Here is a 282408-nt window from a genome sequence, read left to right on the forward strand (position 1 = left end):
TCTGCTTACTGTGCCATTACTGGTGCCACAGAGAAATTAATGCATTCTCAGACCGTATGTGAAGAGGGCTTTGGCACAGTAACTTAGATCAATGCCTTCATCTATCTGCCTGCCTGCAGGGATCTTCTACAGTACGCTCCTTCAACTAACTTTATAGCGCACCAGGGCTTCAGAATTACAGCTGCACTTTCCTTACAATATTGCGAGACAAGGAAGCTCATTCTAAAAAACTTTCAAGTGATCTCAATATTGCTCTCCAATAGAATTACTGTACTCTGGAGTGCACCTTGTAGGCTTCCTTTCGCCACAACACTTTGCAATTTATCTTCCAGGCAGATACCCCTCCCCTATTTCTCTGATATTTCCCCTGAGGGGTGAGAATATTGAATCAAGGATCTCATGCAACTGACCAGCCATCTGCCCTTATTGCCTCAGAATAGATCTACATTCAGACAACAACATAGATTATGGGTTCCTACCATAGACTGTATAAATAATCAACGTAGTCACCGTGACGTCACCCATTGGTTTGCAGGATTTGAGGCATCGAGTTCAGCGTTTCACTCCTCGCCATCTTGCGTCGCCATCTTGTTTCCGAAAACTGGGAGCAGACCATATTTGGACTGTGGAGGAGCGAGAGGGATCTGATCACTGACTACACGGCTCACTACACCTCAACCTGACTAAGAGAAGTCACTGCTAATTCAAGTTTACATTCACTGTAGCATTAACTGGGATGTTAGTTTTGGCTAGCAAAAAATATGAAGAAAATGTACGTTACTTACCTAAGAAAAATGAACAGCAACTCCTTGGAATGTCTGTTAGTCCAACCAAACGCTGAGCAAGACATTTTTAATGAACAAAATGTTCAAATAAACTTTCACTAAACGTGAAAATACAGTGAGAGGGTCAAAGTTATGAGACCCAACTGCTAAATGTAATTTTATATATATATATATATATATACATATATACATATATACATATACATATAACATTATTGACACGTTGCCGTGGATATGCATTGTTCTGCTTCTCTCCTAATGACAGCTTGTCTTGTTAGTGACCTGTCAATCAAAGGTAGCCACACCCCAAATCATAGTATTTTTTTATCTTCTATTTTCTTCTAAATGGGGCCATTATTGGAACTATTAACATTAAATGGTCTTGAAGAAGATTTTTTACTAGCGATTGAGACCATAGTCTCAAAATTCTCAAAATTAGTCTAAAATTCTGAGGTAATAAATCAAGTGCGAAGTTTTCTCATTTTGTATTGAAATGAATGGACCGAAATCCTTCTGCAACTTTCGTCAGCGCCCCCCATGTTGGAATTTTCGGTAGAACGCAGCTTAAAAGCACTTCCTGGTTTGCCTCACTGCTCAGACCTGGAGGTTGCCGCCTGCTTCCTACCCTCATTTTTCGGGAGGACAGTCTCAAAAGTCAACGCATTCTCATCTCAACTCATCTGGTGTACGGACACTTTATCATGCCCCTCTCTGTGTGATACCGGCACACAAGACACCCTTTGCATCAGTTTTAGAAGTGTTAGGTACATTGTGTCACTTTCCGCTAGTTAAATGCATAGTGGCTTTTCAAAATAAAATTCTGTGTTTGCAGGAGAAGGTTAACTTTGAGCAATAAAACCACTTGACAGAGGTTAAGGTAAAACAACATGGTTGGGTTTCAAAACAACTACTTCCACATTTTACTACCAGACTGTGCACTGGTGGACCCCAAGACATGAACACTCCAGGTTCAAAGTCCAGGCTTTGTTTGACCCATTCACCAGCCTTCCCACCCACACTAAACTGACTTTTGCACTCTTTATATTATGTCCAATACTCCAATATTGCAGCATTTGGGTTTACATTAGAGTGAATGGAAGGTCCAGTGCATGTCATGCAGATACTAAAGAGTGCTTGTGTGACAGTATCAGTCACCAAGGGCTGTGAAAATGTGTTGATATCTGTCGAGAGCTGTGAGTGAGACCGGGCTGGAATAGTACATAAAATAAACATGACCAGCAATATCATAACGATAGTGCTGTTTGATCTGGCCCTCGAAAGCCGGGAAGCTTCCAACTCTTTTGACCCAGCATTGCTCAGTGAGATCGGTATGTATTCTTACATAACAGAGCAGCAAATGACCACAATTAAAGAACATCTGCTGCGCTTTGACTGAATGCACGGCTTCTTAGATTTCATGTCCAAGCTCCAAGGAGTTTCAGAAAACAAACGCTTGTTGTCAGATTTAAACTGCAGCAATTTACAAGCATTCTTTTGAAGGCAAAGAGAAAAATAATTAAATAAAACAACCATCAAGTTCAACTATGCATAATTGTTTAGTGTGCAGACAAAGTGAAGTTCCCAGTAAGTCTGAGGAATGCATTACTTCCAACTACACCTTCCAAATGCAATAACTGTGACCACACTGCAGTTAAGTTCGGATAAATAAAAAGATAAAGACAGAATAAAGGTTGCAACGACCTCACTCCTGCAGCTGAATGAGAGAAAATCCCTTCAGGCAGGTTCCAAACTCTTGTAAAACCTGAAACCAGAAGATTGAAAGTTGTTATAGCCTTTGGTTTTGCAATGAAATGTTGGAAACATGGGTGTAATGTTGGGTGTTTACATACTTTAGCAATATAGTTTCAGTTTTATTCACCTGGACCAGATTCGATAAGGTAAACTTGTTCATGGAATTTTTTCAATCGGGTTGTTACAGATTTTATGGTTTACCCACTTCTGTGTTGTATCATTCAGTGTTACAGTGCAGCAGAACAGAAAAAGGTTGTGTTTTTACATTGCTTCGGGGGGTTGGAGTGGCTGCATGTGTCACATTAGGCTGAGGGAATGGCTGACGGCAAGGACTCTCCATGATGACTGAAGTCTGGTGAAGGGAGGGGGGTGCCACTCATCTTCCCCTGGGGAGACAGAAACACAGAGGGAGTTATTTCAATTAGTCAGATGCTGCCACAACCAAAAGCCCAACCTGCTCCCCGCTGCACCTCCACCACCGGGCCAGAGCCAGCTAATCAAATCAAGACAAGGGTGATGCAGACAAAGACTGGAAGCACTCTGCCGTTTGAGAGGGAGGAAGAGGGGCGATATAAGCCGAAGAACATGTAAGATGTGTCATGTTTGGAATGGCATTCGTTACAGTGGTTTTGGATTGTGTTTAGAAAAGGTTTTTTGTGTTTTAGAGGACAAAGAGTCTTTGTATGTATGAGCAGTCCATGAAAAACTGGCGTGCAGAGTGTGACAGTGCATAGAAAACTGCTCTGGTAACCAAATTTATGAATGAAACTGCTTTGAATATAACGGGTGCCACAAATTCCACACCCAATCCTCCACCAAATGACATTAAGATTAACATTTTGACTCTTCGCAGCTTCAGACGAGACAGTTACCTGATCAGTTGGTGTCTGGTCCAGGGATTGAGGATTTATGGTCTGCAGTTTTTGTTTTTGAAGATAGGCTAATGGTCTCTTGGTAGCTTTGTTGTTCACAGGTCCCTTTCTGATGTCACTTCAAAGCAGTGTGCAATCTGGGCCAGAGGGGGTTTAGCCTGGCTTGACCAGGCACACTTCCGCGCCCCTTTTCATGTTTGCCACTCCATTTCTCTCTCTCTCTCTGTCTGACAAGCAGTTCTAAGCAGAGTCTGGGCCCCCGAGCACTAATTACAGGTCACCAAGTCAACTAAGAGGGGCGCTCCCCACTTTTAAACCAGTGGCTGACATCATGAAGTGGGAGGACAGGGCTTTAGGAGAAACATAAGGGTTCAGTATACAGGGAATGTATCGTAACAAACATGGAGATGAAGCATGTGTATGTTTATTTTCATGGCACAGCTTGAGGTACATTTCTCTTACTTATGTAAGGTTCTCTTGGCTTTCCGCATTCTCTGTAATTACTTGCTGGCTCAGGTTTTAATTAGAAGTTAGGACGCACAAAAATATGACAGTCTGCCAAATCGGTCTCTTTTATTGCTTGTTTATTCTAGGTCATCAGTGATTTAATGGCATTGATGTTGTAATGCCCTAAAAAACTTCTGCACATTCCTTGGTCAGTATTTTGCACATTTTTTGTTTCAAATACTGTGAGGCCTGTCTCATTAAAAACATTTAATCATCTATTTTATATAAGTGACTATTGATTTTTGTAGAACTTGCTTTTTTATTGTAAAATATTAATATGCTCCAGAATACCGAAGTGAATTCCTTGCATGCAAAAACCTACTTGGCAATAAACCTGATTCCAATGTCAAATCAATACTATTAAAGATGCGGTGCATATTAATTGATACATTTTCAGTCAGTTTGACACGACTGACTCTCTCAACAAAACTCACTTACTCACCCTGTTACAAATTATATATAGGCAGTTAAAATTGTACTTCTCATTAAGTTCAAAGTCATCTTATGGTAGGCTGCATTATGATAATTTTATGTCTTATGATATCATATACGGTAATTGGGTGTTTTATAATGGGTATCCTTCCTCTATCCTTGAGAAAACATTTATTATAGGGGTTACGACATTCTTCTTAATGGTCCTGGTCAGAAAGGGGCATATAAAAAGGAACCCAGCTGCAGAGTGTTGGTGATCCGGATGTAAAAATAAACTGCCCTACATCACAAAACTTTTTTTTCCTCCCGAGAAGGCTTTTAATACATACGGCATACAGGCGACGCCGTTACTATTTCTCCCTGCCGACTTCCAAAATTAATGCGGCAGAGTTCCAGTCCAGCACAGTCGGGAGGAATGGAATGAGAGGCAGCCGTGGGCGATACCAACTGTGGATTCCATTAGGGGGGGCTGCGAGGCAATTGTCATGATTCGAGGGCATAAAAACACACACTAATAACGTAAAGTATAACACTGAGTACACTATTTTCTAATTAAATAAATTATTACGCCTGTGTCAATTTTTGTGTTCGTTATTGAACCAGAATCTTCCATCTTTATCCCGGTTCCACCCTTTCCCGCTTCCACCCACCGCACATGTATTCCTATCTGCTTGTTACGGCTCCAGCGGGGACAGAATGTGGCTCCAGTCGAAGGCGGCAAGAACTACGACTCCTCTCCGAAACTTATTTAAGTCTTTCCAAACTGTGGATTTCTTTTCCTTCTGTTGTTTTGTGTGTGTAAGAACGCCAAATTAACCCGTTCGGATTAACTCTTTTTTAAAGGAATAACTCTTTTTGTCATTAAAAAGGTGAGTTTTGATGTACTGGCTGGATGCTTTTATCCCGTTTTTAAATCACACTGGGAATCTTAAAGGTATCTTGGCAGTTAACGTGACGTCATTTCAGCACTCGAATACATTTAAATGTTTAAATATGAACTCCCTTTTTGTAATGTAATCTCTATATCTGTTTATATGAGTATGTTTAATGTATTTAAAGCCATTACGAAGCAAAGTTGGGACGGCTAAGTTTGCTTCACCAACGGGGGATGCTGCCAGGTTATTTTACAGGGAATGTTGCCATGAAATATGAGTAACCAAGTCGATTTTTTTAGTTAGTAAAGACATTTTGGCTTTACTTGATATGACACAGACAAGTTAAATGGATGAATTAGTAAAGTTGATTAATGAGGATTGAACATTTTAGATGTTTGCTCACTTTTTTTTTAATCGTGTGCTAACATCATGTACTCTTCTCGGACCAACTTAGCCTGAAAACCAAGCTGATGCCCTCATGAAAAAGCAAATATATAATGTAAAGTTCGTGCCTTTATCCATCGTATGGTGACATTAAAGCCTTTTTATTATTTAAAACATAGCCAACATTCATTGTTATTGCTGTGTAAGTACCATGCCAGCAATGCCCCATACCTTCAACAATATACTGTGTGGATGTCTTAAATGGCCCAAAATGATGCGTAACCCATGCTAATCAATCCTGTTTAGAGCTGCCAAATCCCTCCTTTTCTTTTCATCTGAACAAACTGCAAGTTGTTTTCTTAGCACTCAGGAATGTCAACAATTTCCACTCTGTTTAATATTAGACCAGAGAGCAATCAGGAAAAAAGAGGGGAATGAGAATCCTCACGTTTTCTTACAAAGTTTTAACTTATTGTTCAGGTTGTTGGCATACATTGGGTCCACCACTTTTCTATAGATTGGATGAATAATTTTACTTTCAAGGCAAATTACTTTCCATAGATGTCAGGGGTCAGATGTTGAGCATTTCCAGGAGCTGTTGGGGACTAAATGTCTTGCTCAGGGGCACTTAAGCAGAGATGATGCCTTGACATCTTAAGTTTTGTCCCTTGGTTGCTTGTTTTAACCACATTATAATTTATAAATCCTTTGCCAAGTCATAAAGAGGTTGTTAATGTAATATAATCAAAATTGCACAATGCATATATGATGCACAATGAGGTATGTTGCAATTTTCAAATGAAATCAAGAGTGTTTGCAAGCACAGTCAGCAGTCAGTTAGTGAGGGGATCCCCTCTTAAGGATTGCTTGCACTTGAATCTCATCCAGTACACATGGTAGGCTAATCAGCTACCTTGTGTGGCCCATTCCCCTGCATGCAGTGTGTGACATGTCAGCTAGGTCTATGCTCCAGCTGTTGGGGAAAACGGAAGAAAAACAAGTCATGTTTTAGTGATTGCGATGCTGCCTTGGCTCGGTGTTGAAACAAAGTGAATGGGAGAGAGATGGTGCAGGTGTTGTCTGGACAGGAAGAGCGCTGCTTGAGTAGGAAACAAAAAGGAAACGTGTGAACAAAGATGGTTGGTGTGTGTGTCGGTGACTCATTCAGAAGAATCTTTGCTGGAATGTGTGATGGGATGGGATAGCCCATAATTGCACAAGGCAATCCCCTCTCTCACTTGTATATGAGTTACTGCTATGTTTTGCAATCTTGTTTGGGTGCTTTTCAGTTTCATTTATTGTACTTAAACTCAGAATGCCTTACCTACCATACCTGTTACATGCACGCTTCAGTGAGTGTTGGATCTGTTGTTTTTCTAAATTTATCTCTGATTTCCCCCAGTATTAAACTTAACATCAAAAGCTCAGCTGAATTCGTAGCCCCGGGGCTGGCTTTCTCTGATGCTAAAACTACTCTGAATACAAAAACTCTGAGACACAGTACCTGAGCGGAGGAAGAAAGCATCTGCGCTGCTATACATAGGTAACTTGAGATAACCTGTTGTATGCTTTTTACATAATCGTCTCCTCGCTATGCAAATTCTCCGAGAAAAGCTTGATGCACGCTCGGAGGGGTTTTTCATACCGGAATCAGAAGCTGGTTTATAAAATGCTCTCTCCTGAATTTACCGTTCAGTCCGCCTTCGGCGTTGTTGCTAGAAGATAAGGTGTAAGAGGAATCATATTTTGAGTTTTGGGCTAATGTAACCGAGGAATGGGGGTGGATAAGATTACTGTTATTGCCATAAAGAAGGAGAAACTCTATCTCCTACCGTGAGATTGCATGTGTTATCTTAACTGCGTCTACTGTATATGGGTGTGTGTACGCAGTCAAATGTCCTTGTTGGTGTAAGTTATACAGATGCCTTGGGCTCTCTGCTTATATCACTCCACATTATCTGGTCCATGCAGCTGCTTTTGGATGCAAAGCCTGTATCTCAGGAAAGTCCACTTTTAAGGAGTTGTGAAAAACGGGCAGATTTCCAAAAAGGTAGCCATGTGTTTTTAAAGATAGAGATAAATCTCAGTGTTCTGCACAAAACCACCAACATCTGCAACTGCAAGGATGTTGCATGACTTCTCACATCCATGTGTCAAGTCCACCATAGGGGACATAAGAAAGAAAATGGGTCAGTTCTTCCTGCATTTGTCTCAGTTACTCCCCCTTTCCTTGGATTGTGTTTTTTTTCCTCTGCTTACTTGGCCTTCTTAGTGAAGCTTGAGTCCTTTCAAGGAAGTGGACCAGAGAGATTTAACCTGCCAGCATCCCCCTTAGGATATTATCAGCTTATCTCACACGTTTTTTACTTCAGCTCTCAGTGCTTCCTGTAGGATATTTTGTTGATTTTGGAAGGATTGGTTGCAGGTATACGTGTTACTGAGACCAAGGTTCAGTCGTGGGTCACTAACACCAGATATCAGAGTTTAGAATTAGCTCCTCGCAGCGTATTTATACCTCACTATCAAAGTTGTAATTCCAGTTCTAAGTCTTGTTTGGGTTTTGGCATGGGGTGAACAATAGAGCCAAATTCTGGACTTATATTATCTTTACTTTGTGTTTTCATTGAGGTTATTTTAAAACAGTTCTTTTTACTATATTGTGAAATGCTCCAGTTAACTTTCTGCACGGTTAAAACGTGTTTCCTGAGACAAAAAAGGCATACCACGTTTCCTCAGGTGTGACAGTGTAAACAGACGATCCTGTTACAAAAGCTGCACACAGGAAACAGATCAGATCACCTGCAACGGCCCTTTTCATTCTGTCATAACGGAAGAAACAAAACAACAGGGTTTGGCTGGGGTTTGCTGTAATTGCAGCTCATTGTTTAACCCTCTTCTTTAAGGCTGCTCGCGCTATTTCGAGCATACATAATGGTCGGGTTGACGTCTCCGCGGTGTGTTGCACTGCGATTGCTAGTTTTGTGGGGTTACTCATGCTCTGTCCAAGCCTGAATGCTGGGCGGGGAGGGAAGGGAAGGGAGCGACTGCTGACTCTGTTCTAACTTGTCTGGCAGTGCCGGCAGTTTGAGGTGTGTGTGTGCATGTGCGCGCACTCACTCCACATGGAAGCCAGATGTTATGAATGTTGAAATACTTTTTCCATAAAGGTAACTGAGCTTAAGTTGTTCTTCACTGAGTTCATTGAGTTTTGAACTTTGCTGCTTGAGTTACTCTTTGTTAGCATATTTCACCGGATCATTCCTTACATATTAAAATGTCTGATGATTTGAAAGAAAGGGGGGAGGAAAAAGTTATGGAATACAGAAAATCTGCATGCCAATTTTCTGTATGAAAACTATGCACAACGGGTCAGGTATGGTGTGAATTATCCACGTTGGCATGTCCATTTACTGCTCCACACAACACACAACGCTCCAGACAGAGGAGCTACAGTATAGTAGTCGTGTTGTACGATATTGGTTGTTGAGAAACCAAATTGATGACGTTCCCCCATTATGGCAGCAAGCTAGCTATGACCTCAGTAGGAAGACATACTTCCACTGAAATCGACGTCCATCTGAATAATTTTTCTGCGGCACAAATGTTCCACAGCATTGTGCAAGCTTTCATAAGAACCCACAACATCAGTTTTCATTCATTTAGGTGCACATTTTTAGGACAAAAAAAATCTGTGCTTGGTGCCTTTTTTCTACAGTTCTTTTATTGAATCATATATTTTAAAGAACGATTTTGATAACAATATGTTGACAGAGTAAAAAAAGCAGAACTGGAGACAATAAGAAGTATTTGATACTTGGTATGCCATGGTATTATAACTTCAGCTAAAGCAAATGTCACCACTTCACAAAACTTTCCTCCAGCTGACTGGACATGGAAAATAAATAACTTGGTCCAAACTCATTCCAGAAGACCCACAGCTGAACAGTGTTGTGGCTGACATTAAGACAGTAGTGGTCATAGTGTTGCCATACACAATGGAGATTGTCTTCCAAGTTGTTGCAGCTAACTTTTTTTCGTAAAAAAAAAAACTGTGTAGTCCTGCTTGTGTTCTACATTCAACATTCCCAAAGAGTCCCACACCTAATTTAAACTTTTATTAGGCCATAAAGCGTTTGCTAAGAATGAACAGTGATATGTATTTCCACATCACTCCTCTTTGTGCTGATAGCTGGTGCCACAAGTCTTAAACAAACGCCTCAACTAGGACAGTTGGCCAAGAAGCTGGCGTGTTGGCATTTCAATTGTTGTTACTCAATGCAGCCATTCAGTAAGACTCTGGCTGTCACTTTCATAATTATATCTCCATCAAGCAGGAGAATGATTCATCAAACAGGAAGGCGCTCCAGCTTCTTAATCCGGAGTAATTCCTGGACAAAAGGAAGATTGAAAGTCGAAAGCTAAATGATGTGAAAAGTCTTCAAAATTCCTCTCCAGTGACATAACCTCTCCACTGAATTCAGATAATGTATGGTAAATATTGCAGCCACATTTACTGTGTGAGTTGTGGTTTACCCCACGGCCACCCACCATCCAATTCTTTGGCTTTTCTTTGTGAATTATATAACAGCATTACAGTGCCATGCTGTGTACAGGCTTGACCTTCAGAGGCTAATGAGCGTGACATTTGATAAAGGAGGACGTGCAGGCATTTACTGTTTAGATGTTGGACTTAAGTGAGCAAACATATAGATTATACTTAGCGTGAAAGAATATTATATATATATATATATATATACAGGGTGTGTTGTGGATAATTACCGTAATTCAGATCCTACATTTCATCAACTTGAGATAAGTCGTTAAAATCTGCTTTAGGTTCTCAGACTTTTCATTTGACTCTGAGCCAGAAACTGTTTGTTTATCCTCCCCGGTAGCTCAGTGGAAATAGACAAATATCTGTTAGATGATCTTATGGGCAAGGGATCAGGGGAATGGGGGTCTTAAATGGTGTGTTTTCCCTCTGCCTCTCAGATTAGGCTTAAAGGCTAAAAACACACACAGAGAGCATCCAGGTATTTATGGGGGAGCTGCTAAACATGCCTGCTGACTCTATTAATATCAGCAAGTGGCACCATTATTTGTTTACACCGTCTGTAGTCTGTTGACAGCAGAGAAAGTCAAATACAAGACAGCATTATTAGAGTCAGAACAGCTTTATTTGCCAAGTATAACATCAGATACGAGCGTGTTTCCGGTACATGACGACAGCCACTTCCCGACATCATGACAAAGCCAGCCAGAATCCAAAATAGATGTTTAGACGATCCCGAATTGTGGTTTGGGTGGTCGAGCATGCAGCCCCACGAGCATGCTTTTTCCTGTTTATTTTGTAGCACACAGCTCCTCCTTTTAGTGTATCAGTAGGTTAAGCAGTGAAGGGAAGTCTCACTGTGAATGCCATCTTGTGACTGATGTGATTTAGAGCCACTCGTCAGCTCAGCAACATTTCTCATCAGCTGAATAAACAGATCTCTTGGCAGCGAACTGAGGGGCGGAAAAAAAATGTCCCATTCGAATCCAGTCGCTGGCACTATTTATAAAAGTCGTGCCCTTTGAATGGCAGTCCTTTAAATATTTCACCAGGGCAGTTTGTGTCAGCATCTGCAGCTCATGAAACAGGCTTCCTCCCATATGATTGGGTGCATAAAATTAGGATAAGCTTGTTTCTGCATACACCCAGCCTGTTGTAAAGTCTTTATTTAGCTCCTCCACAAGTTCAATTCATTCAGTGTTGATGTAATACCATGATTTGTTAGATTTTGTGGCATTTTCTGAGTTTTTAATTCTGTCTGGTGTTATTTTCGTTGCTATAATGCTGCATTAAATATCCCAGCTGAGCCAAACTCTATCTAGATATCAATATAGTTTTTAATTCAGCTCTTGTATCTTAACTTGTATTGTCGATCTCAACTATTATTTTCATCATTCATCTGCTGTGCTAATTAATTAGTTGACTAATCAATTACCCTCTTAAATGCTAGATAAGAGTAGAAAATGACCATCACAGACAACAAAAAGCAGCAAATCATTGCGAGCGAATGTCTGGCATGTATACTTCAAAATTGACTCAAAAGACTATTCTGTTAATAAATCAACTTATTGTGTCAGTTAAAAACACAGCACAGGTGATCCAGAGTGCTTCAAAGTGCAGAGAAAAACAGAACATAGGAAAGGAGAGGACAAATAAATATAGTTTATGATGCTCATGACAATAAACACAAAGACAATAAACTCTAGCAGAGAGATTATAGCACATCTTCAGAAGAAGCATAAGAGAAGGTCAAAGGAAGTAAAGAAACATGTAAAAATATATATTTGTATTTAGACTTTGCAACTATTAATTCCTTTATCACTTAATCTGCTCAATATTTTGTCAATTGGTCATTTTGTTGGTAAGATGTGATGGTGAAAAAACACTGGACATTATACTTGAGACACAAATTGCCTCTTGCATCTTTGTAGCATTATAAAATGCAGAATTATTCTGCACAGCAGCTGCTAGCATAGAAGACAAGGTCAGAAACGCTGTCATTTATTATCTGTTAGATAAAACACTCAAGGTTGATGTCGTTTGTTTCCTTCTGGAAAAGGGTCCTGTCATAGATGCATGATGTATTGTGGTGACTGACCCAAGGAAATAAACATGAATGCCTGTTTCATAATTTCCAACGGTCTCCATTTCTGCCTGTCCAGACTACAATGCAACAAGTTTTTATACTGATATCGGGTTGGCTGAGTTTTCAAACGTCTTCGTTTTAGGATGGATGCCAGGCGTAAAAGTAGCAAAAGTTATGCACTTTGGATGTAGCCAGAAGAACCAGACATTTTTTCTTGAAAAATGTAATCTATTATCAAACTTGTTTGCAGATTATTCTAATGTTATTCTTCTGACTGGGCGATGTAGGTGAAGTTAACTTGTTGAAGACATGTACAGACGCTGTTGAGCTCCAGCTCAGGGATTAGGGCACATGTGTGCTGTTCCCGGTGTCAGGATGCTGTCAGAGGATGCAGTTTGTGTGCACCACATGGAGACGGTGGCGGGGCAGCTCGTTGTGTGCATCAGGAATCAAAGGCCGCCATTGTTGGAATGAGAAGCAGATGTTAGTGAGGAATTCTCCTGACTGCAGCAGTTTTTTCTTTTTTCATGCCTAAGCTTCGAGCGCTGCCTCTCTCCATCTCCCTCCTCCTCTCTCTTTCTCTCTCTCTCCCTCTCTCTCTCTTTGCTGTGCATATATCCACCCTGTACTTTTTCTCTCTTAGCTTTGACACATGCTCTACCTGAAGCTATTCTTAAATCAGCGTGGTGACAGCCTCCTTCAGTTCCTTCGTCTCCAAGCAGAGAAAGTTTTTCTTTGACTGCACCATCCAACAGTTGGACACAGAGACTCTCCGCCCCTGTGATGTCAATGCTGGAGGGAGAGAACGAGAAAGAGAGAGGTGCAGTTGTGACAGAGGCCCTTTCTCTGTATCCCAGTGTGGGATTTGGTCACTCTGAGGTTTGCCACGTTGACAGAATCCCTGTTTGAAAGGCAGAGGAAGCTCAGTTGGCTGCTCTTTGTGCGTGTGCTGCTTTAGATGGACTTTAGTGTTGCATCACACTTTGCACGGCAGTGAAATGGGGGGATGGAAAGCAGTAATTTCATTATCCAGCACTCTCTTTCCCTCACACAGCGTGTAAGCGAATCCACCCTTTAATTTCACAGTGGACATTCCCTCTGTGGTGATGTCTCATGTTTAGACCAGACGTGACACAATAGACATTTAAACCCATCAATAATGACTGTACTCAGTTCTGTCTGAGTAACCCCGGTCTCTACAAGACACCAATCCGCTTTCACCGTGAGCGTTCAGCAATGTAATAAACGAAACGTAAGTAGGATGTGTCTGTGGAAGTCAGGAATCATATTTCTGGTTAAAAATGCAATGTGATATGACTTCAACAGAGCCTACTTCAAGGACCTTTAACTTTTCTGCAGGGAGATTAAACCGGATGTGTGAATGTTTCCACCTTGTACACAGATTTTTCAAACTCTGGCAAAAAAGAAAACCACAGGGCAAATTCTCAAAATGCTCCTTTAAGCTTTGTGAAACCATTCGTAGTTGAGTTGCAGATACAGAAGCATCAGCAAAGTTGAAGTCTGAACAGACATGGATGTAAACTGCATCTCCACTGGTTTGTGGATACAAACTGTGAGGCGGTAAAAATTGGAAGAATGGCTCGCGTATCATCAGTGATGATTCACTTTGACCAGTCATTAGCCTCCAATATTTTGACTTCACTTCATGTATTAGCTTAACTTGCTTGTGGTTGGTGGTGGTTTAAAAGGTAAAGGGTCCCAGGTACTATCCACAACTTCTGCCAATGTAAAAGCAAAACTGAACAAGTAAAGTTGAGTAGAGCAATGCCGTACCATGCACTGGAAAAACAGCATTATGAAAAGGTCGATTATGAAATAAGATAAGACTTTATTTATCCTGCAGTGGGGAATTCCGTAATATGTTAGTTCCCATACCGGGAGTCGAACCCGGGCCGCCTGGGTGAAAACCAGGAATCCTAACCGCTAGACCATATGGGAAGGCCATTGACATCACATGCAATTTTCAATCTGAACGGGTCGATTCAGTGTGAATATTAACTATTCAAATACATTTCAAATAAAAGTGACAGCCCAAGCCTCATGTCTGTATGGGAAACATAAATCAAAAACCAACATCTGCTTAGCTTACCTTAGCTTAGCTTACCTTACCTTAGCTTAGCTTAGCTTAGCACGGTCACTGTAAACACAGGGAAACATCTGGTTAAAGGTAGCAAAAGTCACTCACTTAATTACTTGTTATATCTCGCTTGTTCAATCTGTACCCAAAAAATGTACGAGACTATTTTTAGTAGAAAAAGTACACCTACAGTATCTATGGTGGGACTGCTGTTCATGCCATGTATCAAGTGTAAATCCATTTTAAGTTGGACATGGTATAAGTATTCTGGTACTCTACTGTTTTCCTGTCTCACCAGCTTGGCAAATGAAATAATTCAAAAGCTTTTTTCTGCAAAAATATTATATCTGACCTGCCTTACTGACATCACTCTGGATCTCTGGAGGGGAAGCGAGTGATTGAGAGAAGTAATCCAATTAGGTGGATCTCATTCTAATTAACCCCGCTGCCATCACACAGCTGTTCTGTAGTAGTACCTGACATATGGTCATGGCAAGAGATCAGGAACATACCCATTGTGCATCTGATGTACATGTGTCTCTAATTTTATCTGCATATGTGTGCATATTTGCATGTGTGTGTGTGTGTGTGTGTGTGCAGTGCAGCAGTGTTGTGTTTAGTCAAGGTCAGCAGCAGCGCAGGCAGCCGTCCCAGTCATGGCTCATCAGCAGACTTTGCTGAGTAGCTGGTTGCCCGCCACACTGCACATCCAATGACCAGCGTTAATGAGAACTGATGCTGTATGTCAACAGTATGTGTATTTATGGCTGCCTTGGCCACAATGCTCCCTGTCTCTGCTGCAACAAAGCAGTGTTATATGTCGACAGCAGGCGTATTGAATGGGTACTTAGTCCGAAAAGCATTTTCTGACTTTGCTGCAGAGGTCCAAGCCTACAGTTAAAGCTGTTGTTTATTGGTATCACTCCGGCCAGTAATTTCGGTGTTGTTTCCACTGCTGCTTGCTTTGTTAGAGTAGCAATTTACTGATTTCAAGACAGGTTTTTCACTTTTATATTTACTGTCCCGGCTTACAAAGGCGCTTTGAGTAGCTGGAGGAGCCTGCAGTGAAACCTTTTGTGTGGTTTGCATAAACTGACTTGACGAGTCAGATTTCCTTTGCTGTCGATACGCCTTTAAAACTCTGATAGCATCTTTTTAAATGCTAATTGCTTTCCCCCCTGTAATGGTATCCCTCCTATCTGTTTTTAATGACAACATGGCTTCAAGGTGAGTGACTTCTCAACAGGAAGAAGTGATAATCTGGATTGATTGTTCTTTTACATTCTTTTGTCTGGTCCGAGACTTTTCACACTCCCTGAAGGCCTCACACGTCCTCAGGCACAGGTCATACTGTGAGCTACTTGCTGGTCACGGGACAACTGCTAATGTTGGAGGTGTGTGTGTGTACCCTTCCTTTACCATGTGTGTGTGAGATATGTATACAGTTGGCAGAGAACAAGGGAACACATGGCTGTCATAAAATGGAAGCAGAAGTGCAGGAATATCCCTGAAGTCATTATACTGCAACTTTAAGTTCAGTGTGCAGATATTCTTTCAGGTTCCTGCAACACTTTGCTGTTTCACTTTCATAATAAGAGCATTTCCCTAAAATACCATTACAAAACAGAGAAAATATACTTGCATTTACTAAACGCAAAGCTACAGTCAGACACTCGCCAGCAGGCAGTGAAAAGTTCAAGTCAAACAGCCGAGAGTCAGCCGAACTGAATGAGATGACAAAACCGATGCCAGGAGGAAAATGTGAAGCTGTGTGGCTTACAGAGCCAACAAAGTCACACCCAGTCTAAACCCCTCTGCACAAGTTTCTTAACAGCTGCTAAAGTCAAGCACGGTAATGCATTGCTTTCTGGCAGCAGTGTTGTATTTCTGGTTTATTAAAATGCCCTAAAGTTAATGTTCAGAACTGGTTTTGTTGTGTTTTAAGTGAAAAAGTGATAGAAATCTGTCGGTTTTTCCGCAGCGGGCCACTTAGCGTGTTTCTCTCGTGGCATCATTACATTTCTTCGGTTCCTGTCCAGACAGATGTTCACATGTTCCTCCGGAGTCACTGACATTCCCCTGAAATGATGTCACACAATCAGGGACACAAACATAGAGCTGGCCTCCTTTTTTGTCTGTCTGTCTTTTATTTCTCCTATCCTGTCAGACTCTGTTAGTAGGAACATATTTTTCTGCACATCGGCTATTTTTAAATGTGTATTTGGATCTTCAATTGAATTTACAGATCCTTTATCTTCTCTGTTGTGTCTCCACAGTGGCTGTCTGCAGCTCGGGTCCCCATGCTCTGCCCTGTGAGTGCTGCTTGGCCTGCTGAGCCCGTAGGTGCTGGTGAGTCTGTACTGGGCTGCAGCTGAAGCAGGGATACAGGGACCAGTGGTGGAGGCGGGTCGTCAGAGGGCCCGGAGCCCCGGTAGCAGGCGGTGGGGCCTGTCCTGTCTGAGCCACGCCGAAGATGAACAAACTGAACTTTCACAACAACAAAGCCATGCAGGACCGCCGCTGTGTCTGTGTCTTTTTGCCCAATGATGACACACTTAATGTCATAGTCAATGTGAGTATAATAATAAACATTACCCTTAAATACTGCTCTAAACCTATTCATCAGTGTGCATCCACTGACATGGCTTTTTTGGCCACTGACAGGCTGACATCATAATGGAAAGGACCTTACAGAGAGAAAATAAGTTTTTCTTTCCCTATTGCTTGATACGCTTTTTTTTTTAAATTTTCAACAAAATATTCTCTAAGTCATCTTTTCCCAGCGCTTGTCTCTTCACCTCTCACTCATTTTTCTATTGTCGAGAGATTTCAGAACAACACTTTTTCTTGAACGAGACTTGGATAAGACACAATAATAAACAAACCAAATTAAGCAAAAGTTTAAAAAAAAGTTATTTTTCTGAAGGGTCCTATTTATAATGTTGTCAGCCACTTATAATAACAATTTGAGCCTGTCGGTGGCAAAAACAAGCACTTTTAGTGGCCATATTTTATGGTGCACAATCGCCCAGAATAATTAAATTGCAGTCTCCTTAGTAGCTGTCGGCTACAGCTCTCTTGCTCAAATTAAAAAAAAAATGTTGTCCTTATTAGTCACCGAGACACAAAAACATGGCAAAATTGGGTCCAGTGTGAAAAATACAGAATTTTTTCATTAAAACCATGATTTGCATTTTTTTGTTTTTTTGTACTGATTAAATAAAAAAGATATAATATGTTAATTGGTGAACTTTGGATTTGCTGTTAGGCAGATTTTGTTACATTTAGTCATGCTCTGTATTCTTTGTTTTCCAGGCTTTTTGCTAAGCTAAACTACTAACTGGCTGCTAGCTGTAGCTTCATATTTATCACATAGTCATGGTATCGATCTCCTCTTCTAACTCTGGGCAAGAAAGTGAAAAATCTTGTCCTTTTCCTTTAAGAGCATACACTGAGATGTTTTTAATTTCATAACAAGATGTGGTCAGTATTTCTTGGCAGCTGTCAGCTGTTACTTACGAAACTGTTTTTGTGGTGAAGTGACCTCAGGAATGTATTTAATCTCTGTATATGAACAGCTGTTGATTCATTTTCATTCTATAACAACTGTTCATATACAAACTTTCATGTTTCATGGTGGCCAAAAACAAGGTTCCTTCTTCAATTGAAATACTTTTGAGAGATACTTACCAAACATTAGCAGTTGTGTTTGTATTTATGTTTATGTTATTTTGATTAATGGCTAACAGGTGATCTTACCCTCCTCCTCTTCTTCTCTCCTCCTCAGGTGAAGACTTTGTGCCAGGAACTGTTGGTCCAGGTGTGTGACCTCCTGAGGCTGAAGGATTGTCACCTGTTTGGACTCAGCGTTATTCAGAGTAAGACTTCTCATTTCAGGGAAACAAACAAATTCCTCCTGGGTTTTGTTTGTGCAGTTCAGTTTGTTGTTTTGTGCTGTTCTGCACACAGTTTATCCATTAAAAAAAAGCTTGTTTACACATCAGCTGAACACACCACTCTTTGTTTTCTGCCTCTTCACGTCTCCATTTCTCAATCAGAGCTCTTTTCAGTTGTGTGGGCAAAGCTTGTTTATGTTTTAAAATATTTAAATTGCATAGTTACGTCATGCAAACCATGCAGTGAATGCAGTCATAAACAAGCCTCATAAAAACAGTGAAAAAGCCAGTTGCTTTCCTCAGACCAATAACTTTGCTGAGAAACCGGAATGTACCCTGAACGTAGCATCTCTCACCTACATGTCATGGCGGTCTCCCAGGAACCAGGGCCTCCTCGTCCTGACTGGCTCCCATTGTGCAGCGAGGTTAAAGTTGTTTTTACGGTGACGGCGCGGTGAGGGTCGTACCTATAGAATGAGTCACTACGTCTGCTCTGTGGCGAGGCGGACAGCGGGTGACAGTTGTAGGCAACTGTGGAGAGAGAGTAAATTGCAAAGGCAGTGTTTTCAGACAGCTGGCCTCCAGATGAGCCAATGACGGCCCAGCAGGTCAGTTGAGCAGGAGCCAAAGGGTCTGATTGTGGGACATTCCTGAAGTGCTTGTATGAACAGCGTGAAATCCCCAAGGCAAACAGAGGCCACCCACTCCCTGTGTGTCACCCACTGTCCCCCCGACCACAGCGTCCACAGCCGGGCTGCCACAACACACACCGCTTCAAATACGTCTTTGTTTGCGTGCTGTTTGGAGGATTAACCTCACACGAAAAACAATATATCCAGAATTCATGATTGCAAGAATGAACTGTCAAAGTCTACTTTGTACGAATGTTTAAGAGCTGCTGAGGCCCACCCTGGTTTAAATAGTGGAAGCAGTGTGAAGAGGAAAAGAAGATGATTCAACAGAAAATAAATGCAACTTATAAAAGCAATTTATCGTTAAGGCAATTTTAAATCAAAATTGGCAGCATTTCAGTGGTTCCTGCCTCTCCAATGTGAATATTCAGCCAATTTTTATATTCATTTCAATACTTTTAAAATTAAAACATGCAGGTCCGTGTTTGGTGGAAGTCGGGGTGGATTAATGAGTCAAACAAACAGGGTTTAAGGAGAAAGAGTTGGAATATTTGCAGTATTTTTATGCTCTCTGTGGTAACAAACTGAATATATTTGGGTTCTGTTGATCAGACAAAACAAGCATTTTGAAGACTTTATCTTCCCTTTTGGGGACTTGTGTTACACTGTTTTTGACATCTATTGACCAAACGATTCATTGATTAGCTGTTTATGTTTATGTCACTGTTTATAAAAATTGACAGAAGGGCTTCAACTAATGATTATTTTTTTATTATCAATTCATCTTAAGATTCAAATGTCTTGTTTTTGTCAGTCCAAAATCCAAACACATTCACTTTAATATGAAATAAAACTGAAACTACATTTTTTAAGTTTTGTTTAGCTCTTTTGCTTTCACTTTGGCCACAGTTCACAAAGACAAAGAGGTTTTGAGAAAGGGGGAAATCTACAACACACAATTTACTGTCATTTTTGCATGAAATTTTGAATTTATAAAATGTTTAAATTAATAAAATATTCTAATTAATAACTTAAATGATTAATTGATTATCAAAATGCTTGGCAATCAACTATTTTTCTGTTGATTGACTGATTAATTAGTATTCTGTAATATTCTGTTAACAGCTTGAATCTTAAAAAGCTCATATCTGGCCTCTGGTCTACTTCCTTTCCTGCTTCAACCACAAATAGTTCTCAGTGAAACCTTTCCCCAGTAAAGTCTGTGAATCAGCCTGAGCAGGGATATTGTTTCTGGAAACAGATATTGCTGTTGGGTTTTTAAAATGTAATATGTGGACTCTTTGAACACCACAAATCAAATGCCATTGACCTCTATTGTATCGTGATGGCGGCAGAAGTCTTGGCGGTGGAGATCTCAAATTTTTCCCAAATTCAACCAAAACTATCTTCATGGGAATAAATTAACACGTCAGAAACAAGGAGATAACATGGATCATAAATTCAGCACATTGATGCGTTACCAGCTTGAGTCATAATTCTCATGATGTAGTCTTTAATACAGTTTACGCATGTGATTATTAAAATATGCATTGATGTTCTGCCAGAGAGCCTCAGCGTCTGCTCTTCATTTCTCTCTTGCTTTTCGACGGGTTGTCATTGCATAGAAACTCAGAGTTGTCACATCAGCGCGCCTGCAGCTCATGAAAGCCGTCAGATTAATGCATGACAGAGTGAGGTGGAGAAATGAGAAGGAACACCAGAGGCTCCGAGGACAAAGGGAAGTGCAGAGTCTGTGTGATGTGATGCCTCCGAGGCCCGAGTCTTTGAACACGGTGCATTCAAGGAGGGATTTCTCTGTGCACCAAGGCCCCTATACATCCACATCTACATGCAAACAGTTGACACAGAGTTCGAGTTTCAGTGCTTAACTTGTGCCTCTCCTCCTCCGACAGATAATGAACACATCTATATGGAGCTGGATCAGAAGCTTTCCAAATACTGCCCCAAAGAATGGAAGAGAGAAGCCAGCAAGGTGAGAAATGATGCGCTGGATTATTTACTTTCAGTCAAAAGTTTAACAGTGAGCCGAGGAACGTTAAGTCTTATACATTTTCAAGCTGCACTAGGCAAAAATGTTTTTAAAAAATCACACAACTTACCAGCCTGAGTCAGAAAACTGGATTTAATAGATCCTCTACCTGGGAGACCAAGATTTATCCAAATAAAATTCAAGTGTCAGGTAGAGCTGCTTTTCTGCCGAGTAAAATATAAAAAGCCCCCTTAAAGGCCTATTTTTTTATTTTTACCATAAAGATTGAAGGAGCATTGCATAAGTAACTGCAGAATATTACTTTTTTAAACCACATTTTTGGAAACTAATGTTCTCACAAGGGATGCAACAGGTGTATAACCATTTAAAGATCCGTCCAGTGACTCTGTGCAGGCTCTCTGGCTACAGCACAGGCTTGAGTCTCTGTACAGACATAATATAACCACATCTGGAAACCTCACTGAAATAAAAATGCTCCAGGAAATCACTGCCACCGGAAATAACTAGTTACAGTCTGGAATCTCCCCCTAAAACCACAAATCCTTGTTTGTCCTTTTTTTGTTTGTGTATGGCTTAGACAAATATGTTAAGTCTGCTTTAAAAGTGCTGAAAGATGTTTTTCTGAACTACACTTGCAAAATTCATTTTTAACAAGAACAGATTTCAATTACAACGATTATTCTTAGCATCCCATTTTTCTGGGTGCATCAGGACGCATAAGAGCCCACACTACAAAAGATATGTGGTCAAATGCCTCCTAGACAGGTGGTTCGAATGATCGGATCACAATGCATCTTGGTGGTCATTTACACATGTTTAGCTGTCCATTTGCTACCTGATCACCTGAGATGTAATCAGGAACAGATTTAACAGTCTTTTATGCTAAGCTAGGCTAATTGCCTCATTGCTCCAGCTCCAGACTGAACGCATAGACATGGTGATCTTCTCATCCAACTCAAGTTTTTAATGTTTTACAGTTTTTTAAAGTCTCATATTTAAGATTATTTGCCTGTTGCATTGTTTTTCTATAAACATTACAGATTTAAACAAACCTTGAACAGCATCAGAAAGCACAGATAACTTAATATAGTTGTTATTTATTTAGCTGTGTATTATTCTGTCATTTGTATATATGCTGATAGTACCCTTTTTTTCTTCTTTGCATTTTCTTTCGAAAATCCTGCACACTTTGATATTCTTCGATATAAACCGATGCCTTAGCTGATAGTGCTACATAACAAAATTAACAAAAGTGGAATGTTTTTCACCATTTAATCTTTCCAGCTTGTTACACACTCATTGCTCATGTTAAATCCTGCCTGTTTTAGAAAATAAACAAAGATTTCCACTTGTTTCTCTTGCAGGGCATCGACCAGTTCGGCCCTCCGATGATCATCCACTTCAGAGCTCAGTATTACGTTGAGAACGGGAGATTGATCAGGCAAGTGAAGCTCCTCAACTTACAGTTAAAAGTGTCATTAAATGAATAAACAACCTGCTCATACATCACTCAGTTTAACACCAGTTAACCTGTAATATCCTCCCTGCAGTGACCGGGCAGCCAGGTACTACTACTACTGGCACTTGAGGAAACAGGTGCTGCTCTCCCAGTGTATCCAAAGGGAGGAGGCTTACTTCCTCCTGGCAGCCTTCGCCCTGCAGGCTGACCTCGGCAACTTCAAACGCAACAAGCACTTTGGGAAGTACTTTGAACCTGAAGCCTACTTCCCTCCGTGGGTGAGTATGTCCAACATATACCGTATGTGGGTGAACCCTCGCATGTTGAACTAATCAGAGAAGAAGAGATAATTTATGATGACTGAACATCATCCCTTCTCTTCAGTTTCACACTAAACTAAATCTGACTCTGACATCTTGTGTTAATATCACAAACAAAACTGCATATTTATTTAAATACCTGCTGCTTGTTTATTATACCATCACTAAAGAGACACTTTCATATGTTTTGGCTTTTGTTTGGGTGCTGAGGCTAATATATACCTCGCTTTGGTTAATATTTTAATCTTTTTTCATGCTTTAAGATAAGATATGACTTTATTTATCCCGCAGAGGGAAATTTAGTCGTCACAGCAGCTCAAGATACAGACACATACTGTAGCTATGGAAAACAGAATAAAGAATATAAACAATAAGACATATACATACATTCTATACATGTTATATACATACATTTCTGCTATTTGGCATTTATTATTTATATGTTATTTTTTGTGTTTGTTTGTTTTCCTGAAAGTACTTTGCATTTTACAGATATTGCACAATGGAGAAAATATAATTTAGCATGTTAAATAGGCTGTTGCATGTAATGGTATGAACATCAATGAATAAATATATTTACGCATGTATGTATGTATATGTATACAGAGATATAAACAGTATAGTATATATAACATATATATAATAATATAGAAAAAATACAGAAGGCCTAATATAGGCCTAATGAGGTCGTATGTAAACAGATGTAACCATAAAATGACCTGGTGGAACAAACAGTGCATGCTTTGGCATTCACTGATATGTTTGAGATTAGGGCTGCGACCAACAATTATTTTTCACTTAATCTGCCGATTATCAGTGTTGCTTATGCATGTTTATCGAACATACTCAGATCCATTTGCAAATAATGGACATGAAACTGAGCGTTCATGCTCTGATTTTCGGTACCCAGTATGTTTTGTCTGTCAGATAATAAGGAAAAAGGCACATCGTAGGTTCCCCAGAGAACAGTCAAACGCTCAAAGATAATCAATTTATAACGATGTATAACAGAAACACAGCAAATCCTCACTCCAGAGAAGCTGCAACAAGCTCACTTCTGACAGGAAACGTGAGGATACAGAGAGTCGTCTGTCTGGGTTATGTGTGTGGCTACTTTAATTACTTTCTGGTGCAAGGCTGCAGCATACACAAGTAGCTCAAACGTTAAAGAGTGAGTAATAAAGTAAACACATCACTATATTAGACTGGTAAGTCCTTCTGTGGTAAGCCTGTCTGATATTCCAGTGAGTCACAGTGAATGTCCTTGTAAAACATCAGTGACTTAAATAGGTCTCAGCTGAAAAAAGACCAAAAATAAACTGCTGTATCACAGACGTAGAGGCTGAAATATATATATACAGTAAAGGTGTGTTTCGGGGCTCGGTGTCCTGGCCTGCAGTGTGTCGGTCTGCAGCCACCTTCCATTAATCACGCTGACCAAACACTTAGCGACAGCTCCACATCTGAGCATGTGGGATAATGAGAACTGGGACACTACGTTTATTTTTGTCCCTGGAAGTGGCACACACACACCATTGTTTTGTTTTTTTTTATCTTGAAAAATGCTTTGGCTGAGATGGCTATTCTGGCCGGACTGGCACCATCCCACCTCCACCACCACCACCATCCTCCACGTCTCTGGCTGCGACTGCCACACCCGTCTGATTACCCTTCACTTCCTGTAATTAGCCTCCTGCCTCCTTATCGCTACTAGAAGCCAGCAGTGACAGGAAATTGTTTGATGATGAGCGCTACCCTACAGTAAATCTCCCACAGATTTAGGTGCTTAGAAAGCTTTCGAACGAAATCTTCAAAAGCCACACGCAAAGCTTAGTGAGTGGGTTTCCGGTCGGTGCCTCTGGCTCTCGTTCAGTCTCTCCAGGTCGACATCTGTTTGCCCTGCGGCAGGAAGCTTCATTTCCCTCATTGGCAACCTGTGCTGCCAATCTGCTGTAATGAGTCTGTGCGACTTCAGGGCAGCCGAGCCTGACGCTTCCCTCTCTCTCTCTCTCTCTCTCTCTCTTTCCCTGCTCAGGTGATAGCCAAGCGTGGCCGTGAGTACATCCTGAGGCATATCCCGAACATGCACAAAGACCAGTTTGCTCTCACAGCTTCAGAGGCCCACCTCAAATACATTAAGGAGTGTGCCCAGCTCGATGACGTCACTGTCCACTACTACAGACTGTACAAGGTGAGAGAAGTGGAGAGAAAAGAGAACTATTGCCACAACACATGATCAGATGCACAGTAGCTATCTCTCGTTCTGTCTTTTCCAACATTATTTTTCTATCCAATAAAATTAATTTTATGTACATACAGGTCTGGAATAAATTAAGAGACCATTGCAGAATGATCAGTTTAGCTGGTTTTACTATTTATAGGTATGTGTTTGAGTAACATTTTTGTTTCGTTCTATTTTGTTTCTGTTTATAAAGTGCTGACCACATTTCTCTTAAATTTGAAATGAAAATATTGCTATTTAGAGCATTTATTGGCAGAAAATGACAACTGGTCAAAATAACAAATAAAGATGCAGTGTTTTCAGACCTCGAATCATGCAAAGAAAACATTTTCATATTCATTTTTAAACAACACAACACAGAAATAATTATTGGTGGGATAATCTCAATCTTTAATCACAGCAGTGGTTTTTATAATCTTCCTCATAAAATAAGATTTGGTTCAGTTGATCACCTGATCAATGCCTCATTAAGTAGAATGAGGAGTGTTGGGACTGGCTGCCATAGACGTAGACAGGTTGATTTAAGAAACATTTGTAAGATTGGTCTCTTAATTTTTTCCAGAGCTGTATATCAATACTGGCTTACAAATTGTGTTTATTTGCTAGTTTTTTAATGTAATTAGGAAAGTATTTAATGCATTTGCAACTCATTAGCTTGTAGGTTATTCTACTGTATCAGATTTGACTTAATATTTGCCTGATATATATATATATATATATAAATGTGTATTTGATCTGATCTCTTTCAACAGGACAAGAAGGAGGTAGAGGCATCTCTTACACTGGGACTGACTTTACGTGGTATCCAAATATTTCAGGTATTTCATGTTTCTAACTTAATAAATGTGGTTTTAAAGAAGTTCCTTTTTTATTTTAAGACTAGATACTGATTAGACTTTACTTCTGTTTGTTTCCTGCTTAATGTATTCCTTAATTCAGAAAATAAGAACTCTGCAAACTAGGGCTGCACGACATGAGCGACATATAGAATAACATTGTTATTGAATATCAAGAAAACAATATTGCTGGTGATAAATTAAAGTTGATTAAGTTCTGCCTTTTGTGCTGCTGTATTCTGAGAAAATATGAGAAATTCAACATTAATTTGTACCCATACGGCACAAAGAAAAGGAATGGTAGGAACATTTTCAAGTGCAGTTTTCCATTTATCTTCTAAACAAACCAAAAAAATAACCAAGTGCAATATCTGTATTTCATGATGTATCATGCAAGTTGACATTGCAATGATGATTTATTTTTAAAACTATATATTGTGGGGCCCTCCTGCATACATCTGCTATCTTATCAAGTATTTTTTTGTCCATGCTTATGAGTCCTTAAAGTTTTATTTTCCTAAAATCTGTATGGTCAGATCGACATCTTTTAAGAATTCTGTAGAAGTAAGCCTCTGTTTTTGTCTGTTTTATATTGTAAACATTACATTTTATGATGCATATTTTACACTTTGCAATACTCTATTATCTTATTACATATTAAAGCCTAAACAATGAATCTATTACGCTAAAACAATTATTGACAGATTAATCAATAGTGAAAATAATCCAAGAGAGAATAAGCAAGTATAAAAAATATTGACAGATTTCTTACTTGTTTTAAGCAACAAAAGATAAGCTGAATAAAAGACAAAAAATACTTCTAAAGAGTTGTTTTTTTTGCAGTGTGGTGCAGCAGCTTTATGTCTTTGTTAAATTTTTAATCAGCTGTAAAGTATCGCTGTAATTAATCACTCCGTGCGCTTGTTGTGTTGCAGAACGTCGGCTCTGTGCGGCAGCTGCTGTATGACTTCCCCTGGACCAACGTGGGAAAACTGGTATTCGTGGTGAGTCACATGCACCATCACAACTTTTCTCAACACATTTTTCTTACAAGGTACAGTTTGTTTTCATTACTCATTCCAGCGATGATGAAACCCAAAGCATCCCCCTGGCTTACGGCGATGTTTTTGAAAGCCCGTCTCTTACTCAGGGTCGTGGAAATTTTTACGCAAGGCTTCTTTTCTCCACACTGCTGTTTTATCTTAGCCCTGCAAGTCCTCTGGAACTAATCAGGGATTTAGGAAGACTTTCCTAGCATGCACACACACACACACACACTCAGACACTGTATACTGTATATATATTTTCATGCAATCAGCAGCAGTATTTTCTCTCATATGATATACGTGCCTCTTCATTTATTCATTTTATCAATTATCATGGGTGTTCCTCTACCCTTTAAAGGAAAATCCTGTTAAATCTCCTCATCTGTGCTCTGAGTCAGCCTGTCGTTAAGCTGAGCGCAGCAGTCGGTTAATTTGCTTCCATAGGGTTTCTGTTATCGCAGAATGGCAGAGAAGCTTACTATATATCTGTTTCACTCTGACGGCTTCACGTTCACTGCCAGTCGTCTATTAATCACAATCCAGAGAGGTCATTATTGCTTATCACTGCACAAAAACAAGCCGTGTGGCTCTAATTATGGCTACTTCTTTATTTTTATACTATTGAAGGGACTTTATAAGCAGGTTTCATGATTTAGAAATTTGCTTTTTGGCCCCTGGAAGGTTTTTGTGGCAAGCTTTGCTTCGGACCTAATTTTGGTGCAAACAACCGTCGCATCTGCCACGCAGTTCACGGTAAAGACATCCTGTTTTCCCCATTCTTGTTTTTTCGGTGGTTTCCTCGCGTCGGCCGTCTGCAGCGTCGTGAGAGTGAACCGCCGCTGTGGTTTCTCTGTGGACGTGAAGGGCCTCTCGTGGCGCTGTCCCACCCTTCTCCTGAATAACAGGCTTTCTCCTCCACCCCACCCACGAGTCACGTCATCCAACACCGCTGCCACCACGGCTGCAGCTACGGGCCGAGCGAGCCAGAGCGCGGAGCAGGGCGGAGGGACGTGTGGGTCAATAAACACCAGATGTTGCGATGGTTTCAGGGGGATTTTCTATTCATGATATTTGGCCGGGATGACTTCAGCTCGTTTTTTTGTATCAAGGTTTAAAGGAAGGAGATGCAGGTTTTCTGTCCGGTGCTGGAAAAGGTGTGTCTCAGTGTTTCTGATGCAATAAGACAAAACAAAGCTGCATATGCTTCTCTCCAGTATGTTAGGGTTTCAGTTAACTCCCCACTGAAATCTGAAAATGAAGTAATCACCCTGGTGTCTCGTGGTGTTGGATCTAAAAGCTCTCCGATGGCCTCGCTGGCTGATACTCGTCTTGTTGAGGGATTGTTGGCTAAAAACGTCCCTGTGGGTGATGCGGGGAGTTCGATGTGTGTGGCCTGTTAGGGAGGTCTTGTTGGAAGGAAGAGAAAGTTGTCCAGCTGTCCTGAGCAGAGAGTTTAGATGGACTGACCATGTGTACTGCATGAAACAAGAAACTTTTCTAAGTGGCGTCTGAACACCCTTTAATAAACTGCCACTTGACACCAGTCTGTTGCTGAGGGTATTTGGTCTGGAAGAGAGTTACCACCAGCAGGGAAGCTATTCATTGGATATGTGTGGATTTTTGATTACCTTTGACAAGTTTGAGAAATGTAGTTTGCAGCAAATAATCCATCTGTTCCCAGATTCAGTGCAAACAGGGACTTCTAGTAGTGCATGTCATGACTTTCCATGGTGTCAAAGAAAAACAAAGATGGGAAAGATTCCTGTGTCTACGACCTGCAGGATATCAGAGGCTCCCAGCCTGCTCTTCAGCAGCAGTTTAGGCTTCAGTGTCTTGCTCAGCAGCACTCTCTGCAGGAGCCAGACATCGAACATGAAACTGAACAGGTTCCGCCTTGCGAGCCACCACAACTTCAGTTTGTGTGACTGCAGCACTACATGCATGAAGTTACCTTTAATGATGGAATTTGTCTGATCATCCTGGAGGCATCCATATACACAGTATGTTTGGTCCGTATCGTTAGACAACTAAGAGCTTTCAGTTTCCTTGTGACAGTTATGACTTGGATGTCTTTATTTATCAGACAGAAACTAACTATTACAGTGATGCAACATGACATGACTGTAGAAATGAAGACAGCAACTCACTCGCTCATTCAAAGCCGCACTTTAGCAGTAAATCTAATTATTCTGTTGCCTTAAAAAGAAAACTGTTAACTCCTGGTTACACAATGTATTTGGCATTCAAGTAGTGACAATTTAGCATGAAGCCAGAAAAGCAAAGTGATGATGACAGATGAGGCTGTTTGAAATATCAACATTTTCCTCAGAAATATAATAGAATTACAAAAAACCCCTCTTTTTTTAACTTAACATCCAATAAAAAAAATCAGCTTCCATCTCCTCTCCAATTTCTGAAAATGTCAACAAACATCACACAACTCAAGAATTAAGTGCTTTCAGAGAGTTGACACTCATATGGTGGAGTAGTAGCACAAGAGGGGGGCTTTTATATAGACTCTTCTCATGAACACAGTTAATACATTTGAGGGCAGCAACTGATCCCATACAGAAATAAAAAAAGCAATAGGTCTGGTGAAATCCATGAAAATATCCTCCTTTTTTCAACAGTGATACTTCTTTATTCTTTATATATAGATGTTTAAACTAGTTTAAAGTGCATGAAACTTGCATTACTAATGTCCTAAAACATGGTTGGTACCACTCAAAAGGCTGGTTGTGGCATTTCTTAGTTGTGTAAATTTACAGCATTCCTGGCTAAGACATGGTAAATAAAACGAGTGAAAGCCAAGTAAAACCAGCCACAAGTAGAAAAAGTTAAGAGAGATTTTATGCAGCAGTCACTCAGTTTGCATCATTCACACCAAATCCCCGGCCAGGATGATTCAGTGTGGTACTGGTGACCACTTGGAGCTGCAGAGGGCCAGTTTGAGGTTCAAGACAAATACTCTGCTTCATTTTCCCACCCAGAGTTTTCCTGCAGGTTTAGGGATTTGAACAGGAAGTCTTCCAGCCTTTAGGGAAACCTTTGCCCAGAGAAAATTATCTTTTACAGGAAAGCCGCTGTCGATGAGCAAATGTCAGTTGGTTTTTATAAACCCATTTCCCGGTAGTACAAAGCTGAATACCGATAATGTGCTTCCCCACCTATGCACAAGCTTTAAACATGCTCTGATTAAGCTGTTTTCTTTAAAAAAATGTCTGGTTAAATAAAGTTTAAGCTCAGTCTTGTGGTCAGAAATGTGCTGCTCTTTGCATTTTCCAGGGCTTTAAACCCACCCGTCGCCTTTGAAAGCCCAAACTTGCAGAAATGTTTATAGGTCTGTATTGAAAACAACCCCGCTGACACTAAAGACAGCTGTTATTGGGCCGAGCCTTTGCCAAAAAGCGCGGGAGAAAAGCACAAAACCACCATTTTAGTTTTTCCGTGCATTCAGCCAACATGTCCTCTCCCTGGAAAATCACCAAAACTGCTCAAAAATGCTCAGTTTCAGTGTCTGTAGGAAGAAATGAAGAACAGACACTCGGGCTGATTGTTGCATTGTGTTTGGCTGCAGAATAGTTTTCAAGAACAGGCTTCGCTCCTCTGAGATCTGCCTTCGGGCCTTTCTGACACTCAATCATAATCCGAAATCCACATTCCTATTTCATAATCTTATATTATTAACTGCTGTAAATCACAGCGTCCTATAATCAACGCTTATGTCCTCCTCTCGCTCTCTCAGGGGAAGAAGTTTGAAATCCTTCCTGACGGGCTGCCCTCGGCTCGTAAACTCATCTACTACACAGGTTGTCCCCTTCGCTCTCGCCACCTCCTGCAGCTGCTCAGCAACAGCCACCGGCTCTACATGAACCTGCAGCCGGTTCTCAAACAGGTCCGCCGCTTGGAGGAAAACGAAGGTATTAATCTCACATTTCTTATCTTGTCTTACATTGTGTGATAAAACATTTTTACATAAAAGCTGTAAACCTTAAGATTTCACTGTAATACAACAACAAAATCTTCCTTAAGCTGCCACTTTGTGAAAAACACACAGAAAAAAAAACGTCTTCGAGTCTCTGTTGGTGGCCCAGTTGTTCAGAATTGAACTTGAATCAGAATGATCTGAATTCGGAAATCCTAGTTTTTATTTGAAGAGGCAGAAAACAGCATAAGGGTGCAACTGTTGGTTTTTTACTTACTACATCATGATAATTATACTGTTGCTCATAGAATTGGAATAAAATATTTTTAAACCTCTTTCCATGAAATGATTGTGACAATGTGATTTGTTCTTGACAGATAAATGTATATCCTCTCAAAACTGTATCAATCAATCTCTTCCAAAGTGATTACTGATGCATTTAAATAGGAATAAACAGAGGATTGTGTCTGAAAACAAAATTATTCCAGCTTTATGTGCAACAGTGTAATGTAAAGATGAAAGTTAAAATAAATATTTTTTGTTTGATATTGACAGCAGCTTTACTACTTACAGGTAGCCTACTGTCTACTTTATCTACCTTATTACTGTAACAGTGAAACAAATCAAATGCAAAATATATATAAATGCATATACTTATGACCAATTTCAAATTCGTATTGAATTTTGTTCCTCAAATCCTGAGTCCCCCCCTCCGCTGGGATCTGGATAATCCTGATTATTTTTTTTTTGCATCAAAGTTATCTCAATCCTCCTAAAAAGTTTAAAACAACACATACTGAAGGTTTGATCCAGATCAAAACCAAAGTTTTTTCAATTTAATCTGATTAAATCGATTTAATCAAATCTGATGGCCAAAATCCAATCAGATTACTTCTGTACAACTGGGCCAGCAGCAGCTCAGAGCCAAGAAATAGTCCGCCACATAACCCCCACAAAATGTCTAAATGTAGTTTTTACGCTGATTTGTGTACAAATTAAACAAAGGAGACATAAAATGTTAATTAGTGAGTTTAAGAGGTGCTGGTGGGCAGATTTTGTAACATTTTGTAGCTATATTTCAGCTTAATTTCATCTTTTCATCTAACTGACCTGCAGAAAGAAACAGATGCACATGGAAGCAACATTTAAACTACATCCAGTCCGTTATAAATACTAAAATGTGTCTTTGTCATCGCTGATTTCAGAGAAGAAGCAGTACAGGGAGTCGTACATCAGCGATGCTCTGGAACTGGACATGGATCACCTGGACAAACGCTCCCGGGCCAGCGGCAGCAGCGCAGGAAGCATGTCTCATCACAAACGCCTGTCTCGCCACTCCACGACCAGCCATGGCAGCTCGCACACCTCGGGCATCGAGACGGACAGCTTCAGGGCCCCGGGCCAGGCCCCGCACAGGCCGCTACGGACCTGCAGCTCGTCCACAACCAGCCATGGGAGCTCACACACCTCCGGCATCGAGAGCAGCGGCAAGGAGCGCATACTAGATGATGACGGTAAGAGTGGAGGGATGACGTGGAGTTGATGGCATATCAAAAATGACGCACAGTGAGGAAAAAAGTAGGACAAGAACTATACAGCATCAGGGCGATTCAACTAAACATAGAGAAAACCCACAGTTCTTATGAATTAGAGCGAGATATGGTAGTAATATATTATTTTTTTGATAGTTGTTTTTAGCATTATTTAGATTTCTGAAGAAAAATCTCCTGTCAGAGATATGGTTGACATTTGTGTCAGCAGCTTTAACAATTTGTTCGAAATAAACACAATAACAACTGGCATCTTTAACATAAATCATAACAGCAAATCAAAGGAAGCTATAGAAACGTAAACATCAGCTGTTTATATTATTACAATTCATATATTTTATTTTTATTTCATTTTTTATAGGTGTGTTTTCTTATGCATGTTGGTGCCATTTTTTCTTATCTTTAAAAATGATTCTTCACAATTAAAAAACATTTGAAACTGATTTGTAAAAATGCAAAAATGTTGACAAGACACACAAAACGATCAGTGGACAGTTACAGTCATTGTCGTGATTTTGTTGTAAGTTGTTAACTTGTGTTCCTCCAGAGATTGAGATGCTGGTGGACGACCCCAAAGACTACGAGGAGCTCCATGAGATGGCTCTGGACCAGGAGCTGTGTATCCACATCACTGAGGACATGTTGACCATGTCGCCTGATCAGACCAACGGATACTCAGGTACACACGCTGTCTCACACTGTTTATGCTCTACTTTAAATCATTTCCATTTTAAACCTTTAGTTAAGATTCTTCCAGGGTGAACTGTAACTGCAAATGTGTTTTATTCTGCTGCTTTACTACTTACAGGTAGCCTACTGTCTACTTTATCTACCTTATTACTGTAACAGTGAAACAAATCAAATGCAAAATATGTATAAATGCATATACTTTTGACCAATTTCAAATTTGTATTGAATTTTGTTCCTCAAATCCTGAGTCCCTCTGCTGGGATCTGGATAATACTGATTTTTTTTTGCATCAAAGTTATCCCAATCCTACTAAAAAGTTTGAAACAACACATACTGAAGGTTTGATCCGGATCAAAACCAAAGTTATTTCAATTTAATCTGATTAAATTGATTTAATCAAATCACACTGTTTCTGCTCGACTTTAAATTATTTCCATTTTTAACCTTTAGTTAAGATTCTTCCAGGGTGAACTGTAACTGCAAATGTGTTTTATTCTTAGTTTTCCAACATTATGAGCGAAAAATATGCTGTGAACATTATGGATTGAATAAACCCAGTCTGAATTATTTTATCTTTTTTTAATGGTAACCACCAGTCAGGGCCACACTGAACCGAGTAAGGCTGATAAAGAGTTGTTTAATTCTGTAGATGAATGTTCTCCTCTGTTCTCCACAGGACTGATAGTAAAAGACGTCAGCTCCTCCACTTCCAGCTCCTCTGAGACCGTGGTGAAGATGAGAGGACAGAGCATCGAGTCTCTGCCACAGGTAACTCACATTTAAATTCCCTCTACTGCTAGCGATGAGTGTGCCGTTTCCACATTGGAGCAGGACTTATATTATTGTATAGTAAATAAACTATAGAGTAAAATTCCCTGAAAGTGCTTGGAGTTGAGAAGGTTGGGATGGGAATGAGAATTTAGTTGATCACTTGGGATTTTTCTAATCGATCTGTGTATTTTTTAACTTAATCTCTGACTGCGTATCAGTACTCACTGAATTGAAACACAGCTGAGCGTTCAGTTCAGCTGAGAACGGCCGTACGTGAATAAGCCAATGAGCTGAGAATTAAGTTGGATCAAGATACAGTTTGCTAACTGAAATTTGCAATAACAATTTTAAAACACAGTTAAATACAAGAGTATTAATTTGAGCAAAAGTAGCTTACTGTATCAAACCTTGCTAGCATGAGTTTAATTTTACACTTAAATATGCAAGATTATTGTGAATACTAACCTCATGCCTCTTTGGGGGCTAAAATATAAAACATTGAACTCCTTCACGTTATCTTTACAGTTTAATCTCACTTGAGTTAGTTTTACGATCGACAGGATCAAGTTTCTTTTCGTACTTTCAAAATAAAAGCGTCCGTTATCAAAACAGGCTTTTGCACAGTACTCTATATATATCTTTTATTTTGTGCAGTGATTAATTGATCGTTAACGTTGGCATAATAATTGAGTTGGCAGGTTTCTTACAAACGCCAATCCACAGAAATTAGTCGTGTTTCCATCAACTAATTTATTGTCATTCACATGAGAAAAGCTTGATGGAGACACCTGAATGTGAGACTATTTTGTTCAGTCACAGTATTACATTGTAGCTGCTGTAGTCACAACGTGTTGTTACATTTTTGAGGAGACACACGACCGCTAACTTGGCAACACTGTAACACCTTAATGCAGAGTGATAAATCAAGCTTAAAGCAGAAAAGGGAAAGTTAATTACTACAAAGTGAAGAGTTATCTTTTGACTTTTAACTGATTCACATTTTTGCTTGCCTGCAGCTTTTTTTCATAATATTCAAATTCTTGTTTTCCCTCCGCAGACATCTGCATGCAGGAAGCCTCAGTCCTCGACCGACCGACACAGCCAGTCTCTAGACGACATCCGGCTCTACCAGAAGGACTGCCTGCAGTGGGCCGAGCTCTGCCAGGACACCGCACACAGCTACACGTTCGGCTGCGCCCAGGAGCTGAGCGACGGCGGCGGAAGCAGCTACCAGGGCCTCGCCGAGCAGCGTGGCGGCATGCTGGCCGAGCAGCACCCGTTCCCCATCAAGAGAACCAACAAGTACTTCTCTCTGGATCTGACCAGCGACGAGGTCCCCGAGTTCGTGGTGTGAAACAAAGGCGGCCTCGGGGCGAGCTTTTTCGCTCCGGTGTGGAGATGTTTCAGCCCTCAGGGAACGAGATGAGAGAGGAGTGTGGGAGAGGTGTCCCTTCACTTACCACTTCAGACGAATAACAAAAATAAACAAACAAACATGGAGGCTGAAAAGGGAACTTAAAGAACAGACATTTGGTTCAAGAGAAACCTGCGTCTTTAACCTGAGCTGCTCCCCCCGTGTGAAAGGAAACAAAAGGGATCGTGTCATATTCTTTAAAAAAAACAACATTTTTATTCAAATATGTCTCCTCCAAACTGGTTTCAAGAACCACACGTGGTGTTTGCCTGCTTTATAAAGTCCTAAACAGACTGTGTGTGCATGCACGTAGACAGAGACTCATGCACCGACATGAAGAGCATATCAAAGATTTCCCACGGAGGACGCAAAAGGACAAAATCACTCTGAGCTACGAACCAAAGACAAAAAATAAAGTAACTTTTTCTCAGTGTGCAGCCATGATAAAAACATTTCAAAGTCATGGTGGGAGGGAAGATGAACCTATAATCCTTTGAGAGGACGCAGCCTTGGTTCTTTCTTCTACGCCACTTCATTTGGCCAAAGCAGCAAGTGCAGTGTGCCGACCCCTCCCCCCTCTCTCAGACTGGACTCTAAATCATGTGAACACACACCCGACGTGCCTTCATCACGCTATGCAGATGTCAAACCCTCGCCTTGACAATCACACACCTTTTTCAAAGATCCAAGCCATCAGAATTCAAAGCTTTTTAAACGTTGTAAACACACTTCAAGCCAGTTCTGCAGCATCTTAAATGTCAGAAAAGGCCTCGATTTCAAACTGTTTCACGTCCCGTGAACTCCGGCTGAGTTTCCCGGGAGGAATGAGGTCGAGTAAGTTCCTACATGTCCTGACTTGCGTCGAGTTTGCGGCCACAAAAGCTTCCCTGTAAGCCAGACTCAAAATGGAGCCTGGTTGGCTGTCGGCCAAAACAAACCGTACATTTTGATGCAAATATGTACGTCTTCCTTTCTGCTCAGTTGTCTCTCACTCTCATTTACGTCCGTTTTGTTTCATCCATCATTTTAAACTGGAAATTTGTTACATTTTTTTTTATTCCTCATCCTCTCATTTTACCTGAAATCTCTTTACATGTTGTGTTTTTGTATGATCTGTCCAGACTCGTGTGTATGTCGAACAATTAATCTGCGTGCGGTTGATGTCATTCAGTATTACAAGCAAATGTATGTGACAGTATTAAGGACGTGTGATGTTAGAACAAGACGGACTGGTTTTTATCATTTTTAATCTCGCAGTAACGTTCAAGAGAGCTGAAACCTGAGAAGCTTTTACAAGCTTATATTTGTCATTAGTCACACCACAACTGGTGTGAATGGAGGGCAGGAAGTTAAAACAACAAACTTTACTCATAAATCGCATCTCAAATTCAAAGTGCCACAGTTACAGCTATGTCTGATTTATATCATTAATGTCATGCTTTATTTTTTTTTAAATCATACATAATGTTTTTAGCTTCTCTGTGGTGATAACACCACTCCTCTACACTTGTTTGGATTGGGAGGAACAACAATTACCGTTTGAGATTATAGATTAACTTTAAATTATTAAATTTAACATAAAACTTTCCATTTTCCGTTTAGTCAGTGGTTCCCAACCTTTTTCTCTCATATTCCCAGAAAATAGAGCTATGCCATAATACAACTCCTCATTTTATATTGTAAAATTACCCATTAACTCATTAATAAAATCACTGATTAGAAAAAAAATCCCAAACCTGTTTTATCTTGGGGCCCGAACCACATACCAAGCCAAACTCCTTTGCGTTTCTATTTTTATACTTTTTAGTCAGGTACAATATTCCGATAATTCCAACAGAATTAACTGATTAATTCACTTAAAAAACACTAACTGTAAGACTGGATTCTGCTGATGTTAAAGGGATACTCGATCATTTTTGTAAACATATTTATCGCTCCTTCTTGCCAAGAGTTTGATCAGAAAGCTCAGTACCGTTCTCATGTCAGTACAATAAACATGAAGCTACAGCCCAAATCCTGTTAGCTTAGCTTAGCATAAAGACTTGAAACAGCTTTATCCAAAGGTGACAAAATCTGGTTTGGTTTTGATATCGATCAAACTATAGCTGCTACTTTTTGAAAAAAACGTAATCACAATATTTTGGTCAGTATTGAGGTGATGATTATTTAACATGATCACTCATCAACTTTGGAAACATTGGTTTGATTTGATTTTCTCAAGCTCTAAAGATAATTTACCTGAAAAACTACATTTAAAAAATGTAAAAAAAAATAAAAATAAAAGAAAGTTTAAAAAAAGATTGAATAAAAATGATACAATGTATGAAATATATATACATTTAATTAAATATTTTTTTTAAATTAAATAAAAAGCAACAAGATCAACTATGTTATTAAATGCACTTTCACAACTTACTAAATTGACTAAACATAAATTGAATAAATATAAATAAATTAGATTTGTTGTAGTACACTGCAACAGCCTACTGAAAACAACTAAACACGTATGGATTTTGTGACCTTTGGACAGACCAGCGGTTCCCCTGTTCCCAGTCTTTATGCTAAACTAAGCTAACCAGCTGCTGTGGTAGCTTCTCGTATACCATCAATCTTCCCATTTAACTCTTTGCAAAACAGTGAATTACGCCCGAAATGCCATTAAAAAAATGTTCCCTCTGTTTCATGTCCTCTGCAAATAAGACATAATCATTTAAAAATGTTAAAATGATTTTGGTTTGTTGAAATGTTGAGGCTCACTGAGATGTTTTCCAAGATCTCTGTCAAAAAAACAAAAACAAAACATGACATAACTAAATGTACTCCAGCTACTTTTATTTACTTATCAACTTTGCTAAGCCGAGCCGTATGATGTGAAACTCAATCAAGACTTATTTACAGTAATTTAAGATCACCGTTGTTGTTTTTTCTGAGTCGTCCCGTGTGTGCTTTAATTAACTCTGTGATTATTCAAACCCACAGTTTCTACAAACTGGCAATACAGCATCTGAACAATGTTTAAAAAAAACACATTTATGTAACATGAAAAAAACATGAATTTGATACTGCTATGTAATTAAAAACGACTTCTATATTTCTTACAGTTTTTCTTTCACTGTTTTGAACTTATAATTATTTCTACTCATTAATGGAAAATGTCTAAAGTCATATTTTGATGGACAATGATGTTTCTTATATTAAAACAGTATGTGTTAAGGTACATAGCCATACAGTCATAACCCATGTCCTTAAAAGTCTTTATAATTTGTTCTAACTTCCTTTTCTGACTTCAATATATGGTCATACTTACACTAAGTAAGAGTATGTATGTCTGTGTCCATAATCCTTTCTGTGAAAGGATGTCCCTTCAGGAAAAAATGAAAGTTTTTTTTTTTTTTGTCATCCCTGTAGTTTAAAAAAAAGATTTGTTATTATGAAGTCTGGTCCGTGCCTTCTTGGTACTAATGCCCTCAATATCCAATAAAAAGGTACATTTATTTGCCAAAGTTCTGCTGTTTTGTGGTGATTTCAAAGTGGTGGTTTATTTGTTGTTTGGCATTTTAATAAATTCATTTTCCATTTATTTGAGGCCTTTAATCTACCCAGGAAACAGTTTTCTTCCAATAACAAACATAAAAGTCATATTCTGTATCTCAAATAGAAAAACTACCATAAAAACATCATAAATGTGGTTATGGGATAATAATACTTCTGTGTTGGTGCTAGAGGAAGTCCTGAATCACATCCCTGTAACATTTTATTGGTTTGTGTTGCCCTCTGCTGTTAACACGCGTTCATGTAATTATCGGTTTGGCCTGAAGGTGGCGGTGTTGTCTGACACATGAGACACCAACAGGTTTATGATTGTCCTCTGGTCACCCAGGCTGTGTGCCATCTGTCTGTTTTAAATTTAATTTGATGTTTGAGCTCAAACACACAAATAAAATGTGTCACATAAATAAATAAAAAAATGAGTTTGATCCTCTGCAAATGTGGTTTAAAAAAAGCTAAAGCACATATTTTCAATGTGGTAGCTTTTATTTAACCCTTTTGCCTCTTTAGGCCATTCTGGCCATTTTGTCATGTTTGGCCTTATGTTGCAAATACACATATTCCTGGTTTCCACAGTTTTTGCTGCTGAATTATGGATAATCGCAGTGTTTTATGCATTGCAAAATGAATGTTGTTCATCATGATTGACATGTTTTTTTTCCTCATAGAAAACAACAGTGTAAATATGTAGACAAACTGACATTTAAAGGGTTAAAACCAAAAATTAAATATATATAAATTAACATTTGTTATTTGAGAAAAGGGCTGAAGTTAGTTAAAAGATTTAACTTAGTGAAAGTGGGATATAATATTATTTTTTAAATAAAATACCTTCATTAACAGCAGATAATTTGACTTGTCAAGTAGGAAAAGCCCAGGTGTATTTAATAACATTAACATTAACTGCATTCTACTTAGGGGAGGTTCTGGGTTTGTGCATGCTGGCTCGTTAAAATAGCTTACTGGAAAACGTCTTGGAACGGAGCCATCATTAATGTTATCATTTCCACCTGTGCTTTTCCTGCCATGACATGTCAAAATGTCTGCAGTAAAAATGCTTTGTGAGTGATCACAACACTGGATGGTTACATTGCAGATACTTTTTCTGCAACTTAATGCTGATTAAACAGAAGTTGTCTGTTTCCTGGGTGGCCTCGTCTCTTAGGTGAAGTAAAGCCTTGGTTCCTCCTCCTCATCCGGTAAATGTACCTCGTAAATCTAGGTGACACTATTGACCTGGCATTGACTCCTGAACAGATTGTGAAGCATTGGATTTGTTCCTGTTAGCTCCTCTAGCAGAGTGATCGTCTCACACTGAGATGATTAATTGTGCCTTTTATTTCATCCAGTCCAACTATTGCTTTCCTTATTTAATAAAGAACATAATAGTGTTCAGTATTCAAACAGACCAATAATAAATGTACAAAATACTGAAAACATACAATTACTAAGTGTGTCCATAGCCTTTTTTTAGTTGAATTAGATATTATATAGTGTTTGTGGGTAAAGAAAATGGCACACCTTGTTATAAAAAACGTTGAATTTACATATACAGTCATGGAAAAAATTATTAGACCACCCTTGTTTTCTTCCATTTTCTTGTTCATTTTATGCCTGGTACAACTAAAGGTGCATTTGTTTGGACAAATATAATGATAACAACAAAAATAGCTCTTAAGGGTTTAATTTAAGAGCTGGTATCTAGCCATTTTCCATGGTTTTCTTGATAATGATTTTGGTTATTATCTCTTATGAGCTATTTTTGTTGTTGTCATTACATTTTTCCAAACAAATGTACCTTTAGTTGTACAACGCATTAAAATGAACAAGAAATTGAAGAAATCAATGGTCTAATGTTTTTTTTTCCCCATGACTGTATATATAAACAATACAATGTCAAGAAAAATATAAAATAAAACCTGTTTCTGCTAAGGGGTTGGAATAATTTGAAAGGTCTCAGTAATCTTTTTTTTCATTTTACAATTATTGAGTTGTAGGTTTTGTGATATTTAAATACATTTTTAAATCAGTATCCTTAAACATTTTAAAGGAGGAGGTGGCACTAGGTGGCAGTGTTACCTCTATTGAGAAATACACAATAGGAAACCTTTAAAATTAAATTATCTGACTCCAACACAAAATCCTCACCTATTTCTCTGTGCAGATGTCAAGAAATGTGTAGTTTACAGAGACTCTGGGTTCAAACTACACATACAGTCTATGGTCAGATCATGAAGGCTGAACGCAGTCTAATTTCCCTTAACCCAGTTTTATAGCCTAACAGAGGTTTAATGAAAAAATGTAGGTTGAACTCTCCAGAAGTCACCTCCTTTCAATCCGTTGATTTGTCAGTTTATTGTATACATGGACACGTCATGTCACCAAGCAGAGAAGACAGACAGTTATCTTTCTGTTCAGCACACCATGTCCTTGACCTGACCTGTAACAAAACTTTCAAAACACAAACTCCTGCCTTGATATGACTTGCAGAGATATTATTGTAGACACACAATAAAACATAAAATATATCTTTTGTGATTATAGAATCTTACTCTAGATTAGGGCAGAGGAAGTTTAAGCAGATGGAGTAAATGCATACGTCAACAGAGACAGACAACAGAGACAGAATAACAGATTATTTCTAACACCTGTGATAGCTAAAAAAAAAAAAAAAAACTAAAATAAAAAAAATAAATGAAAAAAATAAAATGAATAAATTATTATTATTATTATTATTAATAATAATAATAATAATAATAATAATAATAAAAACCTGCATACTGAGGGTACCTGAGTCAAAATAAATTTCTGTGATTTGACACCAGGTTTGAATAGTAAAGTTGAAAAATGTATATCCATCAATGCCACCAGTGTTGGTAGGAGCGTTTATTTTTAGACAACGTCTCTTTAACAAAAAACAACAACATGGACATTTAGTACAGTTTATAAGTGGAAATTGCGCAATGACTAGAAAAAACGGAGATAAAAGCAAATGTGATAGCTTTCCCAACGTACAAGCTAACGTTAGCTGATGAGATAAAAACGGCTAACCAGAGTTAAAACTAAAACAAAATGTAGCTATTGTTTTCCTCCTTGTTATTATCAGTCATTCAACCATATATCTGTTTGACTCCCTGAGATATCAGCTTGTTAGTTAACATAACTAAACGAGGTTGTATCAAAGTACAATTAGGCAATTACGGAAAAACAGCTAGCTAAAGCTAACTAGCTTAACGTTAGCAGAGTAGCACTAACTGCCATTTTCAGCTTTTGACTCAAGTGGAATTCATATGATTTGTGGTCAAGATATCTTTTAAGTTAAATCAATAATAAATTAATCTATAATTGAATACATTTATTCTAGAATAATTTCACTATAAACAATAACAGTAGGGGCTTTACAGTAGTGGGGCGGATTAGCTCAATATTTTACAACAATCGTTCACTTTGTGATAAAAGCATGAAATTTGGTAGATGTGTTGGTGAATATGTTTCAAACAAATCTGGATATTGGGCCACCTCAAAAGCGCCCCCTAGTGGCCGTGGCAGGCATTTGTTATAAAAAATAAATCAATGATGAATAAAAACTGCCCTTTTAATAATACCAACTGGTGATGAATTGTATATTGTTGGAAAGCCTGATTAGTCACCTTTACAACGAGGTACAGCTTGTAAGGATCGTGCATTCATGGAATGAGCAACGGGGCTAAACGTGTGGGTAGCACCCCCCAAAAATGTGCATCCCCTGTGTAGTGGGGCGGATTAGCTGAACAATCGTTCATTTTGTGATAAAAGCATCAAATTTGGTACACTCATTGCTGAATACATGTTTAATGAATCTGGATATTGGGCCATTGCAAAAAAAATTCTGATGGCTGTGGCGGCCATTTTAAAAAATGGCCATTTAAAAGCGGCCATTTTTAAAAATGGCCGCCGGTGGTTACTGGCGAGGAATGCTTTGCCTACCCTACAGCTGCTGTTTCATGTTTTCAGCACCACAAATATAATTTAGAGACATGTTAAAGTGACAAAAGCTTTATTACAGTCTCATAGAAAAGAACATTAACTTTGTATAACATTTTATTAGGTCTTGATATTCCCATTCACAGGCTACGGCCTCCTCTTTGGCTTGTATTCTTCTGTTGCTCCTTAAAAAGAAAAAATAATTTTCAATATTGTATGACCTGCAACAATAAAAACAAAACACATTTAGACAGAGAAAAAAATCATACATTTTAAAAATTCTACTAGGGTTACTTGTAGCAGGTTACTCTTTCTGGCAAAATCCTTGTACTGAGGTGTGTGACTTAGTCAGGCGGCTTAGCCAAATAAAGGGGACACGCCGGACAAGAGCACCACATTTTTTCCACATACTCTCTATCATTATAGGTTTAAATTTTAAGTAGGAGCCACTTCATCAAGATTGCGGTGATGGCAGCCATATAAAGTCTATGAGAAATGCTATATCTTCCAATCCACTTAGAAGGTCAATCTTGGTGTCAAAATATACATTTTCTGGGTCAAAGAATCATTTAAAGCTATTGAGAATATCACTAGATGATTATTTGATCAAATAGATATGTTCATTTTCACTCAGACTGGGCAACTCGCTTCAAGTGCTGCAGCAGGGAATCCTGAGTTGAAAATGTTTGGAATCAATGTTCATGGGAGAGTACGGATTAGCTGCCATGTACACTGCTCAAAAAAATCAAGGGTATGCTTTCATCTCATGTCAGATCTTGATCAACAAATTATTTACAGTGAGTCATCCAGTGATATTCTCAATAGCTTTAAATGATTCTTTGACCCAGAAAATGTAGATTTTGACACCAAGATTGACCTTCTAAGTGGCTTGGAAGATATATTGGTTCTCATAGACTTTATATGGCTGCCATCTCCGATCAGCAATCTTGATGAAGTGGCTCCTACCAAAAGTTGAAACCTTTGGTGATAGAGAGCATGTGGAAACATTTTGGTGCTTTTGTCCGGCGTGTCCCCTTTCTTCTCAAATCTGGTCCTAAGCCGCCTGACTAACTGTGATGGAGTTATAAAATATATTTAAAAAAAGAAAAAAAGAACCACATGGGCAAAGGAGACATATGACATATAGTGTGTGTGTGCCTGTGTGTGTGTGTGTGTGTGCAGAGAGGGATGTCCACATTCCACAGGACATAATTTAACAGTGTCTTATTAAGCTTTCACACCCAACAGCCACTGATACATGTTCCAAGCTAACTAGCTAGCTTAAGTACCTATTTTTGCTATCTTGCTAGTTTACTTTTCCGCCAAGGCCCATGATGATTGTTTTTCTCTTTAGCCTTTATGATGTTCATAGCATATTTTATTCATAATTATAACAGGTGAAATAAAATATTTAGACATACCTTGATGGACAGTCCACTGCACTGCTTGTCCCAGGAAGCAAATGCTAGCTAGCTCATTTGCTAGCTAGCTCGATGGCTAGCCCGATTGTGGTGGGGCAGGAAAAATAACTGAAAGAGTGTCTAACTGGATTTTTGTTAATTTAATATGTGTATTTACATTTTTTAATTTACGTTTGTATATTTAGTTTAAATTTTTTAAATATTTTAAGAAATAATTTAAATATTTTTAGTAATTTTAAAGATAATTTTTTTGGCATTTTACATGCTTTATTGAAAGAGAGAGACAGATAGAAAGGGGGTGACAGAGGGGAGGACATGCGGTAAAGGGAGCTCAGGCCGGATTCGAACCCGGCTCCACCGCAGCGAGGACTGTAGCCTCTATACATGGGGCGCCCGTGTAACCCACTACGCTACGGACCGCCAATATTTTTAGTAATTTTAACGAAGAAAATGACTGCTATGGCCACTAGGGGGCGAATTTGCGATGGCCTAATATACAGATTTGTTTGAAACATATCCACCAACACATCCACCAAATTGTGTGCTTCTATCACAAAATAAACAATTCTTGTGATTTATTAAGCTAATCCGCCCCACAGGGGATGCACATTTTTGGGGGGTGCTACCCACACGTTTAGCCCCGTTGCTCATTCCATGAATGCACGATCCTTACAAGCTGTACCTCGTTGTAAAGGTGACTAATCAGGCTTTCCAACAATATACAATTCATCACCAGTTGGTATTATTAAAAGGGCAGTTTTTATTCATCATTGATTTATTTGTATAACAAATGCCTGCCACGGCCACTAGGGGGCGCTTTTGAGGTGGCCCAATATCCAGATTTGTTTGAAACATATTCACCAACACATCTACCAAATTTCATGCTTTTATCACAAAGTGAACGATTGTTCAGCTAATCCGCCCCACTACAGAAAGAAACAGCAGTGTATAAATATTAGGATAAGTAACACAAGTAAACATGTATTCATTTACCAACTATTATTTGTAGAGGCTATATTTCCTCACATATTCTGTGAAATATATCAAAAGGCAGAGGTTCTGCAGTTTTAGCTGTTACGTTTGGTCTACCTGTCTGAAATAAGTTTATTAAAACCTTTGCATCTGCTACATAGTTTGATGTCCAGCCTGAATACTGTAACTTCTTTGTTTATGTAGGTCCCCCCCTGTGTCTTTAAACTGCCCCCTACATTACTGAGAAATTTCATTTTCATAGATTTTTCAGTGGTTGAAAGCTTCCCAAAAACCAAGTAAGTAAATATTTAGCTCAGTTTTTTTTTTTACTGTACTTTACACACCACACACTAACTTCTGGCTTGCTGTCGAAGAAGTATTATATCGGATTATTTGTCCGTGTATAGCAAATTTGATGTACTTTATAAACCAAAGGTTTGTTTATTAGTAAAATACTGCATCATATATTATTATGGTTTTTTTTTACAAATCTTAATCTGAAAAGTAATTATGGTATGGTAATTATAAATGTCGTTGAGAAAAAAGGACAGTATTTGTCTTTGAATGTAGTGAAGTGGAAACATAAAGTAGCATAAACTCAAAATTGCACTTAGAACAGTTTGAGTAAATGTACTGAGCTACTCTGCACCACTGCTTCTGCCTGCATAATGTTTGGGCTCTTGACCTTTTACTGTTTCAAAGAAAATCCTAAAGCAAATAAACAAAGAGTCAATATTATAAAAAAGAAAAGACAAAACACAATCCAGGCAGAAAACATGAATCAACAGGGAGAGAGAGAGAGAGAGAGAGAGAGAGAGACTGATGTACAGTTTAAGAGAAAACATGGATGCTTTCCTCAGCGAGCTCCACCTCCTTCCTCCAACACAGATAACGTCTCTCTCTCTCTCTCTCTCTCTCTCTCTCTCTCTCTCTCTCTCTCCCCTCCGAGCTCCACAGCTGTACAGGAAATCAGTCATCCACCATCCACTGCTGTCGCCATGGCAACACAGAGGGGGGAAATCCATTCTCTTTCTCCGTCACCTCCCCCTTTTCTCCCCTCTCCTCTCCTTTCTTTTGTCTTGTTGAATTATGTGCTCAGACCATGCTCATGCACTGTTGTTTTTAAATTGAAAACAAGTATTAGTGCTTTTATTCTGACACTCTTCATCCTCCCGTCTTCTTTTCTGGAGCTTTCTCTCATTTGAATCCTTCCTGATGCCTTCATACATCTTATCTCCTCATCTATGAGCGTGTGTGTGTGTGTGTGTGGGCGATCATTTGAGCCGATTGTTTGAGAGTATTAGGTGACACTGTGTCTCCAGCAGCAATGGTGACCTCTCCGTAAATCCCATGGGGCATTGGGGCGGCTCTGCTCGGCTCGGGCCGGCAGCTGCCTGGAGGAGCCAGATGGTCGCAAATCAGAAATGAAATCCAGGCCCCTCCCCCCCTCCCCTCGCAAGTCGTGATAACCCCACCCCTCGTGCACGCACATACACACTCATACAAACACTGCTCATACAGGATGATTTCATCCTCCTCTTCCTCACCCAAAATCACCTTCGTTGAATAAAAACCATGTTAAACATGCTCATATTGTAACCCAAACTGAAGAGTTACACTTTGTTTTTAGGTTTAAATTTTACACCACATTCGGCTCAGAAAACCCCTCAAATTGTGGTTATTCTGAATGAAAAGCAGCTTCCCATAGTTCCTGAAAAGCTGACATACATTTCAGCTCCTTATATACAAAACTGCACAATTTATTAGTGGAAAAATAGGAAGTTTTAGCGATATCAAGTCTGCAAGTCACCACATCTGCCTGTATCCTCTTAGAGGTGGATTAACAGCACTTAATAAACCAGCCTATTAACCAAAACAGCTGCACTGACACCACAAGGTTCAGAGATGATCCCCAGAGCCGATAATAAAACATAGTAATCAGATTACAAATAAGCAAATCTCTGGATTTATCTCTTCTCCAGTGATGGAGGGAGGCAGGGAGGGGTCTCAGTGAGGACACAACATACTGTAGCTGCCAACCAGGGGCATCTTTACCGCCGGGGGCATTACTGTAGCTGCCAGGTGATACGTGAAGGTGAGGTGTGTGGTAGCAGGTGAGTCAAGACCAGGGCCGGCTCTAGCCCATTTGGTGTCCTAGGCGAGATCCTTTCATGTTGAACAGCTCTGCTTGCTGTTTCACGGAGGGGGGAACTCACGTTTCTGTTTGCCAGTGGTGCCAACCAGGCTATATTATACAACTGTCTGTCTATATAATTATTAACTTACAAGTAAATTCGCAATGAAGCACAGACCGCTAACAAATTTAGAGACAAGAGAGACAATGAAAGTACAAATGTGCTTAACTGTGTTAAGCTAGCGTTGCTTTATTTCAACTTAGCTAGCAAGCTAATACAAATGAAACATCTTCACACAAAAAGGTATTTAAAAAAAGATTGGGACTTCTTCTCCTCCTCCTCTTTTCTTCTCTTTTGATACTGTGCACCAGAGAGCTTTGACGGCCGTTTCATCCTGCAAGATTAATCAAAACATAACCTGTCTGTCACTTGACGTGACCTGACCTCTGTGAACTGATCTGACCGTCTAAAGGGGGGGCAGGCAATGACCACACATCACGTGACTCAGCACCACAGGCCGGCCCTGGTCAAGACATTGAAATGGCTAAATTACAGATGAACAGTTGTTATAATTAGCTGTTAACTACACTGATAACTTTGGAATAAAATTGGATTAATATAAATGTCACTTTTTCAAGTGCCCACTTTTGTTACCTGTGATCCATTCGCAGACTGTCATAGAGTTCAAATTCCGATGATAATGCCTGTTTTCATAGTTTCTTCCTACAATAAACTGGGTATTTTTGTATTTTGTATATTGACGAATTTTAAAGACAACATACTTTTCATACTTTCTTTTGGTGGAGTTCTAGAGGGTTAAAGGAATGGATCAGAACAGGAACAGGTGAAACAGCTAAAAACTGGCTAATGTATAATATTCAAAACAGTTAGCTTCATGTAGGCTAATGAATAAATGGTTGAATTGTTAGCTAAGTGGATAAGTGGTAAATATATTGAAACGTTCAGTTTCTCCCACTAAGAATTCCAAAAGACTTGTGATGCTTTGTGAAACATGATAATTTAATAATTTGCACATCCTTTGCAATTTAAGAATAGTACAAAGACAAACATTCTAAATCTGATGCATTCTGTTTTTATTTACTTTTTGATAGCTGTAAATAACATTTGGTTTATGATCCATTTCTACGAACATTTTTGGAACATGACAGATGGTGTACTTGAGCTCATCTGCTGGGCCAATGGGGGGGTTGTCCGGTTCAAAAAGGTTGGAAACCCCTGGCTCAGGGGACCCAGGAAGGGCTATCACAGATCACTGTGGGATCCTGGTGACTGAGGCTTCCTGTGTTCGCCTCCACAGGAACCATGACTCACTAATTCTCCATCTTCCTCCTCCTCCTACTCTCTCCGTCTCTCCTTGGATGTGTGTACTGTTACTGTAAGTTTCACGGAGAATAACATCTGCATGAATGAAGCCGAGGAAAATGTGATTCATTGAAAACGTGATGTTCAGTTCAGACAGCAGGGCGAAGATGAGTAACAGTAGCTGAGTTTACCTTCAGGCAGAGCACGCACATGCATGGAAGCAGATGTACAGTGTGCTCTTACAAACACAAATATGTGCCTTCTTTTAAACACATGCATACTGCCACAAATATACAAGAAAACCTAGAGAGTACAATCCTAATCATTTATTTACAATCTAACTGACTGGCTGACATATTTTGGAGAATTTCCTTATCTTGTCCAGTGACTTTTGCAGGATTTCTTGGTGTAGATGTCTGAATCCAACATTTGGTTGCAATTGCACATTGTGTTTATCAACCATAGGCATTAGGAAATACCATCGTATGTATGTATATATATATATATATATATATATATATATCAGAATCAATTGGAAATATTAAATGTATCAAATTTGGTAGATATTGGAGGACCTTTGGAAGATTAAACTGTACTAGTTAGAGCTAATATGCTTTAAAATGCTAACATAGTCATGATAAAACCAGTCATAGATTTTGCAGATATCTCATATTAACCAAACTATTGCTTTGGACAAATTAAATTTTTTGACCTGATGATGCCACTAAATGAAAAGTCAGAGTTGGTTCAATTCATCCAGAGGAAAACATCAACGTCTGTAGCACATTTCTTTAAATTGCATCCAGTAGTTTTTGAGACGTCTCACAAACAAACAAATTGAAGTAAGAACATAACCTGCTCAGTTGAGGTAATAACGCCCCTTCTCATATAAACACCAGCTGCATGTATACACTCACACACTTGACCCTGCTGATCTCGCCTTAATTGAGTGTGTCCTGTACATGCAGAAAATCCAGAACTTAAACACTCCGACCTGAAACAGCAACGCTGTTGTTTATGTGTGTTGGTGCATAGTTGCTTGAGCCGTCTGTCTTCTTCCTCTTTTTTTTCTTTTTTAATCTTTGATGGTTTCACTGTAATGAACAAGTGGTTAAAAGATTAAAAGCCTCAACTCTGGCAGGGCACATGTCGTGTGTGTGCAATGCACGATGTTGTTGTTGTTGTTGTTGAGAGTTGAATGATGTTTTTTCTCATGCAATGCCTGGAAACTAACACAGAAGCCTTCATTTAAATGTGAGTTAAGAGGAGGGAAAATGAGCGGCTGAAACTCATGCAGGGCCCCGCATGAATATTTATCAAGGCAGAAATCCAGCTAGGCCAGACTGTCAGCTTTCCTGGTATTCATTTGTTTACTGTAGGTGTTTAGAGAGACAGTCAAGACTTTTCCTGTGGACCTTTGGGAGACGAGGGACTGTGTCCTGATAGCAGAAAAGACAAGGAGAGAGAAAGAGGAGGAGGGTAGTTTCTTGCAGCCTGAGCATTTGGCTGAAGGGTGGAGACTCAGAGCAGCAGTGAGGAGGGAGGCAGGGAGGATCTCAGCTGGAGCAGAGAGAGAGAGGGAGAGGCATACAGAGAGGAGTGTGTGTGGATGAACTCGCCTGCCTCGCTGACTGACTGACTGTGTGTGTTTGTGTGTGACAGAAAGAGAGAAGGACGCGTGGATACTACTCCACAGGACTGGATGTGTTTGGCGTCACGGAAAGAGACCACACATACAACCAAAAAAAAGGTAGGATTTTTTAAACATTTATTTCAGTGAGGGGGGGTGTTATTTATTTTTCCTGTTTTGGTGGCATCTGGGTTAATCGCATCCAAAACAGGGTGTGTTCCAGAGGAGGAGGGGGGTTTTCATATCCACGCTGTCGTTTGTCAGCGCTCGAGGGGCGAGATTGATGCCTCTGGCTGGTTTACATCATGGAATCCCCTCCTCCCTCTAAAATCTCTAAAAAACCTCCTTGCTGTCAGGTAAGCTGCTGCTTCTGTTTCCCCCCATCTTGCACCTCCTATTTTACATGTGTATACAGTATGTGAGGGGAATAAGAGAATGGACTCCCTTCTCTTCTTCTTCCTCCCTCCTTCTCCTTCCCTCAGGATTGGGCAGATCTTATAATGTGGAGCCAGAGGAATTAAGGGCATCTGTTTCAGGGGCATATTATTGCACGAGCAGAGCAGATGAAATAGAGACAGAAAGGGAGAAAAGGGGAGATGTGGAAAAAGGGGGGATGCAAAAGACAGAGGCGGCACTAAACGAGAGGAATCCCACAAGCCTCCTTTGAGGTTTTCTGTCCATTCTCAACTCTCGCCCTCCGTACCGTGAGGAGAAAGCAGTCGACCACACACAAGCTCTATGTAGTGGTTGTATGAGGCAGATGGCCGGGAGAGGAGGAGGTGGAGGAGGAGGAGGAGGAGGATGGGGAGGGGGGTGGTTTGGTGTTTTTATGTTGCTCATAGACAGATACAGTCGCTGACAGCAGCATGCATTCACAAGGAAAACCGAGAAATCGAACATGGGCATGCTGTTTTTCTTACCTCGTCACACAAAGACGTCGTCATGTACAACTCACATTAAACCATCCAATCATGTGTGTTACATATCCGGGCCCGTTACAAACGCACACAGCGAGTCAGAATTACGCAAGAGCTCTCCGTACTGTATCTCGAGGGCAGGCAGCTCCAAGGCCACAGATTGTTTCACACACGTCGATGTTGAGACTAGAAGATCAGCTTGCAAAGCCTCCAACGATAAACAAGAAACATCAAAAACCTTGAGAGTTTTCTGCAGCACAATAGAAAACATTGACTGTTAGAAAGCATAGAGGGAGTAAAGGAGGAATGATGGAAGAATGAGCAGACATCCACGCCTTAGTGACCACGTTGACCTCCCACTCCTTTCACTATATTCAACCAAAAGAAATCCACCCAACCCCGGGCTGAGCTTCGTAAAAGCATAATTCCTGCTGGAGTCATCTCTGTGTGAATCCGGCTTTTGTGCTTTAAAACAACTTGTTTCTTAGAGGTGTACACGGCTTCAGAGGGAAGGCAACACGAGGTAGGAAAGATGTTGTCGCACAGAACTCTTCGACCTTTGTACTCGCTGCACTTGTTTGCTTCTCACATTGTTGATTTTGGGTTTGAAGCTTATTCAACCGTGCTGTGCTCTGTCTCTATAGAAGCATCCTGAGCTTTAAAAAAATGTTGTTAAGTCTATTTTGGAAAAGCCCAAGTCAAGTTTTTAATCTTATCTAACCAAGTCCAGAAAGTGTCTCAGAAAAGTCCAAGTCAGTTCCCAAATTTTTAGTTTGCCAGGTAAAATCATGACTTGAATGGTTTGACTCTGATCTTTTTTCAAGTCTTTTGAGGCAAGAACAAGTCAACCCTTAAGTCCCTTTTCAACCAAGTCTCAACTTAAGTCTCGCTTGAAGGCAAAACATAAGGCCTTTAAAATCCCAAGACTTTAGGGAGTCAAGTCTTAAGTCATGTCCTAATTTTTTGCCGACTAAAGTCAAGTCACTAGAGCTGTTTTTAATTATTTTGAGGCAGGTCCATGTCAAGTCCCAAGTCTTGTCCAGGCAAGTTTTAGTCAGGTTTCAAGTCCCTGATGGTAAAACTTGAAATTTTAACAATTTTGTTTTCAGGTAAAATCTTTATAGTCAAGACTCAAGTGAGATAAATATTACAGCAGTCAAGTCCAAGTCGCCTTAAGTCTTAATTTTTGGATGAGGTTTAGATTTTATGTTGAACTCAAAATTCAAGTCTACTGCAGCTCTTTTAGGGCAAGTGCAAGTCAACCCTCAAGTCTTGTTCAACCAAGTCTTAACTAACGTCTTAAGTCCTTGAAAGGCGAAAGACATCTCAAATTCAGGTCCCTCAACTGTGAAGCTCCAAGTCAAGCTCTTTCCAATTCTGTTGAGGTAGGTCCAAACCAAGTCATAAGTCAGGTGGGGCGGACTCCAAGTGGACTCTATTAAGTCCCAGTTCTTGTGACCTGAGTCAATTTCTCTTTCCTAGAGCTTTTGTCACGAGTAAAGCATGAAACTTGTTTGCTGTTTGTGTTTAAAGCTCAAGTCAAGCCTTGGGGAAATCTTGCCGCAACTAAGACAAGTCTCCGAGCACTCAAGTCCAAGTGAAGTTCGCAGTCCCCATTTTTTGTTTGTTGTCTTTAGTCCAATCTCCTTGAGGGCAAAACATGACATTTAAATGTTTTTGCTTAAGGCAAGTCTTTAGAAGTCAAGTCTCATGTCAAGTTTCAAGTTCTCATCTTTGTGACTTGAATCTGACTGTAATCTCAAGACTACCAGAGCTGATTTTATTTTTGCAGGACATTTGAGTCAAGTCGCAAGTCTTTTCCAACCAAGATCCAGCTTCAAGGCCTTGAGGGCAAAACGTGAGACTTAAATGTTTTTGCTGTCAAGTCTGTAGCTCTCACAGCACTCAGGTCCGAGCCTCAAGTCCTCTTTTTTTGAGGACCTCTATAACTCAAGTGCAACTCTCACTTCTCAAGTGTCTGAAATCTTTAGGCAGTAAACTTTTCTAGCACTCAAGTTCAAGTCACCTCTCAAGTCAAACTTATTTCTGACTCAAGTCCAACTCTCAAGTCATGAGCTACAGTTGGAGGTTCCTGACAGCTTGGATAAAATCACTTTCATTACTTTTAAGTCAAGCGTACAGTTGGAGAAACAGTCCGGGCAGCACACTCAAACTCTCAGCAGAATCTAAACAAGCCCGGATGTTTGTAATATTGTTAACAGCCTAGGAGTCTGGCCGTGTTATTCTTGGCATGCTGATTGATTCCAGAGGAAAAGTATGTTTATGCCTCCTCACTCAAGGCAAATGCAAAAATCCTGCTGATTCCTCACAGTTGAAGCACGGAGAAGAGAGCTTTCATGTACACAACCGATTGGTAAAACTATCATTTGTGACACACGGTGCAGGAAGTTAACCTTTTAAATTTGGCGACCACACCTGCTGCTTCCAAATGTGATTTCCAGAGTGGAAAAGAAGCTCCACATGATGGCCGGCTTCCTGCCGAAGCGGCCAGGGGAATTTAAAACAGCCTTCTCACTCACAGCCAAAATTCACCAGCATTATTTGGCAGGTGACTGGTGTTAATTTTCCACCCTGGTCAAATAAAAACATATGTTTCTTCTTCTTCCTTTTCTTAAGTCAGTAGCTGTCCCTGTGACACAGGCATTGTTTCTACCCCACTAACCACACTGCTGTTACATAACACGCATATCAAAGGTTTTAAATGCGAGTCTTTAAATGTTTCAGGGAAAGAAAACCACTTGGTCACTGCTTTAATCTTACAAAGAAGAAACATGCCGGGCCTTGATCGTTTGATTTAATAAACATAATAGACCACATTTGTGCTCCCTGGAGCAATAAGCCTCCTCCCTGCTGCCTCCTTGATTCCCAGGGGATGCATCATTTCCTGGGCCACTGCTTCCCCCCTCCCCCCTTCTGGGACCTAGATTAACCCCAACACACACACACACACACACACACACACACACACACACATATATGCACACACACCACAATGTCTAAGATGGCAGGATGGGCAGGGCATGCTGGGGGTGGCACAGATGTCCGGACTAATCGAATATTGGCGGGTGGTGGTGGTCTGACCGAGAGGCAGTGGCACGAGGAAGGAGAGTGAAAGACAGTTCGGGTTAATATCCACTTTAATAAAGACTAATACATTGAAAATTGTCCAAAACAAACCAACTATTTTATGCCAAAATTAGATACGGACTATTCCACAAGAGACATTTCTATATTTGTGTTTTTTTTCTAACTGGTTTGAAGTGGGCGGGCACTGTTGGAAAAATCATCCGAATAGTATGAGCTGATTTTCCTTCACTTCATTTATTCAGTCGGACATCGTGTATACATGTCAGCCTATTTCCTGTTGGGTGACGGGGTTATTTGGGGTTTGTTATGTCCCCACCGGTCATCAGCGAGCGTCACATCTGTCCAGCTGAAGTCACATTCAATCAACACAGAAGCTGTAGCTTAGCTATTGCTAAAAGCAGTTAACATTATTCTGGAAAATCAAAGAAAATGCTGATTTAAAAGGTATTCTGTCAGCTGTCGTAAAACAACATGCACGCATGATACATTTCTGTTGCAATTCTTTTGTCACTTTTTAATTAGTGCTGCCAGGTAGCTGTTCAGGAAGATGTACCAAGTCCTGCAGTAACCGTTTACATTCAGTTGTCAGGAGAATTTTGAGACCACTTTTGAAAGGTAGCAACAAAGACTGCAGACAGAGCAGTTTGTGCTTGTTGAACAGGTGCATTGATGAAGCACTGGCCTTTTACTCATGAACTAACAAGCACAGTTATCATCAACTCCAGTAATCTCCTCCTGACCTGTCTCACTTCACCTGTCTGTCTGTCTGCACTGCACACACAGCAGCCTCTCTGCTTTGATGTTGGCTGACTTGGCTGCAGCTCTGACACAGAACAGGACACGCTGCAGTGTGATAAGAAATAACACCAAAATGTTAAATTTACTGATAAAAGAACCCGCTTTTATGTCTGAGCTTATCAATACTCCAGTCCTTAATAATTATTTGTAAAAAGAAATGATCAGCAGGCCAGTCTGACTTGGCCACCAGGTGAAAAGGTCTGTTGCAGGATATTTATACAAACAAAATGTTAATTGGTTAGTTTCACCACACAGCATGAATTAAAAACATAAATTCTTAAACTCAACTTATTTGGACAGACTTCAAGAACAGAACAGAACAATAAAAAAAACATTTAAATAGACATTTAATGAAGCATAAGGCATGCTGTTTTAACATTTGATAGCTATAATGGATATGTATTGCAGATATCTGTAATTCTTCCTAGACAAAAAAATAATTTCAGATATCCACAGCGTAATTCGACGATGTTGTATATAATGACGTAATTTTTGCCATTTATATCAATTGGCCTTTCAATTTCAGATATCCATAATTGCCTTTTTGATATCCAGAATGAACATTTGAATTTCTGCAAAGTCTGAATTCATAGTAGGAAAAACAAGTTCAGATATCTATAATCCAATTCTGGTCATGATTAATTTTTTTTATTGACGTAAAGATATCATAAATATAGTTTTTACTCCTACAATCACAGTTGTAGATCACTTGAAATACGATTACCACTAGTAAGAATATTATAATTGTGGATATATTTTTATTACCCTTCTGACCAGTAAGATATCATTCTGACTAGGATAGATATTTTTTTTGATATCTAAAATTTACATACAGTGTATTAAAATATACGTAATTTGTCACTTTACAATATATTGTCCAGCAAAAAACAAAGTCTGTGTTGCACAGATATCAGCTCTAAGAACAGCTGTCATAGAAGTAGCATTATTATTATTAGTAACTGCAGTGAAAATTATACTAACAGTATGCACAGGGGGGTTGTTTAATATTTATTTTACTTGGTATCTAGTCTTTTATTGTGTTTAGTGTTCTAAATCATATTTAATTATAGAGTAAGCCTCATGTACATACTATTTTGGGAGTAAACCATTCGATATCCCTGTGTGCTGGCTGTTAGAGGCTGTTGTGATGTGAGCCTGGAGGTCGGCTCCAGGTCTCAAACAGAAATAGTGACGGAGAAGGACGCTCAGCTGTCACACTCAGCGTCATCTCCCCAGACAATCATAGCCTGACAGCTCTGTTCTCTGTGTCCCATCTCTTTATCTTTGTGTGCAGAGGGAGGGGCGTCCTTTCTCCTATTCAAGGGCAGGGATCCGTGCTATATTACATTCAATAGTCAATATCCCTCTCGATCGTGTTCATTAATAACTCCGGAGGTCAGTTTTATGTTACTCCGCCTTTGCTGCGGTCGCTGTAAAAGCTCCAGAAGAAGATATTACATCTCGGCCTCCCTTATCTTCCTGATAAACTTTATTCCTCTTTATTTATACTCGCTCAGTGCAACCTTTCCTATCCATTCTCTGCTCAGTTTGTTTAGCTGAATGTGCCCTTCACTGCGTCTGGATTCAGGGTGACATCACAGCCTGCACCTCATTGTCCTATGACACACTGAGGATGGTACAGTCACTCAGTCACACTGTGATGACTGAACTTGCATGTGTGTGAGTGCTTTTGCACACTCATGCACCACTACTCTCTTGCCTTTTAAGAAATAATAACACAAAAAAACAGGCTTTGCATTTTTGAAAATCTGCAGTGGGGCTTTGGTTTTGTAGTAAAACACACACAGAACAGAAATGACTCAGTCAGCACTGAAATGTATCGTGTCAGCTTTTACAGTAACAAAACTGGAGTCAGGAGGTTTTTTTTTTCTGTGATAAACAAAGTAGCATCCCAGTTTTTTTCCCTTAAGCAGGAAATACAGCAGCAATATTTAAAGGGCTAGTTCACCCAAATAACAAGAAAACATCTTTTTTTCTTGTTAATGGTATCTAGCCATGCACTTTATTAGAAGAACTGAGACAAAGAGCTGGCTCGCAGTTCAATCCTTCAAATAACTGATTGTCCAAACATAATTCATTTTCTGCTAACCCCTCCCCCGAACAGTCGTGTCCAATCATAACCTTGCAACCGCATCGAGTCATAGCAGGTCTGTCAATCATTGGCGTTCTCCACATGCTGAAGGGCTGTAGTGAGAGTGATACTCTCTGCAATTGTAATCAATATAAACAGTGTGTTTATCTGTATTATTAACGGTAGGTACAGTTAGCTTGTATGGCTAACTAGCTTGCTACCTATAAAAATCTCAGAATGTGACTTCTAAGGCAGATGAGCATGTTATTAACTACATTTGTTCATGGAATTTTCCAAGCATAGCTATACACTGACCACGCAAGGAAGATATGTCATATACATAACTTAAAATCAAAATGTTGACTCTTTTTTTGCCATTTTCATTTTGTATTTTAGGCAGGCACATTCCTGAAGTCCTGTGTTTGTTTGACCCATGTCCACCTCTCCGACCCTCCTTAAGTGGACCTTGTTGTTCTTTATACTCTGTATCCTCACTTCCCTGTTCCTCTACCGTTAGAGGGCGCCACCTAACAGTAAACTTAAATATGGAGCTGTCGTACAAGCGACACATGGGTCATTTTTTGAGAGACGACAGTCTATTATCATGAATCTTTTAGCACAATATCATCATTTGTGATATAAAAAAAACTTACCAAATTGTTTTTTTTAACTTAGTCAGCTGGAAACATTAAAATGTCAACCAGAGACGGCGTTTGCAACCAACTTGTGGAGCTTACATTAGCTGATAAAATCTTCTTGTAACTTTCGTGATTTTAGTTGATAAATGGTACATTTTGCCACCATTGCCATTGCCAACTTGGCATGCATATCAACAGTAAGTGCGAAGGGTGGAGCTTAGCTGCCCTCAAAACTTAGCCTCTGTTATCTCTGAGCAGGGGTGCCATCCTGCCCCCCCGTGTCCCGTCAGACCCTCGCAGGTTAATCACTGGCTCTCCAGGGTCCAGATGGCTGAGCTGGGGACAGATTTTTAATTACCACGCTCTGATTTCACACCCTGGGCGTCACAGAGGACAGAACACTCCCTGCCTAGTCGCCTTAATTTATCTCTTTGGATGGTGTAAAAAAAAAAGATGAGGTGTGCACTACAGAAAGAGAAAGTGGGAGGGAGAACCGAGCTGAGCGTCAGCGCGTGTGGGAGTGCGTTAGAGATCATCACTCTCGACAGGCCAGGAATTATATTTTCCTCACCAGGATGTTTCCTGCGGCGCTTAATCACCCTTTAAGTCAGCGACACCCGGAGTCGAGCATCAGCTATAATCACATCTGTGGAGGGCCTCGTCACGAACACAGACCCCCCGAAAACCCAGAGGAAGGGGTTCAAAATGGCTCCAAATGGCAGGGGAAGGATGGCGGAGGGGGTCAGATTGATCCGGTGGTGTTAGCAGCAGGACGGAGCGTGCTGAGGCTGTTTCAGTCCCATCACTGAACACCTGTCTGCCACAGAGGGAGGGACGGGAAGCAGAAGGCTGGAACACAGGAGAGAAATGGATCACCAGTCACGTCCCATAATGCACCTTTCTGTCTTTTTCACCTACAGTGCAGTTCAGTTCAAGATGCTTTACTGGCATAAAAGTAGCGAAGAATATTGCCAAAGCATTAAGATAAGTTTTAACAGTCTCTGCAACATAAATGTGATGACACAAACAGTTCACAGGGAAATCAAATTCAGCAATGTGTTTTTAAAGAACAGTCAACCTTCTTGCCTTTTTTGCAGTGTACAGTAAACTAATCTAAGAGTGGAGAAGAAAAATAGACAGTGAAAGACATAAGAGTGAAGTCAGGACTTCAGATTTTACACTTCGACACTTTGGTGCTGCTTTAGTACACAACTTTCGTTTGACTGCAATAGTCAATAAAGTCTAAGTCGTTAACCTACAAATAATGCTTTATTGATTAAATTAAAGAATCTTTTTAATTGTTTTTGCAGGATTTGCTGCATTAACTGTTTTTTGCCCAACTGACGGCAACATAACAAGTTCTTTAAAACAACACTGCTGGCATATTATAGCTTTTTAAGTTGATATGGTGAACTTGTTTGCAAACAGTTGCTTTTTTAGTAGTTACATAGCAACATTTTTATTCAACTACCAATACCAGTAACCTCATAGTTGCATTAAATCGAAGAATGTTTTTGGTGATTGGTTTCGAGCAAAACCATACAAAGTTATTGGATACACAAAGGATCAAAATGCAGATATCATTTGACTCGAGAAGTTTTAATATTACTTGGTACCAAGTTATTTTCGTTGATTCCTTAGATGTATCAAGGACGGATGTTCAGCCCGACAAGCTAGGCTCTAAATAAATAGTGGGCTTTAAGAGTTTTAACTTTTAAAGTTTTAGGTTTTGAAACCAAAACAATGAGCTAAAAGATGCTAAAATATCCTGTAGAGTTGCAGGAACTGCACTCACAGACATTGACTACAGCGTGGGGGCCTGTGAGTGACATCTTTCACATACATGTAGTCATTTGATGCGTTTATGTTTTTTCGGTTTGCAGTATTTGATTTCCAGTGTACAGGCAGCCAACATTTTTTATCACTTTTTCTCAAAACTTGAGTTCTGTAATCCATCACAGTGGTTGTGTGGTGATGCAGTGACACACAAAAGTCTGCAGTTATTGTAACTTTGACCAAATTGAATGCAGACTTGGCATCCAAAGTGATGGATAACACAACACAAGTATGTTTCAGGAGTGTGCCAAAATAATTTTTATGTTCTTTGGAAATGATGAGAACAAATCCTGCAGTGTGGTTTGTAATATTTTTCATCCTAATACAAAGTGATTTATAGTAAATACCTAAAACATACAAACTACTGGTACAGTTGCACACTATGTGGAAACACACATTTTTAACCTTTACTTTGACAACCAGCAGCAAACATCAGCAGAGGATTGTTTAGTTTTCCTGGGAACTTGCAGATGTGACGAGCCGGATGCACTTATCAAACAAAACTCCTCATCTCGGTCACAAGTTACAGGTCATGTGACTCTGACTGTTTGTCATCTTTCAGCAGGAAAGGTAATGTCAATAATGGTAATTGGTTGTTTACACTGTATCGTACATGTTAAAACATCTATAAGACTCCTGAAACACCTCCAGTGTCTTTCTCTTAATACTTTAAGGAAGCGTGTGAGCAGATTCTGCAATTTCTTTTCCATTTGGGACATGAAACATGTTATATACTCACTACATGATTGATGAAGGAATTCTTCTCTAGTTACTTTGGCAAAAGTCAACTTTTTCCAGCGTAAGACTGAATGCTTTGTAGGAGTTTCAACACACTTTTAGTACTGACCGAAATGTGTCCTACTTTAAGCACCAGTTATACTGAAAAATGTCAGGTATTAAATGCAAACAAACGTGGTCTAATTTACTTTTCTTTTCTCTTTTTTTTTATAATTTTAATCAAAAATTCCAATAAAAATTAAAAAAATTTTCTTCGCATTTAATATAATTTTCCAGTATTTTATGCAGGCAAATTATTGCATGGTTGTATGTTTTCTGACATTTAATGTTTGAAAATGTTTGCATCTTTTGTAAAATAAATAAAAATAAGAAACTTTTTTAATTTCTAAAAATATATGCTTTTGTCTTGCAAAGCTTACCAGCTAAGAGTTAAATAATGAATCCTGATAAAAATGATTATACAGCCTACAGATTAGACTTATGGCTCCAGTGAATCAGGAGCGGTGACAGTAAAGTCCAGAAGATCTTCTGCTCTTCTTTGGTTCAGTTTTTTAATCTCTAAGCAGTTTGCTAAAATACTCTGGCTCAGGGGTTTTCGGCCGCTGTTGGCGAGGAATTTGTTAATGGATGCTTTACTGTAACGTTGCTCTAACGTTGCATGCTGCCATGATTTACGATGGGTGGAATTCCCTTCCTCTGCAGATCTGCTCATGCAGTGTAATTGGCCCATTTGTCAGAAGCGGCAGCATAAAACCGAGCTGCGGACTCGCAGATGCATTAAGAATGGATCTGTTGGATCAGAGAAAGAGAGACAGAAAGGGAAGATAGTGAGGAAGAGGAGGAGGAGAGGTGAATGGGTCAGTCAACAGAAGCTAAACTTAAAGGAATAGTTTGACATTTACACTAATTTGCTCGAGAGTTAGTTGAGAATATTGACACAAGTCTTTATCCCTTTAAGCATATCGATCTTCTCATTTTACTCTTGGCAAAAAAAGACAAATTTGTCTCCTCGGTTATGTTTCTCTTGCATCTCCCTCTGTAGTTTGTTGTGGTGTTTCTCCTCAGAGGAGTTTGTAGGAGCGAGCTGTGACATTCTGACACACAGTGATCAGAGGACACAAGACTCTGCGTCATGACTTCATCAGGATTGGAGGAATGGAAACGTGCAGCGCTTCAGCCTCTGATTCTCACCTCTCTTGATTCAGTCTCTCTTTATCTCTCTTTCTTTCTTTTTTTGTCTATTTACAGAGAGTTGGGCGGACACAAAGTGCTGACTGAACTGCAGGCAGACACCAGGGCAGAGTGTGGAGGAGTAAGCAGACAAGGTAAGTCAAGACAAGAGGTGGAGGAGGAGGAGGAGGAGGCGCTGGAGCATGATCACATCAGCCAGTTTTTATAATATTACAGCATAAGTGGTGTTGCAGCTTCCTACAAAGTTGTCGACAGCTGACAAAGTTCAGGCCTGAGTCCATCTGAATGTATTATTTATCAGCGCCTGCAGGGAGATGTCACCGTTATCAGCATGTGAACACCATGTGCAACATCTCAGGATGGTATTTTGGGCATAGACAGATAGGAAGGAAGGAAGCACAAGAGGTGTCATTAAAGACGCATATGAAGAGGTAAGATTATGTAATTAAAGGGTCAATGACGTGATCTAACTAACCCAGCGTCGGTTGTTTTTTTCCCATAAAAATCTGATTATATACAGGAAAATAATTGTGAACTAAAATAAGAAAAAAATACAATCCACGTTTACATTGCAACACTATGGTAAATAACAAATTTTTAGCATTTGTCAAAACTTTAGAAAAAAAATGGTTGTATTTAGAAAATGTTCTGCTCAATATTGACGAAATGTGTACATGTAGAAATACTAAAAAAAATAATAATAATTTGATGTTTTTTAAAATGAAGTAATTATATGTATAAGTCCACTTAAATACAATGTAGGTGGATTAAGTATTTAATATTTATCATTTTTTTGTGGTTACACCATTTGACATCTTGCCAACCTTTATTTGTCACTGACCCTAAACAGAAAAACAATGCAGGAAACATCTACTATTATTATTATTCACTAAACCCTTTTCGTTGCCTTTAAGGTAGCTTCTTTTGCTCCTGTAGTCCAGACATGCACAGACATCTTCAGCACCCCACCCCTCCCTCTCTGGATATGAAAATGTCAGGGTGGCATTTTCGCTCGCTCCACCGACAATAAGCAGGAAAATGACTTTGTGGACACAGAAATGGGGCTGCTAAATAACTTATAACATCTTTTGTGTTCTGCTTTTTATTACAAAATTCACACAAGCAAGTGAAAGTATAAATAAACCAAGGTGTATTTTAAATGCAACACATTTATATTTTTAAGGTTACCATTATTATCTATGCTAGCATGGTAGTAGCTGACCTTTCAAGCCTTATTAGGACATTATTAGTATGACAGTAAAAATGTATATTTAATATAATATATTTATATATGTGTGTACTGTAACAATGACCAAAAATTAATAAAATATATTTTTTAAAATGTCAAAAAATACAAGTAAAATGTCCCAGAAAATTTGAAAAGTATTCGTAGGATGTCCAAAAGAAGAAGTAGTTAAGAATTGACAAAATTATTAACATTAATGAAATGTAAAAAAATGTTTAAATTTTTTTTTTTAAAAGATGTAAAAATTTTTCTTTGGTTAAATATTTTAAACATTTTAATATAATATCTGAAAAAATCTTTTAAAAAATTGCCAAATGTCCAAAATAATAATAAAAAAATGTTTTGTAAGCTTTCCAAAAAAATTAATAAATAAATTATTTCACAAAATGTAAATTAAATGTCTGAAGTAGTAACAAATTGAAAAAAATCTTTCAAAAATCTTAATCAAATGTAAGAAATCAAATATTATTATTATTAAAATGTTCAAAGTATTTTACAAATATTACTAAGATGTGAAAATCAATACAAATCTTTAAAAAATATATATTTTTAAAAACAATGCATATATCAGTTGGGTTTTTTTTATGGGCCTGTCCGTTAGCATGCTTACATGGTAAACATTATAAATGGTAAAAGCTTGTCACCATCATCATTTGTGATCATTTTAGCATGTTGACGTTAGCACGTTAGACGTTAACTCAATGTAACACTGTGCCAAAGTAGAACCTCACAGAGCTGCTGGTGTGGCTTTGACTTTAAGCGATGTATTAAAATTAGGTCTCTCTAAACAACAAGCCCTTAATTTCCAGGAGGTTTAGCTGGTTCTGCAAATGGTTTTATGTTCCCAAGTACTGTGCCAACTCTCCAAAGTCATCAGAGCTAACTCAATAAAAAACTGGGCGTTTCTTTCCGTTGTCTTCCAGACCCTGGAGACAAATTTGCTTTTATGATATTTATTTAGAACATCATCTCTCCCTGTCAATTCGACTCAAACTAGGCTTTTGTGTCACAGTGTCTGATTATTTTGTGTAAAAAACAGAGCCCTACTTTCACTTAGACATCCCAGAAACCTTAAAGGGCGACACCGCTCCCTATCAATAGTCTGGCGATAAACGCTGGCCTGTTTTGACGTCTCCCCTGAGTGTTGAAGCTTTATTATGGCCTTGATAAGAAAGACGCCAAAGACTAATTTCTACTTGTCAATCACAGCTTTGCAGTAAGTCTCTGGCCTATTTTTATTTTGGCGAGGATAATTGTCACTTAAAGCCTCTTAAAGGTTTACATTTCATTATTTACCTTGCATATAATATGATATATTCTGGACTACAGGAAAATGGACACATGGCTTCCACTGAGGGACACCAGGTTTCTAAATATGCTAATATATAAATATATAAACTCTTTAGTACTTTTTTTCTACATCTCATATGTCTTAAAATGTGAATTAAATGGCCAACAAAAAATTTGTTTAAAAAATGACCTGAATTTAGAAAAAAAATAGTATAATGCCTACAAATTAAAAAATATATATATTTATAAAATGTCCAAAAATCACAATTGACCAAAAAATGAGTTAAATGTCTAAAAACATTCCCAAAAAATATTAAAAGCATATCGGGAAAAAAAAAGAAAATATTAGTAAAATACACAAATTAAAACAAATATTGCAAAAAATAAAATAAAATAAAAAAATGTCCCAAAAAAAAGTTAGAAACTTAAAAGAAAAAGTACATAATAATTATTTTCTATAGGCTTGTCAACAACTTCTTTTTGTCAAATTGCAATAATCTCTGTAATTGGTAAAAAAAAAAATACATAAACTATAATAATAATATAATAAAAAAGCATTTATATATATATAAGCTTTTTATTATCAGCACCAATAACAACATAGTAGGTTTTGACTCCAAATTGAGTTTAAATTAAAACACTACAACCCTAAAAGGTGAATCGCTCCTCAGAGTGAGAACATCCAGGATCCCTCAGCTGCAGTGACTATAAAACATAATGTTTATGTTACGCTGTTAATACTGTGCGGTCTGGTGCAGGTTGTGCTCATAAATCCTCCTCAGATTGTCGTTTGGTTCACACTGACACTGGTTGGGATTTTCCAGCCCGGTTCGAAAGGAAATGTCACAGTCCTTACAACGTGTGAATTGCGTAAATACCGTAGACTTTCTCCTAAACTTTGTATTTTGAAAGTATTTGACCTCAGGCTGCTATTCTGATTGGGTACGTCACTACATCTGGAAAGTTAAGACACAAGGAAGAAAACTGAAGGGAAAAAGATGATTTATAAACCGGATATATTATCGGATTATGCTGTTACATTTGTTTCCAGACACTCTGGCGAGCGGTCAAACCCTAATAAATCTAATTACCATGTGAAACAACTGTAACCAGCAACCCTGTGCACGTTTTAATTGATGATCAGGTCATGGCGGCTCAGGTCGGTGTGACAGCAGCAGTTCACCGGCCTGATGAGCAGGTCTGCCACCGTGGACCATCAATATTCATGCTGAGCTGCAGCACCTCGCTGAGATCAGTCTTAACCCCACACTGGGTCCGACCACAGTGCTACAGACGGATGACGGAGGGGGAGATTGATCACACACCTAGGAGGACGCTGTTTTAGAGCGCCCACAGCTTGATCCATTTAATCAAAGAGGTTATAAAAGACACAGGAGCATCCGAGGACACAGAACTGAAACTGTGTGCCAATTTAAAGAAAAAAACCTGAATACAGCGGTTGAAAAAACTCAAAAACTATTAAATGTTTCCATTCACGTCATGAAGAACTACTGAACAGAACAGTTGTGATGAGAATGAAACTATTTTTAAATGTATGTATTTTTTAATGTAAATGGTATATTATTGGATTATAATTCACTTTAATATTCAACCTGTTCTTACTCTCAACTTGTCAACTTATGGTCATGATCCCTCTGCGTCACTTTTTAATGTACAGATTGCCCCTTTTACATCATTGTTGGATGTGCAGGGCTGCCTGAGTAATTAAGGTGACACATTAAAAAGAGTATAGAGTCCGCAGATGGAGACGGTCAGGTGGATGAATAACCATTCAACACGAGAATGTCATCATGAAAAACGCTTCATGACTTTTACCCAGGTGTTTGCTGCTATGAGGGTTTTTTTTTTTAAGTCAAAATAAGTCAAAAGTCAATCTTTCTAACCTTGACCAAGGACCAGGTCACCCTAGATCTGCAAACTCGCTGCCTGATGACCTTTCCTAAAGAGGTCTCTTGATGGTTTCACAAATCTAGTGTTACCTTCTAGACACGACCCTTTACCAAGTAGTTTCATTGACTAAACAAGTAGTTGTAATTAATAATAATTAATTGTTTAAAGCCCTATCGGACAACCCTGCACGTCCAAAATAGAAGCCAATGAGGTGTCCTGTGTGATAAAAAATTATGCCAGTACATTATATACTGGGTAGGGTGGACTAATTTATACTATGATAATATGTCATAATATGTAGTTGATTATAATTTAAATCTGCCAAGTAACTAAAGCCTTACAAAATCAATATAGTGGAGTAAAAACTACAATATTTCCCTCTGAAATATAGTGGTGGTAGTATAAAGTACCAGAAATGGGATTCACTCAAGTAAAGTACAAGTACCCACATGTAGCACTTAAGTACAGTACTTGTAAGTAAATGTACTTAACTTTACACCGTAAAACTGTTTGTTTTACTGTGACACAAATGCAAATGAATTATTTGCTGAGCCTTGTAACACCTGCTGGCTGTGAGATGACCTGTCTGTCCTCGGATCAAAGACAAACTACATGATTTATTGATTTATTGTCCTTCACATGATGCCGAGGGAGGACACTGTGTCGCTGTGTCATGCTGACTAAGACGTGTTGAACAGTATGAGTAGACCTTTTTTTTTTTTTTCAAACACCACTACCAGCGCAAAATTAGAGTTTGCTTCTACTTCTGTAACCATTAATGTTAGTAATCTGTTTATCTATTTTAAATATGGTGCTGGACAAAGCACTGCCCCCTCACTCTCCTCCCACCTCCCCCTCCTCCCCCTCACTGTCATGGGCTGCCTAGCAACTGACACCATAAATAATATGCCTGTGTGTGTGTGTGTGTGTGTGTGTCTGTGTGTGTGTGTGTGTGTTCGCAGGCATGTGATAATCAACAGGGTATCTGTTACGAGCCCTCCTCTTTGCATGCCTGCTACAGTGAAACGCTGGTCTTCATCAGCAGCACACTGCGGGTGAACCACAATGTTCAGGATGTTTGAATCTCTTTCTGGTCTTCGCAGGCAGAGCACACGAGACCTGACAGACAGCGCCCATGGCGAGCAATAACACGGCCAGCATCGCACAAGCCAGGAAGCTGGTGGAGCAGCTGAAGATGGAGGCCAACATCGACAGGATAAAGGTGAGCGGACGCACGTCATAACGTTTATCAGTTTACTGTCACACTTAAAACTGCATAGCTAATCAATAACAGCGAACATTAACTTGTATTTATTTACCTTGTCAAATGTAGATTATAATGACATAATGCAGGAGGGAGCAACTCATAACATTACATTTATGTGTGTCCATTATCAGGAACATTAATACCACTCTCATGTTTGTGTGATGAGTATTAAACAAGAGTTACAAGGCGATTAGCTTAGAATAAAAACAGCTGGCTCCAATCAGAGGCTTTAAAACTACACCTGCTAATAAATCATGTTGGGTTTTTTTTAGTATGTAAACAAAAGCCACAGTGTGGTTTTATGCTGCAAACACACAGTTAGTTTTTTTAAAAACCGGTTTCCACCTCTTTCACTCCACACCTCTCACATGATTATCTGGAAGCTATTCAAAAAATATTCAAAAGACACAAGACATTGAAAGCCTCCTATTTTTTGTTTCAAGCTGGGAACCAACTTTTTCGGGTTCAAAACCAATGTAGTTCTGGTGGAACAGTTCAAAATCAGCTGTTGACCTGGTTCCATGTTTGTGGAAAAGGTGTAACACTGTGCAAGGTACCACCAATAAACACTCACAAACATTTAGGGTTCAGTATGTTTTGTTTTTTGTCAAAGAACACTTACATGTAGACTGCGAGGGCCAGGGATCGAACCTCTGACCTTCTGATAAGAGGATGGCAGCTCTACCTGAGCCACCCAATCCTCGGAAAAGTCTGGAACCTCCCAGTAAATTCCCACAACCAATCAGAGCAACGAAGCATGTGACATAGCGCTGAGTGACACATGCAAGTTGGAGCGGTGCTTGTTTTGTTTTGAAGCAGGACAAACATGGCCTCTGGGTCAAAAACTTTCTCAAATACAGCTAACCGGGTGAGAAATAGGCAACAAAATAACAGGATCTTGATTAATTTTTGATTTGTGACGGCTTGTTTGATAGTTTGATGTCAGATAGATAGATAGATAGATGGATAGATGGATAGATGGATAGATAGATTGATAGATTGATAGATAGATCGATAGATCGATAGATAGACTACAGTATTACACTGGCTTCAAAACAGACAGTGCAAAAGTTATTTTTGTGCATTATAAAACCTCTGATTTATTCATTGGTGCAATTTGAGCCAGCCTTCCTGATCAGACCAGAATCATCCGCCAGAATGAAACTCCTCCTGAAGGCATTTGCTCCCATCACAGATACTGTGGACACTAGAGGGCGCCACATAACAACAAACGAATATGTGTCGTAAAAAGTTGTGTGCAAAGACAGCCTATACCGCCATTTATTGGGTTAGGATGTTCTGCAATAATTGTTAAACCTCAACTTTAACTTTATCTCAGCGTATACTGACATTATACGTGTATATGTGTGTGTGTGTCTGTTTAATTCCAGGTGTCAAAAGCAGCGGCAGACTTAATGTCATACTGCGAAGCCCACGCCAAAGAGGACCCTCTGTTATCGCCAGTGCCAGCATCAGAGAACCCGTTCAGGGAGAAGAAGTTCTTCTGTGCCATCCTGTAAACTCGGCATGGCCCCTCAGCCGTCCGCTCAGAGTGGGACTTTGAACGTGGACGTTCAAAATAAGTAGAAATCTTCTAGTAGGAGGGCGCTGCAATTTATTGCCCCTCTTGTTCTCGAACGGCACCTAAAGCGTGCACAAATTAAAACCCACAGAGTTTACATGTAACCATTAAAGGGGGTTGTGATTGTGATTTTTTGAGGGGTGTTGCAGCATGTTGAAGGGGTCTGTGCTTTTAGATGACACGAAACGGATGATGATGAGTGTGATGATGAGACGTGACGGACAACCAGTCAACCTTCCGAGTCTTCAGGTTGTGATGTGTACAAAACAAAAAAAATAGATAAAATGAGAATAAAAATATTTTGTGGTTCTTTTTGGGACTTCCTGTTAAATGGTTTGTTGGTGGGTCGAGCGCCGTAGGACAGCAAATTAAAAAATACGCCTACCACTAGACGCCACCTGATTATTGGAATGTTTTTTTAAGTTGTTTTATGTTTATTTCAACTTTACCTATCACCTAGATATCTTTCTATATCTGTACGTGAAACAGCTCTTTTTTGTTTTTACACCAACAGGTTAGTGAAAGCTTTTTTAACAGGATGTTTGAAACATTCGACTCTTCTGTGATTCTTCTTCACAAAATACCTGTCTGAAAATCAGTCTCTGTGTATCGACATCTATCTGGCAAATGTGATGCAGTTTGTCTCCTTCAGATACAAAACCCTCTTTCTACTGTTTGTATAAAATGACTAGCAAGTAAACTGTGCTGTGCTGTGAGTTCTGAATGTTTGTGTTTGTATCATTAACTATTGCATGAAACGGACTTCTCTATTTCTTTTCTTGTGGAGATTGTATGAAACGGGGCGGCCTCCATCTGGAAGTGCCAAAACATATTAAAAAGAAGAATGATTCAATACGGACTCAACAAGGACATCTCTCACATAAATAATACTGGTGATAAGTTTAAGCTGCAGATGTTTCAACTAAATTGATGAAGACTGGTTTGAAATTTCAGACATGCAAATTTGAAAAAAACATTTTAACCTCAAAATCTTTAAATATTTATTTATGTTTCTTGACATCATAAATATGCTGTATTCCATGTTCCAATTCTTAATTAAAACTGTATTGTACTTGCACTAAGAGTAATATTTAAGCCTAAAACCCAAATGAAATTATAATTTAATTAATCTTTACTTGTTATTCACCCTGACATGCACAAAATGTAGCATACTTTAAAACTTTGCACTCTTCTTAGAACTGAAATAACATAATCTGGATTTGATTAGTGCTTGGTGGCACAATACAACCAAAAAATGGTTAATTGAGTTGAGTTTAACCTTTAACCTTTACAAGCGCCGTTTCACGTTTTTTTGAATGAGATATTTTTTTTTGCAGGAGATAATATGCCCTCTACAGGTATGTTGGTAAAACTGCATGGGTGATATAAATATATATACATTTTATTTTTTATTTGATATGCACAATACAACAAGGACCAGGAACACAACAGAAAAAATAAGCAAGTTGTGCAAGTGAGATAAAAATAAAAATAAATAAAAGCTTGCAGAAACAATCTCACCTCAAGAAGAAATAAATACAACGAATACAGAAAATGCCAATAAAAAAGTAATGTATTCACAAAAGTAAATAAACAAATAATCAAAAAACAATCACAAGGTAATTTACATTCATTAAGCAAATGTATCACAAATAATAATATATATTTATACTATATTATTTATTTTATTTGACAAAACTGGTCATTTTAAGTGCAAGATTTTAAAAAGTAAATTTTAAATACACCGTTGCAATCTTGCAAAGTAAGAGCCTTTTTTATGAAGAATGAAAGCAAAATTTGGGCATTTTTGGACATTTATCATTTATTTTCAGCACACCATACACACAATTGCATCATAGAAACAATCATAAGCACATAATATAATAGGATTAATGAGATTACAACAGTGGCGGCTCGCCTATAGAGGGCGCTGGGGCGCCGCCCTCCCGCCGACCTGCCTCCCTGTTTTTTTTTTTATTTAAAAAAAAAAAGAATAATCTTTCCCATTTTGAGAAATAATCTATGTTGATTACATTCTAATAATGTATTTACTTTAGAATATCTTTAAAATCCTCCAGAATTATTTTTCATTCACTTTCATGGTCAATGTTTATCATTTTGGTGAAGTACCTATCTTCCTGGGGCGCTCGTTCGCTCAGCACAACAAGCGTGAATTTTAAGCCAATGGTTCCACGGTTGCTATGCAGAAAAGTACATATTTTGCCAATCAGCGTCGTCGATTTTGTTTAGGGCGCTGAAAATATCGCCCCAAGTTGCGCGCTAACGTGCAGTGGTGCGCGCATTTGCCGTTCACCTCAGAGAGGAGCAGAATGGCGACTTCGAGGACAATCGACGTTTTTGCTTATGTATCCCTTCGAAAGAAGAACATGAGCAGAAAAGCTTCAAGTAAAAGAACTCGGACCAGACAAGCCAGAAGTGAATATAACCCAACAAGCAAGAGAAAAGGAGAAAACCTACAAGAGATGTTTTTCCAAAGGTTGGTTCAATCGAAAGGCTTGGCTAGCTAGCTAGCTAGCTAGCTAGGAAAGCAAAAAAATTGCATTGGCATACCCGCGAATGCAATTTTTTGCTTTCGTTGTTTACTTTTTAAAACAAGTGCTTGTGATAGTTTATGGACAAAGACAGGGGTGACAGACTTGAAACATGTCAGAACGGATCGACGGACACGAGCGAGCAAGAGTGCATATGGACAAGTGTGTGAAGCTAGCCATGCTAGGCCGAATTAGCATAGCAACGCAACTAGTTGAGGGACAACCACCTCTGCAAACCTATGGTGGCATCATTCCTTCAGTGTATATATTGTATATAATCCTCTGCAAACCTATGGTGGCACCATGCCTTAAGTGTACACAATTGTATATAGTCCTCTGCAAACCTATGGCTTGGTACTTAAAAGTTAGTTTCCCGGCCCCATTTGTCTTTGTAAGTAAATGTTCTATTTTGCCTTTATTGTTTTGTCAGGATGATTCGTTTGTATGTGAAAATCACAAACATTTCTTCTGGGGGAGGATGCCCCCAGACCCCCCTAAAAGGGTTTGGATTACAATCGTTCAGCCCCACCTAAAATAAATTCCACCAACCGCCACTGGATTACAACATACAATACAATCATTGATGTACTGTACTGCCCTACAAAGCCTAATTGCAGTAACTACATTGGGGGCGAAATTGAGTTATAAACAAAAATGAAGGAGTTGATGTCTGTTTTATCTTGTGACAAAGTTTTAGATTTCAATTATGCTTTATTTTAGAGAAAGAATCATATAAAAATGAAGTAACTACAAAATCCAACTCAAAACCAAAGCAGACTGCAGTAAGTTCACTTACCATGGGCTGATTTGACTTTGATACAGTGTAGCCTTGTATTCTTCATTGTGTTGAATAGTGAAGATAAGCTTAATAGAAATTATAAGTTTGTTTTATCGGGACATTATTATCTACATAGTGATGAAGTAAAAAAGTGAAAAAATATATTAAAACTAAAATACACCAATACTTTATAATATTAAGTATAAAATACACAAATCTTTGAAAAGAGTTGTTAAACACTTTTAAATAAAGGTATAACAAAATCAATTTGAAAATGTTTCTTCACTGAAAACAAAATATAAAATCTGAAAGAAGAAGACAACATTGCTGTTACTGCACTCTGTTTCTGCATTACTATTAGAACATTTTACAGCAATGCAAAACCAGAGTGCAGTAACTACATATTTGGGGTCAAAGGTCAAATAAATCATCATGATTTTTGAGCATAAAAATTACATCGACAATTTATATAGAAATAAGATCCATATCACTTACCTATCTATAACACATTTGGCAGGCCAAGTAAACATCTTTAAAAAAAAAAACTTTATAGCAGATTTTCTCAGTTTTACCTTTTTGTGTAGTTACTGCAGGCTTTGTAGGACAGTATAGGGCAGTGGTTCTCAACCAGGTTTTTTTTAGGGAGATTCAGGGGGTCGGCGGAAAAATGAGCAGTACTTTATTCTCACTATTAAGTTCACTTTAGAAGTGAGCCTAATGTGAGTAAGAGTCATAAGAGTGATTTTTTTAACGTTAGACGACTGATGAATATAGTGTACTCCAGATTCTGACATCTCCATCCTTAGTATATAACTGTGATATTACACCAGATCCTTGCACTGCCATTTTAGGCATCATTTGACTAACATCTATTAGCTTTACCCCACTTACAACGAAAGACATTACAATATAGCATGGTTTTTGCAAAAAGGAATATTTTACCCTTTGGAAAAATGAAGATGTGCCTTCTTTCAAAACCTGGCTAGCAGAAATAACTAACTTATTACATATGGAAAGGGTTCAATATAATGTTTCTCTCAGCCCGCAACCTTTGAAAAAAAATGTGGCAACCATTTCTGTCCTATCTATCCAGAATGGCCTAAAGTGCTAGTGTTTATGTATGTAAGTTTGTACATATAGATGTGTATATAGGATGCCACATATGTGTACAGATTCCAATTATGTGGCTGGTGCCGATTGTGCAGTATTATTGCTTTGAATCCTATAAGAGTATGTTTTTCTTCTGTTCACTAGCCTCATTTTGTTTTTGTTTTATTTGTTTTTCCATTTCTTTATCCCAGAGGGTGGGGGCGGGTGGCTGGTGTTTACCCCTGTAGTTGTGATGTTTGTTTATAAAACTGAAAACTTACAAAAAAAATATGTGAAAGTGTCATAACTATATTTTGTGATTTTAGCAGTGTACAGTAAACCGATTGAAATATGAGAAAAGGTTATTGTCAGAAGTGGGATTCGAACCCACGCCTCCAGAGGAGACTGCGACCTGAACGCAGCGCCTTAGACCGCTCGGCCATCCTGACATATACATACATGCTCAACCGCTTGATTTTATAACCGTTATAACATATACAGTATAATTTGTAGTTTGATAAGAGTATATCATAAATGTCTGCTATCAGAATAGTTAGAGATTCGCTAAAACAACGACCGCATGTTACGCTGCCCCATCTCCCATTGCAGCAGCTACCATCGTTTATATAACCTATTTTTACTGTAACAAACAACTCAACCAACTCCGTCAGATGTGAACGTCTTACGTACTTACTACGTATTACGTACTTAGTACGTAAGCTAGTTTAGATAGCATCGGCTTGACAAGTAGCGGAACAATATTCCTCTCAAAGGCAAAGTGTAAGTAACTTTGTGGGTTTATGTCTTTGTGTAATAATAGACGGAAAATCACTTGAGCTAATCGCTAACGCTAGGTTAGCTCACATTCGTTAGCAAAGTTTAAAAAAGCTAGCAGCTATGAATGACAGCTTCTGTTAGTTAGCTTAGCATCTAAGTTTATTGATACATTAGCTAATTAGGAGCTTTTATCTTATTTTCTAATCGTTCTGTAAAACTAGGTGGAGTCTGATGAGGCCTACAGTGTATTTCCACATCAGGCCTGTGTCTCATTATGTTAAAATATGTACTGTTGGCAAACTAATCCCCCTGTCAGACACCGAACTGTCTTGTCTGTCCACCCTGCTATGTATATATATATATATATACATATATCTCACACACACACACACACACACACACACACACACACACACAGTACCCTGCAAAAGTCTAAGGCAGGTGTGAAATAATGGCTAGAAGAATTGATTCTGGTTTAAAGGCAAAGGGTGGTCACACCAAATATTGATTTGCTTTACATTTTTTTTCTGTTGTCAAACTAATACCTCCTACCTACCTCCTACCTACACTGAACTGTACTTTTCTGCACTTTCTCATGGTCTCCTAAACGTATTTGCCTCAATTATCCAACTTGCAATAATATTTAAAACAAATGTTACTCAAACTGTTGGGCAGATGTTTAGTATATATTATGCTATACTACGCTAAACTGTAGTGCACACACTGTGCAGCACTACTATATAAATGCACAGGATTAATTACTTCACTGTCACTTTGCCTTGGATTTTTGTACTTTAGGTGCTCATATATAGATTCTATTTTCTATTTTCAAAAATCTAATTCCCTCTCTGGGATTAATAAAGGCTTATTTTATCTTACAAAAAGCCAAAGTCTGGGTAAATTATTAGTAGCCTTGCCTGGCTACAGCTGTATTACCTTCATTGTGCTTCTTCTGATTCTTTGGGGGGTTTCTTAAGCCCTTAACCCTTATTTTTTATATCCATGTGTGTGTTTTAGCCAGAGAGGGAACACCCAAGTACAAATTTTCATGGAAGGGTGTCACTGTTTTCTAAAGTGTAAAGTATATCAACTAATAAAGTGCTTCATTAAATAATACAGCTTATTTTGACTTGTGTTTTGCTCTCCTCCCCTCAGTTTCACTAGCATGTCCTCCCTTGCTCCACATAATTTCTCCTGGGTCGAGCCGAACAAACTGGCTGGACTGGCGCTGCCCAGGATGACAGCTGAGTACCAGTACATGCTGGACAATGGTATCAAACACCTGGTTTGCCTGTGTGAGAGAAAGCCACCCAACCATGACACGTGCCCAGAGTTACAGCTGCACCACATCAAGATAACAGACTTTACTCCTCCTTCGCCGAGTCAGATTGATAAATTCCTCTCTATCGTTGAGGAGGCCAACTCCAAGGGGGAGGTAAGAGCTGAGATACTTGACCATATTGTAAGTCTTTGTTCAGGAACCTAGAACGACTAAAAGTATGTGCTTCTAATGGGGATCCTTAAATAAATAAACAAGAAAAAGAAAAGCAGCAAATCTTCACAATTGAAAAGCTGGACTTGTTGATAAACAGACCAACTGCATTGGCTCTATTTGCAAAAAAAAGAAGCAGATTCCTGTTTTATATGAATAACTAATGTGTGTTTGCAGTGTCACAGATGACTGAACAAAGTATTGTATTGTTCATCTTTAGGGTGTGGCAGTTCACTGCATGCATGGTCACGGAAGAACAGGGACCATGCTGGCCTGCTACCTGGTGAAGACCAGGAAGTTATCGGGGATCGACGCCATCAACGAGATCCGCAGGCTGCGAAGTGGTTCTATTGAAACTCACGAACAGGAGAAAGCTGTGGTGCAGTTTTATCAGCGGACAAAGTAGTTTGACAACAGTTAAGTAGCAACGGTTTTTACAGTTTATAAGCTGAAAATAATTGGGAGAAGTGCCTTGATTATATTGCTAAATTACTTTATTATATATGAATGCGAAAATACAAGAATTAATGTTTAATCTGGATAATTTAAAAGGCTGAATGTCCTGGGGAAAAATACAGGACATTACACTGTTTGCTCCTGGGACATTTATCTAAGACATACATTTCTACAGTAAATACATCTTGGCACTGTCTTTACATAGTACTGTATACTGTCATTTAGCTTAGCACATGATTACCTCCACCTATGAGGTTTCTGTTTATAAGGCTTTAACCTTCATTTATGCACTGGACTCCAGAGAAAAGAGACGCTGACGCTCTTTGAATGTGAGCTTTTCAGGAGCCGACTCCCTCCTGATTTTCTCCTCCTGGTTTCTGTGATTAAACATGATATTTGCAGAAATACTTGAACTGTATTAATGTGCTCATGGGGACACAAACGAAAGCTGGTTTCAAAATATGGCTTGTATTTTACTCAGGGATCTCTTTCAAACACTTAAATAACTCCATTGTTGTAATGTCTTACTCGTTTAAATGAAGAAGCTTGTTGTGAAAACACATGTAACAACTGTACATGATGATAATGTCATAAGGGGTAGACATTCTGCAATATAACTGCTTGTTAGAAATTATTGAATTTCAATGTTTTACAGCCAAATAGTTTAAATTCAATGTTTTGATGCCATGTTGTTAAAGTCTTGATTCAGTCCGCTCCATTTTTGATCTGCCAAAAACATGAAAGTGTTGCAATGTGCAATAAAATAAGATGTCTGATCCGCACAGACTCTTTAAAGTGAATGAAACTGACAAAAAATGATTACCTTTATTGACTATAATAGAGAAGAATTACCTGTCTTTGCCTTGTCCCCCTTCTGGGAGAGATGAGTTCCTGCAAGCTTTTATGAGCTTTTCTCTTTCTGTTCAGTGTTTCCAGCAGAACTCTTGTTATTAATACTAGTGCAGTGCCTGTAGGAAGTATGTATTTGTACATTACATGCCACACTACAACGTCTGCAACTCCATAAAACACTTACTTAAGGTAAGGTACATAAGGTACGCACACCATCCAGCACATACACATTGAACATTGATATTTGCTGGAAAATATTCGAATATTATTGGAAAATGTAACCTTAAAACTCTGAAAGATAGGTAGGCTAAATAGACTTACAGATGAGATGAATCAGGCGTGGAAATCCAGAGAGAATTGTGTTATTGACCAGGTGTAGGACTATCACACAATGGGGCGGAGCTCCCATAAAAGGCGTCCAATCAGAAACAGTGCAATGCTGCAACACGCCTTATGTAAAAAATGATATTTTGATAAATGAATTCAAAAATCTTCAAAATTGAGGATGCACACCTTCGTGCCATCCACAAGCCACATAGAAAATCTTAGGTCAGTCTAACGGTCATATATGTGTATATTATTGTGCCTTTCAAATGGTAGCTTTTTTTCCCCTCAAATTTCTCAATAGTTAACACAGGAGTATTCCATTGATGATAAAATTATTATTTTAATAATTTAACATCACATTTTTTATGCACTTATGTAGCATATTACATATTAAATATTGTCATGCAATGTAAAACTGGATTTATGTAATTCATATTTACTGATAAATTATTATAATATAGAATAGTTATTTAGGGCTGTAGTGGTAAAATAAAATTAAAAATCCAGGAGAGGAGAATAATATTCTGAGAAAAGATTAGAGGTGCATATTTAAGAGAAGATAAATAATACTATTAATAAGATAATTGAATATTTTAAATAAGTTAATAAAAAGATAAATAAAACATTTCAATAAAAGATAAGTAAGATTTTCCTCAGACATTAAAGTCACACATCTATGAAAATCTTGACCTTGGATTTGTTTTTGTTTTTTTGGCCAAGGATTTGAAGCTTTGCCTTAGTTTCCACAGTCCTCTGATTGAATCATTCCTTGTCAGCCACACAACAGTCACAGCCCATTCTCACAATAAGGCACTCCATTTAAATGGGATTTCCTGCTCACTGATCCCTGCTAAACCAACGCTGTTATGTTCACACCATTTGATAGTGCTGCTATTTGAAAATACTTGCCTCCACCAACCCAACCTCCCCCCAAAGTTTTTTTCTCTTAAATTTGTAACTTTAATCTCAGAAAAATTCACACTTTCCACAATTTTTGTTACCTTACTTAAGGAATAAAATATGTTTTGAGTTATTCCAATTATTTAAGTTACCATTATATACAATAATTATTTAATTAGTATTTATGGCACTTTCACTTTGGTTTATGTATTCATTTTTATGTGTTGATATTACTTGTCCCCTTGCCCAAAGCTAATTAGTTCCTACCTGCCCTTGTTTTGGGGGACAATTGTATGTGAGGGGTAGTCAAGTAGTCTTGGATTCTCTTGTGCTGAGACCTTATTTATATAAGTCTATGGCTGAGACCCGTTAAGTGGAATGTTGTATGCTGTCGTGCCGATGTTGGTTATTAAAGAAGATTAAGGGAATAAGTTCAGTTATCTTGTGACCCGCTCATTATCCATCAGCCCGAAAGACTGAAGAACGCTACCCCGACAAGAAATAAGGGTGACATTTTGATCATTTTAGTTAATTTCAACACAAACAATCTTTTTCGAAACATATTTATGATGACAGCTGGTTCTACCCAGATGAAAGGCTCCCTTAGGTTAATTAAGATTAACACCCTCCTATTGATTTTTACTGTTGCTTTGCAGTTATCCAGTTATAGTCAGATTAAGGCAATAATTCGCGTTTTTCAAGTGTCATGTAAACGTCCTGACTGTTTGTAATATGGTGTAGTATTTAGCACTGTTGCCTAGCAGCAGGGTCGCCGGTTCGACTCCAGCCTGCGGCCCTTCTGTGTGTAGTTTGCATGTTCTCCCCGTGTCGGCCTGGGTTCTCACCGGGTACTCCGGCTTCCTCCCACAGTCCAAAAACATGCACTTAAGGTTAATTGGTGACTCTAAATTGCCCGTAGGAGTGAATGAGAGCGTGCTTGTCTGTCTCTATATGTCAGCCCTGCGATAGCCTGGAGACCTGTCCAGGGTGGACCCGCCTCTCACCCAGTATCAGCTGGGACGGCTCCAGACCCCCGCGACCCGAGTGCGGATAAGCGATTAAGGATAAATTAATAAATTAATGAATGTTCGTAATATGGTGTAGTGCTTAGCACTCTTACCTCACAGCAGGGTCGCCGGTTCGACTCCAGCCTGCGGCCCTTCTGTGACCCTTCAGTTGCATGTTCTCCCCATGTCGGCCTGGGTTCTCCGGGTAATCCGGCTTCCTCCCACAGTCCAAAAACATAGTCCACGCTCTAAATTGCCTTTAGGAGAGAGTGCATGTGTCAACCCTGCGATAGTCTGGAGACCTGGCCAGGGTGTACTCCACCTCTCGCCCAATGTCAGCTGGGATCGGTTCGAGACCCCCGCGACCCGAGTGTGGATAGGCGGTTAAGGAGAATGAATGAGTGAATGAGTGAATGTTTGTAATATCCTGGGATTGCTAACATTACCGTAGAGCAGGGATGGGCAACTTAAATGCTGGAGGGGGCCACAATTTTTCATCGACACTACCACAGGGCCACATATAGGACAGGCTGACACATGCACGCTCTCATGAAGAGCATGGACTATGTTTTTGGACTGTGGGAGGAAGCCGGATTACCCGGAGAACCCAGGCCGACACGGGGAGAACATGGTTACAGAAGGGCCGCAGGCTGGAGTCGAACCGGCGACCCTGCTGTGAGGCAAGAGTGCTAACCACTACACCATATTACAAACATTCATTAAACTGCAATTTTAAATATGTTTACAGTGCAGCATCGTAACATATTTCATGCTCAAATGCATATAGTTGTACTGAGGGCCACTTCAAGTGAGCGTGTGGGCCGTATGCGGCCCTCGGGCCTCCAGTTGCCCATCCCTGCCCTAGAGAGAGCTCTTGGCAATCAAAGTGTGTGTTACCTGCCAGGACAGGTATATGTAGGTGCCCCCTGGTGGCATATTTTGTTATGTCTTTGCTGCCTTTAGTGTTTGACTAAAGCCACAAGATACTACTCTCGAAGACATGTGTCCTTTGACAAATGCTGATCCACAATGTTTTACTGTCGTTGATGAAGCTAACTGTTTGACTCAATCATCTCCGTTACTAAATAGCTTAACGGCAATATCCCTTTCAAAGGAAAACTGTAAGTAACTCTATAGGTTTATTTGTAAACCAGAAGGAGAGTGTATGTGTTTGTGTTTAATAATAGACGGAAATCACCTGAGCTCATCGCTAACGCTAGTAGCTCACATTCGTTAGCAACGTTTAAAAAGGCTGCTAGCTGCTATGAATGACAGCTTCTGCTAGTTAGCTTAGCATCTAAGTTTATTGATACATTAGCTAATTAGGAGCTTTTATCTTATTTTCTAATCGTTCTGTAAAACTAGGTGGAGTCTGGTGAGGCCTACAGTGTATTTCCACATCAGGCCTGTTTCTTATTATGTTAAAATATGTACTGTTGTCAAACTAATCCCTCTGCCAGACACTAAACTATTTTGTCTGTCCACCCTGCTGATGTTGGCTAGAGGCAAACAGCTTCACTGCTGTAGTCAGTGTTTACTTTTCTGCACTTTCTCACGGTCTCCTAAACTTATTGGAACAGTAATTTTTACAAAAAGTTCAGGACTGATTTATATGTATACTATATACTACTCTATGCACTATACACTTTTCTTAAGTCTACATATATTTAGTTATTTTCTAATACACACACACACACACACACACACACACACACACACACACACACACACAGAGTACCCTGCAAGTGTGAAATAATGGCTAGAAGAATTGATCCTGGGTGGTCACACCAAATATTGATTTGCTTTAGATTTTTCTTATGTTCACCCACTTTGCATTTTGTTTATTGATCAAATTAAACTATAAACATTTCTATTTTTGAAAGCACTCTTATTTTACAGCATTTTTTCACACCTGCCTAAAACTTTTGTACAGTAATGTATATATGAACGTTTTATTACAAATTTTAATCGGAGGTTTTCCCAGTTTTATAAAGTATATCAAGTTGTAAAGTGCTGTCTGTGAATAAACCGGCTTCATTTGACTTGTGTTTTCCTCTCCTCCTCTCAGTTTTTAGAGCATGGCCTCCACTGCTCCACGTAATTTCTCCTGGGTCGAGCCAAACAAACTGGCTGGACTGGGGCAACCCAGGATGACAGCTGAGTACCAGTACCTGCTGGACAATGGTATCAAACACCTGGTTTGCCTGTGTGAGAGAAAACCACCTTACCATGACTCGTGCCCAGAGTTACAGCTGCACCACATCAAGATAGAGGTCTACACGTCTCCTTCGCTGAGTCAAATTGATAGATTCCTCTCTATTGTTGAAGAGGCCAACTCCAAGGGGGAGGTAAGAGCTCAGAAACTTGACAGACTGTGCTTGATTGATTGTTTGCTTATGAAGGACTTTCAGGACTCTCCAGGGTTCAATCGAGTCTGGTACACAGACTCACAAGCCACACACACTGAAACCTAAAACATTTGGCATCAAGTGTACGTGACTTTGATGAAACTCCTGGAATAGTGGAAAGGAAAAACTTTCATAACCTTGCAGCTCCTTCATAGTGCATCAATCAAACAGCAAATGAGCCTTTGTCAGTGTATTGGATTGTATGCTATGCAGTCAGTTCCTTACAAAGATTATCAGCAGAGGCATCAGCACTGTTTACACAGAGAATTCAACTAATGATAATAACTGATGAAGACTTGTCGTAATTTCCAAAAATCTATGATGATCTCTTCAAATTGCTTGATTTTTCTGATTAAAGTTAATATTTTACGTTAAGTCTAATGTTTAGTTTAATGCTTTCAAATGGATTTATCTGTTTAGTCTTTAGATTGCTATCTCTGTTTTTGTTTACTTGTACTATAACCCCTAATTCTAGAAAAGTGTGATTATTTCCTCATCCTTTGTGACATATATTCAATTGAAAACGGTACAAAGACATATTTTTTGTTCAAACTTTCAAAACATTGTGGGTTTTTTTTGATGGGTTCAGTTTTTTATTTTTGATAGTGTCCCCACTTTTTTGGAGTCAGGGTTGTGATCACATCTTTGATGATGTATTTGATGACTTTCTCAGTTATTGTTATATCTTAAGCTGCCTGTCTGACCCCAGGAAAACTATTAGTCCTTAAAATAAACAATACTCAAGATAAAAAAGGCAGTAAATCTTCACAAATGAGAATATCGAAAAACTGAATGTATAGCATGGGCTCATTGATAAACAGGCCGACTGCATCAGCAAAATAAACCTAGTGTTGTTTCTCTCCAGGGTGTGGGAGTTCACTGCATGCTCGGTCAAAGCAGAACAGGGACCATACTGGCCTGCTACCTGGTGAAGACCAGGAAGTTATCAGCGATTGACGCCATCAACGAGATCCGCAGGCTGCGAAAAGGCTCGATCGAAACTGACGAACAGGAGAAAACTGTGGTGCAGTTTTATCAGCACAACAAAGTTTAATAACAGTTAAGTAGCAATGCTTCTTACAGTTTATAGGCAGAATATAAATGGAAAAAGTGCCTCGATTATATTTCTAAATGAACACTTTATTATCTATGAATGCAAAAATACAACAATTAATGTTTAAGCAGGATACATCAAAAAGCTGAATGTTCTGGGAAACAATACAAGACATTACACAGTTTGCTCCTGGGACATTTATCTAAGACATACACTTCTACAGTAAATACATCCTCACACTGTCTTTTTACATGGTACTGTATACTGTCATTTAGCTTGGTACATGATTACTTTTGTTTATATAGTCATGCTCCTCCTCTGAGGTTTCTGTTTACAAGGCTTTAACCTTCATTTATGCACTGGACGCCAGAGAAAAGAGACGCTGACGCTCTTTGAATGTGAGCTTTTCAGGAGCCGACGCCCTCCTGTTTTTCTCCTCCTGGTTTCTGCGATTAAACAATGATATTAGCAGAAACTGTATTAATGTGGAATCACTTATGGGGACACAAACATTAGCCTTTGCCAATGTCTCACTAGATTAAATTAAGAAAAAGTTTAAACTCACTGTTTTGATGCCACGTTCTTAAAGTCTTGATTCAGTCCGCTCCGTCTCTGATCTGACAAAAACATGGCAATGTTGCAATGTGAAATAAAATAAGATGTCAGATGAGGACACACATTTGAATAAATTGAACTGACTAAACTTTTTTTTACTGTATTAGAAAACAATTACCCGTCTTTGCCTTGTCCTCCTTCTGGGAGAAATGAGTTCCTGCCTGCTTTTCTGACTCTTTCAATTCATTGTTTCCAGCAGAACTCCTCTTGTTCTAAATATGGACAAAAAAATTAAGATTTATTCTATTAGTGCCATTGTGGGTAAAAGAAAATAATAAACATCCTGGAAAAAACTCAGACTCTCCAAGATTAAAGGTGTAAATTTAGTAGAAAGAAAAGATGGGCATAGAAATGGGCATACTTTCAGATTATAAAATCATAAATTTGCAAGGAGAAAAACAAGAAATTCTCAGAGAATGAAGTCTCAAATTATTTTTTTGGGTCAAGGAACCATATTACTTAAATCAAGTATGTCTTAATTGCTGACGAGGTTGAACTTTAAAAACATAACAAAACACATTTTCCAAGTTTTTTTAGTGTATATTTTGTGAATTTAATTTCAGGTAATTTCATTTTTTTCTCATCAATTTATGATTTTATAATCTCAGCGAATACAGTAAATATCCAGTATTTTTCACATATATTTATGACAATATTTTTTTTATTATCCCCCGACACCAGCTCCGTAATTAGTTCTTTGTTTGTGAACCATATCCAGTCCAAATACATAAACATGTTTAATTCTGTGCTGTAGGTGGTATCATATTGTCCCATAATCATATAATTAATCTAATAGAAAGTATAATAGTGGGCTTTTGTACTCACTTTCCTTCAGCCCACTTAATCTACTTTATATAGTGATTTCCTACATTTCCTAGAATGCCCTTTGGTAACATGAAAAGTTCTTTCGGTTCTTTTTTAGGGCAGATCTTCCCTTTAACTGACACTGTGTCTGGCTTCACCTGTGTTCTTTTCTCCAGCTGCTGTATGGTCACCATCATGTCCAGATCTTCGTCTTCCTCCTCCTCATCCTCTCCTCTCTGCTGAACCTCCTGCAGCCTCTTCTGAAACTGCCACTCCAGGCTGAGCCTTCGCAGCCGGTCGCTCTCCTCCGCCGTGTGCCTCGCTTTGCCCTGGAGCTCCTGCACCTCCTGCTCCAGGAGCTCCACCACATGGAGCCTCTGCTGCTTCTCCAGCTTCTCCTGCGCCTCCCTCCTCCACGGGTCAGACAGCTCCTGAGGGTCTTTCGGCTTTGGCAGACACGAGCTCTGCTTCTGCTGAGTGGGAGGTTCTTGGAAGGAGACGTGTTTTGTCGGAGGGATGCTTACTTGAGGTTTTGCAGCTTGATCCCTGTGTGTGGTGGATCTGTGCTGCACGGAGAGAAGTGAGGGCTGAGGTAGCTTCTTGGTTGCAGGAACGGGACATGCATAAATATGATCGGCTCTGTTTTTATCTCCATTTACTTTAAGAGTTTGGCTCATCCTCAACGCCAGCAAAGAGGAGCTCTGGAAGGTGGAGAGAGGAGGGTTTGTGTGTGCGTTCACTGCTCTGGTTACAGGGATGTCTATGCGTATGGGCTGGTTGGAAGGCGTCGGTGTTGGGTGTTGTGAGAAAGGAGTTCTCCAGACACCGGCGCCACTTGTGCGGTTGCCCTGCTGTTGCTTTGTAGGAGAACAGTTATCTGAGAGGATGTCATGAGTAGAAACACTTGAGCGAATGGGGAAAGATGAATAGTGGCTCATGGTTTGCTTTGCACGCTGCTCCTTCTGCTCCCACAAATTCTGCCTTTTGTCCAGCAGGGGGCCTCCATCGTCCACACACAGGTTCTCCTGTGACAGAGCCTGGCGCTAGAGGGAAGGATATAGAGAGCATTAACCTTCTTGTATTCATCATTTTATAAGCAATCAGTGGTGGAAGAAGTGTTATTACTTAGTCAGTGAAAACAACAAGACAAAAATGTCATTAAGACTTTCTTAAGAGATTAAGAAAGACCAGTGGTGGAATGTAACTTAATACATTTACTCAAGTACTGGACTCCTTTTACAGTCACGGAAAAAATTATTAGACCAGCCTTGTTTTCTTCAATTTATTGTTCTGGTACAACTAAAGTTACATTTGTTTGGACAAATATAATGATAGCTAGATTGCTTGACAATGATTTTGGTGATTATCAAGAAAACCATGGAAAATGGCTAAATATCGCCTCTTAAATTAACCAGGCATAAAAATGAACAAGAAATTGAAGAAAAAGGGTGGTCTAATCATTTTTTCCATGACTGTATGTCGCTTTTTACTTCTTCTTCTCCACTGCATTTTAGAGGCAAATATTGTACTTTTTACTCGACTACATTTAACTGCCAGCTTTAGTTACTAGTTACTTCTTGGGTCAAGATTCAACATGAAAATGTGATATATATATATATATATATATATATAAATTAAATCACATAACAGTATCTTAAGTAGTTAGAATTTACAAAAACAGTAAAATGCTGCTTACATAAATGCATGAAAAAATAACAATCCAAAAAGATATTTTGAATATATACAATCTGAGTGTGTCCATTCTGCATGACAACTATTTTCACTTTCGATACTTTACGTACATTTTAATGCTGATACTTTTGTACTTTCACCTAAGGAAGGTTGCAGGACTTTTACTTGTTGTGGAATAATTTCAGTGTAGTTTGTTATTTTACTCAAGTAAGGGAATTACCATGAAGGTCCTCTTACTGGAGCTCTGTCCATCTAAAGGCCTCCAAGATACTTTGAATGTTTGCTGCGGTCGACTGGCTTCGGATAAGTTCTTTTCCTGGGATTTAGGGGTCGGAAGTGTCAAGTATTCCCTGTGAAAAGTCTGAATACAAACAAAAACATTCAGTGAAAAACAATGCACTCTTGTTTGGGCATTAAGCTGACTCTGTTCTTTAGAGTGACTGAATGTAGTACACATTTTACAAGGAATTAAATGAAGAAATCTCACATCAGCACTAAGGTTGACACTGGAGACAGCAGCCATGTTGTTCCCTCTCACTGCAGGGGCAACAGGTTCATCTCCATCCTCAGGGAAGAAATCTGCTGAAATAAGAAGGAAATAAAAAGACTTGGTATTAACTGTATGAGCCCAGCAGTGATAGGTAATTAAAATTTAAGTGCACCCACTGGTCATGTTGGGGTTGGAGCGATAAAGTTGTCTGTTCCTCTGCATCATCTGCTCTTTCTTCCTCCTGCTGCCTCCGTGGATCGGCTCTGACGGACCAGGATCCACAACACTGTACAGCATGATCGATTCACCACCCGGCTTAGCATGGCTTTTATCGCCTTATGAAGCAAGAAAAGGTCGTTATTAAGTCACAGGGAGCAGAAAGACATAAATACCTGAACAAGGGGTTTATTGTGTGTTCACCTGTAGTCCTCTCTGGGGCCGGTTCACTCAGCAGAGCTCCCAGGCCGTGGTAGCTCGCTCCAAACTTTGCAGCCTGTAAGGTCACCACGGGGCCGGTTTGCATCATGATAGCTGCTGCCCTAAATCAATATGGGAGTTATATACATTATACACATCATTACATACATTATTTCAAACTGTACAGCCTTTGTTACATACTTTTTATAGACCTAACCTAAACCTGAGAGTAAAACACATAACTTTTCAATGTTGAGTGAGATTTTAAAAATAAAGATTACTCTATCTTTCTGGTAATTTTGTCTCTTTTGTAGTCATTTTGGTATGTCTGTAGTTGTTTTGTGTCTCTTTGTGGTCTGTTTGAGTCTCTTTGTAGTCAGTTTATGTGTCTTTCTGGTCAATTTATGTCTCTTGGTAGTGAGTTTGTGTCTCTGTGGTCATGTTTTGTCTTTTTGTTGTCATTGTGTGTATCTTTGTAGTCTTTGTGTCAATTTTGAGTCTCTTTATAGCTGTTTGGTGTGTATAGTTGTCTCTATTTGTAGTCATTTTGTGTCTCTTTGTGGTCAGTTTGCGTCTTTTTGTAGACTTTTTGTATGCCTATTTTTGTCACAGATTTTCATGGCAAACCTACACATAGTCATTAAGATATTTCAGTCTGGACCAAAGAGGTGCAACGACTAACCGACAGACCGACCATGTGATTGTCATGAAAGCACAGAAACTTTTTTCCAGAAAGTTGTATAACACATTGTTACGTCGCTACCTTTCTTGGCTGAGGCCGACCAGACTTTGACCATCAACACTCAGCAGCTGATCGCCAGCTGTTAACCTGCCGTTCTGCACAAAGTAGAGATGTTGTCTGTTAGTTCAGTCTGTCTTGTTTAATTTAACAAAATAGATTCTGTACATTGTGCATCTAAAATAACCTGAATCAAAGATGTGTTCCCTCACCATTTCAGCCGGTCCTCCCCGGACAATAGACTTGATATAAATCCCAAGGCTTTCTCGTCCTGCTCCCTGTGGCAAAACAAGAGGGAGGACACTTAGATATAAGCAGATAGTTTTGGTCTTTGAATAGTTCATTTTTTTGGCAGAATTGAGGCAGTTACCTTGGCAGCCACAATGCTGACCCCCATCCCACTGTTCAGAGGTTTGTTCAGTGTGATTGTCACAATCTCTGGCTCTCTGTGTGCTGCCTAGTTAAAATAAAAAATAATGACAATTATAATTATAACAACATGACTGCTGCCAAGCTTTATTTTTTTTTTTTTTTTTTACATATTTACTGCTTTTTAATAAATAAAAAAAAGTTAAATATAAAATAAAACAATGTATTATTAAAAAAATAAATAAGAGACAACTATTAATTTTATTTTATATTGAAACAAAATTATATTTCAACACATCAATTTGTGGGTTTTGCTTACCAAATGTGTGGTCTCTGCAGATGGAGATGGTTCACTGAAGTACACGGTCCAGTCACCTTTGGAGTTTGGCTGGGATGATAAAGAACAGAGACCTGGAAGAGAAAACCTATTTTAGGTTTGTTTATCTTAAATACAATACATTCCTGGTATTCTGCAGTACTTTCACATTTTTACAACTATGACAAACCTTTCCTGCAAATTGGCTCCAAAAATTCCCTGAACCCTGGAGGGATCCCTCTCACAGAGTCACAGGAGTATCCTCCCTCCGGCAGCAGGAAGGGCAGGTGGAGGTCGAGGCTCTCCTGCAGCTGGATGTCCCGTCCTTCGCTCCGAATCAGGTTATCTGCTGAAGCCTCAGCAGCCGTCACTACAGCATCGATCAAATCCTGCAGCGAGGATGACAAGTGGATCAGACAACGGAAATATTTCAGGAAAAGGTCATTCTGGTGTATAGATTGGCATTTGTCACTCTGTGACAAGGCTTCAGGGAGGAGACATCCAATCTGCCTGCTGTGACCTGAACAAAGTAGGCCCATTAAAGACCTTCCTGCAGGTGACCCTGACTGCTGACCTCCCTGGAGAGGTGGAAAAGTACAACTGTACAGTACAGCTGCAGTGGTAGTAGAAAACTGTTGTAACAGTCTCAAAGTCTTGTAATAAAAGTAAGCAAGGACTTATCCTCATGGAGTGTTCTACTACTTACTTTGGGGAACTTTTACAGACAGACAGACAGATAGATAGATAGATAGATAGATAGATAGATAGAAATTAGACATACACAAATAAATCCAAAGGAAACACAAATAAAATAAAATAAAATAAAGCTCTTTTTAAAACCAGATTTAACAGTAAAAGACAAAAATAAATATATAAATATTTAGGTTGACAATGCCCGCTACTCTTTTCGTTAGCCGTTGGTTAGCTAACGACGCCAAGTGCCGCTGTTACGGATTAACAAGTGACCGTGTTATCTGGTGACTTTGTTGCCATAGTGATGACAGCTGTTGGAAACAGCGTTTGCCCCTTTACGTTTGAAAGGCCTGAATAGAATAATACAATTAATAATAATAAAATTAAATGTTTTTTAGCTGCCCTCTTTGTTTGGTAGAGACAAAGAGGGCAGCTAAAAAACATTTTCCTGTTTTCAACAGTTGTTGTAACTACGACAACCACAGACGTATTCGGCTGAAAATCACAAATTAAACTGGGTCACTGTATAATCCATAACACCGCAAATGCTGTTACTTCAATGTAGCAGTCTGTAGTTTGTAGCCCTGATGTCGACAATCTGTGACCGCGGCTGTTGCTTCAGTAAGCTAAGTATGTGCAGCGAACATTTTTTTAATGTGTATTAATGTTTTTGGATATGTTCAGTTTGGTCATTTTTATGTATCCATGTTATTTACTTATCTATCTTTAACAAGAACTAGCTAATGTTAGCATTTAAGCAAGCCACACATTGTAGCTAGCATCCATGTGCAGTGTTACTTTAGATTAATTAGTAACGTATACAACTGTATTATACAGTACATAATTAATCTAAATCGAATTGGATTACTTCAAAATTAAACATAAAAATATTGCATATTATAGTTTAATACATTATAATGATATGATATATTATAGTACAAAATGGAGAGAGACAGGAAAAAATGAATTACACAAATATTCTTTTTCTAACGTTATTTAAGCATCTTAAAACACTTTCAATGTAAATAACAGTTATTTTGCATGTATGTTAAGCATTTACAGTGAAATCAAATTATTCTTACAAATACGGTAATGGCACAAATAACAGGTGTACTGTGTGTATCTTTTGTTGCTAACATGTACTAGTTTTTCTAATCTGATTCTGTAATCCCAATTAACATGTAAAATGTAATAAACCAAACCATTTCTGATTGTCTGAAAGTCTCACAGAAATTCTCATTACAAAAAAAGCTATTAGCCATATCCTCAGAGACTCTTTCAACAAGCTGTTAACTGCAAATAGTTTTCATTTTTGATTGCATTCATTATATTTTTTTCTTCTAATTGTACTGTACTGTTAGCACTGTATTTCATTACCCAACTAAAGATGGGAGTTGGAAATGAATTACCATTACCTATTTCCTTGCTTCTTTTGTATGACTCAAGAAAAATACAAATTCATGTGAATATAATAACAATAAATATAGGTAATATAAGAGACACTTATGTACATGAGAGGAACTATCTGTGGCTAATTTGGCATGTGCACAATGGTGCTTTCATGCTGTTGGTATTCAGTGGTGCAATATAATGTCTGAGTATGAATGTTATGAGCTTAATTGGATCTGTGGATAAAGTGTTTTGGGTATGCAGGCAATATTGCTTTCAATACAGCGTACCAATTTTTGCCTGAATTGGGTTTGTGGCATATTTCCTACTAGATTGTTGCAGTTATTTTGGATGATAAACTCAGGGCTCTACTAGAGGGCAGTATGAGACTGTTTTCTTGCCCACAGCCCATTCACAAAATGATTTCTCTGTAATATTGCATATTGAAACTCAACATGGCTTTTTTCACACGGAATAGAGAGTCACACACCTCATATTCAGCGAAGTATTAGAGAAATATTTCACTCAAAAGCAATGGGTGAATGTGACAACTCGCTTTACTATTCTTCATTTATTATTCATTATCATATTCATCATTGTTAATTATTCATATTATTAAATCTATACTGCTGAGCATCTCTTGTGTAGTTGAAGCTGCTGCTGCTGCTGTATTGAAAAGTAGCACTTTAAATTCGACAGGCTTTATCAGAAACCTCTTGCAAGGATTTGTCCCAAAAAGCAGCATCACAGTTGTAGTTTCAAACAGGGGAAACAGCAGAGACATGAGGGGAGTGGAAGAACAGAAGAGAAGTACTCACAGGGGGGATGTGAGGCTCATTGGTTGCATAGAGGTAGCCGGATAGCAACGTCTGCAGCTGCACTGAGTTCAATTTGAAACAGGTATTCTGGATGGCCTTCACGTCTTGCATTGAGTACTTGTTCATGGTCAGGAGCATGGTTGCCTAGAAACAGCCAGGCAATGCTATTTTAACAGCTTGTACCAACTGAAATATGTGCTCTGACACATAGATTACAGCTGAGATAAAATCTGCAAAGCATGAACAGAAATGTATTATCTTACAAAGAGACTGATTTGATTCAGTTGTTGATTTTATTGAAACTTCTAGCATATTGGTGGTAAAAGACATTGGTTCCATACAGTGGCAAGAAAGTATCGGAACCCTTTGAAATAATCTAGTTTTCTGCATTCGCTTGTCATAAAATGTTATCTGATCTGCACCTAAGTTCCAAGAACATACAAACACAATGTGCTTAACCTAATACCACACAAACAAATACAATATTTCATGTTTTTGCATGCATTTGCATGTTATTTTAAAGGGTTCAGTGGCTCTTGCCACTGTATTTCATAAAACCCCAGTCTTTGCTTTATTTATTTTTTTTACCAATAATTATTAGACATGTAGTGCAGGGAGGGGCCCACCTGGATGATGTGTCCGAGGTGGCAGTCAGCAGCCAGCTCCAGGCCCTGCCTCTCCGCCCAGCCTTCGATGGCCGTTAGCCGCTGGCGGAGAGCAGCCCCCCAGTAGTGCGAGCGCAGGCCTGGAGTGTTGGCCTCTGGGCTCATGAGCTGGTTGAAGAGCCAGGCGCTGATGAAATGGAAGAGCTGGGAGAAAAGCTGGATGGTGAGGGCAGGGTTGACCCGACAGCGGCGTAAAAGAGACATGGTGTTCATCATTGTGTTCAGCACCATCTCTGCAGAAGGCGAGACAAAAGTTTACAGTATTTGAACAAAGAGAACACATCACAGCTCTTCCAAGAGCTGCAAATTATGTGGTTCACTGAGTGAGATAATTATATATGTAGTATTTATGAATAAACACTTACCTATACCAGCTGGCAGTGCACCATGTTGCTCAGGATCAATCAAAAAAGTTGGCAAGTGCTTTCTTAACTCATTCTGTAGGCACTGTAGCAGGAAACTTAAGGGAATAAAACACACATCAAAGCAAAAATTTTACACTGTGCATTATGTTTAACATGCATCAGCACTAGTCTCTTCTAGCAGGATGCATTTAGCCAAGGATCCTTTTAAATATCTCTTTAAAATGTGATTTTTATACAGGAAGTTCTTTTTTTCTGTTGCATATCGTCCACTATGTTCACGACTACTAATGTATCTAAAATAAGTAAATTATCACCCAATTACATGAACATATTGGCTGATTATTCACTTATTGCTGATTTATCAGATTGGTGATTATTTTATTGTTTGTGGACCATGTGTACAGGCAAAGTTGGAAGAAAAGGTGCATGTTGAAGCAACAGTGCTGACTTCCTTGTGTGTCTTGGGTTGGGATTTGAGAGTTCAGAGTTGCTGTTTTTGCAGTGGGAGAAAACATATTTTTAAAGTGGTTTGTTTTGGTGACTGTAGACTCGTAGTGTCTCTAAGAGAGCAAAGGCTGGCAGGTAGATAGCTGGGTGAGCAGGGTCAAAGTGACTCAGTTTGGATTCAGAATCTCTGTATCTCTACGGTCACGTACTGCTGTCTGTACCTGTAAGCTTTGTGCACCAGGTGGGACAGATCCAGCTGACTTTGCCGTGTGAGCGGGCCGAGGTGTTTGTCATGCTTGAGGAAGTTCAGGAGCTCAGAGGAGTTGGCCATCCAGAAGGCGAGAGCGCCGGCGATGGCCTGCTGCCTCTGCAAGGCAAATATAGCAACATGTTAAACTCACAGAGCACCTGGTTGATGTGTAGCTGTTAGCAGCCTAGGGCTGGGCGATATATATCGATATAAAAGATATATCGATATATTTTTAAATGTGATATGGAAATATCGTGTATATAGATATAGTTCAAATTTTCTTTCTTTCTTTATATATAAATGCTTCCCTTACTAGGGTTTGTCATATTGAGTTCTTTTGTAATGTTCGTTATTCTTTTCTCATGTAAATATATTTATTTCGGAAAAAGATTGGCCTATTTTATTTCATAGGCTATTTTTATTAGATTATTTTGTTTTTATTTAAATGTGCACTTTATGGAGCTTTGATTTGAAAAAAAAAAGTATTCCTGTTATATAGTATTTATGTTCACTTAAATAAAAGGTTTCAATAAAACTACTTGTGACATGTTATATTTGGCTTTGACTTTGACTGAACATTTGCTCTCATTTTGCGATAAAAATATCAGGATATATATTGATATATATTTAGCCTAAATATATTGGGATATGACTTTTGGTCCATATCGCCCAGCCCTATAGCAGCCCATTCATGTCGGCATGATTTTTGCTTGTTAATTAAATCTTTAATTTGATATGTTGCAAGGAACAAAAGCAAGAGTTTTCATGCACTTGCCTGGATGACCTTCCCTGTAATGACCACCATATTGTTTGCCATGGCAGTTACACTTTGTGTCTTCCCTGTGGGTGCAGAGCCTCGTCTGTAATGGCGTTGCAGAGCAAAGCGTCCCGCAGCATAGAGAATGTACGCAGGTGAGAGCTTGAAATGAACTGTGGAGCTGTTGGTGTAATTTATGACTGCAGACAGGAAGGCTTCCTCAGCTGAAATGTAAAAGACACCAGCAGGGGGCAGGAGGACATTATGAGCTGTGAGCCTTCAACTGACAAATATCAAAATAACTGTGTGGAAGAAAACCTTTTTTGTTTCATACTTACAGTTATCGCAGAATTTAATTCCAATTGGTAATCCAGGGTTATCTACAAAGTCTGGATAAAGAATCTCTGTGTGTTTTCCTCCTGTATTTAAGTAAAAAGAAGTCATATTATATAGTCCTTATTGATTGGACCTAAAAAAAAAAATGCTTGTACTGAATGATGTAGAGGTCTTATTTCTACACTGTTGATTGTGGTTTCCATTTTTTTTCTACAATTTGCAGATTACTTACCCAGGGCAGCTTGTCTCTGCTGCTTCTTGTTTTCTGTGCAGCTCTTTTTTGTCTCATGGTCAGACACACAAATGCTGTTGTTGTTCAGTAGCTTTTCAGTTGACCTGGATATTTGTTTAAAAGGGTAGATGTTATTCTGTCTGTTAGGCAGGCCCAGAGCCAGCAGTCTGGAAAATATAAAAAAAACAGTGAAACATTTTACCCATTTTCATCCTCACAAGCCTTGTCAGTCGCTTTAGTCTTGTTCTTCTCTTTCTTCTTCTCTTTTCGTGACAGTGTCCTCTTGAAGCTTTGGATCACGCCTCCTTTTTCCTTCTCATGACAGTTTTCCTTTATTGTTCAACACACATAAAAAGGAACATAGATGTGAGATTACGTGAGGAGAGAGTGAAACCGCAGACTGAATTAATGGTTTGAGTGTTACCTTCAAACTCTCCTCGTCTTTCTTGAGCACAAAACGTCCTTCTCTGTTGTCCGTGTTCCAGTTTAATTGTACGACCAAAGGATGCTCTTCCAGATTCAGCTTACGTTCTTATTCCACATAATAAGCAGAAAAAATGGTCAGGGCATTAAATTCACTGAGCTATCACCACACAAAATTATATATATATATAAATAAAGATATAATATCTTCATATTTTAGAGGCTGAAACCAGCACAATTCTGGTTGAAAAAAAAAAGATTATCAAAATTGTTGCTGATTAATTTTCTGTTCTGTTAATAGATTATTGTTTTAGCTCAGAATTCAGAATACAAAAATGTAGAGCCTGACTGATACGGGATTTTTGAGACCGATGCAGATTTTACAGGTAAAAATATAACCGATTTGGATGATATAGTCAGTTTTTGAGCACTGTTATGACTTTGCACAGGTTTTCAAATGGCTTCTCTTCCAAATTAAAAAAATCCCAAATACTATTTAAAAATATTACACACTACACATATAACATTGTCAACCAATTTTAGAAATAAAAAAGCTGGATATCAGTGCTGTATGTTCAGTTTCAGTCAATTGCTGACCATTTAAATACATAAAAATAAAATAACACAATTTCTAAATCATCCCATGTATGATTTTCTGCATCATTTGTTCAAAGAAAAAAAGTTTTTTAATTGGTGCATGTCAGACATATATGATAGGGCAATGTTAGCCAGGCTCTACAATGTGTGTCCTTGTCAACAATATACAGTATGACTTAATTGATTACCTTTATTGGTGTGGATTTCATACAAGGAATAACTAGTGGTCAGCATTTTCATATCCGGCCTGAACTTCTCTGAAAGAGTTTCGATAACCTCACGAGTTGAAGAGTTGCTGCATACACGGAGGCACTTTGTGGCAACATTTCCTCCAACATGATCCTCAAAGTAGAAGCGCATCACACCATGAAACTCCAAGTTCTGCCACAAAACAGAATAGTTCATACATTTTAAATTGTGAGACCGGTGTTTTCTGTTTCTGTTACGGTTTTCTACCTATCATATACACTCACCGGCCACTTTGTTAGCTAGCAAGTTGTACCTTATAAAGTGGCGGTTTGAACATGTGCATTCAGAGATGGTCTTCTGCATAGCTTAGTTGTAAACGAGTGGTTATTTGAGTTACTGTTGCCCTTCTATCATCTCCAACCAGTCTGGTCATTCACCTCAGACCTCTATTTTCTCTTTTTCAGACCATTCTCTGTAAACCCTAGATATGGTTGCGTGTAAAATTCACAGTAGATTAGCAGTTTCTGAAATACTCCGACCGCCCCGTCTGACACCAACAACCGTGCCACGTTCAAAGTCACTGAAATCACCTTTCCTCCTCATTCTGATACTCTGTTTGAACATCAGCAGCTCGTCTACACCATGTCTACATGCCTGAACGCATTGAGTTGCTGCCATGTGATTGGCTGATTAGATATTTGCTTCTAGATATTATAGTCTTTGAGAATGTAAAAAAAAAAATCTTCCCTGAGGAATTTCCTAAAAGACCTTCCCACTGTGTGACAGACTCATAAATAATAGCAGCAAAAGTTTTTATAATCAGTTAAGCATTGCATTATTTTGCCCTCTCAGAATCCATTTCACCTTGTTGTAATAAACCAAACAATCAACCAATTATTGAGCTTTGAATCTGAACTTAAAAATAGGAATGCAGCCATGCATCTATAAGCCAATTTGTTGTTTCCTCTATCAAAGAGGTCATGTTTTCAGCTCGGTTTGTCTGTGAGCAGGATTGCAGAAAAATTACTGGCTCTGTTTTCATGAAACTTGGAGCAAAAGTGTAGCATGGGCCAAGAAAGAGCGGATCCTGATCACAGGCCGGATACAATTATTTTTCACCTTTGTTAACATTGACAGATAGGTAATTAGTGCTAAAATTCATGCAGTGTCTGAATAATTGGAAAAATTACATTTTGACTAGAAAAACTCACATGAACAAGGTCAGAATGTACCATTGTGAGATACTGCATGACTTGGCAGAGGCCTGCTTCTAGTTGAAATATAAAATATCGTCACACTGTTAAAGTCATTGTTTGTCAAAATTGTTTGTTTTTTTGCCTAAATCATCTCCTCATGACGCCGGCCACTTATGGTAAAATCGCCTACATCCTCAGTTGATCAGATCATGTGTTTAAGATAATGGCCTATGTCAAGTGTGTGACTTAAGCGGATTTATTATGCCTAAGTCAAAATAAAATGTGAATTAGGCAATTTTTTGAACATGCCTTTGTGACTTAAGCAAGATATGGTAACACTTTATTTTGAAGGTGTCTACATAAGAGTGACATAAGCATGTCATAAACATGACATGGGATGTGTCATGAACATTAATGACACTTTGAAGTAACATTAATGCTCATGATACTTGTCATGTCATGTTTCTGACAGGCTTGTGTGACTCTTATGTAGACACCGTCAAAATAAAGTGTTACCATATCTTGCTTAAGTCACAAATGTTCAAATGAATGGCATGTTCAAAAAATTGCCTAAGTCATTTATTTCTCTTAAGTTACATCATTTACACAACGTGTGATTACTATGCCAATAGCCATCCTTTGTTACATCCTTTTTGAGTGAAATTAACAATAAATATCATATGTTACTCTTTTGGTGAAGTTTTTTGTGTTTCTTGCAAAACTTGAAAAAATGAGTTAGGCGATTATTTTAACAGGGTGACGATGTACGATTTAAGATAAGAGGTAAACAAATAAACTCTACTAAAAGCAGCTTCTAATAACCTTAAAACTACTGCACACTAAAGTACAGTACATGAACACAGTAGTTTAATGCACTTGAATTAATGTATATGTTATAAATACAACCTTGATTCAATAGAAGTTGGGACAATGTTTAAAATATAAATAAAACCAAGTTAATCAACTTCACAATTAAATATATTTACAAAAAAAAGTTTATCAGTTTGAACACAAGGCACAAATTATCACATTCTGTTTTCTTACATTTTAGACAATGTTCCAACTAAATCTAAGAAACTGGCATTGACAGTTGTTCAGAGAATTAAAGATAAGAGAGAATTTTAATGGTGTTTGAACCCTGTCTGATGTCTGCAGGCGACTCACCTCATCAGGTTGACTTATTTCAAACAAGTCCAGTCTGTTGTTGTTCCACTGTCTGATGACTTTGGCTAATTTCTCTCGTTCTTCCTCCTCTGGCATTTTTCACCGATTAACCTCAAAGTTTCTATCTGACTGGTTGTTGTAGAGTTTCTCCAGGAAAAGACAGAGAGGAATATCCTGTGACAGTCAAGTGTTTATCTGTCCTGGGTATTGTATCTATTAGGACCCCACCCCTTTGTCAATCCATTAGTCATAAACTCATTGTACTGTGTGGTGAGTTCTTAAGCATAATTGCCTACTTCATTCCCACATCCACATCCCTTCTCCAAGCCCCTACACCCCTCTGCCCTCATTTAACGGGTCAGTGGATCTTCGTTATGTGAGGCAAACAGTTTCCTAACCATAATCCGTCACAAATGATTCCCATCTCTATAGTCCAAATTGAATCTGTCATTTTCTTTTTAATCGTCATCATATCACTTCCATGAGCAAACGTGCATATTTAGATTTCTCTTGAGGGTTTACTGCTGCAACTTTGTAAATGTAAGCCTATTTATAACTAGTATAGCATATTCCAACCATGCTGCAGAAGTCATCATGTGATGCTGACAGCATGAGAGATTTATATCCTCCTTTTCGCAGGATATTTACGCTTGAGGGAATCCCACTTCTCATGCATACCAGTGATTTTCAATGCAATCTGTGGTCATGTCTTCCCATTCAGTCAGCACCACGTATGTAGGGCAGCTTTTGTTGACTGCTCTGAAGCTTTCTGTGTAAACCTACAATGGAACAAAAGCCTTAACAAAACCAATCCTCAATTAGATATACAGTATGATATTTAAAAAAAATGAACAATCAAGGGCATTGTTGTCTGGATGTTGGAAAACGCAAAGAAGACACCTTTCAGGAGGAGAAACATAGTTTCTACTGTGAGACATTTGAGAAACATACAAAAAAACAGTAGTATCATTCTTTTTATTTGCATTTAAAAAGTAGAACTCAACGAGTGTATAACTTTGTCAAGGTAACATAATCATCCACATTTTTACAGAAGAAAAACTGTTGTGCTGTGGCCATGATTGTTGGAGGAATGATTCTCTCTGGGCCCACTGGCTTCAGGCCATTTAAATTCAGCATGTTTCTGTACTATAGAGATCACCTCTCTAAAGTTTGCATGGTTGCTCCGAGTTGATACGAGCATGTCATGTTAGTTTTGAAAACAACTGCATGGTGTGCTGTAGTAGCTGATGCCAAATAAGGCTCAACTACAAACACATTTCATGAAACTTTGGACTTTCTGCCGTGAAAGACAAATATTTTTTAAGTCTGTATAAAAATCAATTGTAGACCGGGACATTTCTGCAGCACCATATTACTCATTTCAGAATGGTATTTTGTCATATTTTGCCTTTCACAAATATCGTTCCTCTTGCGAGTGTAATATTACATTAGTCTGTGATGCAATTCTGATAAAATTCTGATCAATTGTTCAGCTCTTCTAGGGTTGGGCTAGTGTAAAAATGTTTAAACCACTTGTTATTCAGTGAACCACCGGAGTGGCGGTTGTTAATATACCTCGTTTTTACCGCAATGCCTGATTTGGTGTAAATATACAGTCATGGAAAAAAAATATTCGACCATCCTTGTTTTCTCCTTGCTTTCTTGTTCAAAATAACCAAAATCATTATCAAGGAAATGGAAAATGACTAGATATCAGCTCTTAAATTAAACTCTTATGAGCTATTATTGTTGTTATCGTTATATTTGTCCAAACAAATGTACATTTAGTTGTACCAGGCATTAAAATGAACAAGAAATTGAAGAAAACAATGGTCTAATCATTTTTTCTATGGCTCTGGAGATCTCCATTTGTTAGAAGTTTTGGTCATTTCATGGGATTTGTTGACCTATCAGACAAATAAAAATATACCAGACTTGTCATTTTTGTTTTAAATAGACCCATGGTGAAGAAGTTCCTCTTTGCAATTTGCTTTAAATCAGTGTTGTCAGTCAAGTTTTTGAGATGTCCTGCTAAGTAACAGACACATGTCATACACACAAAGAAAACGGACAAAAATCAACAATTCTACTGCTTTTGTGAAACATCTAAGCTCTGTTTTCATCTAAATATAAAAAAGTATAAAATCTAAAGAATAAAACTACAGAAGATTTGCATTGTTAGGTGCAAGGTTGCAAATATATAAGAATGATACTCCATTAGATTTCCTAGCAAGTATGTAGTTAACACCTTTAAGCCTCAGAATATCTAATGTAATGCAAGACTGCAATAACAGCCACTGTAGTACATTTCACAGTACTTTTCTCTGGCTGTGAATCTAATGAGCAGGCTACACCAGGGCATCATGTGCATTATAAACACAGCAAACATGTAGAAAAGAATCCAATAATGTTCCAGATCTTGGAGGCTTCAATCATAAAATAAAGCCCTCGGCATTCTTCGACTTGTCTTTGCCTCTGTGAGAAAACACAAATACACAAGAAAGACACAAATTACAAGCATGTTCTTGTCAGATTCACAGATTGTCACCTTTTCCCGCACCTTTCCTGCCATCTTTCCCCATTTTGACACCTTCTTCCTCTTGTGTCATAAACTATTTTATGCTTTATTTATTTACCTCCATCCTGTTTTATGAAAATGGGAAACAGGGAGTTGTATTGCTGGTCTTCTTGTCATTGTTTTGAAACTGCTTAGAATTGGTTCTTTGGTTTAATGGCGACCATTTCATTTTGGATAGTTGCTGTTGTTACATTTAATATTATCAGCTCTGGAAAAGAGTGTCTGCTAAGAGTGTTGGAATGAATGAATGGATCTCATTACGTCATTTTAATAAAATCCATTTACCCTTTTAGATTCTCCACATCCTCTATGGTCTCTGGCAGGGCGACTCCACTCATCTCAGGCAACCTTGTCACCAATCCACTGTACAGCACACACATCACACCTGAAACAAAGAGAAATAACTTTCTACTATGACAGAAAAAGATATCTGGTAAGTTTGATATTTGCCTATGTGTTGTTGAAGAGAACTAAGAGTATTTGAAAGACATGGTGGAATGTGAAGGAAAATTAAAATTCACCGTATAGAAGAAGAGGCATCTCCTGCCAGATACTGGCCAGTCTGTAGAGCAGGAATGGGGCCACAATTCCTCCGATGTCACTGGCTGACGAGCATACTGACACACCCAGATTTCTATGAGAAATTAAAAAAAACAAATCAAGCCACAATCAAGTGACACATTCAAATTTTCTATTCCTTTTATTTGGTTTTTAACCCTCTGGGGTCTATGATGGTGCCGTCCTGATCAGATCATGTGACGTTTAACAAAAAAACTAGGTCACATGGAACGCTGCTATCAACTTCACTCCAACATACAGACTTAAAACTTTCTCCCAATTTATGTTTGACATTCCTAGGTCGTGTAAAACCAAAGATATGATAGTTTTAATTTGATAGTACAGAAATATTTGAGCGTTGGTGTAGCTCTCTGTGTAATTTCGCACATAGTTTGTTTTGAAGAGTTGCAGCTAACAAGGGGGGAAAAAGCCTATAAATATACATGTTTTTATGGGATTTTTTGTATATAGTTTTATTATATTTACATTTTTACCTTTTTATGTTTGTATCCTATGTTTACATTTTCAAGTTCAAAAACAGTTGATTGAGCACATTTGTGGTTTTTATTGTAATTTTTCAATTCAATATGTTGATAAAGTAGGTTAAAGGTAAAATGGATACCAAATATGGGTATAGTAAACATTTTTGACATGAAGGGCAAAATCAAAAGTATTAAAAAACGGCCAAAATAGGCTCAGACCCCAGAGGGTTAACCGATAGCTATATCTGCAGCTTTCTGCAGACATCTGTGGCTCCATGTTTTTCTGTTCTTCTTGCTTTCCATTCATGGTATAATTGTGCAAAAATAATGCTGCCTCTTGTTGACATCGTTGAGGACGTGGCCAAATTTGATTCACCTTTATTAGAATTTGTCAATGGAAGTTAAAAGGGTGTCTGAGGTTACATTACCCTACATTATGATCCATTTCCATATTCAAGTTTTGTACATAGTAGTCTATAGTGCATGTTGTTATTCATTTTCCACAGCACATATAAAACAAATTAATATCACACCTGAGAGATGTTGGATACATCTCTGTGTTTGCAAAGCTCAAGGTCTCAAATCCAATCGCAACAGAAAGCCTCCCGATGATCGCTATCGACCTTTTCAAGGTGGCATAATCTGCAGGGGAAAACAAAAGACAAAAGGCAGGATGGAAAGGAGCTCCAAGTAGAAGCATCATCACTTTACAAACCAAACAAGAAATGTTTTTTATGATTGTTCTGAAATGATCACAACCCATTTAACATTTTTCACCTGATGCTACATGCACTGTTGGCTCTACCTACCTGTCGAGAGGAAGGGGATTATGAGGCAGGCAATGCCAGCGGTTAAGTTAGTGATGGCCATGAGGGTTCGTCGACCAATTCTGTCAACCAGCAGGTAGAAGATGAGGCCGGTTGGAAGCTCCACCACAGCGGAGATTAAGAAATCCAAGTAGAGGTCATTGCCTATGATCCCGAGCCGCAGGACCAGGCCTTGAAACACAACGGTACTCGTAAACCTGGATGAGAGGAATATTAAGAAACATTTAAATTTTAAAGTTGCGAGCACATCTCTCTTGGAACAATCAATATGATATTTTCTGGTATCATGTAGCAGGAAGTAACTTCAAACCGACTCACCAGGCATAAGTTAAAATGAGTGTGTTTTTTCTTATAGTTGGTGTCCTGAACAAATCCATTCCTGATACAGGATCCACTTCTTTCTTTTCCTCCAAAAGGATCATCTAAAAATATTGAAACAAACGGTTTAATCATATTTCCAGGTTTGCATTTGCATTGACAAATCACAGTTTGAAAGTTTATAACAGCAAAGGTGTAAGCAGGACACACAGCCTTTTGAAATGCTGTCATACCTCTGAAAGATTAGGTGGTAATGATTTCCCATTGCACTTTGCTATGTCCGCAACAACTTCCATGGCCTTTGTAGTTCTTTTTTGTGAGAACAGCCAACGTGGAGATTCAGGAACAATCCTTTAAAAAAAAAAAAAACAGTCATCTTTTGGGTTTCAATATCAAAATCAGAGCTACCTTCATAATATATATATATATATATATATATATATATATATATATATATATATATATATATATAATGTTTTATACCAGTGGTATAAGATGAACAGGATGCAGGGCAGACTCATGACCAGCTGCAGAGTCCTCCAGGATGGCAGGAAGTAAGCCAGACCGGGCAGGATGACCATGCCAATGGAGTAGAAAGTCCGACTCACCATGGACACAACTTTTCTGTTGTCTGATCCAAAAAACTCAATCACTGTAACCAAAAAAAGATGATATGATTTAACGGACGGACCAACATCTTACATATGTCCCCAGTTATTCTAAAACAGTCAAACAACTTTGATCTTGATTGAGTCAAGAGAGCAGTTCAATGAAGTGATGCATGTTGATGTTGAGTTATCTCAATTTGGGGTATTGAGGTTAGTTGTTAAATCTGAGACAGTTAAAAGAAGAAAGAAATCAGGACAGTTAAGAGACACTGAGGAAAAAAGTTAATTTGAGCCCATGCGCTCTGCAGCATGACGTCAATGAACTGTAGAAAGCATGTTTGTGTTTACTCATTAACCAGTGTGTGTTCGACTCCACCAATGGTGAGTCTGGCTATTTTAAGACAGAGAACGTTTTCACAAGGTCCAGTGTTTGAATATACCAAGTACATAGGTGGCTGTCCACGCTCCCTTTCCACAAAATCCTTGTAGAAATCGAAAAGCGAGCAGCAGCGGGTACCATGGTGACAGCATTACCCCGATGCCTGAGATACCAAGGCCAACCATCGATGCAATGAAACATGGCTTTCTGCCAAACCTGTGAAAAGTAGATGTAGTATTATTTAAGCAAAGTAAACATTTAAATACTGATGGAGACTGTGGGGTAACGAACAAACCTGTCAGCCAGATAGCCAGTGACAAAAGCTCCAACGAAAAATCCACATGCCAGTAAAACTTGATTCAGATCAGCTAGCCAGGATTTCTCACAGACCAATGAGAACTGAGAGGAAAAAATGTAAAGAGGAATTGAATCAAAAACATAGTATTTAATCTTAGATTATGCTCGATGATAGATTATAATGCCAATCTCTGTAGTGGAAATTTTCTCTGCTGCTGGTGAAGAATGAAATAGAGACTTCTGCCGGCCGACAAGGTTTATTTCTTTGCAAAGAAAGGTCATTCAACACATGAAGAAAATGAAGAAAAATGAAAATGAAAATGAAGAAAGACCCAGAATTGAAGAAGACTGCCCAATTCATGCCTGGAGAACACCCACTAGGGTGTGGGGCACACCTATATGCAAACCAGGGGTCTGGCGTCGACATCCTGCCCCCCCAGGGTGGCCTCCTGCAGTAATTACATTTAGTTCTGCACATCACAATTTAAAACATAAAGAGGACCTTTCTAGGTGTGAGAGGCTCGTCTGGACATCCCATTTGAAATACAAAGGGGACCTTTTTTAGGTGTAAAATGTCATCTGCCTATCACATTTGAGACACAAAGGGTAACTTAAAGTAGTGGCAGGAAAGGGGGTCCTGGCATCTCAAAGTGGCAGAGATGAAAATGACTCTAACATCGCAATAATAAAAACAATTATAGATCAGGAAATCCAGAAAAGAAAAGGAGTCCAAATTTAAAAGTTTAGATACAGAAAAACATTTCAAAGAACTTTTCTGATATAGGACATGCATTTGATGTCAAGGGAGGAATTCTCTCAAATGTCTTGTTCTGTAGCACAGTTTGTTGCACCAAACCACATAAAAACATTAATTTTTGTGGTGTATCTTCAGTAATCAGCTGCAGGATCAAAGATTTATAGATAAATTATCTGATGACATTGTGCGATGGAGGTGCAGCTTCATATTTTAGAACACTGTTTATGTTTGAAGGGAAAGGAAAATGTACCTACCTCAGAAACAATAGTGCTGTGGCTTTTATCAAACATCCAGCTGCCATCACAAGGCAGCAACTGGGTTTCATTAGGAGTCAGCAGCCAGTCAAACTCAGTGCATTTGTTGTGGCTTTTGTGCCAGTCCAGTGCAAATCTCGTACAGCGGCTGAAGGATCTTGACTGCTCAGATTGGGGAACAGTGGCCTCCCGCACCTCGACCTCTGTCCACCCACATTCCTGCTGGAGGAGCTCTGATACAGGACTCCAGCACCAGTGATCCGGAGTGTGCCCTAGGAAAACAACGCCGACAAGAACAAAAGAAAAAAATATCAACGGAAATAAACCGAGAGTAACGATCTTCTTCTGGAAAGGCCCAAAGCCTCCTATGTGCTCAATCAGTTGGTCTACATTTGCCATCTCTGCTGATTATCTAACGTCTGAAACAAGCTGCTGCGTGTTAAAGCAGCTCCACTCTGAGAATGTCTGAGACGACACGAGTCTTTAAAGAGATGAGTGGGGCCCTGGTCAAAGTCCTGTTTTCTTTCCTTGAGTTCACTCGTCATCTTTTCAAGAACTTAAATATGCTTACTATGCAAAGCTGTCAGTGTTGTGATTTATTACTTCCTGCAACAACTTATTTAACATGATAAAAATATATTTTCTCCGATGTGCAATATCTGTAAAATGCAAAGTACTTTCAGGAAAACAAACAAACGCAAATAATATTTATTAATGACAAATGCCAAATAGCAGAATTGTATGTATAGAATGTATGTTTATGTCTTATTTTTTATATTCTTTATTCTGTTTTCTTTATGTGTCTGTTTCTTGAGCTGTTGTAACAACTAAATGTCCCCACTGCGGGATGTATGAAGTCTTATCTGATCTTATCTTATCTTATTTATTGGCCCCCATATACATAACAGGTGTGAATGCGAATAGTCTCTTCCTCTTGGCCAATGTTTGGGAATGGCTCCAGCCCCCTTGTGACCCGAGTTCGGATAAATGGTTAATGATAATGAATGATGAATACATAAGTCACAAAGCGCATCATCTGCAGCATAACGTTTGTAAACCCAATGAACCTAGTACTCAAGTACTCAATTTGTCTTCTCTTTTCAAGCCATGATAGTAGCATTGCCTCAGAGTTGGTAATATTGGTTCAAACAGTCAGTCTGCCACTTTGGTTCAGTCAGGATGAAAAAGTTAATAACTATTTGATGGATTGTGACTAAATTTTGTAAAAACATTCATGGTCCCCAGAGAAGGTATCCTCTTGACTTAAGCTACGTTCATATTGCAGGCCATGATGCTCAATTTGGAATTTTTTGCTCAGATACAATTCATTTGTATCTGTATCTGAGTGTGGCCTATATCAACTTTCCCTTATAAGAATGGCGTGGCTCCTTTAAGGCAGGGCAAGTTATATGTGTAAGTGTCTGTGAAGTGAGTGGACGAGCGAGAGAGAGAGAGCGGGTGCTATGCAGCAGGAGACAAGCAAAGAAATGAGTAAAGAAGGTCACTTAGCAGTAAATGTGCAGTGCAAATCACAGTTATAAGGTAATAAAGTATGCAGCTTCTTAACACCAAGCTGATCTCAGGTGTAAGTGAAGGGGGTCAACCCTGGAGGAGAACACATCTCCCCCTGGGCTTTCTGACCGCAGTCAGATATGTATCCGATTTAGGACCAGATATGAAAGTGGCCTGGATCCGATTTGAAAAAATTTGGATTTGTGCTGTTCAGACTGTAAAAATCGGATCTGAGTCACACATGACCAAAAAATGTGGGTCACATTTTCCTGCAGTCTCAACGTAGCCTGAGTGGTTTTTTAGAGAAATATCTTGACAGCAGTTGGATGAATTGTCATGAAATTTGGTACAGATTTTAATGGCGGCCAGAAAATGAATCCCAATGACGTTGGTGATCCCCTGACGTAATCTGTTGTGCCACCATAGGGTTGAAATTCTTGGTTTTGAGTGAAACAATGTCAATGTCAACAACTACTGAATGGATCGCCTTGAAACCCAGTACAGATGTTTTCCCCAGGATAAATGGTTAGAGGTCAGAAATCTGTGTAGCAGGACAATATTTTAGTTTATATATATATACATACATAAACATATATTTGCTCTGCATGGTCAGCCTTATTAAATTAATTTAATAAATAATGTTTGCTGTTTCATAATTTTCACTGAACTCAGATGACTTTTACGCCTCGGGACTTCCAGTAGTCAGAATGCAGCTTAACGTGAACATTAACCAAAAAAAATGCAGCATTTCAGAGAAAGCAACATATATTTCCAGGTTCCAGGCTTCAGGTTACTGAGTTTTTTGGTTACCAAAGCTTTCTGTTAGAGTGACCTATATTTCACCGTGATATAACTGGTTTGGTAACATTTCTGTTATGTGGTTTTCTGAGGAATGTGGTTTTTGGTGGACTTCAGCTTTTGGTGGTTGCATATTTCATGTAAGTTACCGATCACATAGACCCATACAGAATATACTGTGTGTGTACATATATTTGATATATTTTGTGGTTTTCTTAGTGTTTTGTTAAATACAGTTGTGCAGTGAACGCCTTTTGGGTTTTAGTTTGTTGGTTGGACAAAACAATATTTAAAGACACCACCATGGATTCTTGGGAATGTTGATTTCATTTGATCAATAGAACAGACTCATACATTAATCAACCATTTTTTTTTTAAATCTATCTGAATTCGGTATGTAGTGTGAAAACCGTGTCTCAGGAACGCAGCAGCAGAATCCGTTCTTCGGGGAAAAACTACCTGGTGCTGTTTAAGCTTTGCTAGCTGTGGTGTAATGCTCCTTCTTCTCTTAGCTTGTATTGCAAACTGGATACATTTCCAACAGCAAACATTGCATCATTAAATATGAATGCATAGGATGGTGGACATTGATATTATAATATTGATTTTGTCACATTGATGTGTGCAGTTGGAATTAAATTTAAAAGGGCTTTACCAAATGATTTCACTCCATGCTCTGCAGACTTACAGCTTTATTGAAGAGATTTATTGTCTTTTTTTAGATTTTTAATACAAAATTAGTTGAACCAGTAGTTTTACAAAAGTAATACTCAATGTACAGTAAAATGTAATATTATATTTGTTATAGACAAGTCAAATCCTTTAAGTTTGTTGCTTAAAGCTTGTTGTCATAATATTTATAACTTTACAGCTTGGCCTAGCAATAAGTCATATTCCCAGCTGTTTATCAGCATCACTTGTTTCTTTTCCTTTTAATTAACCTGTGTGGTGCAGGAAGGAGATTCATCTTCACTGTGCAGATAAAATATCCTCCACTGAGGGTCTGTCTATGGGACTCTGGCAGCGGTGAGAGAACAGCACCCTCCCTTGTTCGTCCAAAACAAAGTCGCCTCCCAGCTGAATAATACAGACAAAACAAAAACAACAAAGAACAGATATGAACCTTATTAAACTTTCTTTGGAGTTGTAAACTAAATTAGTCATTGGTGGAAAAATGATAACATTTAACAAATAAAACCCAAATAGTAAAATTAAAGTCATGAATTATTTATTTTATTGTGAAAGGACATTTTATCAGGAAAATATATATTTATATCTGAGCTTGAAAGTTCTTTTTACTTTTGCATAGTTACACAAATGTAAACAAGCACTTCCCAATATTGTATTTTTGTTGGTTAAATGGGAATTTCCACTTGGGAATAGGAATACTTTATAATATATAATAATATATATTATATGTTTTATGATAATAAAAATCAACACTATATTTTACAATATTTAGTCAGTAGTTTAGATCCATAGTAGACAGACAACAATTTGTATTATGATGTTTGATATTTCTGACTGTGATTAATGCAAATGCAGATCTTACTGTTCTGATGCATTTAAAAAAAAACCCACTTTTGCCAGATTCTTGCCAATACACAACTTTAGTCTTGAAGCTGCAAACCTCATTTTACCTGAAACATGTCGTCTTGAATTAACGGAAGCCCTCTTGGAAACTCCATGTTGTCCACCACGTACTCTGCATAGTGCAGCATGTTGCTGAAGTTTAACACCTTCTTCAGATACGCTCCCAGGCCGAATGCAGCATATACCTGCAACGCCCCACAGAGTTAACTGCGAGCTTACTGTCAGGAAATGTATCCAGTGTGTATTCTTTTTTATTGTCTGACCTTCCGCTCAGGGTCCAGCAGCATGTCGTACTGACAGCCAGTCTCCTGCAGCCAGTGTGAAGCTCCCTCCTGGCAGCCGAATGAAACCACCACCACTTTAATGAAGTGTGCGTCCAAGGACCTCTAAAAAATAACATCATGTACAGACTCAAAGATGTAATAACCGACAGATTGTATTTAAAAGAACTGAGATAAGGAATAATAACAGATCCGATCCAAGTTCATAGAGACATATGGTCATTTTTTAGACTCATTAGGGTTTTTGGCGTTTCTACTAGAACATGTTTACATGCCTTAAATGTTAAAAAATAGGTTACTTTTCTCATACTGTCTGTCTGAAATAAGCTCCTGTCTCTTTCAGCCCGGTTTGTTTTTGGATTGATCAGCTGACACTCACTATATTAATGTTCTGACAGTTGTATATCCCACCTTTAACTTTTCAGTGTTTGGTGTTTACCTGATTCTTCTCCAGCTCTTTAAGGTGGAGACGGCAGAGTAGACAGGAGAACTGACGGATTAGCACCAGCAATGTCTTTCTGCCTTCTTCAAGATATTTATTTAATGTCACTGTTCTACAAAACACACAGAAACAAAATACTTTGGAAGCAAGTACTTTGGTGCAAAATAGATCAAACCAAATAACAGCATTTTTGACAAGCACAGTTCAGTTTCAGTGAAGCCAACTTACTCTCCTGTTCTGGCATCAGTGAGAGATGTATCTGGTGAAATATATTTTGACTGATGTTCTCTGTCCAGTATTTCAGCACTTAGTTGTAACTCATCATCCAAATGTTGCAGAAAGGCATCCCACTGCACCTGTGATACATCGGCCACAGTCAGTAAAACAAAACACCCTGTTAAGAATGTTTCAAAAAAGTATTTGTTATATCAGTAACTCACTTCTAGTTGCTGTAAGTCCTGCATGGCTTCCCGTAAAGCAGCACAGCTGCAGAGGTCACACAACAGTTTTTATTTTTGTTTCAGCTTATAGGGACTGTATTTTATGAATGAATGCACAGAAAGCTTCTCTAAGCAGATTTTCTGGTGGCCTCAGTGAGTCTAGATCCTCTCTGGTTATTGCCATTGTAATTCAGTGTAAATTATACCAAAATCTATTATTATATTGTAAAGACATAAAAAATTAAAGTTAAAGATGTGTATTTTTGATGACCAGGTCCCAATAACTGATCGCACATATCATTTCAACAGTCCTTTGTCATCATGGCTATTTTCATTATAGATTTATGTGCCCATTGTTTTTTGGTTTTTAATTAATTGATTAATCGTTTGGTCTGTGTAGAAAAACCAAATTATTGATTTATGATTATGTAAGACAAAGAAAAATAGCAAATTATCACAATTCAGAAGCTGGAACTAGGGAATGTTTTATATTTAGCTTAAAAAAACATTTGAAATACAATAAATTGAACATCAAAACAGTTGCAGAATACTTTCCCATTGATCAGCTAATCAATGAATTGTTAGTTCTAACTCTCACTTATTGTTTTTTCTCCAGAGGTCCTCTGCATCCTTTTTCCTCTTAACAGACAAACTGAAAAAAAATAGAAGTAAACAGATCATCTCTGCATGTCTTAGAATGCAAAACCCAATCTGTACTGCTATTAAGCTTTACTTTTTTATTTTAATAGAAATTGTATTTTGTAGACTGATCATATACTGTGTGAATGGCTCATAACCTTCTGTACATATCTGCAGCAGCTTCAATCAGACCCAGCAGAGACTGTTTCTGCTCTATGCGGATTTTCTGTCTGATATATTCCTGCAGAGTCCCTGTGTGAGACAAAGTGGATGAAGTTAATGTTTGTTTGAGGTCGTTTTTTACGTCTAATGATTGACATGCCTCCTGCTCACCCCCACTCATGATTCGACCATGAACCGCCTGCCAACTGCAGAACACGCTGTCTGCACGTCTATTTTAAGTGCACTTGTCCAGCCTCACAAAATGCTGCCTACCTTCCCCGCTCTCCTTCTTGGCGAGGTCCAGCAGAGCTTTTCCATTTTCAACAAGTGCTGTGAGAGCTTTCGCTCCAGTCGGGTCTGCTCCTTCAGCCATTTTCTGACTTTGTTTTGTAATAGCTTCTTATCAGTGAGATAGTGAGAGTGAGACAGTCTGCTTTCTTTCGAAGTCCACTCTGGGTAAATGGGTAAACAGAGCTCATTTTAAAGGGGCACTCCACTGATTTTACAGTTTAAATACTTGGAATACTTGGAGAATGGTTATACAATATCTTCTGTGGCTGTGGAAGGAGCTCTGCAACACATTTATTACAAACTGTTAAAAACCTGGGTTCGTCAAGTTTAAATATAACCAGCTCGCAAGGGTCTGACATAATTATGGCTATTACGGTAGTTGCTGCTTCAGTTTTGACTTTTCTCGTTACCTGTGAGTCCCCCAACTTTTTGGAAAAGCAATACTAAATTGCTAGAGGCCCCCTAAATGTCTTCTAGCTTGTTTTACCTTCACGAAAGGTAAATGTGGAGGTGTTTTCACTTATGTTGCTGGTAAAGTACAATTTAGGAGGTGGAGTAGCTGGATCTTTCCCCGTATTCTGTATTCTCATTTCAAATGTTCTTTAAACGATATTCTGAATGATGTTAAATCGAAAAACATGGGATTCTTAGGAAACATGTGTCGTCCATCAACTTGTCATGAGGGATACACACTATAATACCAGTAAGACTCAGCACTTGTTTATATAGAGATGAAGTCAGTCAGATGCACAAATTTCAAACTTCTTCGCCGTAGCAATTGTGTCCGATTCTAGTGTCTGAATTGTTACAAAACTGGACAGAATTGGAGGCTGAAATACACGTTGGGAGTTGAAGTTGGCAAAGGATTTGCAAATCATTGTATTATTCAACTTGTTTGGAGTCGGGTTGTATTTCATTGTGTTCATGTACACATTCTTGTACCTGTTTGACTATTTTCTAACACAGTTCTTCTGGTCAGTCAGGACAATCTAAACAGTAGAAGGGAGTTTGAAAAGGCATAAATCTGCTAAGTTGTAGTTGGCCTTTTAAAGCTACTTAAACAAACGTTCTAAATCTTGACGTATCAGGATCAGACACCGAACTCAAAGCCAGCATTTTTCTTTTTATTGCTAGAAATCTCACATGAGCCACACTTCTTTTTCACATTAGTTGTAGCATTAATCAACTGACTCCATTTCCAAATCTCTCTGTTTTTGGTTTGGGTCCTCCACGGTTTCCTGGGGGTTTTCGGCGTTGCTCTCCTCTGTTTGGCTCTCCTGTGGCTCCTCGCCCCCCTCAGAGAGTCCTTGTGATTGGCTATTGAGCGTGTCTGTGGGTGCAATGTGAGAGATTGTGAAAGAGCTGGCGATCTCCTTCAGACGGGCCTGCTCAGCTTTCAGGTTAGCCAGTTCCTTGGTCCGTGGAGTCTCAGATGTTGGTGTCACGGCGGGGGCGGCGGATACAGGAACTGGAGTATTCTGGACAGCCTCGTCGTCTTTAGGGACTTCAGCGGTCTCCAGCACCTCAGGGCCCTCCTTCTCTGTTGGCTCAGGAGCTTTGATATCTGCTTGACTTCCGGCTCCCTGCACCTTCTCGTAAAGACTCTTCCTCTCCTCTTGCAAAGCCCTGCACAGATTCTCAAGCTTCTGGTTCTTCATGTTGACGAGCTCAAACTCCTTCTCCTTTATTGTTTTCTGCAAAGGATTAAATGCATTAAAGTGGGGACATCTTTCTCGCTTTTAGTTGAAGCATACCAACAACCAAATCCTTGTATTGGGCAATAAATGTCTGAAGAAGAATGTTTCTTACATCTGCCACCATTTCAAGGAGACTCTTGTTGCAGCCATCAAAGCGAGACTTCCATGACTGGCACTCTTTATCCAGCTTTTTCATTCTCTTGGCCATCTACACCACAAAAACACCCACGTTACACAGTGCACAATCAAAGCCACTTCTAAAAATAGGGGCCACAACTGAGTGTAGGATAATACAGTTGTCAGATCTAGTATTGCGGTAAATCTCATGGGATTGTTTTCTCTTATTCTTGTTTTTTTTCCCAGATAAACTAAATAATATAACCAATATTATGAAGCTGACTTCAAATACTCTGTAAAACCGCTCTTACTTTGTCCATATCCTGTTTGAAGTCGCTGTAGACACTGTTACTCTTTGATACCGTGCCCTGGAATTCATCAAACTTCTTGGAGTACATATCGAGCTGAGGAGAAATGGTGAGAAAAATATTATACCGCTCCTCTAGAGAGGCAGCAAAACAAGTCAATTTTGCTCATGATGCCCTGTTACTGTACCTGGGTCTTCATATCGATTTCTTGCTCCTTCATGACCTTGACTTTGATTTTATACTCTGCCACTTGTTTTAGCAGCTGTGGAATATGAAAACGTTCCATGAAAATTAGCATTAGAATTGTAAATATGGCATTAAAAATGCTTAAAATCTGATACACAAAACTTACAAGCTCTTTTTCAAGCTTGTGCTTCTCCTCCACCTCCTTCAATATCATGTTGGCCTGCGTGAGTTTGGTGTCCAGCAGCTTTTCTTTCAGGTCTCTGTGCTTGAAGACCTTTTCCAGGTTCTAGAAGACAATCAGGTGGATTTATGAGACAAAGCTGTTTCTTTTTTTGCTCGGGGATTCTTTGGCTGCATAAAACTGCAACACTGTAACTAATAAATGTAAGACCTGGGTGAAATGTGCAAATAACTCGTGTGTTTGACAGAGGCCCAGATGTGTGAGGTTTTAGATAAAGCTGCTTTGAACCCATGTGTGCTCAGTATGTGGCAGGATCCATACCGCCTCTCGCTGGTCGTATTGTGTAATGAGCCCCTTGAGTTTCTCTGCCAGGCTGCTGTTCTCCTGGCACAGCTTGGTGTTGCGGCTGCTGTGTTCCTCGATTTGGGCCTGAATCTCACTCAGCGTCCCCTGGAAATGGGTGGTGATCTCTTTCCTCTTCAGGTCGTCCTCTCTGCACCTCTGCAGGGTCTCTTCCTGCATTACAGTTGATGGATGTTTAGGCTTAAAACTATCTTGTAGATGATACATTTGCAGTTAGCACAGTGACATCTTTAGCTTGTCCTCTGATTTTAAAAACATCCCAGAAGTCCATGCAGCAATGAAATCTGTAAAGTTCTTTCAACAAAAAAATGAAAGCTGTGGTTATACCCACTGTTCCTTTCAAATCAAAAGTCTAGAAACTATGCCGTACACACATGTACCCAATTGGAATAGCTGCTGTAAGTATGAAACTATATTTTTTTGTAATTTAATTGTTTGGTCAATAAAATGCCAGAAAATTGTGGCAAATGCCTTTCAAGATATCTAAAATAATTTCTTCAGGTTGCTTATTTTGTTTGACTTACAGCCCAAAACCAAAAGATATCCACTTTACTGTGATATTAGTCCAAGAAAAGCAGGAAATCATCACAGCTGAGAAGCTATAGAATGTTAACATTTGGCATTTTGCACCAGAAAATAATTGAAATGTTAATTGATAAGAAATAGTTGTTGTCGATTAACTAATTGTTTAATCAGCTGGGACCCTCTGTAAATCAGAGTGCAATGTATATTTATAATCATTTAAACATTTAACATAGTATTTTTACAGTTTTCAATTGAATGAAAACTATCATACTCCTGTTTTATTCATGTTTTTGACAGCGTCCCAACTTTTTGGTAATCTGATTTGTAATTACTTTAGAAGTCAGTCTAAAACACACTTAGACTGTCACTTGTTATATCTAATTATTACTTACACCCTGCCATGAAATTACTAAGCCATTTTCACCTTTACTTTCTCTTTATATTCCTTTAAATTGTTTTTATTTTCCCAGACTGCATGACATTGTTACATAGAGCTTAATTTTCAGTATTTTTGATGTAACATACATATAAGTTGCATCATGTCTACAGCATAGACTGAAATATCTGCTCTCTTACATGCAATGTAAATATACCGTAGCTTTCTTCCAATTATTTCATTTAAATCAGGCTGACGAGCTTTACTTAGTATCTTTGAAAAACTGTCAAATCTCCAATAGAATTAGAAGAGAAATTATGGCGTTGCGGTTTGAACAACACTTGGCTTTACAAAGTGAGTTGTTGCCGTTTAGGAGGTCAAATTCTGAGCTTTGACATAACAGCTGATGTTTGGTGCCAGCTGATGTCACCTCCTGTAGAGCACAGCATATGGTCACAGCACCTGGCAACAAAATTCAACTAACAAATGGCAGTGTCAGTAGCTCAGATTAGATCCAATGCTTGTAAGAGATTTGGTTTTGAATTATTCTCAAATAATACGTTCACTATACTGTTGTGCACGAGGAGCAGAAATGAAAGGGGCTGAAGAACCTTTAAGGTCTTGTTGTGTCTCTGCAGCTCTCGGCAAAGCCCCTCCAATTTACTGCGAGCCAGCACAGCCCGGCTGTGCTCGCTCTGCAGCTGGTCCTTCTCCTTCATCACTTGGAGCAACTTCTTCTGTAGAACCTTAAGCTGCTTCTGGTCGCTCCGATGCTCCTCCAACTTTAGAAACACACAGAAAAACCCACCACATGCCCCATAAGGATAAAGATACATACCATTTGAATATTTTCTCTTTCAAATGTTTAACAATTATCCACTCACCAGCTCAGCGTGCTTCTTGATGATGGCTTCCAGTTTCTGTTCTGGTGTGTTGAGTTTGTTCAAACTTTGCATCAGCAGCATGGCTTCCTTCCCTGAACAGCCACAGAGAATTTCACAGAAATTTAACATCGCACGTCAGTCACTTCAGTCAAGTTTGAGTTTAATTCGTTTTGATCACCCCAGAGCACGATATGAGTCAGATTTATCACACACTGATATGTAAGCTATCTGAAATGATTTTTGGAATAGGGATGGCAAGGAATCTATCGCCAACTATAAAAGGCATGTGGAAATACTATTTTACCTCGTCTGTTGCAGATGGATGCACTTACACGCATTTCAGCTCTACTTACACACCTATCAGTTTCAGTGCAACTTGGACTTTTGCTGACTGAGCAGAATGAAACCCACCTCAGCTAAAATCAATAAAACATTTTGAAAAAAAGAAAAACACCTAGGTTTTTGAGCATCTTCTTCTCCAGTTTCTGGTCCTTGCGGGTGTCCGCCTCTTTGACGACTGTGACCTCCTCTGTGTCCTCTGGCTCAGCGGGAATCTCGTCAGCCTGGTAGGTGCTAATGATGTCCTCTAGCTGCTGGGCCAGGTCCTCTGTCAGGTCAATTTGCCGACCCTCGGCTGGCGACGCCTCGGGACCCGTGGGTGCAGGACAAGCCTCCATTATTCTGAGCTGGTACTGAAAGGGAAACATTTGTTTTCTGAGATGAACCTGAGGAATAAAATTGATATTCATCTTTTCCTGGGATTGTTGTTGTTCTTTTTATTTACTGAGTATAGTAAGCATGCAGAGGAGGAAGACTGAAAACTTTTCTGAATAACATTCACTTAGCTCAACTGTGAATCATTCAGACTACTTGACTTTTACTTAATCTTTGCTTTTTGAATGCTAGTTTAGAATAATACTTTGGCAGCTCCATGTTCAAAGACTTCTTCGGCCCAGGGGCCTCCTAAAGCAGAAGACAGGTCAGCCTCCCCAGGGGTTTAGACTGGGATGCTGGAAAGGAGGCTTTGACCACAACAATCTGAATTTTATCCAGGCCATGGAGCAGCTCTTACCCTTGCAGGGCTGTTGTTGGGATCATGGAACTTTGCCCATCCTACATGGGTTTTGTAGACTTAGAGAAGGCTTACGACCGTGTTCCCCAGGGCATCCTGTGGGCAGCATTGCAGAAATATTGCTCACTGGAGCTGTTGCTACAAGCTATCTGGTCCTAAAGTGAGAGCTGTGTCTGTATACTCGCCATAAAGTCAAACACATTTCCAGTGGATGTTGGTCTCTGCCAGGGTTGCCCTTTTTCACTAGTTCTGTTTGTGACAGGATCTCAAGGCACCGGGAGGAGAATGTCCGGTTTGGGAACCTCAGAATTGCATCTCTTTGCAGAGAATCTGGTTCTGCTAGTTTTCTTAGACCATGTCCTCCAGTATGCACTGGGGTGGATTACAGCCAATGGAGAAGTGGTCCTGATGAACCGGCTTTCCCTTCTTTCTCTTCAGCTCACTCCAAGTTAGGGCTAGTGTTAAAGCTTTATCTTTCAACTCCTAGACATTGGGAGTGAGTTACTGCCACAAGCGAATGAGCTCAAGTATCTCGGGTACTGGAGTTGGAAGGCAAAGCTCTTGATTTACCAGTCTATCTCCTTTCCATCCCTCACCTATGGTCATGACGGTATTGACCCATGTAAAGCCATTTCTGCCAGTAAACATAGTTTGGGGATCTGATCAGGATTGCTCTTGGACGTCTCTTGTTAGAGGGTTTCTGGGCACGTCCAACTAGTAGGACACCCCGGGGTAGACCCAGAACACACTGAATGGATTATATATCCCATCTGGCCTGGGAACGCCTCAGGATCCCCCAGGAATAGCTGAAAATGATTGCTGGGGACAGGAACGTGTGGAATACCTTGCTTAACCTGCTGCCCCCGCGACCCGGCCCCGGATAAGCGGATGAAAATGCATTTTTCGAGCAGAAATGCAAAACATTTGCTTGTTCTAGCTTCTCAAATATGAGGATTTACTGTTTTTCATCATGTTGTTATGACAGTAAACTAAATATCTATGGGGTTTGGACTATTGGTCAGACGAAAGGCATTTGAAGACATAATGTTGGATATTAAGCATTTTCCCTTTTTTTTTAATAAACTGCATTTTTCTATAATTAAATCAATAATACAAAAAAATGTTTAATCACCACCTCCCTCAGTAGGTTCTACAATTGTGTCTTTTAGCAAGGCACATAAAAACAGCTGTATATTCTGTACCGAAGGAGCTCAGTGAGATACATTAGATGTTTTTTAAACAATTGAAGGTGCAACAGACATACAGGATGTTCTTGGTCTTGAGAGCATTTTTTGCTCTACTCTTAAAACAATATCATATAAGAAAATGTTTCCCTTTTCCCCTAAATAATTGAAGGGATTGCAGAGCTTATTATTGTGCCACAGTGATTGTGCCTGTCTTATGTTGTACAGGCTCACAGCCAGAGCCTGTTTACGTGCATAAAATTAGTGCAGCCTTCACACTGCTTTCACAAGCAGAGCACATGGCACCTGTTCCAGACCCCACAGGCTATTTTAGGAACTTCTTAATATGGGCAAGTTATTTATTTATTTCCAATCCACTCTTATTGATGTCAATGTCAGTGGTTGTGCGTACAAAAGCTGCATTTCCAACTAAGAGAAATATCGGCATTACATAAGTGACCTCATGTATATTCAATATTTTTAGAGGAGGCAGATATCCAAATGAAAATTCAACTTGATAAAAGACAAGTTATTATTGATTTCTTCACTGTCCAAAGAACTAAAAACAGTACTGCATAATGTGAGAATTTAAACAAATATTGAGTTAAAAAAATGATTTTTTTCTTCAACAAAATGAGCCTCTTTCTATTCAGTTAACAAATCACAGGCATGGCTCAGCTGAGTCTCAACAAAGCTTCTGTAAGCCATCAAATCCAAGCAAACAGTTATTAGTACCTTTAAGATTAAAAGTAGGTTTGGGAACCACCTCAAGCAAAGAATTTAAAGTTATTTTTATGCATTACAAGTGTTAATGTCCCTGAAGAAGCAGGGTAATGAGCAAACAGTGTCTTACCAGGACCAAGGGCCAGAGAGGGAAAAGGAAGAGTGTCGAGGGGCTTGGGACAGGCTGCCACCACAGATACAACAGCTGTGATAAGACCACCTCAAAATAAACCAGAGGAGCAGATCACTCTGAGCAGAGAGAGGGAGGATAGAGGGACCGTATGTCCTTCTCTGCCCGGGACACCCCACTATGCAAAAACAACCTATAGTCCTCTGATCGTAATCAAAATAGGAACTGACAGACAGTAGTTGTGTGTATGAATACACTCAAAATGCTTCATCATGTAAAAGTTTTTTTTTCTGGTTTGATTTTCAGCAGCCATTTTATGCCTCTGCTGCTTTAAACCATTGCAGTACTAATTTTATTTTAAGCTGGGATGCTGTTAACAGCCATATAATTATTCTAACAAATGGGCCTGACAGGCATCGCCACTGAGCAGAAGAGAAAAAAAAATTAACTGTCTCTCTGATTGGCCAGAATTAGAACAGACCTCCTCCCAAAGCCAGAGAAGAGCCAGCATAATGCACTCTTAAGATCTCACTCATCTCCTCACTTATTAAATGCCTCACACATGCAGTATTCTGTTAGAGCGTGGTGCACTGTACCTGCTGCTGATACACAGTGTTTCTCTGAATTTGACGCAACCTGAAAGTGGTTGAATATTACCCACAAGGTGAGAACTATTTTTGGAAGCATTCATTTATTATTCTTGTTCCATGTTATGACTGCAGTAATCATTTTTCACCAGAGGATGTCACTGGTAGGAGTCTCTCCAATTCTTCACTCTGGAGAGATTTTTTTTTTCTACCACATCGCCTCGAGATAAACTGTGAATGATTTCATCTGATTCCTTGTGTGCTCTAATTTGAACCATTGTGAGTTATGCAGGAGGAAAGGTATGGGAGCCATTTTGAATAATAAAGTTGAAAACATGAAATAAGCTGCAACACACATCATTGGGTTAGAAGTATATTCTTTTAAAACAATTTTGAATTTAATCTGAAAAAGTAGAGCACCAAACAATAAAGTCCCCATAGCATAAAAGAGGCACTCCATCCTGACTAACCAGTTTTGATGCAAATAGCTAAACAACGGATTGGCTACTGAGGTTTTTTTTTCCCTCAAAAGATCTTAGCTGAGAGGTAAAATGATTCGTCCTCTGTGTGTTTTACAGGGAATTTCATAGACATGAGAGGCACAAAGCAGTTCAGTAAATATGAATACACAATAAAAACAAAACACAAACACAATCTGAATACATACTGTATGCCAAAGCAAATAGAAGGCTTCACTTTCCCTTCACATTTTATGAGCATTCTGCACCGTTAAATCACGACAAATAAAATTACATGAAATCAAAGCTACATACATTTTCTCAGAAAGGGAAACACAAAATTAAAGCAGTGCACCTTTTAAATTTTTTTATGTAAACATGAGTGAACAAAGTGTTTTCTGAAATCCATTCTCAAACTGGTAACATAACCACTTGAAGATGTGAATACACTTTTTTTTCCTTTTTTTTTCTAAAGATGAGACACACGGTGTTAGCGATCAACACTGTGCTATTTTCGCCCTCATTAAACCTCCGTTACGTCAACTGCAGACTTTTTACCTCTTAAAGAGATATAAACAATCCACATAAAAAGTTTTCAGAATTCAACACTGCAAAAATAGTTTAAATCATAAAAATACACGTATATATACAGAGAAGAAGTAATGCATTTGGTGAATGATTACTTACATTTTGAGCTGAAGCACAGTAATAGTCAACCAACTCACGCTGTTAACATCATTACTTTAGTATTACTTACAGTAAAGTGATATTGATTTATCCAGTTACACTTGAAATGCAAGAAAACATACTATTGACTGATCATCATAGCCCCTTGAATTTGTGTGCAACATGTTTCACAAAATGAGAAATGTGAAAAAACGACTGGAATGTTTCAAAAACCACAAGAGAACATAACATGTTTTACTCCCTTATTTTCACTGACCACGTCAGTTCAACATCAAAGATGAAAGGATGAAAGTGCATCGTCAAAACTCATAAAATGCTTATGGTCATCTGTATAAGAGAGAGAAAAAAACGCTGTTTAATCAAAGCAAAGACATGAGATCAAAAGCAATGCCAGCGTGGCTCACTGCATAACTGCATCACTGCTGCATAAGTACAGATATACCATATAAATAGTAGTCAAATATTTACCAGTATCAATAAGTGCTCACGTTCTAATATATAAATACATCTTACAGTATTCATAATTACATATTAACTTCCTCTATTTTTGTGCAATAGCAAATCCCATGCATTTTTACCAAGATAAAAACCACAACATTTAGAAAAATGCAACATAAGAAACATTTTTTAAGATTGTTTCACATAAATCAAGCTGCATCCGTCTGTCAGCAGAACTGACGGAACAAGAAAGAAAAAGCTTTTCTTTGAGCAAACTCTCTGACAGCGCCGACACTTCTGAATAAAGAGTACCTCGACATTTTTCCTTATTCAACAACAACCTTCTCATAACAAAATGATGAAAAGCAAAATAAAGGCACAGACCCTTGCCGCTTGATTAAAAGCACCAAACTGCACAAGAAGCGTCTACTTAAAATTTGGTCAGACTGTTTCATAATACACATACTTTTCCCCTTATAAATAGTCTTTATTTACTGCACTACTGCATCACACCTTGATATGATTACATTAAACAACAGTCTATTTTCAAAGTACACATACAGTAAAATACACTGTTTGTATGCATCTAAGAAGGAGTATATGTTAAGGACATTTGTACAGAATCCATAAATATAATTTATGTGCAATTGTACGCAAACTACTATGTCAAACAAAGGCATATTAGCATAATATCTTTCCATATTGCACCTGCACCCAATAATGATTCTCCACCTTGCAAGACTTCCTGCAGCTCATCCAATCATGTCAAAGAATCTCTGAAGAGAAGAGCCCATCAGACAGGGTGGGTTTCTTCTTCATTGTGAGGGTTTGATCTCCTCTCAGATTTAAAAGGAGCTGTCTGGAGCATGTGCAAGACCAGAGGAAGTGTTATTATATTGCCTCTAATGGGATAAAGATGAGGTTATGTGCCTAAAGGGCTGAGGACAACAAGGTTGCAGGTGTAGCAGGAGTTCCTGGGTTCCTGGGTCAAATCAAGGAGACAGAAAAAGGTTTCAGTGAGGGTCCTCTGTGGTGATCTTCAGCGAGGCGATGGCTTTTAAGCAGGTCTGGACGCTCTCCTCTTGTCTGGTGTCCCCAACGCCGGGGTCGAGGCTTTTCTCCTGAGCGGCCTGGTGGGAGGACAGCTGGTTCTGGCCTCTGACGTCCTCTCCACCAGACTCAGGCCCGTGGACAGATCCCTCCCTGCTGCTGCAACGCTGGCCCTCGCTGCTCTGGGGGCTCGGCGCCGAGGAAGGAGGGGAGTGTAACATCTGGAGCCCTCCAACGGGAACGACGGGGAGCAAACTGTGGGCCTGCTGCTGGGAGTGAAGAGGGAGGTGGCTGAGGATGTTCTGGTGATGAGAACTGGCAGCACCAGGCAGACTGGAAGCCAAGCTGCTCCTTTGATCCTGAAAACGACATGTTGGCAGCGTTAGCGGCAATTTCAACATTGCCAAGATCATTTCTCATGTGAAAATATATTACAGTTAGCAAAAATGCACAAGTGTGAGAAACTCAGCATTAAGTAAACCTCAGACAGCACAAGGAGAACGTACACTTACAACTCTAAAGAAGTTTTGTGGTATTCTATATTCTTGTTATTGTGAACAAACCCAAAGAAAAGACCACAACAGTCTGTGTCTGACACATTCTCTTGCCTTTCTGTAGCACAACTCATTCCTTCTTCTAAAGACACAACTCTTAAAGAATGTCTTAAAGACTTCTACATAACTTCCTAAAACAGGTAAGCACCATAGTTTTTAAGCAATCGTTACTCAAATAGAGTGAAATGTTGTATTTGTTAGGGACTATTTTCAGCTGTGGATTAACACTCATTTGGTGCTGTAGTGAGTATTTACAAGTAGAAAGCAAATGTATGTGGGATTGATTTAAAGTAATCCGCAGTGTGTGGTCAAGGATAATGAAGCAATATGTCACCCAGTGTAACAGTGTGGCTCACTGATGAGTTTTTAATGAAGAGGAATGAGGAAACAGATTTACCAAACTTCAGCTGTGATCAATTGTGATTTCAATAAAATTGCAGTCAGTTGTTCAGTCCGACTGTCAGGTAAGTGTAGCAGTTCAGAAAGACATGTTCAGAAATCCTTCAAAAAAATGTGGACTCTATTCCAAAAGATTAGCACTTGCTCCTTTGCCCATGGCTGAAATTTCAACAAATACCCAAAATTTGGCAGCCGGGTAGTTGAACTGGGCGCAGAGTGCTTCATGATACATACCATCTCCATTTCAAAGGCTCCTTGATGTTGAGCCATCTCCATCTTCGCCTGGTGTCTGGTTTTGTCACCGCTGCCTCTGTGTTGGTGCGAGCCTCTACGTGGTGAAACAGCCCTGAGCACGACTCTCTGCCGACCTCTGATTGAGGATTCCCGCTTTCCAGCCAGCTCTGGTCCCGGGGACATGGGTCGTTCAATTGAGCCCGGGGAGAGGTGCTGAATGGGCGTAAAGCTGGGCGAGGCAGGCCTCAGCGGGGAGGTGTCCCATCTGGGAGAGGAGCGACCTCGCGGGGAGAGTTCTCGCCTCGGGGACGGGTAACGCAGGCGTGAAGGGGAGGGCTCCCTGATGGGAGACTCCCAACCAGGAGAGAGCAGACAAGAAGAGTAGGGGTCAAACAGGAAGCTGGCCTGGTCTGGAGACAGCATAGTCAGAGAGTCTTCATCCATGGACTTCTCTCTCTGGTCTGTTGCAAGGACCGGTCGATGGTCGGAGCCCGTCCGCCTGCCAGAGGACTGCTGGCGGACATCAGCGCCGGGCAGAGAGGTGAGGGAATAGCCGTGGATAGCGGCGTTGGCTGTGACCGCCAGAGAAGTAACTCCACAAGGCTGAGGACTCGTGCTTCTCGAGCGCAACTTCGGAGTGGAGTCACCCTCGTATTCGTCGTCCTCATCGTCGTCTTCATCAATTTCGTCAGCCTCTTCGTCCATGCCGTCAGAGTCCTCGGCATCTGAGAACTGGTGTTTGGTTGTCACCACCACCTTGGACTCTTGTTGGCTGTCTTCCACTTTAAAAGACAAATGCATCAGTTTAGTTGGATTTATTCGACAATACTTAATGCATGTAGAAGAATATAATATATGTCAGTATCTTACCATGCTCCTGTATCTCTGTGTCGTCCATCGTCACTGACACTCCAAGTTCCAGACATTTTTTCATGTGCGCCTTTGACTTCATATGTTTAGTCAGGTTTCCTGCGAAAATAATTATAAAATAAGTACATTAACATTTCAATTTGAAAAATATGTATTTGTTCTTCAAGTAGCAGATTTACTTTAACAGATTTTCACCCAAGATTTTTTGGATTGTTGTTGATTGTTTCGACTGAAATGATTCAAGATATTTTGGGGAATCATATTTGTATCATTATTCTTGTCTTCATTTAAAAACATATTAAAATGCTGAAGGTATTATGGTATATGTACCAAAGAAAGATTTTTTTAAGTCTAGAATACAATTTCTAGGCCGGGACATCACTGCAGCACCACAATACTTTCCGATTTTTTTCCTGAATGGCTCTTTGACACATATTTTGTCTTTAAAAAGGTTTGCACCTCCTGCGATTTGGATGTTCTTTTGGATATCCATATTGCACTTTTGATCAAATTTCAGGAACTTGTGCAGCCCTAGTATCCACACACCCAAAGTTGGTTTTCATACTACAAGTGGATACTGATCCCCTTTTAGAGAGCCAAGTCCAGCTCACAAGATTCTCCCAGAAAATAAAAGGGAAGAGAAAAATGAGGCTGCAGTGCAAGTGCTGATTTTGCAATGTAGTACCTCTAAATAGCAGCAAAAACTACAGTGTTTACTGCAGCTGCATTTTCTCCCCAAAATGTGATACAGGCACAGATTTTTTGTGTGTTTTTTATATTTAACAATGTAATTAAACACTATTAGACCTCAATTTGTTTAAACAAAAAGTAAGTAGTAGTTTATTCTACTCAACAAGTCTAAAGAGCACTCACCTTTAGTTTTAAAAGCAAAGTTGCAGACCCTGCAGATGTACGGCCTCACGTCTGTGTGGGTCCTGATGTGTTTTTTCAACATGCTCGGCTTCTTACAGCGAATACCACACTCCTCACAAATGTATTTCCCTCGGCCTCGACCTCTGACATACACGTAGTCTTCATTGGACTTGTACCTGAAAGATAAAAACGGCAAGAAAAGATACATAAAACAGTCTTGAATAGGTAAAAAGAGCACATATGGACAGATAGAGTAACCACTAACGTCCTAATATAGCTGCTGCATTTGCTGTCAGCAGAACTGACAAGTGTTATGATAACTAATATCTTGACTGACCCTCCCTCGAAGATCTTAATGCGTGTTGGCACTGTTTGGGTTGTGGAAGCCTCCCTCTCTTTCCACTCCTCCTTGGCAGTTTTCACTCTGCAGCTGATGTCTTTCACCTTCTTCCCGTAGGTGATGTCCACCTCTTTGGGCTCCGGTTTCCTCTGCAGCTGAATCAGATGAACAAACATTTTGTTAACATCCATTTTAAGTGGACACTGTATCGACAACGTAACGTGATGCTTCCTATATTGTATGTCACACATGGCGTTACACAGCATGTTTTGCAAACATGGATTATGCTGCTGGGGAAAAAAAGCAGCACAGATATCTCAAATTTTGTTCATTTTCATGTTTTCTCAAAGCTTTGTTGGGCATGATTCTTTTCGTTATTTATTAATCTTTTCTGCCAGAATCCAATGCAACTGAGAAAAACTTTTTGCCAAGACACACGATGTTTACTTGAATATAATTTTGGTAAGCAAGTGATGAATCAAAGCTTGTAACATAACTAGCAGCAGGCAAATGATTTCAAGAAACTTGCCAATAGTGAGTGAACCTTCTGCCAAAAGATTTGATGTGAGCTGTTTGCCAAATTCTGGATAATAACGTCCTTTAAACTTTCTATATTTCAAACACTTATCTCTTGCTGACATGAAGTGGAAAAGTGCCCAGTACAGCTTGATTAAAAGTATTTACCTAAAGTAATAGTGATCCAAGCAAGACCAATTAAGTATGTCATCAAAAGGGCTTTGGTCTTAAGGTCCAGGACAAATGGTGTGTGAGTGTTTTCAACAGTTGTTTGCTTTAGAACAATGCAGAGATGGGATTATTCTCTCACCTGTTCCACAGTCTGCCTCCACAGGATGAGGGATGACACCAGTTTCCCCGTGCCAGGCTGACACATGGCGGCCACTGTGTATATAACCTTGTCTCCCCTCTGTTTGGACCGCAGCAGAGCCAGAGCAGCACTGGTACTCAGCTCAAGAGGGTTCGGGTTGTGGGAACTCACACACCAGGTGGCGTACACGGAGGAGAAAGGGGCGCTGCTGTGAGAGCAGCTCGGCTTGGTGTAGTTGAGATAACACCAGCTCACACCTGTCGTCGTGCGAAGACTTGGAAACTGAGATAACTGTCTTGAATGCTCCGTGTCTGAGATCATGACGTCTTGACTGGTAACCAGCTGCGCCACCATATCCATCTGCACTCGTTTCTCCATGCCAACTTCTTTCACTTCGCTGACTGATATCATGGAGTAAGGAGGTGAGCTGGTTTCCAGGGAGCTACTTTCCATAGCTGACTCAACTTCGTGGTCAGCGGCTTCTGTCACTTTCTGTTGAACTGTGATGAATTTGCTCTGTGAGTCATCCTGAGCATGAGGTGTGGATGCACCCTGCATCTCTGACCTGTGCCCCTTCTCTTCACTTAAATTACATTTTCCCAGCTCCACAGCACTCAGCTCCTCCACAATCTGCCCAAACATTCTTTCCTCTTTCACACGTTTTTGCTGCTTGACCTCCATGAAAAGGTCCAGGCTGCTGGCGGGGGACAGCATCCGTTTGTTAGTTCCACCGCTGGAGGCGTTAGTGGTTGAGATAGTTCTGGAGGTCAGAGAGAGAGGGATGCCTGTCTTGAGCTTAGCTGATGACAAATCAAGGGCTTCAACACTGAGGCTGTGCGTCGAAGGTGGTCTGGTATAAGCTAATACATTATGAGAATCAGGGTTTCCAGACAAACGTGGAATCAGATTCTGAGAGGTGGGTGTAGTGGAGCTAACACTGTCATACTGATTGTCGAAAATCTGTGATACTGAAGTGTACGTGATACTGCCGTAGGATGGCACATGAGTCTGTATTCTTACAGGAACTAAAAGGCTCGGATGTGACAGCTGGGGAAATGTATTCCCAGTGGAGAATATTGGCAAAGTCTGCGGCAGAACAGCAACTGCTGTGAATGGAGGGGAGGTGCTGCTGAGGTACTGCGGAAACACTTGTGATGGGACTTGTGTTACCTCAGTGTCCATATTCAATGACTCCTGCCGCACCAAGTTTCCCCTCCTTCTCTCCCTCACAGCCGAGTGGCCAGCACTGATGTCCACGTGTCTAACTTTGGATGTTGGAGAAAGACTGCCATAGTCAAATGATATACTGCGTACCTCTGGGAACTCCTTGCGCAAGTTACACGGCGCCTGCTCTGAGGAGGAGCGTCTCATTTCATGTTGTTGACGCTGGTTGAGCACAGAGAGGGAGTGCCCACTCCCTGGCACTGCTAAGAGCTCTAGTGGTTTGCCAAATTCATCCTGCCTGGCTGGAGAGACTGACTTCAAACTCTCCTCCCTGTCAAAGGAGAAGGTGGAGCTATAAGATAAGTTGCTGTCTTGGCTCGGGCTGCGGGACAGACTCGTGCAGGCAGACTCAAAACTAGATTCACCAGAGGAGTGCTCGATGTCAGCTAAGCGTAGCCTTTTCTTCTTTGGAGGGAGCTTTTCTGGAGGGAATTGTGCTAAAGTTTCACTCCTTTGAGGCCACTGAAACTCCTCCACGTGCTTCTCTGGCTCCTTCACCTGCACCTCTGGAGCTTTTTCTGGACTGTCAGGCTCTACTGTGACCCTGATTTCTGGGACTTGTATGTTGGGCTGCCGTACAAGTTTGGGGCCCATTTGAAATGATTGCCTCAGCCTACTGTCACTCCTCTCTAACTCATATGATTCACTTGCCTCCATCGCTTGAAATGAAGAAATACTTTCCTGTCTCTGCCCATGATACTTGTATGATTCTGACTGTTCAGAGTGAGGCCTGTTTATAGAGTTTGTGTGTTGGATGACAGAAATTACATTCCCTAAAGTTTTCCGAGCAGACATTTCATGGCTCACTGATATGTCCATGTCACACCTGTCTATCTGCGTTAGCATACTTGAAGCATGTCCTTTTCCCAATGCCATAATGCTAGCAGCAGCTTGTTTTGTATCAAAGTCCTTACTTGAATCAAACATTTCTTCACACTGTTCATGATGGGCCTCATATTGAACTGGCAAATCCTCCTCTTCCCTCTTCTCTTTCCGACGCTTCCGTGTTGCCAGTTCCATTGCGTGTCTCTGATGGCTCATATTAGATGCCATAGAGGGGTAATTTTCCATTTCCAATCCTGAGGGTGAAATGCCACTCTCGCTCATCTTTCCGTGGCTGTCTGCATCTGTGTGGCCATCATGTGCGGAGAGTTCGAAAGCAGCTTGCCGCCTGAGTCTCCTCATGCCCCCGCTGCTTGTTCTCTCATCAAAAGAGTGGCTGCCTCTGAGGGCTTGAGGCATAGTCAGACACACGGCGGAGGATGTTGGCATCGAATTGCTTCTTATCAGAGTCCCCACATCAGAGCCAGCGTCTAACTGCGGTTCTTTTGCCTCTTCCCTCGTGAATGACTTTGTGTTTATTTTGATTGACTCAACCGTGTCTTTTTCTTGGGTAAAAACGCGGGAAACACCTTTCTCCGAGCGCCTCCCTGTATATTCACTTGCGTCCGTGCTACAAGCCACAAAAGCAGCCGTCTGTTTAGGGCTTGGCCTGTAGCACTTCCCAAACATAATTTCTTGATAGGACTTAGCGTTAGTGTTCGGTGGACCGGTCTGGTGCTCGGTACTTTCGGAGCGCGAGAAGTAGCCGGAATCCGTGCTGCCCTTGCTCGACTGACTCGGGAGGGACAGATTGTGTTCAGAGTCGCTGCTTCTTTTCTCAGATAGCCGAAGTGCGAGCCTCTGTTTGATCGTGCAAGATTGAATTGCACGGCTAGCCTCGGCAGCAGCGGGAGGTGCATTGATTTCTTGGGGCTGGGATGAACCATCCTGAGCTGACATCGACGTGGCTCCCTTTTTCTGAGCAATGAGATTTAGTACTTTTACAGCAGTGTTATCTGATCCCTCCACTGGAGAGTCCAGCAGCAGCAGCGGGTCGTTAAGAGTGTCCTCGTCCGTGTCCGTGCTTTGCTCAGCATCAGAGAATAACTCTCCTTCCCCTTCAAAAGACCCCTGGTCTGTGTTGGCATTGTAAGAACCAAGTTCTGTGAGTGGCACTGTTCCAGCTTTGACCGAGTGAGCGTGGGACTTTCTGTGTTTATATAAATTACTCTTGGTTTTGAAGGAGAACCCGCAGGGGACACACGGATAGGGCCGTTCACCGGTATGTGAGCGAATATGTTTTTTAAGCACGCTGGGTTTGGCACATGCTCTTCCGCAGTAATCACAAACATACTTCCCAGGCTTTTGCGGTTTCTGCTCCACCTTACACACAGCCTCTGACAGCTGATCCATCCCTGAATGGGTACACTGTTGTTGGACTTCAGGTGAACTGGTGGACTTTCTGTGAGTTGCAGGTCCGGGGGATTGTGCAGAAACTGAGTGACCTACAGTTTTCTGTCTTCCAATGGGAAACGGTTTTGTGGACTGCAGTGGATACGAAGACACATCGTAGTCTTGATGGCTTGTGGACTGAGTGTGGGAGTGCTGATCTTCTAATTGCAGTGATTTCCCTGAGTCAGACATTTCTTTGAAACCACTTGTGTCTCTGCTGTGACCTTCTTGCAGTTGTTGGTGCCACCCCTTGCTTTCCAATTCGACTGATGGACTCCTCCTAGTCTGTGCTGGTTCTGAAGTGCATTTTTTCTGTGCAGCAACATTTCTGTCCTGACCCTCAGCGGAGCTTTTCACCCCTGCAGTAGTTTCAAGTGACTCCATGAATCCAATGTCACTTTCTTTGGGATCGATTTTCAAGGACACTATCTGTTATGTAACTGTAGTGATCTTAACATACATGTGAACTGATTGTGGGGAAGGGTCACCTGAAAGAGATCAGACAGAAATTACAATTAGACAAACATGGATGTAGGACAAACAATCACCTAAACTAGGACCAGATAAGGATGCACAATAGGGCTATCAAGTTAGATAGTTCAAATCCCCTCCTTGAGAGGGAGAGGTATTCAAGGCTGTTTCCCAAGTCCTTCTAATAAAATCTGAGTATAAAATTCATAATGAGCTCCATCACAGCAGGAATGGAAAAACATTATTTTCTCTTTAACAGCCTTTTTAAAAAATCCAAAGGTACCTCATGCCAGTCCTGGCAGATCCCCCTGTGAACATGTGTGTAGGTATTTCAAGGCACATGCTTTTAATCTACTATGTGTGTCATGAACGGCTGTATGTGTTTCTTGTGTGAGTTGAATGGGGATCAAATTCTTCATGACAGTAGCATCTACTTTCAAAAACCTCAAAAAAGTCAACACCTTTTCCTTATTGTGAAATGTCCATTTTATCGATATATTTTGAAAAGTATTGCTTCAGATTTTGTACATTTGCTTGCCAAATATAGTGAAAATGATCTACCCTAAAAAAAAAAAACAGAAGATGAGTGAAGAGTATGGTATGTGTGTTGATGCGTGCCAGCAAACACAGGTGACATTGTTACTGTAGATCATGATCAATGAAGTGTGAAGAGTGTACCTGCACCCCTGTTGATGTGGTATTGACATAAAATACCTGAATGGTCTGTTTTAATCCAATGCCATGATCACATCGCAACATGTTTACACTCCCTGCCTCTCGTGGGATTCAAACCCTTTAACCTGTCTGTGTCACTGGTGTCATCGCTTCCACACTGAGCTGCAGGGAACCACATACAGTCTTGTACATAAACACGCCGGACTCCAGCTAGAAGCATCATTATCCCCGTGGTTAAAGTGAATTGCTTCTGCCGCTACACTTCGTTTCATACCATGGGGATGGGTCTCTGAGGGCACGTCATTTCCATCTTCTTAGTATCAAATGCTGTGTCCTCCCTAACGAGGTTATGTAAGATTATCTGGTTCAAACCCTCTGAGTTCCCCTTAATTAGGACATCCTCCGACTCGCACTCTCTTTCTCTTCACTCCCTCTCTTTCTTTGTTAGCGCACCACACACTCCTCAGGCATTAACCAGAGGATACGAATCCAAGGTGACTCTCGAGATGCCAAGAGATGCTTGAAAGCAGCCGTATGGATGATAATCTCCCTTTTGTGTCTCCCCCCCCCCTCCTGCAAATGCCCCATTGCCTCTTTTTGGCTGTTCATGGTTCAGTAGCTCTGTTTTCGGACAGATTTGAGGGCTTCTTCCAGAGCAGGATAGAGAAAAGATAATGAATGATGGCGAGGGCTGCCTCAGATTGGAACGCTCCATGTGTCAACAGGGAGGTTTACGGAGGTAAACTAAGTGGGGTGCCTTGGGGGGGGTGGGGGTAACAAAATTGAGAGGCCTGGTAGGGAGCTCCCCTTCAAGGTCGGTCTGACCTCATTGCTTAGTTTTCCATCCTCGGTGAGCTCCGAGTGGAGGGAAGGGGAATATGGGTGCAGAGTGACAGCGAGATAAGACCCTCAGAAACAATGCATACCTTTGAACTAAGCTCGATAGAGAGGGAACAGAGCCGACATATTCAGAGTCTCATTGACAAGTCTCGCAACAGATTCAGACTTTTTTTCTTTCGTATAAAGACTGCAAATCTCTCACTGCAAATCTCTCTCGCTCCCGGCAACAAGCACTAACCTATACAAAAATATATGACACAGCAGCAATGACGTGCAACAACAGGAGGCAGGTGGGTGGCAGTAGGTGTGTTTCAGGACGATTGTGGGCTGACTGTGGTACAGTACTGTATGTCCGCATGGATGGAGAAATGACTTAATGGAGAGATTTATCTGAACGGCAGATATTCACGGGGCACATCCCTTACTGCTTTCCACACAGGAGAGAGGACAATGAGCAAACAAATGCTGGCTACGGAGAGCACCGTTATGCCTCTGCATTACATCATTAGAGGCGAAGTTGGCCATTAAAGGGAACAGGCATGAAGCCTCACGCTGACAACAAATCCATAAATATCATAAGGAGATGACCGGCTTCAGAGAAGCTGGATGGTAAAACCCTCTGTGGTACTCTAACAGCAACATAGCACATAGCATGCAGATTCAATCAGCAGCTCTCACTGTGATCAGAATGACATAAAGCACACAGTCTGATGGGAAAAAAGCCTCAGCTCATACAGCAGCTGACATTCAGATATCAAATATAATCCTCATACAAACCTGACATTTGAATAGTCCCCTGTCCCATATCGACAGTCACATGTGACATTCCTCATGCTGCATAGTCCGTTTCTCCATTCTCCTCATGTCGGCGTAACAATAATGAAATAAATTAGCAAGGTAAAGTCCCATCAGTCATGAAGCTGCTGGCTGCCTGGGTGTACATTAGAAGATCTATTGATGCGAGCTAGTCACCAGAGAAAATACCCAACCGTGACGTGCGGACCCAGGCACAAAAATAGCAAAGGGGCCCTGGGAGGGATTACACAACAGCCCACGTTTAAGGACGCTTTTCCTCTCTCTCACTGTGTTTCAAAGCACAGCAGCAGCTGCCTCACACTACACACAAAGTGGGGAGTCAGGTATCATGATGCAAAGAGCTAAACATCACATTTCTTACATAGCTAGAGTTCATTCATCCCCAGATTTAACCATTTATTTATTTTAGCCTCATATTGCGAGATCTGGATGAAGATAAATTCACTCAGGTACATATTATGATCAGAGTATAAGCAGAGCAGAGGAGAAATGAGAAGCACTTTGAAAGACACTAATCACATGGTGCAGACGCTCTGAATATACATTTCCTACAGCGTGATCCTATTCAGTTTGTATATGGAGAGGAACTCAATGAAAAGACAGCATGTGGCGGGCTGTGAGGATGCTGCAAAAATTAGACATGTTCTCCGAGTCCTGAGACACCCACAGCCTGTTCAGAGCCAGTTCTCTCCCATCACGACAGGATTCGCTTTGTGAATGGAGAGAGTCGTGATGAGGGTGTCATTAACACGGCAAAAAAACTAGGACAATACTGCAGATTATGTGCAGCTGCAAACCTCATCTTGTGAATCAGATGTATGAGTTCAGTGTGACATGGTGCTATTACAGCCTCGAGATTAACTTCTTCTCAGTAAATACTTCCTTGTTACATGACTATACCAAAAATGTTATTCTGTAATGATGCTATTTTTATAGCAACAGATTGTTAATTCACTGCATTGTTTACATGAACAAGTGACAACTTGTTTTTGCCTCATATATATCAAGATTGGAATAAGATGTAAGATGTTTCACTATATAAAGCACCTTATCACCATTCAGTGATAACCATAAGTTCTTTATTTAGTTTTTCTATTATAATTTCTTACATCTATATTATTTATATTTCTGATTTTCCAGTTCAAAGCATTTGATGTTTCCTGATCAACAAGTTATTTCACAGCACTCAAAGGAAAGATGACCCGAAAAGGCAACTAACATATTTAAAACAACTAAGTGCATATACTAAAATTCTGTGTTAAAGTCCAATTTTCAAGGTATTTGCACTTTATTTTCATACTTTGCACTTGTAGAGAATTGTGTTTTTTTGGCATCTTTTTTTTTATTCAACAGCTAAAATTACAGTTACCTTCCAGATATTTTACATACATTGCAAACTGTAAAATTAGCTTACAATACAGATAGTTCATTTAAAAGTTTAAAAGAAGTTTTAAAAAATGCTCCATTTTGACTTTAAATTGCTTCTTCTAAATTAAAGCAAGACTGTGCAACTTTTGCTGAACACCATTCACTTGGCTGATAAACGCTCAAATGTAGCATTTCAGTTGTATAACTTACTTTTATTTCAGTAAAGGATCAAAGGACGTTTTCTGCCATCAGTATTTCTACATTCTTTACTTATTCTTAATGCCTGACCCTGATTTCCCTCAACATCAGACAAAACTATTTATGGCACGCAGACTGGAAGAGCCTATGTTTACATTTTACCAGGCTGTGTTTGGCAGTGAGTGGTACATTAGACAGCTTAAAGGAAGAAGGAGATACTTTTATTATTTATGTTATATTTTATAGTTATGGCACAAGCTGAGGCAGGATCAAAACGGGACATCCATAAAACAAGTCAACCTTGGTCGGCCATTCAACAGATGGAGAGAATTACAGGATTTTTGCCTGTTAATCTTAGACAGGTGTGTAATATGTCTATTTTATTTATGAAATACATGGCGGGACATGGTTTTACATCAATATATGAATTAAAGTTGGTGGCTAAAACAAAGTTTACGTTGATTCACCATTGTCATATTACAATTGTTAATCTTATAAAGCCACAAATACATGCATTAGCTCATCCCTATGGATCCTGCAAACGATAAAAAATAAAAATAGTATCAAAAATTAGTTGCATCTTACTTTCACTCGCCTCCAAAACAAATGCACCTGCAGCAAGAAGATTTTTAGGACATGAGGCGGTGGTGCTCATGGGAACAATACCGATTTTGTCCACAGGGGGCGCCAAAATCAAAACAAAATAAATATTTTGGGAAGTTGTAGTTGCGTTAAAAACTGTAATTTAATATTTTGAGGTATGTGTAGTTTACTCAGTATTAGTATTTGCAGTATTTTGTACCTTTCCCTTATAATTATTGTAGCTTTTACTCCACTACCAGAAGTTACTTTGTCAATAAAGATTTTAAATGTGAAACATGTGAGCTTAGATTACACTGCTATTAATTAAACTTCACAAATAGTCTACCTGAGCACCACTTGGACCAGCCACAGGAAGAACACATAAAATACCCACTGATTTTCACATGAATTTTAATTTTAAGTGATCGTTGGATACCTGCCAAAATCTATTTATATCATAATTTGTTTAGAAGCTGCTCTGAATACAACAAACCGAGTGTTTGACCACTCAGTCATTTGTGTGAAACTTTGGCCTTTCAACACAATATAATTTACACAACTATAAATACTTCACCCGCTTTGACCATCCTCCTCAGTTTCACTCTGTGCCATTGGGTGAGAACAACTGGGTGCCTCTATGAATAGGAGTCCTTGGCTTTGGGCTACGGCTAAGGCATATTTAACAGAGGTCTTTCTCTTAACATAAAGCTTACACACACAGCAGAACAAAGGCTTTGAACTCATGTAACGGCTTATAGTTGAACTTAACCTCTTGAGTCTTATCCTTAATTTCCTGCCAAGCAAAACTGTAATTTCACAGTGCATTTTCTTTTGAAAACTGCAACTCACTGTGTGCCGAAAAAGCAGTGAATGCAGAGACTGTGTATTGACAGAGTCCGTCCACAGTATGGAATTGCAGAGAGCTATTATTAGCTTCTAACAAGCCGAAGATGAAGTTGAAGCTAACTAACTGCACTGCAGCTGAGATCCATTATGCTGTATTCAGTATCTAGAGGAGCGGCACTAAAATGGCTGATACTCAATGTGCAGTGAAGGTCAAGTCGCCCATCTCTATAAATATAATGGTCTGTCCCCCAGGATGTTCCACACTGCTTGGCATTTCCACCATCGAAAGCTACACCGCGGCTCTGCTGACCGGCTCAAATCTGCCACAAATTTGCATGTGATTGAATGCCACACAGGCACTCGACTACTAGCAGGCCTCTAATGATATTAGTGGTAAAACAGACGGGAGGAGGGGGGGAGACAGAGGGGACAACACAGAGAAAGGGGGGGAGGAGAGAGAGAGGGAATGTTTATGAATGGAAGGAATGAGGTTTTCCTCCCTGCTGGCTGTAGTGGCTGTCATATGGCTCACTGAGATATCACTTACAGGGGACACTGCAGGTTGAACAAACAGCTGATACAAACACCAATAAATCTGATATAAAAACCTTAAAATCCTGCAATTCTTCGCTTCTCACTCGATGCTTCATTAATTCATAAAAAAAAAAAAAAGAGAGAAAAACTTCACCTTTTGAATCAATCGACCACCGTTTCATTTATCCGTCAGCTCTCTCAAACCGGGCGTACTTTATGCCATTATCGCAGCAGTACCTGAAAATAATCTTGACATGATTGTGTGTTTCCATGGCAACCATGCCAACGTCTGTAGCCAGTTTTTTTTTTCCCGGTTCCTGTCTACATATATAATTACCACCACAGATTACATCACCGAGACTGCAGAAATGAGTGGAGAAAAACAGGCTTCAGCCACACAGTGCGTCAATACTGTATGTGGTCTTACAGGTTAGACTTCCTGTGTTGATTAAAAAAGAGTTCAGTACAGTTTGAATGAGCCTGAAATCACATAAAAAGAAAAGGTGAATATGAAATAATGCTGCCTTTATTTAGGTCATGTACCACAATGTGGCAAATATTTGTCAAATTAAATGTGAAATTGATGTTTAATGCAATGCACTCTGTTTACAGTGTGTATTACATTGCACATTGGAATGTACTAGAGCTGAAAGGATTAGAGATGCAATAGTAGTACGGTTTGTTTATTGACGGTTACACCATGTACATTTGCTCATCCAGTTCGAAAACAAATGCAACTGGATGTCACCTGTGTGCGCAACACCATTTCTCCACCACTGGCTGTTAGACTTGTCAGACACACAATTTAGTTTTTTTATTTCTAAGGAGAGATTTTTGCTCCTTTTTTCCTCCTAATTTATTGTGTTGAAAGAGAGATGTACAGCTCTCTTATATTTTTATTTCAGAAGAGAGGCTTTTATACACACTTTCATGATTTATGATTGAAGCGTTTGTTCAACCAAAAAAAAACTTTTGTTTTTATTCCTTTAAGCATAATTCTAACTGATAATCATATTAATATTTGTATAATAACATATTAAAATGATATTTTCTGAGACACTTATCATAATACCATAAACATCTCAAACTGTTTAAACCCTATTCCTAAGTAGCACTATCAGCAACTATTTTAATAATTGATTAAACATTTAAGTCATTTTCTGGGCAAAAATGCTAAAAAAAAAACAAACAAATAAATTAAAAAAATCCAAGTTTCAGCTTCACATATATGAATATTTTCTGTTTTTTTGTTTTGTTTTATGGCTCTTTGATACTTAACTCACTAGTTTGGGATTTAAGACCAATGACATCTCTTAGTTTAAAAGACAGTTATTCCACACAATTACTCCTTACTCCTTTTTTCAAGAAATTAAATTACAAGTAAATCAATTAGTCTGAGATTGGCAACAAGCAAAAAAAGAATAACTTCATGTCAGTTTTAGCTTTTGGAAATTACCAATTCACTCACCAGATTGACGTTTAAAGTAATCAAAACTTTAAATGCTATTTTTGTTTTTAATTAGTTTACTAAAAGCATTAATTTTGACAACATAACATAAACTGTATAATAATCTGTTAATACATTGTTTTCACCTTTATATGTCAAAGTTGATAAAGTGACTTGCCGATGATATTTTATCTTTAAATTGTTATTTTACAAACATCAGAACGAAATAAATGTGAGCTAAATGGTAAAAATGAGAAAAAATTGCCACTTTGACTGAAACGCTGCAGCCCGGCTGTATGTACACAATCCACCGTAGGCTACATTTGTCCTCACATGATTTGCATCCTCACATCTCTCTGTTGTTGTTGTTGTTTAGGGGGATCAGCTGTTATGTGCGGGACCCAGGCTGGGGATAGCCTGCTGAAGGGGGGAAATGCACGGACGTGAGAACCCCTTACGAACCCCCCATCTGCACGTCATGGAACATTTGCAGAACAGGGACCTCCCACCTTAAAGGCGTGCAACTGGGAGCAGACACAACAGTGAGACCTGCCCTGCACCGGACTCACCATCTTAGGTGACAAATACACCTCTTTCTATTGTAGATCGGCGGAGGGAGAAGAAGCACGTAATTAACGGCTGTAAAACACAAGTATGAGCGCGGCGTGTGAAGCAGCGGGGGGCAGCGGCTTACCGGTCACTGTGCAACATGCAGATCACTTCATTTCACCGATAGTTTTCTCATGCATGACAGGCAATCTTGTTTTCCCGGGTCGCCTGTGCACAGCAGGGTGTAGATATCAGTTTTGCTCCGTCAGCGTGCTTAAAAATGTCACGCAAGGCCAGAGTGTAGTTACACATGTGATCAGCAGGGGGCGCTAACAGGACGCAAACATGCAGGTAATCTAGGAGTATAAAAGTCAAATGGATGCAATAAGAGCATATACAAATGAAAAGAAACGATCTATTGAAGAAATATTCTCTTTTTTCCATATGCAAAACATTAAAATATGTTTAAAAATAATAACAAAAATAGAAAGAAAGATGATGGTGCTTTAAGACTTTTTATTTAACCATTCCTTCACATTTAAAGCATTCATTTCTACATTGATCAGTTCTACAGACTGCATTTTAAAAATGACATAAAACAGGTTGGTTTTAAAAATAACAAGTGCAGAAAAATTGTTAAAAAAAAAAGTATTAAAAAAATCTTTTTACATCAGATTTCACAAGTTGAATGTATATATAAGCAATAGTTCGACTTTTTTTGGATGTAAAAATTACTTTAATGTACCACTTTTATGTTAATTACTTTGTATACTACCAGATGACTAAAAGTAATGATGCATCATCATATATCAATTGATTTATATTTAGTTTTAATAATCTGAGTCTGCAAAGTAATCAAAGTGTAGTGGAGTAAAAAGTACATTATTGCTTCCAAAAAGAGTTAAAGTAGTATATTGAAGTAAAATACCTCAATATCAAGTACAGTACTCGATTAAATGTACTTTTATTCCACCACTGGAGTCAGAACAAAATGCTTAAATCCTAAAAGTGATCCACAAAATCAATGATCATGTACTAATGAAAAGTAGTTTTTTAAAAGACTGTAATAGTGCACCTCACAGAGAGGACAGTGTATTTTATGGGTGGTGTTCAGTGAGTTTAACATAAAAAGAATCAAGTGATGTGTCGTTCTTTCGTCCTGCAGCTCTGTCAGTCGCTCTTCAGCTGCTCTGCTTTGACTTTAAGTGGCACCTGTCAGCCTCAGTGTCCAGCCCCACTGGCATGGCATCTGGCTGAAGGACAGCTGAGGCAGGAGAACCTGCAGGCCGCCGGGCTTCACGGGCTCCCACTGCACAGACCCGTGACCCAGAAGCTCCACCTTTTTCAGAACAAAAGCAACACACGAACACCGTTGACATGTTGACAGAAAGAGAGAGAAAAAAGAGAGAGAGAGAGCTGCTCTGTGAACAATGAGTCAATCTCATTTCCCAGGATGCAGTGCGGTTATTGGACATTCCAGCTGAGTTTGACCGATATATATTGAGTCTTTAATTAAATACTGGCCGGTCATTTCTTTCTCTGCTAACATGATAGAGGTTCCTCCCTCACTGCATCAACAATCTGTAAATCCAGCAATCAACAAGCAGATTAATTCACTTGATCAATTCATACCATTAGATCTTAAACAAATAGTACATTAACTGATTAGTTAATTTTCAGAAAAACAAGTGGCAACTATTCAAAAATTGTTTAGACATTGAAATATTTTTCATCCGTTATTCTTTAGTTCAGCTTCTCCAATGTTAGGCTTTGTCTTGTTTCACAATAAACTGAATTATTTTGTGTTTTTACACTGTTGGTCCAAGAAAGTCTTAGACTATAGGAAATAGATAGTTTTAATTATTTTCAGATTCAGTAATTCTTTATTTTAGAAAACATAAAACATGTGAAGCTGCTTTCAAATATGTATTTAAATCAAACCCTGACCTTTACTGCTAATTATTAATATCTTTATCTCTTCACTCTGTATACACGCCAGACCAAAGTGTTTGACATTGATACCGATACCTTAGAGAAAACCCCAAGAGGACAGCACATAAACTGAACAAATAAATAAGGATTCCTAAAATCAGGCTTCTTAGAGAATTAATCCAGTTATACACTGAACTGGGAAAGTTTTTGGTTGAAAAATAAAGTTAATGGTATGAACAGTCATGGAAAAAATTATTAGACCACCCTTGTTTTATTCAATTTCTTGTTAATTTTAATGCCTGGTACAACTAAAGGTACATTTGTTTGGACAAATATAATGATAACAACAAAAATACCTCAAAAGAGTTTAATTTAAATGCTGATATCTAGCCATTTTCCATGGTTTTCTTGATAACAACCAAAATCATTATCAAGAAAATGGCTAGATATCAGCTCTTAAATTAAACTCTCGAGTTATTTTTGTTGTTATCATTATATTTGCCCAAACAAATGTACCTTTGGTTGTACCCAACATTAAAATAAACAAGAAATTAAAGAAAAACATTTTTTCCATGACTGTATGTAGAGTTGGTTTCTAGATTACCTAAAACAGATCTTTGGCATGTTTGTGCTACAATTATTGTTTTGCTGAGCAGTCCATACTTTACTGTTAAACTGGCAATAAGCTAATAGATGACTGAAGCTCCAGTCTTACCTGAGTCTGTCCTTGTGTCGCCACAGGTTCATTCAGAATCACTGATCCATTATTTGGCCACTCGAGTAAAATGGCAAAGATGCTCTTTTCCTGTGGTTTGAAAGTGTACCTGTCAAAATACACATAAAGATATTATGAATAATAAAGGCTTCTGTATGAGCTTAAAAATATCATTAATAATATCTGATCTTATTACACTTTAGTTAGTTTGACATCATAAGAAGGACATTCAATCACACACTATTCCAAAAAATTGACAGAATGCAAGTCCAGCTCTTCTGCAATAATGTGGTTATTAATATAAAGTTGGCCAAGTTTCAGGTGTCCAGGTGACCAGACAGAAAAATCACTTAATAGGTACATTAAAAGTACCAATACCTCACTGAAATAACTTCACTACAAGAAAGTCCTGCATACATAAGTACAAAAGTATCAGCAGCAAAATGTAAACTATCAAAAGATAAAAGTACTCGTTATGTAGAATGCTCTCAGATTGTTTTATCAATTCTATATATATTACTTTATTATTATTATTGATGCTTTTATGTCAACTGCATTTTACTTTTGTCAAGGAAGGGCTCATTTTAACAGCTTATTATACTTTTATGTGGTTTAATTTATAAAAGTGTAATCATTTAAATTGAACACGTTTAATGTTTGTCTCTTGCTCCACAAGGGACTGATCTGGCTCCTTTCCTGTTCACACTGTACACAGCGGACTTCAAATACAACTCTGAGTCCTGCCACATCCAGAAGTACTCCGACGACACTGCTATTGTGGCGTGTATCAGGAATGGACAGGAATCTGAATATAGGGATCTGATAAAAGCCTTCAGTGACTGGAGTCACAAGAACTATCTCCTACTGAACACCTCAAAGACTAAGGAAATGATCACAGATTTCCGCAGGTTCAAGCCCCTCTTCAGCCAGTGAATACCTGTGGGGTGGACATGGAGGTGGTGCCAAGTTATAAGTATCTAGGTGTATACCTGGATAATAAGTTGGACTAGTCCCTAAACACTGACGCTCTCTACAAAAAGGGGCAGAGCTGCCTCTTTTTCTTAAGGAAGCTCAGATCTCTGGACATCTGTGGTAAGATGCTGCAGATGTTTTATCAGTCTGTGGTGGTAGTGTGGCAACTTTTGGTGAACATAAAGTGTCCTTTCGAGTTGCAATCACTGTGAAAATATATAATCCTCCCTTCACATTGTCCAGTTTTGGGTTTTGAGTTTTACAACATAATATCAACAAAAAGAAAAACATGTTCTCTAAAATTCCCTTTAAAAAAAAGGAAAAAAAGGTCAGTAGGTCACTGCAAACCAAACATACAAACACACATGAGAAACCCACCAGATGTTGGGAGTGACGGTGTCATTCTGAGCCCGCCATGCTGTTGTGTTGTAGATGGACTCCCCATTGACTTTCAGCCACTGACCCATCTGCCTCAGACGCTCCTCAAAGATGGGAGCGATCCTCCCATCGTGTGTCGGGCCGATGTTCATCAACAGGTTTCCCCCACAGGACACAGTCTCCACCAACGTCTGAAACACCAGGTTACATTGGATAGAAAAGACTTCACTGCTTCACTGCACAAAGATTTCCTTACAGCTGGAGGGCACTGTTCCCTCACAGCAAACACAGGCTCATCTCAATAAATTAGAATATCATAGAAAAGTCTATTTATGTCAGTAATTGAATTCAAAAAGTGGAAATAAGACATTATATAGATCCATTACACACAGAATGAAACATTTCATGTCTTAATTTATTTAATTTCTTCTAATTATAATGATTATGGCTTACATTTAATGAACACATATAATTCAGTGTCTCAAAAAATGTTTAATATTACACAAGACCAATTTTAAAAAGTATGTTTAATATGGAAATAGTGGCCTCTGAAAAGTATGTCCATCTTTATGCACTCAATACTTTGTTTGGGCTATTTGACTTGAACTACTGGAAATTGACTTTTCCATGACATTCTAATTTATTTAGATGCACAATTTAGATGTATAACCAATTTTCAAAATCAATTACTCATCTAAGCCATTTTTAGCCAACAATGCACTAACTTCAAAAGTTCTAGCTTCTCAAATGGAAATATTTGCGGATTTTCCTTGGCGTCAATAAAAATAAACTGATTTTGGTTGGGATTTTGATGTGCATTTTCCACTATTTTCTGATATTTAATCGATCATAATGAGCAAAAGCCGTTAAATCACGAATAATTATTCTGCGCAATGTCATAAAACAGTTTACTGAGATACTGGAGTCTCACCGCTACAAGCTGCTCGATGGTGAGGTAGTCACTGAGAGGAGCGTTGCGTCTGTAACCCCAGGACTTTGTGTCGATGGTCATGCAGTTTTCCCACTTGTGTTTGAGCAGGTGACCTGGCTCGTAGCGATCAGCACAGGTGTAATATCCACCATGGTTGCAGATGGAGCCAGAGCCCCAGCGATCATTCGTCACCACCGTGTCCCGCACAGGACTGTGAAAAAATGCAAATTAATTGAGTGTGCTCGAAAAAGCACACTATATACTATTCACCGGGCTTATTCTTATTCTTCTGTGTTTTTTCTCGATCGACTACTCCTCCCAGAGTTTTGGTCGCACATACACTAAAAAGGTATCAAATCGACCGGCTCGGCCATGACAAGTGTGCTATGACTTTTCTAAGGGTTTCGACAAAATGTTTTCAAATTATTCTGCAAAAACTCGCCAACAAATCTTCCCAATGTAACTCTATGGAGAGGCTGGAGTGGATGACATCATCGCTAGAGTGCAGAGGGAGAAAAAAATTTGTCAAACTGCACTCGAGGCTGCAAACGCCACTCTACAGAAATAATTTATACATAGAAACGTAGGAAAATTGGTCTTACTCAAACAGTAAACAGTTCAAATTATAATCTAATGTATGGGTAGAGTCAAGCACACTCAAAATTTATTTAGAAATGTTCTAGTTTACTGTATTATTATTACTGTATAATGTCAATTTAACTTTATTACCTGTCATTATAGAGCCAGGCTAAGAAACCTGTGCTGTTCCAGTACGTGTCAGGTGCATCTCCGTCCCCATCAGACCACAGCACCTCTGGTTTGTACTTGCGAATGAGCTCATAAAGCTCAGGCAGAGTTTTACTGGTAGGAAAGTAGTTTGTAGTGAAGACATTGGCAGCGTCCACTTCAAAGAGCGGATTAAACCACTCAAAGAGGGAGTGATACAGCCCTAAACGCAGGTCACTGTTCGCACGCAGGGCACTCGCCACTTCATCAACCAGATCTCTTTTTGGTCCAACATCCACTGCGTTCCAGTTCCAGGAGCTGTTTGAGCCCCATAGTGTGAAACCTGGAAAATATACAGAAAAAAAAACAATACATGGCATTTATACTTCAAATTTGTCGAATTAAATCCTCCACTGAAAGACAGGATCATATCCATACCTTCATGGTGTTTGGTGGTCAGGACGATGTACTTTGCTCCCGATGAGGCAAAGATGTCTGTCCACTCTTTGGCATCAAAGAACTCAGCAGTGAACTGTGGTGCAAAGTCTTGATACTTGAAGTATGGAGGATAATTCTTCTGCATAAAGTCAACATACGGCTTTAGTTTTTGCTTCTGCCAGTACCACCTGAAACAGAAAACAAAACAGGCTTTTGTAATGTTTGTTATTCTTTTCTCATATAAATATATTTATTTAAAAAAAAGATGGGCCTATTTTATTTCAAAGGCTATTTTTATTGGAGATTTTTTTTATTTAAATGTGCACTTTATGAAGCTTTGATTTTTTAAAAAAGGTACTCCTGTTATACAGTATTTATGTTCACTTAAATAAACGGTTTCAATAAAACTACTTGTGACATGTCATATTTGGCTTTGACTTTGACTGAACATTTGCTCTCAATATTCAGCCTAAATTGGGGTATGACTTTTGGTCCATATTGCCCAGCCCTACTGTATGCACATGCATTATCTAATACAGCTTGCCTGGATTTCCACTGGAGATTGGGTCAATACATGTGCAATATTATCCCTAACCCCACACGTTTTTAAGTTGAAACCATGTCATGAAAATGTTAAATCATCACTATCACCATACTCAACTCAGACCTGAAAACAAACCCACTGGTCCAACAGCACTAATCAGGGACATCCACAGCTAATGCAATGCTCTGCACTTTATATATTTTGCACTACTGTTTAATTCATACAATGGCACTGAGTTGATGGTATAGTGCAGGGATGGGCAACATAAATGCTGGAGGGGGCCACAATTTTTCATGGACACTACCACAGGGCCACATATAGGACCGTGCACTTAACCAGATATGATGAAACTGAAATTTTAAATGTGTTGACAGTGCAGTAACTTAACATATTTCACGCTCAAATGCATGTATAACAGTATAAATAGGAATACAAAAAGTTTGAAGCAAATACAAAATAACTTACTGTGATTTATTTCTTTTTTTCAGTGCAAGAACAACAGACATTAATTGCAAGAAGTAATTTTGTACATTTTTACACTGCACTTTTAAGATTTCATGCTCAAATACATGTAGAGGTACTGAGGGCCACTTCTAGTGATGTAATGCAAGAAATAAACAAAGAAAACTCACCAGAACCACTCGCTGCCGAAGCTCGGAACAGAGAAAACCCCCCAGTGTATGAAGATACCGAACTTGGCCTGATCGTACCAGTCTGGCAGCGGTCTGGAGTCGATAGATTTCCAGTCCGGGTCGTATTTGGCTCTACTGGTGCCGATCAACACCATCGATAAAAGGAACGAAACAGTTAAAACTCCCATTTCAGGTCAGTCACCTCGTTTGACACTTTGTGTACACAAAGATCCGGAGAACTGGGCTATCACGTGATAAAGCTGACGATAAAAGAACACATGATAAAGCGAAAGTCATGACAGGAACAAGACGAGAGAAAACCTCTTATGAAGAAAACGTTTGGAAATCATTGAAAACACTTGGAATGTTTGGTTTGTTGACCGTTGGTGCACCGGCGGCGTTCAGCCAATCAGATCGATTGGAACGCCGCTTTCCCGGGCAACGCTGCGTTCTATATCAAGCGCTTCGGTAGTCCACGCATGCGCGGTCCGTCTCCCTTTACGGAAGCAGGCAATGTTTTGGTTTTGATGCTACGTTGTACACATGCATGGCTACGTTGACTGCCACTGTCATATCTCTGCGGGGGATTTTGACAAGGTATGTCACCTTTTAGAAGACACGAGTGTGTATTTTATGTCTGAAATGTCTTAGTAGGGGTTAACGTTTCCTCTTTTCGTTGTCAGGACATAGAAGAGGTGGTTGAGAGTTCAAAAAAGGTAAACAGTCGCAACTACAGTAAGAAGCACGGCCAGGAATAGTTTTGGTGTGTGTTTAACTTTTGCTTTATTATTTCACAGGCTGGACTATTGGCCTTATTAGCAGTAGCCGAGCATGCTGGGGAATTTGACAAGATTATCGCGTTGTCACAGAGGTAACTATTAAAGTGACATTATTTAGATATTTGAATGTATCTTCTGTCATTGTACTTAGGCCAGTCACGATAATTACTATATCGATATATATAATAACTATATCGATATATATAAATGGACACAATAGTTGTTTTTTTCTGAACTCAATATATTGTCGTTTACATGCATGACTTCTTGTGCTTTTTTGTGTTGTGTTTAAAGTAATGCTGCAAATGTTTGACAGGCAGTACGAATTGCTGAAAAAAATCATATTTCCCAAGCAGCCATTCCAACTGTTTATATGTTATTTTAATAATAAAATAATATAATGCATAATGAGTATCTCATTGCAATGTTTTGTTAACAGAGCCTGAAAGTCTATTTTATTTGTTTTAGTTGTAGTTTATTTGTTTGTGTTTTATTTATCTAGGATATATAATATTTATTTTTTGCACATTTCAATTCCAATGTTTAATATTCGAGACTCGAGATTTAAAAATGAATTGCTGTGGAAAAGGATGTACTTATTATGCTCTAATATCGTGATAAAACTTAAAACAACACGATACAACAATACTATCGTGATAGTTTCTGGAAATTTATATATCGTGCTAAAAAATTGTTATCGTGACAGGCATATTTGTACTGATGTTTTCACATTTTCTTAGGTTTCCAGGTTTTATTTTTCCCTGTCTAGGGGTTCACCCTGTTCAGGAAGTTTCTCCAGAGCAACAGAGGGGGGCTTCTCTCCAGGTAGGGTTGGGTTTAAAGGGTCGGCTCCCCAAACTCACTCACCTCTAGTAGATGTATAGCCAGCTGTTTTTTATTGTTTCAGTTGGTAAAAATTATATGAGTACCGACCCTAAAGCCATTTGAGGCAAATTTGTGATTTTGGGCTTTATCTATAAAAGTGACTTGAGTTGATTAGAATTTAAGATTTCCTACAAAGGCAAAGTGCAGTGTCCAGATTTTTACTAAAGTACTAAGTTAGCTTAGTAAACTGCCCTCTGGAAGGGATATCAGGAAAAGCACGGCGGATACAGCTCTGGTCTCTCTTTTTCCTCTCACGTTTATTGCATACATGCAACATGCGCAACAAACATCCACACAGAAAGTTATTGAGACCCTAGTTAGGTTGTTTACCTGAAATATGTAAGTTGTCACTTCTTCATGTAAGAGTAAAACTGTGCATAACTCATTGTATTACTGATTTTGTAGTTTATGCACTTTGCATTTGTAGGGAAGCACAACACTAAAATACAGCAACACATCTTTACAGAAACAATGTCCTTATTACTCCAGATGATCCACAGAAGATTCAATCAATACTTTCTGTAGGAACTAAATTAGCTACGTTATAGCGAAGGAATAAAGAATATTTTTTCTGTATTTCCTGCAGGATCTCGATGCTGCTCTACCAATAATAGAGAAATACAAAGACCACCTTGTGGCCATTGGGGAGGTAATATTTCACTATGTCTGATGTGACTTCATTGAATAGCAGTTAGTTGTCTTGGCTTTCTTTTGCATTCATGCTAGGCTAACTCTTGTATGTGTCTGTTATTTTAGGTTGGTTTGGATTTTACACCCAGATATGTCAGTGGTGAGACTGACAAAGACATCCAAAGGCAGGTCCTCATTCGTCAGGCACAGATAGCCAAAGAATTGGATCTCCCTATGTGAGTCAGGCTGTCGTCATTTTACTGGTGGAATTTGAAGTTTTGCAATTTTTTCCTAATCATTTATAGTATTTTAATTCAAGAAATCCACTTACATATGGAGCTAGATTAGGGTCAAAACTGAAATTTCAAGTTTTGATCTTCAATTTTGAAAAATACACCAACATATAAATTTTAAAAAATGAGTGCACAATTTTTTTCAACTCTGGTAATTCTTTCAAATACATTTTTTGTTTTTAATTTTTAACTTTCATGCGTTTCCTTCAGTTGCATGTTTTATCTTTTCAGATTCAGATATTATTTTTTTTTACAGTTTTATACAATATATAGTATACAGTAGTTGTACAATAACATGAAAAACTTAATTTGTCCCTCAGCCAACAGACTTCCATAATATTTTTATGTTTTTTCTAGAAATGTTCATTCACGGTCTGCAGGGAGACCCACCATCCAGCTCCTGAAGGAGCAAGGTAAATACCAAAGTTTAGATTATTTTATTTCTTTTTCTTTTTTCATATATTTTACAAGTTAACTGCAATTCCTCTGAAATTTCACTAGGTGTCGAAAAAGCCCTGCTTCATGCTTTTGATGGGAAACCGTCAGTTGCTCTGGAGGGAGTGAAGGCTGGATATTTCTTTTCCATCCCACCATCCATCATACGCAGTGAACAGGTACAAAAGAGCACCTGGTCGAGTTAGATTAACATTAACAAGCCACAAATACATTCCACATATATTCTTGTTTGTCATTTATATTTTTGAATAGACATTAAAACATGGATTTTATAGACATGGTTGCAGGTCGTTTGGATTTATTTGCATTAACCTTTTTGTATGCAAGTATTTCAAGTTTACATAACTGAATTACTGACACGATCTCTTCAGACAGCACTGACTTGTTTACTTGGTTGACTTTATCAAATCGGATGTTAATGATTGATGATGGTTTCTTTGTGTATTTTCCACCAAGAAGCAGAAACTTGTGAAACAGTTGCCGTTAGAGAACATCTGTCTAGAAACTGATTCACCTGCTCTCGGCCCAGAAAAGCAGGTAAAGGATTAAAATAACTGCCTGAAATCTAGAACCAGAATATTTACCAGTAGTTAATACAATTCATAGGTCTGATATACCTTTGTTCTTGTGATATTGCATGTATATTTGTGAATCTTTTATATTTCTTGCATGCTTTTATCAGTATAATTGCTAACATTTTATTTACCTGATCATACCATATCTTTCTTGTTCTGTGTCTTGATTGCAGGTGAGAAATGAGCCCAAAAACATCTGTATCTCTGCAGAGTACATCAGTAAGATTAAAGGAGTGTCGCTGCAGGAGGTGATGGAGGTGACCACACAGAACGCTCTCCGACTCTTCCCAAAGCTAAAATCTGCTATCAGACCCTGATAGAGTCTTAAAAGTTTACTTCATCAGTCTAGAATATCTTGAACTATATGTCGAGGTAACTTAATGTGGAAGTCAGATTGAACCATGATGCCCTGAAGTGTAAATCATTAAAAAAAAAAAAATTGTCAGACAAGGTGTAAATCAGTGCCGGAGCCACATATTAACAACAAAAAACACCAAAATGTTGGCTCTATAACTGGGTTTCAGTGCTGAAAGCCATTTATTTATCTCCGTTTATTCTTTAATAAAAGATGAGATAATTTAACACACAAGTTGGATATTTTTCATGTGTCCGATACATCTGAAACATCCAGCATTTCATAAACACCTTGTCATGCAACACAGACAACAGCTGGCATCCATCACAGCCGCTCGTTTCATTCATGTCACTGTAAAGAGAATAATCATTTTTTAAAATAGATTTTCCATCAACAGACCTAAGCAGAGCAGCGATATCATTATGCCAGCAATTTTAATGTCACTCATGCTATTTATTTTAACGATGCTGCTCTTTATGTATAATTAAAAGGTGAGTCATCCTTCACTTAACATCAGCTGCTGCAGCCAAACTCTAATGGCCCTGCATCAGTGGCAGTTCACAGCTGTATGAGGTATTGCTGCCTTCAAATGCTCCTCATAAAATCCTACGTTTGAGCTTTCATGTTCATCCTACTGTTTAATTTTAGAGTGTTTTACTGCTGCTAACACTTTAATTTGTTAATTTGTTATAATTCTTGTCACTTCCCACCATCAAATATGTTGACACAGCCCCACATATCAACTTCAGGCAAATACTGTAAATTTGTGCAGTAGATGTAGGAACAGTAAGTCATGTGCTCATGTAATGGCATAGTTTAAATATAAGAGTTTGTCCAGGCCCCTACATTTCCACAATAAAATTAGTGAAATACTTTTATTTTGTTCCAATTTCCCGGATTATCTTGTTGCAAAAAATAAATTAAAACTATCAAAAGTCTGTAGACAGTTTTTTTCATTAATTGAACATATAAGTTATGGTAAAATCTTTTTTCATTTAATCAGGTTAAGAGGTATATAATTGCAAGGTTAGAAGAAAATATAATTAAGGAAGAAAAACAGTTATACCATTAAACTATTTAGTCTGCATTTGAGGTCGTTGGCCTCTATATAACTTACCCATACATTTATAAATAAATAATTAACTTTTAATTTATTTATTTATTGATTTGTTCTTTAAGTAAATGTATAGTTTCTGAAAAATCTTAATTTTACTTTTATTTAAAATAAGGGGTTAGTTTGTGTCTTTGAACTTTCCACACTGCAATACAACAAAAGGTCAAGTAAAATAATTTTGAAATTAAAATGTATTAATGCAGATCAAAAACTTTTGTTTGTAAATTAAAAAAAATGTTTGCAAATCCAAAAGTTTTGATGCTTTTGAGCTGAATGTTGTGGGTGAGAATGTTAATACTTTTAATTAAAGTAGGATTGTAACTTTTGACTTTAACGCAAAATCAAAATCAAAATCAATCAAAATTACTTTATTAATCCCAGAGGGGAAATCCAGTTAGTCTGTTAGCTCTGTTAGAATGAGACAGCCTGATGTCTGTAGGAGCAAACGATCTTTTGTATCTCTCCGTCCTGCAACAGAGAGAGAGGAGCCGTCCACTGCTGTTTTTTTGGTCCATAAAGGTTTTGTGTAGCGGATGATCTGGGTATTTCAGGATGGCCTCGAACATGTTGACAGGTCATCTCTCCACCACCTCCTCCAGTGTGTCCAACCTGGCTTCAACCACAGAACCAGCTCTATAGACCAGTCTGTCCAACCGCCTTCATCTCTGTGTCTGATGCTGCCTCCCCAGCAGACTGCAGCAGAAAACACACTACCACCACAGACTGATAAAACATCTGCAGCATCTTACTACAGATGTCCAGAGATTTGAGCTTCAAGAAGAAAAAGAGGCAGCTCTGCCCCTTTTTGTAGAGAGCGTCTGTATTTAGGGACCAGTTAGGGCTGGGCGATATATCAATATAAAAGATACATCAATATATTTTTTAATGTAATATGGAATTAGACCATATTGCATATATCGATATATAGTAAATTTTTATCTTTCTTTATGTATAAATTCTGCCCTTATTAGGGTTTCTCATATCTAGTTCTTTTGTAATGTTCGTTATTCTTTTCTCATATAAATATATTTATTTCAGAAAAAGATTGGCTTATTTTATTTCATAGGCTATTTTTATTTAAGATATTTTTTTAATTTAAATGTGCACTTTATGGAGCTTTGGTTTTTTTTTTTTTAAAAGGTACTCCTGTTGCTATACAGTATTCATGTTCACTTCAGCGATTTCAATACAACTACTTGTGACATGTCATATTTGACTTTGACTTTGACTGAACATTTGTTCTTACTTTGCGATAAAAATTGGGATATATATTGATATGCAGCCTAAATATATCGGGATATGACTCTTGGTCCATATCGCCCAGTCCTAATCACCATGTCGTATACCCTTGGATACTTATAACTTGGCCCCACCTCCATGTCCACCCCACAGGTATTCACTGGCTGAAGAGAGGTTTGAACCTGCGGAAATCTATGATCATTTCCTTTCCCCTGATCATCCAGCTCCACTGGCTACCTGTTGCACCCCGCATCAAATTCAAATCTCTAATGCTCGCCTATAAAGTTGTCTCCGGTGCTGCACCCAGCTACTTTAACGCCCTGATTCAGACATATGCTACCTAACGACTGTTACGCTCTTCCAATGAACGGCGCCTGGCTCTGCCCCCCGTTGGTCCAAGGCAATCCAGACTCTTTGCATTTCTTGTTCCCCGCTTGTGGAACACACTACCAGTTCCTACCAGAGCAGGGGCGTCCCTCTCTACATTTAAAAAACACCTGAAGCTCTTCAGAGAGCATCTTCTCTAGCACCACACGATAATTCTACTCCTTAATGAATTATCACTAGCACTTATTGATGCACTACAGTAATGGCTCTTATCACATCTTGATTGTTCCTCTTTGTTCCTGTGAGTGGCTTTAGATAAAAGCGTCCGCTAAATGACTAAATGTTAATGTAGTCTTTGAGGTGTTGAGTAGGAGATTATAGTTCTTGTGACTCCAGTCACTGAAGGCTTGGAGTCACAAGAACTATTTCCTACTAATCACCTCATAACGTGGGTCATTGCAGTTCATTATACATTTCAACTTAACCCATAAGAACCCATGGTGACACGCATGTAACAAACACTTTAAATGTTCAAGAATCTCCCATATACAGCTTTATGCTTGACTTTAACTCATTAAGTCTCTTAGCAAGACTGTGTGACTGTGACAAGAAGTGACTTCTCCAAAATGTGGCTGTGACTGGAAACAGAAATGTGAAAAAGTAGCTAATTTCAAAAAGATTATTTTTTGTTACTAGGCTAAGTTTAAATCCATTTAACAATTCTAATCCATTAATGTCCTGTATTGCACTTAACCTGTTTTGACCATATTTCCTGAACAAATAAATATAAAACAAGTAGCAAAAATATCAATGTGACGTATACGTAACAAAATGGTAATAGGCCACTCAATTATTTTCGCTGTTTGAATTATTTTAAATTAATATATGGTCTGCTTTTCAATTTAAAGTACATTTGACCAAATATAAACAAAAAATAATCCTATCCTGTCACAATTTTGATATATGTTGTGGAGATGCAAAGAAAAAGGCAAATTTGTGTTTCTGTTAGCAGAAAAGTTGTCTAGTTTATTTATTTTAAATAAGAAATATCATAAACATAAATTCCATAAACGCCCAATGTAACGTATATGTAAACATCACAGATCTTTGGCATTTAGGGCGAGTATTCTATTTTATTTTTGTGATCCACTTAGTATGTGGTATATCTTATGGGTTTGGAGTCCAACTATTTATTGAAAATACACGTTTTATTTACAGTAATAACTTTATTTATATATGATATGTAGACAAGCTGAGAAAGCCAGTTGGAAGTGCATCATAGGAGCTTTCACAGTGTGCCATTTATGTTTTCTAGACCATTTCTAAATTGTGAATTTTCTTTCTACAATGAAAACTATAACTTTTTAATTTACATGCAAAGAGACTGTTTTGTAGTTTTATTATTTATTATTTTCTGCTGTTTGTGTGTACAAATGTTTTTTTAATGGTACATTTCCATAGACACCATTGTCGTTTGTTTGTATTTTCGGTTCCTGGCAGCTTTATACTTTAATTAAAATAAAATGGAGAATCTAACGGATAGCCAAGTTTGTGTGGAGAAAAAGGAGCCATGCATGTGATGTAAGGACAGACCATAGACTGAAAGATGCTAAACAGAGAAAGAAGAAGAAGAAGAAGAAGAAAAAGACTTTATTAATCCCACAATGGGGAAATTCATCCTCTGCATTTAACCCATCCTTTTTTACACACAAGTGAATTTAATGCATAAAATTAATTAATGCATAGGAAGTTGACAAATTTGAACCAAAATCTCCTGGACTTCAGAGGTTTAACTTAATTTATGTGTTCACTGAGAGGGGGGAAAAAATCATATCTTTGTGGTATCTTGTGAACGCAGCATGCGTGCGGTTGACGCCCCGCCCCGCCCGGACACGTCAGCTGCCACACACTCACTGGGCAGAAACCAGACGGGCCATGGGAGCGACTGACAGTCTGTTGAACCAGTGCGGAGGTTTGTTGATACCCGGAGCTCGCGCCTGAACTTTGCCTCATTGGCTCGTGTTTGTCAAACTCTCCTCGCGGGGTCGCCTCGGGGAAAAAAACTCCGCTTGTCCTTCAGCGTGTCGCTTTGCTGGAGTTGAGGTGTTTACAATAAATTGTGTCAGGAAGTCAAATCAAGGTGAAGGGAGGCTCGTGCTGCAGTCGCACGATGCTCACTGCACGCGCGCGGAACTCTGAGTTCTTTTGTTGAAAAGTTGGTGAGTAAAAGTTGAATTTCCTTTAATCATCGCTATTTCTAATCATTCTTCATTGTGAAAACTGTTTAATTCTTTGTTTAATGTATCGCATTTGTTTTTAAACTTTTCCAGTGCGCCTGTTGTTGTCTTTCTCTTATCACACAGCCCGCCACGTTAATGTTGCACTTTTATCAGTATTCGATTAGGCTGTCTTTCCCAAAGCATGATGTGGACATGGACTCATACACAAGCATGGGAACATAAACTGATGTTCAGACACTGATGAGCTCATCAGCTTCACTCTTCCAAGTCACCTCATAGCTTATTGGGATTGCATATTTTGGAGAAAATAATACAATTGTGATTGTTTTTGCCTGATTTGACTGCAAGATTATTCAGGTTAAAGGGGAATGATCATTTTTGTATCATTATTGTCATTTCAATTGAAAGTATAAGCAAAAGATAATGGGATTTTTGTGAGGATCTCTAAACAAAGATTATTTTTTCGCAATTATGTAAAATTTGATCTAATTTTTTTAAATTCAGTTGACAAATAATCCTATAATTTTGATATTGCACTTGTCAATGTTGCGATTTCAAATAAATGTTTATTTATTGTGCACCCCTAAGCGACCTGTTACAGAGACCCTGTTATTTCTTGCCTCTGCAGGTGTGAATATGAACACCATGACAGGTGAGGTGGTGGTCTGGAGGGGTCTGACCTGGATGAAGCAGGCAGCCAGCGGGAACCAGAGGCTGGTAAACTTCCATCACGCCGCCGGATCAGCAAGGGTGAGCGAGTCAGCTGTGATTTGGTCTTCATGCAGCTGCAGTGCCGGATAGAGTTTCACAAACATGCAACCCAGATACCATCTAAGTCTGTTTTCTGCAGCCGTCACCTCATCAGCACCATCAATAGAGAGAACAGGGTTGTGTAGCTGGTGATTTATAAAGTTGGATGGTGGACTTTTATGTGAAAAAAAACTGACTGATTAATGATTTTGTACTTTTTCTGAAAAGAAAAGCTTCAAAAACACATTGGAAACACATAGGGACAATGATTCTCAACGTTTTATCCAACAAATGTTTACAAAGCATTTTTCGATACTTTATTCTGTTGAAGTGTTTTGTACATTCTGGTTCTGCCATTGCTAACAGGACTTTCTGCATGTTTGCACGTACACTTACTCCTCCACTATATTGAGGAACAGAAATTGCTGTCACTGCTACATGAGTCATCACTTCCACAACAGATCCTGCAAATCCTGTATATGGCTGCCTGTAGTTTTTGCATGCTCTTGACAGCACTTCATTTGTCTTATTGTATTTTCATTTTGACAGTTTATTTTAACAGTACTTGTGTGGATGGGATTTTATTTCTAAGAATGAAGGAGGAAAATACCTGTAACTGTGTGTGCATGTCAAGTAGTGCTGTTTTTTTGGAGTTTGTTAGCTTCAGACTGAGCCAGGCTATCTGTTTCCCCTTGTTTCCAACCTTTTAGTTAAGCCAAAAATAACGTGGGGCCGGATTCACAAAAGTGTTCTTAAAATAAAACGTAAGAAAATTCTTAAGAAGAAAAAAAAAAAAAAAGATGTTTCTAAGAATGTTCATAAATGCTATTCATCATTTTTCTTAAGAATTGTCGTATGTCTTAAGAACTTCTTAGTTTTCTCACTTAGGACGTTCTAGCTGCCACCCAGAGAACTTCCATCTTAAATAATATGTTCATAGCGATTAATTAAGCTGTATCAAATACAAAAACTGCCTTTGTGATTTACTAAGAGTACATTGTAGTGTAATCAAGGAATAGGCCGACATGTCGCATAGACTGAAAGGACATTTCAGTTACATATCAACTGCCAAAATAAGCTGTATGTGATACATACACATAAAAAACTACTGTGACCGACTTCAATGAACACTGTGTTAACACTGTGTCTAGGGCTAAACTAAATATTAAAGAATCAAATAAATGTCATACAAATTTGTTCAAGTTAATAAATAAAGACTTATCTTTTCACTGTAGCTGTTTTAAAACTGGTGAGGGCTTCTCTAAAAGTTGTGAAGAAATATGAGAAGAAATCTAAGAACTCTGAGGAAAAAACTTAAGAAGAAAGTTAAGAAAAAAATAAATAAAGTACCAAATCTTCTTAAATTTTGTCTTAAAAGCAAAGTCAAGTAAAAAGTAGCACTTAAGAAGCATTTTTATTCTTAAGAATGCTTTGTGAATCCAGCACCAGCTTCATATTTAAAAGGACAGAAAGGAGTGGTATCATCTTCAACACCTACTCATATGAATGATGTTTTGTCGTACAGGAGATGTTCATCAAACATCCTAAAGTCTGCGTCCACAGACCCACAGCAGCACAGCTTCACAGATATTCCACTCTGGGAGCTTGTTTCAGCACCTGTGTCATTGGAAGTGTAAACAGCGGTCAAGCGACCTGCAGTGGACGACCCTGCACCAAGCGTCTGAGGTCCCACAGGGACTGGTCACACCGACTGTTCTCTGGACATACGAGGTTATTTAACCAGGACAACTCCACGGTGGGACGTCTGACAACAGAGGATGTTGATAAAGCAGGAAACACCAAGAAAACAGACTTTAAGCGGCATAGACAAGTGGTATTCACTCCAATACTTTCTTTATAATGATGAAAAATCTGTATTTCAGTGACAACATTGGACAGGATAATGTTTTTTTCACCATTAGTCCTTTAAGTTTAGTTCTTGTCTTGTATTTCAGCTCAGTGAAATGGCCAGAGAGAGGAAGGTGCCCATCACACGGATAGGAAGACTGGTGAACTTTGGAGGTAGGTGTGTTTACTGCTGTATTGGTCACATTACAGAATAAAAGCGACATTAATATTACTGTAGTCCTGGTTACCATAAAGGTTTGAGTTGCTCTGCAGCCAGTGTTAGATTACTGGGCAGCTGCCAGGTGCTGTGTGCAAAGTGTATGAATGTGAAGCAGAACATGTGCTCAGCAAAGAGGATTGTTGATTGTTTGTTTTATGCAACTTTACTCACCTTTGAGTCTGTTTGAAGTGGTTGACTTCATTTTTTGACCAGCGTTTTGTTTATATTTACTTCCTCTTCATTGAGTTTCCTGGTGCATTTCTGTATTTATTCATGCATAAAGTAGATTGATGGAATAATATCAAACTATTAGCAGAAAGGTGTGTTGCATCACTCAAAAACAAAAATCCTGCTCCTTAACATTACTTATGTTGAAGAAACTCAGCAGGGTATCTCTAAGTTTTAGATCATTGTTTAGACTGAAATTATACTTTTTAAATGTTTAGAAAATATTTTCTACTGTGTGTGTCTTAAGTAATTACCCAATAAGTTGATGGATTTATTATAGCAGAAAATTATTTAGCAAAAATTAGGTACTTTTTTTAGAACAAAATGCTCCAAATTAATTAGTTTCACCTTCTAATATAAATATATATATATATATATATATATATATATATATATATATATATATATATATATTTTTTTTTTTTTTTTTTTTTTTTTTTTAAATAAACTTAACCAGTGTTTCCCAGTCCTCTCCTTGCTCCCACAAGGCTGATTCAAATGCTCGGTTTGTTATCAAGCAGCATACGAGCCAATAATTTGAATCAGCTGTGTCAGCAGAGAGGGACCTGAAACATGCAGGACAAGTGGAACCAGGGAAACACTGAACTATTGAGAAAATGGGCAGCAGATTAATCAATAGTACAAATTATTAGTTAAGGCTAATTTGTTATATGTTTTGAACCAACTTAGTGTTGACCTCACTTTTTTATTTTATTTTACAACTACACAAATTAAATGACCCAGAATCTAATTTTGTAGCATTTAGTAACTCAAGATAACTTAATCTTCTTTTTTTTTTCATTCTTGTATTTGGAAATTATACGATTCAAAAAATATATTTTTCTTATACAGTCTGTCTAGTCTTGGCTGCTTGTTGAAAGGCTATGAGTACCGGCTGTGTGCATTTCTCTGTGATTTGAGCATTATGATATTTTAACAGTGTTTCTATATCGCTTGGACCTGCTTTATAATCACAAAAGACATGGAAATCTCACTTTTTACTATATGGGAACTTTAAATTGACTTTAGTTAACTTTGTGCAAACGACATTGGAGTGCCGTAAATGATGTCAACATGACAGATTTAATGTGATTTGGTACTCTCTCTCTGTTTCTCTCTCTCTCTCTCTGTCTATCCATATATATATATATAATAAACTATGCTACTAAATAAACTATGCTACTTTAAACTATCTAGAAAGTTTAAAAAATAAATATATATATATATATATATATATATATATATATTTATTTATTTTTTAAACTTTCTAGATAGTTTAAAGTAGCATAGTTTATTTTTTAAGCCTGTTGCTGCAGCGAAGTGAACACCAAAGCACCTAAGTGTAATTTTAGATTTGGATGATTGGATGAGAGGGTTTGCATTGATGGCCTCGGTCACCAGTTTTGGAGAGCTGGCCAGGCTGTGGGATGTGCTGAGTATCGGTAGCTGAAAAAAATTTTTCAAGAACTTTCCAGAGTCCTGCTAATATATAACACGTTGCCCACTTATGAGCAGTAGTATCAGCTGTTTCTTGGCCTTAAACGGCTCCTGAACTGTCAAAGGGTCCGAGTGTTGCCCGGAGAAATCAAACCACCTCTGGTTACTGATTGCTGTTATCACGACATTTGTTGTTGCTGCTGTTATCAGATGCAGAGTAGGTCATTGGTGAAGGTAACACCGTGGGCATTCATAAAAAAAAAACAATTGCCATATGAATGATGTTAACGTCACCTTTTTTTAAGAGTTTCTGTTATTTCAAAGAAAGTTTCTGAATCGTATTTTGTGTTATTTTGTTTTTGCAGGTCTGGCGGTTGGACTCGGCTTTGGGGCGATCGTTGAAGTGGCCAAGAAGAATTTTTACCCCCAACAACAGAAAGGTGATAAGAGGAAGACTTTTTGTTTTATTGCACAAGTGTGTTAATGATCATAACATCAATATAAAAAGCAAACATGGTTTATGTGACTACTCTAAAATAACTCAGTCTACATTTTATGTTGCATGTCAAACAGGAAAATGTCATACTGTAGTGTATCACAAAATAAGTCAATGTAAAGTCATAGTATAGTATGTCATTATTTTTTTCCATAAAACTCACAGCATAGTATGTCTGTCGTGTGTGTATATATATATATATATATATGCCCTTCAAAATGTGATAAATAGTCATACTATAGTATGTAATTTGAAAGAAAATGTATAATGCATTGAATTATCATTTTAAAAAGTCAGTACAGTATGCCATTAAGAAAATCACCAACAAATTAAGAAATTATTTTAAAAAATCATGACATAAGATTTTCATTTACAAAATCATAGTATAGTGTGCCTTAAAAAAACATAACAATGTCAGAATCATAAATGCCATAAAAACTTAACAAAAAGTTATACTAAAGGATGTCAAAAAAATATCAACAATGTCCTAGTTTCAACACATCCCATAACATATATGGTTTTTAAGAATATTTAAATTTTAAAAGGTATATTTCGCAGAATAACTTAATTGACAAAGGTTCCTGTGCTGATAGATATGGGAGTATATAATATTATCATTTATACTAGAATGGAGTCTTGCATTAGATTAATATAAAAAAGCATTTATTTGTATAACATATGTTGACATACAACTGCACATGCTTCAGTGTTTTTATTTTATGAAATCAATGAAGGTTAATTTAAATTCTCTTTATTTTATAGATGGTAAAAAACCTGTTCTGTCCTCGAGTGCCTTCCTGTCTGAGGCCAACGCTCAAAGAATCGTCCGAACACTTTGTAAAGTCAGAGGAGCAGCTCTGAAACTGGGACAGATGCTCAGTATTCAAGGTGAGGTACAGTCAGAAATGTCACAGGAAAAGGAAGTGGCCTTCAGTGATGCAGTACCACACACACACACACACACACACACAAACAAACAGTGCCAAGGCTCGTTATGGACAGTAATTGCATCAGTGTACACATGAAGGTTCAGCTTTCACCGGAGACTAAACACAGACGGCAAACCGGTGATTGAGATTCCCAACAAGACTTCATCATGTTTCTGATTTGGACTCACCGGGAAACAAACAGCAAAATGTCATCACCTAAAATAAACCTCGGGCCAGCTGAACACAATAAGTGCCATTCCAGTCGAGTTATTGTCGGCAACTGAGGCTCAACTGACACTTAAAACAGCAAGCTTACTCTACAGTGTTGTTATGTCCTCAGACGTCCACAGTGGACGGAGGAAACTATGTATTTACTGCACTTAAGGACACCTTTGAGGTACTGGAGTATATTTGCTGCGCCTCTGTACTGTCAATACATTTAAAAAAGGCAAATATTTTACTTTTGCTCTACTTTTTACCACATTTATTTGATAACTTAAAACTCTTCTCTGCAGATTCAGATTAATTACATAAAATATAACCAATACAGTAAATTATGTTGTATTATAGATTAAAAATAATCTTTATTGATCACCAAGAGGTAATACACAACCACCCTCTAGAAATTTGAATGCAGGACACTAATAAACCAAGCAGCGGACCTGGAGACACGGACCATTTTCCATAGTTGCTCCACCCTCTGGAACTCCGCCAAAACACATCCGTGACTGTACTGACCTGCCAACCTTCACAAAAACTCACAAAAACTCACTTATTCAGAATGGATTTTAATGCCTGACTGCTTTTAGTTATCTTGTGTTTTGTCTGCTTTTAAACTAGTTTTTAAAAAGTGCTTACAAATCTGTAAAGTGTCTTTGATCATCCTGAAAAGCCCTCCATAAATAAAATGTATTATTATTATAAATAATTGTTACAGATATTTCTACATGTACTGTACTATGATTTATTAGTTTAGATTAGTTTTGCTGTTGTCTGCCTTCTTTCAAATATAAGAAAATGAAGAAAACCAGGGTGGTCTAATCATTTTTTCCATGACTGTACATGAGGTTTTAAACATTGCATGTGTAACTCTGTACTTTCTCTCCCCTCAGATGACGCCTTTATTAACCCCCAGTTGGCCAAAATCTTCGAGCGTGTTCGTCAGAGTGCGGACTTCATGCCCTCTAAACAGATGATGGTACAGTGTGCAGAGCCGCAGTTAACCCTTAATAGGGCACTCATTGAAATACTTGCAAATTCCAAATTTCAACCCTAGAGAATATTGAAGGATATTAGATACTGCCAGAATGTGTAAAAAACATACAGACCCGGGGGAGGGGGCTGATATTTTGAGAAAAGAGTTTACCTGATTGAAGTGGCAAATCTACGAGAAAAAAGTTGTTTTTTCCACTTTTTTGTCGTAAATCTGCGACTTTTTTCGCGTATATTTGCCACTTTAAATCTCTTAAATCTGTGACTTTTTTCTTATTCATACTTGGCCCTAATATGCCGTCATAGTCAAGTTCTCCTGGTACAAGTCACTGAAGAATAACTCTGTTTGTACGACTGTTTCTTGCAGTTTTTTTTCTAAATTTTTCATTTTTACATTGGAGGTCAAGGTCAATAAAGTTAATATAATTATATTATTATCATACTGATTGGTCAGATGTCATGGTGTCACTGTCTGTGACGTAGCCTGATCTTTGCTGATTAGCTGAAGAAATCTATGTGGTTCTACGACCAAACAGAGAGACATTTTGATATCCACTGAAGTTACCAAATATAGTTATTCGCCCGATAAAGGGTTAACGCCACATTAAACTCATTAGTCTCCACTTCACAGATGAACTTTCTCTCTGCAGAAAGCCATCAGCAGCGACTTTGGCCCAAACTGGAGAGACGAGCTGGAGTACTTTGAGGAGAAGCCGTTTGCTGCGGCGTCCATCGGTCAGGTGCATTTAGCGAGGCTGAAGGACGGCAGAGAGGTCGCCATGAAGATCCAGGTGAGATTCAGGAGGTTTTCACAGAGATAAAGCACAGACTGTTACAAAACACAGCAAAGAAAATCACAACCTTGTGTGTTCTTTCAGTACCCCGGGGTCGGCAAGAGTATCGACAGTGACGTGAATAACATCATGACTGCTCTGAGTTTAAGCAACGCGCTCCCTGAAGGTAACATTGTTGCAGAGCGTCTTATCATTCCTGTGATAACAGCTGCTATTGTCTGATGTTGGTAACCTCCGCTACGGTCAATATACTTTCCCCTCTCGAGCAGCTTGAATGTCATGATTTTCAGCTTTTCAACATTTACCCTTTTTTTGTTCTTTCGCAGGTCTGTTTCCTGAGCATCTTATTGAGGTCATGAGCCGGGAGCTGGCGCTGGAGTGTGATTACATAAGAGAGGCTAAATGCGCCAAAAGATTCCAGTGAGTTGTTCACACGTATTCTCACGACATGGATCCTCACTGGGGATCAGTGGCTCTCAACACTTTAAACCCATTGAAATGAAGCAGTAATTTCCTGAGAAGTGTCTACAGGTGCATCTCAATACATTAGTTTATCATGGAAGAGTCAAATAGCCCCAACCAAGTGTTGAGTCATATAGATGGACAAACTTTTCAGAGGCCAACATTTCCATATTAAATATACTTATTAAAATTGGTCTTTTGTAATATTAAAAAAAAATTGAGACACTGAATTTTAGGTCTTCATTAAATGTAAGCCATAATCATTATAATTAAAATAAATGAAGACATGAGATGTTTCATTCTCTGTGTAATGGATCTATATAATGTGTTATTTCCACTTTTTGAATTGAATTACTGACATAAATAAACTATGATATTCTAATTTATTGAGATGCACCTGTATAAGCTGTGAGCAGTTTGATAAAAAAAAAAAAAAAAAAAAAAATCTGCTTGTTAAGAATAATTTATATCCTTCCATGTATTTTTACCTCAATTCTGTATTGCTTGGATATCCTTAGTTTTATATCTTTGTCAATCATTCACTGCTATAATATGACTTTTTAATCAAATTAAGACATACTATACTGACTTGTATTATTATGCAACATGCTATACTATCTTCTCATTTAATTCTCAAAGGAAATAAAGTGAAATTTTCCCCAAATTTTTCTTTTAAGACCTAAAAACATTCTCACGCTGATAATGGCCGTATTCTCCTGTGCACCAGGATCGTCCTTTGCTGTTGACATTTTTAACTTTGTTGTTGTTTGTTGTTGTGTGGCAGAGAGCTGCTGAAGGATCACCCGTACTTCTACGTGCCCGATGTGATTGACGAGCTGAGCAGCGCACACGTTCTCACCACAACGCTGGTGCCCGGTTTCCCTCTGGACCAGGCCACCGACCTCCCGCAGGAGCTCAGGAATGAGGTACGCCAGCCGTGAACTCTGCACCGCGTACAGCACAATTTACACCTCCAACGCTGCCGACGTGTTGGCAGCGTTGGAGGTGTTCAGGGTGATGTGCCGAATGCAGAAACAAAACACCTTCTATAGCCCCAGAGGCATGTCAGCACAATATTAAACTGTCACAACACACAATTCATCAGTTTCTATATACAGGTGCATCTCAATAATAAATTAGAATATCATAGAAACGTTTATGTCAGTAATTCAAAAAGTGGAAATGAGAAATGATCCATTACACACAGAATGAAACATTCCATGTCTTAATTTATGTAATTTATTCTAATTATAATGATTATGGTTTACATTAAATGAAGACCTAAAATTCTGTGTTATTTAAATATTACAAAAGCTTGAAAAAAAAAAAACTTTAAAAACTATGTTTAATGTGAAAATGTTAAAACATGGGTCTCAAACTTGAGGCCCTCGTGATGATATTTTGTGGCCCTCACCTTGATATGAAAGTTTAATGTGAGTTTTATATGAATGGCACTTTACCGTGTTGTGTGTGGAAGGTCCCTTTAATAACTTTTCTTTTTTTAATTTTGTGTCTTTTTTTAAATAATTTTGTGTCTTTTTTGGTAATTCTGTCTTTTTTTTTTGTTATTTTGTGTTGTTTTTTTTAGTAATTTTGTGTCTTTTTTTTGTCATTTTGTGTCTTTTTTTTGTCATTTTGTGTATTTTTTTGGTCATTTTGTGTCTTTTTTGGTAATTTCTATGTCTTTTTTAGTAATTTTTTCCATTTATATGCACTCTACACTTGGTTGGGACTATTTGACTTGAACTACTGGAAATTGACTTTTCCATGATAATTTATTGAAAACGTATTTATTGAGATGCACCTCTCCATGGAGCGCTATTTTTCCATCGTCACAATGACCTTTTCAGTTGATCCTCTTATCTTTCTGCTTTTTCTTTTCATAGATTTGCGAGCAAATCTTGATTTTATGCTTGAGAGAGCTTTTTGAGTTCAGATACATGCAGACTGATCCAAACTGGTCCAACTTCTTCTTTGATCCACAAACTCACAAGGTCAGTTTGTCTCAATCCCTTCATTTAATCAGCACACTGTTAGAACATTTCATACTCCGCCACCCCGTTCTTTAAATACTGAGACGGCCTTGTTTTTCTCCTTCATGTGTTCAGGTTGCACTGTTGGATTTCGGAGCCACGCGGGGATTTGATAAGAGTTTCACTGACACCTACATTGAGGTGAGAAGTTGCAGAAACACTTTATTTTATATTATGAAACATTTTCTCATTACTTCATACCAAATTCTGTGTTCTCAAGACACTTTTCTTGTAATAACACATTTAATTGTATCTTGTTGGATCACAAAGTTATTTAAACATGTTTATACCCCATTTCATATTTTAATATAGTCTGGGCAAGCACGTTTCCTACTACACTCCACAGAATTTTGGATGTTCAGAAACATTTTGTGAGGATGGCAACCCGATCTGATTCACATGCCTCATCTGTACCTCTTTTTTAGAAACTACAGATACTTACATGACATCAATATCTCCAAAAATGTGTTTTAATTTATCAGGTATATCCAGATCATGAAAACTCTCCAGAGCACTTTAAGACTTATTTTAAATGTAATTCTCAGGTTCACTCTTATCCAACGCATCATTCTTTGGATCTTCAATCGTCAATTTATTGTTAAATTTAGGGGCACCAAATTATTCATTCCCATCTGGCAAAGAACTCCATCTCTATAAAATGTTTCAAAAGATGTCCATTTAACTGCTGTTTTAAAATTCTAATTCACACACAAAAACACTTTTATATCATGTTCATGTTTTTGTTATTGTTATTATAACTTGTTGTTGATGTTATGTTTTTTCTATTACCAGTTTGTTATTACTTTCTTATAACTATAACATTTTAGGTGGAGGCTTTAAATAAGCTCATTTGGGTTTTCTGCCTCCTTATTTATTATCTTTGTCATTTTTATCTAATTCTAACTATGCAAAATAAATAAATAAATATATAACACACAAACACAATTAAAATCCATTCAATGCTAAAGAGAGAAGATATTCTCGTTGAATAGAAAAAGATTCACAATGCCGGTTTATTATACGTTTTATTACATGTTTGTGATGAGTCATTGAATGTTTTGTAATAAAAAAAATGTCTTGTAACATAAAAGTTGTTTGGAGGATCATGCAGGCAGCAATGCAGTACATGAAAATGTTGAAATATTTCATAGAAATCCACAACTTTTTTTTCATGCATGCAAACATTTCACGCTGAGTTTAATTTCTCCTTTATCTCATCAGATCATTAATGCAGCTGCAAAACAGGACAGAGAAGGTGTCCTGCAGAAATCCAGAGAAATGAAGTTCCTCACAGGATATGAGTCAAAGGTAAAAATATCTTAACAGTGTGTAATCACAGTGACCTTTAGTTTAAGAACAACAGTTAAGAGGTAGTTGAGTAGTTGGGACTTTCTGTTAAACACAAAAACCTTCAGGAGAAATCTCACCTCTAGACCCAGAGGTCGAATAAGTAATTAGATCCTTAAAAGGTAACAACCACAATCAAAAAATACAACACTTGTATATAAAAGTCTTGTATCAAAAATAAAAGTACTCACAAAGCAAAGTGGCCCCTTTCATTAATCTATTATATTTATATCATATTAGAGTATGCCTGAAACATGAGGTTATAGTATAGTATAAATAAATAAATAATAATTACCCTGGTAGGACCATCCTATCACGTGAGCTCTACACTCCCCGGGGTCTGTCTTCTCAAACTCAATGAGGATTTTCAATGGGTTTGTGGTTAGATGCCTGAAATAAAGTCTGTGGTTAACACAAGCGGAAGAGATGTTCGCTTTTAGTTTTACAACATAAAATACGTTAGGAAATACCCCACTTGTGAATTTTTACGTTTTTATATGTCCTTAAAAAGGCGGTTGTTAACAAGTAGCTAAATGAGTCTACGGTGGTTGTCGGGGACATTAAACATCATCAGGCCGGACACGGACGGGAACTCTCTCACTAGTCCGCCTCACAGCCTCTAGTCGTGTTTTTCAGTGCTCTTGCAAACTCTTGTTGATTATGTTCATAAACATTTTATTAGGCTACGGTTTTGCTAGCTTGTTTTAACTGCTGGTCAGCTTGTCAGAGACTGAAGCACCGTGGTGTAGTTCGCTATAGCGTAACGTTAGCTTTTTACTTCTGTCGACTGCATCAACAATTCAAACATCATAAAAGTTCATTTGTGAAGATTATCCTGCTGAACCAAACACATAAGCATCAGAAACGTGTGTTTGCCACAGAGCTTATTTTCTGCAAAAATCCCATTGGATAATTCTCAATAGACCCCATGGTGATGCTACTTCTGGGTTGGCCTACAAAAATGCAATACCATTTAGTTTCCTCTCCATGGTATTTTACACTATTTACAGCTGGAATAGGGCCAGACTATCATGTAGAGCTCACATGATAGAAGGTCTTACTAGGCATTCAAAAAATTTCAAAGTATTGTTTTACAAAATGTCAGAAAAATGCAGCATGCCATACTTTGACTACCCCCCTTTTTAAGCTTAGCATGTTGCATGTCATTTCTTAAATCTGCACACAGTGTGTAAAGACAGATATGTTGTGTTTTAGGGGCTGAAGGTTCTGTTTCTTGTCTCGGAGCTGTTGAACTTTTGGTTGAAGCCTGTTGTCTAATTTCTTTTCTTTTTCTGTCATTAGTCGATGGAGAACGCTCACGTGGACGCAGTGATGATCCTCGGCGAGGCCTTCTCCTCCGTGGAGCCCTTCGACTTTGGATGTCAGAGCACCACAGAGCGCATCCACAGGCTCATCCCCGTCATGCTGAGGGAGCGCCTCACGCCGCCTCCCGAGGAGACGTACTCCCTGCACCGCAAGATGGGCGGCTCCTTCCTCATCTGCTCCAAACTAAAAGCTAAAATATCCTGCAACAACATGTTCCAGGAGGCGTACAGCAACTACTGGAGGGACGGACGCCCCGAGTCCACAAACTAGCTGAAGACTGGCCTTTAACTCTCGTGTTTCTGGTATGTTGAACAATTTAACTCAAACATTCAGAAGGTATTTTTGTGCGACCTGGGCCAGGAGAATTTTTGCGTTTTTACATCTCATCAGGTAAACAAAAAAACAATAAATCTGAATAATATTTGCCAATTAAGAACAATGTAGTGTGTGACTTATATTCCATGACTCCCATCCAAACTAACATAAGTATTGTTTGAATGAATTTAATAATTGTGTCTACATTCTGAAAATAAATTGACTCTGATGTTGCAAAAACAAATTTGCATTTTTTGAGAATGCACATTTTTATTTGAACCTTAAAAAGTACTGAAAGGCTCAAATATTTTTTATGAAAAAAAGCTTAATGTAAATGAAAACATTTGTAACCAGCTGCATTTAAACATTCAAAACATAATTAACTGATCATTACACAGTTAGATCTGTGTGCAATGGTCACGTTAATATGGTATCAAGGCTACTGCGGATAAAAATCTGACAGTCTGCTGCTTCATAAATAAATTCTTTATTGTGCAGAAGTAATGACTGGCAGTAGCTTGAATAAATATCTATCAAAGAGTCAAGCATCAGAGAGCAAGGCGCCAGCTGGTAATTATCTGCTCCTGCATTAAAAACAGTTGCAGACAAACTGAAATATAAAAATGTTAAGTTGTACCAGCAGCATCGTCTTTGCAGTCGTTTGTTTAACGCTCCACTTGGATCGTGACGCTGGAGAAATCGAACTCTGAGCGCAGGAGCTTTGTTGCCTTCATGAGGACGATCTGAGCGTCAGCATTGTCTCCTGAGGACACAAACGGACATTTTCACAATAATATTATATAGGAAAATACCCTCAATTAAGTAATTATTTTGATTGGTATTGCAACCTATGAAGATTATAAGTAAGAATGCTGAAGAGGAATTATCATATTTGCATCATTCTCATTTTAATAGAAAAATATATTCAAATGATCATGGTGTGTCTTTAGAGGCCGGGACATCTCTCAAATGTAAAAAAAAAAAAAAAAACCCAGAATGAAATAATTTTGAAATCATTTGTTCTGTGTCAAACAGAATGTAGGTCACAGTGCAAATGATTTCCAAATTATTGCAAACTGGGAAACTTTTTTAATAAACACTCTAGAGGCCGATGTGGGATTTCTGGGGCTGATGAATTATAGTGATGACACCATTTCTAAGTTACCCAAGCATGTTTGTCTTTTCTTTTTCTTTTGTCATATTCTGAAAACGTGCTACATACAGGTGCATCTCAATACATTAGAATATGATGGAAAAGTCCATTTCCAGTAGTTCAAGTCAAATAACTCCAACCAAGTATTGAGTTATATAGATGGACATACTTTTCAGAGGCCAACATTTATATATTAAACATACTTTTTAAAATTGGTCTTTTGTAATATTCACATTTTTTGAGACACTGAATTTTAGGTCTTCATTAAATGTAAGCCATAATCATTATAATTAGAAGAAATTAAATTAAGACATGAAATGTTTCATTCTGTGTGTAATGGATCTATATAATGTGTTATTTCCACTTTTTGAATTGAATTACTTGCATAAATAAATGATGATATTCTAATTTATAGAGATGCACCTTTATGTCCACATGTGAGAATGCAGCATAATTAATTAGCTACTGTGCACCGCAACCCTACACTCAGACTGTGTGTCGTAGAGATTAGAGTGTTGATTTTACCTGTGACCACGTGGACAGAAAGTAAAGAGTGACTCATGTTGAGGCTCCACATGTGCAGACTGTGAACGGCCACAACTCCTCTCACAGACAGCAGCACATTTCTCACAGCGCTGAAGTTAACGTCAGCAGGAGTTCCTGCAGAAAACACAGACAACACTCAGTCAGCAAACAAACTGTGGTCATTAAAATGATCATGTTGGAAAGTGAGTTTACCCTCCATCAGGATTCTGAAAACATCTTTCGTGACTGGAAGTGTCGTTCCAAGAACAAGAGCCGAGAACAGGAAGGTGCAAATGGGATCTGCTACTTTATATTCAGGCTGTGAGGAAAACAGAAATCTGATTTAAAAACAAATGATAAACAACAGAATAAAGCTTGAAGGTTTAAACTATCCTCTGAGTGATTCTGCTTCTGTTTGTCAGAATAAGCTGGTTACACTTATGCTTGCATCCAGTTTCAGAAAATAGAGGATATTAATGTCAGTTTGAAAAAAAGAAATTACAATTACAGCAACCCTAAAGTGATATCAAACTTTCTGGCCCTTTGATTCCTACTGAAGATTCTGGTATACAGTTAGAACTTTTCATTTAGCGCCATCATCTGGACAAAATATTCTTCTGTGAAGTATTATAGTTGATGAATAAATGCCTGCAATACTACCACATCATTCAACATCCATGAATATGTAAAAGAAGTATCTATTTGGCATATTGTGTTGCTGCCTGAAAGGCCAATACAAGGAAATAAAAATAAACACTCTCCCTTCAAGTAAATACATTTGAGAAAATAATTCAAAAATGGCCCAAAAGGCCCTACTTTATTTTAAATCTTTTTCCATGTGTATGCAAGTCTTAAAGTATTTATGCATGAGTATGATTACATCTCTACATAATCTTTCCACCCAGAAGTGCATGATGGTGGCATTTTTAGTACAGTATCTACTAGTATAGTTTATTTCTTACCATTTTTTTTATTTATTTAATTTAACCAGGTTAAATTCCATTGAGGTTGGTGACCTCTTCTGCAAGTGAGCCCTGGCCAAAACTGCACCATAAAAAAGTTTCAATTAACAGAATGAAAAGTCATGCAACAGATGCAACACAAAACCAGGCTCCAATTAAAAATAATCATAGGAGGGCTTCTGGTTTATTCTACAACTACTGGTGCTCTTAGAGGGGAAAAACGTAATTGATCCCAAATACAGGTGCATCTCAATGATTAGAATATCATAAAAAAAAGTCAATTTTCAGTAGGTAAGTCAGATAGTCCCAACCAAGTATTGAGTCATATAGGTGGACATTCTTTTCAGAGGTCAACATTTCCATATTAAACACTTTTTAAAATTGGTCTTTTTGTAATATTCAAATTTTTTTTGAGACAAAAAAGCGATAATCATTATAATTAAATAAATTAAGACATGAAATGTTTCATTCTCTGTGTAATGGATCTATATAATGTGTTATTTCCACTTTTTGAATTGAATTACTGACATAAATAAACTTTTCTACGATATTCTAATTTATTGAGATACACCTGTATGTATATATATTGACGTGGAGTAAGTGACCTTTTTTTCGGCCACAAGAGGGGACCAAATTACCATATAATATCCACAAATCTGGAATTCTGACAGAAATGGTTAAACCTAAAATTAAACCTTCAAAGACCTCTTGACTAATGCTGCATTCAAGTGGTGTTGGAAAACTGAGTTCCCGCCCCTGATTTATGTTTCCACACTGACCCAGAAGTGGATGATGGTGGCGGCCAGCAGGACTCCGACACTTTGCACCAGATCTCCCACCACGTGGATGAACGCCGCCTTCACGCTGGCGTTCCCGTGGCCGTGATGCTGCCCGTCCCTCTGACGCCGGCTGCTGGGAAGCGTGTGACTGTGACCGTGAGAGGCTCCAGACTGATGCAGGATCAGGACCATCCTGAGGAGAACAAAGTCAGAACTATTAACTGAACGGCTCAGGACGTGAAACAGAAACATGGAGGTCATGTGGTCATACTGACAGGACGTTGACGCCCACAGCGCAGCCGGAGGTGATGAGCATGATCCGACTGTCGATGTCGTAGTCTCCGTCAGTGATCCTCTGAACGGCCGAGATCACCAACAACGCCGTCACCGCCCAGATCGACACGACTGACAGCAACATGCCCAGAATCTCTGTTTCACACACCAACATGTTTAACTTTAGTCATTTATACAGAAGGTAATAAACCCAAGTAGGGATGTAAATAAAACAAATGATAATTCCCTAATCCCTTTTTTACATACAGGTGCATCTCAATAAATATGAATATCATAGAAAAGTTTGTCAGTAATTCATTTCATGTCTTAATTTATTTAATTTCTTCTAATTATAATGAAGACCTAAAATTCAGTGTCTCAAAAAAAATGTGAATATTACAAAAGACCAATTTTAAAAAGTATGTTAAATATGGAAATGTTGGCCTCTGAAAAGCTGTTTGACTTGAACTACTGGAAATGGACTTTTCCACGATATTCTAATTTATTGAGATGCACCTGTGTGTTCAATTAAACTATCAGTTTGAAGATAAAATGTATTTGTACAAACTTTTGTTTCTGTAAATACTGTGTGCGCTCTGAATCCTGAATTTAATGTTTTCCGTTTATTAACATTTAAACAGTGACCCAGGATCCAAATACTAGCAAACTATATTCATGATGCAATTATCTAAAAATAGACTTAAAAGTACAGGTACCTCAAAATTTTACTTCAGTATTTTCATTAATGCAACTTTATAATTCTACTCTTCTACATTTTAGAGGCAAATATTCTCATTTTTACTCCACTACATTTAGCTGCCAGTTTTAACTTTTGAGGTCAAGATTTACTATGAAAAACACAATAACATTAATGAATGATTTAGGAAGCACTTTATCAGATGGATACTTATATTATTTACTTACTTATAAATAAATAAAATAAAATGAAAGTTAAGAAAAACTAATATACAGTGTTTTTTTTAACAGTGGCTTGCAGTTAAATGAATAGAAAGCAACTGAGTGTGTTCACCAAAATGTCGAACTACTTAAAAAACTAAAAAACAATTTAGTCTGCTCTAAACCAATAAAGTTGTTAGTATGTCACCTGCTCGGTGCCAGCCAAACGTCATGGTGTGTGTTTGCGGCCGGGAGGAGATCCACAGAGAGAAGATGCTGATCGCGATGCTGCCGAAGTCGGTGAGAAGATGTGCTGCATCTGTCATGATGGCCAGACTGCGAGCAGCGTACCCACCTGCACAGAAGAACATCAATTACACCGTTTTAAAAAGCATGGACCAAAAACTCCATCTAAGCAGGGTTCATACGGGTGCTTGAAATCCTTAAAAAAGCTTGAATTTAAATGTATTTTAAAGGTTTAAAAAATGCTCGGATTTTGGATAAAGTGCTTGAAATTCTTACTGTATTTCTTTTGCAGTCTGACTATATCCATCTATAGACTATAGATAATCACATGTTCAATGTAAAAAAATAATGAGTAGCCTATCTGAAATGAAGACCGTTCCTCCTAAAAGTGTAACACCATCGCTGTTGGTATGGTTAAGTGAAATCTCCCCCTTTTAGTATGGAAGTACTCATCTAAAACATGCAATTTTCAACAGGTGTAAGATACTGGAAAGCTTGAAAATTTACCTTGAAAGTCCTTGAAAAATGCTTGAATTTGACCACTGCTAAAGTGTACGAACCCTGTCTAAGGCTCAGTATCAAAGGGTTATACTTGAATATGTTGTGTTTGACTATCTGACATGTAAACTTCACAGCAACGATGAGGCCTTTCGTAAAACATGGGAACCCTTTTTGTCACGTCGGTTTGAATGTTTCCACCATTCTCACAAGAGGGTTTGTATCGTAGCTCAGAATGCTCTGCCTCAAATGGGACACTCGGCTTTACCATTTATTTGATTTACTTTTATTTCTGTATACATTTATTTTACTGATTTGTTTTGGATTTATTCTTACTTGTATAGGATGTGACCCCTGAATCTTCTGCCTGTATGTATGGATTTGGAGTTGAATGTGATGTATTCAACTCACAATGTCTGTGAGCCAAATGATTGTTTGTTTTGTTCGTGTTCTACCTGTTGAAAACTAATAAACATATAAATATAAAATTTTAAAAAAGCATGACCAAAATATTTTACATTGTAAATTTAAACATGTGGGTGACATGGTTTCCAAATCACACAAAAAAACCTTTTACATTTTTATGTTTAGATTCTAATTTTACTTGTACTTCCGTAATGTTTTTTTTTCTTTTTCATTAATATTTTATTCACATTGTTGGAGGGAGCCTGAGACAAAGATTTACCACTTCTGTGTAATTATTGTATATCATTATATAACAAAGAGCTTTTTTACCAGCTGCTCAAATAATTCACCTTTGAGACTTACGTTATTTAAAAAACAAAAAGGTAATTCATGATACAACTACAGTCATGGAAAAAATGATTAGACCACCCATTGATTTCTTCAATTTCCTGTTCATTTTAATGCCTGGTACAACTAAAGGTACATTTGTTTGAAGAAATATAACAAAAATAGCTCATAAGAGTTTAAGAGCTGATATCTAGACATTTCCATGGTTTTCTTGATAATAACCAAAATCATTATCAAGAAAACCATGGAAACTGGCTCTTATGAGCTATTTTTGTTATCCTTATATTTGTCCAAACAAATGTACTTTTAATTGTATCAGGCATTAAAATGAACAAGAAACAAGGGTGATCTAATACTTTTTTCATGACTGTATGTACCATCTTCATAAAGTATCTGAAACATTTGTAGCAGGTTGAAATCTTTTTTCCATCTCACCAACCACCTCTCCGGTCATGAAGACGAGGCTGACGGCGCAGGCCATTAAAAGTTTCCTTCTGGCCAAACGTCTCTCGTCACTTTCAGTTGCTGAAATCGAGTCAGTCTCCAGACAGAACCCGTTTGACCGCCACAGACTGTCCAAGCTGGAGGCGTCGTCACTGGACTCTGATGAAGAGTCTGAATATCTGTCGTCTGGAGAACTCGTCCTGAGAAAAGACAGAACTGTGAAAACACCTCTGACACTTTGAGTCAGGGGTCTCAAACTCAAATTACCAGGGGGCCGCTGGAGGCAGTATCAAAAAGACCAAAAAAAAAAAAACACAAAGTTACTAAAAAAAGACCAATAAAGACACAAAATGACTGAACAAAATACTAAATTACTTTTAAAAAGACACAAAATGACCAAAAAATACACAGAATTACCAAAAAAGAAAATTATTTTAAAAAAGACACAAAATGACCCAAAAAAGACACAAAATGACAGAAAAAACCTAAATTACTTAAAAAAGAAACAAAATGACCAAAAAAAGACACAGAATTACCAAAAAAAGACACAGAATTACTAAAAAAGACACAGAATTACCCAAAAAAGACACAGAATTACTAAAAAAGACACAAAATTACCAAAAGTAAATAAAGGGATCTTCCACACACAACACGGTAAAGAGCCATTCATATAAAACTTTCATATCAAGGTGAGGGCCACAAAATATCGTCACGAGGGCCTCAATTGGCCCGCGAGTTTGAGACCTATGCTTTGAGTGATTCATAAATTACAAAAAGCAGACAAGTGATAGAAACATACCATCTAAGAGGCTCCAAATGAGCCTCAATCAGCTGTTGTTTCTCTGAATCTGTTGATAAATCCATATCTTCAGGGGCGCCCTGCAAGTTTAACTAAAGGAAAAGTGAAGCTCGACAACTTTCCACCTGCTGCAGCTCGTGTTATCTCACAGAGGTGGAGCACCACAGCAGCCAATGACGGCCGACTGAGCCGAGACGTGATGGTCATTTTACAGGAAACGGTTAAAAACACAAAACAACTTCATGACATTTCTGGTATCACTGAAGTTTATTCAATAGACGAACATTAATTTTACAGAAATAAACATTTTAGAAACATGGAAAAATACCTGGGAATGTGATGGTAGAACAAAATATAGATTTTTTTCTTTAAATCAAAAACAATTCAAGAAAAAAAAAGGAAAAACAATCCCAGTCAAATGTATTCAGGCACTTTTGCAAAGTTTTTTTTTTTAATCAAGTATACAAAACTGGCTTTTATATACATTTCTGGGATTGTTTAAACTTTACAATAACCAGAGAAAAACAGAGAAAAAGCTAAAAATGATGCGTTTAAATTTAGATTTGTACCAAATGCACAAACCTGACAATCCTACACCCAGCAGAGACAAAACTATAATACATGTATTTATATAAAACATGGTGAAAGATGACATAATTTAAGCTGTTAAATCTTAAAATACACTCAATTTGTCATAAAACTTCCAATCAAAAATATACCTCTGTCATACATAAAAACATGATTCCTGTATTGAGCATAATTTAATAGCACATACAGGCAATAAATCACTCACACACCACAGAGAGATCATCGTCTTTAAAGGAAAGAAATCACCCAGAACATTTGGCAGTGGATCAAACCAGTAAGTCGTCTTGTTGTCGAGTGAAGTTGGTTTTACCGTCACGTGTTGGAAGTGTGTTTTTATAAATGATGTGGGAGGTTTATCTGTACCATTAGAAGTTTTCACCGTCATGTTTTTATTTTGAGGTCAACGTATGTGCAGCTACAGCAAACTAACCAACAGTGCTACTAATATCTCTTAAAGAAATAGTTCAAAATATCAGGAAATATGCTTATTCACTTTCTTAATGAGAGTTACATGAGAAGATTGACATCACTCGTGTCTCTGCATGATGTTAGCATGGAGGCAGTTAGCTTAGCTTAGCTTAGCATAGCATACAGACTGGAAACAGGGAGAAACAACAATCCTGGCTCTGTCAAAAGGCATCAAAATCTGCATATAAAACCTCTAACAACATGCTAATCAGTGAAATTGTGTGGAAACATGTCTGTGGGTTTAAGGGCAGCTGCATGCTAGGACTACTTTAACAAACAGTATTTCATTGTAGGGCGTCTCCAACTAAAACAGAGATTGAAAACCTTAGTTATGACAGAAAGTTAGTGTTGGAGGTAGATTTTTTTTTTTAAACCAAGCTAGTTTCCCCCCGTATCTAGTTTTTACGCTAAGCTAGGCTAACCACCTTTGGGCCCTTAGCTAAATACTTAATACCATGAGCTTTAGAGGTGTTGCAAGTTGTATTTTTTTTTATTTTTAACTTTAACAGGATAGTTTGGATTTTTTTGAAGTAAGGTTTTATGAGTTTGGATAAGCAGGCAGGAGTATTGACACAGAAGCTTCAATTTTAACTGTGAAATGGAATTGGACCATATCACATATATTGATATAGTTCAATTTTTCAAAAAAGGCTATTTTCATTTAAGATATTCTTTTTATTTAAATGTAAACTTTATGGAGCTTTGCTTTTAAAAAAGGTACTCCTGTTATACAGTATTTATGTTCACTTACACAAATGGTTTTAATAAAAGTACTTGTGACATGTCATATTTGACTTTGACTGAACATTTGCTCTCACTTTGCGATAAAAATATCGGGATATATATCGTATATCGATATTCAGACTAAATACATCGGGATATGACTTTTGGTCCATATCGTCCAGCCCTAATTGTAACTAATACACTGACTCAGGTACCAAGTATCTCATAAAACCCCACTTCTAAAGAATCCACAGTATTCCTTTAATACAGTCAGATTAGATGTTTCCCCGAGTTAAACAAATGATGTCCCTCTCCAGCTCTCCAACTTATGTTGCATTCATACCAGAATTATTCGTAAATACCAGTTCCGGATTTGTAAAAAGTGTTTAAGTCAAACCAAGACATAATTAAAACACTAAAAACTCTGGATGTGTATTAAATTTAGCTGGTAATAACATGCAAGTGCCTGAAAATAAAACTAATATAGTAGTCTTATCTTCAAACCCAACCTCATGAATAGTGCAAATTTGTCCTTCACAGTACTTTGAAAGACTCAAACTCTGCCATTAAACAACTCATTTTGAGTTGAAAAGAGACTAAATCTACAATTTTCAGAAGGAAAGTGAATAAACATTTCTCCCAAAATGTTAAATTATACCTGTAATACCCGTCAGCATCACTTTATTAATTCTAATTGTGCTATTTACACACAACAGTGGACATCCAAACATTTTAAATACGCGGTTGGTTTAGTCACAATATTCTGTACATCATTTCAATAAGCCCTTTATTTTGCTTCTACATTATGTGCAGTGCGACTGAACATCTCATAAGTCTCAGAGTGGTTGGCTTTTAAAAATCGTAGTATTATTTTGCATTAAAAAAAGTATTTAAAACATTTCTGACCCACGAGTCGTCTCGAGCTAAAACGTTCTCAGACCGTCGTGGCAGCTTCAGGATTTCAAACATGAACTTGCGATATTAAAGTGCACATGGAAACACAAACTATTTCAGAGCTTTGATCTGCATGGCTTTGTCGTTTGTCGCTGCCGTCCAGAAACTATCCAACTTTTAAAAGATTAAAAAGTTAAAAAATAAATATGAGGAAGAAAAGCCCAGTGGCACTTTTAAAAGGGAAATGGCACAATCAAATCGCTGCTTCAGACACAAGTTTTCTGTCACATTCAAGCCCAAAATGTATACTCATCATCTCTGAAAACGACATGTGCAGCTGCTGATGGCGACGTGGTTTCATCAGGACTCTGCTCACTTGGTGTCCGAGGTGCCGTTGGCCGCATGAGGCTGAATCACGATCGGTGCGTTCTCACCTGGAAGAATGAAAAAAAAACCAGTGAATTTTTTAATGTTCCTGTACTTTTATTTCTCAGCAAAAACAGCAAAACAGAGCAGTTTGTTTCAAATTGAAGAAAATGCAACAAAATAGGAATTAAAGCTTCAATATACCCAAATAAAATGTCAGAAAGATGTAAAGGTTTCGCCAAATCCTGTGACTTTTACTTGAGCATAGGCCTGTCACAATAACTACTTTTGTTAGACGATATATTGTCCCAGAAATGATTGCAATAAACAATATTATACCAATGAATACCAATTTATGCCATTGATATGAAAATATGAATTGTTTTATCTCAGCACTGAAGGCTTTATCTTTGTTAGACTGTTCAATATTGATCAGTGGTTTTATGCTATGACAACTGTTTTATGCTGATATTTTTTTTAAAATCACAATAAGGCAAAAAAAATTCAAATTTTTTGATCAAAAATTAAATTTCAGTAACAAATTAAAAAGGTACATTTTGATAGATTTTTTAATTCAGAATTGAAAAATCGTGACACCCCTTGTAAAGACTCCTGTCATACTTAGACAAGTACATAGAAACATTGTTAAATGCTTTGAGTTTAGAGATTATACTGCACTGAGGAGAAGGTGAGTGGAATAAATGGAAAAATGTTTTTAGTAACTTCCATTGATTGCAGCCATTCAAGATCAGTGGTTCTCAAACTTTTTATCCAATGAACATTTGAACAATTAAAGGAAAATACTTCTATATTGAAGTAAAGTTGATAATTTATAATGATAAATTATCAGAGGGTCACAACAACATCTACAGGTGCATCTCAATATTCACATTTTTTTGAGACACTGAATTTTAGGTCTTCATAAATGTAAGCCATAATCATTATAATTAGAAGAAATTAAATAAATTAAGAGACAAAATGTTTCATTCGGTGTGTAATGGATTTATATAATGTGTTATTTCCACTTTTTGAATTGAATTACTGACATGAATAAACTTTTCTACGATATTCAAATTTATTGAGAAGCACCTGTATATTTAAGAAAATATCAGGTAAATCCTGCTATGGCTCCTCTGAAATGAAACTTACTCACAGATTGAGAATCACTGCTCCTGATATTTAGCTTCAGCAATTTAGTTTCCTCCTCCGTGCTGAAAACTGATGACATTTTCAGCAGCCAAATGTAAGCAAGCAAAGTAATTACCAACAGGCTGCTGCAGAACTTGTATGAAGAAATGTTAGTATTATGATTTGGCAAACACAGGGACCAGACGTGAACTCCTCTGCAGTGAAAAAGCTGCTTTATGTTCAGCCAGATTAGTGAAGCAGCACAGAGCAGCAGTCAGCTGAGCACAGGTGGACTTTACCTGCAGAAGCGTCGGCTTTATCTGAAGAGTCGGAGCTCGGCTGAATAACTATTACATGGTCTCGTGCTGCGAAACAAAATGTAACACTGAGCAAACCCACACTTCTTCTGAACAGGACTCCAGTGACCAAGATGTAAAGGAATAGTTTGAACATTTTAGGTAAAAGTGCTTCTTCGCTTTCTCTCTGGGAGTTAGATGAGAGACGATAACAATTTTGAATCGAAATTTTAATTGTCAAACTGCTCCTTTATTCTCCCTCAGCCTTAATTATTCACGAAGAGTAGTAATTAAAAAAAAAAGGGGCTGTTCAAAAATCTAGCAACTGTATCATTAAGTTACATGTCCATTTTTGTTTTATCACTTTCCAGCAAAGTATTATTACCATCACTAATCACAATAAACATCTAATTCACTTAGAACTGCACAACAAAAGAGCTTTTGTACAAACAGCATAAAGTTCTTCCTAATTTAGACACTGAGTGTAATCCAATTTCTCAACATTTTCTTGTCATGTGATGTCTCTCAGAACAGATCAAAAATGTATTAATAAATGGCAGACTGCTGAAGCTTTGATCCCTTTGACAAGCTTTGCTGTAAAAAAACAATTACAACATGACCAGTTAACATGAACGTTCTGTGTGCAGTTTACTGACTGTCTCATTAAAAGGGTTTTTGAGTATTCACAATATGAATTCTTCAATGTGAAGTTGTTTTAATCTTGATTCGGATCATTACTTATTATTATGTATTATGAGATTTTCATATTGCCAATCCCAGATTTCTCCAAGAAAGATTTTGAAAAACTAGGCCAAGTTAAAAAAAACCTTTAATTTCAGTTTAACTAAGATTAGTGATTTTCCAGACATTGTTTTTTTATGTGAGCAGCTGGAAGAACTTCTACATAAGAAGAAGTGAATCCAAAAGAGTCTCACCTTCATCCTGCTCTCTGATCTCTGCCTCCAGGTCCTCAGGGTCCATATAGGCGAAGTCTTCCCCCTCTTCATGCGTTTTGCACTTCCCACAGCAGAAACAGCAGCAGCAGAGACAGCAGCAGCAGGTGAAAATACTGCAGCACACCACCAGGGCCTGAATACAAAGGAAAGGGAAATAATGTCAGTATATATGTGCTATTTGTATGCAAACATTTACTACATCTACACCAAAATATTGACCGACATGAAGTGAAAGAATGTATTGTGCTCCTGAAATTCAAATCCTAATGCCTAAACACACTTACAATACATACATTTTCACTCAGACATTTGAAACCACATGGACTCTGACCTTGAACCAGCACTTGGACATGAGGAAATAGTATTTGACGCTCTCGTCCCCGAACTGCTCGGCCACGTAGAGCCCCATGGATCCATACTCGTCGTAGATTTTCCGTTTGTTCTCGTCGCTGAGGATGGAGTTGGCGTTGTTGATCTCCTTGAATTTTTCAGCAGCTTCTGGGTTGTCTGGGTTCTTATCAGGGTGATGCCTCAACGCCAGTTTTCTGGAAAAAAAATAAATAAGTGAGCCTCAAAAAATGCAACTGTCCTCAACCTCATTTATCAAACGAGCCCAGATCTGATCGTTTATTTCGTCTTACGACAGGGCTCACGTGTGCTTTATCAAACAATCGTATCTCGCCGATCACAGCATAAGAATGGTCAGTTGTTGATAAATGTGGCGGCTTGAAACAAGCGTAATTTAAAAACAACGCCCTAATATATAATCAGAAGGCTTGCCCCGAGAGTTTACAACACCGAAGGACGCAATACGGCCAAAAAGAGGATTTTTCACCCCCTTTTTTTTTTTAACTCACCTTTATTAGCAAAGTGCACCATTACTAATAACAACACAGGAGAAAAATAGAAATTTTACAGAAATACGCAGCAATGGAGGTTTAGGAAATAAAAGTACTTATAGTTATGAACTCAAACAAGTTTGGTAAATATTTTACATTCGGAGCACAGACTTAAATTTTCCACAGCTTTTTGGTTGCAGCCAGGAGGTAAACAATGCTTTAAAACTAAGTTTTAATCCCAAAAGAAGATGAATTTCACAGAGGCAGAGAGTGAAACGCTGTCGTCCAACAGCTGCAACACAACAAACTGGTTTTGTTCGGCAGCATAAAAAGTGAAAAGGAAGGAAATCGGTAGTGCTGTCAGCAGAGTAACAGTGGACCATTCAACTCCCGTAAGGTTGGAATATTTCATTTATACATCGTGATATATAACACCCTAATAGCCTGTATCATATCCAAATATTGTTGATATTATGATGGAGGGATTATTCACCACTTTACATTCAGTAGAATTCTGTCCCAGTCAGAAGAGCGTGTGGCTGATTGGAAATGTTTCTATTCAGGCGCCACAGGTGGTGAAGGAGACGCTGACGCTCCGGTGTCCGAGCCAGATAACGGTAAACATTAAATAGCAGAAGACAACAACAGTTAATAGCATCTGCTAATATTCTGTTTCAAGACCATTTCATGGTCACAGGGTGTATTTATTTTTAATGAGGTTTTAGTTATAAATAATATAGCCTAAACATGCTTTGGTCCGTCACCATTAAAACACAAAACACAGCAGAGTTTTATCAGCTCCAGGCATCAATACAATAGTCTAAGATCAGTTCTCCGACTCAGACGTGTCGACTTCACACTGACTTTAATTTGCGTACACGAGCTGAGAGCAGACGTGAGATCTGATCGTACCCTCCACTCACGTCCAAATTGATAAATGCCGAGCCTTGTGTAGAAATGATCTTGCGCCCACTTTACGCTCACTTTCTGTCATACGCTTGTTTGATAAAAGAGGGCCATCGTCTTCTGTGATTTCTTTATCGTGGAAATAGTCATGTCTTAACTGAAACTCTTACATGGACACATAAAATACTGTATATGAACTCTAAAGATCTGAAAAAGTGCAGCCTTTTGTAACCAATATATTCAGCATACTTTATTTTTTGTTTCTCCAAAATAAATAAATATGGCTCTGTAACAAATCATGAAATATATATGAAACAATAAATACATATAAAAACAAATACTCAATAAATGGGGGGAAATGCTGAATCATATATTATGAACAAACCTGTATGCCTTCTTTAATTCCTCTGGAGTTGCTCCTTTCTCCAGACCCAGGATTTTGTACAGGCTGTCTCCTGCTGTGGACATTTTACGCTGATGTCTGTTTGGGTCCTCCATGCTTCAGATTTTGGCAGCTGTAACATAAAATAACAAAGACTTTATTGAGGTGTACAAAAACACCAGTATAGGGATTTAACAATACACGATATAGATTAATCGGTGAGCAATCCAACTACATCAACGCAATGTTTTGTTTTGAGCAACAGAGGGAATCCATCTTAGTAATAGTCTCTGTTCATAATTAAAATATCATCACAGGCTCTTTAAGTTAACCCATAAAATCTGAATTATCTGAATTTATGATAATGAGTATCTATCTATCTATCTATCTTTCTGTAATTGCTCTTAAATGCATGTGGCACTTTATAGTGAACGGATGGTCAATTTTTATTTTTTGTATTAAAAAAGAATGGACTGTTTTCATTTAAATGTCTGGAAGAGCTCATAATTAAAATGGTAAAATAGTTTTGTTCTTTGTGAGTTCATATAAATGTAACAGGTTGTGTTAAATGGGCATGTAATGTCTCATATCAATCATTGGTCCCTGAATCCAACCGAATCGAAGTTGTACCGTGGAAGACTTTGTGAAATCGGAAAATATCGTATTGATCCAATATCGTGTCGTGATGAAACCCGCGATTTACACCCCTAGTAAAGTTACATTTCGTCACACTGTTAAAATAATCGCCTAAGTCATTTTTTGTTAAAATTGTTTATTTTTTTGCCTAAATCATCTCCTCATGATGCCGGCCACCTATGGTAAAATCACCTACACCCTCAGTTGATCAGATCATGTGATTTTCATCACTTCTTTGACAATTTGCCACATTCATAGGCATCAGATAAGTACACAGCAAAGAAGAGCTAGAGGGAGATTGTTTAGTTATCAGTTTAGTTTATCAGTGTTTTATTGTTCACACTTATATTGGTAACACTTTACTCTAAGGTGTCTACATAAGAGTGACATGATCGTGTCATAAACATGACATGGGATGTGTCATGAACATTAATGACACTTTGAAGTAACATTAATGCTCATGATACTTGTCATGTCATGTTTCTGACAGGCTTGTGTGACTCTTCAAAATAGTGTTACCATATTAAGTCACAAAGGCATGGTCAAAAAAATTGCTGAAGTCATTTATTTCTCTTAAGTTACATAATTTACACACATTGTTATTACTATGCCAATAGCCATCCTTTGTTACATCCTTTTTGAGTAAAATGATCAATAAATGTCATATATTACACTTTTGGTGAAGTTTTTTGTGTTTCCTGCAAAACTTGAAAAAAAAGAGTGAGGCAATTATTTTAACAGTGTGACGATTAAATGTCTGATAAGCTCAGTGAGGAAGTAAATAAACCTCAATAAACATGAAGTGGAGCATGCTGGGAGTGTTATAAAGCACGTTACTAACTGCATAACTATAGTTGAAGTCAGTTGCATAAGATAGGGACTTATTACAGGAATTAACTCAAATACTGAACCATGTTTACTTTACTTCATGCTGAACGATGCGGGCTGAAGTCTCGACCAAGTGCTAGCTAACTTTAGCATGAGGAGAAAGTTACGAGTTGAATCTTACGTACTCGAAGAATAAATATCGTTGTTTCTGGTCGAATCATAGAGTCCGAACAGTGTCCGTAAGTTGTCCTAAAGTGGAGCTGTTCCTCAGGTTTCCTTGAGGTAAAACTTCCCTTCTCATGTCCCGCCGGAGAGAAAACTTCGGCCGCGGAGCAGGAAGTCAAGACAGGAAGGAATCCTCTGACGTCACCGGCCAGTTTGCTGCGCGCGCAGCTGCGTTGCAAATACGCAGGATGTAAAAATTATAATTAAATGATTAGATTTGTATTTATCATTTTATATTTATTTACACTGCATTACATTATTCTTTTCCGTTTTTGCGTGGACTACTGAAAATTAAATATGTATCCAATTACTTAATATTCACCAAAACATCAACTTCTCCCTTCTCTCTCTCTCTCTCTCTATGTGTGTGTGTGTGTGTGTGTGTGTTTGTATTATCTATTAAGCTTAAAATTCGTAAAAATGTAAAATATTCATCATCTGATAAGCATTAAAGTCACCACCAGAATTTTATAAAGGTCAGATTATATTTATGGCAAAACTCAAAATATTTACTCAATTTTTTAACTGTAAGCATTTATTTGTATAACATATGTTGACATACAACTGCACATGCTTCAGTGTTTTTTTTTATGAAATCAATGAAGGTTAATTTAAATTCTCTTTAATCTCCAGCATAATCACAATACTGAAAAGAAGCATTTAATAATCATCAATTAGGATACTGCGGAAGAAACACTCCTGAAAAAAGTAACAAAAACACCTTTGGACTATTGTTGGTAAAGGCATATTTAAAATAACAATCAACATTTTAGACGTTTTACACAAATAACACTGTGTTGTAAGATTCAGTGATATAAATGAAATGTACTTTAGAGTAACCTCATATCTGTGAAGATTACTGCAGCTGTTCACCACTGAGTTTCTTAATTCTGTGGAATCACATTAATAACAATCTTTCCCGTGTTCTTGTTGGCCTCCATGTGTCTGTGGGCTTCTGCGATGTCCTCGAGTTTAAACGTGCTGTCAATCACTGGTCTCAAGGAGGCAGGCTGCTCCGAGAAACATGGCAACACTCTGTGTGAGAACGCCTTCACCAGCTCTGCTTTGTACTGTGAAGAGAAAATGCAAAGCAGTTACAGAAGACATGTAAATACAAGAGATGTGTCAGCGCTGTTGACATGAGTCAGCACGTTCACAGGTGGCGTGTCACTTCTCACCTGGAGGCTGCGAGAGCGTAGGAGGCTGCAGAGCAGGTGGCCTCGCTTGGAGAGCAGTTTTCCCAGAAGCTCTCCCTCGACCGACCTGCCTCCCATGGTGCCGTACAGCACCCATCTGCCATCGGTGGCTAAAGAGCTCACATTTTGCTCCCAGTTACACCCACCGATGCAGTCAAGGATGATGTTTGCTCCCTTTCCTGTAAAATCACAGTAATTAGTGATACAACATATACAGACATGGAAAAAAATATTAGACCAGCCTTGTGTTCTCCTTGCTTTGTTGTTCATTTTAATGCATGGTACAACTAAAGGTACATTTGTTTGGACAAGGTCCATTGGCTTGATTATAACCAAAATCATTATCAAGAAAACCATGGAAAATGGTTAGATATCAGCTCTTAAATTCAACTCTTATGAGCTATTTTTGATGTTATCATTATATTTGTCCAATGTACCTTTAGTTGTACCAGGCATTAAAATTAACAAGAAATTGAAGAACATGTTGAATTTCTTCATTTTTAGTAAAATTGACATGTATATGGATTTCTTAGAAGTAGGGAAAAGGTGTTGCACACTCCGGCTCCTCATACATAAGTTTCGGTCCTTAGGCCTTCTTCCAAGATCAAGTATCATTGATCATATAGTTTGCCTCATCTAAACAAAAGAGAAATGCATGTGGAGCCACAGTGTACAACACTTTTTCCTATTTTCAAGCGTATTTCTACTAATAATTATTTTATACATTTTTTTAAAAACCTAATAAAGCTTTCTGTTTACATTTATGTCAGCTGATCTTCTATATTTTTGTTTTGTTAAAAAATCAGTTAAATTTACAATTAATTGATTTGGTTATTGATAGTATTGTCTGTATAGGCAAGGCCTATATACTGTCTTATTACTGTCTTATACTGTCTTATTCCTCTTTTCAATGGAGCTCCATTGTTTTCCCAAAAACTATTTAAAACAGTGAGCAACAATGTTATATTGGCTGACATGAAATTTCATTAAAATGAACATGGGCACTGTAGTTTATTTTTACTCAACCCCAAAAAACCAATGTGTATTAATCCACAGCTGAAAATAGTCCCCATCAAATGCACAGTTTCCTCCTGTTTGAGTGCTGTTTAATAAAAACTACAGTGTCCAGCTGCTTTAGGAAGCTACTTTGCCTTTTTAAAAGAAATGAAATTATATATTTGAGATGTTTCTTCAAAGATTTTCTGTCCATACACAGGAAGACAGTCAGAAGAAATTGCGATATTAACTAAGACATTGTAATGGTCTGCTTGTCTTGTGTGTGCACTTCCTGTTTTTTTTTTGTAGTGTTGGTTCTTGATTGTTGTGTTTAGTTTTACTTCCTGTTTTTCCCCACACACCTGTGTCTCATTTAGGCTTCCCCTTGTTATACCCTGTGTTTCCTCCTACCCTTTGTCAGATTTTCTTTGTCTCCCCTGTGAGCACATGTCAGTATTTTGCCTGCCTGATTTTGGATTTGTTCCTGTGGATTACTGTTGTGTCATTTTGGATTTGTTCTCCTGTTGGATCTACAATTAAAGGTGGGATTTTTGTACAGCAGTCCTGGCTTCAACCACTATATCATATTAAATTGTTTCAGACATTGTTTAAGTATTTTAATTGGATTTGTTAACAATAAGAAAAATATAGAATCATCCTTTAAAGTTTAAACTGGTTGCAAGCTCTAGTCTAATTTGTGATTCCAACTTTTCATATATCTCCTTGCTCACCAAAATGTTCTTGAAATAAAATGGGTACATTTCATTAAAGTTTGGAACAAATAAAGAGAAAAAACTATGCGGCTATCATGAGCAGTAGGCCTGTCACGATTACACATTTTTTTAAGACAATATCATTTTTCCCAGAAACTATCATGATAAACGATAGTTGCGTTGATGTCGTTTTAGGACCATTTTACACCACTGATATATTGAAATTGGAGCATAATAATCCAAGTACATCCTTTTCAACAGCAATTATTTTTTAAATCTCAAGAATATTAAACATTGGAATTGAATTGTGGAAGAGAAATATACAAAACAAATAATTAAACTACAAAAGAAAAACAATACTCTCAGGCTCTGTTAACAATAAAATGCACTGAGATAAATATTTTATATTACAAATAACATAAACAGCTGGGATTGCTGCTTGGGAAATATAGTTTTTTTTTCAGCAGTTTGTACTGCCTGTCAAACATATGCACAATATTTAAAACACAACACAAAAAAAGTATAATTGATGATATATTGAGTCCGGAAAAAAACTATTGTGTCCATTTTATATATTGAACGATAAGTCAATATAGTAATTAACGTGAAAGGCCTAATGAGGAGTGAGTGCTAGCACAGAAGAAAATCCATTCCAGCATCATTAGCTCTGTCCCCTGCAGCACAGTGAACTGTCTACATAATTTACCTCCTGTAAAGTCATGGACTCCCTGTGCGAAGCTCTCCTGTCTGTAGTTAAACCCAGCTGCTGCTCCCAGGTTCTCAGCCATCTTCAGTTTTTCGGGGCTCCCTGCAGTAACGACGGGCACGGCACCAAACAGACGAACCAGCTGAACAGCAGCTGTTCCGACTCCGCTGGCTCCAGCATGAACCAGCACTACTTCACCCTCCTTCACCCGAGCTGTGGCAGAGAAGACAGATGGCAACAAGACACAATTCAATCTTCCCATCTTGTTAATTGTTAATTGGAAAGGTTGTGAAAAATAATAGAAAATAATACTTATTAATCTTCATATTTGTTTGGATAAACGTGTGTGTGATGATATGCACAAGAATACACACACATGCAGTCATGGAAAAAATATTAGACCACCCTTATTTTCTTCTGTTTATTGTGGTTTTTAATGACTGTTGCAACTAGAGGTACATTTGTTTGGACAAATATAACAAAAATAGCCCATAAGAGTTTAATTTAATAGCTAATATCTAGACAGTTTCCATGGTTTACTTGTTAATAACCAAAATCATTATCAAGAAAACCATGGAAAATGGCTAGATATCAGCTATTAAATTAAACTCTTATGGGCTATTTTTGTTATATTTGTCCAAACAATTTACTTTTAGGTTTACCAGGCCTTAACATAAACAAGAAATTGAAGAAAAATGGTGGTCTAATTTTTTCCATAACTGTACAAGGTGAAAACTGTCCCATCTAACATGCTGTCACAGCTCATAACTGCTATGACATAACATACATGGGTGTTGTACCTATGAAATCCAGCAGCTGGAAAGCGGTGAGCCAGGCCTCTGGGAGCGCAGCAGCCTGGCAGAGAGGGAGATTATGGGGAACAGGCATGAGAAGCTCCTCTGGCACAGAAACATATTCTGCGTATCCTCCTCCAGAGAGCAAGGCCATGACCCGGTCATCTGTCCTCCAGCCTCCTTTCACCCCCGGGCCCAGAGTATCCACAGTGCCAGCCACCTCCAGGCCGATGATGTCACTCTCACCTGGGGGAGGCGGGTACAGCCCTCGCCTCTGTGGAAAACATAATAGTGCACTATGAGCTGTGATTTTATCAGAATCAAACATGTTGACATGATGTTAAACAACCACATTTAGCAGGAGAACATACAGTCATGGAAAAAATATTAGACCACCCTTGTTTTCTTCAATTTATTGTTCATTTTAATGCCTGGTACAACTAAATGTACATTTGTTTGGACAAATATAACAAAAATAGCTCATAAGAGTTTAATTTAAGTGCTGATATCTAGCCATTTTCCATGGTTTTCTTGATTATGATTTTGGTTATCAAGAAAACCATGGATAATGGCTAGATATTAGCTCTTAAATTCAACTCTTATGAGCTATTTTTGTTATTTGTCCAAACAAATGTACCTTTACTTGTACCAGGCATTAAAATGAACAATAAATTGAAGAAAAAGGGTGGTATAATGTTTTCCATGACTGTATATCTTTAGCATTTTGTAAGAATTCTACCTGCAGTAAGTCCGCCCTGTTGAGGGCCGTTGCATGAACTTTAATCAGGACTTCTCCACCTTTCGGCTGAGGTCTGGGGACAGTTCGCAGCAGCAGATTCTCTGGTCCTCCTGGTACGTCAACACATACAGCACGCATCATCTTGGAAAAACTAGAGCAACACTTGTGCCAGGCCTGTAAAAGGAAAATACAAAACATATGTTTAACTTCCAAAATCTAATGATGAAACAAATGCATGTTTGCTACCTTAAAGCTGGTTGTTGACTGAACTTAACCTACAGTAGATCCACTTCATACAAGCAATTTTATTTCTGCTGATTTGAAAACTTACTATCTGGTGGGTGATTCCAAGTAAAAATCTTCCAGGCTGCAGAATTTGATGCATTTATAGTCCAGCAGTCGCAACTGTAATTTGATTTGAAAAATTATTCTTAAACATATCAACAATAGTCTTTATTCTGCATGATTTATATGATCAGTTTCACAATTCTGCACTTCTGTTCATAGATTCCATATTTTTTTTAAATACAGATATTAAGGGCCGAAAACCCCAATTCACTTCAAAAACAGGAAATATTCACATATGAGGAGCGTATGGTGTTAAAAAAACAGCTCAATTAAATAATCATTGCAATTTAATATTTATGCTAAACAACTAGTCCATTAAATGCTTCAGTGGTGAAAAAAAATGTCATGTAGGATGATAAAATTAACCAAATTGGTTTAATTAAAAATAGCACAATATAACATAACATGCAGATTTTGTGTCCAAGTATTACTGATTCCTAAAAATGCACTCATCAAAAATATAACTTGGATTCCCAAACTGTGAAAGATCATATAAGAAAAGCATTGCATTATTCCCCAAAGTACTACAGCTGCATAGAATTACAGAAAACATGTTCTCTAAGTATTTTGTACAAAGTGTGTAATTGTTAGCTATTAAATGATTGCTTAACCTGCAAGAAGCCATGTGACTGCACTTATAAAGAATGTGTGTACACAATGAACAACAAGCATCCACTTTACTTAATATAATAGGCTATTATATTACACCAGTCTTTGTATTACACACACTGAGACAACCATAGCAGCATGTCATGTAGTAGATTTTGCATCTTTGTGTTATCTTGTATTAATTTCACCCTGATTTTGTCTTTTGTTGCACTGTTTTTTTGTTTCTTTGCCTTCTGCTTTCGCTTGTTTTTTTCTGTCAAAAAAACTTTGTAAAGGATATTTTTAAAGATGCTATATAAATTATTATTTAAGAAAACCTGCAGAGGAATTATGGGCCATTTGGCTTTCCATACCAATGCAGAGCAAAAAAACAAAGATGAAGCTATCCTCCCAGCTGGTTTAACTGTGTAGTGAACGTGGGTGAATAATAACAAAACTATTTAGGAGAAGCAGAAAAAGAGAAGAGTTCAGTATTGATTTGATTTGGCGGAGGATCGTAGAAATTTCAGGATTACCTCATACAGTAATGCCGGGTTACGCAACGCGCATGCGCATTACTGACATAACGTTCCAGCTGCAAACTTTTTGATCAAAGATTCTAAATTGTTGCAACAAATCGATTCATTTGTTTCAAAAGATCCGATTGGAAGAAAAACTACACTAGTTTGTTGTTTAGAATAGTTGCTGATCTGACAGTAAACGGGCGGTTAATCCTGTCTGTTACCTTTTAAATGAATTATTAATTATTCAAGATGTTAAAAAGTGAACTCACCAGGCAGCGATGTCAACAGTTCATCAACTTTGAGATGACTGTGAGAGTTTTTGGGAAGTTTAGTTGTGCCATCGTCCAGATTGAGTTCCAGTTTGGCGCGGGAGGGATCAAACCAGCAGAGGGGCAGGCTTTCTGACATTTGGCAACAAGGCATAGGTCATTAAAGGGAAACTACACGGGGAAAGCTGCTTTTCATATGGAGAGTAGGGCTGGGCGATATGGACCAAAAGTCATATCCCAATATATTTAGGCTGAATATCGATATATAGCCTATCCTGATATTTTTATCGCAAAGTGAGAGCAAATGTTCAGTCAAAGTCAAATATGACATGTCACATGTAGTTTTATTGAAACTTTTTATTTAAGTGAACATAAATACTGTATAACAGGAGTACCTTTTTTTCCAAATCAAAGCTCCATCAAGTGCACATTTAAATAAATAAAAAAATCTTAAATAAAAATAGCCTATGAAATAAAATATGCCAAGATTGAAATATATCGATATATGCGATATGGTCTAATTCCATATCACATTTAAAAATATATCGATACATTTTTATATCGATATATATCGCCCAGCCCTAATGGAGTGGGACAAGAAGTTCAATAAAAAGTAATAAGGGAATTATTAATTATTAACTAATTCAATTATTTGGTTGAATAGAATGTTAGGAAATAGAACAAAATAATATTTAATTTATATTGCAGCTTTAAAAATGTTAAAGTGCTTCTCAAAATCAAGCAATTCCGAAAACAAAACAAAAAATGAAAGAATATTAAATTAGAGCAGATCAATAACAAAAAGTGGTAAAACAAAGTACTGGAGACATGCATATATAACGTTATTGGCTTACAAAAAAACAATATGTACAAATGTGCATGTATATAAGTATTTATTCTTTTTATACATGTGCACATACAGATACATATAAAATGACATCCTAGAGTTTAGAGTGTATTCTAGAGTTTGTGGCCCTGATTTAAAAGAAATGCCCTTCACAATTCCCTGAGGTCACATCAACGTACTTTGTATCACAAGCAGTCGAAAACCCCAAAAGATTCACTTCAATATCATAGATAATAAAAAAAACAGGAAATATTCACATGAGGAGCATGTGTTAAAAAAACAGCTCAATTAAATAATCATTGCAATTTAATGTTTATGTTAAACAACTAGTCCATTAATTGCTTCAGTGGCGAAAAAAAATGTCATGTAGGATGATAAAAATAACCAAATTGTTTTAATTAAAAATAACACATATAACATTTTGTTATGGATTTTGTGTCCAAGTTAACATTTTGTGACCTCAGTATTACTGATTCCTAAAAATGCACTACATGCGTAATCTTAAATATAACTTGCACTCCCAAACTGTGAAAGATCATGTGAGAAAAACATTGCATTATTCCCCAAAGTACTACAGCTGCATAGAATTACAGAAAACATGTTCTTTAAGTATTTTGCACAAAGTGAGTCATTGTTATTGAATGATTGTTTAACCTGCAAGAAGCCCTGTGACTGCACTCATGAGGAATGTCAGTACACAATGACCAACAACTATCCACTTTACTTAATATAATAGGCTATTATATTACACACACTGAGACAACCATAGCAGCAGCACACCTGAATAACAGAGCGCTCCTGGGGACAGAAATCAGGTAAGAAAATGACATCCGTGGCTTTAATTTAAATGGAAAAGGTGAATTATTAGGGAATTAGGGAAATAATTTTGCTTTAAAAGTCACATTTCGTCCTCTAGCCCTCTTGTTTATAATGGATCAAAGCTTCAGAAGAGCTGGTGTGCTGCAGAGAGATTTGAGAGTGTTGAACCAGAAGGAGGAAAGAGATCTCCAGCAGAAACTGAACATGTTGGACAGACAGCACAAGTACACCTGCAAAATGCTTCAGCAAAGAAGAGACTCGCTGATAAAGGAACAGAGACGAGTGGTGATGGTGAAAGTCTGCGAGCCTCAAGCGACAGTCAACATCGCCATGAAAGAAATTGGAGAACAGACAAACGCAGAGACACACTCGAGATGCCTTCAAACGTCTGATGGCAGATCGTACTCCAGCAAGTCCCAGTATCAGAGCGAAGGAGGTGACCTGGTGGAGCAGAGTCGGTCCATATCAGCTCCACCACCGTCACTCAAACCCACCAGCTCAGTGAGACGCAGAGGACACGTCCAGAGCAGCCTGTCCCTCATGCAGATGAAAAATATCGCAACTATTGACTCAATTTCCGAGAAGGAGCTGGCGAGGCAACAGCAGAAAGCCCGAGAGGAAATGGAGAGGCTGAGACAGTTTCAGTTGGAGACTTTACACAAGAGGGTGGCGGCGTTTATAGAAAAGCTCAAGGACGAAAGCAACATGGAAATAAATGTGAAACCTCCGTAGAGGAACTTTGGAAGTTTGGAGTCTACTCAGTTTTATACCTCAAGAAAAAAAGTTTCACGAGCAGTGTTTTTTATTATAAACAATGACAATGTACATATTTTGTTCACTAAAATGTAGACATTTTTAATTATATTTCTTACACAATATTCCCCATCTTCCTCATGTTTGTCAAAGCTTTGTGCACAGGAGTCTCCATGAGAAGGCTGTGGCTTTTCTTCCACTCTGGAGAATCGGGAAGCTTCTTGTCTGCTTAAAAATAAATAAATAAATAAATAAATATTACAAGGAAATATATTCATTTTGATATTTGCTGTATAGACACCAATGGCATTTTCATGTTGTATTTCAAAGCAGTTGTGCACAAATAGTTTAAAAATTAGCGCCAACTCAACCAACTAAAACTGTAAAATCCACCTTTTACATTAAAGCATGAGTAATAATATAATGCTATAACATACAATAGTAAAACCTTTTTTTTTTTTTTTAAATGTATTTTTTTGGGCTTTTTCATGCCTTTAATGGACAGGATAGTTGAAGAGAGACAGGAAACAGGGGGCAGAGAGAGGGGAATGACATGCAGTAAAGGGCCGTCCGGTGCGGGACTCGAACCGGGGCCAGCTGCAGCGAGGACTGTAGCCTCTACACATGGGGCGCCTGCGTAACCCACTACGCTACCGACCACCCGTAAAACCATTTTCCAGCAGAGTTTTTTTATTTTCAAAGGTATTATCATTTCAAATTATTTTGGTGAATAATCAGTCAAATAAACAACGGAACAAGAAACAAAAAAAAACACGTAATTCTCACATTTGAGTGCCTGAGTACTAGAGTATATCTGGTATTTTTACTTGGCAAACTGCTTATGAAAAAATGTTGCTGAATGATTTTCTGTCAGTTAATTAATTGACTAATCCTGTCAGCTCTAGTGTAAAGTTCAAAAGAACTAGCAAAAACTATTCAGTGCTATTGAGACAAACAGGCTTACATGAAGCATTTATTGTTTCTCCAGTTAAACAGACATCCAATGTGATGTGTATTTGATTGTTCAACAGCTATAACTTTCGGTTTGAGTTGTGAAACTTCTACAGTAAAACAATCTTACCATTACAATCAAAGCTGACTTGTGTGGGAAGACATCTGGTGTGGTCTGTGTATTCCAGCGAGCAGAGGACAGCCGTCTTCTCTTTCGGCACCGTGAACATCAGCACCAGTAACGAACACAAAACATTACTCTCCATCACTTCCACAGATTTATGGAGGTCCTGTAAACATGGTCAGTGTTGTCAGATCAAATTATAAAGCTTTTATCATCATAGTTCCTCTTCCTGAGAAATTATCAAAGCCTTTAATATATCATTATTTCTCACTCCTCTTATTTGCTTTTTTGGTCTTGAATTTTGATGTTAAACAAAATGACAATGTTGGTGTACAAAAGAGCTGCAACTAACTAATATTTTTGTATCTAAACTTGTGTTGTCTGACCTACAGTCCAAATCTCTGAGGTACTTAGTTTACTGTCATAGATGACTTAGAAAACCATCAAATATTAACATTTAGAGAAAATAGAAACAGTGGAGTTTTGCTTAAAAAACAATTAGTTCATTTTTAAAATGGTTGTCAATTATTTCTGGAGAATTATTTCTGATTAATTAAGTTTTCTACCTCTTATATTAACTGTGACTTCAAGCTGTGATAATAAAGTGAACTGTCAAATCATATTGTGTATGTACTGTGTATGTCCTGTCTCTGTACATTAACTTTTTAATAAACAAATCAAAAAACAAGGTATCTTGGTCAAATATGATTATGTTGCAGTACATGCTCATGTAGAAGGATGATTGATATTTTTTTAACATTAAAATATTGCTTATGATCCTCATGTATACAAGTTAAGTGCTGTGTAAAAATAATTTAATAAAATGTTTTCAACTTGCTAGGCAATTCTGAATCCAACTGTTTTATATTTGAGGTCACGGCAGCCACAACTACTGACAAACTGCTCTCTGAAAAATGCTGTTTAATATTATTTAACACACAGACTAGGGTTGTCAAAAGTATCGATACTCAAAAAAGTATCGATACTAAAACGTATCCAGATACGGTACTCATTTTCAAAAGTATCGAGTATCTGAAGCTTGTTATCATAGTTGCAGTTTCTTTTTGCACAACTGGTTTTTATTATAAATATTTAACCTGTGGTTCTGTTAATTTTTACATGTTGCATTTTTCTTGTTAATAAAAATATTTCTGTTAAATTTTGGTTTTGGCTTTGTTTTTATCCTTGTGGTATCGAAAATGGTATCGAGTATCGACTATTTTCCTGAGTATCTGTATCGAGTTAAAATTTTTAGTATCGTGACAACCCTAACACAGACACATAAAAAGTAAATCTGGCACCTTAACAAGCTTCAGCTGCTGCTTGCGACCAGCGAAAGCGTTGAGATGTCTGCTGAGGGGGTCCAGAAGAGTCCTCATGTCTGTCTGCATGCTGCTCTGTTCAGCCAGGCTGCTTAAAGGAATGAACGGGGGAAGGTTATGACGACTGATCCTCAGCCTGGGCTTCAGGTCCAGCTCCAGGTTGTAGGTTTCTAAGTAGACGCCCTCGTAGGCTGTTGCTAGAGACACACACAGTCCTTTACCTTGACGGGTCTTTACAACGTTGTACCCACCTGTGTGACATCAAGAGATAATTAAGATATAAAGAAAAAAGGATCTGAGACATACAAGAGACACTGTCACTGTCAAATTAATGATTAAATGGGTGAATGAGGTGAAGCGTACCAATGATGTGATGAGCCTGCAGGAGGTCTTTCAGTTGTGTGTGTCTGGCCATCAGTCGCAGCAGCTGTGAGTTCTCAGAGTCTACCTCCATTTCCTCCTCCTCTTTTTCTTCTTCTTCATTTGTACACTGGTTATCCATAGATGCCCTCAGTTTGTGAAGATTCTGTGTCAGGACGTTGTGACCAGCCCCAACACATCAGCCAAGAAGAAAACACAAGAAATCTAGCATCAGTGATAAGTTAGTGATACACAGTGACTTTTTTTTCCGTCTTTTAAATATTCAGTGTTGGAAGAAGTATTAAGCTAAAGTACTAATACCACACTGTGAAAATTCTTTACTATGCAACTAAGTAAAAGTCCTGAATTCAAAACCGTACTGCAGTAAAAGTATGTCAGAAGTTATAAGAAAAATGTAAAGTTTCAAAATACTTCCAGTGCATTAAAATGGTCCCTTTTGTGATTCATATTACTACTGCATTAATGTGTATTTTGCATTCCACTGCTGTAGATGTTTAATGTTTTAATTTTAACTCACTACACTAACACTACATTTATTTTTAAGTTAAAGTTTGAAAATTGTAATTCTCTCATAAACAAGGAGATGCTGCTCCCTGCTGATAAATGCTGTTATGTGCACTAAAACTTTTCTTTTCATTCATGCATTTTTGTTTAGTTTTCTGATAGCTAGGTGTAATTTGTTCTTATTATTATGGTACAAAAAAGTTGAATTTTATTAGACATAAAAAACCATATAAGTAGATCACTAACAGGAACATCTTCATCCTTCATTTTATCAGAAACATTTAGACAAATCTAGGGGAGTAAAAATACCATATTTGACTCTGAGATGTAAAAGGAGAAGTTGCATTAAATGGATTTAGTACACTACAAACACCTCAAAATTGTATTTAATTAGACTCAATGAACTTTCCTAAGATTCGCCTTAGGGTACAGCTGTTGTAACTTAGACTGAATTAGTTTTAAGTGGGTATATCTCATAAACTGAGGACTATTTTAGTCTTTTAGTTTTTATCCTGTCCTGCTGTCTTTTAGTCTTTTCGTTTTTAACTCCAGTGTTCCCTCATGGGGGTCTCCGCACTGGAGTGTGTGTACGGTCTGCCCGTGGGTATGTTGTCTTGAAGATTCCCTGGGACGGGGGGACTAGGCAGCTCTGCACCATGTGTGGAGTCTGCGCCGGTCTACCCGGGTCGTGGGGTCTCTGTGACGGCGTCCTCTATGGCTGTGGGCCCTGCCACCTCTCAGTGTGGATGCTCCCACAGGTTACTTTTTTTCTCATCTGGATCCTCGTGCCTTGCCATGTCTCTACACTGTCAATCAATATGTGCTGTGTGTGAGTCTGAGTGTGTGTTTGTGTCTATGTGCGTGTGTGTGTGCATGTATTTGTACATACAGATGTGTATGTGGGGATGGGTTTTGTCATTTTTATTGTCTGTTTTTATTCTTATTTTTTGTAAAGCACTTTGTGTTGCATTTATATGTATGAAAAGCGCTATATAAATAAAGTTTGATTGATTGATTGACTAAGAGTATGTTTGTGTTATTTAAACAGGGATTATTTGTCATCATATCTTGTCAAAGAAACAGCTATTTCTGTAAATAAACGATGCTAACTCAGCACCTTAAACCAACAGTAAGTCACCTTGTGTGTCTCTATCTCCGCCTTCAGCTGCTCCTTCTGGACCCTCAAGGCTTCAGCTTTAGCCTTCAGCTCCTTCACCCGGCTCGGCTGCTGAGGTTGGCATTTACGGCTTCTTGCTTGAACTTCCAGCAAGCTAAGATGACTCAAAACACCTGTAGAGGCAGAAACATTCACGTTAGATTGACTCCCACACGACAGACATGACAGTTTTTAACGTTCGCTTTTCAGCTAGCATTAAGCTAACGCATCCTCAAATCAAACTACTCCCATTAGCTGTAGCGGCTAACAAGCTTTCCACAAGTCCGAGTTACCTTGTGTAGACACTCCCTCCATGTTTTGCCGCTGTTTTTCCTCTATTTTGTGTTAAACAGAGTAGCTCCTCGGATTGAGATATTCACTCCAAAAGTTGCGGATGTTTTTGATTTTGGCGGTTGTTGCGTCATCACTTGTAACCACGCCCCCAATCTCAACCCCGGAAGAGAATTCAAAACAATTTGTGATCACATGGAGTATCACGGTGTGGGAGATTAGCTAGTTAGTAGGTTAATTTAACGCTTTATGGACACAACAGAAAAGATAAAAACTTGGGGGTTCGTTGTTTTGAGGGTAAGCATCTTGTTTTGTCTGTAATTGTCGTTTCAGCCTTAAAGAAGTTGCTTTTGACTAACGTAGCGCTCTTGAATGTGTCAGCAGGCAGCATGTTGTCAGTGAGCCTCACCCGGATTACAACAGTGCTGCTCAGTAAAGGTGAGTCTGTCTCTGGTACTCCAATTTCTTTATTTCTTTTTGACTACACAACATTTTCAGACATATTATTTAAATTAAGTTTTTTACCATTAGTATTTCTGTTTCGACATTTCCTCATATTCAGTCCAGTTGAGCTGCTGTTGTCAGTTATTTAAGTGTCACTTAGTGCAGAAGATTTATTTTCCTACGCAGCTCACATTTGAAACGTTGGAAACGTTGAAACCTTGACGTAAACTTAGCCTTGTGCAGAAAAGAAAGATACTGTCGGTCATTATAACGAGAAAATTTCTTGAAATAATAATTGTATGTTCAGATGATGTCATAGTAAGAAACTACTGAAAATATTGAGTCAGTATCTCAAAATAATGACAAAATCTTCTCTAAAAATTACTTGGTGTCTCAAAATATTGCCAAAGTTAGAAACGTTCTGAAAGTATAGAGTCAGTATCTCAAAATAATTCCAAGCTTTCTCAAAAGAAAGACTCCTCTTGAAATAGTGACATAATATTTTCACATATTATGTCATTATGTGGCAAGACATCATTTAATATTTTTAGGATATTTTACACTAGTTTTTAGATTCAAAATACTTTGTGCTGCCTCAGATTGTGATGTTTGGGTTTGTGCTGAACGAATTATTCAGTTTATCGATTAGTTAGTTGTCACACGAATAAATCCACATCCATTTTGAGAAATGATTTATCCTTTGTGTGTATGTTTCTTAGGAGGCTGGTTCCAGCTTCTGAAGTGAGTGTATTTGCTGGTTTTCTCTTTTGTGATATCACTGACTGATTATCTCTGTTTGGGGGCTGCTGATCAGACGTCAAACGGCATTTTCCACATTTTTCTGACATGAAGACCAAGATTGATTGATAAATAAAATAAAGGTATAGATGTATATATCCATTGTCGTATTAACTGACAGCAATATTAAACATTAGTTGCAGCCCCAGCTTGCAGGAATGTGGTAATGGGTTATTATTAATATAACTGCAGCTAAGGATTAAAAGGTGATTAGATTTCTTGAATAATTGTATTAAACATAAATATTTAAAACGGCACAAAATAGTTAAGACTGCTGATCATAATTTCCTTTAAAGTGACCTCTTCAAATAGCTTGTTTTGTCCAACCAACAACTCAAAACTGAAATATATTCACTTATTATCAAACAAGACAAAAAAGCAGAAAGCTGAAAAGCAAATATTTGGTATTTCTGCTTAGTGAAAGGACTCACAACTCAAGTATTGCGATTCTCAAAATAAATGCTGATCACATTTCTTTTAACTGATTCTGCAACTTAATTTTTCAGCTCTAATTATTTGTGTCGCTTGTGATTTGTAAATTTATTTTGCTGTCTCCGACATGGTTGGCAGTAAAACTTTGTTGCTTTGACCTTCAAACTGCTCAGAGATTGTTTGTTTGCTGCTGTTTGTCTCTGTGGTGCAGCACACACACAGGCAGCAGATGGCAGAGTGGCAGCAGTGCAGGAATATTTCCAAACCAGTAGTCAGTATTTTTGGACCAGCACAAGCAGGGGAAAGTTGACACACAGGTTGTGTGACCTCGCTCTGTGTACAGACTGGAGGTTGTCTCAGTAACTGAGCCTTTCTGCTGCAAACAGTACATTTAAAGTGATTCCATTGATTTCTTTTTGGGAATAAACTGATATCTAAACTGAAATGTATGTGTGATGTGTAGGTTTATTTCTATGCCAGTGAAGCAAAGTGATTTGTTTATGATAAAACTGGTTGTACACTCTGACACACATATTTAATCAGTGTTTTCTTTCTCCTTCCTTCAAGGCTCCTGCACTCTCCCGACTGATGGGTGTGGACAAAGACGTTTCCAATCCGTCTGACTGTGTGTCTGCAGGAGAACCAAACCTTCTCCGACTGCAGCCGAGACTTGAAGACAATCAGCATGGACCCGTCCGACCAGAAGCACTTCACTGTCGTAGACTATGTGATATTTGCGATCTTGCTCGCCGCCTCCATGGGCATCGGGCTGTACCACGCTCTTTCAGGCGGCCGTCAGCGCACCACACAGGAGTTCCTGTTGGCAGACAGGAGCATGAGCTGCCTTCCTGTTTCGCTGTCGCTCATCGCCTCATTCCAGTCCGCCGTGGCGATTATAGGCGTACCGGCGGAAATCTACACCCATGGTACTCAGTACTGGTTCATCGGCTGTGCCTACATCCTCGGCCTCCTCATTCCCGCTCATGTTTTCATTCCTGTGTTGTACAGACTGCGGCTCTCCAGCGCTTATCAGGTACGGCGAGCATTCCGAGCAGGTTTATTGGGTTTACATGAGTTCATGTTTTTGGTGCGTTGCCCTGATGACCTGCAGTGATCCTGTTGTTTTGATTCACAGTATCTTGAACTACGCTTCAGCAAAGCAGTGCGTATCTGTGGAACTTTGGTCTTCATCTTTCAGACCGTGAGTGCAACACTTTAAATCACAAAGTGGAGATGCACCAATCCCACTTTTTTCTCTCACATAAACAAGACTCAGGGTATCTGCAGGTACAGAGTATCGATATGATACCTATGCTCTCTTTTCCTCAAATTAGAAAAAAAAATTCCTGGGTGTGTCACTACATGGAACTAATCTGGATCACTTTTATGTGAAGTAACAGGTGGTCAGGGATTGCCACGGTCCTAATATATAAGTAGGCATCCAGCTGTGACTTAAGTGAACAGGTGCATCTCAATACATTAGAATATCATGGAAAAGTCAATTTCCAGTAGTTCAAGTCAAATAACCCCAACCAAGTATTGAGTGCATATAGATGGACATACATTCATTTTCATTTTTTTATAATTATCATTAAAATTAGAATAAATTAAATAAATTAAGACATGAAATGTTTCATTCTATGTGTAATGGATCTATATAATGTGTTATTTCCACTTTGAATTGAATTACTGACAAACTTTTCTATGACATTCTGATTTATTGAGATGCACCTGTAAGTCATAGAAGAAACACAGCAGAAGTTGACTAAGAAACTAAAGAAACTATTAAAAGGGAAAGTTTACCGATTTGTATCCCATTTTGTGTGACTGCAGCTTGTGCAGTACATGCAGATAAACATCCGAGCCCGGTCTGAGTCATCCAACAGGGGGAGCTGCAGGGACACAGAGCCGGTTGAAAATCAGCAAAGTTTCCTTTTAATGTGGATCTTTCACATCTAACCAACAACCACTCTGAGTTAAGGAATAGTTTGACATTTTAAGAAATATGTTTACTTTCATTACAAGAGTTAAATGATGTTGTTTGCACACTAGAAGCTAAAGCTAGCGGTTGGTTAGCTTAGCAAAGAGATTGGAAACAAATGTGCTGGACTGTTTCTTGGAGAGGAGCAGTTCTCTTTGGACAGAGCCATACTAGTGCTAAGCTAAGCTAACCGGCTGCTGGTTGCAGCTTCATATTTACTGTACAGACATGAGAGTGGTATCAATCTTCTCATCTCACTCTTGGCAATAAAGTGAATAAGCATAGTTTCCCAAATTTTGAACTATTACGGTAATTATTATTATTATTATTATTATTATTATTATATTGTATTATTAGGTAATTACTGCACTGATACCAGTCAAGTGGACAAGATTGGTGCATCAACATATAAAAGCCTTAGACATCTTTATTATTCACCTTTAGGAAGTGTATAGTCTCTGATTTGTGTCTTACTCTGCTGCAGGTTATCTATATGGGGGTTTGTGTGTATACTCCCGCCTTTGCACTAAATGCAGGTAAGAATATTTCATGTGTTTTATTCGGACTCCGTGAGTATGACAAGGTTAAATTTGTGGTTCAATGTGTTGCTGTTGATTTCTTTCAGTTACTGGATTTGAATTATGGGGAGCAGTGCTGGCCACTGGACTCGTGTGCACATTGTACACAACAATAGTGAGTCATTTAAGGTCATTTTCATACAACGTAGCTTAAGGGCTTTATTTATCCCGCAGTAGGGAAATTCAGTGATCACAGCAGCTTTAGATACAGACGTTACAAAGATATTAAAAATGAAGAAAATAAGACATTATATACACACATAAATATACAGTTGTGGAAAAAAATATTAGACCATTGTTTTCTTCAATTTCTTGTTAATTTTAATGCCTGGTACAACTAAAGGTACATTTGTTTGGACAAATATAATGATAACAACAAAAATAGATCATAAGAGTTTAATTTAAGAGCTGATATCTAGACATTTTCCATGGTTTTCTTGATATTAACCAAAATCATTATCAAGAAAACCATCTATCTGCTCTTAAATTAAACTCTTATGAGCTATTTTTGTTGTTATCATTATATTTGTCCAAACAAATGTACCTTTTAGTTGTACCAGGCATTAAATGATCAAGAAAGCAAGGAGAAAACAAGGGTTGTCCGATAATTTTTTTCCATGACTCTACATGCATTATATACATAAGATGCATACATGGCTGCTGTTGATCGTTGTTGTTAATTTTGCGCATAGGGTTTTTCCAAAGAATATTTTGTATTGCACATTAGTGAAAAATAGATGCATGGGACAATAATATAATATTTACTTAAAGAAATATACATAGCATGATATAAGAGAATAAATTACATGGTGATATGATCAGTTCTACATTTATGCCATGCAGATGTTTAACAGGCAATTACAGAAATAGGTATCTAGTATTTGAATAAAGACTATATTAGCATGTATCTGATTAATTTGTCTCGTCTGCTCCTGACAGGGTGGTTTGAAGGCTGTCATCTGGACAGACGTCTTTCAGACTGTTGTGATGTTTGCAGGGCAGCTGGCTGTCATCGTGGTGGGAGTGCAGCAGACTGGAGGGGTGTCTGAAGTCTGGAGGAAAGTCTGGGAAGGAAACCGCATCTCTGCTCTCGAGTGAGTCCGGACAGTAGTTTGTGTGGTAGAACGACACGAAGCTAGAATGGATAAAGTATCCGTACGCAAATTCAAATATAAACCTCTAACTCTCCTAAAGTAAATTTCCAGTAGTTCAAGTCAAATAGCCCCAATCAAGTATTGAGTCATATAGATGGACATACTTGTCAGAGGCCAATATTTCCATATTAAACATACTTTTTAAAATTGGTCTTTTGTAATAATATTAAAATATTTTGAGACACTGAATTTTAGGTCTTCATTAAATGTAAGCCATAATCATTATTATTAGAAGAAATTAAATAAATTAAGACATAAATGTTTAATTCTGTGTGTAATGGATCTATATAATGTGTTATTTCCACTTTTTCAATTGAATTACTGACCTAAATAAACTTTTCTATGATATTGTATTCTTATTTATTGAGATGTACCTGTATTTTATAGTCTAGATAGGTAGATACATACTTTTTTTATCCCGAGGGAAATTCAAGAGTCTACTTGTTTGTTTTCACCAATGTCAAGATGAATTTCTGTACACTCATGTTACTTCTTACACCTTAGATTACAGGAAATCTGTTAAGAGTTTGTTCTTCTCTATGCTGTATTTTCTCCCGTGTTCAGCCTAAACCCAGATCCTACAGAGAGACACACCTTCTGGACTCTGGGGGTCGGCGGGATATTCCTCATGCTGTCCCTGTACGGAGTGAACCAGGCTCAGGTCCAAAGATATCTCAGCGCACGATCAGAGAAAGAGGCTGTCAGGTACGCAGAGTGGAAATGTTTTTTCTTGTTTTTGTTCACATTATTATACAGTACTGTTACTTCCCCTCTTAAAAATAATAAGGAGGACAGCAACACAACAACCCAAAAGTACAGGAGTCAAAGTGAGGTGTAAATTAAATGAGTTTTATTTAACAGTGCTTCAACCAAAAAAGGTGCAAATAACGTTCACAAGAGGGTGGGAGGAATGGGACAAGGTGGAGGTGCCAAATAATTGAAATTAGTAAAACAAAGCAAGGCCTGACTAAACTAGTATGCAACAAAAACAATCTCCTAAGGAAAAAGACCTAACTGACTTATCTGCAAATATTGTTTAGCAAGAAATACATGTGTGGCACCAACCAATAACCCTAGTGTGTCTACTGTTAACTCACTTTGCATTTTGTTAGTTGATAAAAATAAACTATTAACATTTCTATTTTTGAAAGCACTCTTATTTTACAGCATTTTTTCACACCTGTGTAAAACTTTTGCACAGTACTATACATTGAATTTTGACTGCAAATTCATTAAAATGTGGATAAATTATTCTCTTCAAACTTCTTTTAGCTCTCAGAATAGAAAAGGGGGGAAAGAATATCAGCAGCAGTTGTATTTTACATGTTTTGTTGATGTTTCCGTGTGGACTATAAACAGGTACAACAGGTTCTTTATGTAAACACGACCACGACGTTTAAAATGTGTGTATTGTTCCTTTTCATGTCATTCTATCCCACGTGTTCATGGTGGAAACGTCTATCCAGGTCAAATTTATCACTATTAACGGATGATTATTATCACTGATCACTGACTTTTTTTAGTTTTTATTTAATTCTAATGAAGATTACCATCTAATTGACTTGTATACATTGCCTGCACAAAGTAACAAATTGGACAGCTTCACTATTTACTGACTTTAATTGACTGTTTTAAATGGATGAACAATAAACACTTTTTAAATTACTGTACAAATGAAATGACTGCACTGTGTATTAAATTAAAAAATTAATTAAATCACACTTTGACACAGTACAGTAAACCTACTGCACATGAAGAATAGTTTACTGTAGTTTAAAGTATAACTAGGTTAAATCGTAAAATATGACTGTAGTGTTAATTATTTCTTTATCCTTTAGAATGGATTTAAATGCACCGATTGTGATCCACTCAGACAATTTCAATTCAGTAAAAGTACTAATACCACACTGTGGAATTACTCCACTACAAGTAAAAGTCCTGCATAAAACTTACTTAAGTAAAAGTACAAAAGTATCAGCATCAAAATGTACTTAAAGTATCAAAAGTAAAAGTACTCGTTATGCAGAATGGACACACTCAGATTGTTTTATATATTCTAAATATATTATTAGATTATTTGTATTGCATTTATGTAAGAAATGTTTTAATTTTGTAAAGATGGGACTAATTGTAACTACTTAATATACTGTTGTGAAATTCAATTAAGAAATGTCTCATCCCTTTAAATTTTTTATGTTAAATCTCGGCCTGAAAAGTAACTAAAGCTGGCAGCTAAATGTAGAGGAGTAAAAAGTACAATATGTGCCTTAAAATTTAATGGAGTAGAAGTACAAAGTTACATAAAATTAAAAATACTCAAGTAGAGTACCTCATAATTATACTTAAGTACAGTACTTGAGTAAATGTACTTGGTTACATTCCACCACTGCACATCAGTTGTCCAGTTGTAATCAGATTAAGGCAATAATTTGTTTTTTTTCAAGTGTCATGTAAACGCACTGACTGTTTTTACCCAGATTCTCCTTGCTGTGTTAACCAATGCATCATTCATCTTTTTCCTTTTTTCTTCTAAAATATTAATTAAAAAATCAATCTGTGGGAAGTTCAGTGCAAACCAACACAGAAATTATATTATGCAAAAAGAAAAAGAGGAGCTCAGAAGAAAAGATGACTTGTGCTCCCTGCAGGTCTGTCTACATGGTGTTCCCCTCCCTGCAGCTGGCTCTGGCTCTGAGCTGTTTGATGGGATTGGTCATGTTTGCACGTTACTGTGGAGAAGATCACTCCGCCAAGCTGGACTCCTCCTCAAGAGATGCTGTGAGTTACAGCGTGTTAGTTCCCCATTTTCAGTGTTCTTATCTACTTATCTACTTAGCTTCATCATGTTTTGGAAAACAGGAATACAGGTGCATCTCAATACATTAGAACATGATGGAAAAGTCCATTTCCAGTAGTTCAAGTTAAATAGCCCCAATCAAGTATTGAGTCATATAGTTGGAAATACTTTGCAGAGGCCAACATTTCCATATTAAAAATGCTTTTTTTTCCCACCAAATTTTAGGTCTTCATTAAATGTAAGCCATAATCATTAAAATTAGAAGAAATTAAATACATTAAGACATGAAATGTTTCATTCTGTGTGTAATGGATCTATATAATGTGTTTTTTTTCCACTTTTTGAATTGAATTACTGACATAAATAAACTTTTCTATCATTCTAATTTATTGAGATGCACCTCTGTGTTATATTTCCTGCTTCCTTTATCCCAAGAGAATATGAAAGGATTAAAGTTCATGCAGTCATATAAAACCCACATAGATTTTCCAGCATCATGAGTATTTGCACATTTTATGGTGAGTCCTTTCTTCGCTCGGCTCAACATGTAAATGTGCCGTCAGCATCGACGCATTACGTTGACAGATTTGTATTTTCTTTCTTCTCTTGCTAATACATTATGCAAACTAAACTAAAGGTTTCAGGAATTTGTTTTTTACAGATAGTGATGTACTTTGTGATGGACATGCTGCAAGGCCTGCCCGGACTACCTGGACTGTTTGTCGCATGTTTGTTCAGTGCAGCTCTCAGGTATGCTGACTTTCTTTTTTTTTTTTTGCTTTCTAAATAAATCTATGGCCCAATAGCCCATCAGCTGCACAGACTGCATCTTTCAAAAAAGATCATACACCTCTAAAATTCATATTTCATATTTCAATAAAAACAGAAAATGCACGAAGGTAAGATTTATCACAGCACTGTCGCATTGTACTGCATTAGTTTCAGCTTCATTATCCTTAACCGCTTATCCTTCACCGTGGCTGGAGCTGAAGTAAACATGCCACAGCCCGACTGAGTGAGTTTTCGTTTTTAGGGAAATCGCCTTCAGTATAGAGGAAAGGAGTTCAATAACTTGATCCAACAAGACAAAATGAAGCAATATTGCACTCTGGGGAAAAAATGCCATTTCAAAAATACATTTAAAAAAACAAAACAATATATATAAACACCCTATATAGATATAAGGCGTTTTAGAACTAGTAATAAGAAAAAAAAATCCAATTTATAAAAAAAAAAAAAAACAAAAAAAAAAAAACTAATATTTATCTCGATCTTTATTAAGTCTAATAAAATATTTTGACTATAAATGAGACAAATGAAATGCATGTTCTCCTCGCTGACTCGAGGAGAACATGCAAACTGCACACAGAACCGGAGTCGAACCGGCGCCCCTCTTGCTGTGAGAGTGCTAACCACTAGTTGCCCTAGTTTCCTTTTGTTGTAGCAGCTGGCACCTAGTGTGTGATCTGTTGTTAATCTTGAATGCAGTTATTCACATTAACTGTCCTTGTTATCTGAAAAACCAAATGTGCGGTGCAGCCCTATTTGAATTTTATTCAAATTCACTTGATCCCTTCCCGCACAACTGGGGTATGGGGGTAAACAAAAACAAAAAACAGCTTTTTTTATTGCACTTACAATCAAATACTATATATTTTTTTTTTTTTCTTATCTTTGACCAAGGTAGTGAAAAGTATCATTACTTTAATACTTCTGATGCTTTATGTTTAAAATGATACAATCTATGTTCATTATAAATATTATTTGATACAGATCACAAAGTACCAAAGCTATTTAAAAAAAATCAGATTTTCAACCCAAGACTGCAATTTATCCTTTTATTTATGATCCAATTTTGTGTGATCTTTTTGTCATGTTATTGTAAAAGGTATTCGCTATAGTTTTTTTATACTAGTATTGTCATGAAGTTTAAATTTGGGTATTGCAGCAACTTTATCTTTGATATTAGCTCTCAAAGGCTGAGTTTAGAATGATATTTAACATTTTATTTTTACACCACATGTTTTAAAGATGACAGTAATGCTACTTACCGTATTTTTTTCTTCTCCTGTGCAGCACCATCTCTTCTGCTTTTAACTCTTTGGCCACTGTGACAATGGAAGACCTCATCAAACCACATTTCCCAGCCATGACAGAAAAGAGAGCAACCCTGCTGTCCAAAGTTTTAGGTTAGCTCTCTGAAGCTCATCACTGCACCATACAAAGCCACAAGAGTATGTCTCATTTATTCATGAAGTCTCAACTTGTGTCTCTATAAGCTCTGTCCTACGGGCTGCTGTGTGTGGCCATGGCTTATGTCACTCACCTAATGGGGGACTCGGTCCTACAGGTGAGCTCACAGGTGCTTCAATTAAATAATAAACATGTTTCACTAAATGTTTCACTGACTATTGTTCTGTTTGAACTCCAGGTGGCTTTGAAAATCTTCGGGATGGTTGGCGGTCCTGTTCTTGGTCTGTTTTGTCTCGGGATGTTCTTCCCCTGGGCCAACTCCACTGTAAGTTCAACCTCATCAATTACAACTGTGTGTTCAGTCACGTGGCAGTTCACTTTATTGCTCCTGTGCTTATTTTGGTCAAATGATCATGATAGTACGACGGAGTATTAGGGCCACATAAATATGGAATTAATTACAAGAAAAAAGGTAAAGAATATTGAATTAATTACGAGAATAAAGCCAAAAATACTTAATTTATTACAATAATCAAGTCGAAAATATTTAACTACTAGAATAAAGTTGTAAATATTTAATTAATTACACCCTAACCCTAACCCTAAAGTCAAATATTTATTAATTAGAAGAGGAGAATTGTTAAAATGAGGGCTGTGGAGCATTTCGTCGACCACTTCCAGCCATTTCCCCTTCCACAAAAGCAGTGATTTCCTCCAAGTCCGTCTGGTTCCTTCTGCGGAAAAGATGCAATTTCTTGCATATTTTTTTTAAGGTCCTTTATACTTATGATAATGTGATGCTGATGTGCCAAAAGATTTAGTATCTCCTTTTTGTGAATCTGTAAGTACATTTCTACAAAACGTTCCGCTTAATTGATTCAATATTTACGACTTCAATCTCATAATTAAACATTTTGTATTTCTAATTGTGGCTCTAATACTCCATTGTATAATAGAAATGATTTTTTTGTCAATAATTTAACCATAAAATGTTGTTGTTCTTTTGTTTTTTTTTTTTTTATGCATTTTGACTTAATAAAACTCTTTACAGCTGTGGTTTCCAACATTTTGGCTTAAAATAAAATACAAAATAAATAAAATTGTTTTTGGCCCCTTTAGGATTCAAATGTAGATCTTTATCCTCTCATGAGTCTGTAGCTTATGTTAATTTCTTATTCAGCTCAGGTTCAGCAGGGGCTACTAGTCTGCCAAATAGCCCTCAACTTCAGAATATATTTAACTTGCAAAATTGGTCAGTGAAACATAATACAACAATGACTGAGTTTGTCCCTGAGTCAGAGAGATAACAAATAATTTGTTTCACTATGAGAAAGTGATCATATGCAGCCTAAAACTTCCTCAGCTCATCATCATCCTCTGCATTAATTTAATTTCACTGTTCTGAAGAATTATCATTGACTGCTATTTATCTCCATCTCCCTTAACACATTTAGGCCTAAAATGCCTGTAAAACCTCTGGGCGATTTTAAAATAACCCCATAAAACCTGAAGTTTTTCTGGAAAATCAACGCTTCCTACAAAATAATAGATTTTTCAGCCTCTGTCGCAGATAGAAATGAAATTCAAAAAGTATTTGAGAGCTTATAGCTGTAATATCTGAGCTCCCTCCACTATAGTCGTCTTCCACCAAGTTCTGGAAAAGTCCCATGTTGCATTGCGACACTCCCACTTGTATTCTGATGCATTTCATTGGCCAAGAGACCGAAAATAGGTGGAAAAAAACTACAAATACTACAAAACGACGTATCCGCTTTCCCGGCTTTAATGGTAGATAACGCAACAGCGCCCCCGGTTTTAATGGTAGAAATGCAGTAATGCTTTCCAGGCTTAACTAAGTTAAGTTGGTTAGATACAAGCGGGATGGTAATTGATTTTAACAATCTGTGTTAAGTTGTTTTCCTGTCATTCCAAAGGGGGCGGTGGCGGGTCTGGGAGCCGGTCTGGCTATGGCTTTCTGGATCGGCATCGGCAGCATCGTGACCGGTAGCTCTGGCAAGAGGCCGTTGCCGCCCAGCTGCAGAGCCGTCCTGCTGTCGGACAACACGACTGCTGCCATCCACACCGCACTCGCCAACGCCACTCTGAGGTACACCGACAGCACAGTGTTTCTCTTTTTACAGCGGCCATTTCACAAGCTAATCATCTCTCTGCTCTTTAGCCAACCCTCCGGACTGAAGAGATTCTATTCGTTGTCCTACATGTGGTATAGCGCATTCAACTGCTTCACGGTTATTCTAATAGGCCTGATCATCAGCTTCCTCACAGGTGGGCGGCTTCTCACATATACATATGCCCTCTATAATTTACAAACAATTTTATTTAAAATGTTTAAATGCATGTGTTTTCTCTTTAGGCCCCATGAATGAAGGAGATGTGACACCAGGGACAATCTATCCCTTGTTGGGGAAACTGCTTTGTTTTCTGCCTGAACGCCTCAAAAAGAAGCTCTGCTGCGTGACGCCTCTGGGACAGTCGGTCAGTAAGATTTATGAAGTTTAATTACAGAAAGAGCACCACGTTGAAACCTTCTCAGAACACTTTTTTCATATGATCCAGACAATACCTGCAGAATCAGGCCCAGAAATTGGACCCCCATTTGTTAGCGTTAGGGTTAACCCTTCACATCAAACTGTGAAAATGTTGTGGGCGAGGAACCTGCAGTGAAACACCAAACTATGCAAATTTAAGTTCTATACAGTGGTAAGAAAAAGCGTGTGAACCCTTTGAAATTACCAAGTTTACTGCATTCATTTGTCATAAATGTGATCTGATCTGCATCTAATTCCCAAGTATAGACAAACACAATGTGTTTACCTTATACCACACAAACAATCATAATATTTCATGTCTTTATTGAACACATCCATTCAACATTAATAGTGCTGGTGGAAAAAGTAAAGCCCCTTTCATAGTGCGTTCCCGCAAATGTCCCACTATAAAGATCTCTGCCGGCTTTTCACCTTAGGGCGTTCATAGTGATCCCACAAAGGCGTGATATTTGTGCCCTTTCACAGTGCAGTCCGGTGTCACGAAACGAGGTGGGAGGAGACGATAGTGACGTGTGACAGAGCAGCAGCAGTGCTGCACAGTAGCACAGTGCTAATGGGCTACACTGTTAGCTCTGTAGCAGTACAGTGTGTATGTGCTGCAGCAGTATGTGTTCACTTAGCGACCTGCGTTTGTTTACAACAAGCACCTGACACTCTGTGCACAGTTAGCAATGCCGGTTTGTTTACGATCAGCGGCGGACACCATGTGTACAGTTAGCGGGGCAGTTTGTTTACAATACGCGGCGGGTGCTGTGCACAGTTAGCGACGGCGGCCGCAGTCAACAATGATTCAATGACTGTCGGACCAAGTGGGAGGTGTGTGTTAGACACGCACGACGTCAAATAGCTGTCCTGATGGCCCGTTCATAGTGGTCCCGCTTCCAACAGTCCCACCAATTTTCTTCCTCTATGAATACCTCTGGAGACAGAAAATTGTTGGGATCATTTGATCCCAGCATCCAGCTTCGGGCGCGTTCATAGTGGAGGCGAGACGTTACAGAGCCGTAAATGTCCAGACATGAAACCACACTATGAAAGATGCTTATGTATGTGAACCCTGAGGCTTATGACTCCATCAAGGGTCAGGAGTTAGCAAACCTGGAGTCTAATCAGTGAAACAGGGTGTGTGTGTGTGTGTGTGTGTGTGTGTGTGTGTGTGTGTGTGTGTGTGTGTGTGTGTGTGTGTGTCTGTGTGTGTCTGTGTGTGTGTGTGTGTGTGTGTGTGTCTCTCTATTTAACCTGTAAAAATCACTCAAATTTTCTGAGTTTGCTGTTCACACAAATCTGCTGGTGTAAAAATAGATCTCCTAAGACCTACGATCAAGAATTGTTGATTTGCATCAGACTGGAAGGGGTTACAAAGTTATCTTCTAAATTCACCTTTTTATGATTTTTTTTATGTATTCATTCCGACAGCTCTCAGCACAACAGAGGCCTCCACAACACAAACCAATCAACGGAGTGAGTGTCCCATCAGAGGACGGACTATCACAGGAAGAGACGGACAGATTTCTCCCTGAGGCTCAGACATCTCTCGTGGAGCGTGAAACAACTGTGTGATATCACAGTTTTTGGTTGAAAGACGGTTTAAAATAACTTTTATTTGTTGCCTTTGCTTTGTGATGAAGGACGTCATTTAAATTTGCACTGTCAAATGCTGCAATGAGGTCAAAGTTCATCAATGTTAAGTCAAGGTTTTCTTTATCATAGAAGTTTGACTTTCGTGCAGTATTTGTCAACTTCAGGTGTACGATTATTGATTCAAATTCAGTCGGTTCCTTGTGTCTGTACAAAGAAAGCACTATACGGTTTTATGATAATTATTTGCAGCAAGTATAAAGTTTTTGTACTGGAATAATGCTCTACTTGATTTTTGTTTAGCACTGTTGTACGAATGGTCCTGTGTGAGATGATGATGCCTCACTTTTTAAGAATGTAACTTTATCTGTAACAGCCAAAACACTGAAAAAAACTTTTTCTAAAAAGGAATAAATATTTTGTAGATATCCCTTTGCATTATTTTGTCCTCTTATTTCAATTTTCTGAAACTGAAAAATATTTTAAACCATAGAAATAGATTTTTATGCCTCTGTGCCTGTGACAGCTGTTGTCTCTGGAACGTCTGAAGGGAGTTTCTTCAAATTTGGCACAAACTTGAATTTAGACTAAAAAATGAACTGATTTGATTTTGGAGGTCAAAGGTCACTGTAAAATGTCAAAATGCATTTTTTGGCAACAAACTGCAACAAGACAGCATATTGAAATGTATAACATACAAATGTAAATAGCAACATATTATAATTTAAAGCCTGATTAGTAGCTCAGTTTTGAGCTGAGAGTGCATAAATAAATGTACAACTTTTACATATAGCACAACAGCAGCATGACATAAAACATGTTGGTTTGACACAACTCAAAATATATTACTTTTTTTAATAAAACAAATGTGAGTTTTTGTCAAAAATGCTTTAATGAACCTGAAAAAGATCTGCGTATCTAAATAACATTTTATGAAGTTTCATCTAATATACTGTGTACACTGTATGACCTTTAACTGGAACATACTGAATAAATAGACCTGTTCTTCAGAAATATGATTTGACTAAACATTTGCATTCAAACTGCATTTGAAAACAAAGGTGTCAACATGAGGAGGAGTCTTTCCTCACAAAGCTTTTCTATATATCTCGTAGTCCAAAAGAGGAAGACAATCCAGGCACTCCAAAATAAAATTTAAAAAAAGCCCTAATGAGACAGTGGTCAAACCTGTTGAGTTCTTAAATAACACATTATATAATACATTCTTATAGATAATATACAGAGCGACAAGTCATGTCTTTTCCATCAACACAAGGGTTGTATAATAATTCCGGCTGGTCTGTAAACTAATAAAGGTCATAGAAACGGCTGTATTCACATGCCACAGAGCATCTTTGTGTGAGCTGTTAGTTTTTTCCGCTGCTGCATGTGGTTTTGCATGTGTCACAAGTCTGTGAAATGTCAGCTGTCTCGACTGCACTGATACAAACATCTACACACTGTAACATCGAGAAATGCCCAGTTGACCAGTTGAAAGTCCTTTAACCCAAACGGTGATTGTTTTTCTGAAATCTTTCTGACAGAAATCCCTGAGGACGAACATCTCCCAACAACTATGCAGCTGTGAAGTTTTTCTTTTGTTTTCTTTTGTAAAAAAGTATCTCCAGCTAATACAGTCAGGGAAAAAAAATATTAGACCATTGTTTTCTTCAATTTCTTGTTCATTTTAATGCCTGGTACATCTAAAGGTACATTTGTTTGGACAGATATAATGATAACAACAAAAATAGCTCATAAGAGTTTAATTTAAGAGCTGATATCTAGCCATTTTCCATTGTTTTCTTGATAATAACCAAAATCATTATCAAGAACCTGTACCTTTAGTTGTGTCAGGCATTAAAATGAACAAGAAATTGAAGAAACAAGGGTGGTCCAATATTTTTTCCATGACTGTAGATAGAATTATTCTGTTATTCTAGAACTTATCTGAAGTTTCCCAAAAATAATACATTGTGAACTTTGTCTTCTGCAAAAAAAAACTGCAGAAAACTATTACAACATAGCACAACAACATAGTAAAAATCCAGGTGGTAAAAAATGGGGGATTATATGAAACTCTAACCAAGATTGATCTGTTATATGTCATATTTCAGGGAATCTGAATTTTGTCTATTTTAAAAAAAAATCCTTTTATCCATGTCATCATATTGTTTTGTGTACTGTATTTTTAAAAAGAAAGAAAGAAGGTTTGGACTCTGAACCTTGCAAAAAAAATATTTAAAATGCTTCTGTGGCAGTTCCTGTTACAGCTGGCGCCTCCAGGAACACATTTTACCACAATGACACACACACACGCACACGCACACGCACACACACACACACACACACACACACACACACAGACTCACAAGGGTGAAAATAATAACAGCCACATGCTGTGGCTAGGAGGAAACTCATATCTTTTTTTTGAAAGTCAAATTTAAGCCACATACCTGCCCTTTTCACTTTGCATGTCTACCGGTGAACTGCCCCAGACATTGTTGACATTGATGATAAATGATGTTTAATGTTGTCTGACTTTCTTTTCATTTCCTTGTAACCTCCGTCAGTGTGCTGCTGTTGTCTGGACACAGACGGATCCTCTGACATCGTGAGACGCTGCTGTGATGGTTCACTGAAACAAACCAAAGAAAACAGGTCAGCTAATCATTTTTAAATTGATTATCTTTCATTAATATACAGTGCTTAAAAAATGTATTAGACCACCAGTTTATGCCCCAGCTGTCCTAAATTAACAGCATTAGTTATTGCCAAAATATTTTTTCGTTGTCCATGAATTCTCAAATTTACTGTTTTACAAAAAAAACTGAGAAAATAGTAAAGTACATTATTATTTCTTGATTAAGATGTCAAATTTTAGATATTTTCTTGCAGTCCTGGACAGAAAAATGAATATAAATGTGGTTATAAAAAGGTGAATTCAGTTTGTTATTTGCCAAATAAATAACAATAAAATGTTAGCTTTAAACAAGCTTTTTCTACAGAATTTCTAAAATATTTGTTTTCTCTTTTTTGTTTTTTTGGACAGGCGGTCTAATACATTTGTTAAGCACTGTACTTTTTTTTTTTTTTTTTTCACAAAACATATTACACCAAATAGCCACAATTACGGCGGAGTATTAGGGCCACATGTAGAATTCTTTTTTTATTGACTTTATTCTTGTAATTGATTAAATATTTTCGACTTTATTCTCGTTATTAATTCAATATTTATGACTTTAATCTAATCTATCTTAATTTTTTTTTTGGAAATGTGGCCCTAATACTCAGTCATACATGATTGTGCTGATTCCACAGAGCTGCAGGACTTTTATATTCTATATATTGCAGTGAAATACAAGGCCACAGTGAGTAAAATGTAAAAACACTTTGAAACGGCTTGTTGGGGTCTGGAGGGTTTCCAGTCACACAAACCTGCACACATCATGAGACAGAACAGGCGAAGAGTTCAACTGTAACAAAATGTACAAAATATTCTGTAGGGCTACACTACATCATCAGTCAATCAGGGCCAACACAACTGACTTCTTATATTATTGATTATTTGCAGGAGCAGGATGTGGACCTTTATAGTTCTATCCATCCTGGGACTAAACATCTGTCAGGTACGTCAGTATCATTCACCTCCTGACAGTCAACAAGAAAAAGCCTAAAACTAGGAGAGAGTCACCTCTGTTCAGTCATTCAATCATATTCTGAATTAAATTATTGTTGTTTAGTATTTTACAACAATCATATTCACTAACTTATGTGAAATCAGAAATTATCCGACCACATCCTTGGTATGAAAGTAAAACTGTGTTAACTGGTGTTTTTTTTCAATTTTTAAATATATATATATATATATATATATATATATATATAGCTGTGTTACAAATGTTTTTTCATGCTGAGTCTCATATACCTTTCAGGTTAATTCCCGTCAACTTGTTTGACTGAAATATTCTTGATTTGTCATTAATAATGTGTTAACTGGTGTTTTTAAAAAATATATATAGTTGTGTTATAAATATTTTTTTTCATGCTGTTTCAACTGAGTCTCACATAGCTTTCAGTTTAATTCCCATCAACTTGTTTCCTCTTTTAGAAACTTAAAGGGTTTTATGGTAGCAGACACACATAGGTTGTTTGCTTAAAAACGTTACAAATGTAGGTGAAAAAGTGAAAAGAGAAAAATATTGCACAAGTAAAAGAGTGAAAAGTGAAAAAATGTTCCAAGAGACTGCCTGATTAAATAAAGAATGGAAATAATAATAATAATAATAATACATTTAAGTATTATTTAAGTCAATTCAAAATTGCAAAATAAAATTGCAATAATTAAATGCATTTTCTCTTCTTTTGACTTTTTACAGGCAAATGGAGCAGGTAAAATATTCTTATTTTAAGTTTCAAAATGAGCTCCTTTAATATTTTTTTTCTTTAACAGATGTATGTGATGTTATGAAATGTAATGCATTCAGCTTAATGTGTGTTTGAAATGTTCCAGACAAGTCAACGCAGATGTATTATTTCAAACTAACGGTGGATGCGAGTGCAATCCCAAATGTAACCGAGCAGCTGAGAACTTTTGTGACAAACCCCAACCTGGCAGTTGACGACCTCACAATGACAACAGGTAAACATTTTTCTAATACTGCATATTCTGATTAGTTTAATCTTTTTTTAAATAGTACACTAAAAAAAAAAAAAAAAAAAATGTTGTTTTTACGGTAAAAAAAACCGGCAGCTGTAAATACGGTTTTAATATTACAGTAAAAAGATATTGACACTGTTGATTTCACGTTTAAGACTGCCATTTTATTCCATTTTTTACTGGATAAATAAAAAGTTTTTCCATCAAAAGAAACGCTGTTCTGCCATATAATTGACAAGAAAATACTTTATAAATACCGCATAAATTAAAGATTTTACCATCAAATATTACAGTATATTTGTGTTAGAGATATGGTGTTTAGTACATTTAACAGTGAGAAAAAGTATTTTTTACAAAAAATAAATGCAAAAATTACAGTGATGGCTTGTATATATATTACAGTATATATTTGTTAGACACACAGTGCCAGTGTATTTTACAGTGGAGTAATGTTTTTTTTTTTTTTTAAGAACTGTAAAAAAATACTGTTTTGGCTGATATATACATTTACGGTGTTTCATTGTTAGTGAAACTGAATTAACCCATTAATCATTTTACGGTCTTTTACTGTCATGGTTTAGCAGTTTTTCAAGGTAAAATCTACAGATATTTTTTAACAGTGTAATTAAGCCCCGAATGAACCATTATGCTTTTCTTTTCCCCCAATCAGAGTGTCAGAACACAACCGGCAGGGAGTGCCGGTGCATGCAAGGCTTCAAATGGAGCGATGAAGTTTGTCAAAAAGATAAAAAATGTTGTAACAAAGAGAAATGCACCTTCAAAAAAGACTCAACTGACATATGTGTTTCAAACAACGCAGGTACTTCAATCAATCAATCAATCAATCAATCAATCAATCAATCAATCAATCAATCAATCAATCAATCATCTTTTCCCTTCACAGTCTCTGTAAAGGGATCCCTCACTCTGAGAGGAAAGGAGTATGAAGGTTGTCTGAAGGAAGATGAGGAATATCGCAAGTGTAATAACAAACTGTTACGTCAGGTAATGCCTAATATTTATGAATAAACAGCACATTAAATTCACTAATTAGCTTTATCACATCAAGAATAATGTAATTAGTGTAGGTATTGTCATTTACAAGTGGTATACTGACGTGAGAATGCCTTGCAGATGAAAACTGTGTACAGCACTTTGACAGGATTTGACACGTTAACTATTAAAAAATACAGGTAATCGCTTTGTTCACTAAATACAATTATTTCTGTAATTTTTTATTTATTTATTTAATATGTGACTTAAATCTGTTCTTTACTGAAGTGCTGGAAGCATCATCGCAGATTTTGAAATGACCATGGCTTACAAGTTAAGCTCTGGAGATTTTGAGGAAAAAACGCTGCTCCTGGCCCGTAATGTGTCAGGATCACTTCATTTGGAGACGTCAGGTAATTATGTCTAACAAAGGTGGGATGCACCTGTTGATTTATTTATAACCTGGATTTAAATGACACGAGATAGTGATTTAATAAAAAATAAAAAAAACTTCTCAGTGACTAAAATTACATTGAAAAGTGACACGTTACTGTTATTGTATCACTGATACCAGCCACCCACACTGTTCCATATTTGTAATAAAAATGTATTACTGTAATGACTTTAATTCCTCAGAATGTTTCCTAACAGTGGCTGTAAATCAGGAGTGTGTCTAATGCTGGATTTACACCAAAAGATCGCCACAGTCCCAGACTAAAAACTGAAAGTCTTTAATTAATCTAAGAGTTTTACTGGATTCATGGCGCTCCCGTCATCTCCATCGTTAAGTTTAAGGAAGTAATCTGCACTGTTTCATATCAGTCTTTTCCTAGTCTTGGGTTTGGATCATATCAAACGTGTTTGATATTATCTCAAGTTGCAGTGAGGTAACACAATCAACAACCAATAGATGAGCAGGGGAAAGGTCCCCTGTTCGAGACCGGCCAGTAAAAAACCAGTAAAACCACTTCCACAGGAAAAAGTAACATCACAATAATGTTAGTAATCTCAGTCCTAAATAAAAATACAGTGATGTCATATATTTACGGGCACAAGCGGGATTTTGGGGGCGCTGTTTCTTATTAAAGAGAACAGTAAGGAGACCAAGTTAAAATGTATAAATAAATGTCTGGCTATACATAAATAAGTGATAAATAATCGATAATTAATGTATGATTAACTAAATGAAAGTTAATAGAGCTGAGGAATATAATTATTCAATTAAACACATTATAGTTAAATAGGATATAAATGTATACCATGAATTCATTTCTAAATGTTCCTTTCCTTTATTCTTCCTTATATCTATTTTGACTGTAAAATAGTCAACTTTTCATGTCAGAAAAACAGGGGCATTTTGTGGCGTCTTCTCCTCTTCTTTTTGTTGTTGTTTTTTGTTGTTGTTAACACAAACCACTGCAGACTAGGCTGGGACTAAAAACTCTGTCTTTAGATGTGAGCAGGTGTGAGCTGATAGTCTTCCAGGAGTCTTTTCCAGATCTTTTCAAAGTCTTCTGATGTATAGGTAGCATTAGGAGTGGTTGTGAAATCTGATTGCCCCCCAGGTGCAGCCAAAATATTCTAAAATATGGCTAACATTATTCTACACTGATTCAACTGTTATTTTCCGCAGGTGTTGTCAATTTAACGATGCCGACGCCTACTCCTGTGTGTAACTCCCACCAGCCCTACTTCATATGCACAACCTTAGAGGACCTGAAAACCGACCCGGTGTGGGAGCTGGAAAGAAACAAAGAAGTGTTTAAAATATTTAGTGGCACAGAGGCCACGTTGGAAACTGAAACAATGAGGACCACAATCAAACTCTCAAATGTATCAGCACTCTGGGAAGGTAAATTTGTTTCAGCCAGTGTATTAACATCTTCCATAATTTATTTTTAAACAACCAGAGATTGAAAGTCACCATGTACATCTACTCAAGTACTGTACTTTAAGTCAGCTGTTCTCAACCTTGGGGTCGGGACCCCAATTGGGGTCGCGAGATGATTTCTGGGGGTCGCCAAATCATTTTGGAAGTCAGCTCTGTCCCCACTGTGTTAAAGTGTTCATGTGTTAATGTGTTAATGTGTTTTAGTCTTTTTGGTCATTTAATGTCTTTTTTTTTTTTTTTTGATCATTTTGTGTGGTTTTTTTTGTCATTTTGTGTCTTTTTTGGTAATTTTGATAATTTTCTGGTCAATTTGTGTCTTTTTTGGTAATTTTGTTTCCTTTTTTTGGTCATTTTGTGTCTTTTTTTTAGTCATTTTATGTCTTTTTTGGTAATTTTGTTTCTTTTTGGGGTCATTTTGTGTCTTTTTTTGTCATTTTGTGTCTTTTTTTGGTCATTTTGTTTCTTTTTTGGGTGATCTGAACTGTGCGTGTGAGATTCTGTTCAGTGAGCGGGGGTCGTGGACAACATGGATGTTAAATTGGGGGTTGCGACTCAAAAAGGTTGAGAACTACTGCTTTAAGTAATAATACATTTAAAAATAATGCCTGTTAAAGACAATTGACCTATGCCTAAGCCCCGCCCCCTCCACTCACTCGGACAAACTGTCAGTCTGAAACCACACTGTAGAAAGAAACATCCAATAAAAAGTACTTACTGTCAATAACAGTAATCCGCTGCAAATTATTTTACAGATATTTTATTTAAATAAATGGATGATATAGTAAATATCTGTGTTTAAAAATATACATATCTGTGGAATAACTTGAGCTTTGTTTTTTGTAATATATTAAACTCTTTTTCTCTGGTGAAATAAACAGAGCACTTAGCAGCTAATAAGCCAGATATTTCCCTCAGGAGTTGGTGGAGAGCTAAAATGGATATTTGATATCTGATATGTAAAAAGAAAATTAATAATAGCAATGTGTTCTCACCACTTGTTTGTCTTATCCCTTTTTTCTTTTCTTAGGAAACTACACGTGTGCCTATAACCAAAAGATAAACACTAGCACCATATCTCACAAAGCCAGCGCCCCACTAGACATTTCCCTCTTGCCAAACATTGAGATCACCACAGTTCCAGCATTTCCGCACTGCCCAGACAGTGTATCATATCTGAATGTAAGAATCAATTGTGAGATAGAAAAAAACGGTGAAGATTATACCGTGACATGGAACGGCAAAAACTTCTTAAGCGGATTAACACCTAATGCTGGTAAGTAAGACACTCTTGTGTTCATTTTGTCTGCCCAGCGATTTAAATGAATCATTGTGCAAAATGAAAACATGTGACATGCACATTTGATCCTTTTTCAGAACCAGCTGAAAATGGACCAAGACTTGTTTTTTCAGCTGATGCAATTGTTAGCTGTGATAAAAAGGTGAAGCCATATGCAACATGCACTTTTAGTAACAGGTGCAATGAAACACGGAGAGCTTCAACTGACGTCCTCATCATATTTGGTATGTTTTAGTGTTCGTAAATATTGTCAGAAATCAATGGCTTTGTCCAACATCCCAATCATATTTGCTGGCAATATTTATTTTTTTTGCTTTGTGTTCAAATTGTGAATTGTATGCACTATATAATCACCCTCAAATAATCCCACAATTGAATGAAATATATCATGTCTATTGCATCTACTTTACATACTTTTAGCAGCTTCCTAGCCAAGCCAAAAGCTATCTTCAATGAACTGAACTAGCTCAGTTGTTTACCTAAATATGAAAATGTAATTATCAGGAGAAGTCTGGAAGAGTACAAGGTATGACTTTACAGATGATAAAACAAGTCTTAACTTTTCTTCTTCGAAACAGAAAATGATCCGTTCTGCCCAGCTGACTATGATTGGAAAAACACCAAAGCCGGAGAGACTGCAGTGTTAAAATGCAGAAATGAGGCTGGACGGAGGACAAGGGAATGCAAACTTAGGTAGGGCTTCAACTATTTGTTATTCTGATTAGCAAGAAATTGTCTTTTCTAAATATTTCATTCATTGTTTAGTCAATATATTTTCTATAAATGTTGAAAAGTGCCTGTCACAATTTCATGTTCAGTCAAGGTCCAAAAATATATTCAGGTTACCAGGACAAAAGACAGAAGAAAACTTGCAAAAACCTTTTATGATTAACTGATAATCTATTTGTTGACGATTCATGTTATATTGATCTAACTAATCATATCCATTGTTTCAGTGGTACACAGGCCAAATGGGAGCCAGAGATTTCAGAGTGTGTGAACAAAAAAGTTAACAATGTGCTGGAAAGTGCAAACGTAAGCTTGTGTTTCATACTTAAGGTTAAAAAATTAGATCTGCACCCTAAAACAAATTTTAACGTTAGCCATGGCTTCTTGAAGAACAAATCTTTGGCGGTATTTGATGATTACATTTCCACCCAAACATTCATCAACCATAAACTACCACTGTGTTTACAGATTGTTGACATTGGACTTGGCTCATTAGATGAAAATGCTGCAAATGTGTTTTCCCTCCTTGAGAACGTCACTGAAAGCTCAGAGACCATCAACACTTTTCCCAACATGAATACATCTGTTCAAGTACTCTCAAGTTTGAGTCAAAGAATAAAAAGCATAAATAATGACACAGCAGTAAATGTAAGTATTACAGAATATTTTATCTTTATTGAATATTATTATTGAGCTCAACCAATATGGAAGCAAAAGAGGAAAATACTTGATTTTTTAAAAATTAAAGTTGTAGCCCTTAAGGTTTTCATGAAACCAGAGTTCAGTTCAGGATATTGAATGAATAAAGTAATATCCTCTCCATTGTAGTTTTCATTGTTGGTGGCAGAGTCCACCTTTCCTCTGCTGGATTCATATGGCCTCCACAAATTCACAGAGAAAGAGCCATGCATTTAATCCAGCATCATTTTATGTAATTGATAACTACCACAGTGTTTATTGTTCACTGGCTTTACACTATTCCTGGAAAGGGAACTGGATTTTTCAACCTGGGCCCTATTTATTTTCCCATTTTTTTGTTTAACTAATTGGGACAACAACTTTTCAAATCCAGTTTTGAGTGCGAGTCAGCTGGGGAAAATGGCCTGCAAGGGCAATTGTGCACTGTAAATGTAATCATGGAAAGCACCATACAGAGAAATAGAGACATTTTTCTTTACCCTAAACTTGATCAGGTCTGTTTAGTATCGGCAACTTTTATCGGTGTCCCTGTATTTCTGACAGAGCAGCTGCTAATTTCTGTAGTATTAAATCTTGTTACCACCAGACCGGGAAAAAAAAATCGTCAAATCAACCTGAACTGAAGTTTTAAGGGTTAAATCTTTAAGCTGCTTATTTTGTGTCGATATTAAGTATAAATATAGTCAAAAAAAGATGTTTTTCGATGTTTCCATGTAACCCTACAAATATATTTTCATAACTAATAGAATCAGGAGAAGCTTTTTCTTACTTTGAGCCATGTTGTACTTCAACTGAAATGAAAACTTCTTGGTTTTCAGGACTTTCTGGAATCATCCAGTAATTTGCTGGAAAGCTCTCTAAGCAAATCATGGACAACGAGGAATAACGCAAGCAATATCTCATTGGCTCAGAGATACCTGACTTCTGTTGAGCGATTGGTTCAGATGACAAATATAAAAGGTCTCGCAAAAAAGAAAAATCTAGAGGTAACCTCATCCAACTGCACATCATCCACATGTAAAAACAAGGTGTTCGATGTCACTGTTGGTCTTTCTGGTCTGGACCCTGGCAACATAAAAACAGCTGCGTTCCATGGACTGGAGAAGTATTTGCCCAATAATGATGTAGATTTCGAGCCTAACAGCATCGTAGTGACAACAGTAGCGAACAACACTGAAGGGACAAAACGGTCCAGCGATTCAGTTGAGGTTACAATCAACTTTAAATTGAACCAGCCGAGACGTCGCCACCATAATATGAAGTGTGTCTCATGGGACAACGCAGCTGGAGGTTGGACACCAGACAATTGTAAATGGGGAGGGGCTTTTAAACAGGATCAATGCATTTGCAAGAAGTTGTCCTCATTTGCCATTCTCATGTCAAGGTACCCAGAGGACATTGACGGGATCGTTGAGGTGTCCTACGTAGGACTGTGTTTATCAGTCTTATCACTCGTTGCCAGCATTGTGATAGAACTCATCGTCTGGACCACTGTGGTTAAGACCAATAGTCTATATCTACGCCATACCGCCCACATTAACATTTCTCTCTGTTTGCTAATTGCAGATTGCTTCTTTTTAGCATCTTCTAATCCAGGTGATATGACAATAACGTGGTGTAAGACTTCTGCGGTGTTGAAGCATTACTGTTACCTGTCCATGTTCTTTTGGATGTTGTGTCTGAGCAGCATACTTCTTCATCAAACATGTTTTCAATTCCATCAGGTTGGCAAGAAAGCCTACCTGAGGTTGTCACTCCTCATTGGCTACGTGTGTCCTCTTCTGATTGTTGTCGTCACGTTTCTTTGCAATAATAGTGGTGCTGAGGGAATGTACTACTCCAAAGACACCTGCTGGCTAGTTTATGTTGGATTAATGGAAGGCTCCATCCATACATTTGTCTTGCCAGTCGGTATAATTGTCATCTTCAACATCTTCTCCATGGTGGTGGTAATCATGAAGCTATTGGATCATCCAAAGAACCCAGGCTTATCTGATGATAAAGAAAAACAGGCTGCCAAAACTGTATTGAGGTCAGTTATTCTTCTGACCCCAATCTTCGGTGTGACTTGGATTTTTGGGTTTGCTTTAATGCTTCTAGACCTCACGATGGGAACATTGGCTATTGTAGTCAATTACGCCTTTACCGTGCTGAACGCATTCCAGGTACGGACTATATGATCTATGAGTAAATATCTGGACCAGTTAAAGTATTTATTGCTCAGTAACCTCTTGTTGTTTCATTTGCAGGGTTTGTTCATTTTGTTAGCCACATGCCTGGGCGAAAAAACGGTAAGGTAGTTTTACTTCTTAAGAAATGTTAACCTAAATCATAATGTGTCTTTCATTTCTTTGTTGTTTGGTAGCGTAACATTGGTAGGGACCTTGCAGAAAATTGAATTAACAGGAAGGTAATCCAGGCACTCCAAAATATATATAAAAAAGATCAAACGAGGAATGAAATATTTAAAAAAAACTTTATTGTGATGGCTAAATCAATTTTTAAAAATGACATTTTGACCACAATAGACAAATTCTACAGTCGTCAAAACATGTTAGCTGTTTTATGAATTTAGTCATTATAATATTTTTCACTTTATTTTTGAATGCCTGATAACCTTCCTGGTTATCCTGCTTTCATGCCCATTTTCCAACACATTTCTGGTTGATTGAACATACAGAGCAACCAATCATCTCTTTCTCCAAGCAGAAAATATTTTATTTTAAATTACTATTCTGCAATTATGTAAACCAAACTTCAGTAGCTTCAATGCAGCCACATTTTTAGTAACCTAGATGACTTTAGCAGCTAGGCTTGAGGAACATTGGGGATAAAAACAAAAACTTAAAAGATAACTTAACGGGAGTGTTTCACTGAATTCTTTGGTTCATCATTTCAAGTCTGTTGAACCTATGGCTAGAAATGATCGAAAATCCTTGTCAGTATATCGCCAAATTGATCTTGATAACAAGAAAATCCAAACAAATTATGAATGATTGCACATTTGAAAATGGTAGCTGTCATTTGCTGTTGTTGTTCTCAGTAAAGTTTTCTGGAATCAGTCATTTTACTAATTTGAGAGTTAGTGTAAGGCATTCACAATTCCAGTAATCAAATGTGAAAATGTCAAACTATTCCTGAAAAGATATGTGAACTTGAGTTGAATAGTTAAACCCTTTAGACTTTTCACAGAAGTTAATGTGAGTTTAGAAATGTTATAAACCACAAACAAAACAGTATAGCGTCATTAAATATGTTTTAATCCAATTTTCAGACCCGTGAAGCACTGAAGAAGCGTCTAAGGAAAAATGTAAGTATGCTACAACAAGATTTACTCATTGTTAAATACCACAATAATATTTATTTTACACATCCTGCTCCTCTGCTCTACAGGCTCCAGCATCGAGTACTGACAGCACCGTGAAGTTAGACAATTGGAAGAAGTGAGAATCATCTTAAATGTGTGCACTCTTAAATCAAACATATTTTTGCTTAAAACTGCCGATAAAAGCTTCTGGAGCAACATTAGTGCCCATTTGATGATTTTGTTGTTTATTTTTATGTTTAACCTGTGATACAAGTCAACAACACAATGTTGTAATGTAACAGTTATGTGTGTTTTGACGTGTGTTTTTATATTTACTTTCCCTGTTCTTTTATATTAAATTACATATTAATGGCAAATCGGGTTTGAGCAATACTGTATATTTTATGTTTTTCATTCATATGTCGTGGCAATTTTAACAACTGCACTAAGTTAATGGGTGAGCTGGCCAAACACAAAGCACTCAATACTCTGTTCAGCAAGTTTTATTAGCACATTCTCATTCCATACACCGCACAATTCCGAATGGCTATTTTACACTACAAAAAAGTCCCGTACACCTCTCGACTTATGACTGTTGCACTTTTCAGCATTGGCTTTTCAGCAAGACTCAATGCGGCCCTATCTTCCTGCCCTACTCATCACATCAGGACAGACCCCACTGATCTACATGTTCCCCTCAATCATGGTGTTATCAGAGTTAAGGCCCTAGTGAGTTGCCACAAGGCCTTGTGTCTTGAATATCAAGTAGGTCGCAGCTTACTTCTTGTACCACCATGACAGGAAGTACCAAATTTCCTTCACACATATTAAAGCACTAAAACACCGTGAAAACATGCCTTACACGCACTTTGTTGTGTTAATGTGAGTTAAGCCTACGTCTGAATGTTGCTAAAGGTCCCGTTTTCTTCATTTTCCTTGCCCTGTTCCGCCCACTCCTCGTCCGTGTCATCCATTGAAATCCCTTTCTGGGCTGCCATCTTGCGGTAGGACTGGCACTCAATTTCTGCTCTGCAACATACAGAAACATGGGAATTAACTTTTTAAACTTGTAATGTTATCATGTAAGGTTATTGAGTTGTGTTTTTGAAGAAAAAGCTTTGTATACAGAAACAAAATTTGATTAAATAAAGTATGACAGAAGTGTGAAAACAAGGAGGTGATTCAGAACTTTTATACTTTTTTAGGAATCGAACACAGTCATGGTGTCCATATATTTCGGCTATCCGCACTGGTTTGTCTCCGCAGCAGTCCTCTTTGTCTATAGGGGCATGGAGGGAGTGCAGCAGCCGGAGCACGGCCAGCCGGCCTGTCTCTGCAGCAGAGTGGGCAGGAGTCCATCCATGCTCTGTCCTCAGACACGGCCTGGCTCCATGCTCAATGAGGATCCTGACTGTTTCTGTATGTCCTGTGGAAAAGGCATCATTGCACATGCATCTTTTAAAAGCGAGTTGGTTAAAAAACAAAATCGTATCTATTTTAGTTTAACTGATAAATAATCAATAAAAAAGGTCACTACACATTAAACGAACAATCGCATACCCAAATGTGAGAGGTTATTAGGTGAAAGAGTTAATCATCTTATTAATTAGTTGACCAGCAGACAATGTATTGGCAACAAACGTGATAACCAATTCATTCATTCATCAAGTCATTCATCAATCAAAAACACCAGTCATTTCAAATTGTTGCTTTTCTTTGTTTTACAGCTTTGAGTTTTGCCCTTTGTGCTGGTCAGACAATTTTTTTTTCCAAGTGAACAATTATTTAAACCTCTGAAGTTCAGGAGATTTTGGTTCAAATTTGTCAACTTCTTATGCATTTATTTCTGTCTCCGTTTAGCATCTTCCAGTCTGTCCTTACATCACATGCATGGCTCCTTTTTCTCAACACAAACTTGGCTATCAGTCAGATTTTTCATTTTAATTTAATTAACAAAGTATAAAGCTGCCAGGAAACGAAAATACAAACAAAAGACACAGGTGTCTATGGAAATGTACCATTTAAAAAAACAACAACATTTATACACACAAAACAGCAGAAAAATAATAAATCATAAAACTACAAAACAGTCTATTTGCATGTTAATTAAAAAAATAGTATGATAGTATAATTTGACATATTAATCAAAAAATAAAGTGCTTGGGTTTTTTTGTACAGCAGTAAATTTGAAAATTCATGGATGACAATAACAATTATATTGTGGCATTAAAAATATAATTTCAGTTAATGAGCTTCTACATACTGGTGTATTAACATCACAGAAACATAAAAAATGATTTTGGTAATTACTAATGCTATTAATTTAGGACAGCTGTGGCATAAACCGGTAGTCTCTAATACATTTGTTAAGCACTTTATATAATAATCTGAGTGTGTCCATTCTGCATCAAGAGTACTTTTACTTTTGATACTTTCAGTACATTTTGAAGCTGATATTTTTGTACTTTTACAAAAAGTAAAAGTAAAAGTTAATTTTTCAGGAATTTAACTTGTAGTGGAGTAATTTCACACTATGGTATTAGTAGGCCTACTTATACTTAAGCTGAATAGGTTTTTCCACCACTGGAAGTTGCACAGGTACATTATTTGACGAAAAACAGCTTATGCTTCAGAAGATGTAAAATAAAGTCCCAGAGGAGGGGATTATTTGCCACTCTCCACTTTGAGAGTTTAACCCTCTGGAGTCCATCTATTTATTAAAAATACACGTTTTATGTACAGTAATAACTTTATTCATATATGATATGTAGACAAGCTGAGAAAGCCAGTTGAAAGTACAATCACAGGAGCTTTCACAGTGTGCCATTTAGACCATTTTTAAAATGTGAATTTTCTTTCTACAATGAAAATTACTATTTTTTAATTTACATGCAAATAGACTGTTTTATAGGTTTTTATTTTTAGTTTTATTGTGTGTAATGTGTGTAAATGGTAAAAATTTGTATTTGTATGTGTGTTTTCGGTTCCTGGCAGCTTAATACTTTAATTAAAATAAAATGAAAAATCTGACTGATAGCCAAGTTTGTGTGGAGAAAAAGGAGCCAGAGACAGAAATGAATGCATAAGAAGTTGACAAATTTGAACCAAAATCTCCTGGACTTCAGTGGTTTAATGGACACACACTCACTGTGACCGTTACCAGTATGGCGACAGGTGTAAACTATTGATATTTAATACACCTTTTTTCGGAGAAAGACCCGATGCACCAACTACCTTTAGCTGCTGCCCAGTGAAGAGGCGTCTTGTAGCTCCAGTCGATGTCTCTCTGGTTGGGATTGCATTCATTTTGCTTCAGAATCTCTTCAACTTGATCGAAATCCCCCGCTGCTGCTGCCTGGTGCAACTCTGTCATTTCGTTACTACTGTTGCCTGGCAACAGCTGATAGACACAAGATGGCGCCAACTGCTAACGTAGGGCCGGATTCACGATAGTGTTCTTAAGATAAAACTTAAGAAAATTCTTAAGAAAAAAAAAGATGTTCCTAAGACTGTTCTTAAATGCTATTCACCATTTTTTCTTAAGAATTGTCGTATGTCTTAGGAAGTTTTCTCACTTAGGAAGTTCTTAGATTTTTAATTTAAGATCACTAGATCATTAATTAAGTAACAACTGCCCCAGTGATTTATTAAGAATACTTTGTAGTGTAATCTAGGAACAGACCTACATGTCACACAGACTGAAAGGACATTTCAATTATATGCCAACTGCCAAAATATTACATTTGTCAACAAATTAGTCTAGTGTTATTAAAGAAATCAAATGTCATATACATTTGTTCAAGTAAATACATATCAAGACTAACCTTTTCACTGCAGCCGTTTTAAGACTGGTGAGGGCTTCTCTTAAAAGGTGTGAAGAAATTTGAGAAGAAATCTAAGAACTTTGTTTTCAAGAATCTCATTTGTTCTCAAGTTCTATCTTAGGAAAGAACTTAAGAACAAAGTTAAGAAAAAAGTGGCACTTAAGAAACAATTTTTTTCTTAAGAATGCTTTGTGAATCCGGCGCCTGAGCTTGTTGCCCCCACAGTTTCCCTCTGATATCTGGCATAAACTGAGCCCTGCACACAGTAAATGCTGCCACCTGCTGCAGATAAGGGATGAAGTGTGTCAAGCAACATGACACTTTGAAGGGAAGAGACTTGGGTGCGATCATGTGAGGCATTCATTCATAATCCCATTTTGTGTGTTCCTATGTTCCCGGTGGCATTTTGTTCTTCATTGTGCACTGCTTTCAAACTTTCATCACAAGCCACAAATGAAAAGTAGTTCATGCATGTGGTTCACTATAAACCCTCTGACCCAAAATCCAACTAACTTTCCATAAACCTCCTCTTTTGAAGGTTCAATTTTAAGGACTTGTTGCTCTAACAACAGTTACAGATATACATTTTAGATTTAAAGAACCAAAAACAAAATCCGGATTTGTGTCATATTATCATTCTGATACGGATAATTTAGTTAAGCACATTGAAAGAACGGAGCCTGATTTCAAAAGAGGACACTTGTCTCTTTCCAGAAATCATTTCCCGGTTACTCAAGATAATCCACAGACCAAGACAAGTTTTGCATTGCTAATACGGCCAGCGAAAAGGCTAATTTAAACCCATTTAAAAACATTAGACATCCTTCATGTAAGTATAGTATGTTTATTGACACAAATTAACCACAAGACATGCTTCGCTTCATTTAGTTAGTAAAATTACAGTTTGTAAAATTTCTAACATGACAAATGTGTATTTTCAGCTCACAAAAGTCAAGCCTGCTTTGTCACAACATGGCCATTCATCCAGAAGGTCCAGAGCTGAAACAAACACAAAGGTGAGATCACACTGAAAATATTACATTTAAATGTGCTTTCATGTCAAAATATTAATTAATCAATCAGTCATTTGTTCATTTTCAACTATAGGAGAACCCTAGTCTGGAAACCGGTCAAATCATATTGTATTTGCTCTGGCAGATGTGACCAACCCTTATGACATGTATTAAGTTTCCCTTGTAGAGGACAAACTGGATAAGAAAAGCAAGTCTTACCGTTCATTTGGTGTTTTTTTGATGACTTCAAACTCCAACACTCCACATTATCCTGGTCCACTAAAGGTGAGAAATGGGGTGGCATTAAATAAAATATATGACATTTGAAGGTTTCAGGAATGTATAGCCAGTACTGTCTACTAACCTGATACCAAACTTTCTGCCAATGTATCATCTGTGTCCAGTCCTTTCCAGTGTTTCTCCATCAGTGTTTTAACCACCACTTCATCACACTCAATTTCAACCGCATACTGAGGAACTGCCATCTCTGAATGATACTCTATGTTGAAAACCGTCACTCTAAGTGGTTTGTCGACCAGGACATTGTAAAAGTCGTCGTAGACTTCATCATCCCAGGAGCCCCTGGACTTATCAAATCCATTCAAAGAACACAAAAAGGCCTGAGGAGCCTTCTCCAGCAGACTCTGAGGCAGTGGTCTCACGTTCCTGATGTCAACGTCAGACTCATTTCCATAATCAATAAAGAAGACATCGAATGCATTGTCAACTCTTCGAATTACTTGAGCTCGATACCACTGGTTGTCACTGGAAAACAGAGCAAGGCATGGACTGCCGGGACCGAGAGTCTCTGGGAACATCATGTCATGTTCTGCCTGTCCTGCTTCCTGAGCAAGTCTTGTCACTTTGCTGAGCTCCTCTGTGTTGGCATACTGACACCAGAAGAAATGAGGTTCCACAATACATGAAGCATATACTGCCTCCTTTTTATTTTTGGAGATGCATGGCTCCTTGTACATGCAAGTGTTCCCATTTTCTTTGGAAACAGTGAGGTTGGTCATGTTGGACTTGGTTTGATTATCTTGGACAAAGGTTTTTGTTTCAGGGTGTTCAAACGAAGCACGTTCCTTGGCAACTGGTTTCCAGTATTTCTGCATGGCTGCATTTACAACCACTCCATCACACTCAATTTCCACTGCATACTGAGGAACTGCTCTTTCTGAATGGTTATCTGTGTTGAGCACCGTCACTGTGAGTGGTTCATCAACCAGAAGATTGTAGAAGTCATCATAAACTTGGTCATTCCAGGAGCCCCTGGACTTATCAAATCCATTCAAGGAGCACATAAAGGCCTGAGGAGCCTTCTCCAGCAGACTCACAGGCATAGATCTCACATTCTTGATGTCAACGTCAGACTCATTTCCATAGTCAATAAACAGGACATCAAATATATCGTCAACTCTTCGAATCACTTGAGCTCGATACCACTGGTTGTCACTGGAAAACAGAGCAAGGCATGGACTGCCGGGACCGAGAGTCTCTGGGAACATCATGTCATGTTCTGTCTGCCCTGCCTCCTGAGCGAGTCTTGTCACTTTGCTGAGTTCCTCTGTATTGGCATACTGACACCAGAAGAAATGAGGTTCCACAATGCAAGAAGCATATACCTCCTCCTTTTTATTTTTTGAGAAGCATGGCTCCTTGTACATGTAGGCATCAACAATTTCTTTGGAATCAGTGAGGTTGGTCATGTTGGACTGGATTTGACCATCTTGGGGGAAAGTTTCTGTTTGAGAGGGTTCAACTGGAACATGTTCTTTGGCAATGGATTTCCAGTACTTCTGCATTGCTGCATTTACAACCACTCCCTCACACTCAATTTCCACTGCATACTGAGGAACTGCACTTTCTGAATGTTCCTCTGTGTTGAGCACTGTCACAGTGAGTGGTTTATCAACCAGAAGATTATAGTACTCTTCGTAGACTTCATCATTCCAGGAGCCCCTGGATTTATCAAATCCATTCAAAGAGCACAAAAAAGCCTGAGGAGCCTTCTCCAAAAGACTCTGAGGCAGTGATTTCACACTCTTGATGTCAATGTCAGCCTCATTTCCATAATCAATAAACAGGACATCGAATATATCGTCAACTCTTTGAATTACTTGAGCTCGATACCACTGGTGGTCACTGGAAAACAGAGCAAGGCATGGACTGCCGGGACCGAGAGTCTCTGGGAACATCATGTCATGTTCTGCCTGCCCTGCCTCCTGAGCAAGTCTTGTCACTTTGCTGAGCTCCTCTGTGTTGGCATACTGACACCAGAAGAAATGAGGTTCCACAATGCAAGAAGCATATACCGCCACCTTTTTGTTTTTGGAGATGCATGGCTCCTTGTACATGCAAGTGTTCCCATTTTCTTTGGAAACAGTGAGGTTGGTCATGTTGGACTGGATTTGACCATCAAGGAGGAGGGTTTCTGTTTGAGAGGCTTCAACTGGAACATTTTCTTTGGCAGTTGATTTCCAGTATTTCTGCATTGCTGCATTCACAACCATTCCCTCACACTCAATTTCGACTGCATACTGAGGAACTGGACCTTCTGAATGATCCTCTGTGTTGAGCATCGTCACTGTGAGTGGTTTATCAACCAGAAGACTGTGGAATGAATCATACGCATCGTCATCCCATGAACCCTCTGACTCATCAAATCCATTCAAAAAACACAAAAATGCCTGAGGAGTCTTTTCCAGTAGACTCTGAGGCAGTGATCTTACATTCTTGATGGGAACATTAGACTCATTTCCGTAGTCGATAAACAAAACATTGAATGCATCGTCAACTCTGCGAGTAACTTGGGCTCGATACCACTGATTGTCACTGGAAAACAGAGCAAGGCATGGACTGCCAGGACCAAGAGTCTTGGGGAACATCATGTCATAATGTGCCTGTCCTGCTTCTTGAGCAAGCACTGAGACCATGTTCAGGTCTTTGGTGTTAATGTACTGACACCAGAAATGATGTGGTCCAACAATGCAGGATGTGTATACCTCTTCTGTCTTGTTTTGCAAAATGTTTGGCCACTTGTACATGTAGATTCCCTCAGGGCAAGAAGGAAGGGAAAGTTGTGTAACTTCTGAGTCATTGTGGCCCCCTTCTATTTCTTTGTCAGTAACAATGACATCCAAAGCTGGTTTTCTTCCTTCATCCAATATCTTTTCATGTTCAGTCTCTGGTGCAGATACATTAGTTATGGTTTGTGAACTCCACTCATCTCCTGCACATGTTTCATTCTTTCTGTGGACTTTACTTTGTTCTCTCATGTTTGTTAATACTGATTTATTGACAAGCTCTTGTGTTAAACAGTCCTCATTTGACACACTGGCATGTTCTGAGCTGTTGGGAAGCTGCTGGTCAGTCTGCTGAATGAGACTATTCTTCCCTTGTTTTATCATCTTCGATATTTTCTCTCTGACTTTTATATTTACATTCAGAGATCCTTCAAACAGTTCAACAATTAGCTTCCCATTTGCCTCTTTTGCTACCACTGAAATGGTGAAACCTTGGCCAACAGCATGGTCTGCAAACCACTGATTAACTTCCTGTGGCACTTTTGCAGGGACATCAAACAGTCCAAGTGGAACAGCCTGCACAGGGATAGACTTGGCCATATTTGCTCCAGTGGGAAAGGGGCGAATATCAGATTCGTTGACTGCAAGCGTTTCACCGAAGTCGACAAAGTGCACTTTAAGTTTTGGAGACATTTCTTCTACTTGACCTCTGTACCACTGATTATCAGTGTACCTCGCTAAGCAAATGCTCTTAAGTCCAATTTGGTGATCTGTGCACTCTGGCTGGCAAAGCCATTGTTTTATATTTTCCATTACTTTGTCAAACAAACAAGAATTCCTGTCCAGTTGGCAGTAGAAGTGATTGACATTTTCTGAAGAGGTTACCCACATCTTTTCTTTTCCACCAACCTCAATATTATGTGTGGAGTAACTGTATGCATCTGATGGGACTTGTTCAGGAATTTGAATGCAAGCTTCAGGCTGTGCACATGTCTGAGTCAGAAGCTCACTGTCAGATGGTGTTTCAATGTCTACCATGTTCAACGGCAGACCGTCTTCATCAGATGTTACAGCTTTAACAATGCACTTCAACCCACTGTTTGACAAAGCACCTAAATCCACAAATTTCTGAAACTCTGCATCATCAGTCTGAGTGTTGGTGGTGGGATTACTGGAAATATTCCGATTGAAAAAGCAACACTGAAAAGCCTGCGCATTTAGCCGCAAAAAAGATGGATCAATGGGGCGCACGTCTCGTAGAGCCACCGTTCGAGTTTGACCATAGTCTATAAATCTCACATCTACAACAGGAGAGTGGTGACTTGCCATGATCTTTGCTCTGTACCACATGTCATTGTCTGGATTTCGGGCGACGCAGATCGACTCAACAAGCGGCTGAGGGTGTGCAGATGCATAGTGGTTTTGCAGGTCTTGCATCAGGAGTCTAAGACAGTCACCATTTTCTACTTTTTGACACCAGAACTTCTGTAGACTTTCTATGAAAGATACTTTGACAATGACACTACCCCCAACAGAAACCTCATCATCAAAAGCATTTTGTGCCTCAGAGGGGAAATCTGTGGAAAGATGCCCATTGATCTGTATGAGAGGGACTGGATGGTCTTCACTCTCTTTGCTAGGAGTATCATCCGTTTCAGAGGTGGATACATCATCCGTCCTGCCATTGACTGCCAGGTTCTTGGTGCTTATCAAAGTTTCCTCTTCTAAACCATTGACATTTACTATGATTTTGCTCTGTAAATCCACACAACGTTCATCTCCAAGTGGACCAAGCACTGATGAGGGAATGGCTTCATTATTGACAACTGAAACTTGTTCAGTCTTGGAGGGTGAAAAGGGTCCTGCCTTCTCGATAAAACATGTGTTTATGCATGCAGCATTTTCTGCATAGAGAGCGACAGTATAGACATCTTGAAGTATATTGTGGTGGTTAAACTTTGCCACGATTGTCTGGTTCAGGAGCAGTGATTTCAGGTAATCAGTCTGGTCTGTGGTCCACCCTTTGCCATTATCTTTTAAACCTTCAAGAGAACAGCGATACGTGACAACTGGCATTCTCAGAAATTTTCCATGCAAAGGTCTGATGTCTCCAACTGGGACCAGTTCAATTTTTCCTTCATCGACATGCAAGACTTGTACAGTGGCATCGCTAGTAGTCAAGGTTTGCTTTAGTAAGGAGCGATTCCATCTGCCATTCATCCCTTTAGCAGCACATGGATCCCCGTAGTTCAAAGGTGGCATCTCTCCCAAATCTGAGTTCTCTTCATAGTGTTGCTGGATCTGTTCTGATAATATCTTCACGGCCTTAGAAAATATCAGGAGTTTGCAAAAAATGTTATATGGATTAGTTACCTCTGTCACATGAACAGTTTCGAAAGTTTCCGTTAACAGTTCTGGGTAAAAATATTGGTCATGCTTCTCAAGTTGGCAACCAACATTCAGATTCTGTTCGGGCGTTATGCGATCGGCCTCAAGACATTTCTGTACAAGGCATTTGAACTCATCTACTGGCAACTTCTTTGCAACTCCAAACTTACACATGTGCTTGGAAACAACTGGGATGTCAAGGACGATGATCCTGTCGGGCATCAGCACATGCTGAACCAGTCCCTTAAACGTCTTGCCAGGCAGCGACTCCAAAAACTTTGTAGCTTTTTCAGGCCAGTTATTCTCAAGAGAGACAATGTTTGCAAGTATGCATGATTCAGTTTCAGGAGGAAGAAGAAAACTGTCGCTCTGGCCCCATGCTAAAGCTTCTCTGGTGGCGGTATGGGGCTGTCCTTGGTCAATTAGAAAAACATTGCAAGTTCCACTTTGCGTTGATACAATCCGAGCTCTGTGCCAGCTGTCAGTGATGCAAACCAGGCAGAGATCCCCTGCTTTTCCTTCTGATCCATAGGACTTCCTTTCAGATGTCTGAATTTCCTCTCTCATCTCCTCATAAACATGCTTCCTCCCATCATCAATGTTAACTAATAATTCCACAAGACCACAAGAGGAGTTCAGGTTTACCCTTGTGATGAGAACAGGTACCTCTGATCCTGGCGTTGGAAGGCCAGGAATTGAACACATGGTGAAGATCAGAGGTCAAATACACCTGCAAAATAGAAAACAAATGTACAGATGTTGAATAAAAACAGGCTTTATAACCATTATTGTCACTGATCAATCATTTCCAAGACAGTTAACTTAATATCTGAACACTAAACCCCAGAGTTCTGACTTAAATGCCTCTCCCCTGGAAATATATATTTTTTAAAAGCATCTTTAGAATGTGGAAAAAAATTTGACTGTAGGTGATGAAAGCTGGCGCCACATACTGCCTCCAGATCAGCCAATAGCAAAAGTCTATTGCTAAAGCCGGGTTTCAACCAGTAGAGGGCAGTCGACATGAACAATTATATTACTTTCAACTAAAATGTCAAGATTTGGACCTGAATCAATCATCAACACAACTAGATACAAATATTTATTGTTTTTCATCTTAAAAAGGTGATTTGCCAGTTTAGTTACTCTTTATTCAGCTTGAATGTGTATTTAATTGCTTCATATCAATATAGCTGCCACATAATGTTTAATAATTTCACAAGAGATGTACTAATGTCAAAATAAAAAAAGATGGTACCTAGAAGCTGAACATCTGCTTATTTGAAACAAGAAAAAACACACTCAAAGCTAGATGTACCTAATGAATTGAAAACCATGTGTAAATCAGGACTATAAATTCTGCTTCTGCAAATAATGGGATAATATTTTAAGATAACTATCTGTCTTTCAGTTCTGGTTGGAAAGGATGTTGTTGTACTTATTTTAATGCAGTTTTTTCTTCATAAGCCGGTGACAATCTTCGTTATTTGAATCCAATCACTCCAATTACAAAAGATGGATAGAATTCAACTTATTTTGACGCACTAACTGTACAAAGAAGCCCGATAGTCACAGTGAGATTGATGGTACATCAGTTACAAACTAACAATGCATCCAATGGGAGAAGGAAACACATCATGAATCATGTGAACACACATTAAACACAGGAAAACGCTTCAACATGAGCCAAACATTATGAGATTCACTAAAAAAAATTGGCGTTTGGTGCCATCCACTGTCCATCTGCTGAACAAGACAACATTTTGACCACTGTAGTCTGCCAGTGGATGAGAAATGGTTTCTATTGGTGCTTGTTCTCTTTGTTTCTGCCTGCTGTAGTGCATTGTGGATGAATCAGAAACAGTTCAGTGAGACGACTCTTTTGTTTAAATATTATGGCTTTATTTTCATTAAATTAAGACTTAATTCTCCAAATACTTAGTTAAAATATTACAACTTTTGTGTCAAAATACCAAAGAACACATTTAGGATATGTTTTGAATTTGCAGAAAGTTTTAAACAGGAGCAGAAAACACAGTTTAACCATTGGAGGCCAGGGCTTTATAAGTTTATTGAAATGAATTAATTTATCATTCATGCACATTTAACTTCCCCAAACAAAAGACACAAATCAGGAGGGAATAGCAAATCATGCCTTTGTGTGTGTTTACTCAAGAGGAAAACTGAATTGAGACACATATGCGAATACATATTTGAAGCAAAAACAGAATGCCAAAGAGGATCACTGAAATATATTTAATTATATTTTGAGTTGTCACTTGGTGCTTGAAATGTGTGTTTTCTCACATAAATAGAGACGTGTATATTTTAAAGAAAGGGGCAGAAATTAGTGCAGAAAAAGTCACCAAAAATGCAGAAAATTAAATGTTTGACTCCCAAATTCACCTAAACATTTCTAAAAAAAAAAACCCAAAAAAACCGTTTGCAGCACGTCTGGTGTCATTAGTGCTGCAGCTGCCAATCAGCTCCACATGCAAAATCTGGTAATAAATGAACATCCCACCATCTGCACACATGTTTTACCTCACTTTTCAAGGTGTGTTACAGATCTACATTTTCTTCTTCAGCTCTGATTAATCTAAAGCTACTTTCACAGTTTGCATTTAAAACTAAATAAATGTTCTCACCGTGTTTGGTGCAGAAGACTCATTATTGGGTTTCTGTGTCGGTAGGAGCGGGGGCGTGAACTGGCCTGAACTTTTCTGCGTCTTCTCTTCTTCTCTTTTTTTATTGAAGAATCACAAACCAGCTATAAGCTCCATACCGCCACCTGCTGTGTCGGAGTGTGGAGATTGGGCATTACAGCGACTATCCCAGGGGGTTTATGTTTTTTTAATTTAAACTCTATGGTGTCTTGAGCTATTTTGTCCATTTTTACATCCCTTTTATGTCTTTTCGTGTCTTTGTAAGTCATTTTGTGTCTTTTTTGGTCATTTGTGTCTTTTTTGATCATTTTGTGTCTGTTGTTGTGACTTTTTTTGGTCATTTCGTGTCCTCTGTGTTTTTTTGGCCATTCTGTCTTCTCATTTTGTGTCTTTTTTGGTCATTTTGTGTCTTTTTTTAGTCATTTTGTGTCTTATTTTGGTCATTTTGTGTCTTTTTTTAGTCATTTTGTGTCTTTTTTTTTTTGGTCATTTTGTGTCTTTTTTAGTCCAACATAAAATGTGATTTTGAATCTTTTTTTTTACTTTGAAAACACTATCATGCTCAATAAAGAATTTCAAATGTTGCAAATGTGAACAAAGGTTGCAAATATAACATATAAGAGGGTTCCATCCAGTTCTATCATTTTATACCAAATATATTTGACCTTTTCTCCAGTTTTACTTGGTATATCATCATCAAACTGAAACTGGCCTCATGGAGTTTACAGCCAGAACTTTAGAGGTAAATTTACAGTAGGGCTCCACGCTGCTTTGTTTTTATGTCTGGATGTGATGAAGAAGTCATGATTTGGCACTTTTGGAGACTCCAGAGGGTTAAGTACACTTAATATATCAAAAGTAAAAGTATATATATATATATATATATATATATATATAAAGCACATCAAAATCTTTATTTTTTATCTTTAGATTTAAATAGTTTAAATTGTGTTCATATTGGTTTAACTTCATAATCTGCACGCTAGTCCTTTATTTGAAAATTTAAAAGAAAAGTCATAGAATAAGTAAAAGAAAGAAAGAAAGAAAGAAAGAAAGAAAGAAAGAAAGGAAAATATATGTGGGAAAAAAATGTAAAAAACACTAAAGAGCAGAAGATATAATTGTTTTTTTTTAAACGGTATTGTAAGTCTTACAAACTGCATGTAGAATAGGTCTACAGTTACAGTTACAATAGCAAAGGATGTGAAACAAGGAACCTACTAATAACAATGATTGAGAAAAGCTAAATAAAAACATTGTAAAGCTAACTGAAGTTATACGTTTTGGTCTGAACAGCTTTGTCGTTATTAGATTCACAAATAGATATATTTTTATATGCGCGCTTTTAATCGTTGACGCACGCAGGTAGCTGACAACCAATCACGTGGCACGCTTTCGGTTCCGCGTCTGAAGCGACAGCCACAACTGTGAACTTCTGCAGCACAGCCTGCAGCACTCCTCCTCGGCCGACCAGGAAGTCTAAAAAAAGAGCTGTGCTGTCTCACCATGTTATCTTTGCAGGCTGCACAAAATCGCACAATGGTAGGCGAAGTTTATAACAAGCTTGTCGTTATTGTTTGTGAACCAAAAAAGCTAAAGTTTACCATACGTTTTGAATGTTTTAAATCCACCTGTGGCTGTCTTGTGGCTGTACTTTTGTAAAAACGTCGTCATGCTGCTGAGTTGTGGGAAAACACAGCATATACAAATGACTTTAACTGACGACTTGATCATATCATGTCTATAGCCACGTACAAAACAGTTTGAGATGGGTGTATTAGGGTCTAACCTGGGTCTAACAAGGCTTAATTTCAGTATGAAACAGTTAGAAAACATCTGGAAACAACAAATGTGCAATAAATGTTTGTTTGCATATTACATAACAACACCTGTTGCTGTAGAGACTGTTGGTTTCAGCTCGTTGCTTCCTGGCTTGAAGTCTTTATTTTTTCCCTCCACGTTCAAACTCTTTGAAACCAGTTTTTGTACAATACTGAGGCTATTCAGTTTTTCCAAATGTGACTTTGCAGGAAGTTTGGTGTAACGTTTTTTAAACTTCTAAAAATAGCTTCAGAAGTTTCAATAAAGAGGGAACCCGAATGACGAGTTGAGGCTATTGAGTGATATAACGTTATATCATGGCTGATAACACCAAATTAGTAAAACAAACAAACAAACAAACAAACAAAAAAACTAAACAAAAAGCAATAATACAGTGTAAAAATACTCTCTTGTAAGTAAACGTTCTGCATTCAAAATCTTACTTAGTGGACACAGTTTTAAGGCTACAGAGATGATATCATATGAAACGAGAATATTTTAGGAATCTATTGGCACCGTGATATTTTGTATAGCACTCCAAAACTTGGCTTACTTTTTGTTGCTTCAAGTTTTAGACAAAATCTTGCAAAATAAAGAGAGTAAAGATATAGTTTTAGCATCAAATATATACTTAAAGTACAAATTATAGTACTCACAGTATGCAATATGGCTAATTTCAGAATAATATTTTATCACTGGATAATAAATGGTTTAAGGTATTTTACATACTGCTGGGTAGCTATTATTGTTTTATTTATTTATTAGTTTGTTTTTTAAATTTTGTGCACCTGCCAATTTGGAATAGCATGCAGAACAATATAAAGCTTACTTAAGTGTTATCGTTAGCTAAGTTTAAATGATCAGTTTATCCTAATTTACTTCCATCTATTCTTGTTTATTTTCCTATTTCATTTTAAACTTTTTTTTTTTTTTTTACCATATTGGCTTTTTATAATTTTTTACATTTTATTGCCATTTGTATTGAATTACAAATTATTTATTTTCCCTGCTCCATTGTAAAGATATATATATATATATATGTGTGTGTGTGTGTATATATATATACATATATATATGTGTGTGTGTGTGTGTGTGTATATATATATATATATGTATGTGTGTGTGTATATGTGTATATATATGTGTGTGTGTGTGTGTATATATGTTTGTGTATATATATATATATATGTGTGTGTATATGTGTGTATATATATGTGTGTGTATATATATATGTATATGTGTGTGTGTGTGTGTATATATATGTATATGTGTGTATATATATATATATGTATATGTGTGTGTGTGTGTGTGTGTGTGTGTGTGTATATATGTATATGTGTGTATGTATATATATGCATGTGTGTGTATATATATGTATATATATGTGTATGTGTATATATATATATATATGCATATGTGTGTGTGTATATATATATATGTATATATATATGTGTGTGTGTATATATGTAAATGTATATAAATGTATATGTGTAAGTGTTTATATAAGTATGCAATGGAGTTATGCAGGGGAGCATTCTATTTCTCTTCCTTTTTAATATTTACATGGACGAGCTATCCAACCAGCTAAACAGCTGCAGAACAGGATGTATGGTTAGTGACACCATTGTAAACCATCTGATGTATGCGGATGATCTTGTTATTCTGTGTGTCCATATAGTGCTGGCCTCCAGCAGTTACTCAGAGTATGTTCGCAATATGGCTCTGACTTTGATATTAAATACAATGGTAAAAAGAACAATATTATGATAGTCAGAAGCAAGGAAGACAATAAATTGTCATTTCCTGTCTTCTCTCTCTCAGGCACTGTCCTTAAAACGTGTGAAGAGGTCAAATACTTAGGACATCATTTGACTGATGACCTGTCTGATGATAGGGACATTCAAAGACAATGCCGTATGATGTATGCACAGGCCAACATGTTGAAACGGAAATTCTGTATGTGCTCATTGTATGTGAAGATCACTCTTTTTAAAACTTTCTGAACCCCAATGTATGCTGCTCACTTGTGGCGGCACTACGAAAGTAGCAGTATCCAGAGACTCAAGGTGGCATATAATGATGGCTTGAGGATGCTGCTTAATGTGCCAAGAGGGAACAGTGCTAGCCAAATGTTTGTGAGTGTTGGTGTGTCCACATCCTGCTGTACTCAGGAACCTCATGTTCAGCTTCATGTGTAGACTTTCTCTGTCACCAAATAGCATCATTTCTGTGCTGGCAAATCCTGCCATGAGTACGGTTAGGCTCACCTCAAGGCTTTGGAAGCACTGGCGTTTTAGCCTACAGTACAGGCCAAAAGTTTGGACTCACCTTCTCATTCAATGCGTTTCCTTTATTTTCATGACTATTGACATTGTAAATTCATCAAAACTAAATGAACACATGTGGAATTATGTACTTAACAAAAAAGTGTGAAATAACTGAAAACATTTCTTATATTCTAGTAAGCAAAGGGTGGCTACTTTGAGGAATCTAAAATACAAGACAAGTTTTCAGTTATTTCACACTTTTTTTGTTAAGTACATAATTCCATATGTGTTCATTCATAGTTTTGATGCCTTCAGTGAGAATCTACAATGTAAATAGTCATGAAAATAAAGAAAACGCATTGAATGAGAAGGTGTGTCCAAACTTTTGGCCTGTACTGTATATGTAAATATTTGTTTAATTTATAGCTACAGCTGTCAGAATATTGTACATTTTACTTCACTACATTTATTTTTCTTAAATGTAGAGTAGCATAACATGTAAATACTGAATTAAAGTTCAAGTGCCTCAAATGTGTATTTAAATTAATGTACTAATTTACACTGCTTCGGACTGAAAAATAAATTGTACAAAACCTGCATATTGCCAAAGTGAAACCTGGTTTAAGATGATAATGTGGCCTGCAGAGTCCTTGTCTTATTAGTGTCTTCCTGTTATTTGTATTTGCAGTGACAAGTTTCAAAATGAGTAAGAGAAAAGGCAAAGTGATCAGTGATGCGACAGCTGTCAAGAGCCGCAAACTGACAGCTGTGAGTATCGAAGGTGCACCAGATGAAACAAACCACCAGAGACCCTCCTCCAGCAGCTTCACACCCTCCACCACAGTGAGTCCTCCACAAAACACAGATTATTAATCTATAACTCCTCACCTCCTCATTCATGGCTGAATATTGTGTTTTATGTGTATTTCCAGGGAGATATCGGCCTCATTGAGTGCATCACACTGAAGAATTTCATGTGTCACCATTTGCTCGGTCCGTTCCAGTTTGGGCCCAACGTGAATTTCATTGTTGGCAACAATGGAAGTAAGAACCAGATTTCTAAATGTTGTGATCTGCTGTTGTCTCTCTCTCTCTTTGTGTGTTTTGATAGACAAACAGGACTGTATTTCATTTTTACTTACTAGATATATAGATAATGGATGGATGGATGGATTGATAGTTAGATGGATGGATGGATGGATGGATTGATAGTTAGTTGGATGGATGAATGGATGGATTGATAGTTAGTTGGATGGATGAATGGATGGATTGATAGTTAGATGGATTAATGGATGGATGGATGGATGGATTGATAGTTAGATGGATGGATGGCTGGTAGATGATAGATGGATGGATTGATAGTTCGATGGATGGATGGATGATGGATGGATGGTTGGTCGATGGATGGATAGATGGATAGTTTGTTAGTTAGTTAGTTAATTAGATTGATGGTTGGTAGATGGACGGATAGATGGATGGATGGATAGGTATATAGTCAGATGATGGATGGATAGGTATATAGTCAGATGATGGATGGATAGATGGCAGATAGATGACAGCAGATTTTTTTAGATTTGAGATGTTGAAGAGGAAGAGATGATAAAAAGTTTTTCGTGAGTGTTTTCTGGACATATCTCAGCTTAACATTGAGGGAAAGAAAACATTTACCTGTATTTTGTTTTTGTAATTTGTTTATTAAAAGACAACCTTCCCATATGGATTATGTGGTCTGGAGATTGGCATTTATTTGCATTCTTCTGCCCATGAGCAGTAGACATGTAGCAGCTGTGATTTGATTTCCATGCAGCAATTAAATCCCTTGTCTTTGTTGTTTTCCAATTTAATTCTCAGGTGGAAAAAGTGCAATCCTGACTGCTTTGATGGTCGGCCTCGGTGGAAAAGCCACTGTCACAAACAGAGGAGCGTCTCTGAAGGATTTTGTGAAGACCAGTGAAAGGTAAGTCAGAGTATATAATGTTATACCTCAGTATCCTTATTATGCTCTGTATTTTCCTTTAGTGGTGATGGTAGAATACCATTACAGTGTAGTCTGCTCTCCAGTTCTGCAGCTATAACAATAAGGTTAAAAAACAGAGGACCAGATGCTTATAAAAGAGACGCCTACGGTGACTCCATCTTTATCGAGCATCGGATCTTCACTGATGGGAGTCGAACCTGCAAACTGAAGAGCAAATCAGGTGATTTACAGATGATGTCCTTGTCTTATTAAACCTTCCATAAATGTCACGTGACCAAGCACTTCAGTCAGACCTTCATCCCTCCATGCTGTATACATTCTTGCTCAGGAATTTTCCTCTATAAATTCCCATGTGTGCATTTTATATGCATGGCACTGTTTCGCTGGTTAGTACCATCCGTCCAAGTGTGAATGTAAATGTGAGACATATTTACATTCACGCCTGACTGACTGATGCTTTTCACTAGTTGTAAATGTCACTGAGTTATTTTGTCAGTAAAATGAACTTGGACTGCAAGTGTGCCAGTTAGAAGCTTTAATCCCGTGTTTAACGTGTAGGACTGCAACTAACCAAGATTATATTCTTGATGTTTTTTTCTATAAAATGTCAGAAAAAATAGGTGATGTATTTAAATTGCTTGTTGTATGTGATGAACAAACTGAGATTTAGTTTACTGGTGTAAAATGACTAAGAAAGACATGAAACCCTCACATTTAAGAAGTGGGAAACCAGAGAACATTTATGGCATTTTAATTGAAATATTACTAAATTGATTAAATGCACAATGTGTGATTTTCTAGTGCAAGGGGCTTCTTAATCAAAGCAATAACAAAAGAATGAGTTTATTGGCATCATGAAGCAGTTTGAGATCATGGGAGTTATCCACAGTTATCTCCTCCTCTCCAAAACAAACTGACCAGGTGATTAAAACCAAGGGGCTGCAAGCAGAGCTGCTGCTAACATTTGCTCAGCTTGTTTCTCTGATAACTTAAAATCCATATGTCTGAGGACTAAAATCCTTCAACCGGTTAAAATGTTTAATTAAAAACAACCATAATCTAAATGGTGTATTGCAAAAATGTGGCTTAAAACTGGATGAAAAGTAAATTTATGACAAACAACCACAACACTGATGCATGCAAAAAAGAGATATGACAGGCGACCAAATTTACACATGCCCTGTTCCCTTAAATTAACAGGTTTTCTTGGTTTGAAAATAATATTTGGGATTATGTAAATATAATAAGACATTTTAATGTGAAAAAATGTTATACCTTTTTTAAATGCTAAAAATGGTTGTTCTTTCAATCGATTAATTGATAAATTGTTGCTGCTATACAGTTGTAATCAATGAGTGTCTCTCGTGACAACAAGTTTAAACTATTTAATTGTCTTGTATTTTAGGACAACTTATCTCAAACAAGAAGGAGGAGCTGGCCACCATTTTGGACCACTTTAACATCCAGGTAACAACACTGCTTATCATTTCAAAGCATATTTTTTCACTTCCTTTTTTAACCGGAAAGTTCTACCTTATATTGAACATTTATTTTCTCTAACTTTGTTTTTATTGTGACCATTATGCACCAAAATACCAAAGCAAGGTCCTTGTAAGAATTCCAGTTTGTTCCCGAGTTGTTTTTACATATAAACAAGTTTTTAAAATAAAAATAGTATGGGGAAATTAAACTAAAAATGAAAGGAAGTATTGCAGTAAATATGGAAGAGAATAAAATCCCAATAACAATATAACAAATATGTACAGTATGTGCAGATTAAAATGAAAGAGTTTCTCTGATCTCTGATTTTTAAATGTAATAACTGCAAAAAATAATTTTACTTGAAAGCCTCAGCAGAACATTTGTTTTATGTATTCCAGCTGGATAACCCGGTGTCCATTCTCAGCCAAGAGATGAGTAAACAGTTCCTGCATTCTAAAAGTGAATCGGACAAGTATAAGGTACAACACGTGTGCCATGTCGTTTATGAGTTTCATTCTAAATATTAGTATGTATTGAGAGTGGCTAATATAATATTTATATTTCCTCATGTTTAAATTAATCTTTCTGGCCTCTTTTCTGCTTTTGTAGTTCTTCATGAAAGCAACTCTGCTGGAACAGATGAAGAGAGATTACATCCACATCAAACACACTAAAACAGTCACACGACAGCAGGTTGAGAGACAAGAGGAGGTACTGTATTTATGATTTATCACATCATGTTTTTCACTGATTTACTGATATATATTCTTGATGTACATGGCAGTGGCTGAGCCGGTGGCTATGCTAACTGTGCTAATGCCCCTGCAAACAGTTCTCAAAACGGAAACAGTGGGGACAGAGTAAACTGAGGAGGAACTGGTGGGTGGCCGTTATGTTTTTGCAACAATGACATGGCTCTGGAAGGCATTATCAGCAATAACCCCCATAAAAGAGCAGTACAGCATGGTGGCAAGTGGGACACATACAAGGACTCATATGCACCAACATGCAGGTGCAGCCAGACGGCTACAACGACTATTAGTTGCCATTTGTCGTCAACAAAGAACAGAGAAGCTGTGATTAAAACACACAATTTTTTACTGCCATATTAATGTTCTGAATGTCCTGAACAGCCCCTTTAAGACATTTGAATGAGATTTGGAAAACATTTTTTAATATTAACCTGACGTACGGCATTTATCTTTAGTCAAACACTGTGGATGCTTGTAGGGAAACGTAGGTTTCACAACCTCGATAAAATGTATCCATGTTTCTGTGTCTAAGTGATGAATGCCGGTGACATAACTGAAACTGGTCCAGTGTTTAGAAAGAGCACTGCAGCCTGCAGCCGTAAAACAGGCTGCAATGTAATCACTTGGAGCAACTGAGTCAATGTACATCCACTAAAGTCTTTGCTTTTGCCACTGACTGACTGAAGATTGTTATTTTAAGTCTCTCACAATGGGAGGGAAGAACCCTTCTGCTTGATCTGATCTGTTTGCTACTGTGTCTAACCAAGTCTGGCTAAAGAAGAAGAATATAGGAATCATGTATAGGTATTCTTCTTTTGTGGGGAAGAGTTTACAGCACCCACAGGAACCCACTCTGGGGACCTCTGGCAAGATTTCTGAACGAGATTATTCCTCTCAGTAGCTCTCGTTTAAAACTACACCAATTAAACTTTAAAACTTAAAACATGTGGGAAAAGGTCCATCTTAAAGTTTCCTTTTTAAGTTTAAGAACTCCATTTGCTGTTCACTGGAAACTGATACCATGTCAGTGCACATGTTTACAAATAATCTCAAAATCCGTTTTCTTAGGGTTAAGCTATTTATTTAGTTGGTTGTACACTCAATCCTTTTTGTTCTTCTTCTCATAAAGATTCTCAAAAAGTATCCTTTGTTTTGAAACATGTTCTGTAATACAGTTTGCTTGTTTGCCTGCCTGCTGATATGTTTCTCTATGAATAATTTAACATGTACAGTATAAACTTTTGCCCAAAGAAAATCTAATAATTTAAAGATCTTGCACATTTTTTTGTGTCTAGTGTCTCAAGGACCTGAAGCAAAGATTTATGCAGAAGAAAGAGCGGTATGAAAAGTTGGCGTCCTTCAGTGAGATGAAGGAGGTTTTGGAGAATCTGAAGAAAACAATGGCCTGGTGTTTGGTAAGAGTTCAGAACTGCGTAAAACAGATTAAAAATCATACATTTAATATGCTATTTAATATTTAATCTGCTTTTTGTAATACATTCTGAAGAGTGTGGAAAAAATATGAAAAAAACCTTAATGAAAGAATATTTTGACTATATTTGACTATATTTTCTTTGTTACATAATTTTCAGGTCAGAGACATGGAGCAGTCTGTACAGCAGTTGAAGGAAGACATTGAACAAGAAAAGAATAATTTCAAACATCTGGAAAACTTTCAGCTTGTTCAGGTGTTTATATTCTGTTGATTATATATGTCTATTTATAAAACTCTTCTTCAAACCTTTACCACCATATAAACCTTCTGTCTTCACTTATATGCGTGCAGGAAATGTCTTCCACTACACAAAAGCTTGCATGTCATTGGTTTTTAGAGGTTTGTCTCTAAAGGTGCACTCGCTCTTTTTTTCTGATCTCTCACTCAGACGAAGGTCACACAAGTAGAAAAGAAGTTTCAGTGCGTTAAAAGCAGAGTTGACGGTCTGAGGAAGGAACAAGAGTCTCTATCAGAGGACAGTCTGAAGTTGAAGGAGCAAATGAAGGTCATCAGCAAAGCTCACAAGGAACAGGAGGTACTGATTGTGAAATGTGATAACTATGTCAAGTGTGAATCAGTTGTTTTTGCTAAAGTGACATCTTTTTCCACAGCTGGTTTATTTCCGGGCTCTGAACAAACTCAAACAGTCAGAGCGGGAGCAAAACCTTCTTCAGGAGAAAATTAACAAGGCAAAAATAAGGTAGGGGGGTAGAAATATTAAAATCTTTACCATTATGTCATATCATGAGATTTATGGATAGAAGGGACATAAATCAGCACAGCATGGTCAGAGCAGCAGCATACTTCCTTATAAGCGAATTTGCGTCGATTGTCGAGCACGTTGAGGTGAGGTTTTGCAGAAGCAGTAGAGCGTAAAAAGTATGGAGAGGCGTCTTTTGTGGAGTTGCTTTTGTGCCACATCTCTGTTACCATCTGGCTAGAGACGAATTGAGGATTGATGGATTTAATTGCTGCAAATTTCTGTTGGTGAAACAACATTATATAGAATTGGAATATTTTGCATTTGACCACACTTATATTTTCAGCGTGCAATTCACTTTTATAATACTGCAGTAAATATGAACAGCTGTAAGCAAAGGTGTCAACTTTTTATCATAAGTAGTCACAAAAAAATCATTGCGTAGAGCCACACAGCAAGCAAGTGCAGCAACACAAGACATAGCAAGCCAGCTAATATTACTTACAAGTCCAACAGCATGAAGAACTGCCTGCAGCTTTTTTATCTCACGAAGCTCTTAAAGTTAGTCTGAGATTTACTTTTGCCCAGCAGCCTCTTGCTCAGTCACTCTCTCCTTTTTCTTTTCTTATTTTTCTCCGTAACATCCTCTGCAGCCTATTCGAGCTCTATTTTCATGGTTGTGTCCGAATCTGCTGACACCAATTGCCGCTTTGCTTTGGACCAGTCAAATCACAGCCAGCAATGTCCCTTCTATCCTATTCTAGTTCTATGCTTCATACAAATGCATACGTTCAGTTGAGATGTTATTCTTTCTCTCTTTGTTTTCAGCGTTACCCTGAGCAATGAGGAAGAGACAGAATTTACAAAAAATCAGGAGAAAATATCAAGTCTTAAAGAGCAGCTTGCAGAGCTCGAGAATAACTGCTCGCAGCTGAACGAAGAGATCAAAAACAAACATCAAGCACTTTTCAAAGGAAAGGAAGAACGGGACAAGCTGAGGTATAAAGAAACTATATTTGCTTTTATATCGATGTGCTGTGGTATGAGTCCAGTTTATCTGCAGCTCTGTTGTTTCTGACTAGATTGGAGGAAAAAAACATCCACTCTTTGTACCAGTCCAAACTGAGGAGGAAGAATCAGGTCCTCGCCAGTCGATCCAACAAACTGAAGCGGTTTGGAGATCACGTGCCCGACCTGCTGGGAGCTATTGCTGAGGCGCACACCACAGGACGCTTTCTCAAGAGACCTGTTGGTCCAATAGGTGAATTTTTTAGTAAATCCTGAAAAAGTAGTTTGTAAAAAAAAGTAGTTTTGGCATTCGGTGCTTTAACTGAGTGAAAAAGATAAAAGATGACATTAAAGGATCCACTATCGTTTTAAAAAAAACTCTTTATAGATAATTTGGTTTACTTGCAGTGAAGATAAATTCCACATACAGTCATGGAAAAAAATATTAGACCACCCTTGTTTTCTTCAATTTCTTGTTCATTTTAATACCTGGTACAACTCAAGGTACATTTGTTTGGGAAAATATAACGATATCAACAAAATTAGCTCATAAGAGTTTAATTTAGGGGCTGATGTCCAGACATTTTCCATGGTTTTCTCGATAATTATGATTATCAAGAAAACATGGAAAATGGCTAGATATCAGCTAGCTATCAGATATCAGGTCTAATAATTTTTTCCATAACTGTAGGTAATTTGGTTTACTTGCAGTGAAGATAAATTCCACATATTGTATTTGAGAGTCTGTGTTCGCTCTCAGGGGCGTGCATCAGTTTGAAGGATCCCATGTTGGCGGTGGCCGTGGAGTGCTGCCTGCGGAGCTTCGTGAAGGCTTTCTGTTGTGACAACTACAAGGATGAGGCGGTCCTCCAGGAGCTGATGTGTCGATATTACCCAAAGGGCAACAGGCCGCAGATCATCGTCAGCCCGTTCTCTGAGAAACTTTACAACATTCATGGACGGTCAGCAGCAGCATTTCACATTTGTTGACTTTTTTTCTGACACATTTTAATGCGATATTTTGTTATCTTTCTTTGCTTTTTTTTTTAGGAAAGCACACCATCCAGAATACCCGTCTGTGCTGGACATAATCTCAGCAAAAAGCCCGGTCATCATTAACTCCCTGATTGACATGAGGGGAATAGAATCAATTCTCATAATCAAAGTTAGTTTGTCTTTTAATGTACTGTATGTTGATGCTGTTTATTACACAGAACTGTTTTGGGATTAATGAAGTATCTGACCTGTTTTTATATCAAAGGAAAAAGATAAAGCGAGGAGGGTCATGCAGCAAGGCCGGCCTCCTAAAAACTGCCGTGAAGCGTTCACTGCTGAGGGAGACCAGGTGTATCCAAACCGGTATTACACCTCCGACTTCAGCATGGCCAAATATCTGGGCGCGGACCTCGAGACTGAAATAAGGTAACTAAGATATATTTCAAAATTAATTTGAGATGCAGGTCAGCACTGTGTGTCAAGTTGTTCTAGTTATAAATCTGTACTAAACAAACATTCTAATAATTTGAGTTAATTAATAACAGTTTAGAAAATTATGATATGTTTATATGGAGGCATTTTCCATGCTCAGGTATGTCTCATAAATTACTGTAGCATTTTTTGGGTTGCTGCCATTTACACAAATTGCAAGCCTTTACCATTTTTTGAAGTTAAGACATTTGGTTAAAAATAAATAAATGGTGCAAAATCCCTCTGGAACACGATATTAAGACACCAAGACCTTGAGGAAGCAATTGGATGATGAGCACTTCTGTTTTGGCAATTGCTCCAGATACCTAGAGGAGCCATACATTCTCTGAATGCTCAAGGTTTCTAGTTTGTGTTTGTAAAGTTTCATTAGGCCCCTTTCATAGTGCCGTCCCGCAAATGTCCCTTCCCATGTGGCATGTCAAAAGCCTGTTCATGTTGTTGTGAAAATGTATTATTATGCTGATGTGCTGAGGTTTTTTTCATGCTTTTTTCCTCCTTTCCTCTCCTCGCGTGTGCTGTATTTCTCTCTCTTCTCACCCTGTCGTCCTGTCCTGTTTACCTTCGTCATATTGATTGTTTGTGTGTGTTGTATACGTTTGGATAGGATGATGGCCAATTTCGTTGTGCTGTACTTGTTACTCTGTGCAATGACAATAAAGGGTTTATTCATTATATTACAGGAAAGATCTGTGCTGGCTTTTCCCCTTAGGGCGTTCATAGTGATCCCGCGAAGGCGTGATATTCTACCCTTTCATAGTGCAGTACGGCGTCGCGGAAGGAGGTGGGAGGAGATGATAGTGGGAGTGGACGGTAGTGGGAATGGACGATAGTGGGAGTGGACGATAGTGGGAGTGGACGATAGTGACGTACGACAGAGCAGCAGCAGTGCTGCACGGTAGCACAGTGCTTATAGGCTACACAGTTAGCTCTGTAGCAGTACAATATGTGCTGCAGCAGAATGTGTTCACTTAGCGACCTCTGTTTGTTTACAACAAGCACCGGACACCACGTGTACAGTTAGCATGCCGGTTTGTTTACTATCAGCACAGCTGCAGTGAGCAGTGATTCGGTGACCGTTCGACCAAGTGGGAGGAGTGTGTTAGATGTCACGTGTGACGCCAAATATCCCGCTTTCCCCTTGATGGCTCGTTCATAGTTGTCCCGCTTCCAACAGTCCCACCAAATTTCTGCCTCTGTGAATACCTCTGGAGGCAGAAAGTTGATGGGATCATTTGATCCCGGCATCCAGCTTCGGGCGCGTTCATAGTGGAGGTGAGACGTTACAGAGCCGTAAATGTCCCGGCATGAACAGGCTCTATGAAAGGTCACAGCACGTCGTTTTATACAGGGAGGTAGAGTTTCAAAATTTGCTCGCAATGCAAAATGTAATGCTTGAAATGGCTACCATAGGGATTTACCTCATCACACATAAATAAAAGTGGGCTAAATTAATCCACAAGAATCTCAGCTTTCCAGTCATATCCAATTCATGTAATTCCAACTCCTGCCCACTCCTATTTCTTGACCTGAATCCTAATTAGTACGATTGTATGTATTATTTCTATTCAAGGTAGGCATAACGTGTCAGTCATGTGGAACAGCCGAATTATGTAACGATTCAAATGTTACTGCTGAAAAGAATTGTGGGACGGCATTATCTCCTTTCCTTTCATAAAGCATGCTCCAGTGTCTCCTATGCTGAAGGAGAAAAGAAAGGAAACATTAAAGGACCTTTCCTTAGAATTCAGAGAATTTAAACAGCTCTTGTCATGGCTGCCACTTCGATACTTCCAGGTCATTTCACTGGGTTAGGAACCTTCCACAGCAAAAAAACATTATTTGCTTGCAGCCTAAGTGAAATACTCTCTTCTCTACTCCTTTCATACTGTTCTGCTTGGCTGTCTAGAAGGGATTGTAGGGTTCATGAGTTTTCAAAAGAAGTGTATTGTGACAAATGTGGTAAATTTGTGACTGTGTTGTTGTGATTTGAGATAAAATCGATGCTTCCTGTCACAGTATGCTGGAGTCAGACCTGGAGAATCTCCAGGCTCAGCTGTCCAGATTTCAGCTCCACGTGACCTCTGTGAACGAGGACATTGAGAGAATGGAGAGCCAGCTGAACAACACCATCGCGACCCTGAAGAAGACTCAGGTCAGTGAAGCGTCATTCTTCTCTTCACACATTTTGTATTTTCATTTGTCTCCCTCCTGTTGTTGCTTTCTCTCTGCTTCTTTTTGTGCTGGTGTTGTGTGTGATTAATCTTGATTTTCTGATGGTTAAACTGGGAAGAATTAAGGATTTGTTTATGTTTTTTGATGCAGGCTTCTGTGAATCAAGTCAAAGCAACAATAAGTGAGCTGGAGACGGCTGGCGAGGAGCAGATCCATGACATCAGCTCCTTGGTGAACATTTTGTTGTTTTTTGTTCCCATTTTTCAAAACAGACTTAAGTCTAACAACAGATTATGTGAATCAAGTGTCTTTACATGCATCTTGCAGGAAGAAGTTGCCGAAGAGAACCGACAGAAGATTGAGGCAGAAAAGCAGACTGTTCACGAGGCAAAGGCGGAGCTCGACAAGCATCAGAAAACAGTAGATGACATAGAGGCCAAGTACTCTTCTGTTAGGGAACAGATTGATCAGCTTTCTGAAGACACGGAGCCGTTAAAGGTGCAGTACAGTGTTCTTGTTTGGAGGCTATAAATTATTTGAGAGATCAAAAATGCAAGCTAGTTACTTCTGATTTCAGACGTGAATTTTACAGGCTTTTTATTTGACAACCATATTATATATCCTTTATTTAAACAGGTAAATGTCTCATTGAGATTAAAAAAAATCTCTTTTCCAAGAGAGACCTGGCCATAAAAGCAGCATAAAAAGAGACAAGTGAACATTTAAACACAGTTATCATAAACAATTAAATACAAATACAGCCATCACAACAACACTGAAGGAGCCTCAGTAGCCGACTTATAAGTAGCAGTCACACTGACCAAGGGAAACGATTTCTTTGTCCTTTAGAATTGATTTAAGTTCACCAATTGTGATCTGGTCAGACATTTTCAAGGCCTTTTGCAGATTGTTCCATGATAAAGGGTGTGGCGTAACTAAAAGCTTTCTTACCTAACTCCGTTTCCACCCTTGGCACCAGCATCTGTGCAATATTTTGAGAGCGTAGACCATGTTGAGTTTGGTTTCGATAAATGTATGCACACAGGTATGAGGGAAGCAGCCCAAGAATAGATTTATAGATAAAAGCTAACCAATGAGAGAGCCTGCGAACATACAGAGATGGCATTTGGACCGTGGCATACAAAGTACAATGATGTTTTGATGATTGATGATGATGATTTCCCAAGCCAGTAATGAAACGCAGAGAACAATAATAAACACAGTCCAACTTCTTAAGGCTCTGATTTATTGTATCCATAAAAAGCAGATCACCATAGTCCAGTAGAGGCAAGAAAATTGCAGAAATCTAATTTTTCCTTGATGTTATCATTCTTGTGGATGCGTGTGTGTTGTGATGGTGAAATTGATTGTTGCTGTTTGTTGCCTCAAAGGACGAGCAGCTGAAGCTGGAGACTGAGGGCGCCAAACATGAACGTAACCTTAAGATGTTAGAAAACAAACTGAAGGCTCATGCTGAAAACATCCAAACTATGAGGAGTGGCCTCGTCCAAAGAGAAGAAGAGTTACAGGTAATAAGAGCTGCACTCAGTTTGTTGAACCGATCGCATTGAGCTGTTTTATTTAAATCATGCACATATTGGAGGCTCTTCTAGTTACTCTATGTTCTAGATTAAAGGGGACATATTATGCTTTTCCCTATTTTCTGTCCTATATAATGCTACAATGTTGGGTTTTCATAGTAAACATGCCAAAGGTTCCAAATAATGTGCTAAACGTATGTAAAAATAATCACTTGTAGCAGAAAGCTCAGGTTTCAAACCGTCCAACAGTCTTTTCTCGACTCATGCTGACATCAGCTTGTGACAGATTTCCATATACGGTCTTTTGCTCCAGGAGCGATACTGCAGTGTTTACAACTCTGATACCATTAAAGTTGGGACACTATCTCAAACGAAAATAATTATTAATCTAAACGTAAAAAGTGTGATAATGTGCTACATCCTTTTTGATGTATTCAATTAGGGCTGGGCGATATGGACCAAAAGTCATATCCCGATATATTTAGGCTGAATATCGATATACAATATGTATCCCGATATTTTTATTGCAAAGTGAGAGCAAATTTTGAGTCAAAGTCAAATATGACATGTCACAAGTAGTTTTATTGAAACCGTTTATTTAAGTGAACATAAATACTGTATAGCAACAGGAGTAGCTTTAAAAAAAATATCGAACATTACAAAATAACTAGATATGACAAACTCTAGTAAGGGCAGCATTTATAAATAGATAAAGAAACATTTTTTTAACTATATCGATATGCGTTATGGTCTAATTCCATATCACATTTAAAAATATATCAATATTTTTTTTTATTTTGATATATCGCCCAGCCCTATATTCAATTGTATAAAGACAATATATTTAATGTTTAAACTGATAAACTTTATTGATTAGTGTAAAAATCTACGTTAGTTCTGAATTGGATGCATTGCTTTTTTTTTCATACACTGCTACTTGTAGCTACATGCTAACGTAGAAAAAAACATCATGTTCCCACTGGAAAACGTTCAATTGATGTTTTTAGGTTTAGATGCTTTTATTTGTGATTTTGAATTAGTTGAAAGTGCTGCCATACTCTGCTACAGTCATTCCCCCGACTGAAATGACCCAAAATACAAGTATGAACATGAAAATTAGCATAATATGTCCCCTTTAAGCCCAGTCTGTCGCTACACTAAGCAGTAAGTAAATTCAACCAAAGAGAGGATTTACTGCCTCCAGAGTCATTCAGACACTTCACATGTGACGACAGGAATATGTGGCCAAAGCCACGGAGATCAGTCCCGATCGGCAGCAGGTGACCGGCACCACCAAGAGCATCGACACAGAAATCACTCGGCTGAAGAAGAAAATCAAGGTGTTGGAGAGCACCAATGGCGATCATGACAAGGTGGTCAGGTGAGAAATCACAATGTTACTTCACAGTGAACATAAAATGATTGTAGATTTAGTGAGTACAAAAGATTTTTTTCCAGGGACAAAATTCCATTCCATGCTATACAAATTTGTCTTCAATTTCTTGTCCATTTTCCTGGTACAACTAAAGGTACATTGGTTTGGACAAATATAATGATAACAACAAAAATAGCTGATAAGAGTTTAATGTAAGAGCTGATCTCTAGACATTTTCCATGGTTTTCTTGATAATATCCAGAATCATTATCAAGAAAACCATGGAAAATGGCTAGAGATCAGCTCTTAAACTCTTATCAGCTATTTTTGTTGTTATCATTATATTTGTCCAAACAAATGTACATTTAGTTGTACCAGGCATGAAAATGAACAAGAAAGCAAGAGGAAAACAATGGTGGTCTAATCATTTTTCCATGACTGTATATTATTGATTAAACTACCCAACAAAATTAGCAAAATTACTGTTTTTGTCAATGGAGTCTGGTGGTTTGAAGAGAGCACAAGAGCTTAAAAAATTCCAAACTGTCTCTGTTGGTGAAGGATCTGAATACTACCTGATGTTATTATTTCTCCACTCATGACTGCAGCATGTGGTCTTTGCAGACTGGCTAAGCTAACCAACTATCTTAGATTCTCTACTGTTTGTAGTAAGACTTTTTACTTTTCTTTAGTTGGAAGAAGAGTGAGAGGGGACTTCTAGCTTCATTCTGTCTGTCAGAGATTTCCTTTGCCACTGACAGTTTTTCCTACTTAAATCCGATTTGCCCGTTGGCCATCACTAAATCATCTTCTGGCCTAATTTTACATATGAAGGCCGGAATCAGAAAAATTTAGGCTATGTCATTTTCTGTCCTCATTAGGGAGTACGCTGAGGCCCTCGCTCTCTACAGAGAGAAAACCAACCAAGTGAGAGATCTGCGGAGGTTCACTGATCGACTCGATCACATCATGTCTGACAGGCAGAACAGATACAAAATATTGCGTAGGTAAATAACACTCTACTATGTTTGGGGGGGAAAGATCTGGAAAACATGATGATGCGATTGACTGGCAGTGGAAAGTCTGATTCTTTCATCTTCTTCTTCCTAAAGGTCCCTCTCTGTCAGGTGCAAGTTGTACTTCAATAACTTTCTGATAAAGTTGAACTGCTGTGGCTCCATGATTTTTGATCACAACAATGAGACGCTCTCAATCTCAGTAAGTCTATTTTATCTGGGTTTTTTAAAAATATTAATTAGTTAGAAGTTTCTTCCTGTGCTGCCTTTATTGATATTGTATGTTTTTGTTTGTTAATAGAAACAGAAGTTATGAGATATTTAATGGTAATACACGGCCGCAATTGCATCACACTGAAGAAAAAAGACGTTGAAAACACTAATATAATTTGCAATGAAGGCATTCTACTGTTTTCTATAACAAAATCTGCTCCAGATAATTTGTTAATGACCTAAACACCTTTTAAAGACGATGTATCCTGCCGACCATGTAATGGAAACTTGCTAAGTAGAAGTCCACGTATCAGCTGTGTTGTGCATGAGTGCATTCATTGGATGAATATAGACGGGAAACGATTTTGGATCCAACACTAGCAAGGCTTGTGCAGCTCCCTGTACTGATGAAGCCTGTTTATGTGTATATTTGAAGGAGTTTCATAAACAAATAAACACTTGTACCAACAATTACAACAACAAAAAAATGTAATGCAAATTGTGCTTGCAGAGTCTGTAAAGGCAAGTCCAAATGTCACAACAACTAATTTTAAGAAACACATCTAGTTGCATTTTTTTTTTTTGAAAACACAAAAGAAACCTCAGACAAAACAAACATGAACTACTTCATTTTTTAGGACTATTAACTTAGATAAAAATTCAAAAATTGTGAACTATGAACATGAATTTTAATCTGTGTGATCCGAGCTTCGAGCAAGCTCTTGTGAAGTGCACCATACTGCATATCCGCCCTCCTCTCCCAACATTTCCTGTTTTTACTTGTTAAAAAAACCTCTTGAACAAAAAACTGGAACTTGCATCACCTGTTTTAATTTAATGGAGAAACAAAAACTATAAATTGTAAGTAACACAAAAACCTGTTGTGGCACATGTGAAGGTGAAGCCTCCGGGCAGAGAGGACGATGGCATGAGTGACATGAGGTCACTGTCTGGCGGCGAACGCTCTTTCTCCACCGTCTGCTTCATGCTCTCCCTGTGGGAGATCACAGAGTCACCCTTCAGATGCCTCGATGAGTTTGACGTCTACATGGTGAGCACACAGTAATATCCAGGGTTCGTACGGGAGCTTGAAATCCTTGAAAATGCTTGAATTTTAATGTTGAATTTCAAGGTTTGAAAAGTGCTTGGATTTTGGATTAAGTGCTTGTAAATGCTTGAAATTCTTACTGTATTTCTCTTGCAATCTGACTATACTGCCTTACAAAGCCTAACTGCAGTAACTACATTTTTGGTCTAAATTGAGTTATAACTAAAAATGAACTCCTTGATGTCTGTTTTATCTTGTGACAAGGTTTTAGATTTCAATTTTGCTTTATTTCAGATAAATTATTATATAAAAACCACAAAATACAACTCAAAACCAAGCAGTAATTGCACTTACCACGGTCTGCTTTGGATATATATACCACTTTAAACATAAAAATAATAGTAATCATAAGTTTATTTGAAAGGCAAATTATGATCTAGATAGTGATGAAGTAAAAAAGTGAGATAAAAAGACTAAAATATAATATTACTTTACAATAATAAGTCTAAAATACACAAATCGTTGAATAGAGCTGTAAAACACTTTTAAATACACTTATAAGAAAATCAATTTCAAAATGTTTATTCACTGAAAACAAAATATAAAAGCTGAAAGAAGACAACAACACTGTTGTCACTGCATTCTGTTAGTATCATTACTATTAGAAACTTTAACAGCAAAACCAGAGTGCAGTAACTGCATTTTTGGGGTCAAAGGTCAAATAAATCAGCATGATTTTTTTGGCATAAAAATGACATCATCAATACATGTAGAAATAAGTGTCATATCACTATATATCTACATATAACCCATTTGGCTGGCCAGTTAAAACAAGTTAAAAAACTTTAAAGCAGTTTTTCTCAGTTTGAACCCTTGTGTAGTTACTGCAGTTAGACTTTGTAGGGCAGTATAGATAACCGCATTTTCAATGGAAAAAAAACTGAACAGCCTATAGCCTCTGAAATTATCTGAAATGAAGACCGCTGCGTCTTCTTGTTTCTGAGATGTTTCTTGTTGCTCTACCCTGTATCTTCTTACTGAAGGGAGTTTTTCTGATTCCTAGTAGATGTGAGGTCTCCTGAAGTATTTGTGTTTCTTTCCTCCTAGTTTGGGTCGTGTTTAGTTCCACCAGCTGCCAGTTGATGATTTTTGTGAGCTTCCTTTCGCTCCTAGCCCCTAGATTCCCATACCAGTATGTTTGATGAGATTAGCAAACTACTTTTAGTTGTTAAAAGTGTAATACCATTGCTGGTGGTATGGTTAAGTGAAATTACCCCTTTTAGTATCGAAGTACTCATCTAAAACATGACATTTACAACCGTTGAAAGGTACTGGAAATGAAATGAAAATGGTCCTTGAAAATCCTTGAAAAGTGCTTGAATTTGGCCACTGAAAAAGTGTACGAACCCTGAATATCAGAAACTCTCACATCATGTATATAATAAGATGAATGTAAGTTTGGCTTTCACTTACTTGGATTAACGTTCTTTTTTTACGACAGGATATGCACAATCGCAGGATCTCTCTGGATCTCCTCCTGGAGCTGTCAGAGCGGCAGCACCTTCGACAGTTTATCTTCGTTACTCCCCTGGCAACCAGGTGGCGCTCTTCTTATTGTTTGTCTTTGTTAACATGTTGTCCTTTCTGTAACCTGAGCCGTTACATTTTACAAAACTCTCACTTTTACGTCTTTGTTTCCTGTATGGAGGCTAAAGTGTGCCATCAGATCAATACATTTTATATACATTTTTAAATTATTATTTATATAATAAAAAAATAGGATATTTATTCAGGTTAAGAAAAAAGTAAAAAAATTCTTAATACTTTTTAGCCTTTTAAATGTTTGATATGTGAAACTATTTTAAATCTGCTTATAATATTTAAAGTTATTAATGCCACCACATCAATTATAGACAATAGAATAAATTGAACTTATTAATTGCAATTATTCAGCATTAAAATTAGGTTGATTACTCATATATTCTTTTCCTAATTCAGTTTTTTTTTATCTTTTTAATGTGTTTTTAATAGATTTTTGGAAATTAATATATTTTTAAAAGGCTTTTAGAACTATTATTTGTTACTTGTTAATGTCTTTCTAGCATAAATAAAATATATTTATAAAATATTAGAATCATTAAAACATTCAATTATAAATATTATATTAAAATATATAATATAATAATTTATTTTAGCTCCTTTTACCAGTACATTTAATCGTATAATTTCATGAATACAATTTTATGAATTTAATAAATGTTTTAAATAATATTTTAGTCACGGTGCCACGCTGCAGCTGCCTTATTCTTTAGGTACTTTGGCATTTCCTGTTGTCCCTCTTTGCTTTCATAAAAACTTAATTTACTGTGTCATTAATGTTTGATGATTCATCAAATGATTTTGGTGCTTTGTGTCTTTCAGCAATCTGCCCAAATCCAAACTCATCAAAATCCACCAGCTTCAGGATCCAGAAAGAGTTCGTAGAGAAACAGTGGATGATGAAGAAACGTGAGGAATATTTATGTGCACATTTACTGTTTGTGGTCTGTGTTCGAGAGGTGTAAATGTCATTTCATGGATGTGTTGTGAAACAGTATATATTGCCTGGACATGGAGGTATGGTAACTTATTCATGTTTTTTCACTTTCAGAAAGCCTAAAGAGTCTTAAAGATGTTGATTGTCAGATGAAGCTGTTTTTGGTACGATCCGTGCTGCCTCTAGGGGGCGATAGCTTGACTCTTGATATTATGCATCGTTTCCACTGCATGTTACGACTCGGCTCGCTTAGATACTTTTCTCGATTTGGTTTTCAACTACAAATAGTTCCCTCTCAACAAAAGTGTAATTCTTAGCTGTTCGTCAAAGAATTGCTAAGTAATTTTTAAGTTTTTTCTTATATTGAACTCCTCCCTCCTGTTGGTATGTCCTTCGGTAACTGTGTGCACTTGACGGCACTGTGGTTTTGAATGCTGCTATTTTTGATAATATGCAAAAATTGCATCAGCTGTTGATGCTAGTTATGCAAAATTGATGAGTTTGTGTAGAAGGTACAAAACCATAAGAGGTGTTGGAAGGAAAAATGTAAAAGACGGAGGAAAAAAAGCCCACAATCTAGATAATGTCCCAAAAATGCCACCTTAGTGCTAAAAAAATAATACAATCCAGATTCCAAAAAAGTATCAACACTGAGGGACCAGTCAGTGGTCTGCAGTGTCTAGACTCCTCCTCCTTGTAACCTCAACCGAGGAGGAACCAAAAACAAATGGACTAGTACCAGGTTCTATCCACTTTTTCTAAAGAAAACTAAAAGAGAGCCGTTCTTGCTGAATCGAGCTGTGCCAGGCAGTGAACTAGAGGCATTAGTGTTCAGTATTTTGAACGCATTTTGGCAATCTCAATAGCTGATATTCTATCCACATTGTATTGTATTAGCCTGCAGCTCGGGCTGCACAATTAAACAAAATTGTATTAAAATCCCAATATTGACTAGTGCAATATTCAAAATTGCAGGAAGGCCATTTTCTAAAAGTAAAATATGTATTAAAATATGAAGAATTTAGTATTATGACACTGTCTAGCCTATAAATTGTTTTCTAAAGAAAAATCTTTGTTACAGATCCAAACAATCGCACCATGATCATTCTAATGCATTATTACATGAAAATAATAATGAAAATGTAATCTTTCCCTCCATTGTCGTGAATCATATCGCACACATCACGACATCAGTCAGAAAAATTGCAAATAGATATTTTTTCCAAACCGTGCAGCTCTACCTGCAACTCTGGGTTTAACATGGTGTTACTGTTACTGGGAAGTTAGTGGCCTGATTCCTGCAGGAAAGCTTTTCTGTGTGGAGTTCGCATGTTCTCCCAGTGTCAGCGAAGGTTCTCACTGGGTCCAAAAACATGTTTAATTGGTGACTCTAAATTGCCCGTAGGTGTGAATGAGAGCGTGATTGTCTGTCTCTATGTGTCTGTGATAGTCTGGCAAACCTTTTCAGGCTGATGAGCGGTTAACTTTTATATGTTCTTAAAAAATATTGTCGCCAATATTTGGAGTATATGATGATGTGTTTAAATCACTAAGGTTATTTTCTGTTTTGTTCATTTCTGTTCATTTTACGGTTATAGTAATATAGCAAATAGTGAACATGATTATAAGGTAATTTGTACATGTAAATGATTATTATATTATTTTTTGACGGTTGTAGTTTACCTGGAAGTTATTGAACATTTCCTTTTAAAGATGTTACACTGAAAATGTTTGTATACATGTTGTTTCTGTATAGTTTTACCTCAGGAGTCTGGACACTTACTGTTTGAATGCAGCACTCCTCTCAGCCTGTCAGTGTTAATATTTTTAAAAACAGTTTGTTAAGTAAGCTTCAAAGCCCCTCCCCCTCTGGTGTCTCACATGGGAACTCATTCGGAAAGAATACGTAAAGTAATTAATGTTGAGAGATGAATAACATTATGATCCGGTTTGAACTGTGCATATTTGATTTTCTCTGGTTTAAAGATCATTTTGCAGGTCAAGAAAGTTGCAGTTTGTTGTAGGTTGTAACATTTAGTGCTCTTTAACCTACATCTCTCCTTGTGCACGGTGAACCATGGCCCAATTCAAAAGGGATAAAAAATATTTGTCTACCAAACATGTATATATTTCAAAAATAAGGTCTCACAGTTGTCCACTGGAAGGGGCGGGACTTTGCTTCTCTATATAATCATATTTGTATTCAATGACATAAACATGTACACTTGTTCTCCTTTTCTGTCCCATGTTAAAAAATGTAAAGTCCAGCAGTAAACTGTAACTGCTGGGAAGAATCATAACCAGTTACAATACATTTTTGATCATCTCTTTCGTGTACGGCTATAGTTTTCATACATGCAGGACTCTCCATTCATGCATTTACTCCATTCATCAACACAGTCTTAAAGGCATACTATGCAGGAATTACTGCTCACTGTTTTTAAACGCAACATTCAAACTTGTCCGCTCCTCCTCGGATCAGTGAAAGTGAAAGCAAATCCTAGATCTAGTTTTGGGACAAGCTTTGTCCACTTGGTGTTTCTGATATTTTCATAGCTGTGAAATGTTACCAACACAACAAGAGAAGAGAAGATGCAGGCAGCAGGCAGAGTCTCATCACACACTTTTAGTGTTCGTGGGCCTTTTTGTTTCAGTCATCTTTTAGGAAAATCCTGCATAGTATAACTTTTAAAGTCTGCATCAGCGTGGTCTTCATTTTCCCATTAAATACACCTACTAGACCGTGTCTTTTGAAAAAGCCTGGTGATGGTTTATTTGTTTTAATCACTACAGAATTAGTTTTGGGTGCAACACATGCCACATGTATAAAAGAATACAGTCACTTGTATTATGATTTTTCCATATTTGATATAAACATTTACGAGACAAAGAATCTGACATAGTGACCGGACTGAAATGTATAAATAATAATAGACTTTAATAATGTGAGGGTTGGTTTTTCAGTTATAAGACAGAACAGTGAAAAGCTTCTGCAACCTCCACTACTGTAAGTGGACTACAAGCAGACACTCAGTCCGTGCTTGCATAGCCTAGAAATGGGGAAGCAAAACTATTGAAAGAGAATTTCCACAGTAACTTTAACCTACTTCGTCATCAAGTTGCCGTCGTCGCACTGAAACGCTCTTTCAAAAGCTTTATCAAGCGCCTCTCTCGAGGGTCCTGCATCTTTAATGATTGTTGCAAACGGAATAGATTAGAAGATGAGACCTTTCAATAAAAAGTTTCTCCTTACAAAAAAGTTTTATACGTAGGAATGCAGTGTGTCCAGTAAACATATAAGAGGCTTTCTCCTCCCTTTTTATTTTTTATTTTTTGCTGAATTGGAAGTGGAGCTCCTCTCAAAAGGTCCCCGGCCCACAGAGTGAGCTCCCAGCAATAACACCAAGACTGTACTCATTTTGCAGTGCTCTTCCTTTCTGTAAACATGTTGATATGTACTGAGTTAAGTCATTTAAAGTCTAAATCAAATAAGCAGCCTGAAAAAGAAGCCAATTTCGGATCATCGTGGGGAATAATGCATGAGTACCGTGCCTAAGAACGGCTGTAATTTTGGACTTTCCTCTAGATTAAGCGGCAACAGTACATTAAAAATCATAAAAGAAAAGCTGCTCCTTAAATATATTTACGCTCATCCCAGAAGCCACTGAAGCGAAACTTAATACGATGTTTATGTGAAAGCTCTTCCTCGGAGATTAAGCCCACAACTGCAATCCAAATATCTTCCAAAAAACTCAAGTGTCACACATACACGTGTATCAAATGGAGGGAAGCATGCTCCCACATTACTGGAGGTGAACTAATGGTCTGATGAGTCACATACTGTACATCCCATGCAACAATACTAAATGAATTCCATAGGGTTTCTCTTTTATAACCACCTAAAGATGCAAAAGGTAAGAGATTATATTTTTTTGACACGTAATATATGCATGCAAAGAACCTACTCTTCTTGGTTCCATCGTGTGAAAACATCTGGAACAGACAGGAGCCTCTCTATTCTCCAAGAGCTCAACAAGTCTGGGTAGTAGAGACAGTTACAATTATCATAGGAATTATTGTTTTGTTACTATTATGTAAAGCGTACAGTAGTAGCAGCAGTGAACACTGGGGATCCTAAATACTGCAGGAACATAATTTAATGCAGTGCTCCACTGATATACAAGCTAAGGTTGAATGAGAATGTATAGGGTTACTGTGCACAAATCACATTGGCATGTCTTGAAATAGAAATGTATGATATCTTATAGCTATATTCAAAATTATTCAGCATTTGACATTCTCATGCATACAACCACAAGAAGCGAGTCCATTGAAAAATAGTCCAAGCATTGTTTTTTTCCTGTGGAAATGGCAGAGAACCTAATGAGACATTAAAACATGTGCTGCTGTCCAGAGTGTGTGGATTACAGACGGGGAGAGGAGCGAGCAGGGGGGGCTCACTTCTGCATGTCACACTGCAGCAGGAGCACGATGGACGGGTCGCTCTTCGCCGCCTCTTTGAACTCCTCCAACGAGATCTGGTCGTCGTTGTTCTTATCCATTTTACCGAAGATCTTGTCCACCCTCTGCTGTGGTGTCAAACCATCCTCGTTCATCTTCATCATGATCACAGTGCCCACCATTTTGTAGATAGCCTGTGGGTGAGGCGCAGTGAGAAATTAGCAGAGGATTGCTTCTTATGTAATCCAGTGAAGCCTACATGTGTTCATTTATTCATAAAGATGTACATCAGTGATTCCCAACCAGGAGTATTTCCACAGCGAAGGGTGGTTCTGCAGCTGCCAAGAAGTATTTGGAAAGCTCAACTAAATAGAGAATAAATTCAAATGTTTTCATGAATCTCTGTCGCCGAATGAGGTAACACAATGGGGATTGAGCCTGCGGCCCAGTGATGAAAGCTTTTACATTTACAGTATTACAAACTGTGTCTGCCACGTCATTCCTGGAAAATCATAAGTGGTACTCAATGTAAAACCAAACTAAAGTCAGATTTTTAATTCCACAAGTTAAGAAAAATAGGATTATAAATTGGTGCGATGCTGATTATAAATGTATAATGATGTAAGCTGCCTGTCAGTGTGATCAACAACAAGTCTTGCAATGAAGTCTCAATGAAAACTAATTAGCAAGAAAGCAGAGAAGTTGAAACTGTGAACTAAAAGTAATGAAAGAACAGCTGAACTTGTCATCTAAAAGTAACAGATAAACAGTTAAAATAGCTTGCGAAAAGTAACACATAAAAAGTTGAAATACATAAAAGTAATGGCTTAACTGTTAATACCAATTAAATAGTTGAACCTGTTGGCTAAAGGTTACCAATTAAAAGTTGAAACAGCTAAAAGTAATGGATAAATGGTAAAGATAGTTGGCTAAAACCAATAAATAAATTGTTAGCTGAAATAACGAGTATGCAGTTTGACAAAGCTAAAGGTGAAATGGTTGAAAAGTCCAGCTCTTGCCACTCAAAGTAGTTAAAGTACGACTTTTTTACTACAAAAACACAACCTAAACATTCAAAATTGAATGAAAAAACCAGCAGCCTCTGTAATAAATATCTAAAGCTGGAGTGTGAAACTTTTACATAAATGAACCCGTTACATACAAGCCCCTTGCCAAACGAATGCACCTAATGCTGATTAAGGCGTTCGGTGTGGCTGCCAGCTGTATATCACCGTATGCAAGAACGTTTGGTGTCTGTGACGACTTTCCTGTGCACCAATCATGAATTTAACATTGACCAACCAGAGCCAAAGGGGGCGGGAGGGAGCAAGTGTGAAGCTATGGTTGAAGCAATGCTGGAAATTCCCAAGAAGCATCAAGAAAAGTTTCTAGATAAATGAGAAAATCAAAGTGATTGATGGCGAGGACAAACATGGACCAACACTGGTGCATCTCTTCCTTGTCAGAGAGCACTGACGGGAAAATGCGGCAAACTTCCCTGCAGGCATCCATCATGAACACGCATCAACAGTGTTTGTGTTACTCTCACTACCAGAGGGGGGAGACAAAAGCACCGCACTGCAGGTTTAATAGTGTTAAATAACATCTAATCATTCATAAGAACAGATGGAGCCAATTAAAGGTTACTTGAGTTATCCTAGTTGGGAGGTCAGACAAAAAAAGATTGAGAACCACTGATGTAAATGCTCAAGCCACATTTATCACTACAGGAATTGTCAATATACTCCAATATCACCGTGACATATCAGATTTACTATACTGATCGTGCTTCCAGAAATGGCACAATGTAATTCGATACAACTGCATTTCTGTCGTTATGAAACTGCCTCACTCTGCACTCAAGGCATTGCAGGTGTGCAGGAGACTGATAACAAACAACAACAAAAAACCCAAAGTCTGTCCCCTGATGAGCGAGGGCTTAATGACTCGATAATCCCTTACCTCGATTATCTCCAGCATCTCCACTCTGGTGATTTTGCCGTCACCATCCAGGTCATACATGTTGAAGGCCCAGTTGAGTTTCTGCTCAAAGCTGCCACGGGATGTGATGGACAGAGCGCAGATGAACTCTCGGAAATCAATGGTCCCGTCTCCGTTTTTATCAAAGGTTCTGAAGGCGTGCTGTGCAAATTTTGATGCATCGCCATAAGGGAAGAACTGCAAATGTGAGAGAGATGTGTGTGTTCAATAATTCAACCAGGGCTTTAAAAAGCAGCAGTTTGATGATGGAAAATAGCCGTGGTGTGATTAAGTGTTGAGACAGATGACAAAGAAGAGGCAGCGGTTCACACAAACCTTGACATAAAGCTGCTGGAACTCGTCCAGATTCAGCCTGCCAGTGGGGCAGTCTTTCAGGAAGCCTTTGTACCACTGCTTCAGCTCGTGTTCATTAAACTCTGTGTTCTTCACCAGATCCTCCATCACCTCGGGAGTCAGCTTGCTGTTCTGCTTTCCCATGTTTCCTGTGGTGCAAGAATACGTGAATAATGCATTTATTTATGCCTGAGCGATGGCAGTATGAAAATCTCCAGCACACAGCATACCTTTCTTTTCTTTTTAAAATTTCCACTTCAAACATGAAAACAGAGACTAAATGTGTGTTTTTAAGGGGAGTATGCAGCAAATATTTCCCTGGTGCTATGTTCTATTTCTGTCCAGCCCTCTTCTGCCTGCTTGTGCCAGTCTGTGGCCCGGGTAGCACTGACCTGGATCATCACTGTCAGAGCAGATCCAGTTCATTAAATGTTCGATCGTTGCTATCAAGTTTCCACTGCAAACACTGTCCTATAACCTGACAATGACAACAAAGCGTGTGCTTTGGTTGTAACAGGGGGCCCTGCTGCAGTAAATCCAGAGACCTGAGTGAGGACAGCATGCAGGAGACCTGCTGTAATCTGGATCAGAGGGGAAATATAGCTTATAAGCGAGTGGCCCGTATATAATATAGTGTTTAAGCCACTTGTGTTGCAATCCACAGACCAATCAGCCCCGCTTATCCACGCTGAAGCAATCATGACAACTTGAGCAGCCTGTCAGAAACCCCACATTCATTAATTATTTGACTCATGATGTGGCAAATGACAAAGTGACCAAGAATGCGTCAATTCTCCAATACATAATTCAACCAATGAAACAGCAGCATTATATTTGCATATGAGAGCACAGGGCCATTGTGGGAGCCTCCACCACTTGAGACCAACATATGGTCCACATCTCTGCAGCAGCAGCAGCAGCAGCAGCATGACAGCAGGCTGGACAGCTCCTCCACCAGACAGCACTGCATTGGCTCGGGCCTTCCACAACAAACGGCACAAATGTGCGCTGCAGCCAAAATCAGTGCAAACCACAGCCTTTAATGTGCACCCGCTGCGTGTCATATAACCGACCCTGACGAGCATGTTAGGTAATTACAGGCGCAGATCTTGGGTTTAATGTGTAAAACAGGCTACAGTGAATGACCTTGAGAACATGGTTTTTTTTTGCAGGAAAATTGTTTCTCGTAGCGTTTCAGCTGAGAAAACCCGCTCGCCATCATGTAACTGCGGCGTTTTTTTGTAATAGAGAAACACCCGCCACATATCGCACAGGCCACAGGTATGAATGACTCGTTGTGCCCCAAAACACAGGCCAAAACAGATGCTGTTTTATTTCACGCTTTGGGCAATGACATCTGAGTTAATGCTATTAAAGCTAACCGCCTCCTGTGAGAGCAGAGAGGGAGACGCTGCTGCATTCCGATGGAAACGACGCAGTGAGAGTATTTTCAGATTAGATCCCACCATCCGGCTCCTAATGACATCTATCCAAGCGCATCGGGGCGAAAACATGTCACTATTTCATAACCAAACATCTATTTTAAAAAGGAACACACAAGACAGCTCCCTCTGTGCCGCCGCAGAGCCACATAACAGGCGCATATAAAAGCCAATTAAATTGCGCAAATCTTAATGACATTTTCGTAAATCGTCAAATGATCCCTCGCTGTCTTATTTCTGTTTGTTTCCAGGCAAAACGCAGTGGCTTTATTTTAAGGGATGCGCAGGTGTCCGTGTGCCAGCCCTCTCCTGCTCGATCCCATTCATTCAAAACACAAGAAAAAATATGAAAAAATAACTCGTGACACATTAACACAAACCATTCACCGCTTGCTGCATGTATTATCTGAGAATATAACATGCACATCTGCAGGCAATCACTTCTTACCTTATTACAGCCTATATTTGGTGATTCTCTATCGGAATAAATCTGCTCTGGCTCCTGCAAAGTACAGAAAAAAACCCTTCCGATGGAAACGTTAGCCCAAAAGGGATTATTTTCAACACTGCTCGCCTCCTTAAAAACACCCGCTAATGAAATTTCTGGCTTTTCCCGACGTTATTCCAGATGAGGCGCAGCAGGGACCGATCCCACGCCAGTCTGTGGTTATGCGACTACAGGAGCGTCACCCGTGTGCATCACAGCCTGATCATAAGTTCACTGCTGCTGCTTCTGCTGCTGCTTGCTGTGGGTTCAGCTGGATCCTGTCACGTTATAACCGGATCCTTCATCGTGATGAGGATGATCAGCCTGAAATTTCATCATCAGGAAATAAACATTTTGGATTTTTGGGTCAAATTATTCACTGTAACTAATCAGGAATTAGTGTAATTAAACCTAAGGGTGAAACATTTTACCTCTTATTGTCATTAAACGTGGCTTTTAGGAATAATCATTAGATTTAATTATTAAATCCAAGGCTGGAAAACCAACCAAGGGGCCCAAAATGTTCACACTGTGTGACTGGCCACACGTCAGACCTACATTTGTTCATGTAATAATTAAAAAATTTCACATTCACAGTCAATTATATGTATGTTTAATTTCTCGGTATGAAGGTCTACAGCTTTAAGATATGTTGCATAATGTAAGATTACTTAGGCCTACTACTCGTGGAGCTTTAAAGCAAACCAAAGCCAGGAGAAACTCCAGGAAGTCTCCGCTTCAGGCCAAGAAGTAGTCCATCACTAAACTCCCCTGTAAAAGCACAATGTGGTGTTTTTACATTTTAGTTTTTGTAGAGATTAAACAAACATGTTAATAAGTGAGTTTTAGTGCTGCTGGAACAGCTTGAAAATTACATTCCCATACAATGAAACTGCATTTTCAATTATTTCTCCTGGATTACATTTGTTTTCGACATATCACTAATTTGACAAAAGGTGGATAGATGAGTAAAAAAAAAAAAACACTGGACTTTCACCCATTAGACTGTTGCTTTTGTTATGCAAGAAACCAAAAGTCAATGCTCGGTTATTTACGTAACAAACACTCATTTTGCTCAAACATCGATCTTTTACTAAACCTAAACAAGTGGTTTTGTTTCCTAAACCTATCCAAACTGTAAACGTTTCACAATGTTTTGAACTTTAACCTTAATCGGAAAGAAAATTCATAACTGTATCATATTTGTAGGGCTACCTTTGACAAAGCCAGGCTAGCCATTATGCTAAGCTAAGCTAAGCTAACCTGCTGTTGGCTTTAGTTTCATATTTACCAGATGGAAGAAAGAGATCTTCTCATCTAACTTGTCAAGGAAGAAAATATAGTATTATACAAATGATGAAAGTATTGATTTATCTGGGATCAGATAATATTCTAGGAAAAATGTACACACAAGGCGATTTTTCAGCGAATAACACCCCATAAGTTGGGCGAGTAGGGGCTCACTCAGCCTGCAGGTGGAGCCAGGAAGTTATCAGCCCGTTGAATGGGCAGCTGTATAACGTGTGTTGTTGACATCGCCCTCTAGTGGCTGTAGTAATTATGGACGACGACAAGGCGGAAGTGACATTAGGCATGTTTCCATTAGGTACTTTTTCCTCTAGTGAGCCTCTATGGGTGTGGCTTCCGAGAGAGGATCCACCCAACTTAATCAGTTAGCGGCTCAGAAAGTACCTGCCTCGGATACCTGCCTTTCTGAGCCGCTACTAACTTGGACGGCAATTTCGCACATGCGTGATTCATTTGCAGACTGGTGCAAACTGGACGCTGAGGGGTTAACATCTCCTGCTCTGCTGACTGCAGCTGGGGGAGACCGCTGCGGGAGTAATGGGCCGCTTGTGAGTGCTTTGGGACGGCGCTTCTCGTTAAGAAGAGTAGGAACGAGTCTCCAAAAGTCTCCAATAACACCAGAAAAAGTCACTAGATTTGTTGTGAGTCACTTTTTTGAAAAAAGAGTCACTAGAGGGGTCTGAATAGTTGCTAAATATCACTAAGTTGGCAACACTGCTTGCCGCGTCAGTCTGTTGTCACATTCAAACTCTGTTGGTTAGCCGCTACAAAAGTACCTGTATGGGAATAGAGGCCGAGGGGAACTAGTTCTCAAACTAGTGGGCGAAGCCAAAACATTCAGCTGCTTTCCAAAAAGTACTCAGAAAGTACTCAGTCGAAACACGCCTAATGTGAAAGTGTGAAAGCGAAGGAGTATAAAGATCAAAAAGTTACTCTTCGGGCAGATGGGTCAAACAAACCCAGGACTTTCACCCAGGAGACCGGGACGTGAAAACCAACGATGAAGACAACAATTTTATTTGAAATAACGGCACTTAACGTCCATGTGTCACATTTTTAAGTAACCATCGTAGCTACGTCACTTCCGGTACTCATGTCGTCCTCGTAACAACTTAACTTCCAGCATTTACATGCATTTATTTTGCTTTTTAAACAATCTTTTATAATGCCTAACTAGGACGTTTTTGCCCAAACCTTAGAGAAGTATTTTTGTAGCATAATCATAAGGAAACTGGCCTTTTCACTAAACATAACCGCTTGTTTTCAGTCATTGAATGGGTTGATAACAACCTTCTCAACCTACCAGCAGGTGGAGCAGGCCCTACTTGCTCTCAGCTGATGACATCTGCGTTTGCTGCTAACTGAGCTCCAGCCTCTCATTCAAACATGGTCACTTCTTACGCCAAGAACCCCAGAATGTCGTTGGTCATAAATCCAAACTCCAGGCTTCCAATCAGTTGTCCAGAATGACTAAAATCCTCTTTTTTTTTTTTTTTTTTACCATTTATTTGACTCAATCTTGGTTATGAAGCGCCAAATATTGTAATACCAAGGCCCTCTAAAATAGATCTGTCACAGCTTTCTAAAAGTTTGCACTTAGGTGTTAATTTGACCGGAATTAAATGATATAATGTAAGTTGATTGGAGTGAGATCTGTGACGTTAATCTACAGTAAAACATCAGAGAAGTGAACGTGTTCCTGATTTATGGGGACCTCTGGAGAGCCCCGATAAGGACCCCTGGAGGACACCGGTTTGGGAGCCGCAGATATAGGTCGCCTTTGTCAAATCATGTGTGTTGAAGCACAGATGAGGCTCCAAGCCAAAACAATTCTCAGATGTGTGGACCCACATCCAAATCTGGATCCATTTAAATTTAGGTATATAAAACAAGCGATCCTGTCGGTCAGAATATAATATAAAATACACTGAAATGGTGGAAATAAAAAGTCTGTCTCACACACAAATCTGTGATTACTTGATTTCTTAATTTAATGCTCACATACAGTACAGTATACACATAAGATTTCTTTTACATCTCACAAACACAAAAGCAAACAGTTAAATACATAGATAACTTTAGCACCGGCATAGAGAACTGATCCACTCAGCGTCCTCTAAAACTCTTATTCATAGTGATTTTCAAAATAAAACACCTCAGCTTGATCTCACTAGGCATGGCTTACATGTAATATCTTTACAGCAGCATTCACTTACAAAGGTTAATTGATTAAAAAAGGATGCATACTGTACACCAAAAGTGGTATACAAAAGCAATACTATATTATATACCCATTTACAGGTTTTCTCAGTGTAACATTTAAGTGTGTTTTGAAAGCTTCTGTATCAACACTGATGCTTGATAAAAACATAGAAACATATGAATTTAAAAAAACGTTCTCATGAGTATACATGAAGAGCCTATGGAGATAGTTGGCATGTAACAATCTTGCATATTGAAACATAAATATATCACGTTCACAATGCCCTTGTTTTTCTTTATATATACGAACAAGAGAGCTCCTGTCTTTCTATGTAGGCTATGCTTTGTTTAGGTTATAGTGTTTTTTTTAATTATTAAAATTATAATTTAAAAAAAGACAAATCCAATGGGGACATTACTTTTTTGTTACACAGTAATGTGAAAAAATAGTATCAAAATGATTTTCTAAATCTCTCAATTAAAAAGCAATGTAGTATTTAATGCACTGTGTCTCAGTACAGGTATAGATATGTTTTCAGCTCGGTAAACATGAGATCCTATAGTGAGATTTGACAAAGTGAGAGTTTCTTTAAGGTATAAAGTGTTTATATGTCTTACATTTCTTGTCAAATGATGAATATACAGTATATATAATGAACTCTGCATGCAGCAGACGGATGTGCTGCTCATGAAGGTTTGTGAGACAAAACCTTTTTCTTACACTGGCCGTGTTTTACTGAATACATTATGTTGACGTGTGAATGAAGGATGTGTTCCACAATCTGATGGTTTTAAGTTCAAAATCTGTGCCAAAAGTAGAGTAAGTAAGAGATGAGAGAGGAAAAAGAGGGGTGAATCTGTGATTATCACTACATGACATCATGGAAATCTTCAGCAAGATGTACTAAGAGGGTCCAACCATGAGAGTTTAGGAGCCAATGGGATGAGAGGAAGGTTTAAGGTGTGAGACGTGTCACTTATTTTAGTGATATATGTTTTAACCCAGTCGCCAGAATTAAATATTGGCATTTCTGAAGACCACAAATATGTTGAATTTCAACATTTCTAAATTGCTGCAACCTGTTTTAATTCCCTACTGTGGTGATTATAAAGCATAAAAACTACATTTTTACATGTGAATTTAAACACAATGTGTTATATATGTTTAAATGTTTAGGAAACAAAGCTACCTGGTTAGGGTTAGGGGGAAAAAATGAGGGTTTGGGTTAAAAAAATGACTTTGGTTTGTAACTAGTGGACACAGTTTCAATAAAGATTTGGAGAAAAAAAATGGGTGCAGCTATGTAATGCGTGAAGTTAGAATGTGATGTTAATTTACAGGATAACTTAAAACTTAATTAATTTAACATCAAATTGACTTTAGGTTTCACACAGAATACAAAAGGACTGTCTGTTCTCATTTCCAGCTCGTCACATTCAGACGCACTGTTGCAGTTTTCAACACATGGTTAACATCGTGAATTCAAACAAAACAACGTGGTTAAGTTTGGGAAAAGCTCATTGTTTGGGTTAAAATAAAAACATTGTCAATGTTGCCTTTCGGTTTCACATGCATCTAATGTTTCTGAGGCATAAAATTACACTGAAAAAAACAACAAATACGTAGTGATAACATGTGAAATGACTGAAGAAACTGTTGTGGTGATACTGGACTGTGTAGAGTATCAGCTAAATTACCTGATACAATCCGGCTTTAATGCCAGCATTTAAGGTGGACTCTACTCTGGTCTTACTAATGTTTAAATGCTTATATAGGTTATTAACGTCTTCATAAAAGACTGAAGTTTTATTGGTGTGATACTTGAACATGTCACTCTTTGTGTAGCTTTATTGTACTTCACTTAAGGCTTATAAATGAACAAAAAGTTGTTATTGCCCTCTTTTTCTGAGCAAAAAGTTGTTAAATTAACCTTAAAAGTAGCAGCCGGTGAGCTTTTATTCTCTTGTGGCAGAAGTGGAAGTGATGCATCTCATGCCTGCAGGCCCTGCTCTCTTCTCATTGGCTCACAGACCTGGAGAACCTTCTCAAGCGTATGGTTGGATTGAAGAACGGGGAAATGTGTCGTAGAGTGTTTTCAGAACTTAGTCTGCTTTAGTTTGTCGATGTGGTAGCAAAGCTTCAAGGCCGGCCCCAGCTTCAGTCCGAGGTACTTCATGATCATGTCGCTCTTTAGGAGTAACAAAGCGTTTCCGTCGATCTCCTGAGAGAAAAATATTTGATGTCAAATCAGAAGGAAACAGGCGACCAGATGAGGTAATCTCTACTGGATGGATTTGAACTTACATGTTTCCTAAAGACGTCTGCATGTGGGCCGAGAGCCTGGGGGTCTGCGTCCCTGATGAACCAGACAACATCTTCCACAGACCAGGTGGATGGGTCTTTATTGGGTGGAGCTTTGGACTCCTGCGACTCTGAAGATGCATTGTAACCTCCTGGGTGAACAAAAGAAAGAAAGGAGCTTTACTTTTAGAGAAATCAACACCAAAGTAATCTTCTATTTTGTCTTTCCGTGACCTCTCACCTGTCCTGTTGCTCTCTGGGAACGTGTTGGGGCTGGTGGACGACTGCCTGCACATGTTCATGGAAGCCGAGCCGTTGGAGAACTGCTGCGACGAGCGAAACCCGTAGGAGGACTTTGGTGAGTAGGACGAGCTTATGGAGCTGAAAGCGGAATCGCCGGGGTCTACAGAGTAGCGTTTGCCGTCGGACTGGTCTAAATGGTAGTCTTCGGCCATAGATGTTTCAGCTAAACACAAGATTAGAATCAGGATTAGCTCAAAGAAAAGGTTTGTGTCCCCACAGCAGTTTTTATCAGATAGATTTAAAAGTACCGTCGGACTGGTAGGAGCCACTGTGCTGGGTAATGGGCTGATCACTGAAGAGGTTTTCACAGTGCAAGCTGCGGCAGAGCTTCTTTAGAAAACGGAGCACATAGTCGATGCTGTTCACCACAGGGAGGCTGAGAAGGTGCTGCTTCCCATCAAATGTGGCTGGAAGAGCAAAACAGGGGACAACTTGAAACAACAACACAGTTTAGACGCACAAATCAGGTCAGTAAATCTTCACTAATGCATGTTTTCTACTCAGTGCCACCTCAGGTTAAACAACAAAGAGATATCAAACAAATAGAAAGCAACACCTGAGGGAGGTCTTTGTACAACACCTGATATTTTTTCTCCCCCGTAGCCTTGTGTGAGGAGCGTGAACACCGTTTTCTGCTGGAAGGCGCTGTCGATGCAGCCTTGGACGGCCTGCTGCAGCACCACAGAGGGCCTGTCGGGTCCGAAGTGGTCGGGGAGCTGCTGGATCTTCTTCCTGTCCAGGTTGGGGCCTGTGTTGGCCTGTTTGTTGATGTAGATACAGACTAAAGGAATACCACAGGTGGAGAAAAGATATCTGGATTAGCATACTGAAGAGTCCCTTAAGAGGAGTAAAGATACAGTCATGGAAAAAATTATCAGACCATTATTTTCTTTAACTTCTTGTTCATTTTAATGCCTGGTACAACTACATTTCTTTGGACAAATATAATGATAACAATAAAAATAGTTCATAAGAGTTTAATTTAAGAGCTGATATCTGGACATTTTCCTTGCTTTTCTTGTTAATGATTTTGGTTATTATCAAGAAAACCATGAAAAAATGGCTAGTTGTAGGCATTAAAATGAGCAAGATATTTAAGAAAACAATTATTTTTTCCATGACTGTATCATTAAATATATCAACATGACATTTCCCCAGTTGATTACTTACATTAAGACAATTTTTTTTCTTAAATGTTATGTTTCAGTATGCAAATAAGGCATGATCTTATTAAATATGTACTTTTTTGCAAACATTTCTAGAACAAATGGATGAAGCTAAGTTTGTTGACATAGAGTCAAAGGTTTTTACAAAGGGAATTTAGGATATATCTTTTTATCACTCCATAAGCATGGAAAATACTGTCAAAAATCTGCTTTCCTCATGGTTTTAGGCATGAAATGTTATATTAATCAGTCTATGAATGATATATGGACGTACCTCAGTAAAAACCTTCAGAATATTGATTGGAAGGAAACTGGAAAGTTTGGTGTGTGTAAGTGCTACTGAAGTAAGTGTGCCCGTCTCAGATTTTAAGAAAAAAATATTTTGAGAATAAATCCTTTACAGATAAAGTATAAAATTCCACACATTTTGCAAAATACTACAGGTAAATGGAGTAAAATCTTAATTGAATAGATGTCAATGTAAGAAACTTCTTCTGTTGGTTACTTACATTAAAAGAATTCTTTATATATTTCAAGTTGTCTGGAGTTGTATATTTAAATATGTAAATGAGACATTATCTGATGCTAACTTTTGGTGAGTTTAGGACAAATCCACAGACACAAATAGACAAAGTTTATAAAAAAAAACACCTAAATGTGCATTTTGGATGTTTTCTTTCCACTAGTCAAGGCAGAATTGACCAGCGTGAAAAGTGCCTGTTGTGTCACACTGATTTTAAAGATAAAAATGCCATTAATGCTTCTTGAACAGGGTTTAGAGAGTTTTGTGTCCTACCTGTAAGCACCTGGGGCGTGGCAGAGTGGGGGATGGTGGCGGCATCCTGAGGAATTGAACTCATATCAGGCTCAGGGGTGCTGCTGGGTGGAGAGATAGCCAACGGTGTCATCACCATCCGGGGTTTGAGCTGCAGAAGAAGAAGAAGTTTTTGAATTCCTGTGTTTATCTCAGGCATGTTTATTTACTAAATCGTGCAGAGCAGGAGGGGGGATGGTGCAAGAATCAAGCCACAAAATCTGTGTAAAGCTGCAGTTTTTATGCTACAGATGTGGACTCTTTTGTGTATTTATGACTAAAAAAACATTTACAGTCCCCTTTTTGACATGAAAATATGTGACTCAAGCAGACAAAGCCCCACAGATGTTAAGTCTCTCTCTGTTACACTGGGGTCCCACAAAATCTGAAGGGCATGGAGCCGGCGTGTCTGTGTCTTTCTGTGTACACATGCATTTTTAAACACGCTGCATCCACACACTATACCACACAGCTCATCCCCCTCGTTTCCCCCTCTCATGTGGCTGACCTTGAAGCCTGGCTTTCTCCCCCTCTTCTTTGGCACTTTGAGTGGAGGGAGCGATTCGGGGTAACGGTTCGGAAAATCCATCTTGGCGACATTGCGAAGCGGGGGTCTCCCTCTCTTCCTGCCCGGTATCTTCCCCGACTGGCTGGGGATGAAGGAGGGAGCCACTGCAGCTGATTGCATTTCACTGTTGTTGCTGTCTGACTTCTGTGCCGTTGCTGCAGGTACACTCATTTGGAGCTGCAGACAAAGGAAACAACCACTGAGCTTCAAGCTATAGAAACGCAAAGAAACATGCACTTTACTTGCACATTCATCCTTCCTCCTCAGCAACACACATCAGAGAGCAGCATTAGCATCATTCTAGAGGAAGCAGGATGCTTTGGCAAAGGTGAACAACATCCAAATACTAAGAGGCTGCAGAATACTGAGCCGAGCAATGCGGTGAGAGACAGAAGCATTTAGCAGATAATAAGCAAACAACACAAAAGGCAGTCATGCATGAGCTGTGGAGGAAACAGCACCTCCATCCTGCACTGATAACACTAATAAACCCGAGAGAGGTTAGAGAGGAGGGGGGTGTCTATTACCTGCTGTCTTCTATTGTGAAAGCCCAAGAGCCAAGCCCTTTTGTCTTAAATCCCAGGAGCCTAAAGGTGACTGTAAAGCTAAATCCCTAGCAGTGAAGGGAAAGCCATCCTGCTCTCGCTGTATGTGGCTTTTTTCCTCGTCTCCCTTTTTAGTTAACACACCACCACCGCTGCTGCTGCTGCCGCCGCTGCTGCTGCTGCTGCTCGGCACACAGGCTGCAGACATCTCATTAGACTAATGCATTCAGCAGTGGCAGAGGGAGGGGGGGAAATTGACTTCACCATGGCTACCCAGCTATGAATTACCATTACGATGACAGCTTCCACCCTAATCTTTAAAAAGAAAAGAGCGAGGAAGCAGCACAAACATGTGGCACGGCTCTCGTGCAGCAAGAATGAACAAACTGTAATAATTCACCTCTTATTTTCATGTAGATTTGTTAAAAGGATGCAGCATGTAAACAAACAGGCAGGCACTCACCATCCAGAACAGATGTGGAGTGTGTCCCTACGCGCCTCGCTGTGTTTCCTACGCTTTATATTCCTGAGCACGGACCTCAGAGCAGCTCAGGCTCCACTGTAATACTGTATATATGAATGTGTGTGTGTGTGTGTGTGTGTGTGTGTGTGTGTACAACAGAGACAGACAGACAGAGAGAGAGTGACAGTGTGTGTGTGTGTGTGTGTGTGTGTGTGTGTGTGTGTGTGTGTGTGTGTGTGTGTGCATTAAAGAGAGAGAAGGGCTCCTCTGTTGTCATGGCAACAAGCCTGTAAGCCCCTGTAACACCCTGTCGGTTGTCTGCCATGATTTTTTTGTCTGCTCAGTGCTATGGAGGTATAATTAGACTGAGGGCAGAGTTTTTATTATTTTTATTCTAATGAGAATATTCCCTCAAAAAGTACAGTTGTTATTCTTTTCTGCAGCAGGTTTCCAGTTGACGAATTATATTGTCTGTTTTAATGAATTATGTTTAGAGCGTCAACGATTTCATAGATAGAGGGGAAAAAAATCTTGCAGCTGTTTTGATAATAAAATTATAATCTTAGTCTTTTAAAAAAAATCATAAATGCCAAATATTTGCTCAAATCTGAGGATTTGATGCTTTTTCTTTGTCATACATGATAGTGAACGGAATATACTTTGGTTTTTGGGAAAAAAAACATATGGAGTTGCAACCTTAGATATATTATTTTAAGTACACTTATCCAGTAATATAGCATTTAAAAAATAATAATTATAAAACATTAAATAAACCACAACCATTATTAGAGCTGAAACAATTAATTCATTATTTGAATTGACAAAACATTCATCAAAATGTGGCTTTTTGAACATTCAGCTAATAAAAATATAGTTAGTTGCAGCCCCTGAAATATATTAAAACTGCTGTTAGTTTATAGTTGTATTACAGTAGATAACAATTACAGCTGAAACAATTAGCCAATGAATTCATTATTTTAATTGACAAAACATTTATTATTTAAGTTATATTTCAAGCAAAAATTGCCATCTATTCTCTGGTTCCTGCCTCTAAAGTATAATAGTGTGCTGTTTTTTTATTTATTTATTTTTCTACCATTGTAAATAAAATATATTTTGGTTTTTGACTGTTAGTTAACAAAACAAGCGATTTAAAATTACATTACTTTGGGATTTGCAATTTTTTATTGGCATTTTTCAATATTTTCTGACATTTTATAGTATAAAATAATAGATCAGATTTATCAGTAATAACAATAATCATCATTCACAGTACTAAACAATATATCATAATAGCATAACATTTTTTTCTTTCGTTTAATGAATACATTCCCTGAATATTTTTGCTCACTGCCTTTGATTTTTAATATTCTTGTGGTAGTGAGTGGGAGGGCTCAGCAGTAAACATTGTACTTTAATTTCAGTGATTTGCATTTCTGCAGTTTCTCTGCAATCTGCCACATGAAACACAATGGGTCGTTTTAGGTTATCATGACTTGGACGCAGGTGTATATGGTCTAAATTTAGCCTAAATTAACACCCGGGGACATTTGTTTTCCTCTTGACACAGTAGATGCTGCTGCACAAGAGGGTGAAGTCATCCATCTGTAATAAGCCGAATCAGCAGTAGTGTGTATGCGTTGGCAAATAATGACTATTGTTTTGATTTATTATTTTTTATGTTTAGTATGAAGAAATATAAAAAATAAAAATACATTAAACAAATGCCCAAAGCTCAAGATCTTTGAATGATTTATTTTAACAGCAAATCCTCCAAATATAAATGTAAGATTTATTTATTTAATTTTCTATAGATAAGTAAATAGGAAATAGGAATCTCAGACTGATTCCTTTAAAACAAGGCTTTTACATTTTTTTTTAAATTAAGTAACCTTCATTCACTGCATTGCAATTTTTATTTTCTGTTTAATTGCTTTTATATATATATATATATATATATATATATCAAATAAAATCTAATAAATATATATAAATATTAAATTCTAGGTATTATATTTAAATAATATAAAAATATATGTGTGTATTTTGTTTTTATTGTGTAATTTAAAATATTATCTTAATTATTTTTGTCCTAGCACTTTGGATTGCTTTGATGGTATTTTTCTCTTCTTTTTGTTTTTAAATTTAATTTTTTTTATATATCATTATTGGTTTAAAGGAAGACAAACATTTTATCGCAGAAAGCATGAGAGCAACTCATTCTTAAAAAAGGAAAATATAAAGGGAAAAATAAAAATGAAGACATTAAAAAAACCATAATCAACAAAAAAAGTATACATTAACTAAATAAATGAATAATTAAAAAAACGAAATATGTTGTTGACAGTTTTGATTGGTATTTAGTCTGGTATTTAGTTTCATTATCAAAATAATGACTCAATAGCTGAATATCTTAGTATCCCAATATAATAACTTCAATCACAAAATATTGAAAAAAATAATG

The 282408-nt window shown here is 38.1% G+C and overlaps 23 protein-coding genes, 2 long non-coding RNA genes and 2 other non-coding genes across 43 annotated transcripts; 11 read left to right on the forward strand and 16 right to left on the reverse strand.

Moving 5' to 3' along the window:
* Positions 1–5060: 5060 nt before the first annotated feature.
* Positions 5061–37407, forward strand: frmd6 (FERM domain containing 6). Its single transcript, XM_059353695.1, has 14 exons — positions 5061–5217; positions 16620–16915; positions 18131–18221; positions 20785–20864; positions 22247–22323; positions 22433–22619; positions 24697–24852; positions 25656–25721; positions 26675–26743; positions 30531–30705; positions 31916–32224; positions 32808–32939; positions 33627–33718; positions 34779–37407. Exons 2-14 carry the CDS (start codon positions 16817–16819, stop codon positions 35073–35075), a joined length of 1830 nt encoding a protein of 609 aa, XP_059209678.1. The 5' UTR covers positions 5061–5217; positions 16620–16816; the 3' UTR covers positions 35076–37407.
* trnae-uuc (transfer RNA glutamic acid (anticodon UUC)) lies at positions 14133–14204 on the reverse strand. Its single transcript has one exon. It is a non-coding gene; the product is annotated as a tRNA-Glu (tRNA).
* A 2398-nt stretch (positions 37408–39805) lies between the features above and the next one.
* Positions 39806–69595, forward strand: LOC131988243 (guanine nucleotide-binding protein G(I)/G(S)/G(O) subunit gamma-2). Of its 4 annotated transcripts, XM_059353339.1 has the most exons (6): positions 39806–39849; positions 45245–45336; positions 50161–50248; positions 61504–61580; positions 66997–67115; positions 68552–69595. In XM_059353339.1, the coding sequence occupies exons 5-6, from the start codon at positions 67029–67031 to the stop codon at positions 68678–68680; spliced, it is 216 nt and encodes a 71-aa protein (XP_059209322.1). In that variant the 5' UTR covers positions 39806–39849; positions 45245–45336; positions 50161–50248; positions 61504–61580; positions 66997–67028; the 3' UTR covers positions 68681–69595. The 4 variants fall into 4 exon arrangements, with proteins under 4 accessions (XP_059209322.1, XP_059209323.1, XP_059209324.1 ...); XM_059353340.1 differs by lacking the exon at positions 45245–45336 and having other exon boundaries at positions 39832–39849; XM_059353341.1 differs by lacking the exons at positions 39806–39849; positions 45245–45336 and adding an exon at positions 39867–39883.
* Positions 69596–71103: 1508 nt separating this feature from the next.
* LOC131988163 (dual specificity protein phosphatase 23-like) lies at positions 71104–83382 on the forward strand. Of its 3 annotated transcripts, XR_009395857.1 has the most exons (4): positions 71104–71239; positions 75094–75373; positions 75651–76140; positions 82758–83382. XR_009395857.1 is itself a non-coding variant. In XM_059353215.1 (3 exons), the coding sequence occupies exons 1-3, from the start codon at positions 71130–71132 to the stop codon at positions 75834–75836; spliced, it is 576 nt and encodes a 191-aa protein (XP_059209198.1). In that variant the 5' UTR covers positions 71104–71129; the 3' UTR covers positions 75837–77202. The 3 variants fall into 3 exon arrangements, 2 of the variants coding, with proteins under 2 accessions (XP_059209198.1, XP_059209199.1); XM_059353215.1 differs by lacking the exon at positions 82758–83382 and having other exon boundaries at positions 75651–77202; XM_059353216.1 differs by lacking the exons at positions 71104–71239; positions 82758–83382 and adding an exon at positions 73849–73941 and having other exon boundaries at positions 75651–77195.
* On the reverse strand, positions 73528–73610 carry trnal-cag (transfer RNA leucine (anticodon CAG)). The gene has a single exon. It is a non-coding gene; the product is annotated as a tRNA-Leu (tRNA).
* LOC131988164 (dual specificity protein phosphatase 23-like) lies at positions 79923–84345 on the forward strand. Its single transcript, XM_059353217.1, has 4 exons — positions 79923–80093; positions 81041–81320; positions 82246–82439; positions 84030–84345. Exons 2-3 carry the CDS (start codon positions 81051–81053, stop codon positions 82432–82434), a joined length of 459 nt encoding a protein of 152 aa, XP_059209200.1. The 5' UTR covers positions 79923–80093; positions 81041–81050; the 3' UTR covers positions 82435–82439; positions 84030–84345.
* On the reverse strand, positions 82996–97493 carry LOC131988166 (afadin). The gene is given in 23 exon segments (XM_059353218.1): positions 82996–83051; positions 83168–83261; positions 84012–84896; positions 85766–85906; positions 86033–86124; positions 86212–86321; positions 86428–86574; positions 87216–87289; positions 87404–87469; positions 87562–87648; positions 87880–87971; positions 88067–88265; positions 90777–90920; positions 91403–91674; positions 91807–91901; positions 92475–92649; positions 93275–93484; positions 93599–93679; positions 93829–93932; positions 94031–94158; positions 94253–94359; positions 95037–95229; positions 97398–97493. Coding segments are annotated over 23 exon segments (3648 nt in total).
* LOC131988167 (uncharacterized) lies at positions 89012–137837 on the forward strand. Its single transcript, XR_009395858.1, has 3 exons — positions 89012–89199; positions 100269–100408; positions 137327–137837. It is a non-coding gene; the product is annotated as an uncharacterized LOC131988167 (long non-coding RNA).
* slc22a3 (solute carrier family 22 member 3) lies at positions 98430–104918 on the reverse strand. Its single transcript, XM_059353203.1, has 11 exons — positions 104456–104918; positions 103443–103546; positions 103209–103363; positions 102644–102812; positions 102394–102511; positions 102161–102264; positions 101825–102039; positions 101549–101657; positions 100497–100609; positions 100261–100360; positions 98430–99872 (listed from the first exon to the last, which is right to left on the reverse strand). The coding sequence occupies exons 1-11, from the start codon at positions 104852–104854 to the stop codon at positions 99830–99832; spliced, it is 1629 nt and encodes a 542-aa protein (XP_059209186.1). The 5' UTR covers positions 104855–104918; the 3' UTR covers positions 98430–99829.
* On the reverse strand, positions 107451–110751 carry LOC131988158 (prostamide/prostaglandin F synthase-like). Of its 2 annotated transcripts, none has more exons than XM_059353207.1 (9): positions 110596–110751; positions 110319–110412; positions 110120–110173; positions 109522–109567; positions 109310–109437; positions 109079–109193; positions 108622–108744; positions 108406–108543; positions 107451–107842 (listed from the first exon to the last, which is right to left on the reverse strand). In XM_059353207.1, the coding sequence occupies exons 1-9, from the start codon at positions 110693–110695 to the stop codon at positions 107735–107737; spliced, it is 906 nt and encodes a 301-aa protein (XP_059209190.1). In that variant the 5' UTR covers positions 110696–110751; the 3' UTR covers positions 107451–107734. The 2 variants fall into 2 exon arrangements, with proteins under 2 accessions (XP_059209190.1, XP_059209191.1); XM_059353208.1 differs by having other exon boundaries at positions 110494–110609.
* On the reverse strand, positions 111792–115927 carry txlnbb (taxilin beta b). Its single transcript, XM_059353204.1, has 9 exons — positions 115705–115927; positions 115251–115342; positions 114978–115148; positions 113424–113618; positions 113088–113207; positions 112923–112997; positions 112739–112831; positions 112423–112518; positions 111792–112307 (listed from the first exon to the last, which is right to left on the reverse strand). Exons 1-9 carry the CDS (start codon positions 115925–115927, stop codon positions 111792–111794), a joined length of 1581 nt encoding a protein of 526 aa, XP_059209187.1.
* hivep2b (HIVEP zinc finger 2b) lies at positions 119307–135706 on the reverse strand. 2 transcript variants are annotated; one of them, XM_059353196.1, is made up of 7 exons: positions 135658–135706; positions 125676–129661; positions 124847–125004; positions 124510–124685; positions 123637–123735; positions 122767–123548; positions 119307–121938 (listed from the first exon to the last, which is right to left on the reverse strand). In XM_059353196.1, exons 2-7 carry the CDS (start codon positions 129555–129557, stop codon positions 121543–121545), a joined length of 5493 nt encoding a protein of 1830 aa, XP_059209179.1. In that variant the 5' UTR covers positions 129558–129661; positions 135658–135706; the 3' UTR covers positions 119307–121542. The 2 variants fall into 2 exon arrangements, with proteins under 2 accessions (XP_059209179.1, XP_059209178.1); XM_059353195.1 differs by lacking the exon at positions 135658–135706 and adding an exon at positions 131937–132993.
* Positions 137838–137998: 161 nt separating the features above from the next.
* fuca2 (alpha-L-fucosidase 2) lies at positions 137999–145121 on the reverse strand. Its single transcript, XM_059353205.1, has 7 exons — positions 144768–145121; positions 143592–143779; positions 143157–143496; positions 142428–142638; positions 141497–141687; positions 140147–140255; positions 137999–138838 (listed from the first exon to the last, which is right to left on the reverse strand). Exons 1-7 carry the CDS (start codon positions 144953–144955, stop codon positions 138701–138703), a joined length of 1365 nt encoding a protein of 454 aa, XP_059209188.1. The 5' UTR covers positions 144956–145121; the 3' UTR covers positions 137999–138700.
* A 104-nt stretch (positions 145122–145225) lies between these two features.
* LOC131988161 (putative deoxyribonuclease TATDN3) lies at positions 145226–148974 on the forward strand. 2 transcript variants are annotated; one of them, XM_059353212.1, is made up of 10 exons: positions 145226–145364; positions 145451–145483; positions 145565–145638; positions 146287–146371; positions 147018–147080; positions 147188–147297; positions 147712–147767; positions 147856–147968; positions 148267–148347; positions 148559–148974. In XM_059353212.1, the coding sequence occupies exons 1-10, from the start codon at positions 145311–145313 to the stop codon at positions 148700–148702; spliced, it is 813 nt and encodes a 270-aa protein (XP_059209195.1). In that variant the 5' UTR covers positions 145226–145310; the 3' UTR covers positions 148703–148974. The 2 variants fall into 2 exon arrangements, with proteins under 2 accessions (XP_059209195.1, XP_059209196.1); XM_059353213.1 differs by having other exon boundaries at positions 145235–145364; positions 148270–148347.
* A 2487-nt stretch (positions 148975–151461) lies between these two features.
* Positions 151462–167301, forward strand: coq8ab (coenzyme Q8A, genome duplicate b). Of its 2 annotated transcripts, none has more exons than XM_059353202.1 (15): positions 151462–151482; positions 154289–154410; positions 155936–156244; positions 156366–156432; positions 158509–158583; positions 159402–159527; positions 160681–160766; positions 161431–161571; positions 161659–161740; positions 161901–161994; positions 162821–162962; positions 163923–164030; positions 164145–164210; positions 165291–165377; positions 166719–167301. In XM_059353202.1, the coding sequence occupies exons 2-15, from the start codon at positions 154297–154299 to the stop codon at positions 167010–167012; spliced, it is 1791 nt and encodes a 596-aa protein (XP_059209185.1). In that variant the 5' UTR covers positions 151462–151482; positions 154289–154296; the 3' UTR covers positions 167013–167301. The 2 variants fall into 2 exon arrangements, with proteins under 2 accessions (XP_059209185.1, XP_059209184.1); XM_059353201.1 differs by lacking the exon at positions 151462–151482 and adding an exon at positions 153348–153639.
* Positions 167302–167436: 135 nt separating this feature from the next.
* Positions 167437–173878, reverse strand: LOC131988160 (proton-coupled zinc antiporter SLC30A2-like). The gene is made up of 7 exons (XM_059353211.1): positions 173579–173878; positions 171855–172001; positions 170752–170905; positions 170477–170669; positions 168949–169054; positions 168736–168870; positions 167437–167820 (listed from the first exon to the last, which is right to left on the reverse strand). The coding sequence occupies exons 1-7, from the start codon at positions 173622–173624 to the stop codon at positions 167723–167725; spliced, it is 879 nt and encodes a 292-aa protein (XP_059209194.1). The 5' UTR covers positions 173625–173878; the 3' UTR covers positions 167437–167722.
* Positions 173879–176096: 2218 nt separating this feature from the next.
* dnajc5gb (DnaJ (Hsp40) homolog, subfamily C, member 5 gamma b) lies at positions 176097–183895 on the reverse strand. Its single transcript, XM_059353214.1, has 6 exons — positions 183582–183895; positions 181936–182065; positions 180137–180350; positions 179785–179938; positions 178853–178918; positions 176097–177493 (listed from the first exon to the last, which is right to left on the reverse strand). The coding sequence occupies exons 2-6, from the start codon at positions 182046–182048 to the stop codon at positions 177432–177434; spliced, it is 609 nt and encodes a 202-aa protein (XP_059209197.1). The 5' UTR covers positions 182049–182065; positions 183582–183895; the 3' UTR covers positions 176097–177431.
* Positions 183896–184227: 332 nt separating this feature from the next.
* tp53i3 (tumor protein p53 inducible protein 3) lies at positions 184228–190639 on the reverse strand. Its single transcript, XM_059353206.1, has 7 exons — positions 190495–190639; positions 189097–189170; positions 188766–188939; positions 188033–188300; positions 187233–187445; positions 184800–184996; positions 184228–184691 (listed from the first exon to the last, which is right to left on the reverse strand). The coding sequence occupies exons 2-7, from the start codon at positions 189148–189150 to the stop codon at positions 184506–184508; spliced, it is 1092 nt and encodes a 363-aa protein (XP_059209189.1). The 5' UTR covers positions 189151–189170; positions 190495–190639; the 3' UTR covers positions 184228–184505.
* LOC131988168 (uncharacterized) lies at positions 186336–192483 on the forward strand. The gene is made up of 3 exons (XR_009395859.1): positions 186336–186355; positions 192078–192156; positions 192258–192483. It is a non-coding gene; the product is annotated as an uncharacterized LOC131988168 (long non-coding RNA).
* A 545-nt stretch (positions 192484–193028) lies between these two features.
* Positions 193029–197776, reverse strand: cenpo (centromere protein O). The gene is made up of 6 exons (XM_059353209.1): positions 197645–197776; positions 197334–197485; positions 195674–195836; positions 195290–195561; positions 193995–194154; positions 193029–193138 (listed from the first exon to the last, which is right to left on the reverse strand). The coding sequence occupies exons 1-6, from the start codon at positions 197664–197666 to the stop codon at positions 193029–193031; spliced, it is 879 nt and encodes a 292-aa protein (XP_059209192.1). The 5' UTR covers positions 197667–197776.
* Positions 197767–212598, forward strand: slc5a6b (solute carrier family 5 member 6). Of its 4 annotated transcripts, none has more exons than XM_059353199.1 (18): positions 197767–197939; positions 198024–198080; positions 198806–198827; positions 199884–200349; positions 200452–200517; positions 201782–201833; positions 201923–201990; positions 202815–202969; positions 203594–203734; positions 205678–205807; positions 206488–206576; positions 207903–208015; positions 208106–208176; positions 208258–208344; positions 209954–210126; positions 210199–210305; positions 210394–210515; positions 212006–212598. In XM_059353199.1, exons 4-18 carry the CDS (start codon positions 200002–200004, stop codon positions 212147–212149), a joined length of 1866 nt encoding a protein of 621 aa, XP_059209182.1. In that variant the 5' UTR covers positions 197767–197939; positions 198024–198080; positions 198806–198827; positions 199884–200001; the 3' UTR covers positions 212150–212598. The 4 variants fall into 4 exon arrangements, with proteins under 4 accessions (XP_059209182.1, XP_059209183.1, XP_059209180.1 ...); XM_059353200.1 differs by having other exon boundaries at positions 198027–198080; XM_059353197.1 differs by lacking the exon at positions 198806–198827.
* Positions 212599–217434: 4836 nt separating this feature from the next.
* adgrf3a (adhesion G protein-coupled receptor F3a) lies at positions 217435–226901 on the forward strand. Its single transcript, XM_059352537.1, has 14 exons — positions 217435–217644; positions 217729–217829; positions 217959–218017; positions 218106–218230; positions 219451–219669; positions 220736–220981; positions 221083–221229; positions 221584–221698; positions 221962–222040; positions 222203–222382; positions 223252–224598; positions 224683–224724; positions 225708–225743; positions 225827–226901. Exons 1-14 carry the CDS (start codon positions 217461–217463, stop codon positions 225878–225880), a joined length of 2934 nt encoding a protein of 977 aa, XP_059208520.1. The 5' UTR covers positions 217435–217460; the 3' UTR covers positions 225881–226901.
* Positions 226626–229113, reverse strand: LOC131987691 (ankyrin repeat domain-containing protein 66). The gene is made up of 3 exons (XM_059352538.1): positions 228975–229113; positions 226938–227166; positions 226626–226769 (listed from the first exon to the last, which is right to left on the reverse strand). The coding sequence occupies exons 1-3, from the start codon at positions 229111–229113 to the stop codon at positions 226634–226636; spliced, it is 504 nt and encodes a 167-aa protein (XP_059208521.1). The 3' UTR covers positions 226626–226633.
* Positions 229114–230396: 1283 nt separating this feature from the next.
* Positions 230397–238757, reverse strand: LOC131988640 (tudor domain-containing 6). The gene is made up of 4 exons (XM_059353801.1): positions 238640–238757; positions 230942–236721; positions 230797–230856; positions 230397–230563 (listed from the first exon to the last, which is right to left on the reverse strand). Exons 2-4 carry the CDS (start codon positions 236694–236696, stop codon positions 230502–230504), a joined length of 5877 nt encoding a protein of 1958 aa, XP_059209784.1. The 5' UTR covers positions 236697–236721; positions 238640–238757; the 3' UTR covers positions 230397–230501.
* Positions 238758–240041: 1284 nt separating this feature from the next.
* smc6 (structural maintenance of chromosomes 6) lies at positions 240042–264484 on the forward strand. 2 transcript variants are annotated; one of them, XM_059353096.1, is made up of 28 exons: positions 240042–240199; positions 243434–243588; positions 243678–243789; positions 244597–244702; positions 244807–244943; positions 246129–246190; positions 246604–246684; positions 246815–246916; positions 248253–248372; positions 248550–248645; positions 248841–248987; positions 249064–249152; positions 249981–250151; positions 250235–250413; positions 250921–251122; positions 251211–251325; positions 251422–251582; positions 253665–253800; positions 253971–254051; positions 254148–254318; positions 255212–255349; positions 256597–256742; positions 257618–257743; positions 257849–257954; positions 258864–259016; positions 260515–260612; positions 261435–261521; positions 261664–264484. In XM_059353096.1, the coding sequence occupies exons 2-28, from the start codon at positions 243448–243450 to the stop codon at positions 261680–261682; spliced, it is 3282 nt and encodes a 1093-aa protein (XP_059209079.1). In that variant the 5' UTR covers positions 240042–240199; positions 243434–243447; the 3' UTR covers positions 261683–264484. The 2 variants fall into 2 exon arrangements, 1 of the variants encoding a protein (XP_059209079.1); XR_009395853.1 differs by lacking the exons at positions 260515–260612; positions 261435–261521; positions 261664–264484 and having other exon boundaries at positions 257618–257739; positions 258864–259001.
* Positions 264296–270536, reverse strand: vsnl1b (visinin-like 1b). Its single transcript, XM_059353097.1, has 4 exons — positions 270235–270536; positions 268327–268493; positions 267973–268188; positions 264296–266204 (listed from the first exon to the last, which is right to left on the reverse strand). The coding sequence occupies exons 2-4, from the start codon at positions 268486–268488 to the stop codon at positions 266007–266009; spliced, it is 576 nt and encodes a 191-aa protein (XP_059209080.1). The 5' UTR covers positions 268489–268493; positions 270235–270536; the 3' UTR covers positions 264296–266006.
* A 3681-nt stretch (positions 270537–274217) lies between these two features.
* LOC131987922 (sex comb on midleg-like protein 4) lies at positions 274218–280067 on the reverse strand. Of its 4 annotated transcripts, none has more exons than XM_059352849.1 (8): positions 279945–280067; positions 278877–279113; positions 278351–278480; positions 276969–277169; positions 276637–276795; positions 276327–276551; positions 276089–276237; positions 274218–276005 (listed from the first exon to the last, which is right to left on the reverse strand). In XM_059352849.1, exons 1-8 carry the CDS (start codon positions 279945–279947, stop codon positions 275880–275882), a joined length of 1230 nt encoding a protein of 409 aa, XP_059208832.1. In that variant the 5' UTR covers positions 279948–280067; the 3' UTR covers positions 274218–275879. The 4 variants fall into 4 exon arrangements, with proteins under 4 accessions (XP_059208832.1, XP_059208829.1, XP_059208830.1 ...); XM_059352846.1 differs by having other exon boundaries at positions 276945–277169; XM_059352847.1 differs by lacking the exon at positions 279945–280067 and adding an exon at positions 279464–279624 and having other exon boundaries at positions 276945–277169.
* Positions 280068–282408: the final 2341 nt, after the last annotated feature.

This window comes from Centropristis striata, chromosome 16 (assembly GCF_030273125.1).
Source record: "Centropristis striata isolate RG_2023a ecotype Rhode Island chromosome 16, C.striata_1.0, whole genome shotgun sequence".
Taxonomy (NCBI): domain Eukaryota; kingdom Metazoa; phylum Chordata; class Actinopteri; order Perciformes; family Serranidae; genus Centropristis; species Centropristis striata.

What these genes read in the sequence shown, in the direction of transcription:
- frmd6 (XM_059353695.1), top strand. Translation starts at nt 16,817, where the DNA reads ATGAACAAACTGAACTTTCACAACAACAAAGCCATGCAGGACCGCCGC. An exon ending in GGAAGAGAGAAGCCAGCAAG is followed by an intron (nt 20,865 to 22,246) that starts GTGAGAAATGAT and finishes TTTCTCTTGCAG; the next exon opens with GGCATCGACCAGTTCGGCCC. An exon ending in GCATCGAGTCTCTGCCACAG is followed by an intron (nt 33,719 to 34,778) that starts GTAACTCACATT and finishes TTCCCTCCGCAG; the next exon opens with ACATCTGCATGCAGGAAGCC.
- LOC131988243 (XM_059353339.1), top strand. Translation starts at nt 67,029, where the DNA reads ATGGCGAGCAATAACACGGCCAGCATCGCACAAGCCAGGAAGCTGGTG. An exon ending in CCAACATCGACAGGATAAAG is followed by an intron (nt 67,116 to 68,551) that starts GTGAGCGGACGC and finishes GTTTAATTCCAG; the next exon opens with GTGTCAAAAGCAGCGGCAGA.
- LOC131988163 (XM_059353215.1), top strand. Translation starts at nt 71,130, where the DNA reads ATGAGCAGAAAAGCTTCAAGTAAAAGAACTCGGACCAGACAAGCCAGA. An exon ending in CAAGAGATGTTTTTCCAAAG is followed by an intron (nt 71,240 to 75,093) that starts GTTGGTTCAATC and finishes TCCTCCCCTCAG; the next exon opens with TTTCACTAGCATGTCCTCCC. An exon ending in AGGCCAACTCCAAGGGGGAG is followed by an intron (nt 75,374 to 75,650) that starts GTAAGAGCTGAG and finishes GTTCATCTTTAG; the next exon opens with GGTGTGGCAGTTCACTGCAT.
- LOC131988164 (XM_059353217.1), top strand. Translation starts at nt 81,051, where the DNA reads ATGGCCTCCACTGCTCCACGTAATTTCTCCTGGGTCGAGCCAAACAAA. An exon ending in AGGCCAACTCCAAGGGGGAG is followed by an intron (nt 81,321 to 82,245) that starts GTAAGAGCTCAG and finishes GTTTCTCTCCAG; the next exon opens with GGTGTGGGAGTTCACTGCAT.
- slc22a3 (XM_059353203.1), bottom strand. Translation starts at nt 104,854, where the DNA reads ATGGCAAATGTAGACCAACTGATTGAGCACATAGGAGGCTTTGGGCCT. An exon ending in ATGTATCCAACATCTCTCAG is followed by an intron (nt 100,610 to 101,548) that starts GTGTGATATTAA and finishes AATTTCTCATAG; the next exon opens with AAATCTGGGTGTGTCAGTAT. An exon ending in GATGTGGAGAATCTAAAAGG is followed by an intron (nt 99,873 to 100,260) that starts GTAAATGGATTT and finishes GTTTTCTCACAG; the next exon opens with AGGCAAAGACAAGTCGAAGA.
- LOC131988158 (XM_059353207.1), bottom strand. Translation starts at nt 110,695, where the DNA reads ATGGCTGAAGGAGCAGACCCGACTGGAGCGAAAGCTCTCACAGCACTT. An exon ending in ACTGATGCCAGAACAGGAGA is followed by an intron (nt 109,194 to 109,309) that starts GTAAGTTGGCTT and finishes TGTGTTTTGTAG; the next exon opens with AACAGTGACATTAAATAAAT. An exon ending in AAGAGCTGGAGAAGAATCAG is followed by an intron (nt 108,745 to 109,078) that starts GTAAACACCAAA and finishes GTTATTTTTTAG; the next exon opens with AGGTCCTTGGACGCACACTT.
- txlnbb (XM_059353204.1), bottom strand. Translation starts at nt 115,927, where the DNA reads ATGGAGGCTTGTCCTGCACCCACGGGTCCCGAGGCGTCGCCAGCCGAG. An exon ending in GAAGATGCTCAAAAACCTAG is followed by an intron (nt 115,343 to 115,704) that starts GTGTTTTTCTTT and finishes GTGGCTGTTCAG; the next exon opens with GGAAGGAAGCCATGCTGCTG. An exon ending in AAATCGATATGAAGACCCAG is followed by an intron (nt 112,832 to 112,922) that starts GTACAGTAACAG and finishes ATTTCTCCTCAG; the next exon opens with CTCGATATGTACTCCAAGAA.
- hivep2b (XM_059353196.1), bottom strand. Translation starts at nt 129,557, where the DNA reads ATGGAGTCACTTGAAACTACTGCAGGGGTGAAAAGCTCCGCTGAGGGT. An exon ending in ATTAAGATCTTCGAGGGAGG is followed by an intron (nt 124,686 to 124,846) that starts GTCAGTCAAGAT and finishes TTTATCTTTCAG; the next exon opens with GTACAAGTCCAATGAAGACT. An exon ending in CACAGAGATACAGGAGCATG is followed by an intron (nt 123,549 to 123,636) that starts GTAAGATACTGA and finishes TGTCTTTTAAAG; the next exon opens with TGGAAGACAGCCAACAAGAG.
- fuca2 (XM_059353205.1), bottom strand. Translation starts at nt 144,955, where the DNA reads ATGGGAGTTTTAACTGTTTCGTTCCTTTTATCGATGGTGTTGATCGGC. An exon ending in GCCTGGCTCTATAATGACAG is followed by an intron (nt 142,639 to 143,156) that starts GTAATAAAGTTA and finishes ATTTTTTCACAG; the next exon opens with TCCTGTGCGGGACACGGTGG. An exon ending in CCATCGAGCAGCTTGTAGCG is followed by an intron (nt 141,688 to 142,427) that starts GTGAGACTCCAG and finishes CTGGTGTTTCAG; the next exon opens with ACGTTGGTGGAGACTGTGTC.
- LOC131988161 (XM_059353212.1), top strand. Translation starts at nt 145,311, where the DNA reads ATGCATGGCTACGTTGACTGCCACTGTCATATCTCTGCGGGGGATTTT. An exon ending in TGGTTGAGAGTTCAAAAAAG is followed by an intron (nt 145,484 to 145,564) that starts GTAAACAGTCGC and finishes ATTATTTCACAG; the next exon opens with GCTGGACTATTGGCCTTATT. An exon ending in CCATCATACGCAGTGAACAG is followed by an intron (nt 147,969 to 148,266) that starts GTACAAAAGAGC and finishes TTTTCCACCAAG; the next exon opens with AAGCAGAAACTTGTGAAACA.
- coq8ab (XM_059353202.1), top strand. Translation starts at nt 154,297, where the DNA reads ATGAACACCATGACAGGTGAGGTGGTGGTCTGGAGGGGTCTGACCTGG. An exon ending in AAGACTGGTGAACTTTGGAG is followed by an intron (nt 156,433 to 158,508) that starts GTAGGTGTGTTT and finishes TTGTTTTTGCAG; the next exon opens with GTCTGGCGGTTGGACTCGGC. An exon ending in ACAGATGCTCAGTATTCAAG is followed by an intron (nt 159,528 to 160,680) that starts GTGAGGTACAGT and finishes CTCTCCCCTCAG; the next exon opens with ATGACGCCTTTATTAACCCC.
- LOC131988160 (XM_059353211.1), bottom strand. Translation starts at nt 173,624, where the DNA reads ATGGCCTGCGCCGTCAGCCTCGTCTTCATGACCGGAGAGGTGGTTG. An exon ending in CATGACCGGAGAGGTGGTTG is followed by an intron (nt 172,002 to 173,578) that starts GTGAGATGGAAA and finishes TCTTCTGTGCAG; the next exon opens with GTGGGTACGCTGCTCGCAGT. An exon ending in GCTGTGGGCGTCAACGTCCT is followed by an intron (nt 170,670 to 170,751) that starts GTCAGTATGACC and finishes TGTTCTCCTCAG; the next exon opens with GATGGTCCTGATCCTGCATC.
- dnajc5gb (XM_059353214.1), bottom strand. Translation starts at nt 182,048, where the DNA reads ATGGAGGACCCAAACAGACATCAGCGTAAAATGTCCACAGCAGGAGAC. An exon ending in TGTCCAAGTGCTGGTTCAAG is followed by an intron (nt 179,939 to 180,136) that starts GTCAGAGTCCAT and finishes CTTTGTATTCAG; the next exon opens with GCCCTGGTGGTGTGCTGCAG. An exon ending in TAAAGCCGACGCTTCTGCAG is followed by an intron (nt 177,494 to 178,852) that starts GTAAAGTCCACC and finishes TCATTCTTCCAG; the next exon opens with GTGAGAACGCACCGATCGTG.
- tp53i3 (XM_059353206.1), bottom strand. Translation starts at nt 189,150, where the DNA reads ATGCATCAAATTCTGCAGCCTGGAAGATTTTTACTTGGAATCACCCAC. An exon ending in CCAGCTGCTGGATTTCATAG is followed by an intron (nt 187,446 to 188,032) that starts GTACAACACCCA and finishes TCTCTGCCACAG; the next exon opens with CTCGGGTGAAGGAGGGTGAA. An exon ending in AGTCCATGACTTTACAGGAG is followed by an intron (nt 184,997 to 187,232) that starts GTAAATTATGTA and finishes GTGATTTTACAG; the next exon opens with GAAAGGGAGCAAACATCATC.
- cenpo (XM_059353209.1), bottom strand. Translation starts at nt 197,666, where the DNA reads ATGGAGGGAGTGTCTACACAAG. An exon ending in GGAGGGAGTGTCTACACAAG is followed by an intron (nt 197,486 to 197,644) that starts GTAACTCGGACT and finishes CTGCCTCTACAG; the next exon opens with GTGTTTTGAGTCATCTTAGC. An exon ending in AGCAGCTGAAGCTTGTTAAG is followed by an intron (nt 194,155 to 195,289) that starts GTGCCAGATTTA and finishes CCATGTTTACAG; the next exon opens with GACCTCCATAAATCTGTGGA.
- slc5a6b (XM_059353199.1), top strand. Translation starts at nt 200,002, where the DNA reads ATGGACCCGTCCGACCAGAAGCACTTCACTGTCGTAGACTATGTGATA. An exon ending in GCACATTGTACACAACAATA is followed by an intron (nt 201,991 to 202,814) that starts GTGAGTCATTTA and finishes TGCTCCTGACAG; the next exon opens with GGTGGTTTGAAGGCTGTCAT. An exon ending in GATCATCAGCTTCCTCACAG is followed by an intron (nt 210,306 to 210,393) that starts GTGGGCGGCTTC and finishes TTTTCTCTTTAG; the next exon opens with GCCCCATGAATGAAGGAGAT.
- adgrf3a (XM_059352537.1), top strand. Translation starts at nt 217,461, where the DNA reads ATGAACCATTATGCTTTTCTTTTCCCCCAATCAGAGTGTCAGAACACA. An exon ending in ATGTGTTTCAAACAACGCAG is followed by an intron (nt 217,645 to 217,728) that starts GTACTTCAATCA and finishes TTCCCTTCACAG; the next exon opens with TCTCTGTAAAGGGATCCCTC. An exon ending in AGAAGCGTCTAAGGAAAAAT is followed by an intron (nt 225,744 to 225,826) that starts GTAAGTATGCTA and finishes TCTGCTCTACAG; the next exon opens with GCTCCAGCATCGAGTACTGA.
- LOC131987691 (XM_059352538.1), bottom strand. Translation starts at nt 229,113, where the DNA reads ATGACAGAGTTGCACCAGGCAGCAGCAGCGGGGGATTTCGATCAAGTT. An exon ending in TCACTGGGCAGCAGCTAAAG is followed by an intron (nt 227,167 to 228,974) that starts GTAGTTGGTGCA and finishes CCTTTTCCACAG; the next exon opens with GACATACAGAAACAGTCAGG. An exon ending in TGTGTTCGATTCCTAAAAAA is followed by an intron (nt 226,770 to 226,937) that starts GTATAAAAGTTC and finishes TGTATGTTGCAG; the next exon opens with AGCAGAAATTGAGTGCCAGT.
- LOC131988640 (XM_059353801.1), bottom strand. Translation starts at nt 236,696, where the DNA reads ATGTGTTCAATTCCTGGCCTTCCAACGCCAGGATCAGAGGTACCTGTT. An exon ending in GGCAGAAAGTTTGGTATCAG is followed by an intron (nt 230,857 to 230,941) that starts GTTAGTAGACAG and finishes TCTCACCTTTAG; the next exon opens with TGGACCAGGATAATGTGGAG. An exon ending in AAAAAAACACCAAATGAACG is followed by an intron (nt 230,564 to 230,796) that starts GTAAGACTTGCT and finishes TGTTTGTTTCAG; the next exon opens with CTCTGGACCTTCTGGATGAA.
- smc6 (XM_059353096.1), top strand. Translation starts at nt 243,448, where the DNA reads ATGAGTAAGAGAAAAGGCAAAGTGATCAGTGATGCGACAGCTGTCAAG. An exon ending in AAAACTTTCAGCTTGTTCAG is followed by an intron (nt 248,646 to 248,840) that starts GTGTTTATATTC and finishes TCTCTCACTCAG; the next exon opens with ACGAAGGTCACACAAGTAGA. An exon ending in CTTTACAACATTCATGGACG is followed by an intron (nt 251,123 to 251,210) that starts GTCAGCAGCAGC and finishes TTTTTTTTTTAG; the next exon opens with GAAAGCACACCATCCAGAAT.
- vsnl1b (XM_059353097.1), bottom strand. Translation starts at nt 268,488, where the DNA reads ATGGGAAAGCAGAACAGCAAGCTGACTCCCGAGGTGATGGAGGATCTG. An exon ending in TCCAGCAGCTTTATGTCAAG is followed by an intron (nt 268,189 to 268,326) that starts GTTTGTGTGAAC and finishes TCACATTTGCAG; the next exon opens with TTCTTCCCTTATGGCGATGC. An exon ending in AGATGCTGGAGATAATCGAG is followed by an intron (nt 266,205 to 267,972) that starts GTAAGGGATTAT and finishes CCTCACCCACAG; the next exon opens with GCTATCTACAAAATGGTGGG.
- LOC131987922 (XM_059352846.1), bottom strand. An exon ending in CCCAGAGAGCAACAGGACAG is followed by an intron (nt 276,238 to 276,326) that starts GTGAGAGGTCAC and finishes TTGTTCACCCAG; the next exon opens with GAGGTTACAATGCATCTTCA. An exon ending in CAGACGTCTTTAGGAAACAT is followed by an intron (nt 276,006 to 276,088) that starts GTAAGTTCAAAT and finishes TTTTTCTCTCAG; the next exon opens with GAGATCGACGGAAACGCTTT.